At 38.7% G+C, this 211,205-nt stretch overlaps 1 protein-coding gene across 3 annotated transcripts; it reads right to left on the bottom strand.

Annotated features, from left to right (window-relative positions):
* Positions 1-8,127: 8,127 nt before the first annotated feature.
* On the bottom strand, positions 8,128-154,363 carry RBMS1 (RNA binding motif single stranded interacting protein 1). 3 transcript variants are annotated; one of them, XM_032189688.1, is made up of 14 exons: positions 154,156-154,363; positions 72,314-72,489; positions 46,437-46,495; positions 43,450-43,541; positions 31,409-31,566; positions 28,172-28,251; positions 19,296-19,411; positions 18,382-18,431; positions 18,196-18,289; positions 15,581-15,631; positions 13,336-13,446; positions 12,578-12,658; positions 11,292-11,376; positions 8,128-8,467 (listed from the first exon to the last, which is right to left on the bottom strand). In XM_032189688.1, the coding sequence occupies exons 1-13, from the start codon at positions 154,228-154,230 to the stop codon at positions 11,299-11,301; spliced, it is 1,221 nt and encodes a 406-aa protein (XP_032045579.1). In that variant the 5' UTR covers positions 154,231-154,363; the 3' UTR covers positions 8,128-8,467; positions 11,292-11,298. The 3 variants fall into 3 exon arrangements, with proteins under 3 accessions (XP_032045579.1, XP_032045581.1, XP_032045582.1); XM_032189690.1 differs by having other exon boundaries at positions 19,305-19,411; XM_032189691.1 differs by lacking the exon at positions 154,156-154,363 and adding an exon at positions 99,790-99,936.
* Positions 154,364-211,205: the final 56,842 nt, after the last annotated feature.

Raw genomic sequence — 211,205 nt, 5'->3', positions numbered from 1 at the left:
TTTTATTTTTGATATAGAAGTTTCATTTAGCCCTCAAGGTGCCAATTTATTTTCAGAGCTTTATTTCATTCCTGCAAAAGGTGTTTGTCTCTTTTATGCTTTGTTGTGAATGAATATAATTTTAATTGTCTCAGCTCTTATGAAAATAAAACTATAATATAGGGATGCTCCCAAGAGTATATGCAAATAGACTGGCTTTGAATTAATGGGAAAAAGGGTTTCTAGGTCTCTTCTGAATTGAGTCTTTGCAGTGTGCTTGGCTTCTCCAAATTTCCTTTGCTGTTTTGTTCCTGTTGTATTCCTCTGTCACATACACGCTACTTGTCAATTTTCCCTGACCCTGCCTGGAACACTTGTGTTTTTGATGATACTTGGTTTTGTTTAGATTCCTTATTTATATATTTATTTATAAATATTTATATATTAAATATAAATATTTAAATGTCCCCACTGGACAGTGAAAAGCACCCTTATGCATTTCTTTGCCGAAAATAAAATTAGGTTTTGTTTTATTTTGTTTTGTTTTTCTCTCCCTGATCGTAGGATAAAACCCTTCTGGTGGCTTCCTGATGAATAATAATACATTATTGGAAATGTGAGCACTTGCATTTTATCTTGCAAAAGTGAGAGGACGCAGTGTTTTTAATAATATGTAACTATAAATGCACCCTAATTACAGCCTACAAATGGGAGTTCACCTTTTTGATTATGTCAGCTTATAACGAAGATGCCCTCTGGTGGCTGCGAGATAAGGTGTTTAATCTCGGGTAGGAACAGCACTGGGATAGATGGGGGGGTCTCCCCAGTCTGTTCCCTGACTGCACCAGCAGTCAGAGGAGGAGGCTATGGGGACAATGAGATTAAGACCAGTAGAGAGTGCTCCCCCTAAGCCCAGGGCTCTGCCATCTCCCATGCATTTGTGCAAGTCCCACTGAAAAAGGATGGCTCCCCAAGGTTGGGCTTGTTGATGAGCACAACGTTGCTGAGCAAATTAACTGCAGCCTTGAAGCGGGGCAGGACTGCGCATTGCAGGGTTGATCACATGTCCCCATCTGGAACAGATGAGCTGTGCATACGCTTACTGTAATACACGCAATGGTATGTTGTGTCCTGAATTGTTTTCCCAGAGATGACTGGCTAGTTTCATCTGCAAAATATTTTCAGGAGAGGAATTCCTGGAACTGCTTTTTTTTTTTTTTTTTTTTTCTTTTTTTTTTTTTCATATATATAAATACATATATATATGAACTCTGGATATTCAACACTCCAGTACCAAAAATTTGCCCTCAAATGGTGAGTAAATCTTTGCAATTTTTAGAGATGTTACAATGAAGATGAAGCTAGACCACACTCTTAAATACATTTTACTAAGAATCAACTACATTAAAAAAGCTGAAACTTGGACTTGGCTTTTAAGATTTATCTTCCCATTTTTGTATGAAAGCTTACTTCCCTACTACTCTTTTTGCTCAATAATTGCTGTGGTTCAGGAGCTCACTAAACAGCGACTGCATGAGCAGCAATGTGCTTTTTCTGGTGTGAAGCCCGTAACTTGGTGTGGAGCTGCCTCCATTCCACTCACATAGGCAGCATCTTCCTACTGACAGCTGGAACTATGGAAAGTGAGCAGAGCACGGCTGGAGGAGGTCATGAACCTAAGATACACGCAGCTTGTAACTTCTGGAGCATTTCTTATTTCTTGCAAACTACACCAGCCCCTCTTAAAGCTGTTTAAAATCCACTTTTTTGTTCTGTACTGGCAAGAAGCAGTTGACACCTGGAGCTCTTTGAATACCCACTCCCCTGGTTACACTTGAACAAGATTTTCTTCACACCAGGGAGGCCTGGAGCATGTCACCCCACAGCCCCTGCCGCCAGCCCCCCTCTCCCCGGGGTTAGCTGCCTGTGCACCCCGCATCCCAGCCTGACACAGCCCAGCTGCTGGGCCTTGGCAGGCTGCTAGGGCAGCGCCGTGAGAAAGCCCGGGGAGAGTTGAGAAAGGTAAAACTGCAGACAGGGGTAGAATTGTTGAGATGGGTTGCCGGTAGCTCAGGGATTCAAGAGGGAAAGAAGCACCGCAGAAGTGTGTAAATACCACCTTGAGAGAACTGAGGCAGCTCAGGCAGTATCAGAGGGGTTTGCTGGGGTGAGGCACCAGTGTCAGCAGCACTGTCACAGCTCAGCAGGAGGTGAAAATATGGTGAAGGTCTGCTGCGGGACTGACCCTTCCCCACCACACGGTGCCTGCCTGGCCCACAGATCCATGCGGGGGCCTTGCTGGGTGAGCAGGGCTGGAGGCTAGCAAAGGCCTCCCTTTCCTTTCCGCGTGTCACTCAGTGACTGCTTTATGCTCCTAGGTACCTCTGTGCTGCTTATAGATACTCTCTGAGCCTGAACAGCTCGATACAAATGAGAGGTTGTAACAAATAGCTGTAAATACATTTTCAGATTTTCCACATTCACTAGAAAGAAAAAGAAAAGCAGAGCATTTTCTTGTCAATGTAAAAATATTTCCCACTGGGGAAGGTCTGAAGTACACAAAAGAAAAGTTACTTTCCACTGTTGCTTATTTACCAAAACATCTGACTTAGTTGTAAATTTTCTTTTGGCTTTAAACCCTTGCTTTTACCCTTAAGTATGTGCTTTACAGATACTGCTAGAAAGCATCAACTCTACGTATTTCAGGCGTTGAATTTCACCTTTCAATTACAGGTGGTGAGAATATGGGGGGAAATTCTTACTGTGAATTACTTCTTTAGGGTCAGTAGAGTGTACATGCAGAAATCATTTTCCAATTTTTGTTTCCTCTTGGTAACATTAGCACAATGGTCTCTAAATCAATAAAGGTACTTATAAAGCTGCCTGAGCAAGTTGATCTGAACACCTATAGTGAGTGTGCATGCAGGAAGCCTTTAGGGTGCCACATGCCTTCATTCATGAAGTTGGCAAACTCTCTATCCCGGCGAAGCTGCTGAAAGAGAACATATTATTCAGCTGAAGGGAGACTGACGAAATACAGCAGAATTCAGAACAACACTGATGTAAGCATTGAGTGAAGGGATACTGTTGAAAAAGGCAAGATGGATAACTTAAGCAGCTAAAGCTTGCCTGTTGACAAGCTGTCCTTTCTTCTGTGGCAGGGGAAAAATGCAGTAGTGTTTTCCTGTGATATGATTTCTCAGATGGTAGATGCAGCTAGAGCTGTCCTGAAAAGGAAAGACTTACTCACTCCACAGGCAGGCTTTTACACACTCCCTCTGGTCACTGCATTGTAAATCTTCACTGTTCTGACATCAGTATGGCTTTTCTTAGGAGCCGGAGAAGAAGTTGCCAAACAGAATAGGTTTTGTATATTCTAACCCCTATTCTGGAGAGAATTAATGGTCCAAGTGCGAAAGCCAAAAGCCTCAGATTTGTTTGGGTTAATCAATGCCAGAATTTGTTGGCTAGGAAATGATACAGATGATCTTTCACAGTTGAAAGAGTATGTCAGTGTTGCAAGTGTCTGGAAGGTAATAGCATATACGTCTTAAACGCCATCAAATAACACATTGGCTTTCAGAACAAGACGTTGCTGGACAGGGTAGGATTGAGTATCTTATTCCAACGCATGTGCAAGTTTGCAAATAATTTTGGAGTGGTTGATCAAAGCAACAGGAGCAAGTGCAGTGCAGTGTGCATGGCAGGAATAGGAGTACTGAACTCACACAAATATTCTGGCACTTAAATGGATTTCTCATATGGTGTTAGCTGTTGCTGAGGAAAGTGAGGTGGCACAGTTCTGGCTAATCATCCAGATTGTCTTGTGTGGTGAAGGTACCATAACATAAATTAAACCTAGAAGGGGAGAGCCATAAAAGTGAACAACAAAAACTAATCAACAACAACAAAACACTGACAGAGTACCAGGGAAGTGCTTTACTCTGACCCTCATCACAATTATTGTAGCCTAATACATTCAAACAGTCATTAGCAGGACTCTGCTGATCAACAGCACTTTGTTAACTTGCAGTTAATGCATTGCTTGCAATAACCTTGTACCTGCACAGTTTGGCAAATTTAGAAAACAGAGAAAGATAAAAGATTTTGCTCATCCCATACAGAAAGACTAGTTTCCTAGTTTGTAGGAGCTTGTACCACCAACAAACAATATGGCCTGTCCATAATCTTGCAGAAAATACTTGTATCAGGATAAGAATCACTCTCCATGATTATGATACTTATCAGTATTTGCTAACAGGGAAAAGACTTTATTAGCAGCATGATTGCAAGGAGGGTTCAAAAACAAATTATTTGCATCAGAGTGGAATCAATGTTTGAACAAGCCAGTTGATAATAATTTTATTATCTATAATAAAGTATATTGCATAAAAATATTGCATTATTGCAGATTGCCTGATAGAAATGATACACACAACCTTATAATACCAGCCAAAAGGTACTAATCTGAAAGTGCTCATTCTTATCAAATATAGTTGGAGTTAGAGAACCAAGTTTATCATAGTGCTAATTAGAAAAGCAAATAGTCAAAGCCCTTCCAACATGCATTATTCTGAGTTTGTTCCAAAGAGCTTTTGTGAGGTAGTATCCATTCAGAAAGTCTACTTGTAATTTGAAATAAACTCAGTATGATGGTGAAAGAAAGAATGTAATAAAACCCTTTGGAAGTTTGCTGTATTCATCTTCTTATCCATGGCATTTTACACAGACAACACACTGGGCCAGTCAGTATTATTACAAAATGGTAAACTGGCATTTTATTTTTTCAGTTACAGGAGTGTGTTTAAGTAGCACACAGTGTGAGATTTTTTCTCCTCATTAATAGAAGCCATTGTCGAGAACATCTTTATTGCCTTAAGCTACCGTAAATCACAAGTTTCCTAACCACTAGGTGAGTCTCTTTCACTTGTTCCACTGAAAACACAGTTAGTCTCAGTATCTCACATCAGCATGGTGTAGCTGGGAGCCTGGGCTGCACATTGCCTGTACGGTGACCCCAGCCAACGCATCCAACAGGCTGCCTACCCTATTGCAGGGCTGGTGAAACACTTGGAGTATGTCCAAAATATGGCTGTAATGTAAAATGTGTTCTCTGGGGCAGCACAGCCTGGCGTCAGCAAGCCTCCCTGCTGCCTGCTCAGTGCTGATGGCACTGGGCCTTCACGCCCCTGTTCTCTGCTGTCCAGAGCACCCATGGGTGCCCAAGAGAGAGTCAGACATGAAATGTCGTTGTGGACCGTGTGAGTGGTAGATCATTTATTTAGCTGAAGAGACACGCTCATTGATATTTTAGTCTATTTCATTTCCAAGCCTTACTTTGAGCAGGGCAATCCTCTGTCTGATACACAGCATCAGCAGTGGTGATCTTGCCAAAAAGATGATAAAATCAGAGATTACCTTTCAAGAAAAAAGGTCTTAACGATTGCAGCTGGAAGACAGACACTCAGGATGATTTCGAATTCCACCGAAGTATTACTTCTCTCCAGAACGGGGTATTCCAGCCAACTCTGCTACAGTCGGGACAACTGGAGCACTTGTAGGCTGCAATTCAATGCCAGGAGCTACCAGAGATCCCCATCTCCACCCTTACTCCCCCCCCCAGCACTGGCTTGCATTCACAACTGCAGCGTCCAGCCCTCCCAGTGCAGGCTGAGGAAGAGAACAGCACGATTCTTGCATTCAAATCAGATATATTTGATGATTTATTTTTTGTCTTTCCTGTTTTGTCTGAAAGAGTGAGTGACTTGTAATGTGGTTTGAAAGAGTTAAAATCTGATTGTAAAGAATGACAGAGGAGGGAAAAACCCAGACCTTCAAGCACAAAGCAAGGGTGAGCACTTCAAAGTGAAGGTGAAGTCTTTATCATAACCTGTTTGGGTTTTCCCCCAGTAAAGGAACAGCTGAAGGAAAGACAATGCATTTTCTTTTTTTTGGATCTTTTTTATTCAAAAGTTTTCAAAGAAATAAAACAGAAAAAAGCTAACAATCTAATCAAATTTACAGTTCAAAAATGTCTTTTGGCGTTTAACAACAAGTCCTAGGAAACAAAACTACAGAGTTATCTTGAACCGGACAAATAAGTTACCACTGGCAAGTTTGTGGCACTAGTAAAACAAAAATAAAAAATTAACTCTCTTGATCATATAGATATCTCTATGAAAATCTTTTTTTTTTTTTTCAATCTGTACAAAAGGTCTTTCTTCATAAATTAATTTTTTATAATTTAATGGCTGTCTACTATGTGATGTTTAAGTAACTGATTATTTCTTTATGTACAGAGGTTAAATTTCCCAAATCTTACCCAGACAATGAGTATGGCACTTAGTTCAGACATTTCTGGCAGCAGCTCTTCCCTCCCTCTAACACAGCTATCATACTGCAGTTTTAATTAACGCAAAAGTATCAAGTAGTGAGAGATCTAGGCTTGGAAATTCACCAGATACAGGAAAGGTGCTGCAGAAAGTCTGGACTTTGACAAAGCAGTAATATTCCAGGGAGCATAGAACCAATAATACCACAACTTTTTAAAAAAAGAAAAAACAAAAACACATCTCTTATGACTATGTATTTCACTAGAATCTACACTTCTCAGAGCAGCAATTTACTTTTGAAACTATGAAATGTCACCGACATCTATACTCCAATACTCACACAAAATTTAAAAACTAAAAAATACTTGAAAGAAACAACTGCTTAGCCCTAGCTCCCGAGCTAGGATGATTTGGTCTGTGGAAACAGGGAGGGCCAGCAACCTGTCCCAATACAAAAGGAAATAAACTTTGAGGTAGATAACTGATCATATACAGCTGACCAGAGAAGTACACAGTTTTGGAAGACAACTTAATTTATCATTTGATTTAAAACATATGCAATCGTAATAAAGAGCTTTAGTAGCAGTGAATTATCTAATATGTGAAGTACAAATAACTGTGTATTTATGAATCAGGAATTTCATAGTTTCAAAATTGGTTTTCTTTACACTTAACACTTGTAGTGATGATGTAAAGTGTGGCACTGCTTGGATCCAAGTCTTCCTTCATGCTTTTGTGTCCATACATCAATTAAAATTATAAAACCTAAATGCAAATGTACAAAAAAGGCACATTCTCCTAACCGCAAACTGGTCCGGCAAAAATAAAGAGTACAGAAGACGTAATGCTGAGACAAATCAGAATTATTGGTTACTGGCTCTTTGTTCTTTGGTAAAGTTACCTTTTAAAAGTGCCAAGTCTTTTTATTTTTATTTACCTACTATAGAGAGCTAGTACCCAATCAATTATCCTTTACTCACATCTCAGCTTATGTTTGAAAACGAGTCCTTTAGCTTTTGCCATTTTGCTTTAACAGCAACTTTTCTGTTTGCTAAGTCTCAGCATGATCCTCATCCTAAAGCACTATCATTAGTATAAAGGAAGGACAAAAACATTCGGTGAGATCCCCACCCCAAACTCCCTACTCTACCTACGCTAAAACTAGAACATCAAGTTAGTTTTTGAAAAAAGGCAAAAAAAGATTTTACATTGCATCATACAGCAGAGTTCCTAAGTCATTCAAACTACCAGAGGGAACTATTGGCATATGGCCTTACAAACAATTTATCCTATTAAAATTTCCCCAGTCAGAAAATGTGTTTCACACAAAACATTTTTCCCCCTCTTGCATTTCACTACCTTACATATTATGTGAAAAATCATTAAAAACACTTACTACACATTAAAAAAGCCAAATTTTCAGCAATTTTTATTGACTACCTTTAAAAGCCCTATGCTGCTGTTTTACAAGGCATAATAGACCAGCTCATTTGGTCAAAGCATTCTACACCATTAGTTTGGACTACTTACTGAAACAGCTACAGCATCGAAAGATTTAAGGCAAATTGGAATTTATAGAAAAGGATAAGACACTTCACACTACATTAAAAGAAAAACAGAAAGCTAAAAGACCAGACACTATAACTGCAACACAGCACTAAAGCAACACTCACACACTGCAAGCACAGAACATCATCTTAGATGTTTTACTATTTGAAACTTCAGAAAACCCATTTCATACAATTAAAAAAAAAAAAAAAAAGAAAAAGAAAAAAAGAAAAGGAAAAAAAGGAAACAAAATAAAAATAAACCAAAACACAAATTCTGTCATGCACGTGAATAAGTCTTTGTGGTCATCTGTGCATACCCAGAAATTTGATTTTTTTTTTCTTTTTTGCGTCATAACACTTGATAAAAATTTTTTTTTTTTACTAAAATAAACCTGTTCATGGGAACAGCTACTAGATGAATTTAAGGTTTTTCTTATGCACCTTATAGAACTTATAGCAAAAATAGTTTTAGTTGATTTCATTATAAATAACATTTTCAAGAACCTGTGCAAAACTGTCAATAATTCCTAAAGCACAATTGATCAGTAAAATCCATGATTGTTTCAGCCTTTGCACCCTTCTCCAGGCCAGGTCAACACTGGACATCTGCAACACAGAAAGGTCAGAGCTAGAGCAGAGTTGCGAATTGCATTCATTTTTTCTACTGTAGCTGTCTACAAGCTAAATTATTTCCTATTTCAGACAGCTGTGAGCAGACTACGTGAATCTGAGCACAGATCTGAGAAGCAAACACAGGCGGCTCTACAGGTGCTTGTCACTTGCCAGGATACAGCCTTCCAGCGTATTTTCCCCCTTTATCTCTAATACAGATAAGCATGCAGAATGCCCACCGAGGAACTGGAAGGCTGCATTCAAAGCTATCTCCTTTCTTGCTTTGTTAGGGTTGTTTCCTTTTTAACTGACCAAAAGTAGCTGAGTGTGTGAGCATACTGCTGCTGCATCCCGAAGGCTTTTGATCTCTGCCAAAGGAACACAATTTCCTTCTGGTGCAGCCGTAGGGAAGCTAAGCACAAGGTACCTCAGCTAATGCAAAGACAGCTACCGTGCCTGGTAGATAGTTAATTTTTAACAGTAATTCAGGGTTCATTAAACTTTAAGGGAGACTTCTCCATTTACCATATTGGCTTATATTGCCAGGTGGGTTTTAAAAAATGCTCAGCTAATGAAAAGTTAAGACAACTTTTGAATTTTTCAAGGCAAGACAAAGTCTAATTTAAGACAAAGTCAAATTTAAGGTTTGTGTATTTGTAGGTGCATATACAATTATAACACAATCTTCTCAAGATCCTTTGACTATTTTGATATAGTAGCAGCTTTTTTGAAAAAAAGCCATACAACTATTGAATGTATCTGGTAAGGGAAAGACGCTGGGTATTTCTGATAGACCGCATCAGCTTGTGTGAATGTGCTAGTTGTCATTTACCACTTATTTATGGCAATATGTATGCTGACTTTCAACAGGGCATTTCCAAAAGTGCTGTGCACGCATTTAGAATGACGTTTCAATTTGTCAACAGTGACAAAACCACAACAATTAAGAGACCGCAGTGTTCCCTGTATTTAGGGCAAGAAATAACCGTCAATTCCCTCCCCTTCACCTGTCTGAAAAGTGACAAGTACCAGCATGCTCTAGGGACATAAATACCAAATGCCATACTCTGAGGCTGAAATCAGTTGAACCATATTAACCTTCCCCATGTGCCCGGTCCCACTGCCACGGTCACTGCGCACACAGATTTCCCTGTGCAGATCAACACAGGTAGCAGGACTTCTGAAGAATAAAATACATGGAGGACTGGCTTACAGGGAAAGCCCAGAGCTGCTCACAGAGCTCAGTATGCTACAGAGTTGTCGTTACAGAACGCGTCTCAGATGGCAGCACATCTCATCCTTTCAGGAGACTACGTGCTGCTCCACCTATGGACCCAGTCTATGGGAAACAGACTGACACGCTGATGGAGAGGCAGGGTGCGGAGATGCTGTGCAGGATTCTGCTTCCCCGTCTACCACAGATTTCTGTTTGTAAGAAGGTTTTACATGCCCACAGGGAAGACTTAAGGCAAAACAAATAATTCCTTGAAAAGTGGTTAACACCAGCCAATAGCCTTGGCATGGGAAACATGCAGGAGCCATGGTTTTAACGCTAGGAGATGGAGAACGAGAAGAGTCTGTGTCTTTGCTTTCTCCCTGCCCTGGAAGAAAATCAAGGATGTGGGCTTTCTCTAGATGCAGGCATTTGGCCAGACTAAAATAATAAACACAGGTCATATGTTGTGCTATGCAGACTGTGCCATCTGTTGAATGTGCGAAGTTTCCCAATTGGTTCGTTTCTATCTTTACATACTTGAACATATAAGAAGCTCTTATGCCATTAATGGGGATGAGAACAGTGTTGTCAAATAACACAGCTGACCTGCAAAATCAAAGGTGATGGCAAAATGTGTGTACTGTTAGATCAATACATTTTAAAGAGAGTATCACACAATTAGAAAACCCTCGCACATAACTACGTATAGTTTTTGAGTACCTTAGAAATGCCATGAGGGCTTTAAACAAACACTTCTAAGACCACCTCTAGTACATTATCGTAGCTGAATGGAATTTTTCAGTATGAAGTCTTATAAGATTTGATAAAATATTACGTAGTCCAGTTGTGTGATTTACAAAGCACCCAGAAAAAGATGAGTTAGGAAAGAACTAAATTTCAGAATTCTAAAACATGGAGGATGGAGATGGGGATGGTTACTGCAAACAGGATTTTCAGAATGGCAATCTACAGAAAGCACAATGCTATATGGAAGGAGTTAGCATAAAACTAGTGAATGGTTAGTAGGGAAAGGCTATGCAAGCAGAAACACGGGAAACCTGCAGCAGGAAGGTAAATAAATAACTCTGGAATTAGAGCCAAACTAGGACTGGATTAAAAATTAATTGACAAAATTCTGGACCGAACTGCTGCTTTATAGAATAAAGGATGAGCAGGGAAGTCTTCAAGAGAACAGGTGAAAGCAAGGATTTCTATCAGATCACTCCCCTGCTTACTCAGTAAGTCAGTTGCAAAGCTGCTTGCAAACCTGATATGTTTTGCATAGTTGTTTTTTCACTAATTCATTGTTATTCTTGTACACAGCATGCTGTATACAAGATGATCAAATTAAAATAGAACACAATCCAGATATGCTATAGAGAAATTATTAAAGTGCTATAACTCATAATTCATCAAGTCACTTCTGGAACTCCTCTTCTTTGCTTCTAATCTGGCCAAATTTGAATTAAGTGTCTTGCCCCAAATATTATCAGTTATTTATAAAATTTATTTCATAAAAAAGAATTTTCATACAGAGTACTGTATGTTATGGAAAAAATATCCTTGAATTCACATCTTTCATGTGACAGGATGAGCCCCTACCTCACAGTTACTTATTTTGTTGATATGTATATGGAGAATGGTCACTGGACGTCTCTACTGTAACCTGCTGTTGACCACTGGCTTCCTGCAAAGAAGAGGGAGAAAAGACATGAGAAACAAAATCATGTAGCATTACCTGCAATCTGTATCTCCATGCAATTTGTGTAATTAACAGTCTTAAAGTCTAAAACCCCACATTTCCCAAGTGGGGTATTCCAATTCCAAATTTAAATTGTTAACTTCACATTGATTTACACTTAAGCAAATAAGAAAAGCAAAATGATCATGCAAACCTTCTATTTCTTCAGCTGTTTTGACATTAATTTAAAAACCTTCACCTTATAGAAATAAATACATAAGGGGTGCAAATAACTACCGGTATATCTTCTACCTGCCAACATTAAAGAGCATTCTGCCCTCTGTTTTGAGGGGCAGTGAGAAGAATGAGATCTACTTACTACATGTATAAACACTATCTCTTTGAGTATCATGGTGTCATTGGCACTAGGTAAGACAAAAAATTCTAGCTGGAACTTTGCACATGAACCCCCAGAGACCAGGGAATTAATTCAGCTGACGTGCTCTGATAGTGTGCAAGCAGCTAATTATTGAAAGTCTTTCTCTGACCCACTCTAGCAGATGAGTAAACCGAACCAAATAAGTTTTAGTGTTTCTCAAAAATACACTGTGAAATTAAACAGTTTTCTTATAAACTCTGGAAGAGACTGTCTAGTGCTCACTCTGTATAAAAGAGCTGCAGTATGCCTTCTCTAGCTCCTCTGTTAAGAAAATACTGATCCATAAAAAAGAGGAAGGTAAGTCAAAATAGCAGGCAGACTACTGCCTAGCATTTAGTTGTGCTTTTTAGCTGGAGCTGCAGAGGGTTTTCGTTGGTAAATATGAACAGTACCCTGAATCCCAGGGCAAAATTAGGTTTCTTTCCAAAAAATCACAATCAGGGTTTGTTGTTTACTGGAAAACTAAATGGAGATCAAAACTGCCCCCGGCCTTGTTCCTATTGGCAGTTACATTTCACAAGACGCAAAGCTTGGCTGAGCTACAGTCATACAGGAGACCTATCTGCTACAAGTACAAACCATTCTTTGTTATAATACTAATCATTTGAGTTGAGAATAATGACACTTCATAGTTTTAATATACATTGTATTCATAGTATGTTCACAGTTAAAATGCTTTGATTGGTAATTCTCATCGGGAAAAATAATAATAATAAAAAAAGAGTATATTCATGTCTCTTATTTCTGTTTTTTATAACATATACTGACCTCAACAGGAACCGCTGCTGTCTGGACATGTGTATATTGGGGTATGTAGGCTCCTTGCATAGCTGTTGTTGCTGGCATGTACTAAAAAGAGACAGTCTATTAAGTTGAGTTGAAATCCAACGTCAATTTAAGAGCATTCAAAATACCTGTCATGACATTATTTAATAGATATTGAAAGTCTCCCTCAAAAATAATGCACGTGAGGAAAACTTTTCTGTTTGAAATCAGCACCTTTTTCAGAAAAGTGAGATATGCTCTTAAAAAATCTCAAATTTAGCCTTCAAAGACTAAGCAAAGGATTTTTCTCTCTCAGTTAATCCTTATCATCATCTTTTTTATTTTTTTTTTCCTTGTTTTAAATACTCTCTACTCAGAAAAGAAAGGTCCTAAAGGTCCTACAGTTCAGAGGCTAGACCGCATCTCTTCTTTTGGTCTAGTTTCTGTTGCACCCTTTACATAAATTTCACCAACTCTGATCTTCTGAACAGTAAAAACAACTGTTGGTTCTTTTACATTCCAACTCTGGAGTCACCTCCTGGGTTCTTTTAATTTGCTTTATCTACTTTGTTTACATTATTTCTGACCAGTGAATAGACTGAATAAAAAATGCTGAATCTGATTTGTACATGGAGACAGTTCTTAATGTTTTATTGAATGGTAGAGGATTTTTAAACATGTGAAATGCACACGCATATTTTGATCTACACGCAATATTTTCCACTTGCAAAAGTTCTATTTTGTATTAAATTGCTACATACTGTTCCAGTACTGCCTAATGAAAGATGACTCATCTGCTGTGTCAGAGGGCTTATCATTGATGCAGGCTGTAGTGACATGGTATGGTCCATGGAGGGAGTCAGTACAGCACCCTATTAAAACAGAGAAAGAAATGATTAAGGCAACACTCAGATTTTAATTACATTTTTGATTTGAGTCTAAGTATAAGATACCTTTTCAAGGGGGTATACCACAAATTCTTCTTAGTCCAAGGCACTGACTGACTCAGTACACAGGTCTTGGGCATTTTGATGCACATACGTTTTGTACAGTTTGATAATTGTACTGCATTGACTTCCTATTGTATGTGCAACTTACACACAGTGCATTTGAGACACCTGCTGAAAACACTCCAAAATTAGTTTAACAACTAAGTTGAACCAGATGTTGACCTTACACTAAAAACTGGCACCATTACCAGGTACAGATTTGATTAACTAAAGCTTAAAGCTTAAGCTTTAAGAAGAAACTTTTGTCTCATCTTTAGAAATGGGGGCTTTGGAAGAACATCTCTGTTAGGGGAATTCTACCTGCACACATAGGATGTTCTCACACAAGACAGAGCTGCCATACTGAAAGGCAGCTTTCATTAGCACACAGATTTTTAAAGAGGGGTTCAGCAAAGCTGATTGGTTCTTTTGTGAAAATACCAGCTACCAGAATGGCTCTATCACTCTTGTACTATTTTGTTAACTCTATAAAGAGTGAAGTATAATTTTTAAACACTCAAGATTGCTAAATTTTCAGGGCACGCTTGTAGGGGTTTTAGAGTTATCTGAAACGGAAGATTATCAACAGATCTCATTTTACCAATCATGTTCTGCAAAAACACATTTCCAAACACTTTGTATGAGTTGTGCTTGCAGAAGTGTTCATTAAAATTGATGGAAGTTCAAAACTAACAGAAATAATTGTGGTGTACAGAAAGCCAGTATTTAGAATCTGTAACTATTCCTTAAAAAGAAAAAAATAATAAAAAAAACAACCCTACAGAGTATAGCTGGAAAAACAACCATGTGACCAGTGTAGCTGAAATGAGTCACAGGCACATCAAACACTGAAAGAATTTCCTGTCTGTAGACTGCAGGCTTCTCTGCAAAGCAAATGAGTAAGACAGCACCAGTCTTTGCACAGGCCAAAACTAAAACTTAAGGCAGGAATCTAGATCTTTATTTTCAGCTACAAAATCTCATACTGTGTACCTCTGAAACTGATATATCTTACGGTGTTATAACATATTAACTTGTGTCTTTTACAGCGTAATTTGTAATATTTTTTTAAATGAAAATCTGTGTTGACAGACAAAAGTTAAAACCAGTTGTGCATGTGTTTAACATTCAAAAAAACACAAATGCAACAACAATGAAGTGCGTGAGAAGGTGCTCTGGTTCAGTACCACCTTCTCTGCACGCACAAAAATAAAATATTCTGCCACAAAGATTTACGTTCCATAATCTGCATGGAGAGGTTAACTAAAGTCACGACAACAGTCTTTCTATACCTGGAAACAGACTTGTTTGTTAACTGCAGGAGATATATGAAAGTGCCTGCTCTTATTTGTAATGCTCATATCAACAAGTCTTATAGTTCGCAGATAGAATAGTACTCAATTGGCAGATGACATAGATAAGAAGCAAAACATCATGTGAGAGTACAGATTAGAATACCTGACAGTCTGGTATAGATGCCACAACCAAAAGTGTAAGGGGAATAGCATTACTCATGAGTGGTGTAGCCAGAACAGGCTATGCAGGTTTTTTCAACTGAGTGCCTGTGGTGCCATTCATATCGCCACATCCATCTATCTGTCACAAATTATCCAGTCTGAACTACTCTAGAGCTATTCTAATACCTTGAGTCTTCAATTGCAGCTTTTGATTAGTACACACTATGTAAAGCACTGATATCTGCAAAATGTTCTTCATTTTAAAGAAAAAAAAATTTAAAAAGTTTCCTCGAGATGTTAACTTGGTAAATCTAATTGTCCTCTTCATCTTGATACCCTGAAGGCAGCTATCTTTTTTTTTTTCCTAATACGATGAGGCCCCAGTTCAGGTTAGGATCATCCCTTCTCTCTTCTGTTTTCATCCATGATTTAATCATCATGATGCAACTGTTAGGACTCTGGAAGTTACTGGGTGGGAAGTGGCCTATTTCTTGTTGTTTAAACTACATGAAATATTTACACAATCAGTAACACAACAATGGAGACGCATAAAAACTTACTGGGTGCTGCATTATATATGGTTGAGGCTGCATCCAAGAAGGACTCTGAACCTAGAACAAAATCGGTATTTATTACTCTTTTTAATGAAGACATTGCAGTATTTTATTCATCCCTCTTGCAGCTAGCATGTTTTGCCTCAAAAAAAAAAAAAAATGATTACCCAAATGCTTAAATTGAGGTAGGATGCCCAACTTTGCATAATAAGGTAAATTAAAAGGAGTAAAAGGTACTCTAATAGGTTATATGATTGTCTTAGTTTAAAAGAGCTGGTTGGAACAGCTCTTTGAAAAAATGTGCTGCAAGAAATATTAAAGGCTAGATAAAAATGCTTCCTTTTCTTGTCCTATAGGTGCCATCTGTGTAGGATAAAGCAGGATTCTGACCCGCACCATGTAGAACTGACTCACCACTGCTGCTAGACATTTAAAACCCCTTAAACTCCTCCGTCATCTTCCCCAGTGTCCTGTGAACAGGACAGATAGACAGACCACTTGAAATAATCAAGGGGAGTTGTTTTCTGCAAGACTGAAACATTTCTTCCCTGCTTTTGGCACTGACTTTCAAATCAAAGTAATTTATTTTTTTTTAAATTATTATTATTTTTCAAGCAGAAAAAGTACAAACAGGAGTTCAAAAATGTAATGTTAAAAAAGAGAAAATGCTCAAACCCTCCCTTTCCCCAGGCAAAAGCTTAATGGCAAAAAATACTGGTACAGCCTGACTAAAGCTTTGGCTAATCTACTCCCTCTATGATAGTAACTGGCTTAGTACTGTCATTTGGGTACACAGGAGTTGTAGAAACAAACACTAGCCAAAGTTTTATTAAATTTGTTTACCTTTAATAAGAATAAGTCTAGGAACAGGTTATACCATGCCTCAAAGAAAAAATAAATAAATCATGCTTTCATGATATGTTCTGTTGGGTAGATGACGGAATGCTGCCAGTTTCAGTGGAACAGATCAGTAATGGCGATGTGACTAATGCTTACATTGTGAAATTCTTCTGGCCAGGAACCTCCTTCCTCCCCGCTACAGAATGCCTCAATTTAATTTTCAATTCCTATTACTGTGGCACTTTAAATATCATGACATTAGTAACTCCATCCACAACCATTTAAGCTCTATGTCATGTATACCGAAACACTGGCAACAACATTTTGGGAAACAATCAGTATTGTGGCCTACCTGTCTCAATAAGCCCAGGAAAGTGACACTGTACTCCCCAAGAAGCACGTTTCCATGCCAACTTTCAACTTTCACTTAGATTCTGAATATCTGAGAGTCTTATACTGATTCATAATTTATATTTTAATAAAGAACAGCTGCTAATTCCACTGGAATACTTTTCTGGGTAAGAAATTGCTGTAATTTTTAAGATACTTCTGTACAAAGCAGAACGATTCCATATACTGAAAAATACAGTACTGAGAGCAAACATTTTGTTGCTTAAGTCACCAAAAAATTCACACAAAATGAATGCAGCTGCCCTTTATCCCAGAGCACACACCTCCTACATAACTCTGCTCATGCAAGAAGGCATTAGACCTCCAGACTAATATTAGACAATATTCCTCATTGCTCTCACCTAAAATGGGAGAGTACATGGGTATTTCTGCCCAAGAATACTGACAAGATGGCACACAGGTAGAAAACTTAGGTGTTAAACAGTGAAATGCCAAAACAGGTAATCATTTGGCTAGCATTGTGATAATTGGCATGTATCATGTAGTAATTGCCAATCAGACAGCTGAGACTACCATGCTAGTTGATTAAATGCAAGTTGTTTGTAAACTGAAGTGTATGATGGCATAAAATTGAGAATTCCTAACTGATTTGCATCAAAGTACAAAAAGTGTTTCATGCCATTTCTCAGCATGTTGAATTGTCAATACCCTGTAGTGGGGACCTGAGACAACACCTATAAAAACGAGAAGAGAGACCCCTTTTTAGGAAAACTTTGGACTGGGACCGAAGAACAGCAAATGTACATGATTAATATCTATTGTCCAAAATAAAGTAACTTTTGGTTTAAAAAAAACCCACAACTCTAGACTATTAAATGCTTTACTCCTAATGTAAAAGCACTGAATTTGAATGCTCAAACAATCAATTCAGAACTCTTTTTTAAGTTTCCTTCTCTGATGTTAAGCCTGTTTCTGTAGCTTTCTTAGCCCACCTATGAAATACGATTGCTGGACTTTTTTTTTTTTTTTTTTGTGCTGAAACAACCTGAAGAAAAGTTCAAAGTCATGGAGAAGTATCTTTGAAGTGAGATTTAACTAAACCAAGAAAGGTTTAAATAAGGAATGATTATTTTAAAGCTACATTATTGACATTAAAAGAACATGACCATGATATGCAGAAGTGGCTGCAAACACCTTAGCCATCACCACACAATTCAGAGCCTTTGTTTGGCAGGACAACACATCTGTCCTTAAATGGCTGTGCTTCCTGAAACAAACACACCTTTAGTTTTTAAGGCCTTCAGTTTCATGCTGTACAGCATGGAGACCGTTAAAATGCAGCATTATTAGAGAATGCAGAAAACCAGATGTATGTAGCAACTGATAAATAAACTCCAGTGAATCATTTCAGCTAAGTTCTAAATACAAACCTGGTATGTGGAAACCGGCGAAGCAATATATGGCGTAATAGATGTTTGAGTGATCATTCTGTTTGCTGTAATACTGTAGGGTGATGGATAAAATCTAGAAAAATATAGAAATATTTATGAAATGCCAGTTTTATGCATTTTTCATAATGCAAACATTTTTTCTTAGTGTGCCAGTATTTAACATACCCATTTTGTAAAGCAGCTGTGGTTGGATCATAAGTGAGTGTCATTCCAGCCTTTAAAAAAAAAGTGGAAAGAAAAAGTTGACATGATCTATTTTTATTGTAAATTATTTCTCTTAGTCTTTCATTAGCTGTATTATTTTTAACTGAAAATTTGTACTGAGACAGTTTATTATTGTACAGTTAGGGAAAGGTTAATTGACAGAAGTAATTATAAAGACAGTCAGTGATATTGACTAAAAGTACAAGTTTCCAAGGTCCCAGCGAGAACAAAATGCAATCTATGAAATACCTGGCTTACAGAACATGCATGTGTTTGAGAGGTGGGGCATGAAGATGATTACGTTAGGGTGTTGCCTACAATATATTAACTATAAAAATGAATGGAAAGTGCTGTTTTTCAGAAGACATTTGAATTTGTTGTCTCATACAATCTCAGTTGTCTAGGTTTGGTAACCACAGAAAGTTTATGAAAGTATTATCTTGAACATTAAAGATTTTATAAGTTTTGACAAAACCAAAAATTTAATGCACTAGTACACTGTTTTAATTTTAGAAAATGGATATGCATTCAGTTCTTCATTAAAAAAGGGATTATTTACTATATGTAAATGAAGTTGTATTCCAGATAGCTTTACAGGATCTGAAAGATAGTTCAAGTATATTCCTGACCAAGGTGAAGGAAATGTTACTGTTCACTTTAATGAGGTAGGATTTAGTGTTTCACATTTTGCTTTTTTTTTTCCCCCTCTTAAGGAAGGTACATTTAAGTATTTTATAGAGTTGCAAATTGTCAGGCAAGAGTTGCTTGCACATTTTTAATATGCCAAAGTGCCGAGCCAAGAAGTCTCAATGCCTATCATTTCCATAAGTATTCATTATTGTACACCCACACTAGAGCTTGAAGGGAGGACTTACAAGTCTCACCTCGCCTTCTCTGTGCCACGCTCTTCCATTCTGTATATATTTATTCTGATTCTGTCTCTTTTTCTGTCCTCCATCAGCAAACTTGCACAATAAGGGTTCTGCAGGTACTGAAAAGAAAGAAAGAACATTACTTGCAGTGGTATTCACATACAGGTATTCAGTGTTCCAAGTGAGGTATGTCTTGCAGTTTAAATTTTGAGTATTACAATTAAATAGCACAAATTCTCACTACAGCATCAATGACTGTTTTGCACGGTGCAAGGATAGCTGCCACACACACACACAGAGCACCTGGAACACCTTATATCTTTGATTTTAAAGTACTGCTCCAAAGCCTATTGGAAAGAAACATGGTCTGTATGTCCTGGCTATATCTGTTCTGAGTATTAAGGAGAACTGTCATTTTAATGCTGAGCTTTACCTATAAGGAGGTACATCTAAGGAGGGTGGAGAATAAATCTGGAAAAGGGGCTTTAAAATATTTCCCCCTGACCTTGGAGGTTTCAGTAATGTCCCAAAACTTCAAGTGGCTCTACTCATCCAGAATGGCTTGGGAGCTGGCACTGTACCTCTATTTAGTCTGATCTGCTGGACAGAGTGGTACCTTTATCTCCTGCCACCTTGCACTGAAAATATGCCACAACTTCCTATTCTCCTTTTATCTCCACTCTATAAAGAGCACACAACACAACCAGATATTCTTCAAGATTTTTCTTCTATCTTGTTCTTTGCAAAATGCCATGAAATGGGAGTGCTATATTTTTTCTAAAGTTTTGTCATAACATAATCCTTGCCATGACTTCAACATCAGTGCTGAAATTCAAGCAATCAAAAAGAAAAGTTTGCACAGTGTTCTTCCCCTAGGACTGGCTTAAAGTGCAGAAGTTCCTGCGTATCCGTGGCTGAGGCACAGCTCTGCTACAGCCACATCACACCACACCCTCCCTAATCACAGGGTGGAAGCTCTGTTATGACTTGGATATGAACACTTCTCTGCCAATAATTCCTGAGACATGAGCTGTCTAAGCTTTAATTTGACACTCCTCTTAAGTCGTTCTCTGTTTGGAAACACCTGAATGAGATGAGGTTGGATCTGACAACATGCAAGTGTCCCAGTGCAGAGTAAACACATGGGGGCTGGGGGATAGCATGTGCAAAAAGGCAACCCAGAGGAAAATGTTAGTGTATCTATATATCATGCAATAAAATGTATTAGTACAACCTTGACCAGTGCTGACATACCCTTCATTCTGCCCGCATTTAAAATTTATATTGGTTCTTATCTAAGTCAGAATGAGTATTAAAAACCCCAGGGGACTGATAGCTTGGCAAAGAGCACGACTTTAAAACGATTGGCACAAAACTAACACAGCCTGCTGGTTGCCAACTCATCTCTGGTTTCAAATGGCATACACGAAATATTAGCTCTGGTTCTACTGGGAAAATTGCACTTCCTACACAATACATTTTTGACAGTCTTCTCTATAAAAGGTGGATGGACTGGGAGGCAGAACTGGTATGGGTTTGCTTGTCTCATCTCTGGGCTTCACCACACATCCTTCAGAGACATGTACCACTGCAACCGGTAGGCTGTTAGTCAACAGTCAAATAAATTTTATCTCTGAGAGGCAGACTTTAGAACATGGCAACCGAATTAACTTAAAATGGATTATTTTACAGAGAATGGTAATTAAAATCCTACAACCATAAAATATACTAGGGAAAGGTTAGGCTAATGACACTGGAAAAAATGCTGGAGACCTATGAAGGGTAAATGCACATGGAAGTAACAGAAACCCTAAAGCAGGAGACAGAAACCAGACAGCACTGTCTTCAAAATTTTGCATTTCTAAGGGGAGTTTTTGCATTACCAGAGCCTAATTTTGTTTTGGGGTTTTCTAGAAAGAGAAGCCTTAGCATATTTGGGGCAGAAAGTTGCTATATCAATATGCTGAAGGACTCACTGATGTTGGTCAGATCACACAGCATTTTAATCCACATGTAGTTCTACTGAAAAATGGAGTTAATCTCAGAACATATTACTCAGTACGGCTAAGGATGTCAGTTTCTGGTCTGAAATTATTTTGACTCTCTGATTTTACACGGTGAGGAAAAAAATACACCAGAAAGGGAACACTGAGATATACATAGTTAACTACCTTAGATGAAAAAAGCTGTTCCCCAAGCTCAGTATTTGTCTCTGGCTATTTATGAATTATTTCAAACCATCTAGTACTGTGAGAAGCACATGCAACTTCCAAAATACACACTATAAATTTTTGGATAAAGTCAAAAGCAAGTGGCTTGAGAACAGCATATAAAGGCATCTGAAAATAGTGGAGGTTTCTAGCCTATGATTCTGTATTATAGCACTCACAGGTAGTAAATACTTTATTTAAAGCCACATTATGCCTTCATTAAAAGTCCCCATGGTGAGCTGTCCAAAACTCTTCTGAAATGGTTATTTGGGCTTATATTTCCAATCATTGTCTAAAGATAAAGATCATTTATTTTGAAAGTCTGAGCAACTCTATTCAAGTGTTTGAATAAAAAGTTCACAAAACCTTATTTTAATAATAAATATTACTTTTTCATCATTAGATGACTGAAAACAACTTAATTTTAAATGATGAAACATTGGCGTCTTGGAAGCACTCCTTGACAAGTTTAAAAAGGGAGAAAAAAATGAAGAGAAATGATCCACATCTGTTGGACTGTGCATACGTAATATCCAGCCATGGAAAGAAAAAAAAAAAGGAAATAATAATAATAATAATAAACAATTAAAAAATAAATCAATTTATGATTTGCCAGAAGTTTGCTATCCATCTTATTGAATGTAGATCTGGCTATGTGAATCCTTGTGTTTTTGACCTTCCAGCTTCTTTGCTCCTAACTGTGTCCATAAATGAAGCCAAATGCTATGAAAGTTCCAGTTTGCACTTAAAAAAAACAAACAAACAAACAAACAAAAAACAGTCAACTGTCTATTTAATACTACCAACTGCTGTGAGAGTGCTGTATAGCCTTAACCTTCCCTGACTCCAGTTCAAGATCTGAATGCTGATGGGAAGGACTGTTGCAATAGAAAGCCAAACTACAGCTTTTGGCTGCTCTTCCATACTTGTGACCTAAGCACCACCTACGTTCACTTCTTCAGGAACACAATGACTGATGGTCATCAGAGGGAGATTCATGCAAAAGAAAAAAACCTTCACAGGAGCTGAGTATGATCTGTTGATCCCCCTCCCACAGAACAATGATCACAGCCCTTAGTCTCTTCAGAAATTTTTCTTCAGCTTAGCTTCCCTCCTGTTTGTTGTAAGATACGTAAGTTACTCTCTCTCAAACACATACAAACATGAATATATTAGATATATACAAACTAAAAGCTCCAGCAAGTCCTACAGACCAGTCAAACAATCTTTTTTTTTGTGGTTCAGGAAGGAAGGGAGAGTCATTTTTATTGTTTAATTGTTGGGAAGCGTGCAGGCCCAGCAATGAAGGCAGCCATTAATCACACAGTGATTTGTCTGTATGTGCACGACAGAGGCACAGTATAAATATTCGGAGTTGCATGTATGGCTAAGAGATGGCTGATTTAAAAGGCTACAACTTACAATGGATTTATGCTTCCACAGCTGAGATGCTATGTGTAAAATGCCCACTCTGCTGACACTTAACGAAAACCAGCAGACACCCTCTGTAGTATGGAGATGTCTGATGAGCTACTGCCACAGAGACTGTCTGTAACTGCACTTCTCAGTGCTTTAACAGCAGCCCAGGGCTTCAAAATCTGGCCGTGGAAAGTGCTGGGCAGCTCTCGCTGCCCTGAATCACCCTCTTCTAGGACTAATGTCTTAACAGAAGAAAGATGTGAGTGTAATATTAGAGAGTAAATACTTCCCTGTCACACACATGTTGTGTACATATGTACATTAGAATTCAGTCTTCATCTGCTCAGCGTCTACCCAAATACACACTGGGTGATATGATGAAACACAAGAACAAGATTGATGTTCTTGTATTGGACTTCATGTTTGCACTCTTGACTTTACATGGCTAATTTTAATGACACTTCACTAAGTTCTCCTTTTAGATACAAAAACAAACAAACAAAAGCAACAAAAGCTTTAAAATACTATTCCTTTATTCAGTTTTCTGCTAACCTGCATCTTTTAGAAACTTTCATTGCATATTTTCTAGTGACAAAGCATATGAAACTAATGAATTCTAACAGCACTTTAATGATGCAGCAAGCCTGTACAGCTAGAAACATTTGCCAAAAGCTGTAGGAATTAAAAAAAAAGAAGTTGTGCAAACCAAGATCTCAAATATCAGTAGCTTTGTATGTTTAAAGTGAAAAGTATAAAGTATATGCACCTCACACCATCCTAATCTTTACTGAAATGCCATCCTAATCTTTACTGAAATGCAGTGTTCCGGGTTACATTTCTTTGATAATTTACACAGTATTTAGTAATTTGTCAAAGGGCTACATTTTGAGTGTTTTTATGCAGCATTTTTCTTTTCCTTTCCCAATGTTGCTCCTTAAAACTAATTATGAACTATGAGAACTAGAGCAGTAAAAGCTTCTAATCCTTGATCTAATGGGTAATTTTTTGGCGGCTGCCTTCAGTGTATCAATCAGGACTAACGCCAGCACTGTGACCTCTCGATACCCTTTAGCAGTGGTTTTCAGACTGTTGTTCATGGACTATTTCTAAAGGGTCTGTGGAAGACAACTAAGAAATGGCAGTTTATGGTAAAGTGGCTGGAAGTCACTATACAGATCTGCAGTGTTGGATACTTTTTAAAGGTAAGCAAGTAAGATAACTGCTTCAAGGCTCCATTTTCATTCTTCTCCTGCACTAGGCAGACATTGAAGATCAGAACCATTTCAAGCAGTGATGCCTACCACACGTGCTGCAACTCTCCCTAACCTATGTCAAGAGCACTGGCGGGTGCAGGGCTCTTGCACTTGTCTCCAGTTTCCTCCTTGAAACAAAACTGAAGTGATCAATATCTTCACTCTAAGTGGGAAGAGGAGAGTGGGTCACTGATAATCTGTGACTTTTGGGTCATCACCATAACCCACCATTCCTGAAGCCAAAGAAAAAATACTATGGGCTGCTCAGCAAAAATGCTCTCTGCCTTTCTTCCATTAAAACAAAAATATCATGTATGTTATTCTTCAGTAAAAGAGGTATGAAAGATTCTAACAAACATAAAAGTTTTGTAGCTTTTTCCTTTATAATGGAAAAAAATGCTAAGGGAGACAAATACACTCGGCCTTAAATACCTTGGTGTATTCTTATGCATTCTACAACACAACTGCTTTCTGTAATTATTTATACAATTATTCTCATGTATCATCATGCAGCTACATGCTGCTGTGATAGGGAGGGGAGGCCTTTCATGATTTTGCCCAGCAGATCATTTCTGCAATCGCTTTGGGTCCAGCACAAAACAAGAAGATAGTAAATCTTAAATACATATTTTTAGTGAGGGAGGCTAAGCATGTTGTCTCTGTTGTCACTACTCTTCTTCTATGTCCTGGCTCCTTACACTAGTTTAGTCTCTCTTTCCCCCGATTCACCTCATGAAATTCATGATTCACTGGGAAAAAAAAAATTTAAATACCACAAAGAAAACAGTAATTCTTTATGGACAAAAGCAGAACTAAACGCAGAAGTTATTTCAAGATTATAGAAATAATGTAATAAATGTTCAGTTGAAAAGGGTGTGCAATGCAAAAGCAAAGTCCTGAGAGAAATGGACAAAATGTAATAGCCCATAAAACAGAAAAAGATATTAAAATAACTTGCATAACAAAAGTACAAACCCCAGACTAGGACGAGCAGTGAAACTAATACACCACTCCTAAGAGTTGCAGGATCATACCAACTTGCAGTGCATTTGAAATTGTTCTCTGAGCTAACCTTCCTTCTTCTGGATTGAAGACAGAAGAGGACACACTAAATATCAAATATATTTCATTAAGCTAGTATGAAGCAGGGAAATAAAATCTTAGTAGCTTGTTGCATCTGGGTCCAGCTTGATTAACACTATCAATGCTCAGTGTGAGGCACATGTCACTAAAAAGTCTACAACCGATGCATTTGCGGACCCCTTGTACTACCCTCGGCCCTCTCAGACTCACAGAAGAGTTTCTGTTCTGTATTCCTGTGTTTCCTACAACTGTGTTTAACCCACTCTACTATTTAAACCCAAACTTAGTTAAAATAACAAAGCTGCATTATGAAAGCATGTTTTTGTTAAACAGATGTTCTTCCTCCCACACCTATTTCATTACAGGCCCTTCTCTCCTACCCTCCTCATCCTGATAGCAGTGTTTTTATAGCCAGCTCCCTTTGCTGATTTTAGCCAAGTTTCTAGGACACAATGTTTTAATTTAAACATAGTTCCAGTTCTACGATTTTATTTTGGATGTATTTGATCTTGATGCTCTATAACCCCCAAAGATGCTAATCTATTTCAAAACATTTTCTTAGCGTTTGTTTGTGCAAGAGCTTTCCCACTGCGTCCCCCTTCTCTGTGCAGGTAGTCTAAGACCACAGCAGCCCCATGACTCTGCCCCACTTTTGGCAGACTGCAGCCTATTATCATCGTGTGCAAGCTGCACCCTCCTATAAGCCTGCATTATTGGACACACGCCTGCTATGTGGTGAGGAACTCTGGGACGAAACTGAACACCATAAAAATCAAAGGAGCAACACAAATTCACAGCACCAGCATGGAAAAGTACAGCTGGGGCTATAACCTGTGCAACAAAACTGAGGATCTTTAACAAACTCAGTTTGCATGACTCCTTTATACACCTACTCATCTGTAGCATTTTTCAGCATTGTGGATTGTACGACTCATCTCACTTAACTGACTTTCAAACATTTGGAGTTATTTCATTCTGAGCCACTCATCTAGGTACTCTTTGTGGCCATGAAGACAGCTGACAGCACATACATCAGTCTCTGGAGGTGTGTGCTTCTTTACATGTTTTAGACAGAGAGCCCTAGTGACTACGCTGCTGTGGGCAAGTCAGCACCACAGGTTAAAGTCCAGGAGGTGGATTACATCCTGAGACCCCTCTTCAGTCTTACTTTTCTGACAACTGCCAATTCTGTACAAATTTTTAATCTCTTTCTTTTTCTCTCCATCCGTGCAAATTAATTACACTTTCCTGGTAAACATTTTCATCCACACTCTGCAGAAACCATTCTTATAACTCTGTGCAGCAGCTTGAACCTGATAATAAAAGGGTGCAAGTCCAGCTTCAGCAGCGGCCCACCAGGGACAATGATTAACAATGATACGCCTGATGGCTCATTCCCTGAGAACAGCGTAATGCAAGTGAGAATAAGAATGAGAAAACTAAAAAGCACTAATAGAAGGTTCTGTTACAGCTTTTTACTGTCTCTAATTGAATAGAAAGCCCTATATGTTAATTTGAACTCTCGGTTTCTCCATACTTTTTACTCTTAATTATGTCCAAGCCATAGCAGCACTGTAAAACTAATCATGGAGGGTGGATCAGAGCACAGTCAGCGTTCAGTGAAAATCATTCCATGATCTCCTTGCCCCTAAAGGGATTTTCCGTCTCATAAAACACAGATTGCTAAATATCTGAAATAGAAAAATAAATGTTACAAGCCCTACGTATAACAAAATTTCAACAAAATAATTGTAGCCTCAGCAATCAATCCCAGTGCAAAGGGTCCACAAAAGCCAGTGAAGTCAAAGCCCTGCATTAGATTAGTGCTGGTGAAGGGAGTGGTTTCCTGCGCTCTGAAGCAGCCTGCCATCCCTACCGCAGCACAGACTGCCTCAAACTGGAGTAATCTTTCAGGGATGAAGCATGTATGCATTTTTACTAAAAAAGCTATATTCTTTTCTGCCTGCTGATGGCTGCTTTCCTCTTTTTCCGTGTCAAGGTCTGGCTCTGGAGAACGTTTCACCAGCGGGATAAAGGTGGCTTCAAGCAACCACATCAGCAACGTAATTTGTAAAATTCCCACTTGGGATCTGCAATAAAATGGCTACCAAAAGCAGTCTGGAATGTCAAGCACATATTCTTTCCTCTTTTATTGTCCTGTTCTCTTTCTATTTTACTCTGCTGCTCTGAATTTCCTTTCCTCATTTCAAGTGTTTATGGAATGTACATTTACTCTCTTAGAAAGAGTGCTGACAAAACAGGCACACTGATGGGGAACGTGGCATGACCAAAAAAATATCACATCACATAGTTTCTCTGCATTTTGCCTTGCACGATATTTCTAGAACCATTCTTCTTGCTGATCACCTTTCATCTTCCTGAAGAACCTCAAAGCCTGCATTGACTTGAGAGTAAAATCTCCCCATGAATGAAAATGCCTAGCATAAATGCACTGCTGCAGAATCTAATTTTTTTGATCAAATCTTTTTACAAAATTACTTCAGAAAAATCATCAACAGATGGCAAAAGTAGTCCATTCTTTTGCCTCTTTGAAAAGATAAATTGTAGACGATCAGCCAAACTCAGTTCTGATACACATACAACACATACTTGTCTCCTGACTTCAACTGGGATTATGTGGTGTGTAAATTTGTGTACAGCTGGCTCAGGGCATCTTAGGTGGTTGTCTTATCTACTAGGAGAGAATGGTACTAGATGCCTAGAATATTTTTGGAGTAGGAAAGTGATATACCATGTTCCGAGTGAGCAAGCATTACAGACACCTAACATGAAAATTTAATTTTAATAAGCCTGCCTCTGAATGAGAAACCAGATACAACAATTGGCCTAACTGGCTCCCACTATGTAAGCAGTAACCCATTCATTCATCTTGTTAGAAATATATGCAACATACCAGAAACTCCTGCTGGTGTCTTTATGAATTTTCCATTAAAATGAGCAATCACTGCTTCACATTTTTCTGTTGATTCCATCCTAAGAAAAAAAAAAAAGAAGAAGAATTTACATAAATTAAATACTCATCCAGATTCCCACATTTCTGCCTTTGTAAGTATACTTCTTTCTTTTTCTTGCTTCACTTTTGTGGCTTGTTTTCCTGCATGAGAGCAATGATGTTCTCTGAGAATACACAGATTCAGAAAGGTAAAACTGAACTCAGTTAACTTTTTATGCGGTATAATGCCAAAGTTAATGCCAAACTTCAAATATAATACTCTTATTTATTTAGAGATTACATAAAACATGGATAACTGTAGTACTTTTGCTGTCTTGAGGAAAGGAGATCAATACACATTCATAACTGAATTCTAAGTGTCCATGATGAATACAACAAATGTTAATGCCATTATTGATAGAGGATACTGAAGTGTCTGTACAGTTTAAGAGAACAAAACTGAAATAAAAACATGCCTGACTGCATGTACCAAACTGCCTTTGCAGCTTTTAGTTTATATGCATCATTACAACTAAATGACGTACCTGTCCCTAAATTAATCATCGTTACCTTCCAAACAGGACCAATAACATAACAGCTGTGGCTGCTACTAAGAATTTATCCAGCATCCTGAACAGGTTAGTGCACTTCTGTTGTCAAAACTAGCCTTAATGGCCTGGGTGGACTACTGGTGAGGTACTGCTAGACCGGGAGTGGCTCCACAGGCTGCAGCTACATCCTTGCATTGCAATGTAGATGTGTCGGTCCTAACTACCAGCTTGGACTAAATTGGAACAGATGACTGAGACGTGCAAGGAAAACAAAACATATTTTAATAGAAGAATATATTTTGCAGCTGTCTGCAAGATGACGTTTGGGTGTTTAACAGGGATTTTCTTTTCATTTGCTCACTGAGTTCTGTAATGCAGATCCACAAATTATGCCCAATGACCTCAGCAGCAAAGAAGCAGTGCTAGAAGTTAGTAAGTCCTAGCACTTTTGAATTCTGATTGCCTTTCTGCATGTACCCATGAAATGTAGTCACAGACAACAACTAAAATCATCAAAATGCCAGACTAAACAAAAAGTTTTCTTTATGGTTTCAAAACCACCTTCTAGACAATTTACAGAAGTTCTGAATTGTTGGATCTGAATCAAAGAAATCTATTTTTTTTTCTCATATGAAACGAACAATATAACTTAGTTTCAAAGTCAAGCCTGGACTTGATAAAATATATTATCCTTTATTAACTTATTAAAATGCTCCCAAAGGCAAGAAATGAAAATCTTTATTTAATGTCTACATGTTTCTCTATGCAATTTTAATATTTATGTAATAATGTTCCAATATCTACCTTGCAGAAAGGACGAAATTTTGAGTAGGTATCACACTAACAACTTATTCTGTAAATTATGTATAATGTATGTAGGTGTGTATCTATAAATAAATAAATATATATAAAACATTAATGCATTTGTATATATAAAACATACAATGCATAATAAAGAACCTACTGATAAAAAACTAATATTTCCTAACATTTTCAGTACAGGTAACATTTTGGATACAAACAAGTCTTTTGGACTTCTACATAAAATTTTAAAAATCTTCTGACCATATTAGAATAAAAGCATTCCTGAAATACCACTGTGGATTCAAGGTAGAGTTAATAGGAAAGTTTAGAGAGAAAAGACTGTATAAATTCATATAACCTGCTGGAATGTTACTGGATTCTGCCCTTGGATTCATAATACCAAGAAGTGAATGCTGTATTTAGCAAGTACCACTATTTTCAAAATTAGTAAATACAACTTTTGGATACATACTTTGTACATCATCCAAAATCATGTATGCATGTTTTACATATGGTTGTACTGAGTTCATATTCAAACACATGCATATGCTTATATGAAAAATTGCCAAATTAAATGTACACAAGAAGTATTAGAAACACTTACTGATTTATTTCAAGGGGACAGGAAAAAAATAGGTAGGAACCACTATTAAATAAAGGAGTATCATCCCACTCCTTGTAATTTTATTCTTTTGTTGTTTCTTCTTTAAAATGGACACTTTTCCAAGCAAATACATCATTTTGAGGGGGGGGGGGAGGGGAATCACAGTCTCGTGAATTACCTATAGCCAACTCACAGGGATACCATTCCCTAAAAATTTTGGTTTCGTCAGGAGATATAATTTCTCCAGTCCCTTTCTGTGCACTAATTATAGACTTTGCTATTTGTTCAAATAAAGAGCTATTGTAATATTCGCTAAACTTCTGAATTATTGGAATTTGACCATTGACTGAAATTTCACAACATATTTTTGAGAATCCCAGTTCTTTGCTCAAAGCATGCTCCTATTTTTGATAATGTAAAAATCCAATCTAAACACTCTAAATATAATTGCCATACTGGGTTTAAGTATGACTTAATCAGAGATGTAAAAATACCAGAAAGATACAGAGAAGGCTTCAATGAAAAGACCCTGGAAGAAATTACCTTTTAACCACATAAAAGGTAGACACACATGAACAGAACATTTGGGAGGTATCTACTCATTTATTGAAAATCTATTCTTGTTGATTTAGGAGGCATAATTGACTGAGCTGCCAAACATTTTAAGGTGAGATTTACAGTAAATGAATATTTTGTTTCCCAAATGACAACTTTAATGGGCCAGAAAATTCAAAGGACAGAAAGGACAGAAAATTCAAAATTCAAAGAGTGATGACAAGTGGATTTTCTCAGAGGAAGTAATGAAGAAGAAATTGGGGGGGGAGAGGGAGGGAGAGAGGGCTGTCCTTCCTTATGGTCTCTGTCTGGAATTCAGGCCTCAAAAGCCAGAAAAGTCACAGCAGAAGTTTCTGTGAAGCCCTGCATAACCCCTGCGTCAGGGACAGAGGAGAAAGGAGAAGTACAAGGAAGATAAGGAAGTGGTAGAGTGAACTCTTATTCTAGATAGTTGTCCAGTAAGAACAACAGATGCAGATTTAACCATATAAGCAAGATGAGACACAGCCATATTTGCTTAAGCATAGGATAAATTAACAAAGCCCGGCTCATTTATCTCTCTAGATATCCTTTTTCTTTAAAAGTATGATCATTTTTTACAACCTCTGCCATTTTCCTCCTATTCTGGTCTCTTCAATTAACAAAGGAAAAATGCATCCAGCATGGCTAAGGACACTGAAGTACCTGGCAAAGCCAACACCACGGCTTGTCCCACTCGAGTCACGCAATATCCTTGTAGAAATAACCTGCCCAAACGGTTTAAGCATGTTCTCAAGCTCCTGCTCATCCATTGAAAGCGGCAAATTGGAAATGTATAAGTTAGTTGGATCCTGTTCTTGTTGCTGAAACAGAATTAAAAACAAGTGTTATTGTCCTAGCAATGGGCAAGACATTTTGAACACAAAATATAAGAACCATTACATGTAAATACTGCTACAGTTTTACTTCTCAGGTGACTTTTCCCTTGCATTAGCAATCTCCATCTTTGGTCACTGTACATAGCACTCCTAAGGGAAGTTCCCCTTCTCCTGATATTATATACTGCTGGCAAGGACAGTTTTTAAAGTGGAGATAAAGGTGAATTATTGACCAGTTTATCATATGTATTACAACTTAATATTTCAGATTATTTTTTTGAAAGAAGCAGCAGCAAAAGCAACAAAAAGGAAGAAATGAAATGAAATACAACACTGGTGGAAAGAATTAAAAACAAAACAAAAAGCTAGATGTAAACTAAATCCAGAAAAGATTAGAATAAGAAAATGAGAATAATATGGGGAAACAAGAAGATAATGAATTTTAAACTATGTACATTGACAAAGTATTATCATAAGAATTGGATGAGGTACACAAAAGTGAGTGGGACACTTGTTCTCTCCCACTGACAAACATTTCTGAGTTTTCATCATACTTTTGCATTATGCATTGAAACAATACAAAAGCATTCCTTTTTTTTTTTTTTTTTTTCCTAGAGACAGATAAAATAACAGAAGAGGACAACCAGTAGATGAGTGATCAGGGCTTGTATTAGATATAGAAGACAAATGTAGTCACATCTTTGCAATCCTGCTGACCTTACGGCTATCTACTTTTTGTGATCTATGTACATAGCAAGAAATTCCATCTTAATCAAAGAAACATTTCTGCTGAAATTGATCGTTTCCAGTTTGTCTATAGATTCTCCAGCTGTGGTTAAGGAGGCATCTCTTGCATCTCTCTCATGCTGCCGATTGCTGGCCATGCTCTGTGATGAAATAAATTCTTAATCTACACAGATCTATATGATTTGGCCCTTACAGTTGTGTAAAACCTTGATGATGTCATTGTGGCTTCCTGTATAGATGTGTGTGTCTGCAGCATGTAGAATACTCAGAACTTCTCTGGCATTAGGAATGGTGTGACATGAAAGAAATAAAATTTTATTGGCATAGGCCTCAGCATATTTTCATTCGGTGCAAGAGGGCTAACTTAACAGTACTGTTGGTAACTTATTGTATAATTAATTTATTTTCTATCCTGGATATCACCTCTCAGTTGGTACTGCTATTTCCAAGGATAAAAAAGGGAAAGAGGGCTAAGTCTTGGGCACTTAAAGTACAGAAACGAGTTCTCACACTCCAAAAAATAATGAAAGTTAAAAATGGGGAAGCAAATTGTCCGCTTAAAGACCTACTCTATTTTGTTTCACTGCGTCTTGCACTCAGTTTTCTGTAAGTTTCTTGTTTTTAAGAAAATTTAGCATCAAAGGAGATACAAAAGGGAAATGTTCCCATTACACCCTTCTGATCTGCACACAATGCCACCGATACAACTCTTAATTTCTAGCCACACCAAAATCTCATGCAACTTACAAAACACAAACTTTTTCAAGTGCCTGAGCGTTATCCTATGCAGTCCCTTTACAGTCCATTACATATGGCATTAAATTAGCATACGTTTTTCCTTTTGTTATGTAATGGGAACAACACCCACCGCCAGTAATAGTGAATTGGTACAGTATAAGTTTGTCATTTAAATTATCTTTGAACACGTGACTTGTCTTCTGGATTAGAAAAATCAGCAGAAAGAGAAGATGAGAAAATAGATTCCCAGGGAACCCATAGTTCACATTAATATTCACTGCTGGGAGTATTCAACTGTGAGGGAAAAATCTGTGTTACAACAGCTACATTTTTGACATACATTTTAAATTTCCTCAGCTAGGAATGTGAGCTGAAGATAACTTTCAAGTTTTTAGAATTTGTTTGTTACTTAGATTGTGTTAGACAATTTGGGGTTATACCTTAAGATATGAAGGCTTACTTTCTTCTTTAATGAACACTATTAACAAAACTTTTCTACAGAAAGTTTTAGCCACAGGCATCACAAAATTGCACTTCTAGCTATAGCATAATTTCCTGAAACTCAGAATAGTATTTGAAAGGAAAAAATTGGATTTTTAAAATTTTTTATTATAAACTGTAAAATATATTGCTCGCAAGTATCCTAAAACTTCTCTAAATAACCTGAAACAGTATACAGGCTGGAAATCAGATCCTTTTAATATTTTCACCTAATTTGCTAATTCTTTTATTCTATATTATCAGAAAGTCTGAATTATATTATAAAATGTTCTCATTAAAAAGCCTAACAATCTTTGGAAGGATGAGAAAATAAATAGCAGATTTTGTTCACACTAATAAAAATGCAATATACGTGCTAAAAAAGAAATCTCACATTCAGAAACAAATAACAGAGAAAGAAAATCACTTAACCGCAGAATGTCAGAGCAATGTTTTATTTGGGTAACTGGGGAGATCACATTCCCCTTGTCCCAGGCTCCTTTTCCAGGCTGTGGGGTTACCACACTTTTGCATTATATGTGGTGTATTAAGGATAAGAGGTCATAAGCTTTCCTTGCCACAAAGGACATAAAGCCTACTGCAATTCACTGTACCACATGAAGATCTTCCTCCATACATGCTGGAAAGCTCAGTTCTTGTACTTGTCCACCTAACCAGAGAGCTTCATGCCATAAATAATGTCACAATGTTGTTAGAAGAAATGAAGGGAATGCTTAACTCTTTGAGAGTATTAGCAATGTCACCACTACCCCAAACTGTAAATCCCTTTGCAACTAAGGATGAGGGGAAAAAAAGGGGATGGGAGAGGTGTCAGGAAGTCTTTCTAAGGGCAGAAATCAGTAGTGATGGAGAAATTTGGCTTGAGTCCCACGAAACAATCCTTACCTTGTATTAGTAACCAATAGGGTCTCTATCAGGTAAGTGCTGAAGGGGTGACTGGTAAGGACTTATTTCTACTTGCCTGACACTTTCTCTGTGTCAGTCTATTACAGCCTGAATACTCCAAGGGATTTAGTTATTTCTGCTTTTGGTCCTCCAGTGGGACATACTGACCACAGTGGAAAAATAGGGAGTTTGAAGATACTTCTAGGTAAGCCCATAGCTGGTTTAAAAGAAAAAGGGAAAAAAAAAAAAAAAAAAAAAAAAAAAAGCTAACATGGAAGACGAAAGGTGAAAAGGCAAAAAGAAGTTCAGTGGATAGGGCTGTCAGAATGAAATTCTGGGATACTAACTGGAATTTCATTCCTCTGTAATTCTCCCAGAACAAAATAGTTAAAATGCCAACAAACACATGCCAAAGTGCACTGAGGTTATAACTACATTGCAGATGCTTCGGCAGTACCCCAAACCCACAGCTGCCCAAGAGTGGAAGCCATTCAACCGTAGGATCAATCTAACAGGATAAAGTCATTTAACCCACTTCGTTTTGCAGGAAAAAAAAGACTGCCATCAGTAGTCAGAATAGCTGATTTACAAAACGAGGATAATACTGTTGGGGTAGATATAAAGGAAGACCAAACTCCTTTCTAGAGTATATCTGGAATTTTATGCAGTTTGGCAGTAGAATAATTACACCTATTAGCATGCAAAATACCCCCTCCCCCCATCTCGATTATTCATGTCATCATGCAGCTTCTGTCTTCTCCACAACATTAAGTCTTAAAACAGCTATCTGGGTAAGTGTGAGGAGATTGTAAGAAGCAAGTCATTTCCTTTCCCTTAGAACACGCTGCATTTCCAAGCTGACTTCCAAATGGCATCCACAACCAGAACTCCACATCCATCTTTATCCTGTCTTACACAAAAGGCACTGTACAAACAGATGTTTGCATTTATATAAGGATTTGGCATGGAAAATGGTTAAACAGTTAAAAATTCAGGAAGTTTTGAGAGAGACAAACTTTTTAACTTGTCCCTCTGTCTCTCTCTGGCAAACAGCAGTTTAATACATTAAGTTCTGTGATTTCCTTCCTTACTGAAACCCGTCCCACCATAACACGGTTCACACAGTTATTACAGTTCTGTTTAAGATGGGAAAATTAACTCCTTTTATATAGAAGTTTCTAACCTTTGTTCTGCAATTCAGCAAAGAAGTGCAAGGGGCAAATATATCTGCAAACATAACCATCCTGCTCGAACCTTGCCTATAGACCGTAATCATTCTAAGTGCTTTCAAAAGTAGATTTTTCTGTGGTTGAAATCCATGAAACCACATCATCTGCTTTCACCTTCGGAATTTCAAATCTCATGAAATTATTTGTACAATATTATGAGAATGATCAAAAAGAATTATTGAAGTCAGTGGAGAGGTTCCTACTTAGGGCAGCAAGCCACCATTAAAATATAAACCACTGAACCATTGGGATTTTTTTATTATTATTATTATTATTTTGATCTAAATGATTTAGGAAAATTGCTTGAGAGTCTTCATGTCTCATGTAGGGTCTCCTCAGTTAACACAACCTTCAGCAGGTTGTTGGGAGTTGGACTCGATGATCCTTGTGGGTCCCTTCCAACTCGGGCTATTCTATGATTCTAGGTCCTGAAAGACACTGAAAGCACACAGCACTTTGCAGATTATGAGCAACGTCAGGGAATTTGTGGGCTACCATAAGAATGCACATTACTGAGGAAACTAGGAAGTCTTATTTTAGCAATTCACGTCAGCAAGTTTCTGTTGGTCTTTTCTCAAACACCTTTAGTTGTGTGTCCAGAACTTCTCTAGCGGGGCACAATAAAACAAACTTGCAGAACAGTGCACCTTCAGTTCAATGCACTTCTTATTCCCAAACAGAGCTTACAACACTAACTTAATAAGCTGACTACAAGATAAAGTATTTCTCTGGAATAAGAGAACAGAAATGGTCAACCGCTAACATTCATTTCTGTAGAAAAGCGGTGATCAGGAGTCCTACATAACGTGAAAGGCTCTACCATCATCTGAAAGAAATTAACAAAAACCTCCCTGTGCGTGTGGAACTGTTCCTAAATTGCAAGCAAGAAACTTGGCAAAATGATAAGACATCTGTTTTCTCTTGCTCTATGTAAGGTCACAGTTAACAGATAGCCATTCAGAAACATGTGACTAGTCACTGCTCACAGCATGGAAGATCCTCTGGCTGATAGGGAAGGGATTAAATGCTTGTCTGCCTACATATAGAAACTACTTTAAATTTTACAGTTGGCCTGTGTCTCACCAAAATATGTCTGTTTTAGCCACAGTTTTAATACTGTCTGACCACAGACTGTTAACAACACAATTCAGTGGAAAAATCACTACCATAATCTTCACTTGTTATCCAGAATTCCACAAACACTGTATATGATTAATAAGCTAAGTATTTTAATTTGTTTTCACAAGCACATCTGTATTATAAATCAAAACTGTCTGAAAAGTAATGTTTAACTATAAGCACTGTGTTCGAGTTTGCAATCAATCACTGCAGCCATATATTCCTTTTTATTCCTTGCGCCCTTTTCTCCAAGGGCACTGACTTGCACCCTGACAGTGCTGGATATCGCTCATGGATGCCATCGTTTTCAGCAGAAAGCTGAATAAGCCCACCAAAGCTTCTAACAGGGCACTCGATCCTGGGCTGAACAATGCACAGCACTACTTCAAAACTGAGCTAAGACTTTTGTGGGCTGAAGCTGTGTACTCAAGGGAAGCAGCTGTTAACTGGCTTATTTAATGCAAATGCAATTCCTGAAGTGATGGTCATTTAGGCCTCAGGTAAGCAAAATTTGGCTTACTTTCAATTTATTGTAAAATGACTTGTAAGAACATGGTTCTGCAGTACTGCCCACTATATTTAAAACAACTACCCTTTATTTTTTAATTATAGCTAATTGAAATTTAAGTACCCAAATGGAAGGAAGCTGATTACACTTACTTAAGACAGCCTATTACCATAGGACTTAATACTATTGCCTACAAAAGGCACTACAAACTAAGTAAAAAGAAAACTCCTCTTATATGAGAGTTTCTAAAAACTGCTGTAGAAATCTGCTCCTGTTTGACTATCATCTGTTCTTTGGCATTCAGAAACCCAGATGCAGAATAAAAACTACTGCAATATGCCTACCTTCTCTAGTTAGATTAAGTGCACATGCTACCATGGTAACCTAAACTTATTTTCTTACTTTACTCTGTAGGAATGAAAACTGATTTAATTCTCCAGAAGGTTGCCACAGTGAAGACAAGTACAAAAAGCAATACATTATTAAAAGTCATAAAAGTTAGCTGTTTCTCATTCTTGTAACTCAAAACCGTGTTCTTCATCAGCGACGTGAAAGAAGACTACCCTTAATGCATTGTTTTTAACAGTACTGGAACAGCCTTGACTTCTGTCGTAAAGACAAAGACAAGTGGCTAAGCAGACCTTTTCCTCCCCAAAAACATACCTGCTGTGCAATTCACACTCTAAAGTTCATCTTTTCCAAACATGTTTTGAAAAAAAAAGTCATCTACAGTAAGTTTAGAATATAAAAATTGCACTTAACTGGAAAGATACAGCTACCAACCCGTGGAGGGTGCTCCACTGTTCTGCCTTTCTAACCATTTGCAAAGAATATAAAGATGACAAGTTTATTCCTCCCTGGGTTCTGGTGCATCAACACGATCTCAAAGGGCTAACATTTATAAGAAATTAAAAAACACCCTCACATTTAAGACACAGTTTGGTGTTGCTTTGAGGGTCAAGAGACTGCTCCAGAAAATGGAAACAGTTACCTCGTGACTGCTGAACAGTCAGAGTATGCTTTAAAACTTATTTTGCATTGTTATCATGGGCATCCTTCTGACACAAGTCTGAAGGCGGTCCTAATGTTTTGCACATGCCTGAAATACAGGAAAACATTCAGTGGTTTGTTAATGCAAGATCAAATGCAATACGCATGAGTATACTTTCTTGCTTCAGTGCTTCTCTAAGTATGTGAAGATTTTAAGGAAGTGAAGACTTTAGGGAAGAAAATATAAAATTATGAATCTGAAGCGCTAAATCCTAAAAATATGTGACTGTGGGGAAATCTTTCAATGGATAAACAATGAGTCTTCCCCCAAAAATGCACATTAGTAGATGGAACAACATTCCTTGGCTCAAATTAACAAATTTCATTGGCCGCAGAAATCCTCCAAGCCCATGGACTACTTTCATGGGTTCTGTTGTAAGTTCACATTTACCAAAAATAAGTTTGTGTTTCTGTAGGGAAAAAAAAAATAATAGGAAAACACAAACTAGAAAAGACTGAATATCACTCAAGAGCTTGGCTTTATCCAGGCAGCAAGCACAATCATACTTCTCATGGCTTAAGTTTGCTAGACAGAAAGATGACAAGAATTATGTTTTGTTTGGTGTGTGTGGTTTTCTTTATAAACCTTTCTTATGCAGTAGTTCATTTTTACCTTGTATATTTACATACTGGTTTACATCAGGAAGAATAAGAATTGATTCCAATTTTCCTGTTGAAAGGGTCACTTGTGCAACCCTCTGAAACAGTTACTTCTGGAGCGAGCATCAAGCTAAACACAGTTCAATACCATTCAGTGAGAGAAAATCTGGTAACACTGACTTCAAATGCCTGATGTTAAGTTCAAGGTCAAAAACTTACGAGGATTTGGGATACTCCTATCTCCATAACTTTCAGACCTTGCTGTCTGATTCTCATTTTTTTTTAAAGTCTTCATTCAAAATGCCAATGTACAGTAGATTTTCTGCATGCACCTACCTTCCTATACAAAGCCATTTGCTATCTGCTCTGAACAGCACTGACTTCTACGCTTATCTCACTACTTTTACTTTTGGGTTGGCGTGGGAAGAGGAGAGAGAAATTTCTCAGATAATAAAAATTCACCCTGATAGCAATCATAACTTTTTTAACACAGATCGGTAGTGCTTATGATATTGTCTGTATTGTTCATACAGAAACATCTATTTGGGGGTGGTTTGTTTAATTTAGGAAAAAATGTAAGGTACAATTAAATCTTAATTGACTAAACCTTACAAAAGTAACATTTCAGGTATATCCTAGGTTATGTGTTGTCATAGTCTCCCCTCCCAAAATTAAAAAGACCTGGAATTCAGTCAAATGTTTCTAAGCATCCCCACTAGTTTTCAAAACAGGATTTCTTATTTTAATGGTCTTATTTTAAAATACCATTTCTACAAAATTCTTTTAAGCAGTATTATATTCCTTTTGAGTCCACATGCGCCCAAACTCCACATCCCCTGAAAGCTATAGTATTCAAACAACTATAAAGACATTTAAAAAGAAATCTTTTTCCTTTGTCATTCCTTAGTAACAGGGGACTGCTGAACAAATCTTAGATCCCATTTTTCATAAGTTCATGAAAGTAGAGAGGTACTCAGCAGCCCAGCTTTAATAAAAGATCAAAACTAACTATGAAAATGGTAAGAGCTGTTCAATACTACTCCTAATCTTCTCTCAGAATGCATAGATATGCAAAGTCTGAATTTTTGAACTTATTGGTTTATTATTGAAGTGTTCCTCGAGGAGCAAGGACAATAAACTAATAAAAGAAATTTCAAGAAGAAATAAAAATGAACCAAAATAAAAACTAGACTCTCAGCCAGTTACTAACTAGCTTAGAATTAACTATACTCTTGCAAGACATGCATCTGCTCTTTCTGTACATCACCTCTAGCGTAAAGAGGTGAGCTGTTGGTTTTGAACTGTGTCCTGAAACAAACTGACTGCCATCGCAGCTCACGTCATCTCCTCATCCCCTTCCACAGCCACTGGCACACACTGGAAAAGAAAACTGAATGCTGGAAATACACCAATGGAAATGAGGAAAGGGGATATTACCCATCACCCCCACTTTAATTTTCAGTCAAAAAGCTACTCCCATCCCCCTGGCAGTGCAGTAACCATCTCAAAAGAATTATCTGACCAACAGGAATTGTTAGAGGCGTTTCCATTTCAGCTGTCACCAGAAGATGCTATTAACACAGAAAAAAAAAAAAAAATTCTCAAGCTGCTTTGAGTCTAACTGTCTTAGTAAAGTTTTCCAAATCCAGATTTCTGAAAGAGCAGAATAATTGAAGACATAACGTTTCTTAAGCAATGGTCTAACACTTGGTTCCTTAATTGACACTATCATTGTGACATCTCCCAGGACGTGGCCACTTCTCCAAAAAAAAATGACCCCCACTGGGACAGATCTCACAGGATGTGACTCGAAGCTATGTCTCAGGCCCCAAATTCTCCAAGTCTGCTCAGCAATAGCTGAAACATAGCAAATGAGACTATGCTTTTCTGGAGTCAGATCAGCTTCGAAGCAGACACATGAGTACCGCATGCGCTTACCCAGTGCACAGAAAAAGCTCAGTCATTATTTGAAATTATCTCTACAAAACAAACCACTGAAGTTTTAGTAAGTATAATCTGGATTGTTTCTACCAAACTACAATTTGTAGCTGACCTTCAACAGTTGGGTAATTTTTAATTCATCTATATATAGCTACAGTACAATGCTGCAAAAAGGGATTTATGGCAGTCAGACTCAGAACAAGGCAGTAGAATTTTTCAACAGTAGAATTTTTCCTTCTGCTTCATCTGTAATCCAGGAGGAGGCTGTGAAGGCTTAGGAGCGGTGCTACTGACAGCCATGAGCGGAGTGTGGGGATGCTTTCCCAAACGCAGCCAACAGGCACTTCTCTTTGTTACTCAGGCAGTTACACTGGTCACTGAGGAAATCTATTGGGCAGACAGCTGACAAACTGTTGTCCTTTCTGTGTGACATTCAGGCACGTGCCAGATTAAACAGTTTCACCGCCGTTCAATCACCTTAAAGCACTAATGGTAACACGTTAAAGGAAGATATAAAATACACAAATCCAAGTAAACTTTATACAGTTTCATGCACACGAAGAGTCTGATTTGCTAATAGTGTCAAAAGAACTGGAAGTGACTCGCAATCCTCAGTTTGGAGCATCCCAGTGGAGATAGGATTTTTCAGACAAAAGGCACTGCTACCCTCCCTGTCCCAATTCAATGGCACAAAATAAAAAGACGAAAATCAAAGCACTCAAACTCTGTCACTTGTGACTGTTTGTTGTCACTACTGATTGTTGTTGTTGTTTTGTGGGTTTTGTTGAGTTTTCTTTTGAAAATAATTCAAACACTTACCGTGTTAAGAAGCAGAATAACAAGTTTTACTCTAATGCAAACTTTATAGTTATAGATTTCCCACAGGTCAGCAGGCTTGACAGACGCAAAGTGTCAGAAAATCAATCAAAACTGTCAAGTAGTATGGTGCACATTTTTTCATTAACACTAACAGAACGAAATATTACCAATATTGCAACTAACTGGGAGATGAAATGATTCAAAAAATATATACTAAGGGAAAAACCAAGAAACTATTCATTAGATTACTATAATGAATTATTAGAGATTCTCCATCTAGTCAATTCAAGAAGACAATTAAATCACCTAAAATTCTTTATTAGCAAAATGAATTTACTTGACTTGTATTCTGCTTTCTCCCCTCCTACCTAGATAAATCTGTAAGATGGCAGACAGAAGCTTTGAAAAATCTGGTGTATATTTCAAAGTGATTACCTAAAAACTAAAAATTAATTAAAAGGTCTTTATTAAACATTCATAAAATATTATAAAAATAAAAAGAAGTCCAGTGTTTTCCAGTAAGCATGTATGTTTGTATCATGGCTGTAATGAAACATGCATTAAGTATGAAACATATGGTTTCCATTTTGTTGCCCTGGAACCTATCCAAAGACTTTTTATGTTGTTAGCTTAACTGTTCTCCTCAACTGAGAAGCTGTGGAAAATATCTCATCTGAAAACAATCTGTACCTAATGGATAACTATAAAAGATTTGCTAGATCTGCTGCAGACTATTTTATAAGAAAGAATCCAAGTTTACTGTTTAATTACTGGAATATTTTTATTTAATTAGAATATAATTTTCAAACTAACAAGAATTTACTTTAAGAGGTAACACAAATTATATGAAAAGATTATGTCGGAAATATTTTCTTAAATAAATTTGTAGCGGTGTCTATGCCATTCTATTGGAAACTGGCCATCTGACGTAACAACAGCACATGACAGAACCATTATTAGTATGTCATTTTCCTGATTTTCATAGATTTACAAAACTTATATTGTGGTGAAAGAGCTCTGCTCTGAAGATCATGGTAACTAATAACCCAATTCAGAGGTAAGGATCAGTAAAAATGGTAGAAAAAGAAGAAAGATCATATTTTTTTGTTTTTAAATTCTTGGGTTTGCCCTGATGCAGAAATTGGTTGTCAAAGATTTGGATGAATTTCAAGAAACAGATGATGAATGCTCAGATTTAAATTTTAATTCTGTTAACACAAAATATATTAGAAATGCTGAAGACAAAGCCACAAGATTAAATTTTGCTGTTATGCCTAAAAATTAATTCCCATATTGCAAGGCTGTTAACCTCAGGAACTACAACTGGGCAATGTATATAAACTCTTACACCTGTATGCTGTAAACTGTTTAAGCTACTGACTTGTTCCAGAAATTAACATGATGAATTTAACCCATTAAGCCTTCCATAGTTCTTTAAAATTATTGCTAATCTTTCTTTTGATGAAAAGCCAATGGAAAAATAGTATCATGAATAACGTGAGATATCCAACCAGATCTGTTTGGAGACTTGGCCACACTATTCTTTATTTCATGAGTTGAGCAGATTTGGGATATGCCGTTTTGTTAGCTTAATATGCCACGTGGTTTGAGGTCTGCGCTCTCTGTGATGGTCCTGCAACTTGAGAATGCACACGGCCAATGCTCTGCTACCATACAAACTTGTTCATCTTCACAACCCACTACAAGAATTGGCCAGTTATTTTAACTCACCTTTGCCATCTGTGCTTGGACTCCATTAGCCTTGAGAGCAGACACTGCCTTCTGAGCAGCTGCTGGGCTGTCAAAGTCAACAAAGCCATAACCTGTAGTACAAAACAAATTTCATCAACAAGAGAGCAACCAGCTTATAATCAAATAGTTCATATGCTACAAGCATGGTTTCTTAATACAATCTTCTTGTTCGTAAAAAGGGCCAACATTAACTCCAAATTTCTTCATGGAGTCCCCAGAAAAACTACCTACCAAAGTCCTTTGACCTTGTGATGATGGGGACCTACCCTAGTGGAAGGAATCAATTTCCATGCCCATTCATTATCAGGATCTTGTCAAAATTTCTATACAAACAGTATAGTGCTTTGCTTTGTGTTATCTGGTACATATCCAGGAAGAACAAATGTCACATCATAAATTTATTTCATAGAGCCAGAGCCAACTGAGTAAAGCATAATCTGCTAATTTCTCTGAAGTAAATTCTTAGTGTGTTTTAAGTAGGTGACCAATAAGGCTGTAAATTCCAGGTCATTTACTTAGAGCGGTTTAGTTTAAAAGATGCATATCTACTGCACCATAACCCAATTTCTGGTGAACTGATAAACTAGTTACTTCACTGTATACACATAAAAGACAATTAAACTAGAAAGTGAGTGAAAACCCAGCTTCAGCAAATCAAATAAGTTTTTCTTATTGTTGTTACTGAAATCAGAATGTAAAAAAAGTCTATTTTTTCTATGTCATATAATGCAATCTTTAAATGTTAATGTAAAACCAAAGTTAATTATAACAATTTCCATGCATATATATATATATTTTTCTTATTCTGAAGAGAAATATACAGCTAATAGCTTCCAGCACATTTGAACAGCAACATGCCCCAGCCTGTGCAGACACTGACCTCCTAGGCTGGGATTTTTTAAGGGAACCTGGGAGTTAAAGGCTCAAGTTTCACTAAAAGCTGATCAGAGTTTGGAAGCTACTTCCCATAGCTACTTCTCTTACTGCAAGCCTCATTCTGTATTTTTCAACCCCTTTCCTTCCCACCAGTGAACAGCCTCAAAAATTAAAGAAATCCCTCTCCAATGCCTAAATTGGGATAAAAACAAAAACCTAATGAAAACAATTCTATAAGAGTAGAAAACTGAACTATTTCTTCAGAAGGTAACTATTATCTTATAATATGTCTATATGGAAGACAAAAAGGTTGTGCAAAGCTATAACTGAACCAGCTCTAAAGTCCTTAACTCAGGGAAAACAACCAGAGCAGCCTTGTACATCAGTGCAAGCTTATTTAACCTGCCAAGAAGCTGAAGAAAGCAGCATACTGTTCTGTGTAACATGTGGTGTTGTGGACTGTTAAATCTTGACGTGAAACAGAGTGAATTAGTTCCTATCAAGTTTTGTGCTGCCAAGACAAAACGAGCCTCCGGTACCCACACTAGCATAGGTTATCACCACCACCACACTATAGGGTGCAAAATAGATGAAGTTACATTCTGATACCAAGCATGCCATCAAAGCTGGCTTTGCCATCTTTTTGATGATATGTAAACTCAATTGCTCATTGCTCCAGTTAGTTTAAATCCCATGGTATGCTTTTTTGGCAAGAGCCAGAGATGCTGTCAATGTTTTGGTTAAATTCCAGTTAGATATCTGCATTCTGCCTACTTATGTTCCCACTGTAACACCAAAAACATGCAGTGAGCTTCCCTGGAGCCTCAAGTTGCTGAATATTGTCACAATAGACTGTTAGTTACTGCTTCACACTGCTGAGATTTAAAATCTGTATTGGAAAAGTCAGCTCAAACATCTTAAAACATTAATGTTAGAACTTCTGTGCTTAAATCTTTGAACAGTCAGGATCATAAGCAGTACTGCTGACAGAGCTCCTGAAGTCTTCAGGAACTGTGGGAATGGACAGAGTAAATCAGTGAAGTGCTGTCTTAAGTACTAATGAATTGAAATAATCAAAAAGGGCATCCGCTATTTCCTAGTCACAATGTATGCAGATGACATCTGCATATAAGCTGGGGAAAAAATTCTAGAAATTGCAATTTCTGCACTGTCAGCACCTTCTTAATTGCTTAAGATGGGGAGCTAGGGAGCTTTGCTGCTGTGCTGCTTCCAAGTTCTCCACAAAAAATGAGACTTGATTAATGATAAACTCTCCTCTCTTGCCTCTGCCCATCAGCTTTATTAAGTTCATTAACACTGCTAGATTAGCTGACTCAATTCTTCGCTTTCCTTAGAAATTACTTTTTTTTTCTTTTACAATTAAGAAACCAGAAAAGTCTGAAATCTGATACTTCAGTGTCTGTTGTCGCACCTTCTCCCACCATGCACGTTGCTGGGATATGAGATTACATTTCACTGTAATTGCATGGAGTTCTGTACATCAGTGAACTGACATATCCAGTTTATCTAAAGAAGTTTTTATATTTTTCTTCTGGTTGCAATTACTATAGTGAAAATTAACTCCCTCTTTGCTCCCAATACATTGAATAGCACATAACTGAACACAACTGGTATTGGAACATGTAGTTAAGTGTTCCTTTAAACTGTTCTAATTAGCAGAGCTGATTTCCACAATATATAATTTTTTCAGAGCTTACTACAATCAAATGGTCTGCTGCAAGATTCCCTAGTTCCTCCAGGCAAAAGGAGAAAAGCTGCTTTTAACTTCATTTTTGTGTCTCAAATAGAGACTAACTGCCAGACAACAGTGTGCATGTTGGCTTCACTCGGGTTTGGCTGCACCACTGACACAGGCTGTCTGCCAGCTCCACTGGAAACAAATGTATTGAACACACTGACCATGGGCAAGAATGAGACTAGCTTACATGTCAAAATGGGGAGAAAAAAATTAAAAGCACTTAAAATACAACATTGGCTTATTTTATAAACTCAATTAACTAGTTAATTAATAAATAGTCAACTTTATAAAATCAATCAATCAGATGAATGCAATATAAAAGCAAACATACCTTTGCACTTGTTTGTTGTCTTATCCAAAATTGCCTTCGTGGATACGATTTTCCCATACCTAGAATGTATAATACGTATGTAATGAATCATGAAGCAAAAAACATCCTATTACAACAGATACCCAACAGATGTTGGTTTATATTCTATTATCCTTTACTTTCAACAAGTTGCAATAATATATAGACTGTATAACGGAAGATATAATGTAGATAGATGTAACAAAAATTATCAAGAATTTCAAGCGTGATCATGCTCTACTCTCTCCCTGTGTTCCCAGTAGCACATTAGAACCATAAAACAAGAAAAAGTGTTTTACTCAAAAAACAAAAACAATATAGGTAAACAATATAGGTAAAATCATGATAAGCTTGGACTCTTCCTGTCAGCATATGCACCAGATAAAGCAGACAAGAAACTGTCTCATCAGTGCTAGGCTTGATAACACAGTACAAAAGAAAAATAAAATAGTAATATTATATTTTAATTATTGACCCAAACTGAAATCGATGAAAACCTCTATCATGGGTAGGTGACAAACCTAAGTCAGGTTTATGAAAGCTGATCAACAAAGCTGATGAAGAATTTTCTATATCATTAAAATGGAAAACTGAAATGTAAACAATTTCAACTAAGCAAAACATCCCTCAGGAAAGTTTCTATTTTGTTTTTTAAAAGAAAAACGCTTTTTGAGTAGACTTTAAGTAGAATTTGATACTGTTAGTGAAAAATAGCACCTTCCTTTGGAAATCGAATCCTAAATTACTTTGATACAAAGGATGTAACTCCCTCAGCACAGAGACGGCCAGTACAGAGCAAAGCAGCAGCAGAATCAGAAACGAGCACAGATTCACAAGTTTCTTACCCCAACCTTCTTTGTTCACTTTTGAACTACATTTGGCACAACGTCATTGCTATACAAGAGCGGAACTATGCAACATGAGTTTGTTTTTACATGAGAAAATGAGGTAACATTAATAAGTATACATAAGCACTGTGCCCCAAGAGGTTCTCCATCATTGTACGAGGACTGAAAATGAAGTGAAAAGTATTAGAAATGTTATCAGCATAAGTGCAATTTAGGGAAGAATGAAGTTTTGCCAGATCACTTGCTAAATATAACATCAGAGTGGCAGTTATGGAGTAGCATTGCAAAAAGTTATTTCAAAAGATGACTAACCCAATTTCAGCAGAAGCTGTATTAGTCTTAAAAGTTCTTAAAAAGATCTTAAGAAGCCTAATACATAAAGTTAGGCTTTCAAGTTAGGTTAGTTAGTCAGGCCTACTTTAGAGTCCTCAAATTGCTGTGTAAAATTGTGTAAAGTGATAGTTATTTAAGGGTGAAACCTATCTATAAAGTGCTTTCTTCCTAAGGAACATTTAAATACATTTTTCGGTGTTTTTATCAATTTTCGCAACCACTTTCAGTTTTGCTCCCTTATTGCATTTAGAACTGTGAACATCTGCATTGACATAAAATTGAACTATCCATCTATAACCTAAAAATGTACACAAGTCTATGAAAATATGTGTATACTTGTATATACCATGCTAGACGTGACAGACATTTTGCCTAATAGTTGTAGCATACACTTCCTTATTAGCAGCAGTTATTTTCCAATTGAGTCATTCCATAGAGAAAGCTTTATACCCTCTTAGTTCAAATTTCTGAACTTTCTCTGGAATTTTCCTGCAGGCACAGAGTAAATGTACACGTTGTAAATACACGAGTGGCAAACTGCTCAGGAGCACGGTTCTTCATGATCCACTAAACTTGTGTCCCATCACTTGCAGCCAGCACTTGATGGCCAGCATTCTCCATACCCCACTAGCTTTCCTATCCTTGAAGTGAAAAGCTACATAACCTTTTTTTTTTTTTAAGGGAAAAAAAAAAAAAAAAAAAAGATGATCTTGTCCCTGCTACTACTTCACCTCTTGCAAGTACTTTACCAGGTGTCTACGTAGACAAACAACCAAAACAGGTATAAGCCTCAGTCAGTATGGTCACTGAGGGGAATTGGGGGCTGACAATGGACTGTGCTGGCCCAGATACTGATGTACACCAACGAACAGCACCTAAACATGTGCCTGTGTGTACGGTCCTTACAACGACCCCACTGACCACCTTCCAGGGTGCAAGGCTGCTGGTGATTTAAACCACCGTCCTAGATAGCACGGCTCCTGCAAAGAACCAGCTGCTGTGGAAGACGGCCAAGAAACGTCAGCAGAGAGTCTAGGAACAAATCAGAGAACCAGCATAACAATAGCAGCTATCGCCAGGGTTTCTCCTACAGTTTTCCCTGTAAATACTGCTCCCAAGTGATTGCTCTGCAGTCGCCATGAAGCACAGAAATGCAGTTTGCCCCACTTCAGCCTGACCGGCAGGGGTACAAACCCCTCTTTGCTCCCACCATGTGGTCTGGTACTAGCGGAAATTACTTCTTACAGTTCCTCATTAAGTACTTCCTTCAAAGGATGACTATCATGAAAATCTACTTCCTTCTTCCTGAATTCTGCAGCCCTAATGCTACTGCTACCACAGGCTCCTGCACTCAACTGCTCATTTGAATTGAGATCTATGAGAAATCAGTGATCTAAACTAATACATATTGGCGGGCAAGTGGTCCAAACTTACAAAAAGGAACATAGCAAGCAAGAGAAATGTTATATTCCAAAGGTGTCTGTGATGTTAGATCTTGCCTGCAGATCACTGTTCCTCACAAAGCTCAAGCACATCTACCTGACTTAGGCACTGCTGACACTACTGCCCTGCTGCTCCAAAGCATTACAGCATGCTTGATAAGACTTGTACCAAAGGCAGGGCACATCTCTCAGCATTGGCAGAATCACTTTCATGATGATAGGTGATTGCTCATTCCCTTTCTTCTAAAGCAATTAAAAGCAAACAAACTTTTTTCTTAATTTAGTGCCAATCTTGAGAAATAACTGCTAATCTTGCTAATAACAAGCAACTAGCTATTACTTAGTAAGTAATTTTTTTTTTCTCCCAAAATAACATCGATTAAATTCAGTGAAAGGGTAAAGCCACATATTCAACAGCAACATTTTTTTTTTTTTTTGTAGTGCTACTAACACATTCTCTCTTTAGTCTGAATTATCTTTGGAGATAGAAAGGTGTTTTCAGCTTTGCATCTCATTTTTTTCATTGGTACAGCACTTCTACTAGCATCAAATAATGTATTAAGAAAGATGGGGCTTGGGTAAGTGCCAGGTAAATAATTGCCAGGGTGGATTGATTACACCATTGAAGGTGGTATGTTCAGTAACAGGCTATGTACCTGTGGACTAGCTATCTTCATAGTACAGAACATCAAGACAACACATATTTGTTTAGAACATTAAGAAGAGACTTGCTCAAAGGCCAAGTTAGGGAGATTTCTCCCTAACTATCAGTATTGCTACTGATAGTGGAAGGGTAACTCTGCCAACCCATAATTCCTGACAGGCACTGTGAACATCAAAATACAGCAATATAGCTTTGTTCATACTTTTAAAGTGTAAAGCTTGAAGCAAAAAAATCAACACAAACTTTTTAAAAATCACATTGTTCAGTAATGTGATGAAATCCAGTACAAGTAACTGCACACAGATCTATTACAAATAGCTACAAATACATTATAGATATTTAAAACATCTCTGAACCATAATTTTGGCAACCTCCATGATAGAGGTGATGAAAAAAAGGGTCTTTAAACTCTGTATACTGATCAAATTGAACCAGTGTTTATTTTTCTCCCTTTGTACATCTGCTACTATAATGAACATACTTGCAAATGTGCAGGTGATAAGGTGCCATCATGAGCATGGCAAAGAATGGGGAATGAAGTAGCTTGAAGGCTCAGCCACAAGTGCTATTTTGAGTGTTGAAAGAACTTATCTGTGTGTGTATTAGGGGAGGTACAATAGGAACAGGCAGTGAGAGGCTTGATAGGAGTTGTCTGGAATGTACTGTTTAAGTCTTTGTCTACAGCTTAACCTCATTCCACCAAGCTCAGTACTGCCCTTTGCAGTATTTTCCAACTGTCTTTCAGCTTGTGCAGTTAAGGGCTTTCTACCACCTGGCTTTGACTTGGACCCTAACCTCTGCAAAAGGACCTCTGCTATTGTGGAAAGTCTTTTAGAGTTGCCTAGCTCCTCTTGAAGTGCGCAGAACTTTGTGTTGAAGACCGAAGATGCTCCCTCTGTGCTGAAGCCAAGTCCGGCTGTAAAAAAGAGCATTCCTAGAGATCCTGCTGTTATCCCTTGCATTACTATAGTGCTACAAGAACACCTATGCTATGCAGAAACGATGCAGCATATCTTCTGTGTTTATTCTAAATTATATTTTAAATCTTAGCATCTTATCACTTCATGGAATGCTCTTTATTTTTAAGAGCCAGAATCATGAGGTAAAGCCAGGCATGGATTTCACAACACTTAAGTGGCTCTGAGTGCACGAACTCACTATAAGGTAGAACTGTGAAAGGAAAGAGAACCTGGCTGAGCACAAGAATTCCAGTAAGGAGCCAATGTCCTCAGTGGTTGACCCAAAGACAAGAGAGAACATAAACAGTCTGATCCAGCCAGGAGGGCCATAGAGGAGAGCAGATCAGTTAATCCTACAATGCACTGCAGTTGCTGTATGCATCTGCATCAAAATAAACCTTACTTTAGACTAGGGTAAACAAATAAAACGAACTGGATAAAAAGAATGGGAGAAATACTTACAAAGTAATTGCTGTATATTAATTGTAATACTGAAAAAGAAGATGCTGGTGGGGATGCTTAGCCCATAAAAGAGCTTAAAAAGCAAACAAAAAACCAAAAAACTTTCTTCAAACAGGTCCTGAATTAGAGCACAACATGGTCAGTGTGCAGCTTGCATACACTCAAGAAGTGTAAAGTTTTTGCTTGACAGGGAATATTGTTCTTTTATATGACCCCAAATAAATGCACGTAACAATTACTGATTTCTCTGAATCACTGAACTTTTAAGCTAGCATCATCAGCTCTCCAAACCCAAAGCATTCTAATTCTGAAACAGCACAATTAAAAAAATAATTATGCATAACTAAAGATTGTAATAGCCAAGTCTACATCACAGTTTGTACCGTACTTGTAGTCTACATGTACATGTATGTGGAAGCCCAACCAGTTCATCTTGATTGAGACCCAAAGAGAGAAACTTGAGCAGTCTGTGAGAAGGCCTCACCTATGCTGCAGTTCTCAGTCTCTGCTCCTTTTGCACCAGGTGGTATCAAGAAAACAAATTTCCTTTAACTGAGAAAAGAGTCTAAAGAGTTGCCAGCAAGGGCTGACTTGGTGCAGCTGGCTCCCATACCTCACTGCTCTTCCAGTGTTCGGGGCATTTCCAAGACAAGAGCACAGCCAAGGGAATATAATCAGCCCCAGCAATCTTTCCTGCTGGATCCAAAAAACAAACTCAGAGCAGTGACTGAGCAGTACAAAAGGTTGTAATTGGCTCCCATACTCTCTCATATCTTGGAAAAGTGTTGTACTGAACCTCAAGCTCTTGCTTCCTTTTAAGCATAGATAAACACTTTGTTGTTGTTGTTTTGCCATGAATAAAATCTTGTCTTTGCCAATAAGAGGAACTACAGAAAATAAATGTCTGTATAATAGTGATAGTCCTCGTGATAGCCTACTCCAATCCTGCTCCAACTTAATTACGGGTAAACGTGCTGTTACAAAAAGTTGATAAAGAAATTTATTCCATCCAGACGAATACTGGGTTTGAAGAACAGAACCACTGGTTGCACAATCTATAGCCATATGGTTTCCATTTTTAAATTCTTCTTAATTATGTTTTGCCCTAGTGTAGAAGGAGGTATCATGGGAACATTTTGTCTGTTTTGTTTTCTGCTGTTGGAAGGCACGCTGCTCTTCAACAAACGCTTTAGAAGTCACTTGCTTTATGGTCATCAGACATAAACATTTGCTCACCAGAGTGCAATGAGTACCTACCACTGAAAGTTGGATCAACCATTTTAGTGTGTAATTTAACATTACAAAAAAGCTGCATTTATACTTAATTTTACTTGCATAGTTAACAGGTATGCATAACGCAGCTTAGCATGAGTTGTGCCTCAAGATTGTTCTAGATTTGGTTAATTTGTTTGGTTTAGCAAAAATTCCTACCTTAGCTTCATATATCCAAGCGCTAGGTTAATCAATTCAGCCAGATGTGCCCTGCTTCGGGCATCTGTTCATAAATTTCATTATGCAGAAAACAGGACTTCCTCATGAACCTAAACTAAAGCTGAAGCTCTGCTTTGGTGACATTTCTGTTGTACGGTCATGTGGTTTTCACAAAGATAGTTCCATTATTTCTTATTAATTATCCCTTTGACTCTCCAGGACTTCAGAGAGAAAGCTGGCATTCTCAAAACAGTCAAGTAACTCTCATTGTAGTTTTTGACTGTTTTACTCTACAAGCAAGTAACAGCTAACCAAAGAGATTATAATTTATTATGATGGAAACTAACTACTGTTTTACTTCACTTTGCAAAATTGCTAAAATTACATTTTGTCATTTCTTAATGAAAAGATTATTTTTTGATGAGTTAGAATCTACATACAAAAAAAAATCCAACACAAACCTTTCGCTTTACTGACAATTCAGTAGTCTTTCATGCTGCTGTAGATTCTTTGCAAGATCAAAAAAACTTTTTTATTCCCTAATTCTTTATTTAAATTTTGCATATTTTCATTTTCAGTAAGAATCAATGGGTAAAAGCATTACTGACACAGTTACCAACATTAGCATGCTGCAAACTAGCTTTATTTTGGTACAAATGATCTTTTTTCAGGCTCAGCAGGTTACAATTCCAGATTTCACTGGGAAGTAAAGGAAAGTGGCAAAAACAGACGCAAAATCAGCAATATGCTATCAGATCTTATAGATATCAATCTTTAGAAGAACAGATGCTTAACATAAAGGATATATACAATTCTTATCAGTGAGGTATGAACACATGCTTTTTTAGTTTCTTGGACAATATGGATTGTAACAGAAAAACAGTATTTTATGAATAGGTTTTACAGTGTTCTAGCTCTGCATAAAGTTTCTACTCCTTATAGCTAAAAGGAACTATGAATTCAAAATGGTCATGAATAGTAAAGTGACACACGGGAAGAAGAGTTTGGAGATTATTTTTCAGCTACCTTTTTTTTTTTTTTTTTTTTTTTTTTAAAGAGTAGTTATTTCCTGGTTTAGCAGAGGATGATCTGTGGGGATAGGAAAGAAATGCTTTTAGAATCAGGAAATGTTTGCTTCCTCTTGCTTTGTAGAGATGTGAATAATCTCTATCCATTGCATAGAAGCTCACTAGAAGTCAAAGAAAAAAAAAAGTTAGCATCCTACAGCTATTTTTACTACATTTTGCAAAGGTTTTCAATTAGTATGCTCGTTTTTGCACAACAGATTGATTATCTTAAAAGCATGACCCACTTTACAATGCCCTTTCATTTAGCACAACTGATGAAAATTGCTTTTTTAGTATCTCTACGTATTTTAAACATTTAAGACTTATTATAGCTGACACTAAATCAGCATTCTTAATGTGTGTAGCAAAACAACAGATTTCCAACAATTCCCTGTAGAGGTTTATTCTCCATCAGTCATAAATCCCTGGAAAAAATATGGCAATATGTTTATTTAGTTTTTCTTTAACAGGTTAAGAATTTTGCAATATATAGGGGGAAAAAAAAGCAGTTACTCTTCACTACTATGATAACATGATCATGAAAAAAAAAAACAATGAAGCCTCCCCCTCAAATAGCTTTTGGGGTTGGAAAGGAAGGAAGGCTCTCTCTGGCAGGTATCAAAAAGAATTCAGAATGGTACTAAGTGAAAAAGACACAACAGCAGTAGAATGGAAATAATGAGATCAAAAATTCTAAGTGTAAATCTTTACATTAGTGTGGTGACTTTTTTTTGTTAATTTCAAAATTAAATGTAAATGTAATTTCAAATGAAATGTGAATTAATGAAATGCAAATGTCAAAAACTTAAACATGGCAAATTCAGAAGGATTTGCAAGCATCTGTTGCCTTTGTTGCTTCACTGAAGATGTGAATACAGATATTTAGCAAAACTATGATTAATAGTCACCCACACTTTGGGGTGAGATTTTTAAGCCCTGAGTCTTGGCCTATCGTCACTCAGCTGCAACATGATTTTTTGTACTAAGCACATGGTATTTTCACTGAAGCTAGTTAATGATGCCCTGGCTTCTCTTCCTTTGCAGCAGAATGCCATCCTCAGCCAGCACTTAGAGGGAGCCACTCACGCTAATCACTTTTGAAAATTACACTCTTCATTCTTCACATAATTGAAAAGCAAACCAAAAATTATACACCTGTGATGTTCAATACGAGGACAGCAGCAAGCTGTTCAACTTGATTTAGTCTACTCATATTTAATTCCCATTTAATATTTCATAGGCCATAGAGATGACAATGTTCAACTCAGTGGTAGGGAGGGACTGAAGCAACAGCTCCAGATGTGGAAAAACGAAGGGGCAACAACAGTGAAAGTGCCTGAGCAAACTCCTTGCCCCCGTGGAGATCTTCCATGTCTTGCAGACACCTAAAGATTCTCATCACCCTAATGATTCTTATGAAAGCCAGGATACTAGCAGGCTGGTCCCAAACTTGCTGATCACACATCTGCTTTAACTCGAAGAGGTTGTAATAACAAGATGGAAAGAAGGAAGAGGTCACATGCTGTGAAGAAAAATGAAATTTCAGGCAAGAAACTAAGACAAACGATCCCATTCAGCGTCTCTTACAGACGCTGCCCCTGCAGTAACCCAGCCCGACTTCTGACAGGCTGAGGTGATTTAGCATAATCTCTGAGCCATCTGCTAGGCTGCCTATCAGCTCAGTAGCCTTGTTACTCCACAGTTTATAGGTTAAGCAGGATAAATAACCTATCAGAAACACAAATGGATTTGCCTCTTTGACACACTTTGAAGTGCAAATATTGTGTAAGTAACCATAGCCTTCTTTCTCCTAAACTGGGGGAAAACCATCACAGTAATGCATTAATCTAAGTATCTGTTCTGTAAGAAAAGGAAATTATGGTTATCATCATCTTTAACTGTTTAGCAGTAAATACTTCATACCTTCATTTTGCCTACATTTTTAGGAGTTTTTCTAATTATCTGTGTTAAGACTTACACACTAAATATTTTAAAAGTGGTGAACTACAGTTTTCAAACTTATTTTTGAATAGATGCAAATTCTGGTTGACGCTAAAAACATTATTTACTGCTGACATCCGACTGAGTTTAATGACCATATTAGTAAAATACAACTATACCTTTTTTCTTGTTTGTTTTGTTTTAAATATTTAAATATTTTTGAATTACAATGCCTTATAATTTATTTAAGGACAGAATACGAAATGATGCACATAAATTATTGTTACATTGAATGGTTTAGAAACTTATCTACTACTATGATACTTTTACCACAGTACAATGTAATTGATGTGAAGTACTCTTACGTTGAAAGTATTTTAAAAAGTTTTACCATAAGATACCAAACATGAAGATCAATAATATGAAAATGATTTGTACAATTACTCAACAGTAACTTCGCAGCACTTGTAACTTTGCCAGCACTTCGCAGTCTACACCATTCACTGTCCAGTTTGGCAAAGAAAACTTTGGAGAAACCTATCTTACAAAAAGAGATAAATAATTCAAACATTTTGGAGTTCTCAGTTAACCCACTTTTTAGGACAACACAATCATTCTTATTTAAATAAAACATAGGACAATCTCCACGTTCTACAGCAGTTTGCTGCACCTTGCCTGTGCATCTGCTGACAATGTTCGGGTACATGGGACAGGGTTACACTTTCCTACAGCTACAAGGTAGAACAACATGTTATTTTAAGAAAGCAAATGTTAGTCTCTTACCTTAACACTACAGAATGGACACCAAGTATGTCTGGGTTAAGACTGAAATACTGAAAAAAATTGCATTTTAAACCAACCTCCATCAAAAGCCAAAGCAATATTATTTGAAGATAAATTACCATAGTTCATGCTGCTCACAGTAAGAATATAAAAAATATGAGAAAGCATAGAGTTTCACACAGTCATGAAAGATGCAGGGTTTTTTTTGAAAATCATAATTCATTGGCAAGCAAAATAATAAAGTTCTGAACAGGTTTAAATTACATTTCTGGAATATTATTTCTACTGTCTGGCAATTTCTTTTATCCCCTTTTTTCCATACTGAGAAATGATCACCAATCAAGACAATGGTTTGGGAAGATGAGAAATTAAACCACAGATAAACGCTAATACGTATTTATAAGCCAAGCTTGTGGCAGCTCTGCAGACTTGCATGTATTGATTTACCACTGCTAGCCGCTTTAATCTGAAAGTAAGGCAGTATTTCTACACCCAGGCATAAATCTTGGCAAATTCCAGCCTCACCAATTTTGCAGAGCCTACACTAACAGCTTGAAAGAATAAAACTACCAAGACATAAGAGAGCAGTTCTTGTTATTCATAATTTATAACTCCTTTCTCCTGCCTGTGCTAAGAAGTACAAGATCAGCTTGGGAGCATAAATTAGTCTCCAGATTGTATACCTAAAGGCTTTTTTTTTTTTTTAAATTCCTCCTCATCCTCCATGCAAGCAAGCCCAACTCTCATTCTCAGCATGTGATGCACTGTCCTTTTTTTTTGGCTTTTCCTAAGTTTATTTCTTTTTCTTGTGGGAGGGAATGAGGTACAAGGCAAGGGGAAAATTAATTTTTATCATCACTGCCCAATACATTTTTTCCCTTGTTTTAATCAGAACAGCCTCAATCAAAAGGTGTTTTTCTGGCTACAATCCAGAGTAGTGTTAGGCTAACTCCTATCTGGATAGACAGGCACGCACCTATTAACCTTACAATCCTATATTATCTATGAAAGATAACTCTAATTTATTCTTGCCTATTAATATCACTTCTAGAGGAGGTCACTAATCTCCACTTATACCCTCAGTTTAAATACGCAATGCCCCAAGGAATATGTTGAAAAAAGCTTAGAAGCCATGGGACTGGGGATTGGCAAAATACAAGGGCATTTCTGGCCACATCCCCTTTCCTAAACAATGACCCACTTGTTAGCTCTGAACTACAAAAACTGTCTCACACATTATGTACATTATATATATATACCTATGTTAGTACATACTATATATATGAACACATACAAACACAACTCTCAATGATTGTTGCTGCATTTATTTTGCATGGATGATGCTTGGTCATTGGAATAATGCCTCTCATTGGAAACTGTTTTTAATTACCTTCTGTTTTTGTAATACTAAGACAACATAAAACCAACAAGACAAACCAAGCTGCTAGGTTAAAATACATCCTTTGTAAAGATACCTATTTGCTTTTGCCTGCATCTTGTGCTAATTTAACACCCAATCTTGTAAAGTGCTGACTGCCCCTCTCCTTTTAGAGGCCAGAAGAGGAAAAAACCCAAATACTTCAATACGTTCAGGTAACTTCTAGTCTCTCTGAACTGTGTTTCAAAAATGCTTCTTTTATGAAATACTCATAATAACATCCTGCTTTCAATAGCTATTCTGTACTGGAATTAACACCTAATTATGAAGCGACTGTAAAATTAATATTAGAGTCTGATCTCCTTTTATTTCTGGTAACTTAATGTCAATCATACTAAGATGGTACTAAATGGACAAATTATCCAAAATCACTGCTAGACCTTCCAGAGGCCTTGCCCCCTTAATAGCATGGCTTGTAGGTTTGATCCCTATTTGAATTTGCTTCTCTACTCTCAAGTCCCAGCTGTGCTGAATAGCAAACATCTCCATTTCAATAGGGAAAATGGTTGGACTAAAGTAGTTCTCCCCAGGGGTCAAAATACTTCAGAAGGGCATTTAAGTGGCTGTATGTTATTGAGCGGAAACATCAGCTCACATATTATTGATTATAGCCGCATGGCTCTGTTGAAAAGATGTCTGCAGTAGTATTAAGTGCTGAGATAGGGACAGAGGAGTGTTATGCATTAAAAAATACTATCCATCTGTTGCCAAATTTCAGATACATGAGCAATCACAAGCTGTAACACAAAATCTAATGTGCAACCTTTGCGGCTGATGTGTCAGGTCACATTCAGCGACACTTCTTCAGTTTCACACTGCTTCAGATAGACAGCCTTTTGAATATTGATTGAAGCAAGCAGGAGGCAGAGCTTGATTTCTGCAGTTTTGCAAAGAGAATGTAATAGATACTTATCTGGAAATTTGCTTTCGGTAGCTAAAACATACCATTTTCTTTAAAAACACCATTAACCTGTTCTGATCCCATCACTGTAGCTGCTAGGCAAGTATAACTGAAGTTTTCTGAAACCACCGCACATTCAGCCTATTCTTACTCGTGAGGTGCAGACAGACATACAGACACAGCACACTCTGCACTACCAGACTGTCATGTAGAATATACCTGAGCTAGCTGAAACTAGTGTGATCCCCCAGATTCTCCTCTCCAGTTATTATTTTATTTTTTTTAATATAATGACTATGTCAAATACCCCCATGGAAGGGTAAGTCAAGTGTCCCAGACTGCCCTTTGGCTGGTATGCACTGGGAAGCATCACAGAAGGGACCATACAAAAAACACGTTCTGGTATAGCACCAAGAAAAAAATCAACCAGCCAATGCACTACAGACAAGTCTAAAGTCAGCGAAGTTCTGTATCACACACATCAAAACTTTCTCGAACAGATTCAACAACATATGACAAGATGGTAGTTCATACAATACGGTCACAGTATTTCTGGGCTTTATGGAGCTATACAGACCATTTTTCTTTTGAAAGAAAATTTGAAAGAAAATTTGTCTTCTGAGAGCTTGAGTTGACTATTCCTTTCTTGTAGGACAGCAAAATGTTTGTTTTTTTTTTTCCTGAAAGTAATTAAGTGCTATGTGAAAGAACCCAGAGCTTCTATACTTGAAGATGAATCTCAATGCCTATGCTTCAGGTTCCGGAATAGTTCATTTACTACTTTTCCAAGCAACTTAAGATGTTTAAATCAACTGAAATTGAAATCTTGGGAGTATTTTTGGCGAAAACCACTCAAAAGCAGGCCAGTGTCGTGGATGCAGCTATTTCCCAGAAAAGGGCTGAGAATCCAAAGAGGAAAAGGCTGTACCCAAAGTCAGAAATCCACTCATTAGTAAGGAGTTAAACAGTATCTAGGTCAGTCGACAGTCTTTCCTGCACAGCCTCAGCTCGTTGCACATCGGAAACGCTGTGTGGGAAGGCCAGGGAACTGAACTCACAGACCAAGTATGACTCAGACTGCAGTAATTTAATGACACTTTGTTTCTCTTAAATTATCCTCGGGATTAATAGAATCCACACCCTCAACATGAAACCAAATCAGGGTGAAAGGAAGAAACCACAAATTCATGGATCTTTGAGACAACAAAAGGTATCTAAAAGCAAATTTAGTAGTAAGAGGAGAGGACAGAGCCCTTTCCTATAACATACTACACGGTCTGGGCAGCAGAAGATGAAGAATTTGAGCCTCGGTCAGATGTTCTTCTGAAAGCCCTAGTGGGGATGATCTCAACAAGAATGTCAAGGAACTGTCTGCCAAAAAAGCAGAGGAGAGCTGTCATGGCCAAACACCAACCTCCACGACAGGAAAGCAATTTGAGAGAAATAGCCTCAACATTTCCCCTGTCGTTGCAGAAGCTGAACATTTGAGCCGTCAAATCTCTTTGGCACCAGGATGAGAAGACAACTACAAAATCCTGAAGAAGGCAGAACACCAGTGACCCAGGCCCAAATACAAATCCATTGAAACCCCTGAGGAGCAGTTAAAATTCCTGCAAATTCTGTCCCATTGCACAAAATGGAAGTTTGGACAGGACACTAACAAACAGAAGAAAACAGTGCCCCCAGAAGTACTCCTTCCTGACTGCAGTGTAAAATTACAACGATTTGCTCTTTCTTCTGTACTCAGAGATGCCTCCTACCCTTCATGTAAGGGAAAGACAAAAAAGGCACACTAACTAATACAAAAAGAAGAGAGAAATATACCCTAAGGGCATTAAAATGTCTTCTGTCACAGGAACTCATTATTTTTCTCCTAGAGAAAAAGAAATTAATCTCTCCTTTTTTGTGGAAAAAGAAAAATTAACAAGATCACTGTGGGGAGATCTGACGTAAACAGCAGTGGATACTTTTTTCAGAAGTGTTTTTATGAGTATATTTTGATGACATTGCAGACCAGTTATAAGGAATTAAGCATCTCAGTTCAGTAAAGTGTATTTGGACATACTCTATTTCTAACATAAATATCTCATGGAATTAAAAAAAAAAAAAGAGAGAAACTCGCATAGTTTTCAAAACATACATCCCCCATACAAAAATCACTAGGATGCTTGGTCAGCAAACAGTTCTCTTTGAAAGTAACATCTTGCTTATGTTTCAGCTACAAACACAACCATGGAGGAGTCCCAGTCCCTAATCCCCTCTAGTAGGTGAGGGGGGTTTGGATCCAAGCAAGGTGAGGTGGAGGGCTCTGCCCCGAGAATACAGACGTTGTCTTTCCCTTATCTCAAAAAGAAATAAGACTCTTAAGCTTTTTTTTCCTCTGGCTATCTACCCAAGAACATCTTAAAAATGTGGGCCTGTAATCTACTGACACCTACCTAATTTTTTCACCTTATCAACTCTACATAACTCAGTTTTACAAAATGGTGAGTTTGTGCTCTTTAGACTACTACCACAATCTCAATTCAAGTGTTAGACAGGAAACATTTCATCACTGATAGAAAGAGCTACCCATTCATCCTGGGACAAAAACTCTTTTCAAAATATTTAATATTTGCAAGACTGTATAATTCAGAGCAAGTCTCCTAGACTTCAAAGAGAATTAAGAAATATGTAACTGAATAAGCAATTAATGGAACGGGTGGAAAAACCTTTATAATTTCTCATGGAACAAAGTAACATGCAATTCACTTGGGAAGAAACAGAAGACTGGGACAGATGACTGTGTATTTTTATAATGTCATAGCTGAATATTTGGAAGATGTTCAAAAAGAATTGATCTTAATTTACATAGTAAAGAGTACATTCCTGCTGCGGCCACGGTATGATGATGGATTGTTTTCAGTGGCAGGCCTGGCTAATGGCCTTTCACTAGTACTATGTACCTCCCTGTTGCAACATGAAAGCCCTGTAAGCTGCCACTGTCACTGAGGAAAAAGGAACACAGAGCAACACTTTCCCTCATAGTATTTGACATCTGCAAAATATAGCAAATAAACTTTCAGTAACAAAAAAACAGCCTTAACAATAAATGTTCAGACAAAGCCTGCCACCACTCTGCAAGACAGTAAAAGCATACAACAAATGTGGGGTGTTGAATACAGGTTATCTGAGAAACAGAAATGAAGGCGATTTACGAACGCTCCTTTTCAGGTCACAGAACTGCATACAACCATGTGGGGAAGGAAACCCTGGATGCTACATCAGCTCCACCGCATACCCTGCCAGGCTGATACCTGCAGGCCCTGCAGGGAAAGACTCTCTCTCTCTCCTCTCTGCCAAGCAGCTTCTCCAGAGCTCCGCCAAGTTATTCCCACTTAATACAGGGGAGGTTTCTGCCCTGGGGTTCTGTACAGCTATGGGTCAAAAAGAAGAGGGGGGGGGAAAAAAAAAAGAAAAAAAAAAAGAAAGAAAGAAAGAAAAAAAAAGTACCAGAGACTGCAGAGTTTATCTGGCACACAGCAATTGCATAGCTGAAAATCTCAGCCTTTGCTATCAAACAAATTCTAAGTCCAGGTTATGGAGTGCTAAGTGGTTTTAAATCCTAATACTGGCATTAGGAGCTGTGGGCTCCTGCAGGTGCTTGGTGCTTTCTAGGATTACTCTTTGTGAGCACACTGCAAACAAACAGAAATTAAGCTTGCCATTGTCTTGTGGGCATAAGTAAGCTTTTCTGTTTTACATGGGGTTTGTTAACACAAAATCAAAGAAGCAAGAAACACCAGTTCCTTGGTGATTTCACATATGAGCTATATAAACAAATAATAAATACATAAAACTAAGTACTAAACTGCAAGATTCTGCTGGTTTCCAGACTCCAAAAGGTCTTCAGCTCTTCAGTCTATCAGGAGTGTCCTCAAAATCAGAAGCAAGTAGCTTGGCTCTTTTTCTGGGGTTTAGATAATTTTTATTTCTGACATTTAGGGTTTGCAAATAAAAGATTTCAGACTGCTCCAGTATTTGTATTATTGAATTATTTATTGAGTTATTTTTATCACGATTTTGTATCTTCTGATACCATAACATTTATTTCACTACTGCAATCACTCATACATGAAAGAAAAAATCCTTATTAACGCTCCAGAATAATTGGTGCTATTTTGAGAGACTTCTGAAAGCTTGGTAGTGACTGTATGTAAAACAAAAAGCTACTCTGGGACTTGAAATACTGACAATGTGTAAGGTCTGAGTGAACAATGTTCTCCTAGGCAAAACCCTGATCCACGGCTCTGTCTTTCAAAGATAGTATGCACAATTATACAGCTGTACAGAACACAGAGAAAACAACAAAAAAAAATACATATTTGGGGCTAATTAGATCAATTATGATGGTAGAAATTACCAATTATCAATTAATGCGATGTACTTTTTAAGTTAATACCCAAATCATTAAGTGAAATAATGCACAATTTTTTATCGTAGGGGATTTTTCTTGCGGCAACAAAGCAACAGACTCCAAGATTTTCCTCTTTTGGGAAAATAAAATACTAAAGTGAGTAAGAGAAGAAATTGAAATGGAAGGTGTAGGATAGAAGTACAAATTTAAACATACTTCTTCTACCGAAATTGATTCCGTTAATGATTAACTCAACCCACACAGGTTATTTCAAGTGGAATATTTGTACTAGTAACAGTGTCAAAACAGACCCCAAATCAAAGTCTTCTTTTTTTGTGTTTTCATTGGTGCTTTTTCTTACTTTTCCATGTATCATAATATTATCTACATCCAAATTAAAATTTGACTTTTTTTTCCCAGATACTGCACATCTCTCTGCAAAGATTAGGTATTTAAATGTTAATTCTTCTCCCAACAGCCCTTTAGAAATCTAATTTTCTACAGGGTTGGTTTGAGTCTATAGTAAGGCACTGTTCAAAGTCAACTAAGGCAGCTGACATTTTTTGAATGTGAAAACATGATAGAATTTTAGAACTTGTGGGAAAACAATTGAGGACCTAGGTCTAACATTTTTGGATGGTTTTTTTCCTCTTCATTTGTTTAAGGATAAACACTATTTTTTCTCCCAATTTCCTCAGTTGCAAGTTTCAATGGAAGTAACAGATCTGAATTTACTTGTTAATCTACAATTGCTACTGCTTTCACTCTGCAGGTAGAGCACAGATGTTTATTATCTGGGTTTCATACAATCTGGGGGTGTTACTTTTTCAACCCTATATGCAGCTTGGCAGCAACGTGGGAAAAAAAGGTTGAAAGGTTACTGAATGAAATGGCTGGTCTTATAATGTGTCAACATCAGATGGCTCATTTTTTCCTTTCAAGGAGTTAACATTACATAATTCAGAGCTAAGCAGAACTAACCTTTAGCAAACAGCCAGACTTCACAAGATTTCTAAGAGTTATGTGAAACTGCATTAGATATGAGACATCAGATACAAGAATCTGTTTGCAAATACAGACCCTGCTTTCGACTCCAAATGGTATTCGGGGGAAAAAGAAAGTTTAATGTCAGTATGCTGGGGTAAAAATCAACCTAGGCTCTAAGCCGACTCAGTTCTTAAGTGGTTTCTGAGCGAGAATCCTGCCTAAACTGTCTTTAAGAGGGACAGCATTTGGCATCCGCATTGTGGCTCTCACTATAGAACATATTAGGGCTTGTTAACACTTCCAGTAGTCCCCTGAAATTAAACAACAACCCCCTTCAAAATGTTCTTGAATTACTGGTTATTCTGATGAACAACTGTGGTGCTATCACCTCCCATCTGAGATGGGCCCCTGCCACCGGGGGGGGAAACTGGGACTGGGACCCTGATCAAAGGCATTCCAGCAGCTGCCACAGAGCTTTTTTTTTTTCCTGCGGCTCTGCGATAGGGAACAAGGGTTGCATCTCTGTAGAACAAATACCTGCAGACTTGCAAATGCTTACACATTTTACAGGCCCTATGCTACCAAATCAGCTTTTTGTTTCCCAGCTAGAGATCTTCCACGGTGGTAACTTTTGCAGATCTGTTTTCCTAGTGCTCCTTTTACAAGCAGCTGCGGCTGAAGCATTCCTTCCCCTCTCCTCGCCCCCACTTCCTAAAGGAAATTCCATGGGATCACCTCTTCTCCGGCCCCACGCTGCAACAAAACTCTCATCCCCTGGGGGAGATGGAGCTTGGGCAATCGCTGGGTCCCAGCATCTGCAGCTGAAGCCCAAAAGGCTCGGTGCACTTGGAGGCAGTTCTCGGTTTTAAGAGGCTGTGCAGAGGAGAGTGGCTGATTGCTGCTAGGCTATTGCCACTAAATGAAATGCTCTGTTAGAAAAACTTTACTTCTTGCTTAAATTTGAAGTCTGATTGCAAAATGGAAAGAGGAAATTAAAACCATCATATTTGTTTTAAATTCAAGGTATCTCAAGAGATTTTCTGCATCCAGAGGGCAGGACTCTAAGACAACATTTCCCCCCCCCCCCCAATTACAATTTCCCCACCCCAAAAATAACATAAATATATAATTATATTCTACAAAAAGGCATTATTGTTCAAAGAAGAATAAAACAAAACATCCTGAACTCCTCAGAGAGAATTTCGGTGTGGGTTTCATTTGATCATGACTATAAAGCTGTCTGAATTTTATTTCTAATTAAAGTGGAAATATTAATGGGAAGATGGAGATCCTTTGCATCATGCCATGTCAGTCACTTTGTAATATGACTGCTGAAAGCAGTTGCTGAAAAATAAAGGAAATTACTGTTCAAACCAAACATTACCTCTGCAGGCCATTCCCAATTCCCATGGCACAGCATGCAGATGCCTCACCATGGACTGCGGAAGCCAAGCCCTAACAATACCAGGTCCTGCAGTCTCCATATCAGGAGCAACTGGCTAAAGGACACACAAAACCAAATGCTATTTCATCTCTGATGTAGGAACAGGATACTTTCTTTTGACACCAACCTATTAAAAGCTCATCGATGAGGCATCCGTACCTACGTGGCAGGCTGCAGCATCACAAGGGTCAGCAGAGCCAGTTCAACACGCTGTGCTGGCACCCAGCTGCTCTTCTGCCAGCCTGCCCTACTGAGGAGCTGGGCGCACCCAAAGGGCCCGGCTCTGAAGCAGGGGCTACAGGAGGGATTTTGGTGCTGTTCTGCATCCCGCAAACATTTAAAAATAAATAAATAAAAAGCCTGCCTGCGTGGGCAGCGCAGCACTAGTGTAATCAACACACCTTCACCATCTTTCCTGATATGCTTGCTGCTTGAGCAAAACTGGATGAAAAAAAGTACAATTAAAGGAATTCTGCTGCAGGTTGCACATACTGAGCAAAACCCAAACCATGCCACAGTCCTTGAAGAAGGAACAAAGAAAATGATGCTTTTACCGCACAGCATGGAGCTGAACATTAAAATCACATGCCGTTGAGTAGCTAAAGGATTCACCCTCCTAGAACTAAATGCTATTCTGTAAAATGGGCATTATTTATTCAGTGATATTTGCAGTAATACCATTTAAAAAATCAACACACACATAAGCCTCTAAAGGGTTAAACTCATCCATAAAGAACTTCTTTCCACTGAAAAAAAAGTAAGAATAATAGATAGGCTTCTCTTCCAATATAATCAGTACTAACATTGATCCCAAAGGGAATAGTTTCAGGGACAGATGTATCACACAATTACATGACATGAAATGATATTCCACATAATTATGAACACAATATTTCACTGCACCTGACAGACAAATCATGAAAGAAAAATGCAAGAAAAGAGGAGAGAAAGGAACTAAGATAAAATACTTTAAAGAAAAAAAATGGAGAACTTGGGTTTGAAATGTTCAATTCAGCTTCCCCTGACCTGCACCATGTATCTGAAGGGGTCATGCTTGTGCTACAGACATCTCAGACTGTGAACTGTGCAGCAGCGACCTGTCCAGACCACTCTCCCAAAGGAGTTAAATGCAAAAGATAGTTGAACTATTTCCTAAAGCACAGCCATATCTGATTTCTAATGAGATATGCTAAGTAAAATTAGCAGATTTCTTGCTCCGAACTGACTGCAGCGATGACAGCTCCCTGCTACAGTAGATGCTTGAGCTCCAGTTCACAACTTCTCAGCACCGAGCATATTTGAATGAGATGGGAAATGGCAGCACAGGAGAGGTCACAGTTACATGAGAAGCAAAGAATGTGGAAATGTTAACATGCTAATGGCTGTCGCACAACTTAATAAAAAAAAAATAGCATTTTATTAAGAACAGGGAACTGAAACAACATTTGGGTGCTCCTGTCCCGAAACAGGGAAACATTACAGTATGCAACTATTAAAAAAAATAAGTTCCCATGCTGTGAAAACATAGCACACCTGACTAGAATGTTTCAAATGGCCGTTAGCTTGCCATTTGTTTTACTTATGCCTGGGTTCATTATGCTGAATATTTAGGAAAGAGTCCTTAAAATAGTCTCTCAGCAAAGTATATGATTTCCCAGTGCACACAAAGCAAAGGCAACCACTACAAGGTTCTTATTTTATGTTCTGACTGTCCTGGCACAGAACAATGGTCTGTCGTGGTAATTATATCACTAACTTTGTTACCTTAAAACAGCTGCTTTCCTAACTGTAATCCCATTAAATATCCACTTCATAACCACCCAGGAATAATTTAAGGGGGAAGGACTAAGTGAAACTGTCCAGAGCAAAAAACAGATTTCAAAAATAGTATATAGACAAAAAACAGCTCAATAAAAGCAACATAGCACAAGCAAACAGCCTGGAAGGGAGCAGCCCAAAGGGTGGGCTGGCTCAATGATTTACACTGAACTGAACAGGCAAGACCTGGGCTCAGCCTCAGAGATTGAAATCTCACCCTGGGACTGGGGATTGTCAGACAGAGGAAGGCTCTGCTGCATTATTCTGATTTAATCATGTAAATGGTACAAAGGGAGCTCTCTGAAGAAACGCAACACTATAGAGATGCCATGCTGCAAGCCAGTAGTAAATCATAAGCAAGAAAGTGGTAAGCTCAGGGCTTTGGAACCATGCGGCTTGGGCAAAAAGGTCATACGTAGTGAAGCACAGCACTTAGTGGAAGCCTGGAAAGCACCTAGAAAACGTGTCAAAGCATGTTAGACTCCTGTCTGAATGTCCCAAGACCCAAACTCTTAAGTCTCTATTCATATAAGCAGTCTCAATGATTTGACTGAAATAAATTAGATGAATTTTATCTTACATTTTTTGAGATGCAAATATGAAATGAACTACAAGAAATGACCGTCTCACAGCCAGTGAATAGGAATGTACAAGCAAAGCCTAAACAATGTGTTCATAATCAAAAAACTAAGACAAAAACAGCTGAAGGAAGCGCATCAAGCAAGTACTGAGAGCTGGCCCAGGGCAAGGGAGTACTATCAGGCATGGCAGAGGCCACCACTGCTCCAGCAACCCTGTAAAACCAGCACAGCATGACAGGGGCTCACTCAGTACAACAGACCTCATGGTTTGGGAAAAGAAACTGCGCCGCAAAGTCAGCCGGAGGGAGGGAAGCAGAGCGAGCGGCTGCTGAAACCACTCCACATCCCATGGCCACTGCTGAGGTCAGGCAGCTTCCTGCAGGCTTCCCCTGCAGGCTGTTTACTCCGATTCCTCCTTTCCTCTGCTTTTGTCCTTCTATTTAGCTGATTTCTCCTGCCTAGCCTCCCACAGAAAAGATATATCTATTGCACCTCTTGCTTTGCCTGCCCTCACATACCTAATGGTGAGCTCCTGTCATAGACAGGAGTGACTCAGGCAGCATCCCCTCACAACCAGGCCTATTGTGACATTCTGTGACATTCCTGCAGTGAACACAACACCTATCTTATTGCCCCTGGCATGACTGATATGAAGAAATTTGTTTTCCCAATGTCTAACAGGAGTATCAGGCTTGAGTTTGAATGTGCTATTCAGAGACGTGGTGGCTCCATTTCCCGCACAAAAGCCGGTAATGCTGCCTGGAAACGGCTCTGCTCCCAGGTAAGTCTTCACAACAACATTATAATGTGGTCTTTTAATCTTGGAAAAAAGGAGAAAGCTTCACCTGACAAAGCGTTAAAAAAGAACCGCACAGATGAAGGTGGAGAGTAGACTTGCAGAGCCATATACTGACAAAATCGCGCTCTCGCCACAAGAGACCTTTTCCACCAAAGAAAAGGTGGTGAAGAGTTGTTAGGTGTGCTGGCAAATACTGCACAGCTGTGATACAACAGGAAAGCGAGCCCCACACTTCTATGATTTGATAAGAAGTTTCTCTACTGATTCACCAAAAATAATTACTCAAAATATAAACATGGCCAAAATTAGCACTGCTAGCTGTAGTGAGCAGTAACTAAAGCGAACGTACTGACTAAAAGAAAGCAAAGGACTGTGTGGCCAGACCCACGTACACGAGAACTCTGCAGAATTTTCTACTTCGCATTCTGAGTTGATTATATTGAAAATAGGATTTCTCTACAATAACCATCACTGAAAATAACTTCTCAGTACAGCGTATGATACAGATCCATGACGATCAGAGGGAAAATCTGTGCAGATGGGATCTTTCTGGCATTTGTGGTGACAATGACGTTTTTCAACCATTATTTCCTCAGCCCACAGGTGTTTTTCCATCTTGTTTGACAACAACCAAAGACAGAAAGCAAAGCCAGTGATCCTTTTCCATACATCCACTGACAACGGCTGACTGCTAGGCAGCCAGCCCACCTCTGCTGCGCACAGAGCAGCCTTCCTAGCCCTTCTGTAACTAGTTCAGCACCAAGGGGGGCACTCTCATAGGACAAGATCCAGCCTATGGGGAAAAGGAGCTAAAATTACTCCCAGTAAAATCTAAGGCATTTTGAAAAAGCTCAAGAAAATACTTCAGAGATCTGGAGTAAACAGCAATTTCTTCATTGACCTCTGTGTCCAAGATTCTATTCTTCTTTTATTTTGTATTACATTAGCTTAAAAATCAACTGTGAACAACTAGTTTTGCTTTCTTACTGTTATCTGATAGTTCAATATTCTACACTTTTTCTGAAAATATTGCAAAGAAATGTTCAAATCTAAACCAAAAATGTTATTTTAAGCTAAAACAAACAAAAAATTAAATTAATGAACTCCACAAATACATTTATTAATTTTTAAACCCTCAACCTTTTATTTTTTTCCCTATGAATAAATTGGTGGTATTAATTCAATAATAATAATAATTTGAAAAGGCATGTATATAATTTGTCAATAATATAATCTATTCCAAACACCACAGAATATATGTGCATCTCTTTTCAATGATATGCATGTAAAAGATCATTTACTTCAAGAAGTTTTTAAAACATTTTAAGCATCTCAAGCAGAAATGTTGTTCAGTGAGGTATCAGACTGTTACCAGGTTTGCTTTCAACAATATCTTGTCCTCTATGTCCTAGAAGTTTAGGCAGATTTTTAGGAATGGGAAAAAAAATGCATATGAAACTTTCCATAGTCTAAAAAAGTGAATTACTGAGCTTCTATGAACAATGAGAGAGTGCAGTCATCTCTGTCTTACTGAAACATCAACAGAGTTGCTAAGGGGCTATGTTGGCAGTGAAGTCTAAGGCTCTTAATAGATTACCCAGATTTTTGAAAGATGTTCCAAGCCTAAAAATTCTGGATATCTCACTTGGTTCCTCAGCAGAAACGGAGAATTTGAGACAGGACTTCCTTTCCACCCAAGCAAGACGTTAAAGAGAAAAATACTTCACAGGAGGAAAAGCAACCACCTTCCAGGTGCTTAAATTCACTTCAGAATTCATTTAATAACTGCATGGCTGTAGTTTTTGCCAGCTGCTAACTTGCAAAATGAATGCCAATCCAAGTAGAATTACATATTGAACAGAAAAAAATTAAATTAAATTAAAAATAAATGAGCATCTTCGGCTATCCAAGAGGAAAAGGACTAATTACAGAAAAGTACCGAACGTGTCTCTTCTAGGATGCTGATGCATATTGATGACATCTAAGACTGCACACAATGTCTTCAGAAAGAGGATCAGGAGCTATGGTAACCACTACCCAAATACCGGGTGGCTCCAGTGCAAAATAACCTCACAACTCCACCCTAATGTCAGTGTGTGGGCCAAGGTTGCTTCATCATCTCAAGAGATAAAAATGGCGAAGTAAAATCTAATTCTGTAAAATAAGGATTTGTAACATGAACTAAAATTCAAGTATTAAGAGGTCATCGCCACGGTCAACGTGGGAAGCTGTAAAAACATTCAATTTATCAATGGATCCTTAAGAAAGACTGATAATATGTTCCCTTTTCCATAAAATATATTGACTTCATTTACTGTTGGCAAAATGACCAAATATAAATATTATTTTTTTAATTTCAAGATAATGTAGCAAGTTGCTTTTATTATAATAGTAAGATGACTGATACGACTATTATCCTGAAAGTCCAAGTTTTGTTTGGAAAAGAAACAAGATTTAATTTTTCTCTATAAATTATGCATCTGATTCTTTTTTTCAGCATTCAAAAACAAACGTAAGCTGGGATACAAGACTTTTTTTTTTTTTTTTTTGACAGTTTCCCTGGCCGTTTTGCTAACTTACATTGTGATCTTGGACACATTTTTTACATATCCCTATTCCCATATCTGCTAAACAGAAGATAACACTATTTTGAGAATCTTGGACAGTGGTGTTATATGTAAAACCTAATGATGCTCCATTTGTTCAGAAGAGATCAGGATGTTTTTTTAAAGGTGGTATTGCACAAACAATGTCTTCAAAATGATCCACCATGTGCACTATACATTTCAGAATTACTAAGTACTTTAGCGAGTGAGTAAAACATTTAAGAAAGATGATTTTAAACTGTATATACACAACCTAATTGCACGATCTCTAGACATCTGACACATATTTGAAAGTAACTAAAAGGCACGTGCTGCTGTAAAAATGAAAAAACAAACCCAAGAACTCACACAAGCAGAAATCTCGTGTTAACAACATTGCCTGAAAACCTTCTGCTAAGCCAAGTCTACCTGGAACTCCCGGCAGCACTGAGTATCCTCATGCAGATCCACTTCTTTAAATCATAATATAATTGTACAGTAATGTACAGCCAACATAAATTAGTCTGAAACTAGGATAAGATTTCAAATGCACATTATAATTTACAGCAATACAAAACAATTGCTCGAGGAGTTCATATCAGCAGATTATGTTAGCACTAAACAGAGGAGAACCTCTATTGCAGGTTCTTAATAGCAAGTTTCACATTCAGGTGTTAATTTTCATTTACCTGTCATATCAACAGCATCAGGCAGCAGAACAGGTGACCATTGCTTTTGCGTGAGCAATACATTGGTCTGTCCACCACTATATTTAAATTTTCTGTGTTTCTCCAAAGTGCCAAACATATTCTGTTCCTACTGATTTCCATGCAAGCTGAAACTTGCCATCATACTACAGAATGACAATTTTATTTACAAATCTGTTTTTTCTTCCCTCATAGCCCAAACATTCATTTTGCATATCTACTACTAGCTTTTAAGGTATGATTTTTTAATTTGTATTTAAGTATAGTACTTACGGTTGGCATAATTTTACCAGGTCCTGATCAGTGGTGTTTGGAGGCAGTGCTCTGATGTAAAGGTTTGTTTTACTTAATTGATCCCATCCTGAGTTGCTGCTGCTACTACTGTTGTTATTACTGCTGGTGGTGCTGGGACTAGGAGGAGCCATTGGGTGGGCTGGTACAATGGACTGCTGCAAAGGAAAAAGTGTGTTAGAGTGAACTTCAGACAGCAATCACAGCATGCACATTATCTCAGTCTACAGCAGCCTATTGAGCATTTGGAGCACTGTGTTAAATCTGTACATAGTTATGTATTTTAAACACTCCCACTTCCACATTGTGTTTGGGACAGGACTCACAGGTGCATCTGAATGCCCAACTATCACCTGAAGCACGCTCAGTGCATGTCACAGATTCAAGTAACATATAACCTCTGCTGAGTACTACTCATATTTTATCACTCTTCATTGTGGCATCTGATACGAAGATGAAGTAAACGATATTGTTCTAACAGGTACAAACTAAGTTTATTTCATTATGACTGTTCCATATCATAAAGGAATATTGTAGCAGACATGAAGATAACATTTCTTTAATCTATCAAGAAATATAAAAATAATTAGTAACTTCTTTTGTCTCTCTGCTGGCTTTTACTACTTCACACAATGCATATATATAGAGAGAGAGATATAGGTATATAGATATATATATATATAGGGGGAGAGAGAGAGAGAGAGAGAGAGAGAGAGAGGGAGCACAGACTGCTTAAGGACTAGACTTTCAATTACTGCCACTTATCTCAGTATTTGTGAATATTATTTCAAGAATCTCAAGAAAAAGATTCTATATCATTCCAAATAATCAAAGTTCCAAAAGGAGGTAAGCACTCAAACACTTTATATAGTCCTCAGGATATCTGATGCAGTTGTTCTTAAAATCAGGCCATAACGAAACTTTAAAATGACACAGAGAAAACCTGCAGAAGAGCAACTCAACCACTTACTTTAACAACAATATAGCATGGCATGGTACAGAAAGTAAAAAAAACAGGTCTGTGGTATGGTACGAGAAAAATACTTGATTATAGTAGCTAAAGTTTGCCAGGAAAGGTCTCGTGGACAATAAGGTTTTTCACTGACAAAAAAAAATCATTGCATTCATTCACTTTCCTGCAAAAGTCTGACACCCCCTACACCTCAAGAAGCTCATAGCAAAGAACCACCTTACAAGCTGCAGAGGAAATGCACTGAAGGAGGAAGGAAAAGAAAAAAAGGTAAGAAAAAAAGATTGGAATATAAATTGAAACATGAGTGTAGACTCACTTGTTCCCGCCCCTGTGCCACCCTCTTCTTTGGACTAGTACAAACACTTGTGTAGCCACAGCTGGAACCAAAAAATTATCTTCCCTGATCTGGTTCACCACATGTGGTTTTATGCTACGCAAAAGCTTTGGCTGTCACAAGGCAGGGAACAGGAACGTGTAGGCAGAGAGGAGGGGATTACAGTTTGCGTCTGCTCGAAACGTTCATGAAACTACAACCTTCATGCACAAGAAAAGTGAAACCATTTTGGAGAAAACCTTGGGAAATTAGAATGAAATTGGGAGTGGAAAAAAAGTACAAAGGCACTCATTCTATCAGATACTTCATGATAATTACGTGTTCCTTTTCCATGTTTCCCTGGGAAGGTTTTGAAATCTTCCAATTCAGTATATTGCAAAGTTTATTATGCAGCAATACCAGCCTGAAACAGGCTCACTGGAGAATCAACACTGATATGAAGAAACAAAGTTGTTGCCTAATTGAATTGAACTGAAAATTACCAAAAAGAATGAAATATCTTCATGATAATTTTAAATCTCAGAACTGAATATCAGTATTTCATTGCCATAGGGCTTTTGGGTTGTTTGTTTGGTTGTTTTTTTTTTTTAAGTAAAGATTTTTGGGAACAATAAAAAATAAAAAATGAAAAAATTTATACTCCAAGTTGAAAAGCTGATCCAGAGTTTCTTCCAGGCATGATTTAAAATGGGAAAAAGATTAAACCCTCCCTCCAAATTTGTAATGGAAACATTGACGGATTTTAACTATAGCAGCACAAGTTGGGCTGTCAGACTGCTCTGCTTCCAGTAATGCCAGGCAATTATTTTTAGGGTTACGAGCAATGTGGAATGAGAGAGCGACTAGTTTCAAAACATTTTCATAACAAACTGAGCAAATGCAGCCTGACACAGTGCTACTCTTCCCTTCAAGAAGTCTTCAGCAGAGTTCTCACAAGACATGAAGTGACCCAGTGTGCAAAGTTTCAAAGAGAACAATTCCCTCGTATGTACACATATACAGCTTTGATAAAAGCGAACGTGTATGTATCAGTCATAACCTTAACCAGAAATTACTACTAGAAACAAGGAGCCTCTACTCTGTTTTGCAGCATCTTTAGTTTGTCATTGCTGTAACATACTGCAATGGTTTGCCCTTAAAGTCTTTGGTTTTCTATGGTACGAAGAAGCAGTTTTGTAAAGTCCTGCCTTGATTTGCAAAAGCAAGAGAGGAAAGTGAATGGGTGAATGAGCACAGAGAGCAGGAATACCAAATCTCTCTTCCCGTAAAACATAAACACTACTTTCTGAGAAATTTAAACTTTTAGTTAAACATGAAGATGTTCTAGTGCTAGCGGTTACATCCAAATATGATGGGAATGCAAATGTGATTATGGTTGTCTTCCTAAGTTTACAGACAGAAGGTTTTTGACTGCTTCCACAGAAACCCATACCTTTACCAGCCTGAAAAGGCTTTGCAAAACACAGATGTCTGGCATGCTGCAGCTTGCAAAACCCTGCAGCCCAGTGACACACAGACAGCTGCTAAAGGGCCAGTGACATCTTAAAGCCATGCACCTTATACATACATATTTTATTTTTCAGATTAAAGCCTCATTTGAACCACTCTTTCTGCTCGGATCCTGATCAGCTACTGATAAACCTGAAAGATGGAGGTGCCCCTTTGGTCCAGGGCAGCTTTTCTTTCCTTGTCCAGCCGCAGCTGCTGCACAAGGCTCGGCCCTGGTGGAGGCCGGCTGCTGGAGCCGCGCTGGCAGAGCCTCCCACGCCCGTAGCGTGCGCCAAGAGAGGAGTTTTTCTGCTGGCCTGGTTGCATCACCTCCCCAAACGACATAAGCTAAGCTGATAAAAGTTCTCCTCCGCCGGCACAGCTGCATCCACACCTGGGTTTTTGCCAACGTATCGATGTCAGCGAGGATGCATGACTATTTTCCACACCCCTGGCTAATACAGCGCTTGCTGGCAAGATGTTTTGCTGCAGAGACCTGGCCAAAGCTTGGGGTTGTTTGTTTGGAAACAGCTTTCATGAACATTAACTGAAAGCTTTTCCAAACTGATTTCAGGCTTTGTAAAAAGTTTGTTGTACAAACTGTAGTCTCTGTTGCAAATTTGTATCAAAAGCTGTTCTTAAGATTTTATCATACCGACTTCACAACGGTTTGCAATAACGTAATAGAAGCAAAGCCACATTCATTAATTTTTCTTTTTAATCACTACATCGTAAATCAAGACACTAAACATGAACAGAGGAGGAACAAGCTTAATGGAGCAGACCATTTTCTTGTGACAACATTCCTGCTCAAAAGGATCAGCTGCCATGCTGGTTTACCATTTCTTCCTCAGAGTTCATTCCCAAAGACAATTGTTGATCATTCTTTCTCCACAGCAGTTTCCTTCTACCACTTTCAACAAACATTTGAGCAAAAAAGGCCAGAGAATTGTACCACATGCCGTGTGAGCTCCCCACCTGATACCAGAGCCAGCTGCACAGAGCTGCCACCAGCCAACCCTCGGCTCCAGGACACCATCCCCCTCCCCCCAGCCCACCTCAGGGGCAGAAAACCACAGGTACAGGTTAGGAACTGGAAACACTCAGTGGCAGAAGAGTCCCTGAGGAGTGCCTCACGCTAAGGAAAGCCGCCTGCCTATGTCTTCGCCTGCATATAGAGGCAAAATGGGAACGATCACAAGTATGGAAAAACAGCTGGAGAATATACTCTTCTTTATATGAACCATTCTCGTCTGTCTTATAAACTGGGCTGTGCTTGAGGATTGGAAACGAGTCAGAGCAGGATTTTGTCTGCCAAGGAGAAGAATCTTTTCATTGTCAACAGGAAAATCTCTCACAAAAAACCACCCAACCCAAACAAAAAGGAACAACCCGGAGAAATTCCTTTGACCTAGGAGCTGAGCGATACTGAATCCTTGTGACTTTCAGACTACAAAAGCCCAAGGAAACTCCAGCAAGCTGAAGACACAGACCCAGATAACCATTGTCCCAAACCAGAGCACGATTATTATGGTAGCAATCCATTCACGTCTCTAACTTAGTGTTATAAAAGCATCTCCGTGAAGTTATACAACATGCTAGCATTTAATTATGAGCTCCTCTGCGCAGCTAAAATTCCTGATGGGAAAAATACCATGACTTCTACCAGTAGAGTAAGTTCTCACACATCTACTCTAACTCAAACCATAAATTACAGCACACATTAACCATCCTATTTAGCCTGAACTGCTGCTTGGATCATCCCATAGTTTCAAAACCTACGATGTAAGCTAGGGCTCAGGAAAATAGAAGATGCCACATCTGGTGAAGCAAAACAGTGTCACACTTCAGTAGCTTAGGAAACATGTTGTCTGGAATAAAATCATATCCTGAACTGAAGGAAGACATCCAAACGTTCAACAAAAATGACTGTTCCGTGATGAAGATGGTTGCTTTATTAACTTCCTTTAGGCCGTTTAGTGTACGCTGCAAACTGACAGCTCTATGGGGATGCCATTTTGAGTGTCCTGCATTGTTTTGTTTCATGTTTTCCATGTCTAAAATGTTATGGCAAGCAAAACTGATTTTCTGGAGGCCTCTCCAAGTCCAGTTCTCAATGGACGTGATTCAACCAGCAGGAATAGGAAGATCTGCTGCTGCACTCCCATCTCCTCCCTTAGGGTAGGTTCTCTGACTGTTGTTCTTTGCTCTGTCAGCACTTGTCACAAAGATGCAGCAAGTCAGCTGCTTTCTAAGCATTTTCAAGATTGTACTAATATAAAACGTAGAGAGACTCACCGAAGCCTTGTCCTCCAGACTCTCATTGAGAACTTTCTTGGGAGAAAAAGCCCTGGGACCTCCCCCCTCCTCCTTTAAACCACTGACCTTAAGTTCGCTATGAATGGGGGAAGAACACGGTCTTGGTGACGCTGTGGGAATCAACAGGGTGATTCCAGCAAGGGCTGGTTTACTGCACAAAGCTGAGACCATGGATATCGTGTCTCATGATCACAGAGCTGTTTGCACAGCCAGGATCCAAGCCTACTCCATCTTCCTTTATACAGTGGAGATGGCTGCTGGTGCTCCAGCTACACAGTGAAGAAACAAGTAGGTGTTGGAAGAGGCAGGACCCTGTGGGCGGAGGCTGGCAGCAAGCAGAGACTCTCCCTGTTATGACACATCATAGACAACCCAGGAACACCTGGAGACCCAGCCCTGGTTATCTTAAAAAAAAAAAAAAAAAAAAAAAAAAAAAAAACTTCCCTATTTTGGCATGGAAGAATTATGACAAAAGTACTACAGCTGGCACTACGATAAAGATGAATTGCAACAAAAAGGCTGAGATTCAAGTACTCAAAAGTCACACAGAACTGGAAACCCCCTCCCTCACATGTAACTCCTTAGCACATAAGTTTTAAGAAGAGCTTTACCAGATAAAGAGAGGGTTATGCCCTGTTCCTCGCCTGCCTTTATGTTAAAGCCAAGTCCTCTGAAAATTATTTTTCTGAAATACAGACAAAAAATTTTCCACACTGAAAGAAAACATAAGGAAACAAAAAAACATATGTGGATAACATGTCCATGAAAGTAAAATCAGTTATTTTCACTTTGACTTTTTTTAATTAATATTGTCAGTCTTCTCTAGTCCATTACGTTCTAAGTCATTTAAATTATCTTGCCATTAAGAACCAGAAAAGCTTCTGGTAAAATTCAGGAAAGCAGCCAATACACTTTTTTTTCTGAGAAATTTAAGAGGCCTTTCCTTAAAATACAGAAATGCAAGAGTGAATAGATGCTTTTCTTAGCCTCCCTGTAAAAAGATGTTTATAGAGCGTGGTTCTATTAGCACTGAAATGAGACAGTTTAACATAAACTCTCAGTCACAGCTCAGAGGCTCCTAACAATTTCAATCCTAGAACGTCCTGCTTATAACTCAAGTCCTCTCTCCTATGACAGCTCTTTTGCTTAGGATGGTTAAAAGGACAAAGCATCTTTCACAGTAACTTAGCAGGACTACATTTGTTCTCAGCAGAAAGCAATGATTACTAACTAACAGCAGAAGGTACCATTCCAGCCTGTTACAAAATGTTTCCCTGAACTTTTAGAGGAGCTGAAACTAAGGGTATTTAAACTACCCATACTAAGGTTTAGTAGAACAGCAATCTCCTGCCAGTAAGGAAACAAACACAGCTCCAAATCTAAGCATGTTCATTTTATGAAGACACTTGAAAAAGGGGAGCATAATCACAGCAACATAGAAGCGTATGACAAAACCCATACTGATGATACCCAATTTTTTTTTCTCCCTCCAAGAATGATTTTTTTCATTATTATTTTTTAATAAAAAAGGAGCTCCAATTGGGGATGGCAGGAGAGGATGACAACAGAGCAAGCAAGGGATGCAGAAGCTCCTCCTGGTTCAGGTAGCTCTTCTCATTGATAATGGAAAAGCTTCAAAGCTCCAAGGAGCTCATCTCATCTATCAAGTTCATCAAACGGGATTTTCAAGTGTTCCACTGACTGACTCCTCTCATCCAGAGACAAACAGAAGATGATGGATACAAGAAACTAGCTGCACCACAGCACAAAACCAACCACAAACGAGAAAGAAGGGAGTGCTGAACTGGCTAAGCCCCTGCTCTTTTGCAGAAGCTATTAGTACTTCTCCCTTCTGCTTGCTCATCATGAATCACAGCATCCTTGTCCCTCAGTTTTATACTGGATTCCCTGGACAATATTGGTACCATGCCCTTGCCATGACAACGTTATAGATACAACTAAAGCAAAATATTTGAGTTTTAGCTTCTGAAACTTGAACAGGCTGCAGCAAGCCAACAGTCAGCCTAGGTTAAAACAGCAGAAAGTCAAGATGCTGAAGTACCTAGAGAAAGAGAGCTTGGTACTGAGATCTACTGGACAGAAAAACATGTGCATGTTTTTGTGGTTAGCCCTTCATTGAGCAATAGACACAAAAGAACTCACTGCCAGCTTCCTTCTTGACTCTAGTAAAAACACAGACCTGCTTCCTCCAGTGCAACCAGCCAAGGCTTTTGCTCAGGATCCAGACAGAAAAGAGTACTGAATCCTGAGCCCACGTTTAAGTTTTTGTTCCAGGATAAGGATTCAAGCTGCAATTAGAAAAAAACACATCCCTTTGTAGAGAGACTTAACTCACTCACCAACGGGTTTACGCAAAGCTCTGAACTGCAGCAAGTCCAGCACACAGCACTGAATGCAACTAACAAAAATCTTGCATTGCACATCTATTGCTAGACGTTGCAAGCATGCTATAAAACCCTACAACACCACACCAAAAAACAGCCAGTCAAGATACTTCTGAGGTAGGAGAAACTCCTTGGTTGAAACTGCACTTCACTTCGGGACTCCCGTGTCGTGCAGGAGGTACGGCTGGACCAGGGATGGTCGAGAACTGGCAAGTCACATCCAGCTCACAAGCACCTCAAGGGCAGCTCAGGAGACTCAGTAAGTTTGCTATGGCTCTGGTTATGCCATAGGAGAGGCGCCGCACTGGGTCACGCACTAGCGTGAAAATCCTACGTAGCAGCAAGGGCTGGATTTCCAGTGGAACCCATAAAATGCCACCAAGGCAAGCATGTAGAGGGGTTCTCACCCCTCCCATTGAAGGGAGCATCTAAGAGGTTTAAGAGAAAAAGTGCAGAAGTGTAGCATCTGCCTCTGACAATTGATTATTTCAGCTCTCACAGTGATAAGAGGTTTAGAAATCCCTAAACTACATGGTCACAGCAGTCCCTTCTCACTGGATATATGATTTTGCTTAAACATTCACGTAACAGGAAACTCCTACTCACTACCACCATTTAAAAACTCTTCAGGTGTCAGCCCAAAACAGATTAGTATCAAATAAAAAGAACAAGTTTTCAGGCAATTGTTCTACTTCATGAAAGCAGTCAAATTCCCAGGACATTAAAAAAAAAAAAAAAAAGTCAAACTGCAGCTGGCACATATAGTACTCCCATAAATAGTTTTGTTTCTCTGTCAGCCATCAAATGTCTTGCAATTTTTTTTTATTTTGTTTTTTAAAGGGGAAGAGGAGGACCCAGGGAATTTCACAGCAGTCAGCCAAACTTCAATTCCCGGAAATATTCTGGAACAAATTATTAAACAATCGGTTTACAAGAATCTGGATGATAATAGAATGGCAAAAAAGCAGACAGAAAAGATCTGTCAAAAACAAATCACATCATCAAAACAATCTAATTTTCTTCACTGTCAGGATAACCAGCTTAGTGGATAAGGTAGCAGTAGTAAATATCTACAGATCTTGATGACTGAGACCTGTGACACTGTCAGGTGATATTTTTCATCAGGAACAAACAAAAAAAAAAGTCTTGATCAGCAGTTTCCTTTCTAATGGACCCTGTAGCAGAAAGCGAGATATGGACTGGAGTGGAGACCACAAGCAAATACACTCATGATCTTAGCTTGCACTGTCACGGGAAGGGAAGAAGCAGAGCAAAAAAGCACACTGAGCTGCATCACTGATACCATCACTTCCTCTTCCTCCCAACCCTTAAATTCATGGCGCATCCTAACCTTGCTGTTTTTAATCTCTTCTTAATAAGTAAAATTACTCTATACAGGACTGAACATCAGAAGGCATAGTAATCCCTCAAAATAGAAAATACCTCTGACTATGATAATACGATGCCCCTGTCATTTTTTCAATAAAGAAAAACTAAAAACAACCTGACATCTACTATGATCAAAAATCCAAAGGAAAGATGGCAATTAGTTATTCATCAAATCTGGGAATAAGTGCACTGAAACCTGAAAATAAAAAACTTGCATTATCCTTTGACTGTACTTAGAGTGTATGTAATGGGGAGAAGTAGGATACCAGAAGCGGCACCAACAGGTAGGACTTAAATGTATGGAAACTACAGGATGTGGATATATCCTGGGTATTTTCTTGCTCCCTTGCAGGAAAACAAGGCAGCAATGTATAGCAGGTAACCGTTTCTCTAAGTGAATCCTGCAAAACTAAGCCACAGATGTAAGGTGGCAACACACAAGGCAGTTGCTCCTGCTCAGAGGACAGACCCCTGCATTAGAAGGCGGCAGATCACCTGCACAGCTGTGATATCGGTCACCCTTTGTGTCATTAGCTATTCTGAACTTTTGCCTCCACTGCTAACAAATGGGGCCATGGACAATATTCAGTGTAATCCAAAACTTAGAGTTTTCAAGTATTTATATTTATGATATGTTAAGATGTATGTTTTTATGGGCGTAAGTAATTATTTGTTTCATAAACGGTAGTACTAAACATGCAACATTCTTGAAGCCATCCTTATTTTCAACAATTAAGGATCAATTAAGGATGCCATCCATCATCTCATTTTGGTGATTAGTCCAGCTACGTTCATATAACTCATGAAGTTGCTGATGGGATTCCTAGGATCACATTAAAAAAGGAGTACAATGCAGACATGGAGATACTCACCCAGAGAACTGCTTGAATACTGGTACTACTGGCAGTACAGCAGAAAGTATGTCTGACCATCCTCTACTTCTTTTAAAGACTATAGGAAAAAAAGCTTTCTTTTGAAAATTAAAAACTCTGCAGAAAAAAGTCTGTGCATTCCTGAAATACTGTTTTTACTGCTCTTCCATTATTGTATTTGTATATTATCCATTATTGTATAACCTTGTATTAAATTAATACAAGGTTACTAATAAGCTTTTAAATATTGTTTCTTATTTATAAAGCATCACAGGCTTCATGAGATATGTAGATAAACTCTGCAGTTTTTTATTTCAGACTTTTTTATTGTTTATAGTGTCTTCTTATTATTTGTTTCTGTTTTCCAAATTCTCATTTTTCCCCCCCAAACTGCAATCTCAGCATTCTGCTCATCTGGCTAGCCTAGCCACCCTCCCTCCATCAACAGCAATTACAGGACAGAAACGGCACAGCATTGAAGATGCATGTCAAAAGAAGCATCTGCTTTTTTGGCAAACTCCACACTGTTGGTGGCATTGGAATTATTGCTATACTGTTTGTCACAGGGTTAGACCACAGATGGCTCTTTTGGCTGACATGGGATCCGCTATGTCATTTTCTGTTTATTGAAGTTAAAAAATAAATTGAAGAACTTGTGCCTGACCATGTATGAGGGAGTCAGTTCTTATTCAAATCCCTTTGTCTACGATTCCTGGTTCCATATGGGCAGTATACCATACCAGCACTGTGGCATCATTGTTACTGTGCACCCCTCCATGCTATTTTAAAGAACAAAACAGATCTTTTTGGCAAGGCCACCATACTGTTATGCCAGTATTCAATAAGTAGCACTATGCAGCACAGCCCCCAGCCCATTCCTGCTTCTCCTGCTGTGTTCTCTGAAGATGTAGATGGTGCCATAGAGGCAGCTGGCTCTGGCCCTTTTTTCTACATTCCTAAATCTTAATCTTTCTCTGGCAGACAACGCCCATCTCACTGCAGCCAGCAGCTCCAGCAGAAGGAAAGGTGGCACGTCAGAAAAAGCCCTCTAGAAAAGAAGCCAGTTTTGTAACACTTCGTCATCAAGATGGAATCCAGACAACCCCAGCAACACGTTCTCTTGAGATACACAGCTTATGCTTTAAAGTATAGATCAGTTTATATATTTTATCCTTCGTATTCAGTTTGTCAATGTTTTTCCTTTTTTAATTGCCTAATGCATTGTGTCTTCAGACTTAACTACTTTAGAGATTATCAGCAAAGAATGTGCTAGTATAGAAGCAACACACAAGTGCATCACGAAGGTTAGCATAACACCAATGCCAAGAAGATCCAATTCTGTTGCTCAGCAGCTTATGTCTCTGTGCTATGTTACAGTTAAGCCTGCGTAAGTCATAATGCATCATACACCCCGTCCATGGCAACGAATGACTCCTCATCAGAAGAACACGACTGACTGCACTCCCTAGCTACTTCACTGCAAGTATTTGCACTGTCCTTTATAATGTTTGCCATAGAACTCATCTGTGCCATGCTGGAAGTTCTCTTCATCTTTATGTTACTCACTTTTGAAATTTCAGAAAGTGCCCTTGTGGTTCTTATATTCTGCAATACGATAAAAACTCAGCAGATACAACTCATTATAACCAACAGACTGGAAGAGGACATACACAATATTACTGGTAATGTAGTAGAGCAAGTCTCAGGGATAACTCCTAGGAAAACACAGGCAGAAATGGTATAATTAATTTATGTTAATATTATATGTAATTAAGAAAAGTCCTGGTGATATTAATGTATACCTAGTCAACATTTAAAAAAAAAAAAAAAGAGAATACAACAGAGAAAAAAGGACTATGAAAGATTCTCTACATTTCAAAGTTGACTGCTAGTTTTCCCCAGTACTTTTATATGGATTTAGAAGTACTCAATAAAACAATTGTTTCCTCTTTTGCTATCATGACCACCTCCACTCCACCCCCCCAAAAAAAAAAAAAACAAAAAAACAAAAAAACAAAAAAACAAAACAAAAAAAAAAAAAAAAAAAAAAACACTTTTGACTGGACTTTTATTTCAGGGGAAACTTTTGATTTCCTTTCTTTTTCCTGAAAAACTGAACGTAGCTTTTGGCTGCTATGGTGCACTCTGAGGATGCAAGCAGCCACTGACATAAACATTGGAGAAGATCAAGTGTTCCACTTTAACACTGACTTCAGACCCCTTTGTATTACCCCTAGCCATAGCATGTTATCTATTCCCCGAACGTTTGAAAGCTTCCCATCCATCCAACAAAACGGGTACAGAGATCAATAGTATCTTTCTTCCAGCCAGCTCCCAGACAGATAAAGCTATAAGCTAGCCTACATCTGCAATACCATCAGGGACGACCAGGGGCACATAGGGTAACCTTCTGCATTTTATCCTTCTACTCATCTCCTTTTCAAATCATGACAAAGTTCTTATACTGGGATGCTTCCATAGGTAACCTACAGTTTTAAAAACCTGAATTCTAACTCAAATTCTGAATGTAAAGTCTCTAATGAATGTCTTGTAGCTGCGATGGCAGCTATAAAATACCACTGGAGTAAAAATCTAAAAAGAAATCTAACTTCAGGCATGCACAGGACTGTGCGTACTTGAAATCTCCTTGTTGTGGTTTTTTCCCCCCCAAAACTGACTTTGTTTAACATTTGAGTTCTAAAGCAAACTGACTTTGATTTGAAAACCAAAGTAACCATATTTTAATGACATTCCAACTAATTCAAGAAGCACCAACAGTGCACAGTAAATGCAACACAGGATTTTGTACTCCACTGCCTTCTCTGCTCTGAAGCCATGTCTAAGGGAAGCGTAACATATTTTTACAATTACTTCAGCACAGGTTGAGGTGACTATCAGCAGATAGCTGATAGCCACTTTGAGTAAAAACAGTAAGGAATGCTAAGAATTCGTGCCAACTTTGCCATGGTATTTTGACATTCAAGAAGACCATAGTTGAGACCATGCTAATGCAACTGGTCTACATATAATGTCTGACACTCAGTGTGCAATTCTTTGTCAGGGTGAACACATCTCCAAAATGTGATTCTCCCTCACAGGAAGAACACCCTAGCTGAATGGAAGCAGCCAAGTATTGCTAAATTAGCAACGTAGCTGATTTTAGAACAAGAGCAAGATAAGTAGCAACTTTTAAAATAATCAGACTCTTATGTAAGGAGTTGTCAGTATTCTGCATTTACATACATCAGCCTTGTTCTGCTTTCACCCAGTGGTTCTACCTTCATTTGCAAAAATTTGCCCAATACCTTTATAAATGTCAATGTTGTATAAAGCTGACAGACCAAAAAGCACAAATATATGATGTTGGCAAACCTTTCAACGTAAGACTTCTCTACAGAATAGTAGAGAGCAAACTCTACTTGGTTTGCACGCTACAATACGTGTGCCAGTTTTCTTTGGATTTTAATGAGGTTGTGTGTAGCACGTACATGGCTGCAAATGAAATTCCTGAAGTCTTCTAAATGATTCCTGAGACTCTACATGGCTTCCTAAAATAAACCTTGAAAGTTCAGATCTCATTAGAAAAGAACTGGAGTCAGACTTCATTGCTCTTAAAATGTTTGCCCCTCTTGCATTGTTTCCCATTGCAAGGCTGGTGTTGCAGACCCCATGAAAGCAGCCGTGCAGGTGCCTGGCTGTGCTGCCCGCAGTGTGGTGGGATGTGGTACCCACCCACAATTCTCCTCAATGCAACTATATCTGCTGTGATGCACGTGCTAACAATGGCAGGATGGACAAGCTGCTAGTTGTAGCCTCATGGAAGGTGACAAAGCAATGCTTTGTTTTATTGTACTTCAACTCAGCCAAAGCAAAACCAACTTAACCCAAGAACTGAGGAAGAGCTGTATGTGGGAAGACTTGACTTTAGCATCAACGCCAACTATTTCTAAATTTGGGGGGGGGGGGGGAGCAGTGGCTATCTGTCACCTTTTGATATTTTTCAGAGATGATCTTGCATTGTTACGAAGCTTTAGGAAAGCCCACCACATCCAACATGTTTGGCCTAGGGTTCACTGCAACATATCCTAGTGGCATAAATGGTCCATTTCTACAGGCATATGACAAAATATGCTCGTTCATGCACAGAACACTCCTCTGCTCCTCAGCAATAGAAGGCTGGTCTGTTGTGGCCAGGAAGACTCCCACAGCTCTGCCCTACATAGCACACAGTGATTTACCTATGCACAGGCGCCACTGAACAAATCTAAAATCAATTGAGCATGATCAACTATGTTTAACTCCTGGGAAATTCAGAAACAAGGAACAGCTCATCTGGTCGATGAGTGGTCCAGACAGATACCAACCAACACTTTTCCTGAGGCTGCTGTTACTACAGAAAATGCTGTTGGAGTACAACGTTGTAGATGTTAACAGACAACTTAAGACTGCCTCAGCTGATCAGCAAACACTAGTTGCAGAAGATGCAACTTGACAAGCAACAAGAAACTATGGACATGTTTCTATGCCTTGTTATCAGCACACTGCCCCATGGCAGAGCCATCCCTGCAGCATTCTAGCAGGTCCTACTTAAAACCAGGTTTGGAAGGTCTGAACCCACGGCACACCAAAACCACAGTTAGGACAAACCACTCACTAATAACTGAGAGCTGATTTTTTAATATGTTCCTTCAAAAAAAAAAAAAAAAAAAAAAAGTGCACATTTTTGTATTAGCAGTATTGCTCCAAGGATCAATGGCATTTCCATTCTTCTCACGTACTGCTTGTACTTCTCATGTACTCCCACAACCTGACATTAAGGGTCTGGACCCACAGTGAAGGTAACTCAGAGTAATGAATATGATGCTCAGACATGTCCCTTCCCTAACAGCACGCTTCCTCTGCCTCTGCAACAACTGCAATAACGTGGCTGGGAGCCAGCCCACTCTGGGGTCAAAGGAATGCAGAGACAGAGCGAGGTTGGAGGTACAAATACCTCTGCCTGTGGCTCTTACTGAGAGAACCACTGAGCATCACCCAGCTGCACCCTCGTTTATGGCCACTGCCTTTACAATCTTGCAGAGGACAAACGTCTACTAGACTTTACAGGGCATAATCTAATTCTTGGGGTCTCCTTATACCATAGAAAAAGTTAACTTGTCCCAGTTTGTATCAAAACCAACAGCTTTCAGATTAAAGATAGTTTGATGAAAGCTACTTCGGGAAGCATGTATAGCTCCATGGCCCACAGAAGTTGAGTTTAGAAGTCCCCTTAAAACACAAAGTTACCAAACACTGATTTAAACCAGTCTGTGGGTGAACTCTTTTGAATTTTAAGCCATAAAAAAAGAGAAGCGTGACATCTAGTTATAAAGTATTAGGGAATCTAACCAATTAGTGAATCTAATCCTCTTTATGCAAAGTTATTATAAAAAAAATGTTTCCCTGAATGCAAGTGATTAAAGTTGCACAGACGAGGAGTCCTTCCATACATTAAGGCAATTCACAATACTGAGAACAAAACAGATATGGGGACTTGATGAAACACAGCAAGAAATTTGCAAAAATCAGCATAAACAGAATTCAGCACATGAGCCAAATTTTATAAATAGTAGTTTCCTTCTCTTTGTAAATAGGGAAATCAGGATTTCTTCAGTAGGATGACGTTCTCAAACTTGTGAAAGTAAGCAAGATTAACACCAAAGGCTCATCCATAAAAACGAGGGCAAGATTTCCAGAGGTCAATAAGCTGTGGTGGAGCTCCCCAGGAGATTTCCAGCTGCATCTTCAGGATCATTTGTCCATACCAACCTCTGACCATGCCATCAGGCAGATTAAGAGCAGCACAAAAAGCTAAAAGCTTTCAGACATTACTGATGAGGTGTCTTAAACATGAAAAGTCAACTCTTTAATAGAGTTGTGAAGTAGCAGCTAAACTTTCTGGAAGACATCAGATTTGCAGTTAGAGAAAAGGAAAAAGGTGGTATAAAGAAGTCAGACAGCTTCATCACCGCTGGCAAGATCTGCTGCTCTGATAAGCTGGTTTTGGTGCAGAACCGAATAACACACATGGATGACTTTGCTGGCCCTGTCAGCAGCTCAGCTTCAGAGCCCACCTTTCCTTCGGTTTGGCTCGGGGACCCCAATTAAGTGCACCAGCAGCAATTGCTGGTCGGCTGCATTTCAGCCAGCTGGGTCCCAGTCCCTGTGGGACCACAAACTGAGACTAGTTCAAGGAATAGCTTAAGCTGGCCCAAAGCAGCAGTCTTGACCACACCGAGGAGATTAGAAGAAAAAAAAAAAAAAAAAAAAAAAAGGGAAGTTCAGACTGTCGCTTTCACCATCAGTGCTGACTCGTGGAAGTGGTAACAGTACAGCGTTAGGCAGTAAAACAATCAGAAGTTAAACCAGCTTCAGCTTTACATACACAAACTACGTAACTGCAGAAAATACAATTGGTACCTACCTCTGCAACTAAGCCTTTAAAGTATGACAAAAAGCAGTGTGTACAAGTCCAGCTGCAAAAACTTTGGTGAAATCCTGTGTACGTACCATAGGCAGCAATGCTGCTCTGGCTTCAGGGACAGATTTTACTTATCACTGTATCTGAAACAAATCTGAGTTAGTCTTTTTTTTGTTCTTTAAAGAAAGATGTTTTGGTAGATGCTTATCACTTCTTAGATCCAATACTTTATGACTGACTTTATGACTGCTGAAAACATTTCCTCCCCCCCCCCCCTTCTTAATGACAATCTTTTCCCAAATCCTTGAGCATACACTTCCAAAAAAAGTTCTGTACTTAAGCCTGTTTTATTTATCATTTCCTGTTCTTCTCAAAATCTGGAATTTATATTTGAATAATGCAAACAGACAACCTCTTCTAACTCTTTTCCATGGTACTCGAACTTCCCTCTCATTTTGCCTTCTAATTTGAAGCTTCTTTCTTGGTTCGAACCAAGAGATAAACATACATATTATACACACACACACACATATACACATGCTTGTAAACTTTAATGATAATTCATGCAGCTAGTTTTTAATTGCAAGAGAAAAGCGGCCTTCAGCAGTTAAGAATATCATTCAGATATCTGAAACTCAAGCAGTATAGTATGACTTCAGAATTAAAATGTTGGTGACTTCACAGTGCATGACAATTAATATCACAAAACTTAATTTTTAAGTTAAATTACAAATGTTTAGCAGCAGTAAGCTGAAGTGTTCTTTGGTGCATCTTAAAAGTTAAAGGAAGCAACACTCCAGACAGCTGCTGGAGCGAATGTCTGCCTGCATAATGAATCACCCATAGACACTACAGAGCATTGTTAATTCTGAAATGAAAATTACAAGAATTAGATAACACCTAGGAAGGCTTCCAGATGTACTGCTAATACACCACTCCAAATATATGAGGAATTCCACAGCCAAGATGGAGCAGTCCTGGCAGCACAGACAATAGTCTATCTAGCTCAGGCATACAAACGGCTAGAGCTAGAATTGCAGAAGTGAAGCAAGCAGTGCCTACAGCAGTCACCAGCATAGTCAGATGCACGTGCAGCCGTGTATGAGCACAGCTGGCAAATACAACTGCAGCACCTGTGCAAGAGCCTCTGTTTCTGGGAGGTGAGGGGATGTTTCACTTGAACCACGTCTGGTGCTATGGCAAGGGATGATAAATACTTTCATGCCAAACACGAGTCAGAAATAAACTACTCCATTTGGGCACAGAGCCTGACCCATCCACGCTTTTATTAATTGTGTTCTTGTCCTTGGCACAAGGATTCAGATGAGGAATCTTACCTCTGAGAGCATCAAAAATGACAGATAAAAGACAATTCTTTTGGTAAGTACACTCTGAATTGTTAACTTTAAAACACTGTAATGAACAGGTATCTGTCCCGCTAACAGTGAACATTTGAAGACAAATTAATCACTTGCCTCTACTTACTGCACAAATATCATCCTGAACAACTGCTTTCAGATTTGTCCTAGAGTGTGGGCAATTTCAATAAATTGTATTTTTAACCAGAATATTCAGGTCCTACCTTTGCAGCTTGTCAATCTGTGTAACCGTTGGATGTTTAACACTAATAGTCTTGTAAGTCATTATTAGTTTGCTACAACAGCCATGGTAAATTGAAGTCAGACTGCACATTGCATTTGCTAAAAGAATAAACCAAACCTCTGAGTATACATGATTTAACTGGATTTCAAAATTAAAATGGGACAACAGAATATTGGAAAGGGAAACTTCCCAAAGGAGAAAAAATATGGGGTTAATTTAGCAGGAGAGATAAAGCCATAAAGCACTACAACTACCTAGACAAAAAAAAATCTACAAAATCTAGGCCATGAAACTTCATGGAGTTATTCCTGTTCTATGTAATTGTCTGCATACTAAAATTCTGCTTGGAAAGGAAGACTATTGCTGATAAAAACCCAACATCTTCCTAAAACTAAAATTGTGGACAGTTCTACCAGTCCAGTTTCTTGCCAAAATGAACTCCGTCATTGTTACAATCTAGAAACATCCAGAAGAGTATTCATTTGAATGTTCCCCCAGACTGTAAAGGAACTACACACAGAGTCAATGACGAGCAAAATTTGAACATGAAGTTTTACCACTCTGAATAATCCACTCCATCCTGAGCTTCAAAGAACAGGCTTAAACGTAGACATGTATATATGTGGTGTGTATGCATATATATATATATATATATTAAGCATTTTAGCCTTAGTTATTGTAATATCTGACCCACTTCAGTATCTCAGTAGATTTCTGAGCAAAATCTGTGAGGAAAACCACTGTTACCAGATACCTTTTGAAGAGCCAAACCTAAACAACTTACCTAAGATTATCCAAAAAGTCTTTGACAAGACAATGAAATTTGAACTTTATGTCACTACCTTAATCCCTGTACTGTCCTTGGGTAAACATTATAGGTGTGGCTGATGTAGCACTTTTAGCATCACTCTAGACAATGGCTCAACACAGAACTTACTTTACGGGAGGAAGAAGGTGGAGAGAAAGGAAACCAGCTCTGAGGATTCAGTAATTTTGGAAGGGGTTCACCTGAGAAGCGTAACACCAAGAAAAATACATCTTCTGATTGAAGAATGAAAATCACAGATAGGTTAATTCCATCATTTTGTATACAGGAATATAAACCATAAGTTAATTCTGAAACAATGATAAAGTTGCAAGTGAAACATTAAAACTGAAAGCACAAAAAGGTCAAGAGCTTCAGAGCAGGGAATTCCTATCAACTGATCAGAAGGTGTAAAGAAGAAGGGTTACATGAAAAGCCAAAATGCCTCCTATAATGACTAAACCAGTCCTCAGCTCTTCGTGACTTCCCTGAGACCACAACACCACACATGCGACAGATCTAAGAACAGTATGTTTGTTGGCAACATGACAAAATCTGGTCCAAGAGTTAACTTGATTTTGTCACTATAGCAATTAAAATATCACCATAAAGCTGAAACAATGAATGACTGCCTTAACCATTCCCATCACACATTAGCCTTCGTAGGATTGTGGAATATCGTAACTGGGAATGGACGCAGCCCCCAGGGCACCAAAAATCCCACTCTTCTGTCTCAGTGCCGCAGTGTGCCCTAAAGCTCACCAGCACTTTTAGCCAACAAAAGTTCTACACAGTGAATTATGTCCCAGTACTCTTCAGCATTAAAATTAATCAAGATTTTCAACATCGTCCACAGCTCCTCCATACCCCAGGGTAACACTGTTTCTCTCCTTTCAAAAACTGTCCCTGGTTCTGGAATATGTACACACACACACACACACTGGAAGCCCTGTTTCCCCAAGACACTAAAGGATCAGTTATCACTTATTTTTTTTTATTTAAGCTAAACACCGTAGAAATACTTTTGAGAAAATCTGGTTTTGCTAAGCATTTCTCACAAGCAGCACCCAGAACTACTTCTCTTGGAATGCTGAAGAAAGGCCAAAAACCATCACTGTTTCAAAGGTTAGTAGCTAAGTAGCTGTATTAAATACCTAACTCCAATGTTTTCTCCCAAATTACGCAGAAGGATTTTTAAATAAGCACAAGTACTACTGTAATGGGGATCATGTAAGCCAAGTAGATTGGATGGAATAATATTGAAGCAATTTAAATACCATTTGATTCTGCTGAATGTCAGTCTAATACCAACCCTAGGATACACCAACCATTCATCTCAGGTTTCTCATGAGGCAAATTCAAAGGTCTTCTGATTCTCTGTCTCAATAAGCACTTATTCACATCAGTAGTCTCACCACACTCAGTGGCACCACTGGGTATGCAAATATGCAGTGGCATAAGCAAGAGTCTTAAAGCTCAGACCCACATTTTCAGACCTCTTCTTGAACTCATCTGGAACACAGACCACTAAATACTTCAAAGGACCTCATCGTGCTGGCAGTAGCTTCTGCACCGGTCAGAAATCTGTACAACTGTTTGCCCAGCTCTGCCAGAGCCCAGGTTTATTTGGTGTGGGTGCTGCTCTCCTGGGCTCGCACAAGGCATATTCCAAGCCACCAACAGTAGCCAAGAGAAAATTCCTGTTGCACAACTGTATAAGGCATTATTAGCAAATTATGCGTATAGGTAGGAGAAAGAAAAACACCACTCCAAGACTTGAAATTCATCCTTCATAGCATGAAAGCATAATCTCCTTTGCAACACACCAACCATCTTCTTAATGCTGGGCTGAAGAGCACTGCAAAGCCTGAGTTGGCAGCATTGCACCTGGCCGTGCCCAGGAGACGGTAGTACCTCCTCCTCAGAAGAAACAACATACAGAGCCTTCAATCAGAGACTTCTCTCTGAACGCAACCTGAGGGACCAGGGTTGTGCAATGACCAGATTCTCCCTGGGAAGACTGGAAGTCATCTGCCACGGCACTACATACAAGGGAAAGGAAACTTTCCAGTGCTCTACTGCTGTGTGCTGCCTTGTTTTTGTTTGCCAGTTTTAAGAATCTTGTATTTTTTGTTTGAAGGTTTGTAAACATGGATTCATATTTGATTTTACGTTCATCATCTGCCTTTGTGTTTTGAGTGATTTCAGATTACTGCACTGACAAGCATGAACTGATACGGTTCCTTGTGGGTTAGACAGATGTTACGACAGGGTTCTGATTCACCTAGGAGGAGTCATGCATACAGGAACATTGCTTCAGATTTCTGGAGATAGCTGGATACTTCTCCAGCCAGCTGCAGCAGCCTTCCTGGGAGCTGGCAGCTCCTCGAGCTGAAAGCCAGCGCCCCACAGCAACTAACCAGCCTCAGGAACGCGCCCTGCAACTGCCACCCAAACCCATACCCCAGTTCTGGGTTTCACTCCTCAGGCACACTAAAAATCGAAGTGCCACACGTGTCTCAGATGTCTGAAAGGACTGAAGCCTAACACTGCTACGCTGCAGTACCCAGATGACAGAATGAATGAGATATAGTTAACCTGTGGAGTCACAGCCACACTTTCTTGAAGCAATGCACCATCTGGTAGAGGAGATTTAGATATAAAAGAACAGAAAACAATAGAAGGTAAGAAAAGAAGCAAATCTCCTTCTCACTTAAGTGGAGAAACAGAAAATCTGCCCAAAATAGCATGTGAGAGTGCCGCTAAGAGACTGTCAAGGAACGGCATCAGTGATAAGCCAAAGTCACCGTACATTCAGTTGCCAAAACGAAATGCTCCATTTCACAAACAGAGAAATGTCAGGCAAGACTAAGCTTGATGCTCACCTTGCTCTGCTGCTTCTGCTGTTCTTCAACCAAGAAACCAAGGAAAATTAGGCCCAAATCAGGCTGCACAGAACAAAGGCTGATTTGTTCCCACCACAACTTCAGTGAAGTTCTGCAGGACCAACCAAGCAAGTGAAAATCAAAACACCCACTCCATTTTACACATCATTTTCCGAAAGCAGATTACTTTAAACAAATAAGACACAGAGCAATGATTTCCTAAACTGGTACAATTAAGTGAACAACAGGGCTTTCACGAGGATGCATGAACAAAAGGCTATTTTTGTTAACGTTATATATTTATTTGTCTGCATTCGTAGTTATTATCTCTGATTTTGCAACAGACCCGAAAGCTGATGTATCATCATACTATACCATAAATTCAGAAAAATGGACACCTTTGAAACACAGTAACTATACTTGTGTTTTAAAGAGCTTATCACATTTCAATCCATTTGCTAGATATTTTAATCCAGTGAATCTCAGTGCATGAGTTAGGCCTTAGAATTGGTATAAAGTTTTATTGTTAAAATCAATCTACTTAAACCAAAATAAACATTACTAATTTAAACCGTGATACACAAACTAATTCAAACTGACAGAAACCTAGCACAACCTGAATCTGCTTAAAGCACACCCCGACCAGCACTCGGTTACTTCAGCTGCAGTTTGAGAGCACTGTGTGTCAGCACACAGCTGCAGCTACTCTGCTGTAACTACAGTCCCTTGAGGAAAGCAGAGCCAAACCTGTGCTAATCACAGTAACCAGCCCCTGTAGCACATGATTTCTTGTTGTGTGTGTGTTTTGCTAAGTTGCTGGGTTGAAGGCTTGTGCTTATCTAACACATGCTTCTCCCCCATGTTTCTCCTCTATTAGTAACTCATCCCTTCCCTTTCCTGTTGCATCAGGAAGCTGCAAATACAGTGGCTTCTGCAGTGCTGTTATAATTACCACAGCACACTGTAATTCTGAAACGTATGCAAAATAAGTAACAATTACTTCAACGAGGTTTTTGAAGGCATTTAAATGTGGTTCTGTTGGCTTTCTAGAAATCTTCTGACCAACATGCTCCAGCCAACATCAAAACACTTCCAAACACCTTTTCATTAGGACTACAGCTTTATACGCCTTCACGCTGTTCCCTAAATAAGCTCTTTTAAAAACAATCTGAGGCAGAAACAGAAAAAAAACATCCCTAAGAACCCGGAAATGGAGCTGTGAGGGGAGAAGCAAACGAGTTCCTATTCTCCATTGACTTCTTTTGTTATATCCCATCTCACAAAACAAGCAGACATCAATTTTAATGAAAACTTTGGAGATGGAAAAAAACGCTGGCTGAAACAGCTATCGTTTCTTGTTAGTTACCAGAAAAAAATGCATAGCAAACTCCCATTACTTTTATTAACTTGATTGCAGTACTGTGCTGCTGTTTTAGGAGCCATCACAAGCTCTTGGGAAAGGATTTTCCCCTCCCTTCCTTCCCCTCTCCACCCCGCCAGTAATCCTAGTTTAAAGGATCTAACCCTTCTGAAATGTGTTAACTCAAGCACTTTTTTTTTCTTCTTTAAACAGTTGGAAGTTTCAGGAAAAAAAAATGAACCCAAAAGAAAACAGCAGATGTTCAAGACCCAGGCTTCCATTTTCCCTTCCACATGAAGCTTACTGACAAAGATACAAACTTTAAACAATAAAACTTCCAAAGAGATAAAAATATACTATTTACCCTTTTAGAAATACTAAACAAAAACTTTAAATTGCCAAATACAGATAAGAATCGTATCACTTTGCATAATCTGTACCATCATGACTGACAAGATAAGATGCTTCCTTTTATTTCTTTCATTCACGTTTGTCTTACAAGTATGGAAACCCACTGACTGAGCAGTTTTGCTCTCCTGAGAACAAAGCAGTACTTTACAACCTTGGAGATGCACTTAAAAATTTAAAATAGATGCTGCTTAATATTAAGAGCCAAGTCTCCTTAAAGGGAGGTAGACTGTACAGATTGTGTACGATGTAAAGGGAAATTGACCTGGTCAGGGCAAGCTGACAAAAGAAAGTGACCAAGTCTTAAAACTCAGAAACAAAAATAAGCTAAGCCCATGCGTTCAGGTAAGCGCTCAGTAAGGGTGCCACAGCCACCTGGTCTCGCTGCTGCTGGGGGCTGTGTGCCGTGAGGGGTCACACCAAGCTCTGCCTGGGTCTCTCTCACACAGACACAGGAAACAGAAACGATGAAACCGGGTTACAGGTGGAGCTTCTCGATACCTTAAACCTACAGATAGAGTGAGAAGCTCAGCTGTATTTTTAGTCTCAGACTGGCCAAAGCTTTCTTCGCTTAACCCCCTTCTTGAGCCTCGAACAAAACCCAACCTGTGGCACAGCGCCTGATGTTAACAGAGCTGCACAGAAAGATTAATCAACAGCTTTGCATGTCTGTCCTTAAACAGGCCAAACACCAAATCAGTGTTAAATTCCTCACGTGCAGCTACGCCCAGCTAATCTGCTTGAAAGCAGCAAACTATGTAAATCTACTTACATGGGCGAGATAAATATGACACTCATCAAAACGTAACAAGAAGCACTGTTGCCGGGCCAAGCTGCCGGGAGGCCTGACCACAGTGGGCTGTGGCGGGTGGGCCACCGCGGTCACCTCCGTCACCTCCGTCCCAGCCCTGGGCAGCTGCCGGCTCTGCCTCTGCCAGAAGCCCGAGGGGAGCAGCCTCGCTGCACGGAGCGCTTCCGTCAGATATCTGCGCTAGCTCTCTGGATTCAAGGAGCAGATGGCAGGAGAAAGCCTAATTTTCCCATTTACGATAATTTTACAGTGTGTAGAAATATTTACTTCGGAGGAGCGCCTCCCGATTTACATGAGAATACCGAAGGCGGGAGCAGGGACGGAGCCATCAGCTCTCAGCACAACACGCCGGGGCTGAGCAGGATATTGTGTGTCGCGTCGCTTCCTCAGCCTCACGGATGCACACATGTGTGCTCTTTGCATAACTCGTGTAACCTTGTTAGCAAAAATATTAGATTACGCCTACCTTCTTCAGAGAGGATGCGTGGTCACGAGCACTGTGATAGGTTATTATTGCAGATACTGCATGGGTTTTAGCCTTCAACTAGACTTGAATCTGCATTTCCATAAAATCATCAGAGTTGCTACTCATTTTGACCATGCCTAACTTTTAACACAACCTGGCAAGAGGTGTTTTTTTTTTGTTTTGTTTTATTTATTTTTTAAATATGTCCATTGACCCATAATGCAGGAAATGCTATTGGAAATACAACTTCAGAAACCCTATTTTAGTATTCTTACAAGCACCCTAAAACACAGAAAGGATTAGACACCACCTAATCGCATCTGACCTGAAACTGAGGATACTGACTGGCTTCTACATGCCTGAGTTACACACTGAAATAGATACAACAGATAACAAGCATAATAGTGTAAGCACAGATTCGTTTATAAAACAAAATAGAGTTCTTTGGGAAAACAAAGAGAGAGTATGGGCAAAACTCCGGACCTACTGTAGCTAACTAGAGGCTTGCCAGCATTTTAAATGAAGACAGAATTTCACATTACATTACAATGCCTTAAAATAAATCAAGAGTATCACAATGACTTTTACCAGCAAACACAGTATCTAGTATTAAACTACCTGAATCTGCTACAGAGTCTTAAAAATGTAACAGAAAAATACCGAAAATGAAGTGCTGTTATAACATCATTCTGATATCATGTATGCCACAATGCAAATAGAGACACACACACACCCTGCTGAAAACATTTTAGTTTCATTTTGAAGTTACTTATTTTTTCCCCAGGCTCATATACTAGGAGCTGTTAGCAGAGGACATCTAGCTGCTCCTTTTACAGACGATGGCAGGCTACTTTTCCTACAATATTTGGTCTCTTGGACTAAAATACAATTGTAACTCTATTGTCTGAATATGGATTGCATAGAGCACAAAAGGAATTAATCTGGACTGTTTCTAGTTATCATGAAAAAAAACGAAGAATTAGGCTCATAACACTCCTCTGTATTGTCTGGCATCAGCTCACCCCTGCAGGTGAAGCCCGAGTGAAAGGGAGATCGGAAAGTCAGTCTTTAAACGGCCTCAGCCCACATGAATGAAGTTAATGGGAGTTTTCCAGGGACTTCAAGGGAGAAAGGCGCAGGCCCCAGCTCCTTGTGTAGGAAGCGTTTGAGCGGAGAATGGCTACACGCTAACAAAAGAAACCTCTGGTACCCAGGGTCTTAAGACCACATAATACCCCCGCATTCACCTCTTTCCCTGCCTATTGACAGGAAAAAAGGGTCTGTTTGTTTTTCCGATTCAGTGTGCCCTTTCAGCCCTCTGAGCCCAAGGAGCACACGGCAGCGCGAGGAGCCCCTGGCTTATCGGCGCGCCGCAGGCCGGCCGCTCGCTCACATCCGCGGGCAGTGGGAGCCTCGCCCCGCGCCCGGGCCCGCCAAGGCCCCACCGAGCCGGCATTAATGGCCCTTTCAGGGAGAGGATCGAATAAATTGGCTTCATTTACAAAGTATGCAGAAGCGCCAGACAAGATCGTCAGCGTGGGTGTATCCAGGGCATTTATTAAAACCAAACCAAAACCAGCACACACAATAAGCATGTTTTATTGCGTATGGACTTGAACGCTTCAAGTACAAGATACAAAGATAACTCCGTACACTGTTAGGCAGCATCTGCAGAGCGCCACTGAGATAGCACACAAGCGATTCTTATCAAAAAGATATTTCTCTAAAACGAGGGCGGAGAAGAAAGGAAACAGCGATTTTTGTGAGCTATGACTTAAACTCTAAGAAAACGCAGGAACCGAACTTGCGCTGTCACGGGGGTTCCCTGCGCAGAGCCGCGCACGGAGGGCCCGCGGTCCTGCCGCCTGTTCCAGCGGCCCCATGCGCAGCCGCCTGCGCCCACCTGCGGAGGGGTTTGTCCACCTGGAAGAAGGCTGCCACGGCGGCATCGGCGCCTGCTGTCACCCTCGGATCTCGCCGGGGACCTCTCCTCCGCTTGCCCTTTGGGGCACAGCTACAGAACGCGTTTTCTGACCAGCTTAAAGACGTACTTTTTGAAAAATATCGTAGGTTCAGCGAGAAGTAAGCGTTTCTTACTAAGTACAGTCACGTTAACGCCAGCATTTCTGGTGGGGGGTGCATTTTAAAAGCACAGCCGAAGACCCAACGGCCCAGCAAGGTTGCAGTCCCTCTATTTTATTTTCGGCGGCTGAACAAGCAAGCGAGCAAGCAAATACCTCTCTCTCAGTACAGCTCCATAGATGCGAGCGCTCCGAGCTTATCGCAATGATCTGTCTGCCCAGAAAATGTCACAGGATTTCCCTTGTGTACTTCAAGGGGGAGAGAAGGGGAAAGTCTGAGGCTGGGCTGCGCCAGCGGGTTCCCGGAGGCACGTCCCAGCGAAACGAGCGAGCCCCGAGCCTTTTGGCCATTTCACGCGAGGCGAAGAAAAAAAAAAAAAACACACACACACACACCCGGCCCCAAGTTTCGCTTTGCAGCCCGGGTTGCGACACCGGGCAGGGCTTTTTTAACTTGTTGCCGAGCTCGGCGGGGCCGGCAGCCGCCCGGCCCTGGGCGCCCCGCCGCTAAGGTCACCCGGCGGAGGCCGCCCGGGCGCTCGGCAAGGTCACGGCGCCGTTTTTAAGAGGAGACCTGGGGAGGGGAAGGCGGGTGGAGGGGAGGGGGGAGGTGGTGTCTTTTTTGCGAATCCCAGCTCTGCAGAAGCGAGCGGCGGGGCTGCAAGTTGCAGCCGAAGGGGAATCGCCACCCCCTCCCCGCTCCCCCGGACGGAGGAAGAAAAAAAAAAAAAAAAAAAAAGAGAGAGAGAGAAAAGAGAAAAAGCGGGGGTGGGGGGCCCACGGAACCCCGCCGCCCTTACCTGCTTCCTATACGGCGTCCGGCTGCCGCCCGCCGCGCTGCTGTTGCCGCTGGGGAAGATCATCGCCCCGCCTGATCCCCAGCTCCCCCCCGGGATGGGGAGCAACTTTGGCGGCCGCCGGGCTGCGGCGCGGCGGGGCTGCAGGGCGCCCCCCGCCTCCGTGCCTCCCCGCCGGCTGCGGCTGCGGCGCGACCCTCCCGGCCCCCCGCGCGGCTCCGCTCCGCTCCGCGCCGACCCTAGCCCTCCGCGGCCGCCCAGCCTGCCATCAACGGGCGCCCATTGACCGCCGGCGGCTTCCCCGGCCCGGCCGATCCCACCTCCCGCCGGCCCCAACCACCGCCCAGGAGGAGGGAGCGAGCGAGCGAGCGAGGGCCGAGCCGCGGAGCGGGGAAGCGCGGAGCGGGCACGGCGCCCGGCGACCGCCCCCGGGGCCTTGCGCGGGCGGCGGCGGCGCGCTCGCGGGGCCGGGGCGCGGCCGCGGGGCGGCGCGGAGCGGGCCGAGGGGCGCGCCCCCGCGGCGCGGAATGGTCGCGCCTGGGGGGGGCCGGGGGGGCGCGGCGGGCCCGCGGCGGAATGCGCGGCACGCGGGGACGGGCGCAACTTGCGGGCATTCCGCCGCGGGCCCGCCGCTGACTTTCACCCCCCGAACGGTGCCCGGGGGTGTGTGGGGGGGTTAAAAACGGGAGTTTGGAAGCGCGAAGTTTTGCTGCGGTAGGGAACGGGAGGCTGTCTGGGGGAACGCTGCTCCAAGCCGTCGTGGAGGCTGCTTTGGAGGCGCAGGAGTGGTGTGGTCTGCAGAGAACTGGGGCCTAGGACACGTTGCATAATAACAGCTGTTGGGCAACAGGGCTGGGAGACAGAAAGAGACTGAGAGGAAACATTTCCAGGTCCACTCGCGCTTACTCTGCCCTGTTTACATCCCACTCCTCGGCCGTGGCGGTGCACTAGCTTTGAAGAAGCCCACGCTTACAGTGCTGTCATGCCACTGAGCTGATTGGTGACATGGCCAAAGACCTTCTGGTGCAGACATGCATCACCAAACACCTTTTGGTTCTTCTTCCTCTTTCTGGCAGTAAGGTGGCCCTAATCTCACACACAAGTACAATGAAAATAGCTGGGCAGAAACAACAACTTGCCAGGTAGCTCATTCCTCACAGGTCAAGCAGCATCGTGCAACCATTCTGACAGTACTCGTATTTACAAACGCCATCATCTTCTTTTATTCTTCACAAGAAATAATCACCAAATATTTTGGCATCCTGATATACTGCCACCACCCATTTGAGCTCATTTCAGCACTGCAGCACAAGCAGTGCCACTTGGCAGAGCTACGTTCTGCATGACTTCCCTTTTCCTCCTCTCCAAGCCCTGCAGCGGGTCTCCTTGGGCCCAGCCCCGATTCCATAACATGCCTGAGGGCTGCCAGTACCAAAACCACCGCAGGCACTGACACAAGTGGCAATCCCTGCTCTTGAAAAATGTTTGATGGAGTGGGTATGTACCAGCAGACTGCGTGCCAGGTCAGGTACTGTCTGTCTGTGCCACTCTTCCTGCAGGATCACACACCATTTGCATTGCCCCTGCTGCCACGGAACTAGCACAGCAGCTGAAGCTAGGATAAAGTCATATCCCCCAGTCTGGCTGAGGTGTAACTTCATGCACACTGTACATCAATAGTGGTGGCTATGCTGCTGGAAAGGTACTGGTTGGGCAATTGATTCTGGGTGGAACCTTTTTTTTTTTCCTCCTCTGATGAGATTAGTTTTCCTCAGATCGTTTCCTTTGTCTGGTTCAGTATGTGGCTGTGCTACAGCTTGTGCGTAATGGAGGAGGTAGCACGGGAGCAAAGATAGGCAGCCACAAGAGGGTGGATATGACTGCTTGTTTTGGCAGCAGCATCAGATTATATTGGCTTAATCTGTTCATGTACCTGTGGCTTAATTTGATAGAAATGTAGCTGTGTGCTCATGCCTGCCCTGGGTGTAGTGCAGTAGGTGAGCTGCACTCCAGTCTTACTTGTTACAGACCCATGGTCACAGATGGCACCATGGGTCTGTAATCAGCTTCAGTGGCAAAACACTGTCTCAAAAGCTGTACAAACTGAACTGTGAAAGGCTATTTCTGCTCCAAAATGTGCTCAACAAATGAAGAATAAAAGTGGTATTATTCTGCATGGTATTCTGGTTAACAAAGGGGTGACAAAGCTTCACTCTGCTACACCTCCACCAGGTCTTTGTTAGCTGGGGATGCTCAGAACGGCCACACCTTCCCATCTCAGGGAAAAACCTTTTCAAAAACCATCAGTCATCCCCTGCTTCCTCCCCTCTCCTCTTCCTGTCCCATCCCCAGGCCAGCAGAAGGGACGCACACGATGTGTACTATATGAGGCCTATTTGGGGGCATTGGGAATGTTGGGAATGAGCTGAAGAACAACCCAACTCAGTGGCTGAAATTCCTGCCCTGCTCCGCTGCCACACCAACCCACGACATTTGTGAGTCCAACAGGGATTTCCCTCGGCTGGGTTCAGTATGTGACATGTCTCCCTCGCTTACCCTTACTCTTTTCTAGCACACCATAAAAACATACAACAGCAAATAATTCTCTAAACATCTACTAGATCACCATCAACTGATACCTGCTTGTTCAGTTGTGTTACAGGAAAACATATTATAGAATTTTCTGGGAAGAAAACCTTGGTGTCCTATCCTATGTGCTAATCTACCTATCAAGTTTTCTGCTGTTCTGATGTAGGGCCTGAGCAATCTGTCCCCACTCTTGTCTTAAATGGAGAACCAGCTGCCTCCCACTACCTCCTCGAAGGTTATCAAGAAGACAGAGCCAGGCCCTTTACAGCAGAGCATGGCTGGAAGGAAAGACCTAAATTGAAATGACTAGACACAAGGAGGGTCACGGCCCAGAGAGCTTGTGCAGTCTGCAACCTTGAACATCTTCAAGACCAGACTGCATCCAGCCCTAAGCTACCTGATTTGATCTCTTTGCTGATGCCGCTTTGACAAGAGCACTCCCAAGGTCCCTTCCAACCTGGACCTCGGCTCACCTGAAAAAGCTGCTTTGGTCTTTCCCAGAACACAGGCAAAATGATTTCTGTGTAAATCCCTGCATTTCAGATTAAGCTGACAAGGTTCTAGACAATTCCCTGGACTTTTCAGTAGATATGATACATCAATTCAAGATACTGATAACTAGTTCCCCTATGCGTTTTCTGGGATTCAAGCATGCTTTGTAGGCCAAGAAGACTTTTAGTTTTACAGGCTTAGCAATTCCAAAATTGAAACAGACTTGCAGGTAGGCAGGCATCTTGCTGGTTTCAGTTATAAAGGAGCAACTCTTTTTGTTTCTGCGGGAAAAGGTGACCATGGGGGCTAAGAATACCCATGTTAATTATCTGTAAAAATTATGTCCAGAGCTTCTTTAATTAACCCAGAGTTACTTATTTAGAAATAAGGAAAACTTGCCAAGCAGATCTGGCCTGTTTTTGATCTAAAACATTGTGATTACATGTTTTTACGTACAGTCAGAAATGTAGGTTTGCAAAGAGACTGGGTAAATACAGGAAGATTTCTCTGAAAACCTGAAGACAACTGGAAGTCCTCAAGGATCTATCAAATAACATTCGTCAATCTTAACAGGAGGCTGGTAAAACTAACCCATTGCTTTAAAAACAGTTCTACACATTTAAACTGCTACTTTTTCATTCCTGTTCTAAATCAAATCCATGGCTTCCCTTATTTATCTCAACCTTCAGCTGAAGCAGTTAGCTCCCCATAGGGCATTCAGTGCCTCTGCAGGACAGATGGTTCCTCAGCCTTGGATCTGCTTTAAAAAAGGAAACTTTATTCTGTTGCGAAACCCTCGGAGTCCAGATTGGATGTCCTGAGCTTCCTCATAACCCCACTCTCGTGCCAGGACAAGTGAAGCTGGCCATGCGAGGACCTCCTCAAGCCCCATCGGTGGTGGGGCGGTTGTGGGCACCTTACTTCTCCACGTGGATAGCACATGAAAGGCCTATGAGCTTTCCACCACAATGCTCATTTGGTTGAGGATCCACCCTCTCATCGCACCCTGTCATATGTAAAAAGATACAAAACAGAGTAGGCTGGAGGCTGAGCCACAGAAATGTAAAAATACATTCGAATACCCTATGCAAGCTAAGGAAACAGTATGCGGGGCTGAACTTTGAGAGATATTAAGCACTTCCTGAAATGTGTTAATAGTGGGGTATGGGAAGCTGAGTATCATATAGAAGCAGATTTTTAATTTTAGCATCGAATTATTCAGAACTGAGATGAAGAAAAGCATTTATAACAGCTGACGGAACAAGGTAAACTTCATCACATGGGAAGCTCCTTTAGAGATAATCTCCTCATCGTTTTTGTTGTTATTTAAATATCCCAAGTATGCAGGAACAACAAAATCAGTATCTTCCTAAGTGAAGAAGAGAAGAAAGGGTCAGTAGAAATGGGACACATTATAGCCATGAACATGCAAAGGTTTTTTTTTTTTTTTCTTTTCTGTAGAAAATGAAAATTATTAAGAAACAATGGCTTCTGCAGATGCATATGATCTACTAAGAAGCAGGTATTGCACACACAATGAGAAACTATTGTCTAAGAACACCATCTTGAAAACAATCACAGGAGTATATTCAACAATAAGAAAAGAATCTCCATGACAATCAGAACTGAAATCTGTTTCAAATATTGGTAACAAGATACCAAATTATTTATGTTCTGGATTAGAACATATAAAAGTAAATGCTATTTTAGCGCTGTACAATATACCAGCTCAGAGTCACTATCACAGATTTCTGTTGAAAACTCGTGATTAGCACCGATCAGCTCATTCTCTCTGGGAATCCTCCCACCTAAGTCTTTAATTTTCCCATCACCTCTGTGGTTTTTGTATAGGTTTTTCTCCTTAAATCCAACACTTGCCTGTGAAACAAAGACCAGTTCTCTACTCCATTTAGTGCACACCGAATGCCTCTGCCTTGGCCACTGGGTTGTGCCTCCCTTGGCATGCTCAGACTCCTCCTATTCATTTCAGCTTGCACTTCATTCCTTCCATGCTTCCTTAAATGTTCCTGGACGGACACTTCATAAATTGCACAATTACAAGTAATTGTTGTCATTTCTTCAATGATTACTAGTGTTAAGAACACGAACATAGAGAGCAACACAATCTATTGTTTAATGCCATGCCAGCATTTTACATTATGGCATGCATTATTTATTCTTTGAAAGCTATGACAAGATGCTACTTTACAGAAGTATTTCCACTGTCAAACACCCCCTTCCTAAATATATCCTGTATATTCTGGGAAGCACAAGTACAAAAGAGAATTACTGTAAAGAATTATTATACAATGGGAATTTAAGGAAGCTGTTCGTAATTGGTAATTGAAACACAGGACAAAATCCAATCTTGATTCGTGGAATTAACTAAAATGATCCAAAAGATCTGAATTCTGTCTTTAGCTTGACAGCATTGCCAAACACTTGTTTTAAACTATAAAGCAAACAAAGTCTGTAAACAGTTGCCAGATTTATTATAGAAAAAAAAAAAAAAGTCTGAAATGACAAAGTATATAGTGGTTTTTCTTTTTTCTACTTTGTTATTAACACTGTAGGAAGTTGTTCATCATTACATTACAACATTTATGCTTTATGTGAAACTAATAAGAGCTCACTGTTTTGACATACTTTTTCAACTTTTTTTTTTTTTTTTTTTTTTACATTTTGAGTGGAGTAAATTTAGAGACCAGCAGGAAAAGAAAGTGAAAATATCTACTAGATATTTTCTACAAACAATCAATGAATTTATGTGGCTGTTTATTATATATTATTTTTACATATTTACATTTTTAATACAAATATTAATAAAGGATGACGAAAAATCTAGAAATGCACAAATATTTTTTTCTAAAACTTCGGAATTAGTTTTGCTCTAAAGCAGAGTTATATTTTATATTTGCTGGTTTTCCAATAGAAAAGCGGCTCTTTCTATCCACAATTAATTTGGTTTTAGTGTATGAGGTTTTTCTGGATAAAAATTGATGTGGGCCAGATTTACATGGTTATCTTTTACACTTTTTATTAGAATCTTAGAAGTAATGAAAGAAACTAAAAGTCTCCTGCAATTAAAATATGTTTAAGACTGAGAACAGTTAATGACAGTGAAAAGATAAATCACTAGACAGTAGCTAGAGTGGAAGGTCTGACCGAAAATCAGCCAGACATCAATTTTATTCCTTTGTGTGTCATTGTCTTGGTATCTAAGTGCATGAAACAGCTTCAGATTTGTCAGTGCTCTGCACTTATGGGGGAGAAAAAAAAATAAAATAAGTAGGACCCTTACGTGTTCTTTCCATATCTATAAAATGGGACATATACTTTAAACCCTTGAATGAAACATGCACTCTAGGCATTATGAACAGATTTGGTAATAAAAAATGAGAAGCAGTCTGTAATCACAGTACACTTTATACCTGAAATGGGTCGTCATGGGAAAAGGCAGAAAAAGTCACTTACAATGTGATATGCCAAAAAGGATGGAGTTAATGTCACTAGTGCAAAGCCAGGCTTGTGCATTTAAGCCACACACTTGAAGAAAATGTGAGGAAAAACCTAACCAAACCCTGTTCTGCAAACCTCTGCTGCAGACAGCAGTCGTCTTCTCCGCAACAGCAAGAGAGACGAGCCAGACTGGAGATTTTGTATAGTAGGTGTATACATGTTGATATCTTGGAACAGAAACGTAAAACACCTCTCTTTCCAAACAATGATGCTGTCCTAAGATGACTCTTCTTGCTATTTTTTTTCTTTCCCTAGAACGAAGCACTGCTGTATTTGTTTGACAAATACTGGTGGTCAAGTGAAGAACTGGCAGCCGCACCTACTGACAAGCACTGTGCAAATTTTTTCTGTCCTCACACACTTCCTTGTCAATTAACCTCATTTCTGACCTGCAAATGTCTTTACAGCGCTCAGGCTCCCCTGAGCACACTGACAGCACGGCACTGGTTCTGTGGGGTTGGTTTATTTCGTCTCACTGGGAGGGTGAGAAACTAATTTCCATATAGGTTTCAAGGCAGTGTATCAATTTTATCTGTCTCAAAATTATAGCCTTTACCCTAAGAGTTTGTTTTATAATCGCATATAAACAGAAAGACATTAGTTTATAATACACAATCTGATTACGATGACCTAATTTAGAATAAGAAGGAAAGAAACAAGATCATGTGGCAGGAGTTGAGCAAATATTCAGCTGAGTCTGAATCTTATCTCTTTTTCAGTATCTTTAAAATAAAAGTATCTACATAAACCTTGATAGAACTGTTCCTGAAGTACCTGCTGTAGCTTACATCTCTGACAGGCATTACAGTTTTCAGTCGTCCAAAGAAGCTGTAAACTGACTGAGGGGGCTGGACCAGATGCCCTCCAGAGGTCCCTTCCAACCTCAATCTTCCTGTGATTCTGGGGGTCTGAAACTTTTTTTTTTTCCTCCCCTAAAAACACTCCCTCTCCGAGGTTCGAAATTGCATACTCATTATGTTCGCATCAGCTACACAACACCATGTAACACCGAACAAAATGATCAGCAGGTATGTTCAGAGTAAGAAAATTCTCCCTCCCATGTATATTCAGCGCTCATAAATGTCATCCACCTGGTGGTCATGACAGTAAAAATCTCCACTAGCAAGATGTTTGGCATCTGCTGTGGAAAGTTCCTCACACCCTGTGCTTCATTGCAATTTGCAGAGACCACTCTCCAGGATGAAAGAGCAAAAGCTTGCTCTCTGCTAATGCAGCCCTTCCTCCTGTGCTGCTGCTGTGAAGGTGCGAGATGTGGCTGGTGCATCACAAACACCTGAAAAGCAGCAGTAGGACACTAAAGCCATTATCTGACACCCTGTACAGCCATCAGCTGCGATCGGGTTTTGTTTTTTGCCACCACCACTCTGAACTAAACTAGCAACAGACTTCAGAGCTGTCCCAAGTCTCTCTTTACCTTCCAGGCCATGAAATAAATGCTTATTTGCATGCATTTTTAAAGCACGAGTCACTGCCCTCAAGGATTTGACTTTATTCCGAGATGCATTTCACACAGCAGTCCCCCAGGTAAGATTCCTGTTTCCCATTTGTGTTCAGTACTTGTAGCATTCACCATTAGCACCATCATTTCAGTTCCTGTAATTTTAAATTCAGAGACAATCTGAATATTTATGCACAGTAATCAGTAAATTAATCAAGATGGCTGGGACAATTTATTGCAGGGAGTAATTCACAGAGTTACTGAACTAATTGTTCTATACTAAGTGTCAGGAGCTGGCAGCAGCACAAATCATGGTGGGAAAATATTTCATTGCATCATAATTAAATTGTATATTTATTTAGGTAAATAGATTCTTAAAGCTGTTTCCAACACATTCTTGCAAGTTGGATTCAAACTATCCATCAGATACCTCACAACCATATTTCACATGCCTGTTTGCCAGTACCCGTGGACATAAATCAAAGATAAAACAGAACGAAGGCCTGGCCTGGTCAGCAGGAGCTTCACCAGCAGGTCCCAGGTTTCACCCAGAATGAAAGCATTTACACTGTGCTTTTGTGAACTACTCACAGCACATAATCCCTCAAGGACAATGAAAAGGAGGAAATCTTCTGCTCCTTTTCCCCTTCCTGCTCCGAGCATCATGGTTTCAAACTCTTTGTCTGATCCTTTCGTTCCTTTACTTGCTGGTTGACTCAGCAACCCGACAGAAATCTTTCCTCTTTTTGTTCTGCCATGACAGGTGAGCTGGGGCACCGAGGTGTCCGGCAGGACCATCACAAGTGAAGTGGCAGGAGGGCACAGCCAGGAGAAGGCACAGTGGGGAAGGTGTGTGTCCCTCTGGGAGGAGGCGCTGCTGGATGGGTGGCTTCTCTCCAGCCATGGCTACCTCATGGAGTTTTACTTGGAACATTTTTCACGAGCAACCAGATTTTTAACCACACATTTCCAGTCAGATTCCTGAAAAATGAGGTTACTGCAGCAACCAGCCCCAGGCCAGGTTGCATGGATGGGCTGCAACAGAGGTGGGGGAGTGAGTCTGGATAGCACAGGAATTAGGCTGAACTTTCGCCCCCCGTTTGATCAGTCTTTGAAGTTCTTCACTGCCTTGGCAGCTCCTTCCTCTATCTTCCCCATTACAGCTTCTGTCGGAGGCTCTGCATAGCCAGGATTTTCTCAGTTCTGGGATCTTCAAAAAAGAATTTTGCACTAAGCTCCCCAGGGACAGGATCTTCACGAGGTTTCAGCGCTTGCAGTACAACTTCATGTGTCTGTGGAATTCAGGGGTGGAAAACTCCCAGCTGAATTTGCTCAGCAGGGCTCTAAGATAAAAAGGATTTCAGCAAATGGCTACAGCAACCTTCTAGGACTAGTTACTAGGAGGAAATGGATGGTCTTCTGGCAAGAAGCAGATCTGGGTAAGTTTCTCCATGGTATTTTACCATGAATCAACGTGAACATGTGCCCTTGCATGTACATTGGAGGGTTTTGCTACCTACCCATCAAAACCACCAAATAAACAGCTTCCTACTTCAGGACCTGATCCAGGTGCTCCCTGATGTAATCAGTAGTACATGAATAAAGACAACTGGGTAATATCACAACATTGCTTCCAGCCCTAAGAGACACAATTTACTCCTCACTATTCTAAACAATACTGAAAAGTTTCCACGCGCGTATTTGTTTGCATAATTACACATTGAGCTTTGCTGCATTTTTCACAGTTATCTGCCAGATACATTTTTTAACTTGATTGGCCAAAACCTAGTCCAAAATACCATCCAAATGTATTTGGTAAAGCACAGACAAAACGATGTTTGGACAAACAGATGGATTTTGGATACGTGCAGATAACATTACTGCAGAACACAGGCGTATGTACTCTAGAGAAGAGGAGAGGTTAATGACTTTGAAGGGCAAACATGCTTACTTCTTATACCTTCATTGTAATCAGTTACTTTACAGCAGACAGTCTCATTACTATAAATTGCAACTAGAGGCATTTTTGCCTTGCAAAGGAATTCATAAAAACATGTCAGATCATGTCAGCCGAGATGTTATATAAATCACATTCTGCACAAACTGAAAAAATACATTTTGCATCCAAGAAATTTCAGATTGTTTTATGAGTACAGCCCACTGTTTCACAACTCAAGAAGAATTTTCATCAGAATTACAGACACACCATTTAAAAAGATATGAAAAGAAAGTTGAAAATCTAAATATGCCTAAAAGCTTGTATTTTAAGCCCCTGGTTCATTATATTTCCACTAAAGTTGTTACTTCATTCCACAGAAGGGTTGTTCCTAACACTGCCTCAGACCATTTTAGCATATGCATAACTGATACACTTACATCTATGCAATGTAGTGACATTACCTGGAAAAAAAAGAAGCACTCTTAAATCAGCTACAAAGGTACTGACAAGGGCTATGAGTAAAGAAAAGTCCTTATGTTATATTCCTAATTTCAAGCAAATGGCAAGCTCCTGGCACCGTTTTATAAAACCTGTGAAAACTACTAACTTTTAGACATGGCTACAATTTTAGCTTCTTTTATCTAGTTCAATATTCAGTAACCTGAGAAAGAATAGACCCTTTTTTCTAGTGAAGACATACAGTATAATGGTTCATGTCAGTTAATCATGTAGGCACATGATTTTTCAGGAACTAGGCCAGAGCGGAAAAAAAGCCAGAGAGCTGAATTAATCCCTCGGTGACTATATTCAATGGGCTGCGTGTTGGCTAAACCAGAAGATTGGACCAACCTTCTCTCACTCACAATGGAACAGAGAAGTAGGAGAAGCTAAAACTTTGAGATATAAATGACTTAAATTGCAGAACAAAGTCCAATATGATTCTTCATAAAGAATTTTGAAGAAAAAAGGACATATTTTCTATCAAAACATGTACGATTTGATCATACATACATTTGAGCACAATCACACAAAGCAAGTAATTCATATTAAGCTCCCTTACTGTAATTTTTACCATGTCATTGTAGAATATGGCAAAAATCTGTTTATTTTCCTAAGAAATTCAGGTTAAGTCTCTGAAATGTCACCAGTTTAGACAACCTTTAATTTTTTTTTTTAACAAAACAAAAGGCAGTCTTAAATTAACTTGAAAGGTTAATTTTAGAATGCATTACCATAACATTTCCATTTAAAATAATACATGATATTATAATCTGTATTCTATAACATGTATTTCAGATTCCTTGGTTACAGTTGGTTTAATTGCTTTAAATTGTCTAATCACTGATTTCCTATTATGTCTGGCTGATAAAATTCAAGAATTGATGTCAAAACCGTGCTAGAAGTCCTTTGTGGAAACGTGAAGGCTGCCAGGCAATGCGCCACGCAGCAACCACCAGCTGCTTGCTGACTGCTGGTGCCGGCTGCCTGGTAGGCAGCTCACAATGGAAATGATTTTACGATACCTACCTACAGATCTTACCTTGTGCTGGCCTACTAGACTGTTTCTCGCTCCTTTCAAGAACTTTAAACTATAAAATAAACACACTGAAAAGGAGAAAGAAAAAAAAAAAGTCATGCCTTTTCATGCTGAGAAACTCCAGGCTACGGATGACGCATAGCACTTAATGCTATTTACTGTACTACTATAATTATTCGGTAGCTGATCAAACCAATAAACATACAATTTGGCAGTGGGTACATGTTACAGTGAGTAGATGTGAGCTGCTGTTTTTTCCAGAGGCAGCAGTTCCACTCTGCTGCTACTCTTGTACCAGATCTGCCTGCCGAGATGCCTCTCCCCGCCGCGGCCTTCCCTCTCCCCAGCCATGCCAGCCACTTATTCCACCCTTTGCAGCAGACGTCGCCACGCTGCCTCGCTGCATTGAATCAACTGCTCGTCTGGGTGTGCTACGAACTGGAAAATTAAACCAATGCAGCTTAAATTTAAATATACATATTTATTTTTTTCCTAACTGGTTGGTTTCCTGGTTGTGATGTGGAACACAAGTCCATCCTGGCTGGACTTGGGCGCAGAGACAGGAACTTTGAGATCCCGCCCAGCTGCCGAGATGCAGCCTGACTGCAAAGCCCTGACCAGAGTCAAAACTGAAAGCAAGCAGCTACTCAGAGCTCAAGCAGCAGAACATAAAATATTTTAATTTCAGCAGACGTTTCCAAACACTGAATGTCCTTAGCTCTGTCCTGAGATCTCAGTCAAACTTGCAAATGAAATCATCTTTGTTTAAAGCCATGCTTTAGTGAAAGACACTGCAATATATTATATGGTTGAAAACAAATTTAAAAAGCTCCCCAAAGAGCAGAAAAATGCGATTTATCCATCAGAGTTTATCTGAATATCAGTGGTTTAAAAAGCACGGTGGAGATGTTGCACATTTACCAAAAAGCTTAAGTCCACAAATTTCCTCACGTGTACGGCAAATCTTTCTTTAAAAGCTGAAATCATGGTTACAGTAACTTCCTATTCAGTCATTTCCTTAATTAAACCATTGAACTTTAATGTGAAATACAGCCATTACAAAACCAGAAAGGAATCTGAACAATAACAATCCAGTCAAATGGGCAGTGCAATAACCAAAACTGATGTAAAGAATACTGCCTGATACTTTTTGGTCTGAATCAATTACATTGAGATACTAAATCAATTCCCTGAGATACTAAATCAAGTTTTAGGAAACTCAGTATTAGATTAAACACGCAGTAGCCACTCGATGTGATGCAGTGAAAAATCAGCACAAAGATGCTCTCTTTGGTAAAGTTGTTGAAAAAAATGTCATTTTTTTTCCCCAAATTTTTTTGAAGGCAACACTTTTAGTCCAGTGATACATGTGCTACACCATAATCTCCAACATCTGCACTGCTCCATAACTGATGATCACCCAGGGTGAGGCATTTCTTGGTCAATTTTGGTCTCCCTTCTACTCCAATATCACAGTCCCCAGTGGTGCCCAAAATGTCACTGCTCTCATTTTAAACATGCTCTTTCCCTTGGACAACCCCTGCATTCACACCTGTCTTTTCCCAAAAATGATGTAAACACCCAAAAAGCTACTACCACCATGGGGAACACCGGTCAGCACTGCTCACAAGAGCCTGTGCCCTTAGTAGTGCCAGAAACCCAGCCAAGCTCAGGAGCTGGTGATAGATAACTGCCAGCCTTTACCAGAGAAGGAAAGGACCAGCACATGCAGGATGCCAGGAGCTCGGGGAAGGGCTGCCAGTACACTCACACCAATCCTTACCTCATCAGGCACATTAGCGACTTGGAACTAACTGATCGAGTGGGTCCTTAAATAAGCACCACTTTTCCACTGCTTAGGTTGCACTTAAATTTTAAATCGACCTGAAGAGACAATGGCTAATTGTTAAGCTTAAATCTTGCTGCACAGGCTGATACTCACTGAAACGGGCATACTACAACCTGCAGCTCTTCCAGGTATCCCCATACCTCCAATTGAAACAAAACAAAAAATTCCAAATTAAGAGATTACTACCAAAAAAAACAAAGATTTATTCAAGCAGTGGAATAAGACACAGTGGATGGTCTCTCCGCTACTTCCATCAGGGCTCTTCCAAATGTTTCTCCTTTTACTCTTAATTTTATATATATATATATATATATATATACATATCCAGAAAGATAAAAAGTCCTTAATAGCAGGATTTTAAAGTGCATATTGTCTGCAGTTTGATCCAGCTCCCAGACAGTGGGATTTTTTTCTTCCATGTATTCAATAGGAATGGTATCACATTGCTAACTTCAACGCTGCAATCTGATTTACACAGGCCAACCCAAGTGGATAGCTCCTGAAATCAGCTGGATCCTTTTACGGGTATGAAATAAAACTGTACAGATAACAGTGAAGATTGGGTGTTAGGGCTAGAGCCTGCTGATTTTTCTAATTGGCTGCAGTAACACATCAGTACAGCCTCCCGGACTTTGCCAGCCGATTGCTGCATGGGACCTGCATGGGACCGTGCCTTTGCATTGGGAATGCCCTGCAGCAGCGATCTTCAGATAAACAGAAACCTTATTTTCACAGGTGTAAATCCAAACTGATGACTTTTTGGTCCGGTTTACAAATCTGGTTTGGAATGAATTCTGTATTTCTGTGTTGCTAGGTAAGGCACCACAAGTATCAATGGGATAATAATTAAGCAATAATAGCCATAATAATATTGTGAAATCCGTATGTACAAGATAAGGCCCTAATCTTGCTGGATAATACCATGCCAACTAACTACTTTTCCCTTAAAACTAAAGAGAAAAGCCCATGATATTCAGTACCATGATATTAGTAATACTGCTTTTACTTTACAAACTACTTAGATAAATACTTTTCAGTAAATATTTATTAAGAAAAGAAAACAACATCAACAACAACTACTTATATAACAGCCCAGTTAAACAGACAGACACGCAGAGATACTGAGGCTTTGTTTATAATGAAGATGCTTTATTAAAGAGAAAATAAATCTGCTTCTGGGCTGGATCTCCAAACTGAAAGGGTTTTTCAGGTGATGGAAGTGAGCATTGTGCTAGGTCTCAGGCCTGATTACTTCCTGCAGGGATGGTTTTGTCATTGTGCCACCACCCCTCCCCAGTGACTCCTAAACAACCCAGGGTCACTGTGTCCTCTCTTTAATTAGTATCTCACTGCTGGAGGGAGGGGAGAATGTCAAGGAAAAAAAGAATGAGAAGACACTGTAAACAAAGGTCCTCAGGGGCATCTTAACAATTTGGACAAGGAATGGAAAAAATGCTCAGTTCTTTTGCTGGCAGTAAGAAGGAAAAAAATGGTCAGGGTGGGCAGAATTTTGATTTTAGTTGTATGAATTTGGAGGAAATAAATAGAAATCATGCTAAGAAGGAAACACATTTTGTTCCCAAGAGGGCTTTATCATCCAACAGATGACTATATAACCTACATTTTACAAGACAGTCAACTAAAATATGGTGTTCCAACCATAAAGCAGCTGAAGCCCTAAGGTCTGTTTCTCTAAGAGCCATAACTGTGCTGAAGCAACTGTCTGGTGAAATCAAATATTTTTATTTGTATTAAAACTTCCATTTACTTTTTTTTTTTTTTTTTTTTTTACAAGAAAGTGTTCCTGCTGAAATGAGTAGACCATTGCATTACTCTAAGTTACACCTAGATTTTCCAGAGAAAACTACAGAGGATCTGAAAATGAAGTAAAATAGCATATAAAACAATGACAAGAGAACCCCCCCACTTCACACTAGATAATTAACCTGCCCTGAAAGCTCGGTAGACTGACAAATCAGAAAAATAGCAAACATTGCTAAAGTTAAACTGTCCTTATCAAACAGGGAATTTTGTGCATATGAATATGTGGGTTAAGAGTTAAAATATTTACCTTTTTTACTTTTCCTAAATTCCACATGACACACAGGAAACATTTTACCTATGCTTTGTTCGCTAAGTATAGTCAAAAGTTCAGTGCTTGCACAAAATTTAACTTATCTTAGAATTTACAGTATTTTGCAATATTTCATTTTTTTCTGTTCATCCCTGGTAAATCAGGAAGTTGATTTTAAAAGCAAAACATTGTGGGAAGCAGGGTTTATCCTTAAAGCTGATGGCATGAGAAGTTAAATGGCAGTTTGTCAGTCACTTGGCTAGCCATTGTAGCACATGGTAGGTGGCCTTCCCCCCCCTGGAATTTCCTGCTCCAAGGTAGGCCCTTAGGTTACTCATGCCATGCGTGAAGGGAAAGGAAGGGAAACCACACATGCTTTAGAAGGAAACCATACATGCTAGAAGTTTCAGAACATCCCAGGGGAAATGAGAATCCCAAATTCTCCTGTACCCCATCCTAGTGCCTGCTGCCACTGCTGCCTTGGAAATTCCTACGTTTTGATTTCTGCTGTCAGTCACAGTCCTATAAAAATAATGAAATACTAGTAAGAAAGAAGGGGAATAAAGTCTACAACCCCTTGGCTATGGCATTCAACCCAAATATAAGTAAATCACATTTGAATCTCTGCCCTTATATTCTGCTTCCAGGCTACTGACTACAGAACCAACCTAAGAGTTGCGGCAAAATCTATTTAGATGCTTAGGTACATACAGACCTAAGTACCAGCTGAGATGGGACTGTAAGAACCACTGGAGTGCGCCGATGAGTGACTCAGCTGCTCAGCACCTAGAAGGATTTAAACATTCTGCTCCTCTATTTGAAATTTAAATGCAACTACATAACGTGGGTTTAGTGGGTTGTTCTTCTTGATTTTGCACTTAATTCCTAGATCAGGAAGTTAAAGGAATGACAAAGTTATGTCAACAGTTCTGATATGCAGCTTCACTCTGAGGAAGTTTTTTGTTTTGTTGTGTGTTTTAAAGCGAGCTTGCAGACCCTGAGCAGCTGAGCCACCTCAAGGTGGGTTTCAGATTCACTGGTGTAAGTCTGGCTGCGAGCTGAGAATTATTCAGTGGTTTATAGTCTGCACCACAAGAGTGACACTTAGCAGTACTCAGGTTAGCTCAGTTTCTACCTTTGGATTGCAATATAAATATACTCAGAATCTCACATTTCATTTTAAATATATAAAAATGCAGAATACGTCTGACACCTTCCATGTAAGACTGTAGTGTTGCCCTGAAGAACACACTGATTTATTATTTTTTTTTTTAAGTAAATCAAGTGAGTTTTAAATACCTGTTTGTTTTTGTTTGTTTGTTTGTTTGTTAATATATTAGTCTTATGATTTTCGTGACCAGACTCAAGATGCCAAACACTGAGGGCAGGTAATTGCCATTCTTCACGCCTTAGCTCCTTTCCTCATGCACCTCATGCAGCCACAGATGAAAAAATTCTTTTTTTTTTTTTTTTTAAAGAAAAAAAAAAGGGCAATCTAATGCACTCTTTAGTTGAGGGGAAATAAAAAGCACATTTGAAACGTATGAATTTTAGCTTTAAAAACATTGACATTGATTAAAGATTTCCATAGTGAACAATTTACAAGAAATTACCTCAGCAGGGTGAATGGATTCGGTTTCATAATCACAAAGTTCCCTAACTCCACGGTATTATATTCCAAGCAAGCTTGTATATTAAGTTTAATTTCACTTTTTTCAGGAAGTGATTTTACTCAAGATTGAATACAGCTGTTAGCGGAGTTCACTGTTCCAAAAATGCTTCTATGCAAACGGAAAAAAGAAACATTTCTTGAGGTGCAGATTCGCATTCTAACTCTCAAAGTAGAGATTACTTTGTAGAAGCCAGGCTCCATGCTCAGAAAAGTACTCCTGAAGAAATACATTCTTCAAATACTTGAAGAATGGGAGAAAAGTCTGGATAGTATGTTTGATGACTTACAGGAGTTGCTCAATCTTTTCTGACAGCACAGAGCTAGCATACTTGCTGCTTTTATGAAAAGAAACATGATGGTAAATACACTGCTTCTTGTTTAGTTCCAAGCATTAGTATTAAAAAGCCACTTACAGGGGGTTGTTTCATGTCCTATTTCATCTTGATTCCGTTGTTTTAATATGCACAGAAATGTATGCTGGCATACAGAGCAGGGCCTCTGCAGAGGAAACGCTGCCAGCTAAAAACACAGGATGTAATCGAGACCACAAGAGACACATACTCAGTTATAAATGTAACTATGCTGGAGGTATGGGAAAGAAAAAAAAAGTCTTATTTTTCACTGCCAGTTTTAATTGTTTCAGTGACATTCTCCCACTCTTATTTTGTGCCAGTATAATGAGAAGAAAAATAATCAAACTTAATTACATTTGCAGCTAAGATAACTTTAGTATGCAACATTCATTCACAAGGCCAGGCAGTTCACTTCTCCTCAAAGTAGCTCACTGTTTGTTTTACACACATCTTGAACGACAAACTCATACTCCTCATGAAATGTCGTCTTCAGCAGGACATTATCTGCCCAAATTAGGCCCAAATGCATAATTTGATACCCTATTAAAATCCACTCGGGGGAAAAAAAAAGTCTTTAAAAAGGTAATAAGTAAATTAAAATTTAAGACAAGTAAAAATAAACGCTAATAATCAAACTCCCTATCGGTGTTTGTATCCCAAACTACAGCTTTGTGTGAAGAGAACCAGGAAGTCAAACAGACTTGAGACCTGCAGAGAAGCTAAACCAATTAAGTTTCTTTTCTGCAGCAAGTTTTCTTTAACGTCATCAAGAGTAAATGAGGTTTCTAAAACGCTTCCAGTTTCAACAGCGGACGGTATTCGCCACAATCCACCTAGAGCGTCTGAAATTTGCTTTTAACCCTGCAGGGCCCGAGCAGCGTGGCACGGCCCCAGCCCCGGCCCGGCCCGGGCGCTCCCTCGCGTGGCCCCGCTGCGGGGCGAGGCTTAGGGGCAGGCCGGCAGCGCTGCGGGCCGGGCGGGCAGAGCCCAGCCCGGTGCCCCGGGGAGGGAGGCGGGGAGCGGGGCCCCGCCGCAGCACGGCCCCGAAGGGAGCCGGCCGCCGCCGGGGTTTGTGCCCTGACACCCTTAAAAAATGCACGCTGGGGGCCAGGCGAGAGCAGCTCGCGGTGCAGGACTCGCTCCACAGCCTCTGCTTTCATGCAGACTGGGTTATAGCGGCCGCGCTGTAACTTTTCCCTGAACTTTTCTGCGAGGAGGGAGAACAGCGGGCTCACAGCACCGCCGGGGGAGCTCCGAGCCCTGAGCAGCCCGTCAGCCATCTTGTTCGTCAGCTGTGCACGCTCCTAGAGGAAAAGCACCTCAGCCAAAAGCTCCGCTCTTACTGTCACCCGCTAGAGGGAGCTCACAATTCCCTATGATAGAGAGAATAAAAGTATATTCAATTAAGGAAATTGAATTTTTACTTATCCCGAAAGTTCGCCTTTGATGTATTTAGAGCACCTCACCACCCGCCCACAGCCTCCCGCTCGGCAGAGCTGCCTCTGGGTACTGCCAGCAGTCTCACTGACTCATCGCAATATATAAAGCAACCCTGAAGTTTTGAGGCTATCACCGTTACCCAGTATTTATATAAACTCACCAGTTCCTAACGCACTTAAATATAGCATGGAAGTCAAAACTCTCCCTGAAATACTTTCTATATGCATATTCTTAGTCTGAGAGACAGATCCATGTGCATGTACACACACATGCACAGATGCAGGCCATAAACACCCATCTTTCCAATCCTCATAGGGCTCCCCTGGCAGATGTCCTGGAATGGGGATTAAATTCTGGTTTTGCTAAAGTCAGTCAGGTATTTTACCTCTGAAGCCAGTGGCAACAGAACTGATCTCTAGATGCACTGAATTGGTAGGGTCCCTAGGCACTTCTCCAAATCATGGGCTCCAGGGCTTCGCAGTTGGCACATCAGCTAAAGAAGCAAATACAGGTGGATACAGGCCTGGAATGTATTTGTCAATTAATTTTCATCTATCCAAAATGCTCTTAAGCACCTTCACAGCATGGGTTTTGTGCTGAAGAGCTGTGTTTCACTTTTATCAAATGAACTAACAGCATAACTACAGTTACAGGTTTCTGCTTTCCTCATTAAACATTTCTCCTTAGAAAACAGGTGCTATAAGGAGGGAAAGGAACAGAAGGCCACTTCACACAAAAGCTTGGGATACACATTTGAGCAGTCAAATGGTACTATTTGTGGCAATAGATTGGGGTCTATTCATATGCAGTTTGGTCCTTTGATACGTTTTTATTTCAGCATCCACTGAAATCCATGTATTGCCCATTTGCTTTAAAATTTAGTAACAGGTTGCTGATATACTTGAAACATCATTTATCATTTTAATCAAGTATCTGTTACCCACCATTACCGAATCACAGAATCTTCTAGGTTGGAAGAGACCTCCATGATTACCTAGTCCAACCTCTGATCTAACACTAACAAGTCCTCCACTAAACCATATGACTAAGCTCTTTATCTAAACATCTTTTAAAGACCTCCAGGGATGGCGACTCCACCACTTCCCTGTGCAGCTCATTCCAATACCTAACAACCCTTTCGGTAAAGAAGTTCTTCCTAATATCCAACCTAAACTTCCCCTGGTGCAACTTCAGCCTATTCCCCCTCATCCTATCACCAGGCATGTGGGAGAATAGACCAATCCCCACTTGCTACAGCCTCCTTTAATGTACCTGTAGAGAGCGAACAGTTCCAGTTTACTACTGCTCAGATTCTAAACCATACAGTAATTTCAAACTTATTTTCTTTCAACAAAAGGACTACAGTACAAATATCTAGATATCCAAAGCTAATATAAAAGGGAGATGAAAACATACATAAGTATTCCTGTAGTAAATAAGGATGTTCATGGTAAGGTAGTCTAGTGATTAATAGACCACATTACGATGCAAGAGAGCTATATACAGTTTCTACTTTACTCCTGCCACTGTGTGATTCCTCCACAGTGCATTCATTCTCTTGATAATCCTGGGATCTTACTTAAAGTGATTCTGGATCTATCAATAAAAAAGTAGGTATTTTTACGACAATATTTGAGCTATGCTTGTTCTTTATCTACTGTTACTTTTCCATTCATACTTCAACATTGAAAAAAAACACTCTGGCATACAACTCCAGCAACGTTTTTCTACCCTTGGAATTTAAATAAGATTTGATGTACTTTGACTTTTTATTTGATCCAATATTAATTACTAATGTTGACTTTAAAGCAGTTCTGCTCATACACTTCTAGCATTACCCAAGCAGTACAATAGCTAGTAGTTTTGTCCACGTATCATGTTACCTGTTTGTTTGGAATCTTGATGTTCATGCCAATATCTTTTAAGTAGTTGACTAACTCAATCTTTCTCAACCTACTACTGCTTCTGAACCCTTCATAACATAGAAAAGAGAGTATAATACTTCAAGTAATTAAAAAAAATATATTACTATTGAACAAAATGAAATCTACACAAAATAAAATGAAAAGTGCCATGAAGAATCAGTTGACAAGCACTGATTCAGGTAAGGTCAAGAAAGCCACTAGGTGGAATGATGTTTTGATTCTTGATTTGAACTCAGGTCTTGATAGCTTTATCATTTATGAACGTCAAAACAGAGTAAGAAGCAGTAAGTAAGTGAATACTTTTCTTTCAGCAATCATGACAGAATGAACATCAGCCCTGCTGATCACCAACCATCACCTAATCATTATGATGGAGCCCCAAGACCTCCACAGTTGCAGAATTATAGAATGGTTAAAGTTGGAAGAGACCTCTGGAGGTCATCCTGTCCAACCCCCATACTCAATCAGGGCCACCTACAGCAGGTTGCCCAAGGCCAAGTCCAGATGGCTTTTCAAAATGGTCAAATGGACATTAGATACATTCAAGTGGGACAATGAGAAGTTCCTTGCACTGCAGAGATGAGCTGAGAACTGCAGACGGTACCATTCCATTCACAAATTGCCATTCGAACTTACACATACCAATGAATTGGGGGTAATTTAGCCTACAATACAAAAGAAAACAGAAGAGTGTGATCGAATATAGAGATGATACATGAACAAACGGAAATGGTGATTATCTGTTAACTTACTCATATTTAATTGCTGCTGGTTTTAACTGGGAAAGATAAAGGGACATGACAGAAACAATGGAAGTCACATAGGGAAAGCGATGTTTTTCCCTCTACCTTTCTGAAGTGAACTGGCAGACTACTGGAAATATCATAAAATAGATAATGCTTACATGAAATATGGAAAATGGAAATATGGAGGCAGTCACCAGACAGGAAGCTTTGCATTTGCAGCCTGCAAATGTTCATAATGGGGAATAGATCTGATTTTAGCATCTGATTGTCAAATATATATATATATTACTGGACAAATCCAGGTTTTTAGTTTAGACAAGAGAGCCAGACAATGTATTGACAGGCCAATCTTGCAACAGGAAAGCTGACCTCAGTCTGAAAGTAAATTAGGGCAAACAGGGAATTACAGTGTTGCAGTGTATCTCTTCCAAATGCAGAAATCAGGATTTGTTTCTCTGAAAGTACTAAAGGGTTTCAACTAAAAGGAAGGTTTAAGAATTGCCATGTTCTAAGAGCTGCCCCTGCTGCTCGAATTTCTAATGTCTTGGGCACTCTTAGGCCAATCTTTTGTTTAATTTGCAGGTTACCTACTATATCCATTACTGGAAAACTGAAGGCTAACAGGTAATGTGGGATGAAGTAGATCTGGGACCTGACTCATCACTCCCCATGCCCCAGACAGTCATTTATTCTAATGTTGGAAGACTATTGAAGATTCAACTTATATTTATATGAAGACTCTGGATAATGGATAATTTATGCCCACTTTGTTTTGCTATAAATAATTTCATGTGGATCAGGGCAATAAAGAATCACAGCCCCTGCTATCTTATTTAGGAACACACAGGAAAACCATGATTATCAGCATACAATATAAAGATATTCCTTGTTTCTTGTATACTTGGCTCAATCCCATATATAGGTACGCTGAGTCTCATGTTTGCTGTCTTTGGGTGTCAGCTTCTTTTGCCCATGAGGACATGGTCATGCTCCTCCAGAGCAGATGTTTTCACAAGAGACTTACAAAAAGGATGCTAAATATTAATTTCAGCCAATATTCTATATTTAAAACTACTCATTCAAAAACTTATTAAACAATGCTTAATAAAAATCTGCTTATATTAAAAATTACTATGTGCCTTAATCTGGATTAAATTAGTTACAGATTTTTTTTTTTTATAAATACTGAATTAAGTTGGAAATGTCATAGGATTTAAAAAATTGGACTAAAATAAATATATTTGGTTTCACATGCCATTTCCAAATCCAGCAGAGTGAAAAGGAAAGGAACAAACTGTTATTTACCAATTTAAACTTAGTATTTCCATTTATTTAAAAATAATAGGAAAGAGAACAATAATAAGCTGCCAACTCTCAGGGAGTATTTATGCAGCGCTGAGCAAATTTAGGCATTGATGAGGTTTGCTTTCATATGGCATAAAAGCAGTCCTAAGCATTGTGACATTATTGAGGTTTAAAAATCCTTTGATAGTTTCTCTGTAGAAGAAGGCATGTATGTCACACGTCATCTGTATTTCTGCTCTTGAAGTTCCTATCAATGTATCTGAGCACAATGCTTCTTTCAAATGGAGCTTCCAAAAAGAAAGAATTGCCTTCTCCCCACTGCCTTCCCCAACTAAACATAGCCGTATTATCTTCTCCAGGGTACAAGGAGGTCTGGCTTGAAAGGTGGTATAGCCAAGCACACTAGTATTTTTAATCAAGACTCTCAGGGAAAGTGGCTGTTCACCAACACAAAACACTGCTTTTTTAACCCATGTTACTACCATTTGTTGTTGTTGTTCTTTTCAGAGGTGTATCAATAGATAAAACCAATTCTAGAGATAAAATGAACAACTCTACAGTATCATTTTCTTGAAAATTCAGAGAGAAGTTCACAGCATAAAATCATGCTGACTCTCTTGATCTACGTAAAGATTACCTGCTCACTTAGTCATAAAGAGCAGAAGTCAGGTCAGAGAGGAGGAGAATTATGGAAATAATTCAATACTGACTTGGAAATGGTGGCTGAAGAGCAGGAACAGATTAGATTTAAAATGTTATCCTAGAGTGGCTGCTATTCTAGACAGCTTTAAGATGCATTTGCCTGCTCTTTGAGAATAAAATGGTGTCGTCAGCTGCAGAATGCAGAGCTCTCCTGAGAGAAGTAAAGAACTTAGCCCCATGTAAGCAAAAACTGTGACACAGACCCGTACGGAAAGACAACATTTGGATGAGCTATTGACGCTTTTTCCATTTTGTCCCTTTAGCCTGTGTGTTTGCCATCACTGGGGAACACAGAGCAGGGATCACTTAGGAAGGAAAAGATTGTTGCTGGAGTCAGGCACTAGGTATTTCCTGAATTCATTATTTTCAAGTACAAAGTTCTGAAAGCCTGTTGTCTGCTATTTCAGACAGCAATTTGTTTCGTCTATATTTGAAATGTCAGATCTCACCATGCAACTAAAAGTTGTGCTTCACAGAAGTTGTGATTATATGTAGCACTCAAGTACATAAGTGCATAACTGTTTTTGAAAAATTAAAATACCTTATACTCACATATGGGAATATCGTAGTTCCAAAACACATGCTAATGAACAAGATATGTTGTCACTTTACTATAAAACACCCATTAATTCTTACTCGGTTTTCATAGTGTTTAAAATAACAGTTCTAGGGTTCTTTCCACAAAAGATGGGCCAAAAAGGGAATGATACTTTTGGCTAATTATTTTCCAATCTAAATCATTGAGCATATTTTCTCTTATACATACAAAGTTAAATTACTAATAGGATTTATTTAACACTTTTTATTCTTGAAGCACTGCACAAATAATGAATCTCATCAACTCTATTAATACTATTAATATTTATTATTACTGTTCACTACTATTACTAAACTCTTCATTTACAGATGGTAGAACATCTGTAACCATTTTAAGTGGATATCCTCTAGAGTAAACAGAGGACAGTAACCTTTTAAAACTTTTCCCCATTTGTGCACTAGTTTTTAGAAGTCTGTTCATTAACTAAGCAGTACGTTGAATACTTGCTGTTTTAACACCTTCACAATTAAATCTTTTACTCATTTATGCTGCCGTTCAACCTGAGAGCAGCCAGCAGATATACGTCATCTAGTCTTAAACTTTCCAGAGTGAACAAAGAATAAGTAACAGCTCCCAAAGTTAGCTCTAGCAGTTCATTCTAGGGCACTCGTGTTATTGAATCACAGAATCATTAACTTTGGAAAAGACCTCCAAGCTCATCTGGTCCAACCGTCCCCCAGCCTCCAATATCACCCACAAAACCATGACCAAAAGTACCGCATCCAACCTTTCCTTGAACACCCCCAGGGACAGTGACTCAACCACCTCGAAGAATGAATGTGTCATTCTCTGTCTCTTTATGGCTTTAAGGCCTACCTGGTGATTTGAGGATTTGTCTTGCCACCAGGTACAAGAGGAACATGGAGCTACTGGAGTGAGGCCAGCGGAGGGCTACTAAGATGATTAGCAGACTGGAGCATCTGTTAGACGACAGGAGGCTGAGAGCTGGGCCTGTTTAGCTTGGAGAAGACTGAGAGGCTATCTTATCAATGTATATAAAGAACTGAAGGGAGGGTGTCAAGAGGATGGGGCCAGACTTTTCAGTGGTGCCCAGTGACAGGACAAGAGGCAATGGGCACAAACTGAAACACAGGACGTTCCATGTGAACATGAGGAAACACTTCATTCCTGTGAGGCTGACAGAGCACTGGCACAGGTTGCCCAGAGAGGCCAGATGCCATCTTGTGCAATGTGCTCTAGGTGACTCCACTTGGCAGGGGACTTGGGCTAGATGATCTGTAGAGGACCCTTCCAACCTCAACCACTCTGTGATTCTGTGATCCCCAAAAGCTAGTTTAGCAGCTCTGGAAATTTTTGTAGGCTTGCCTTTCCCTCCTCAAAAAGGGATGAGTACCCAATTTTTATTTTTATTTTTATTTTATTTTTATTTTTATCTCCCTGCTGAAAGTACAAAGGGTGACAGCTGAGACAGTAGCCTGTGTAACAACAACAAATGCGAAGGAAACCAGCTTCTTATTTCACATTGCCAACAAAAAGCCATTGAATGCTGACAACTTTGTTCACTTCCAACAAGCAATAACATCAGGTTGGAAATCACATATATTTTGGAGAAATAAAGATTAAAGAAAAAATAAATCAGTTGCAAAACGAACCAAGATATGGTAGCCTCATTTATACCTTTATAAACCACACCCTCATCCTAAAATCTTAAACATTATAAATGAGATGATATATTAGATGTAAAATAAGTAAAAACTGAACTTTCAGGACCATGTCACTTTTGCTGAAGTTTTTTTTTTTTTTTTTTTTTTTTTTTTTTTTTTTTTTTTTTTGCAAAATTTACAAAAAACAAAGACACAGAGGAGCAGGCCACAGAGGCAGAAGTTGATTTAAAATTATCTCTCCTTCAGCAATATAGTTCAATCAAACCTTTTATCAGCCAGGAACAAGAGGAAGAACATATCCCCATCTTCCAGAAATCAGGGCATAGAAATAAGGACAAAGCTTTAAACATATACAGAGGCATTTCATCTAGAAGATGGAAGCCCAGGGATTGCCTGTACACCCCACACCCACAAATCTGAGTTAAGTCCTACCATTAACTTGGTATTCGGGATGACAACTGCACAATAACCCGCACAAAGGTTACTGATAATACACCCAGTTATAACATTCTAACATTTTTCTTATTAAATGATTAAATGTAACATTTCAAAATGATCTTTAATTTTAGTTTTTAACATCTTGGAAATGATTTGGGTCAAAGAAACGCTTAATGATCTTGAAGCAGCATGTTCTAAACTTCTTATTTCGTTGAAATTTCTAAAAATCATAGAATCACAGAATCATCTAGGTTGGAAGAGACTTTGAAGATCACCTAGTCCAACCTCTCACCTAACACTAACGTTCCAGTTCTGGTCAATTCAGTGTATTGCCTTCCACTCCCAGTTTTCAAATGTCAACAACTCAAAAAATATATCTATTCAGATAGCTCTTTTATAAGAGAAATGTTTGAAGCCACTGTTAGTCCCCTAAACTATCCCCCTTTGATCCACTTTATAAGGCATAAAAACCACAGAGATTAGATATGACTCTGTTTGAAACTGTTCAATAGAATCTCTCATGTGAGGCAAAATATACTTCTTCAAGGTGTCAGGATGGTAGAGGTGGCTGGTAAAGTTTCTTGGCTGCAGGATGACCTCTGTCTGTGGTACGTTGCTTCTCTGAGTACTCAGGGCAGGCTGGTATCTCAGCATCCACACACCCAGCCATTTGCCACTACATTTTGTTTGTTATTAACTAACCACAGCTATGAAATGCAGAGTGTCATGCCCTATTTAAATGAATCAGAAGACAAATACAGCAGATAGGATATCCCAGCCCTTGTAGTTTTGAGTCTTCCCCAAATATAGCATGCTTTCCTCATTTCATTTTCCTTTTATGAGCTTATTTCATGTCCCATGGCATGAAGATGATTTCACCAGTAAGAACAGACTGACTGGATTATTTTTAAAGACCTACAACAGCAATCATTAATCTTTACTCAGAAAAATTAGCTCATTTTTCTCCTATTTCCATACTTTCAGATTAAATTCATTTCCTCATTCCATTTGTAATAATGAAAATAAGTATCTATTCTCTATATATTTCATTAAGCCTTTTATCATGATTGTTGGGCTACTTTATACCAAAGACTAAAAAAATCTGGTATTGGAATACTCTAATACTATAGCACAGGCTTTTCTCCAGAAACTCCCTAATTCCAGTCCTGGTTTCCTAATTACTTTTCCTTTCACTGCAGCACAAAAGCAATTTTTAATATTTAATTTCTCTATCCCCTTTGTACTTAGAGATTACAGTGGGGCCTGATTAGGCCATATTCTCCATGGTAATAGCTCATATGTAATAAATAAATACTATCCCACATTAACATAACCCTTTTCAGAAGAAAAAGCTCTAGATAAGCTCTAGATACACAATAATCACGATTGCATTCAGACTGTCAAGACATAGATCTAACGGTCTGCTTTGCTGATCCCTGGGTGTCATTTCGCTACCAGTAAATGAGAATTCACTAGCGCAAAGTTTCTTACACATTTCTTTCCACAACAGTGCTAGCATAAACATTTCCCCCCTTATCCTGCTTGTTCCTGGTATTCTTTTTTGCTGTTTATTTTTAACCTGGACCAATTCCCAGATCTATTTCATTGTATGGCCCCACTAACAGCTATGCTGGCATTGCTGATGGAGTAATGTTGGGAGAAAGAATGGCTGGAGACAAAGAGGGATGCTTAAAGTCGGTACTGCTACAAAAGGATACCATCTGAAAACACAGCTTTAGTACTACAATGCGTCTTCTCTATAATGGGATAGTAATCTGAATTGAGCTGTAGACCTCAGAGCACAAATTATGAGCACTTAACGTTTGTCTCCTTAGACCCGCTACTTGCGCCAGCTGCTTCTATTGATAACATCCAGCCCAAACTCTGTTTGTTAACTACTAGAGAGCAGTGAATGAATGTTCTTACTGCAAGTTAGTCTTTGACAGATGAGCATTTGCAAATCTTCCTCTAGTAGTTTGAGGTATTGCTGCCTCCAGGTGTCCTTTTTGCTCTTCTGCCAAAAAAGAGCAGCAAAGAGCAGAAGGGAATGCTTGAGCCCCAGCTGCTCCAAGTGCAAAGTGCAGTGTCTTAGCTCAGCAACCTCTAAGCTTTCTCCAACATCTCCCTCACACAAGACTACAGTTACTTTCCAGCCACTCCACCTCCTTACTGTGAGTGTCCTTTTATTCACACAGGACAGACTGAGGAAGCAGCCGGAAGGTGAGCTTTCAGGTGCTTACAAAGTATCCCTGCTGTTCTCTATTCCCTTGGCTGCACTGTCCCCAGTCCCTTTCCCAACTATTTTTTATTTTTTCAGTGAAGCTCTATTTCAGTCTCAGGCACACTCCTTTTTCACCTACTGCCTACAGCAAACTTTCTTCTCTGCTGCCAGCTAGTTACTGGTGGAGCAGTGTCTTATGACCCAGGAAAGTGAACCTGAGCAGTAGTGCCAAGCTCTGCAAGGAAACAGCTGAGGCATGAGCAGATGTCCTCTTGGTGCTGTCTCCCCTAAGAAAGTATACGAGCTGGGAGAGGCTAGACAGTGGAGGGTATGTGGTTAGTTGGGGAAAATGATGTCTGAAATCTGTGTAGCAAGATTCACCAGAGTTAACCCCCCCCCCAAAAAAAAAAAAAAGAAAAAAAAACGTAGATTATTGCTTGCGTAGGAAGTTTTAAAATGCATTTTTCTCATGTTTCTCCATTCTGTTACTGAACCATAGCAAGAGTTCTGTGGTCAGGATTAGAAATAAGGAGGTGCAGCCCATTGCTGTTTCAATGTTAACGCCATTTGTGACACATTCTGAGTTATGACTCTAACAGAAGAAAATGTCTCATGACCAGAGTTACTTGGGTGGAGCCTTTAGCTAAACAAAAGCTGAAAAACAGCCAATCAATGCTTTCTCCTGATGATTTGAACTTGTAATCTTATTATGAAAATGAACCTTAGGAAGGCATCAAGTAATCGCCAGAGGACTGTTGCTAAGGCCTTACAGGGTTTGGCAGTTTTGTGCAGCATTTTGTAATAACTCATCTGCTATTGATGATTATGTCATATTTAATACAAAGCTGAACTCCTATGTTATTAATAACACTTTTGAAAAAATATATATAGAATTACCAAAAATAGATGCAAATAAAGAAAACATCTTTTACGGAGAGCTCTTCAGCCCATACTGATCTTAGATATGTTTCTACCATAGGTTTAAATACATCTTACAGAATTAGAAATCAAAAAACAACCAACCAACCAAACAAACAAACAAAAAATCCACCACCAACAACAACAATGGTTAAGCAAAAATAAGTGAATAAGTCTTTTGTACTGCTATTGCCAAGCAGAGACCTTACAAACATGCTGTCTTCTGATGCCCCTGTGCAGTAGATACTCAGTGAGCAGAAAGATCAAGCTCCTGCTTGTTACCTTGTTTTTTCTACTATCCAGAAACTGCATAATGCAAAATGGTCCCTACACATAAAGCCTTCAGTAGCCTGTGCTATTTCAATTGACCTCTTCAATGAAGGACTGAAATACTCCTCTTGCACTAGAAACCCCCCCCAAAAAGCCTTAATTCTGCATTTGGTTTCATAGATTTTATGATAATTCCCCTCCATTCCTCCAGAGGTAACCACCATGGCACTGCCAGCAAACAGTTCCTGCCTCTGAGATTTACTGTCACGTTCTCTCTATCCTCATTATACCTTCAGACAACACAGGGTATGTATCTATTCTGCCTTCTTCGACAGCCCTCAGGTTGCACCATCTGTACCCCTGGACCTGCAGTCACTGAGCTGATGTTTCAGCAGGATTTTCTAGCTCAGACTAAGGAATGCCCCAACATGGTTTCCCTTCAGCTCAGACCTAAGACAAAGTGAGCTTATGGCAGCATGAAAAAAAATACACATAAAAATACCTGCAGGTTCTCCTCAGGGGGTTTTATAGCAGCTGCACTGCTAATGGAGGATCTCAGGATATTAATAAGTTTTGCTCTGTGATACCACAGCAATCCCTGTCCGTGTTGCTGTTACTGTAAATGAGGAACTCATCAATTAAGTTGCTGGAAAGGGAAATGGGAGAATACCCCCACTAAATTAGAGGATTGCTATAGAAGGGAAAATTGCATTTTCTCTGAGAGGAAAATACCCTAAGGAAATTAAAAAAAAAAAAAAGTACAATACGAGAACCCTTTCTCTTTCCACTGAGAGCTGTAGAATTAACTTTTCTCACTGTCTGGGTAGCGCTACTGTTACAGTCTAGTTTATAATAAAGAAGTTTAAGCCTCCACTGCCTCCCTTCATTTGCCATTAAAACTCCACTAAAAGGCAACAGGCATTTCATTTTGCTCTAAATCCATCTGTGACAAGTATCGGCGCCGTGCTCCATGCAGCAGGAGCTGGGGATGCCGGGAAGGCTCAGCCATGCCCAGGATCCAGCCCTTGTGTTTAAGCCGCAGCTCCCTGCCAGCTGGAGACACATTTAACATTCCCTGCATGACTCGAGCAGCTCAGCCACTTTCCCACATTCCACAGCTGGCCTCCCACCACCCCGCAGCCTGCGAGCGCACGACACAAGGGTCACATCCTTGCCATCAATTCGCAAGCAGAACTTGCTATTGGGAGCGCAGAAGAATTTCTGCCTAAACTGTGATGGTACCATAAGGCCCAGAGGTCCTGATCTCTCAAAAGTGGTGCAGCTATGTATAAAGAAGTATTTTCCATTTGTTCTTCAGCTCCTCTATGTTTTATACAAGGTCTGCATATCTTGGGAGCCACAAAATGGTTGGGTGGCAACCCTGCAATGTTACAGAACAAATCCTTACTACTATGAGTAATCCCAGGGCTTTACAACAGGGCACATTTGGAAAGAAAGTCTTTCAGGACTGTATCCTTGGGGGTTTATTGTTAATAGTCTTTCCTTCTGACTGCAAAATCATGTTGCTTCACATGGATGCTACATCCATTTTTGTCCATGTGCAGAAGTTAAAAAGAAAAAATGGAAGCATGCAGTCTGGAGAGGTTAATTTTTATTACCATAATTATCTTAATGGGTTATGGTGGTATTTTTGTTGTTGTTTTGGTTTTTTTAAGATCTACCCACTGAACAAAACGCTCATGTTTTTTGTATTAGGAAAAAATAAACAGCAATGAATTTCAGGGAGAATTCATGAAAAATTTTAATTCATTAAACAGTGAGATTTTATGACAGCAGCTTTCTGACAATTCATACTTAGAATTTCTCAAAACAACAACAAAAAAAAAAAACAACAACTATTCCAACAATTTAAAAGTTAAACATCAAGATTTTATGGTGACTACTAGTGGGAGGGTAACCTATTGTATGACCTGTATCTGGATTCCCCGTTTATCTAATTCCAATCACATCAGTGGTTAGGGACTTGGCAAATAAAGAATGCTTGCACAAAGTTAGACCTGTGCATCTCGGCGTATTAGACAGAAAGGTCTAAAAATGTATTCTAGTTTTCCCTGGAAACAGTGAAGAGACCGAGCAAACACATCATTGACTTTCTAAGGTACAACATGGGAATATTATTAATGCCACTGAAGCGATGATCTGAGTAGCTGAAGGGAGCATTACATGGATGTGTACTAACTGAATATATTAAGTCTACAGAGATAATCACATAAACACAAACTGGTTCATGGATCTAGACTGGGAGCCAATGCAATATGTGGGCATTACTTAGGTATCATCTTAGGGCAATATTTTGGAACATAAAATAAGACCTACTCTTTGTACAGCACCTCTCTGTGGATCCAAGCACATACCAGAAAATATAGAAACAAAGAACCTTTAGGTTAGAAAAGACCTCTAAGACATCCAACTGTTAACCTAGCACTGCCAAGTCTACCACCAGACCTCATCCCTAGGCACCACGTCTCCACATCTTTTGAATACCTCCAGGGATGATCACTCAAATAATTCCCTGAGCAGCCTGTTCCAATGCCACACAACTCTTTCAGTGAAGAAATTTTTCCTAATATACAACCTAAACCTCTCTGGTGCAACTTGAGGCCATTTTCTCGTCCTATTGCTTGTTGCCTGGGAGAAGAGACTGACCTCCACCCCACTACAACCTCCTTTGAGGCAGGTGTAAAGAACAATAAGGTCTCCCCTGAGCTTTCTTTTCTCCAGGCTAAATATGTCCAGCTCCCTCAGCTGCTCCTCATAAGACACGTTCTCTAGACCCTTCACCAGCTTTGTTGCCCATCTCTACACATGTTCTAGCACCTTGGTGTCCTTCTTGTAGTGAGGGGCCCAAAACTGAACACAGTATTCAGCGTACAGCCTCACCATGCAGTTTATTTACATTACCTTTTGATAATTGTTGTAATACTGATTTTATTAATACTTGAGTGAATGCCTTTAAAAAAAAATCAAACCATCATATGCCATCATTCTAACATTAAGACATTTGGCTCACATTTTGAAATATCAGGTAACATCCTTCCCCTTACTGTAAAAAGCTAATTTAAGCCAAAGGTAAAAGAAAAATATCACTAAAATAAAATGCTACCTTCCTTTTACAATTGAAAAAAAAATAGAGAAACGTATCTTGTATGTAATATTTTCTATAAATGCATTTTGAGCTAAGTTGCAGTTCATGAGTTACCATAACAAATAAAATACAGCCAGGCTCTGAACCCAGCTAATACAGATTTATCATGGAAGCAGTGACAAGCCCTTATCTACGCTGGGCTGGCTGGCACCAGCACACGGAGGAACTAGCTACAAATGCATGCCATTAGGTATTATTAAAAGAAAAATGTGCTGCCTGTGAGAAGGTAGATTTATATTAGCAGGCCCAAAAAGTTTATTAAGACAATTATTTACAGCCACAAGACATTCAGCATAGTACAATATTTTACTGCCTTAAAGGAAACATGACAACGACTTTTCAAAGTGAACTGACTGTAATGGCTTTCAGAGTTTACCTGTTTATTCACTAGGCACAAGCCCATTCAAATTGGTGGAAATACTCTGTGTTGAAGCTGGTAAAGTTAGACGTAGACATCACCAGCTTACCCACAGGGCCAGTATTTGGAGATGCACATAAATCCCTGCCTGGTCTTTCTGCCTTTTCTGTGTTTCAAAATGCTTTGAAGTGAGATGTTGAAATGTCCGACCTCTGCACCAAGATGAGGAAAGCCTTCGGTTTAAATTAAGTTTTTAAACTGATTTCTTGTTGTTTATTCAAACACTTGCACAGAACATACTTTGATATAAAAATGGTTAAATATAGGCTTATATTGGTCAATTAAAACCAAATCATTGTATGCCAGCTTTAAAAATATAGAATTGTGACACTATGGGAATTGCCATGGCTCTTGCACCAGTTGTTTGGATCCATTTTCAAATATATTCTTATTTCACAGTGACCAACATGACTTGGACTTGCTGCTTGGCATCTCCTCTCCCAGAAGATGAAAAGCTCAATGGGGAAGATCTCATGACGAACCGTAGCTTCACCTCGGGTTGAAACCCAAGTATTAGGTACCAGGAAGATACAGAAGAGTACAGACGGGGAGATTCTCTACCTCTAACTCCCAGAGTTTGCTGCAGTAATTTTTCTATCAGCCATGGCACACCCTCCCACCCTATTTTCTATGCTGCTTGGTGATGCTTTGGAACTGCCAAGGACAGGAGCTACTAGGAAGTTTCTGAGTAAGCAAAAGGAATAAGATTTGTTGTGACGTTTGCTACTACACAGGATGCTTACCACTTAGGAGTCACGATGGATGCATAAATACCATGAACACACACACAAACCCCTATCTAAGCTAGCAGGCAAGTCTCTGTAGCTCACAGTGGACACAGCTGTGATTTGCAGCAGCCACATGCCTTTTAGGCTTAGCATTTCCTTTCAGTCACAGCAGCCTACAGTTCTTGCACATCTAAATACCAGTCACTGCCTAAATCCCAAGAGTGCCCCTTGTTTGTTTTCACCCTACAAGCACCAAGCACATTAGTGCATACGGTGAATTCCTCTCAGTCTGCACACTTACTGTCCATTAATTTATGTTTGTGCTCTGAGTACATATTAATTCCACTTTGCAAGCCAGGGACTTTCTGTGGATTCCCAGACCATACAAAGATCCATCTAATTTAAAAAGCAAGAACTCATTAGATACCAAAAGAACTATTTTGTATTAAAACTATGACAGAAAAGTACTGGCAATAGTTGGCAACGTAGTATCAGGCCCATCTGGAGGAAAGGCCTGATTCAAAGGAATGTAATCTGAGAAAATACATTTTAAAGGTAGTAAAGTTGCTGGATATTCAGAAATTAAAAAAAAAAAAAATCATGATGGTGTTTGAAGAGCATCATTAACAGTGTTAGCAAACATGTGGCAGGACTGCTAACAAATGCGTTTATCACTACTTACACAAGGACTCGTGTGCTATCTCTAATTTCTCTGTGTGAAGCCGTAATGCTTGCCTGCCACCATTCCCCAGCTGCATATCCATCCAGACTAACGAGACGTCATTTTTCCCAAAATGAAAAAAATTATTCCAGAGCATACACCACTGAGGGTCTGTGAACATAAAGTGATGATTATTCCACTTTCCATCAGCATTAGTTTAGACAAGAATATAATTATTCTATCACAACTGTAATAAACTGCAATTTCAGACAATAGTGTGAATAACTTTTGGTCAATGAGCAGTAAAAAACAGCTCAGTGAAAGTGAAGAGAACGTATAGTTTAAACATTTTAATTACTAGTATACAAATATTACAAAAAATGTTTTAATATCCAAGTGTTGCGATAATGTGAAATTGCACGGATTAATGTTACTATTACAAAAAGCAAGGGTCAAGAGGTCTCAATTAAAAAAAAAAAAAAAAAGAATATTTGAAAGAAAACATTGTACATTAGAAGCATTCATGTTTATAATTTGTTCCTAAACTTTGAACTGGTCTCTTCTGAACGTTGATGAAAGTTCAGAGCATTTTTCATACATAATACAATTAGCATTCATCTTTCTTCAGTATCACCAACTGCATGCAACCTAGTAAATTGTCCTAGATTTAAACAAGTCATGTACTGCACGTTTAAATCCACATCCTACGTCAACTTCCATTTTTACCTACAGCCATTAATATTAACAGTTCTTCATTAAAAACATTCACTGTGTGGTCTCTACATAAAAATAAACAGCTCAATAGAAATTGAGTGGGGCAAGTTAATGAAATAACATTAGTTATGATCACATAAGAATTACGACATACACATGTGCAAAACTCATATCCAAAATAACAAATAAAAATAGAAAAATAGAGTATGACCGTGAAATTATCCAGGTGATCCTAGAAATTCCTACTGTTATAATATGCAAGTATTTATGCAACTAATGACATGCCAAACTGAAGTCCCAATTCAGATTATCCACTTCTAAAGTCTACCAACTGGCTTGTTGTTCTAGTCTATCTTTCTCCCTTAAGTAACTTGCATTTGCTTTCCTTGGGTTACTCTACCAAAGAACAGATGAGTCTCTGGCTGCTTAGCCACAAACAAACACTATCAAAATATGTCAAATAGCTATCAGTCTATGCTTGAAACTCGCATATTCAGGTTGTCAGATGTGTCATTCACATGCTAGACGTCAGTTCATGTTTTGCTATGCCCTTAGCATCATTTTTTATATCTAATTTATGTCTTAAGCTCTGCAGGTGAAAATGTGCAGTTATGCCCCTTGAAGCACTCAGCTCTCATGGGATAGAATTACAAGTGAATGTTCCCTATTCCTGTTTATGTTGTAAGTTCCAGGAATGACGATCATATGAGTACAATGGAGGTCCTTTTAGCAGTATGCTGACATGAAAGAAAAGTTCAGCTATGTTGTTTAATTGTGTACACTCCAGTGCTAGGCAACTCTCCAAACCTTACTGTAAACATTCTTTAAGGTTCATCCAGATCAGCATGATAATGAAGCTTATGCTTTTTATGCTAAACTTTAAATGACAATTGCTTTTTTTTATTTATTTACCTGTACTGAAACACAGTTAGAGACATCATGCCAGGCTGACCTTTTTGTTTTACAGAATGATGAGTTTCCCCTCTAAAATCCTGACCTAATGTTATTTTTATTGGGTGTCATTTTCCTGGACAGAAAACGAATCTGTCACCTTTTGCTGCCTTGTCTGGAGAACATACTCATCACAGCCTAATAAATGGCAACAACAGATTAATAAAAATGAAAGTGCACATTCAACAAACATGTTGCTGAATATTTTAATGGAGCCAAAAACACTTAATAGTTTCACAAGCTATATAGTTATTCTGAAAATAACATTCATGTTCCAACAAGTATGTATGCACATTATAATATAAAACTGGCACAATTAACTCTGATGTATAATCATTATGAAGTTATTTTTGTTAATGTAAAGACATCTTCCAACTACAAAAATATACAGTCGAGGCCAAAAATATAGGACATATGCGCTCCTTCAAGGGAGAGTTGTTATTAGAACTGAAGACTGGGTGTGTGTAGGCAGACAATTATGAGACAAAGAACACTACATTCCTAAACTTCAGTTCAATCTAAGAGGAGAGTTCATTTACTGTTCAAAGGGCATCATTTATAATGTTCCAAGTTTCTATTATATAAGTGCTTCTGTATTTTATGCTCAGCAAGGCAGTGAAATTTCACTGATGAAATGATCACTAGATTTGATACAAGCATACAGTCTTCATGTGAAATCCCTTTTCAGGGAGTACTGCCAGATGTGATTTCTGTAATTAGCTTTCACATTGCAACATAGCAGAATAACCACTATAGTATTTCTCCACCCCAACTACAAATCTCTAAAAGGTTATGCAAAATTTAACATACCTTTATTATTGCTATGTTTGTCAGAATCTAGACAATGCAGGGCTATGGGAAAGATAGTAAAAATAGTTTGGACTTGACCTGCAGAGGTCAAATAAAACTTCAAATTTCTAATCTCGTGAATATTCTTAACTACATGATACTACTCCCATGATCAAGCATTTTAACAATACTGAGCTGAAGGCTGTTAAAGTTGATATAAATGAAGCATTAGCAAATAATAACATCTCATTTTGTTGAAAATAAGGTGTGCGTATATATACACAATCATTTTGACACTGAGATGATGTTGCTTTGTTCTCCATCAGTAGTCTGACATTACCTTCCTATTGAATTTTCCTTAATAGTACCCAAGTGACAACATAGTTACTAACCCAATAGTCACAGGACACTGAACGCACATTATGTGATGAAGTTTTTGAAAAGGTAGTAGCCTACCTTAAAGCCAAGCAGTATTACACAAGACACTATCACTATGCCATTTGTTTATCCCTTCCATGCCCAGCTCACTTCCTGCATTTCCTGCAGATGTTTAAGCCCTCTATGGCATTCACACACCTCACGCAAAGGATTCCTGACCTGTGTGGAGAGCTTTAATCAAACGGCAATAAGTGATAAGCTAAATCAATTATCAAGTACCTTGCAGTCCATCTCACGTGAAGGCTAACCCAGCTTCCAGAGAAAATTCTCCTGACCACCTGGGTTCATGTGAGCAGAACCTCAGGTTAAAAAATAATAGTAATAAAATAAATTCACAACTATAAAAAAAAATCCACGTTTCCATTACTATTCCTTTTATTTCAAACACATATCTTTTTTTTTTTCTTTTTCTTTTTTCTTTTTTTAATTTCCCAAAATAATTTGCTCTCTATAGGTTTGGCTAGATCCTCAACAATTCCTTACATTGATCAAAGGCAAGAGAGAAGAATGTCCCCAACAAAGAAAGCTGCTTACCCAAATTCATGACCATCACCTTCCCAACCTGGCAGAACAATGTTCTAGGCAGGTGGGAGTATCATGGCAAGAAGATAAGATGGATGGAGCCCAATACCCTCTGTTAAGCCCAGCCAGAACAAGGCTGCAGGTTGTACTGGGAACAGATTCAGCAAAAATGAGTGGAGCTGACACTACAGAAGGTCTGTCACCCCGAGGATAAATAGCTGCTCTGTACCTGCAAGGATCTGGGCCACTGAAACACTGAATAGTCATGTAATTCTTGTTGATCTTAGATGCACTGGATAATAGATATGGATAATAAAGTTCACCAACTTATATTTTGTTATCAGCTTTTTTTTTTTTTTTTGCCTTTTTTTTTTTATTGTTTTAAAGAAAAGATCACTGAGAGTGCCTTAGTGGATGCTTCTGTGCAGACGTCAGTGAAAATTTAGGAGTGTTTGCTCCCTCCCTGCCAAAAAATGTGTATGTCTGGAAATAAGCTGCTAAAGATCAGGAATTCCGAACATTATCAGAATGAAGAAAATAAGAATGCAAGAAAAAAAAATTAAAAAAAAGATACTCGAAGAAGTTAAACATAAAGCCCTAACAAATGAACTCAAGAAAAAAAAAAAAAAAAAAAAAAACTACTCATTTTTCAAACAAATATTACTAAAATTCAGAAAAGTAGTAAATACAAACATACAAATTTAAATGCTTCACATATTTATGTCCCAATGCATCCCAATAAAAAGAAAACATATATTGGTTACCCAGTATAATTACTCTATTTTACTAGAAATATATTTAATTTCAACTATTTCTAATATGTAATTTGATTCTCAGTTCTTAGCTACATATCAGTCATGGGATGCATTCCACACTTATGAAGTACTACCTTGAGAGATTTCATGGTTCCCAGCACATGGCCAATTTCTGCCCTGGGATGCAAACGTACAATTCTCTTTGAAGTCGATAGGAGTCACACAAGTAGACTGTAACTGATTCTTCTTTTCTGCATTTAGACTCAAATTGTACTCTGCATTACTTATTTAGCTTCATTCCCCTGCAATTATACAGCTATAACTGAGCAGAGTTGGTCTCTCATGTCAACGCTTAGTGTAATTACACTAAATACATGTACATTTATACATCATTGTAAATGTTTTTAATGAAGTTAAGCAATTTCATATCTGTCCTTCTGTGTAATGTAAGTTTTTATTTATAAATTGTAATTTAAGATAAACACGTTGATATAATTACAATACACAAAATCAGGAAAGTACCTGTGTGTTGTACTACTGCATGTTCTAGGAACCTTTCAAAATAAAATCAAATTCAAAACACCCATGTAACTTCAGTACTTATAATTTTCAAGAAAGAAGGCATCAAAAAGCATGCAGAGAAATCTCATCCGTGTTCTGTAAAGGATACTAAAAAAATAAAATTCTCACTTGGTGAAGTAAATTAATATTCATTATGCATCTATTTACTTCTGGTATTACTGGATTTAGCCATATAATTAAAACTATTAAAATTATTAATTAGAGGACAATACAGTTAATAGAGTTTTAGTTGACATGAGCTTAGCACACCAAGTCTGTTTAATTAAGTCTTGTCTACACTTGCAAATTCACCAGAACTACTCCAAAATAACCCCTGATATGGCCGTGCTGATAGGCGTACATCCATACGGGAGTTCATAACACTCAGTAATTGCAGCAAACTATTTCCTTATAACTTTCATTACATTTTTGAGCGCAGGAAAGCTCTAAATCTTGTTAGCATCAATATGCTGCACATTTGATAACTTCTATTCTCTAACACTCTGGTGTGTTCACTGTTAAACCTGTAAGGCTCTGTCCTGAAAAAGAAATAGGAACTGAACCATTGTGTATCCATAAAATTGTATCAGATTAAAGGGGGAACAGTTAAAAACATAACATTTGTAAGTAACTCCATGAGAAGGCAATCACATTTCCGAATAAGAATGCCTTTTCTTATTTAGCTGGCTTTGAAAGTAGATTAAGCTGTTTTGGACAATGGTGCTCTTATTCAAGAAGAAAGCCCCACTCACTTGAAATTATTTGGGGGTAATTATTCCAGAATACCTAATAAATCCTTATACCTGGCCTTCCACCAGGACTTGCTGTGCTAGTATTGTGCAGTGCTTGCAAAGCGGTTGCCTCTCAAAGATCCCTACTGTCTGAATAAAGCAACTAGATGCCAAATACCATTCTCAGAGGATCACTGCACATGAGAGAGATGCAGGATGAAAACATATGCTACTAAACTCTGGATTTTTAGATTTTTTTGACGGCTAACACCACCAATACAACTAACGATTAAAAAAAAGAAAAAGCCACAAGCAAGAAATATTAAACCTGAACAAAAGAAAAATGATCTTCTTTTGGTCCAATGTAGCTTCAGGATAGCATACTCGAACTGTGAGATCATTATTTATTGTTTGTGACTCCTCCATAAAACTAAAGCCCTTTCTTGGGCTGTGTTTCTCTATAGTGGTAGACTGACAGAAAACACAAGCTGTATGTTACATCTTTGTAATACCATGATTTTCACCACTTCCAGAGGCTACAGCAAAGTTGAGAGTCATTCTGGCCACTTCACGAGAAATATGAATTAAAATACGCATCTCATCTCAGTATTAGGAACTGAAAATGCTATTCTGTGGTGGAGACTTTAGTACTTCAAACCTGCTCTTGGTCCTGCTTTTCCCTCCAAGTGATCTAAATCTGAACAGAAAGCCCATCTCTGCTCACCAAAGCGGGCTGCAATGTTATTTCTAGCCCAAAGAGTGGATTCGCTTAGGCTGCCAGCAAGGACATTAGCCTCAGATTTTCCATCTGACTGACATATGACCAGAACAGCATGCTTGGACACATAAGGGTTCTGGCATAGTACCAACAGTACAAATGAATGATGAAAACTTTAATATGAGAAAGCATGACTCTGTGTGCAAAGTTTAAAGACATGAAAATATGTTGTTATAAATCCAAACTTTCACTCGGGCTGCTATCCTGTATAATTCAACTGAACGCTATTTTACATGCATACTCTTCTAGTTTTTATTTGTTTATTGATTTTTACATATACGTATATGTAAAGATGGATGTTATCTGATTTTTCTTTTGTTTAGCATAGTGTGATACAGTTTAATGATATTCTGGCTGGTTAGTAGATGCCAACTGCATCTGCATTTCGTCTATACTATATTGCATACTTTCTTGGAATCAGATTCATACCAGACCTATCAGGATAAGGCAGTTTCTGATCACATAAATTATCAAAAAGAATAGCAACACCTCCATGTCACTTACCAGTGTTCAGGAAGTCCTTACACTTACTCTAGTTTCAGTGTAATAAGAAAACGGATTTATAAACTACAAGAAATAAGAAGAAATGGCAAAGTCTTCAGTTCTGACAAGCTTACCTCTGTAATGTATTTCCACAGCATCATAGTATGGCCACATCAGTCTTGAGGCAAAGATAACTGCCAAATTTACCCCACGAGTATCTTTTGTCCTCTCACAATCTATATGAAACAAGACCTTTCCCAGAGCTCTTGCCTGTCTATTCCCCAAATCTCTCCATTGTTTTTGCAAAATAACCTTTAATTCTTGCTGAACTTTAGCTGTCCCAAAACGAGTTCTTGCAGAACACTGCCTTAAATCTGCTTTTGTGGGAAATGCAGCTCCCGCGGGAAGGCCTGGCAGCCAGAGACGCCTTCTCGTGCCATGCTCTGGCACACAAGCCACAGCCTCTCCACTCAGCTCTGTGCCTTTTCTCTTTCCTGCCCTTTTCTGTCTTACTCTTTCCCCTTATCTTTTTTCTACAGCAATTCACCTCTTTCAAAAATTAGTTCTCCTATTTTCTCTTCATACAGCTTTGTTTTTCTCACATTTTCCTCTTTTCCTATCTCAAATGACAACACAAGGCTCAAGAGACAGGTCTATAGCCAGATTTAGGAGGCTGTTTAACCCACGTTCAGAGCTGAGCTCAGAGCTACAGGTGCAAAGAAAGCCAAGCTGATGGTCTCTGTGGAACAACCCCAGTTTTGTGCAAACCCACTGCTCCCACTGCCAGCTGCATGGGCTCTCAATGCAGAAACGAGGACTAACAGCGGGTAGTTCTCCCAGAGATCTCTGTTGCTTCAGTGAAGCCACAATTATATACAATTGCAGTAACCAGACTACTTGCTATTGTTATCTTGTTGGTATCTTGATCCATTCCTTCCTCTTTTCCAAATGCTATTCCTAAAATATCGATTATCAAAAGATCCTCACTAAAACTGTGAAACACTTGTCATTTCCCGAAATGGCTCTCAGCTTTCCACTCCCAGAAAGCCCAGCTCAGTCTCTTGACATCCTCCAGTAATTAGGCAAGCCAGAGGTGCTCATAGCTGTATACAGCAATGCTTGATACCAGCCAGCCTTCCTTCCCTTGTCTCCAAGGAATCCACAGTAAATTGCTCCTGAATTCAGCTTTGGCTGGCACAAACAATAGTCTGGTATGGTCTGGAGATTCTTCAGCTACCTCATTTAAATTGAGAAATGGGTGGTTGTAATGAAATAAATATGAAAATTAATATTAAAATGTTTTTCTATTTATTGAGATTAGTTTGCCAAAAAATAAAATGAAAATTCTGCTGCGTGATTTTTCTGCAAAGACAAGATCCCATGGCCATGAAATTAGAGAACACATGGAGCTCAGTATCAGTGTCAACAGAAGGACTAAGGTCTTAATTTATGAGAAAATCACAACAAAGTGCCCATTTTACACATGAATGCCTTCATTAAACACAGACAGCAGCCCAGGATTTTATAAATAATACATGCACATACGCACTTCACTAGGTTGCCCAATATCTTGAAACATAGATCATCCTGCAGAGTAGACAATGCACTGTCAAGAATCCAAGAGTAATAATATCTAGTCCATCAAGGAAAATGAATCAACAGTGAGTATTTTCTAACAATTGGCATGTAAATGTAAAGTTAATTATATATTCAACACATTAAAAATGTGTGTATGCAAGTATTAGCAACCACTACCAGAGCACAGGGATCTGCAGCATCCTCTCGGGATGACAACAGTTGGGTGAGATGCAGCACGCTTTCCATCAATGACAAAGATGGAATAAGTGTTTAAAGAAGACACTCATATAAAACCCTTCTTTTAAAAAGGTCCACTGTAGAAATGCAAGGAGCTGCATTGTTCAACGTATATGCATTTCTAGACTTTTAAACATAAATGTCAATAAAAGAAGAGCCATTTATACTAGCCTTGACGGAGATGAGTAAAGTAAACATGGAAAATGGGCTATTATATTTCATGAGTAAAAAATAAATATTTATTATTCATCTCTTCATTACTCAATTATTCATTTAACATGGAATTCCACTTTCAGTTTTCAGAGAAGGATATTGGTAGAGATATAAAATATGCATAGCTGCTTTTCTGCCTCTTTTGGGGGCAACATGACAAAGTAAGCTTTTGCCATTCTTCTTCCATTTTTACCTTTAAGTTTGTTTTTCTTTTCCCTATGTCTCCCAGAGGGATGCATAGCTACTTAGCATGTAAAGTGTTAGATATCAGACAACACCTCCCTGGTTCCAGGTACCCAACTAAAAAGAAGTCCAAGACTAGCATTTACAACTTCTAAGAGCACAGATGTGCCACATGCATGAATCTCTCTGAATTTCTCTTCAATCCTGTATTTTTGTAAAAATCTTCACTTTTATTTATGTTCAGATAGCCCAGTCACCATCAAGGCTCTAAGATAAAGAAGGAAATAAAGAAAGAAATGTTCAATTATGTAATTTCATTTCCATGAAAACAAGTTGGAGTGATAATGTCACTGTCCCAGCAACCTTCTGGCCATGAAGACATCATCTTAAGGCCAACATTATCCTATCTTAGGTCCCTAAATATGTGTTCTGACACCTAACAGGAAACGTGATTTTCAGAATTATGAACAACTATTTAGTTAGCAGTGTTAAAAAAAAAAAAAAAAAAAAAGAAAAGAAAAAAAAAAAAAACACAACCTGGTGCAGTATACATTTTTTTTCTAATCATCAACCTGGCTACTACCTAAAGCTCTTTGTTTCTTTGTCTTGGTGGGGTTGTTTGTTTGGTTTTTACTAGAGGCAGCATCTTTATGATTAACTTCAGGGTTTGGGATCGTGAAAGCTACCTATTATTATAATTGCAAGTGAAAATCCTTAGAAAATATGGGGGAGTGAGTATATGAAGTGCTAATAAAAGCAGACTAGGATAAAGGAGCTGGATAGGTGGGTTTGGAAGCCTTTCACACCTCCATAGCTTCAACAGCTGATGAACTTAATGCAGTTTCCAAGAAAAATCATCTGAGATATAGCTGAACTGTCAGTAAAGGGCAACATGCTAATTCTTCTTATTTTCTCTACTAAAAAGTCAGAACAGTGCCCTTTATTGCTGTTGTTGTTTTATTTATTTTTTTAATCCATGCCCAAGACAAAAAACTTATCAGTAAATTCATATTTCATGGAAACATCAGCCTAAAGAAATAATTGGGTATGAGAATGTGTACATGTCTGTCACAAGCTACAGCATAGTTTTCGTAGCATTATAATGCTCTGCCAGGAGAAAAAGAAAAAGACAAACCTGAAATCTTAAATTTTAAGCAGCTTAAACAAGATATTTGCTGAAATGGGATAAAGGTATTTGCATGCTGAAGAGATTATGGAAATAGCATTTGCATACTTGTAGAATGCATGTTCTATTAACAGAAATAGGGAATTCCTTCTATACCTTTCCTTTCCAAATGCCACACACCAAAGCTTACAATGAGGAAACAGAACGATAACAGTTACTTTAGAACCTCTTACACTGATGATTCAGTTATCAGGGCCTACCTTACAGAATCACACACTAATTTAGTTTGGAAGGGATGTCTGGAGGTTATCTAGCCCAACTTCCCTATGAGAGCAGCCTCAACTAGATCAGGTTGAGCAAAGACAAAAACACCACAACTTCTCTCAGCACTTGTTCGGTTGCTTTACCACCCTTGTGGTGAAATAAAAATTCTTCATATTTAATTAATTTTCTTAAGCTACAACTTGCATGCAGAGTCTTGCGACCTACTGACTATTCCCTTCTTTGAGATAATTCTTGAATCTGTAGACAAGGGGAGAGCAGCAAATGTCATTCGCATCGATTTCAGTACGGGTTTGACGTTGTCTCAAACTACACCCTTGTGCCCAAGGTTGGACGTTATAGTCTGGATGGACAGCCAACTAGGTGGGAATGAAACTAATGGGACAGTCAGGCTCTGAGTACGGCAGTTAATGGGTCATACTCTACCTGGAGGCCAGTAACAAGTGGAGCACCTCAGGAGTCTATCCTGCAACTGGCCTGCTTCATGCATTTATATCAGAGAAATGGAAAGTCCTGCACCTGGGAAAGATGAGCCCCTTGCAATGAGACAAGCCGGGAACAGCTCTGCTGGAACAGACCTCAGGGTTGAGCACGAGCCAGCAGTGTGATCTGGCAGCACAGCCTGTAGGGTGAGGGAAGCCATCATCCCCCCACCTCAGTATTTGATAGATCAAAATAACTCAGCTAGGTCAAAGAAACAACTATCATCAATTTCTCCTTCTACCTGGAACAATCAAAGAATCTGAACCTTTGGATGGCTGACTAGCTGAAAAGAGATAAGAGGCATTCCGGAGTCTTTGACCCCATTAACAGAGATGTTCCCTGCTCCAAAACATCCCTGCATACTCCCCTCATTATAAAAAGCAATTGTCAAAAGCAAATGGTTACTGATCAGAAAAGCTACCTGGAGGAAACGAGAAGGTCACAGGCACTATTCATGAAATTCAAAGTTTATATCATAAACCCTTTCTAAATGTTTTTTCTAGGAGACAGAATGTTTTAGCTAGTACTTTTCCAAATGAGTCACTAACACCCTTGTCTTAATTCTGCAGCTGCTGCTAATTTGGAGTGCCAGCCTTCTCCCCTCTTTCCCCAGAATGAAATAAAATATCAATGTTGCACTGTACTGAAAATGGAAAGTTAGATGTAACATTATGCTACAAGGCCTCTGGAAGTCCCATTTACATTTGACTCCTTCTTTTTGCACAGGCCTGTACCTAACTTAAGCCCACTCAGCAACTTAGTTCACGCTTTCTTCCACATTCATTGGTTGTAAGAATGAAACACATACTCAAATGATTTTTTAACCTTTAGTGCACCAATACCTAACACAATTTAAAACAGTAAAATAAAAAGTAAAATCATATTAAAATGATGCTAGCAGCTATCTGCATATATAGGCAATCCACGGAGCTATGCTGCATCTTCCTTTGGCTTGGATCTTTCACCCTTTCTGTTAAGGGCATGGAAAACCTTTTAGTTATGAGAAGCAAGCATAACCATTTTGTTGTACAAAAGTGAGACCCAAAAGGGGATACTATCAGGGGGGACAACTTCACCCACAGTAAATCACAAATCTCAAACTCCTTGTGTATCTCATTGGTGGCTCCACTGCAAAAATGCCTTATATTTGGGGCACTTGGGGTTAGTTTTCTGCCAGACTTGTTTCTTGATTCAGCTCACCAACTGACCACACGAGTGCTGGTGCCAGCACATGGGAAAGGACAGGAATGAGTTGCTCAGGGCAATGGGGAAAGACAAGACTGCTCTTTTTGGCTGCTGTGCATAGCTATGTGAAATTAAAGTGATTATGTAGCTATGGCCTGAGGGATGGAAGAGGTCACAGATACTACCACAGCCTATATACTGCCATAGAAATTGTGTCAGCATGTGTTGCCAGGAGACAAGCAAGGGAATTCAGATCTTAACCTGTAGTAAAATCCACAAAGTAAAGCCCATTCACTCCACCTCGGGATGGCAGATCAATACCTTGCTCTCAATGCAGGAGTTATCCTGCACACTTTGGGTTGCATTTTGCATCAGTGTGCTCTGTGCATCTACTCGGAATGGTTTCAAAGCACTTCTCACAGGCCTCATCCATACACTGACATTTCAGAAATACAACTAAAATATATTTTGAAATGTTTTCATCAAGTCTGAGCAATTGAGACTAAATATGGTCTCAGACCATGAACAGAGCACAATAGCTTCCAAAAGCTACCACAAAAAAACGTGAGCCATGCTACCTGATTATATCCGTGTCCAAGCTCCTAGCCTCCCTCAATTATGAGATAACATAATTCAGCTTAGATCTTAACCAAATTAAATTTAAAGGCAAGTCTCAGTATTTTCAGCAAGGGGGGCTAACCAAGTACATGAAGGCAGATAATAATTATCACGTATTAGGCACAGTATATATGACCTGAATCTGTTATGTGCCTGCATTTTGGCTGAAAAGAAAATCAGTTTTATCATCTAAAGTTTGATTATCAACATGTTTGTCTGACATTGTGCATTTATTTGACTGAGCAGTTGCTTTTCCAGTAGATATAGTTGTGATCACTGCATTGCACTGGCCATTGGAAACACACACAATACAATAAGAAAATAAGAATATATCATTTGTAGCATGTTTTTGGCTAAGTCTGAGCATTTATTTTGAAACTTTCTCAAAAAAAGTATCATTTCATGAAAAGCAATTTTTAAATTGTTATCAGTTCTTGATTATAACTATTTGGAAGACTGCAACTGAAATATGCAACTATACCAAGCTTTATTTTCCAGTTTATTACTATGCCTTTGTTCAGACCTCCTTATTGATATCACAATCAAGCATCCTTCATTAGGAGCACTGAATCAGTAGCATCAATTATGTTTCTGAGTAAGAGTGACGGATCTAGTATCAACATTGATAGCACAAATTGTTGCTTAGACTTCTAAGCAGCTTAAAAATTCTGACAGGTTTGTTGTTGTTTGGAGGGTGAATATATATATAGGCATTTATTTCTGAAATGATTTTTTAATAGAAAAAATAGTTTTAATAAACTATTACAAATTAGTGGTGTGTTACTACATGTATTATTCTTCACTGGACATTTTCAATAATTTTGCAAATCTTTTCTTTGTTCCTTCAATACAAAGCAGAAACTTAGAAATTTACTCTCACAAAATTTCATCATTGATTCTGAGACCTGCAATTTTATCCTTGAAGTAGAAGCAAAGTATTTTGAAGTGTGGGGTTCCCCTTTACAAATCAGGGCAAGAATCTAAATAGCATGCTCAACTCTGGTCTACAAGTAATCAGAAAAAACTACAGTCATTACCATGAGTAACAGTAAAGTTGTGAAAGAAAACATACTTTAAAGAACTCTTTTATTGAAAGAAATTTAACATCTCTCCCCACAAACTTATTGCACGCTTTCATGACTGCCTTGGGATACTGCATTGAAGACAAAGCTAGAAAATGCACTACTACACATCAGACATATTGTACAATTACAAATCTCCTACAGTTGTTGCCTACTTATTTCACAGACCCTGATCACTGAAAAAAATTATTTGAACAGTTTTGGAATATACCTGGTGCCTAGGGGATTAACAACCAAACACAAAACGAAAACTACACCGAATAAGTTTTTCAAGCCTTTTTCAACTCTTATATTGGTTTATCACGTATGTGTAAAAGTCAATCCCATAATATTTCCAGACTCAAGATCTGACTCATACATCAGCAGTAAATTTACTACTGAATCAAGAAGAGGGACCGAGATTTTGTTGACATTTGTTAAATGAGGCCAATCATGCAGTATCAAATTAAGCCCCAAGCACAACGTACTCCAGGGATGAGTTTAGTCTCAAACTTCTTGAAATTACAAAGCTAATAAGAATCTGTCATTTCTACCATTAATGATGTGAGGAAAATATTTTTTCTTTTGTAATTTGCAAATTCAGCCTCTAAGTGCATGTATATTTATACAATTCCTCCCCCTAAGGAGGCTGCATTAAACGAGGAAAGTCATGGCTCTCTAAAAACTCTCTTTAAAAGATTTCTTAGAAAAAAATACAAAAATCAGCATAACTTAAGCAGCTGCCATTGCAACCACTTCTTGATTACAACCCCATCACACCATCCACATGCCAGACTGCCTAATTTTCACTCCTTCAAAATGAAGATTATGAATATCATGTTATTGCAAATCACCTCCAAATCAAGCATGGTCAGCGTATCCCATGCATGAATCAATTTTCTAGAGAACAAAACATCACTCATCTAAAATCAAAGGCAAAACTCATGCTAACTTCAATGAAGTCAATCTTCAAGACAAAGACTGTGAAGCGTTTCTACACTGAGTACATCTTTATCATCATCAGCGTGATTTATAAAGTTACAGCAATGAGGTACAATAACACACGATACATACGCATACGTCCCTCCTGAACCCACCAAACAATGCCATGTGGATCATCTGGGTTCACCCTTTAAGCTATTGCTATTAACAATATATCTGGTTACATCCTGCTTCTAATGTGTATTTGCCCATCAGGCTAATCTGCCATTACGTCTCAAGAGAGGCCCTGTGACAGAATAATTCAAGGGAAAACTGGAGTATTTCAAAGCAAGGAGGACAAACACGTTTGGAGCAATGAGCAAACTTTGCATGCTCCATTTCTAGAAAGTAAAAGAAGCTCCATTTCTGAAAATCCAAGAATTATCTTAGTAATAGTTTCTAGAAACACTTGCTGAAGAACACATTTCTAGTTCACAGCAAACTACAGAAACTAAACTTCAAAAGTTAAAAGGAGCTTTAACTGGGACAAGAACAGAGATTTCCACTCAAACTAAGCTAGCTTGAACAAATACATAAAAGAGCCATTGTGATCAGTGACAAAAAGTCAGCGGCCTTTCAGATGGATACAAACAAGCTCTGCTACTTCTGGACTGGGATGTCTGGGAGAAGAGAAAACCTGCCCTTGGGAAGCACTCTTCATTTTTCCATTTTCTACATCCCTGAGATTATTTTACGGAGCTGAAGGGATCACCTATCGCTCTCAAGTATTTCTTAAAATTGCTATAGTTTACATTTCTTTCTCTTCCATGATGTGGTACACTTTTTGAAGGAATTCTTTGGGTAGTTACACCTATAGGACACAGTAAAACCCTAGCCTAGCAGGAATAGGAGATAACACATTCAAGAGACTAATGAGGCTAACAGGATCAGATATCTGTCTGGAGACAAAAAACAAAAAATGTTTGCCTGCAGCTAACCCGTGTTTTTTTTTTGTTCCCCCCCACCTGCCTCAATGGATTTCCAAGCCCAGTCCAGAACCAGAGATTCAGAATTATGAACAATTAAAAAAAAAAAATAACTTCCCACACTATGAAGTGTGCAAAATATTTCTATGAGACTTTATAAACACATTCACCCATTCTCTGTGTTACTATAAACCTGACTCGTCTTTCACTGCATACAAGTTTTGCAGTCATAGTGCATATGGAATAAATCTAAATCAAACTGATTAGAATTAGTAATCATTTACACTGATTAAAATCAGCTCAAAAGCTAGTAAAATTCTTCAAAGGACGACAGACCTGTGCTGGGCACAGAAAGCTGTGAGCCTAGGTGTTCATGAGCAGCAAACCATCAAAGGGTCCTACAGCTTCTGCTTTAGAACCAGCAGCTCCTACATCAGTCTCTTAGCTTCATACCTGAGATGCTAAACTGTGGATTACCCAGTGCTTCCTAATATGAAAGTTTCATATCTGCTTTGTAGTGTTACAACAGCAAGTTCCCTTTTACCTGATGTCCCACTTACTCCGCCATCAACAGGTTTGCATAAAAACTCAGTGTTCTCCTCTCAAAATTTGATGTTGGCAGCCTGAAAATAAGTTTTTGACATGGCAGAACCTGCCTGCTCACTACAGGTTTACATCAGTCTGCAGAACTGACTACAAACCTAGACAAAGGTCTGGAAATATTAGTTCTTTTCTGAGCTGCCAGGGTACTGACTATGCAGCCACCAAATTCCAGAGTTAGAAGCATACTGTAAGGTAGCTTAGCAAAATTTACAAGATTTCATTTCTTCTGCTTTGTTCTAATTCAATGCCATACAAAAAAATAATAATAATTAAAAAATAATAATTCAACTATCATATATTATCTACCACTATAAAATGCCTGAACTTTAAATAAATCATGCTATCTGTAGGAAACCTTGCCTTTTTCTACTACCACTTTCTTATCCAAAGAAATTTGCTTTATGATACTGAAGTCTATCACTAGAGTTAGACAGTTATATTGTCACATTACTGTTCAAGGAAAAACCAGTGATACAGGCATTTAGCACGATTTATTAGTAAATCATTGTGTGCGCTGTCTCTGAATTCCTTTTGATATCCAGGTAAAGGAGAACAAGGCAGAAATTCATTAATATTTCTTACTTGACTAAAACAAGCAGATTGTGGCCTAGCAATGTACACTAATATTTGCTTATCTGCACTCTAAGTGCTTTGCTAAATGTTACATCACTTTGTTGAGCACACCTGGGTCTTTTTTACTCCTAGTCAGAGAGGCCTTTAAGCACTAGAAAGATGTATACATTTTAATTAGCATCATTTTCTAAATGTTGACATACAGGATCTCTTAGTCAGAAACAAAGAAACATCCATCGAACTTGGAAAATATTTTTGATGCTCTCTGATACACGAAACAATGTTGCAATACAGGAGCTGTCCTGAAACATACATTTACTAGAATACATACACACAAAATAGGTATGTCAAACATTGAGTAAAACAGAGCAAAAATTGTGGCAGCCCAGAAAACACGGGTCTTAAAAGCTCTAGCTTGTAACCATTTAAAACTTTCTCCTTCCATTGCTTTAATTTTTTTTTTTTTCATATTAAAGACCTTACACCTACTACCAGAGATTATTTTGTTCATTTTATTTAAGTCCATGGTTTTCCTGATGTCTTTTGATGCTGAACTCCCAACAATTAGTGGGAGGGAGATGCTGAATCATTACAAAAGTTTGTATGTCCTCCCAGAAAATATGACTGAAACAGCTCGAATACTTCATGAATAAGATTGTGAAGATCATAACAGATAAACACAAAATCTGTTTTTAAAATCTCTAACGTATTTTGTAGTAATTAAAAGTAGGCCATATCAACATTTCACCCCAAAGAACCATTAGCAATGCATGCAATTTCTAATGGGTATTTTTTAAGCTCTCTACAGAAAAAAATCCATCTTCAAGCACCTCCTGTCATCTCCTAATTATTGATTCGTGGCTTATTAGTCAGCAGATTTTCCATCATCACTTAAATAAGGACAAGATGGGAAGCAAAACTTCTAGTCTCAAAATCTCTTCCTTCCCCCAGTATGATCATGTACCATCACGCATCATACATTCAGCAAAGGCTACTCGGTTCTATCATAAATTGTGTTTGATAAAAAACAACCTCCAGAATTAGTGAAATATTTCATGTAATGGACAATGGGTCATTTTAGGACCCAAAGAATAAAACAAGTGAAAATGATGAATTAAATGATTTTTTTTATATGTTCAGACAGGATCCATAATGAGGAGATTTCTTGTATTACTGAATTCTGCATACTGCAGTATCAAAACTCTCAGTTACTAGACCTATCTACAATAAGGGGCCATCTTTTTTCTTTTATTTCTTCTTTAAAATCAAGATCTCTTAAAATAGGAAGCTTTAGATCCCAAATATTTGATTTCATGTGTGTAGGTTAAATGTCTGTGTGTTTTCCCTGCTGAAACAAAGTAATGTGATTTCAGGCTATATAATTTTATAGCAAAGACTGCAAGACGTTTTGAAGATGTCATTGACTGTAATACGGATCAATATTAAATTATCTGCACAGGAAACATTTTCAAAAGATGGTCCATCAAGCTTTCTCATAGGATCATGGATTTCTAGGATCATATTCTAGTAACTACAGTAAGCTATTACAGCTTGTCTCCCTCTTCAATTATTTACAGGTCAAAAAAGCCAAGTGACATTGCTTTATGTATATTCAATGTTATGTACTTGGTTCATAACTTACTAATGCCACAGAAAATCACAAAAGTAAATGCTTCTGAACAAAGACGTTTTTTCATTTGAGAATATTTGTATAGTCATACAGCTGAGTGATGTAAAAGGCTCTCTGTCAGGCACTGTACCTTTCCTAAAAATAATGCATTGAAATATACGTATCCAAACTGACTACTCTGCAGCAGCATCGTTAAATGGCTACATACTCTGCTATCTAGCCTGACGTCAGTTACACATTTAAGAGCTAATTAGTCGCATCAGATCACCTAAAGACCTTCATCTTATTCCTGTCAATTTCTTTATATATGAAAGCGCATTTCAAAGCCTCTTCATTGCTGACTTGTAAGATGTCTCATGACTGTCAAACTGAATTTATTTTTCAGCCAAGCAGTATAAATTACATTTCACGATACAGTAACACAGGGCAAAATAAACAGGAGTCTATCATAGTTGCAGATAAAGAGGGGAAGAGAATTCTTGTCCTCTTACTGCCACACAGGCTGGACACTTCACTAGCAAAAAGAAGAAGTAAAATGAAGAAAAAAAGAAAAGAGGAAAACCACACCACAGTTATAACCTCTAAAAAAAAGTTCACACGTTGAAGCCTCATATGGGTCTGTTTTGATTTGTGAGGAGTGACACTGGTGGTTGGAGAGGCTTATGTTAAATGTTCCAGACAGCTGATGCAACCACCTCTGCATCTGCCAGTTTGCAGTATGATGCTTCTAGAGCAGTGGGGCTGGCTGCCCTTACAGACTCAAAGGAGAAAGAAAAAAAAAAAAAGACAGAGCTGGAGAAGCACCACCACAAGAACTCCCCAGATCAATTTTCCTGCAACCAGCAGCCAAGCGCCTACAGCACCAGCCATCGCCAGCCGGCTCCCTGACCCCTTTTGAAGCCACTTTCCTAAACTGTGCCTGCCACAAGGCTCCGAGTCCCCCGACGACGAGCACCCAGCCGGTGACCGCCGCGGGGCTCGCTGCCACCCGCGGCCCGTCGGGGCGGCCCGGCCCCGGCTCCCAGAGCTTTGGGGCAGCGCTTTAGGGCCCGCCGGGTGAAGTTTGGGGCCCGGCTTGGCAGCGGGCCGGCCGGGGAGGGGGGAGAAGCCGCCGGGAGCGGCGAGGAAGAGGAAGGCGGGAGGAAGGCGAGGGGGCAGCTCGGGGACGCGCAGACAGGAGCGGGGCCGGTTGCAGGGGGGAGCTGCGGGCAGGAAGGGGCTGCGGGCTCTTTCCTGTCCCCGTCCCCCGCCGTAAGGTGACCGCCACCCCCCAGCCCCCGGCCGGCCGCCCGGGAGCGGGGCCAGCCGCCGCGCCGTGCCCTACCTTCGCCTGCAGATACTGGGGGTAGTAGTAGGTGGTGTACTGGGGGTACATCTGCTGTTTCCACACTTTGCCCATGAAGCTGGAAATGTAGCCTGCAGCGCAGGGACGGGGGGGCACTTTGGGGGGCTCCAGCCGCCTCTCCGTCTCTCTCCTCCCTGGCGGCGGCGGCGGCTGCTGCTGCTGCTCCTCGGCCGAGCCCAGACCTTCCTCCTCCTCCTCCTCCGCCCAAAAGCCGCAGCGGAGCGGGCAGCGGGGGGCAGGCGCTCTCCCTGCTCTCCCTCCGGCCCCGGGAGTCGCTGCCAAGTCCCCGCCCGGCCGGGGCCGAGCAGCGGCGGGCCGGCTGGCGGAGCGGCGGCGGTGCCAGGCGGCGGGGCAGGGCTGGCGGCGGCGGGGAGGGAGGGGACGGGGAAAGGAGGGGAAGGAGGGGGCGAGGGGCGGCGCTTGGCCCCGCTCGGCGCCCGCCGGGAGAGCCCCGGGCCCGGCCGGGGCAGGGGGGGGCCGCCCGGGAGCCGGGCCGGGCCGTGGCAGGGAGCTGAGGGGGGCTCCGGCTGCTGGGGAGGGGGCGGTGGTCGCAGCCGGCGCGGCTCTGACCTAATTAGCCGGGGGCTTTGTTAGCGCCGCGGCTCTTTGTGCGGCTCGGCGGAGAGTGGGAGGCGATTTGGGAAAAGTACGGCTGGCCTCGGGTCTGCCTGGCAGCGGAGGGTCCGTTTATCTGCCGGCAGCAGGAGGGACTGCAGTGCTAAAATCAGTTTAGGGAACAGCAGCCGCAAGAGCAGACCGAGTGCTCCGTCTGGTCCACGGCGCGTCCCCGCGTTTGTACTTTTGCCAGCTATGCTGAGTACGCCTCCTTCTCCAACGGGAAAAAAAATCCTCCTGTAGTCAATAAGAGTTACAATTCTTTCACTTGGATTTTCTCTCTGCAAGATAATTTCCCAAACATCAGAGGCAGGGACCAGCAGCACACCGCAATCTGCCGTTACTTGTAATACAGACATTTGGCCCAGTGCGCTTACCTCTGACAAGCGTGGCTCTTTGCTACCCGAAGATAAACCGAGCCTCAGAATATCAAGCAGATGCCATTTCTTTGTCACATTAATCACAGTCATTTTTGTCTCGCTGCACTGTTTTATTAATAAAACATCCATGCCAGTTCACCAAAACTGCAGAGTGTATTAGCATTAACCAAGCTAAATGCGGCAATAGCGGAAAGGAGGATTTAGAAACTTAGGGATTTGTGCATCCCAGTGCAATAGCAAAGGCAGCGTTTCTGCAGCCATGAATCCCTGGTGCAGGCTGAGCAATGACAGGGAGCTGCAGATCCTCATCCAGGTGACATCGCAGCTCACCTGGCTAGCCATTAAGATCTCATTACAGTTTTTTTCCAGGGAGGAAATGTGTATATCCTTTATAGGCCACACAGATTAAAAGACTACCTGCGTCTTTAGGGGAGGGCTTTTTCTCCAAGAAAGCTGCATGGGAGGTTTGGGGTTTGTTTCTTGTTTGCCTGGTCGTTTTAGGTCAACAAATGACTGGAATAACTATGAAAAGAAGGGCGAGCACCAAAAAGGCTAAGAGATGGTAATCTTTTTGTGTCCACTGCAGTAACTTCCTGTGGGAGGGACAGAGATTAAAGCTGGGGAAAAGTTGAGCAAAAGAGAAATACCACATAGGTGGGAGGGTTGAGAATGTGTATCTGCAAAAGCTGAAATGGCCATGGCCAAAATCAGCTGCCTTCAGTTGGCTGTACTGGCGTTTACACAGTGGAAAAAGCTTACAAGCTGCAATTATATCTGAAGAATGCAAAGTAATATGGCTCCGGGGCAGTGCATGGTCAGAGGACAGTAGAAATGAAGTTTCACAGCTTCATGGGGAAATATGTTGCCACAGCCCAGATACGTGATGAGATTGTTATAGATTGCTTTAGGAACTGCCAAGTTGTGGTCTGGAGTTCTTGGTTGAACTACAAAGAATGTGATGCTGGCCTCTCTTGAGCTGACAGGTTACGGGTGCTAGTACACTTAGTTTCTTTCTGAGAAAAACAGAACAAGCAAGAAGAAGAAATAAAGACCAGTAGTTGATGGATTGACTTTGTGGGTATTTTCCTTGAGGAGAAGGAAAGAGTATGAAAGAGATTTGAAAGAAAACATGCATTGTACTAAAAATGGCTAGGAATAGAAGAGTGTTTTCCTAGAATCCAACTTCATATAAACAACTGCAGTTGTTATAAGGATGTTGTGCAATCATGAATGGGGAGAGAAGCATCCAGAAAAAAAAAAAAAAAAAACCTCTAGGAAATGAAGAGAGGGGGAAAATGCAGCCTATATCGTTCCAGCATTTACAACTGCAGCAGTCTCCAGCTTAATTGTGTCAAGTTACTGAGAAGGGCTGATGGCTGCCAGTGAGAAGAGCAGCAATGCACTCTGCCACAACGGCTCCCGAAAGTGATGAAAGAAGAAATCTGGCTAAGAGAGTATTTGATTACAACTGCAACAGCTAAAGCTGAGCTCCAAGTTCCTTCCCAGTCACTCCGTGTAGGGACTTAGTACATTCCCAAACTGAGTCTTTTGCTCTAAAGTTTAATCTCATTCCCAAACATGATCTGTTAATGTAAGAGTGAAGCCAGTTTGGTTACATCTTTTTTCAACCAGAGTATTTTCTTTTCCAAGTTCCACTTCCATTGAAGTATCTGCTTTGATTCATTTTGCTAAGCTGATATTAAAGCTGGTCAAAATTGATAGTTTAATATTTATCACTGTAAATTTAAAAATTAAGCCCACAACTTAATTATTACAAACTTTTATGGCACAGTGATCCCACTGACAGTTAATGAGACTATGCAAATGATGCTCAGTTTTTATTAAAATGAGGATAGAAAATATAATTATTGGAATCATTTACATGAGCCTCAGTTACAGTTATTTTATGCCATTTTTTAAATGGTATTGAAAATGTTTACTGTATTATGAAGGGAACAGTGAAGAATTCTCAGGCAAAACAATCTTAATTTGGTATTGCTCAGAGCAGTCTCTGCTTGTACCTTATTAATACATTGATTATTCAGTCAACCCAGTGATAGGAATGCAAGCTGTGTGACACAGACAGGATGCAATTGCAGTAGAAACTTAAAACCAAGTGGCTAATTTCTTAACTTTTTATACTGGTGGTAATGTTTGCCTTTAATTGCTTATTCTGTGTTCATAGCAAGGGCAAACAAACACTTTTAAATTAAAACTGCTTACACTGTCTGGCAGTACTAACTCTTGCCTTCGTAATCAAATGCTCACAGGGTAAAAAATGCTTCCCTCATTTACACACTACACAAAGTGTAGAATTAAGAAGGAAAGTAAACACTGAAGAAGGCTAGCAGATAACCAGTAGGACAACAAAAAGAGTTCTTTTGGGTTAAAAACTGCCTTCCTACAGACCACACCAACACAAATGTACTGTGGCTTTGTCAATGTTAGGGAAAACAGTAATCCATGATTTTGACCATGCCAGATTTCACTATCGATGGGACAATATTGGTGGTTGGTTGGTTGTTTGTTTGTTTTTTTTTTTCATATTTTTTCCTTATCATAGCAATGGCCTAATTCGTCTGGTCTGGATGGATTAAAATATGATGAAAACACAGTTGGGCTGTTGCTGCTCAAGTCTGAGAAGTGCTCTACGTGCTGCTGTGTCAGAGGAGTTTTAGAGCAGCTTGGTTAAAGCCAATCAATTGTTATCCACTGACTCTAAGGGTATTGGATGAGAAATCCCATTTAAGCTTTGCAGATTACTTTAGACATTAGGAATTCTACCCTAAGGCAGAAAAAGTCAAATGCAATGCAGAATAGAAGTGAAATATATTTAATCCACCTCACTCCAGGAACTACGTGAACTGATGTACTCTGCACCAATTTAGGTCTTCACACTAGTTTAGGCTGAAAGAGACAGGCATGTTTATGCTGAAATCGTTATTACTTTGACACAGTCAGGAATATTTGAACAAGGATTTATTTTCTGGTCAAGATACCAGCTCGAGTCTTGGGAGATCTTTGTCTGTTACCAGATCTACCACAGAATGTGTGTGAGAGGGTGAGCAAGTCACTCAATTACCCTGTGCCTTACTTCCCCAGTTTGCAAACTGTGTCAAACATTCACCCTCTTCTATTCTATGTCTGCTTTGTACAGTCCAGCTGCAGGCAATGGGAGGCTCAGGAATAATTTGCTTGGAATCTGCCTAGTGCCCTCCCATAAAGGTAGCACAGAAAATAGAAGCAATGGCAGCGCAGCATCAGTGGATTCAGAGAAGGCAGGTGCCAAGTCCTAATTCACAAACACACACACACACATATAACAAACCAAAGATCTGTTTAATGCTAACGAGTGGTGAATGAGGGCTCCAGAAATGCAGCTAAATTTGAGCTCTCAACCAATAACCTCTTTGCTTTTCCCCTCACCCCCAACACACGCTGTTCCAATTACTTGCAAAATCTCCTTGTTGTAATGCCACCCTTAGCCCCATCATATGGCCTTGACTGCTTTGCAACACAAATGAAAGCCTCTTCAATTCAGGTCGCAGTAGGCCACACTCTTAAGCACAAAGGCTAAATAAACGACCATTGTTAATGGGCCACCAAGATGAAAAGCACTTGATTGTTTCCATCAATTAAATCAACTCTCTAGACTTAGTGCCTATTAACTCTTTCAGCAAATTCTTAAATATTTATTTCAATAGAGTGGCTATGATTCTGTATTTTTACAGTAGCTCCCATGGTTTAACGACGTTTCACTGAAACACCGCTGAATGTGGTGTGCCCTTGTTTATCCTTACAGCTGAGCCCTGTACTGCACAAGGTCAGCTGCTCCTGACAGCTGCAGCCGGTGCAGTTTGGTTTTATAAAACATACAAGGCCAGGCACTATTCTAAGGTTGCTAAAATGAAGTATTTAGCAGGCACTAACATATCGGTATTTAACATACTTTCAGGTTTTTCATGAAGTTTCATGTACATCAGGCAGTGCTCCCATTATCAGCAATGGATGACAACAAAGGATGCATCTGGACTGCTCATGAAATCGTGGCTGTGTTTGCAGCTAAACGTATCACCATGAGTTCAGTTACACTGATTGCCAGCAGTAACCTTTTCTTCATGTTTACATAGGTCTGAGAGAATCCTTTCTCATATAAGCAATACATATTCTGATTTTTTTTTTCCTGTATTCTGGTTTACTTCAACCTAAATGCCTAGCTAATAAAGATGATTGCATAATACCAGCAATTGTTTGTTGTTGTGTTTTTTTTTGGTTGTTGTTGTTTTGTTTTTCCAGTATTCTTCGTAAAACCTATAAAGTACTTCTTGTTGGTCCACCTCTATATAGCTATTCACTACATGTACTTTTTATTTAAATTACCTTCTCACTGACAGCAAAAATTAGCTGTACCGTAGGAGTATGTACATCATAGGTGGAGGTAGTTAAAAATCCAACTTATTTCATACATTATTTATGAGAAAATTCCATTCCCTGCCGTTCCTAACCAGCCTGGAGTCTCTCTAGCAATACTGTCTTCACTGTGCAAGCAGATGAACAAGGAAGAGAATAATCGTGCCTCTACAAAAAGCTGACCAGCAATGATTCCTTCATAATGACGTTCCCTTTCAGTTTCCTCAGTTTCATGGCAGTGTTTGCAATTCTTTTGCATTCTCTAAGAGCAGACGGGAAAGACACCAAGGCCAGCCTGCTTTGGGTGCAACAGAATAGGAATTCCTATGGGTATCTCTCTACCAGCTTGACCAACCAGTGGCAGTTGGTCCTGATTGAATTCAAACTATTGATTTTAAATATTTTTGGATAATTCAGAACTTTTTTTTTTTCTCTCTCACAAACAGAAATGGAAGTTCAATAAGCATAGATAACTGACATCTTATTTCTTGAGACTTTAGGAACATTTTGCACTGTCTTGAGGTATATCTTAGCAAGTTGTGAATAAAAGGTCGAGGATACGTCCTTCAGGCTTCTATTCTAAAATCTCGTTACACTTTCTTATTTCTGGAATAAAACTATTCCCAAGTATGAAATGCAAGCCTTCCAATCCAAATGCAATTGTATTTTAGACAAATTCTGCAGCTATGTGATATCCAACAACTCTTTCTGATGTCTCAGACACCACCTATTCCTTCCATCACCCTTCCAATACCTTCACCTGTCCCTCACCCTCTGCTCAGAGAGGGCTGTACATACAGACCAGATGATTTTGCTCAAGCACTTGCTGGCCAGCTAGCCCAGGCTGACCTCCACTTGGTGGGCTCCCAGGCAGAACAGCAGCTTCCTCACCTTTTCTCACCTACTGATTTTCATGAAGCTTTTCAGACCATCCTATCTATGACTGTCTCCACTCCACTATCACCTTTGACTGAAATTGCCCAGAGGCTTCAAAAGTTCCAACAGGGTAAGGGATGAAGAAGGAGATGTTGAGCAGACAAAACAATTACATGAGCCTTCTTTCCTTAATAAAGCAGGTTAAGTCAAAGAGAGGAAGTTCTGTAACCTGTTCAGATATCGAATTCAACACTTTTCATGTCTTAAATTTGTAATTTAATAACACCAGAGAATAAGGCATTTTAATACATTTTAATAATCCTTTGCCATACAACCCATCCCCCTAAACTCTATGTACCTCAACAGATCCGTCCATGCTATTTTTACTCGTTTTTTTTTTCACACTAAGAAAATGCCTTTCTCACAAAAGGACCACAGCACATTGCCATTTTGAATTAGCTCATGTATCTGAGCTTCATTCATATTTTATCATGTTTAGCTTTATCACAAGCTATTTCTAGACGCTGAACTCTCAGACCAAGGTACATGCAAATTAATGCTTACAGTGAAATATTTCTTCAGAGCTAATAGGTGTTGTGTCTCTACCACATAATTAATAAAAAAGACATTGAAGTGTCATCACCCTTGATCTGCTGTAAAATGGAAGCTTCCTCCTTGACTTTGAATCCCCTTCTGTCTTCTCACAGTCTTCTAGATGAAATGCCAGATGCTCAGCAGAGTCACGGTGGGTGATTCATTCTTGCTGATGACCCTGCTGTGGAAGCCCCAGAATTCCCTGCTAAAATAGTTCTCAAGTGATGCAGCACTGACAAAGCTGAGTTGTGCAACTTCATTTATTTTTCTGTGTTCGGCGCAGACAGTAAAGCTCACGCTTTTGTGCTAGAGATCAGATTCTTGTTTTACTTCGGTTCTTCTCTTCCTTAGGATTTCACGTGTCAGAAACATTCTGCTATCAAACAATTATTTCAGATATATGCTAGAGTATAATGGATATGCTAAAAGATCTTAGCATTAAAAATTCTTTCCAGATCTTGTGTTTCACAACAAGGCTTTATAAACCAATGTGTATTTATTTTGCTGGAAAGTTACCCAAATAAAGATATTGCATTTCCATTTCTGGTCTCTGGGGCTTTAATCCACTGAGAAACCTAAGAATGTACTCACTGATCGTGGGATAATATTCCTGTCAGATGCTAGCAATATTTATTGCGTCATTTTATGAGTTTTGATTCATTTTTGTATAAATTGATGCACTTTTGCTTCCATTTTCACTAGGGGAGGCACAAAGGCATCAAACCACCAAAAATATGCTCCTAGGGGACCTAAAAACACTGTAAATAAACAAGCCAAAGCCTGAGCTGTAATCAACACATCTCTAGCAATGAAGAATGTTCATCAGTTTTTCCTCAGAGGACTTAGACACTAGCAAGTGTTTTCAAACCCTAGCAATCATCTTTAGGATTTATGGCTTGGGATTTTCATATTTTTATAACGTCTGGTTTAAAATGCTGGGAATTCATGCTAGGAATGCACAAAGTTTTCTAGGTTTTAGTTTATTATAATTTGGAGTCTATTTACAGCCCAGAACTCCTCTGCATAACCCAAAGAGCCTGTGACAACCAGGGGTGAGCTGCACAGCTCGGGCCAGAAGCGTGTCGACCTGCTGTAAGCAACATGGGAAGCTCTGGCTGAGGGCAAAAGGCATAGGGCACACCAGGCTGCTGTGGGGTGCTGCAGGCTCCCAGGGGACCCATCCCACCTGGGGACCCATCCCACCCCTCTCAGCAGAGCTCCTGGACCTGGGTGCTTCTCCTGGCTCATTTGCAACCACGTTGTTTAGTGCTGTCTGAAAGCCCGTCCAGATTTTGGCCTTTCCACTGATCACCATGACTGTGGTTGGATTAATAATGAGTTAGAACCCATTACAACCGCAACTCTGCATGCTGATTGAAGTTCAATGTGTTCCTTTTTTTTTTCCTTGGCTGTATTTAAAAAGAAAAATAAGGCATGCCATGTTGAAAAGTAACTGACATATTTGATCCTATTCAGCCCTTTCACCTTTCCATATTTTTCTTTCATATTTTTCTGTTTTAATCACTGTCACCGAATGGCACAAATGTTAGATGGTTTTTGATTCCCGATTTTCTGACAAGCTCTGGATGTATTCACTATCAGTCAGGCATTCAGAATGCCCACAAAAAAAAAAAAAAAAAAAAGGTAAGATTAAACTGTGACAACAAATAAGCAAACAAAAAAGGAGTAATAAAAATAAATGAATCATCTTTAATAATATATTTGCATAAATATTGAACAGAACTAATGTAAATTCACCAGATTTCTTACAATACATACATGCAAGCTTTTGAACAGGGATGTAACTCTTTAGTATTGTGTACAAATTCTTCTTACTGGTCAAAAAAAAAGCTTTTGTAAATATACATGTAGATTTGAAAATCAGTAGATAGGCTTCTTCATTCTTTCTATTTCTTCTTTTGGGATTCCTAAAAGGCGTTTTTTGTTTATTTCCACTTATAGTACATCCTTAGCAAGATATAGTAAGATATATATTAATTTCTGAATGATATACCAGAGGGCAAAGATACTCCTAAAAGAGCACATCTCAATACAGAGTCTTTTTGCAAGATGCACTTATGTACTGATTTGGCTGGGAGCATGTGATTGCATCTATGTGTGCATAGGTATTCTTGGAGGAGTAGACATGGATTTCTTCAGCTCAGACTGGGGTCTGCTCCAAGACCACAGGTCTGAAAGGCCTCCAGACAAGGAGGAGCCTTTCTCTAAGAGGGAGTGGAGTTAAAATTACAAGGGATTATGAATTCACATGAAGAATATTGTTATTTGATTTCATGTTGGAGCTCAGTTTCCTCAGTTTATCAAAGGGAAAGATAAGACATGGTTTCCCTCACAGTTCCCTGCCCAGCTGTTCACAGACAAGATCTTGATGATGCCCATTCTTCCGTCTACCATGCAACTGTGGCGCGATTCAAATCCAGAAGTCAATTTTTATGGCTCATTTTTTCCTCCATTTTGTATACTCAGGAAACTGAGAACATTGCTTGGGAAGGATCACATCTTCTCATGAAAAACATGTATTTTATTGCTAAGAAGTAAACATTACACATCTTTTGACACTGGTAGGTTGTCTGGGTTTGGCTGTGTTGTAATGATCCAGTTCTTATGAATAGCCCTTTTCATGGTGAGATAGTCATCCAATTATTTTTACTTTTACAACTGTGTACGTGCTTCTGTCCCTGCTGCTTTTTGTCTCTGCACCCCTGACCCTTTTTCTCAACTCCAATCCTATTAGGCTAGTTTTAATCCTTGAAGAATCAGAGGGATGGGTTCACCTATACTAGTTGTTGTCTTAAAGGCACAGCTAAGGCACCACTTTAATTTCATATAGAAAAAATTCTTAATCAGACTTATGAAGAGTTTCCTCTTTACCAGTAAAGAAGAAAATGATGTAGTAGACTTGAGATTCCATCCCTCTGGGAACAGACTGGCTACCAAGAAGAAAGAGCACAGAATCTGAGCAAACTGCAGGCTTCTAATTTATGCACCTAGCCCACACAGGATGGAAGAAGTTACTTTCTTTCCTCCCTGTCACTTTGCTATTATATTCTCATGTGTTGTTGTAATGACTCCCTCTTCCAGGATGAAAACCTTCAGACTCTTGTGCTCTTGGCTCTGGAGTTTGGTTTCTGATTGTTACAGATGAATATTTTTTTTCACTTGTAGGTTTGACAGCTATTAATCCTTGCTCTCTCTCTCTCTTTTTTTTTTTTTTTTTTTTTTTTCCCCTTGAACATGCTCACAAATGCACCTAAATAAGACCCCCAAAAAGAACTTATTTTTTATAAAAATAAGTTGCAATATCTGTTCTTAGGTTGTGTAATGAGCTCACTATCCTATCTTGCCTCTGATTAACATGCACAGGTAAAAAATACCTCTGCTCTAAAATACTGGATATTCCCACATTTTTTATATCATATAACTCCATCAGACCTATATCAGAATGAGAGTCTTGTAAGTCTTGCTGAAAGATGCTGGTATTCAGCACTTGTATTCACAGTAATCATTTGCTGTGGACTTCCAAATTCTCCCAACCCATTTCTTCCCTGAAAGAAATAACCTGGGATGTCTGTTGCTTTCTTACACCACACACTCACACTCACAGCAACTGAAGACATTGTGTTGCACGTTGCTTATATATAAACTATAGAAATGAGGGAAGCACACAGTTGCTTTTCCTTCCAACCCATCATGTTAGACAATTCTCTTCTTCTACACTTGCGAAAGATTCACAACAGTGCCTGGTCCTATCTGGCTTGCCATCAATCACACCATAAAGAATTAGTGAGCTAAGCTGAAAACTGTGTGACTTCCTGAGATGGTTTTTCCATGACATGAATTGGGATACATTGAACAAACAGTGCAAAGAATCGTTTGGTTGTCTCTTTGAAAGAATAAGTAAGCACAGAACTTAAATCTTCAAGGATAGCCAACAATTCAAAAGGACAAAGTGGCGTTGTCTTAGGCACTGTGCTAATGGCAGGCAAACATCAAAAAAATGGCCAGTTCACATTAGCATCCAGAAAGTTCAAGAGTGCTGTTGAACAGTTTTGGACTATGAAGCTTGTGAAATTTATGTATTCTTTTGAGCATTTCCTGGATTTGGTAAGGCAGGAAGTATTGCATAAACAACCTTTATCATGGCATCTTGGTGCTTCCAGTTCCAGTGCCAGCAAAAACCAAGAAGTCCCAGGAAATCATAAGTGCAAACAAACACAGGAGAGAAAATGTTGGTAGTATCTGAATACAAAGCAGATGTTAATTTCTGGTGTTTTTTAAAAAATTTAAACAAAACAAGTCTATGCTCAACTAGTGGCATTTCCCCTTAATTTCAACAGTAGTGTGTATTAAACTGTTAAAGTGGAGAGATTTACTTTGCATGGAAATATTTTAGCAGAAATCATGCAACAGATGTACAACCTTAGTGAAAAAAAAAAATATATATATATATAAAAAAAAAAATATATATATATATATTTTTTTTTTTAAGACATACATTAAGAAAAATAGGTAGGGTATGATAATAATGAGGAACCAATTGATCTCCCAGCTAAGTCATCATTATTTGTTATATGCAGTTGATGCTTTGTATAAGATGTTTAATTTCTATCTCCTGAAGGCTTAAACTTCAGACTATCACAGGCATCGATCAGATGGGATAAAGAGGGAAACTAAAATAAAGGAACAATAGAGAAAACCAAGCTACATATATTCCATGTAATATCCTTTTAAAATGAATGTGAATGCCTTGATTATGGTGGGGATTTTTTTGAGCAAAATGAATACCTCCATCTGATCATGAGGGAAGTCCATGGACAGAGGGGTAAAATGCTGACTCTGTGGTGTGCTTTCTGTCAACAAAGAAAGATTCCCAGGGATCTTCCGAGGAGCAAGTAAAGAGGGGATAGAATGAAAGGGCTTTCATTCTCCATATCATTATCCTGGCCATCCTACCTAGAATTTCTAGCATAATTTAATGATAACCTATAAGAAGTAATTATAATGATTCATCTACCACAATAGGAATCTTTCTGAACAAGGGCAATGCCTCTACACTCTCAAGGATAAAGAGAATTTCTGTTAAACCTAAGATACATTACTTTCTTTTTAGCTTGTAACAGCTCTTCAATGATGAAGAACCTTACAGCTGCCTGGTGCAGACCTCTCTTCAGAGCTATAGAGGGCCCTTTTAGCAGCATGTGAGCATGCAGTGCTGAAAAGTACCTGGCTTTGACTTTGATTGAAAGCAAAATCCCAAGTAACTCAAAGCTAGTGTGTCTGTGTCAGAACATGTAAGATAAATGACAATAAATGACACAGAGGGTGTAAATCTATTACAGCTCCTCTGCCTCTTTGTTCAAGCTGTAAAATACTTGTTCTGTCTGTTTTAGCTGTCCTCAACTCACTTCCTTCTACTAACAGCTTCCAGAGCATCTCTCAGAAAATGTTCAGAGACAATTTCATTTGCAGAGCACTTCCTGAAGGCCCTGGAGCAGAGTAATCATACACCACACTATGGAAATAAATACACATAATGCTTCCATACATGAGAGAGATCCAAACATTAATTAATTAATTTGTAGGAAGAATTCAAGTGATGAGGTCCAAAGGAATTTTTACATAGTCACCTCTAGATATAAAAAAATGGCAAATCTGTCTTCCTGCAAATAGGAGGCATCTGAAAGTGGTGAGAAAAAAAAAAAAAAAGAAAAAAAAAAAGAAAAAAAAAAAGACAAAATAGAGAAAATCTTCAAAGCAAAGTTATGGCATATACATGTATTGGAACAAAATCCAAATCAAATTCAAAGTGTCTCACAAACAACCCAACTAATGAAGCCTGACTTCCTCTGCATTTGTGCCCTGGTAGCCTCCTCCCCAGGTACCCAGCTCCATATCCCTCGTGACTGCACAAGCAGCATAATGAAGTCCATCCCCACTGTGTTCCCAGCCATTCTTCTTTCCCGACATTATCTCCACAGTGCTCCTCTGATTCTGACTACTGTCTCAGCAAGTGGTATTCACTGTTTTTTCATCAAGAAAGTGCTTACTGACCAGCCCATGTCTGCCTGCCAACTGCCTAGTGGCAGGCTGAACAGGACTGCTCACTGCTGAGCTCATCCTGCCGCCTCTCCTTCCCTGGGGGCACAGATCCCTGTCTCTTTCCTGCTTCCCTTTCTATTCATCTGAGTCTCACAAAACCTGTTTGGGAATTTGACCAATGGGATTTCTGCCTTTCTCCCTAACTTCAAGCCATCTTCGGCACCAACTTCAAGAATTATTAGGGGATGCACACGTGGTGCAACTGCAGAAACTATTTCCCGACAACATCCAAACTATTAAAAAGGTAGAAAGTTCTGTAAAGGTTCTTCAGAGATAATGTTGCTCACCAGCACAAGCACCAAGAATGATGGGATCAGTGCTGATATACTTAATCTGTCTTTGAGTTTGTAATGGGTTCATTCAGACATATGTTAAAACAATAGTAATATAACTTTACTGAATCTACCTATTATATAGACCATGATGAAGCCTCATACCTGAACGGTGGTAGTATGAATTTTTGTTTTTATTTTTTTAATATATGCAGACAATTCGTCTATAGAGCAGTCTCTCAACAATGAACCTGTGTTCCTAGGTACTACCCATACTTTAATTCAGTGCAATAGCTCAGCTTCAGCATAGCACAGTAATGAGCTAAACTGATGAAGTCAAACCAAAGAAAATGTACACTTTCTGAGCATGTTAGTTTTAGTATCTCCTTGGATATGATCTGTGAATCTTTGCTAAATCTTATTCTCATGATTGCTGTGGGTTCTCCAAGCACTCACACCTCTTGAGGAAAGCCTCTCCATGTCCCCACTGGTTGTTCTACAGTAACTCTGACAGAGCAACCTAATGAACCCAAATTGGAAAAAGATCTTTTTAGAAGAGACGCAGATCTGTCTTTCTGCCCATTCACTCCTCAATCTTTTGCTAAGATTGCTAGCTACAGCACTTTGGTTTTGGTGTTTATTAAGGACAAGTAACCTCTTAGAATCCTACTGAGATCTGCAGTGACCAAAGAAGAATAAACTATAATCAAAGACTCCATCAAAGGAAGGAGTTGTGATTGCTTTCTAAAGCATTTTCAAAAGAGAAAGGTCATTCTAACTTGCATGTAGGGTGGATTTTTTAGAGACAATTAAAGAACTGAAAAAATAGATGACAAGATGGGAATAATTAAGCAGTTCTTAAGAAACCTTTTGAGATAATGAGTAGGATACTAGCCTATGAATTCTGCAAGCTTGGAACAGGCAGAAGAGCAAGTATTACAGCTTTTCTGAGAATATACAATAAAAGCCTGCAGGGTGTCAATTTGTAAGAAAAGATAGTAAGCAACTTTTTATAGCAAGAACAGAGATGTTGCTGGACAAAAAATGTTCCCACACATCTACACTTGAAGTAAGCTTTTGAGTATTGAAGAATAATAGGTAGGATTTTATTTCACTGGAAACTGAAGATTTTCTTCCCTTTTTTTCAGAGAAGCAGACTGAGAAAGAGAGCATGACAAAAATTTTACTTTGATTTCTCAGCAAACATTGAGATTTGTTTTGGATGCATTTTGTACAATTTATGTTACATAGGCTACAGGGAAATGACTGAAAACCTTTTTGTCTTGAAGTAACAATTCAGGAAAATGGGGTTTTTCTTCTAAAGGATACCGTGTCAGAAGTGTCAGTGCAAGCAGGGCAGATTCACTGAATATGTGTTCCCATATACTTTTTGGAAGTTGTGCTTAGGCTTCTAAAGATGAAGACCACATCATTAACCTCATAAACCAGAGAAACTACCAAGCAAAACAGCACTGCACAGCACAGACAGTGCAAATACTGTATAGAAAACAACAACAACAACAAAAATCCAGGCATTTCCAGTTCTTAATTTTAGTATTTACAGAAGCCAGTCAAGAAAATAGTGCTTATTCAAACTCAATAGGAAGGGAGAAAATAGATTCTTTAATGGAAAAAAAAAAATAAAGAAGGAAGGAAGGAAGGAAGGAAGGAAGGAAGGAAGGAAGGAAGGAAGGAAGGAAGGAAGGAAGGAAGGAAGGAAGGAAGGAAGGAAGGAGAGAGAAAGAGAGAAAGAGAGAGAGAGAGAGAGAGAGAGAGAGAGAGAGAGAAAGAAAGAAAGAAAGAAAGAAAGAAAGAAAGAAAGAAAGAAAGAAAGAAAGAAAGAAAGAAAGAAAGAAAGAAAGAAACTTTGACTAACACTTGTTGCTGTTGTTTGTCCTGTTTCATCGTTTTATCTGCCAATAGTAAGTACTCAAATTTGAAAGGAAATTTCAGCCTGTGTTATATATATACATATAAAACATGAAAAATAAAATATGTTGTAAATAGGTATTTGCTGGATAATACCAAAGTAGAGGAACTGAAGTTTATGCTGTCAGATCAATCTCCAAGTATAATAAACTAAATAATTCTAAGAAATTAAATAGAACCATCAAATGCATTCAAAAGGGCCTAAAAAGGAAAGCTGATGGAACTGTCCAAAAACTGTAGAAGTCTAGTAAAAACTATAAATTTCAGAATCCTTTTAAACCTCATATCACAGAAATGGACAGGACATAGAAGAGCAATCATAAAAAAAAAAAATCCAAAAATTCTATCCTAGGAATCTATTAAGGCATCGATTTTTGGACACTGACATCAATTCAGAGATTTGTTAGAAATGGCTGGAAACAATTATCTCTGATTATTTACAGAATACATTAGTATGCAAAAGGGACTGTTGGTTTCCTATGGAAGGCAGTGTAAGACTTTGATGACAGGCTTAAAAATCAAGATGTTTATTTTGATTTTAATGAGTAAGAACTCAAAGCAATATTTTGTTCAGAGTTTGATCAGCTATGTAAATTCATGATAAAAACATAGTGAAAGTTCAGAGCATGTACTTTACAAATGATATTGCCATAGGAAATGTCACAAAATGAAATTTCCAATTTCTTACTTCTCTTTTTCTTTCATTCTCTATTTCTTTCTTTCTCTCCTTCTTTCCATCCACAATGTTAGATATAAATTTGAAGATCAAAATAGAGACAAATAATCAAAATTGTTATTAAATATTTACAGTGTTGATACTGAGGTTATGAAATAACAGCAAAATCTATTTACTACATAATTGATTTTACATTGTGCCAACAGCTGCTTTGTGTTGTCAGTGATGAAATCATATAGAACAGAAAAGAGAGATCATCTAGTGTGTGTGTGCTTCCCTTCTCTAAAGCTACATAGCTCCTCCCTGCTTGGAATTTTCCAAATGACTCCTATGTTTATGTTTATTAACATGAATTTTCCATTTTGTGAGACTATCTGTAAACTTTTCTGTAGCCTTTTATAATTTATATAACAAAAGCAGCAGAACCTTGGGAAGGTATTAACAAATGCAGTCACTAAAACCTTTTCCTCCCTGATTTTCAGTATTTTCCCAGTATTATAACAAGCAATAGAATAAAGAGATAACTGTTGAGTGACAATGGAATACATTCACCTAAATCACAGTATGCTAATGTTATGCACTACTAGATAGCACATGTTTTTATTCATAGGAGAGACCTTTCTTTATTTTCCTCAGACCACTTCCACCCATTTATTGCTGGATGTTGTCATTTCTGTAAGGCATTGTCTATACGGATATTGCATGACTTTGTGTGTCTCTAAACACTGATTTTCTTTTCCCTCTACCTATTATGCTTGTCACAAGAGTCTCTAGCCTGAAATCAACATAAATGAGTGTGCCTGGCAATGTGTGCATGCACAGTCACACAGCCTCATCTGTGAATCCGCAGCAATTAATTATATTTATAGTGAAATATCTGCAGAACATTTGCATGTATGAATTATGTATTGGGCGAAAAGCAGTACACTATGGTTTATGCATTTTTGTTCTCATGAGAATGCCATTTTAACTGTTATATATGCTATAAAGTAAAATAGATTTTTATTAATCTGCTTATCATCTTAAAGATTACATATCTTTTTTTTTTTTTTTTAATAAAAGACATTCTCTTTAGAAGTGTTTTCCAAATACCTGCTTATTTTGTCTTTACCCTTGAATTTTCCAATATTTTTTCTGTTACTGTTTAATATATTATTTTTGTTTTAATATTCAATGCTTGTAGCAAAAAAAAAAAAAAAAAGGAAAAAAATGAAACCATCAATGAGTACAGACCAGAGTTTAAGGTGATGAAGTATGCATAAAATATAAGCATGATATGATTATCCCTCTTATTATGGTTATTACAATACATTATGAGCAGTGTCAGTCTGTTATCTTATCATTTTATTATTTTGTGGATTCAACCAAGAATAAAATGTAAATGTAGTAGCTGAGAAGTAATGAGTCAATGGGCTGGGAAGCATGATAAAGAAATAATAAGAAGGTAGTATGCTGCAAGGACTATTCTTAGCTAGACTAATTGTATGCTCTGAAATTAATTATCTGCTACAAATATGACAGGTGGTTAGGTTAAGTTAGCTGTGAAAGAAAACAGAACAGAATATTCAGAAAACCTTTTTTCTTTCCTAAACAACTTTTTGTGACAATACTGAATTAAGGCTTCATTTACTAAAATTATCTGCTCAAGGCTCTTGTTCAGAACTTATTTTTAGTTTTTCACATACTGTCCTGAACAGGGATACACCAAAATACAGATTTACTTTTTTCTTGAATTAATGCCTGCATATGGAATAACCAACCTTCACTTTATACACCTATATTTTTCCAAAAAGCAACACCTAAGACATAAGAAATCCAATTATTTGAGAGACAGAGAGAGAAAGAGAGAGAGAGAAGGAGCTGTCTCACCAAAAACATGAACATAACTTATCAAAAAAATGCAAATTGTTTAATGATCGGCCCAGAATTACTTCCCTCTCTCTCAGTGTGTAACTAGTACATGTACTCTGGTGCCTGTTTGCTTGTGTAGAGCTTTGCAGCCTGGAGGAAGATTCTAAGCATTAAAATTGAAATGCTATAAATTAAATCTTGTATGATTATTACTCTCTAAATATTGCAGTTGTTTACAGTGATCACAGAATTTTGACAGATTAATACAAACCATTAACCAATAATAATTACTATAGAACTAGAGGAGATCTCTAAGATGAGGTTGGTTTGTTACGAAAACATGGTCGGCATAACCACACACACCAGTATCCCTTAATTTATTTTGCTGTAGGACAGTACTCAGCCTGGAATTATCTTGGAGAGGAGGAGGGGGTTGTATTATTCTTCAAGGTTCTGTTGCAGGAAACATATTAACATTCATTGACCTTGCAGTGGTAATTTGTACTGATGAGCATCATTATATGACTGGTATATTAAAGGAGCTTATTAGAGATAGGAAGCATCCTATGCTATTCAGAGACACTATTACCATTTGAGATGTGGCTGTCATGGAGTGTTCACATACAGGAGACATTTGGAGCAGTGGAAAAATACTAGAACAGCTTGGCTAAGCCATCAGGTTATTGTGGCTCACAGCTCAACCTTTTAAAATCAAATCATAGGAAAATTCACATCAATACCTTCCTGGTAAATAAATATCACGTCTTTCCAATTTTAACCACAGAACTACTTTCTTTTAGCGGGTGAGTAAAAATTAAAGAGTACAGTGAATGAGAAATGCACATTTGGGAGTACAGAGTCACTTTCCATTCTGACCATAGAGATGCTGGCCGAAAATAGAACTGTGATTGCAGTATTCTAAATAGAGAGTCACCCTGCAAGCTCTTCTTAGGAGGTGCAACACATCTCATTACCACATTTTGGAAGAAATATGTTGTTAACAGAGGATTTTCTTCTTGTATTGAGGCCATGAATATAATTATCACTTGATAATTTACAGTGTGCCAACTGTTTTACTGCATCTAGTAAGCAATAAAGCACTATAGGGAACATGAAGTTTGTGGCACCTGCAACTCATTAAAGGGGCACTATCAGAAACAAAATGTTTAGTTATCATGTAGTGCTTGGCTTCACACAAGCAGCATTTAGGATTAATCTAGGGATGCTTGCATAAAAGACCAGTGGCAACATAAGATGCTAAGGAGAGTATACTCTCAGAACACACACTATAGGAAGCCTTGACAATTTATGAAGGGAAAAGAATTTTCTTCAGATGTAGAATATATCTTCTCTGACATGTCATAGGAAGTTATTTTTCCTAATGGTCTTCCCTGTGTTTGCTCTTGCTTCTCATGTCCTGTAGACACCTCTACTAATAAAAGTGTTTACTATGTAACCACAGTTGAGGACGTTAAAAATGAGTCATTTCACTAGTTTAAATAAACAGTTAGGTACATAAAAGGAAACCTCAGCTTTTATTTCCTAATGAAATTGAAGGTTCCCTAAGATTATGAAGTTACTCTGCCAAAACAATACAGAGAATTTCAGAAGCACTATGGCAACCTTTTTGCTTTCACTACCTGGGAGCTGCACAGCACGGCCACCCCTGCATGGGCAATTGAGTGTGTCGGGCACACTTAATGCAGGCAGTATATTCAGGGTACAAACACCAGCTTTGCTGCATACATGTATGTTGTACAAGCACATATACCTGTTATATCCTATGTGTTCCAGGATTGTTCAAAAAGAGCCTGGAATGAGACAGGCAGTACCACAAGGGCCAATAAACGATAGGATGAATACAAGATAGCAACAACAGTGTGGAAAAATAGGCCTGGATGTACAAAAAGATGAAGGCTAGGATGAGAAATGAAGGGAAGCTTTGGTGTCAAGCTACTTCAGGCTGGGACAAAGAGAGACTGAAATAACAATAAAGATCAAGTGTATGTATATATACTGTTCTGCTTGTTGCCTGCTGCTGGATGTTTCATGTCAGAGTTAGCATGAGCCTTCAGGTATTTAGGTCTCACCATTACGCAGTTACCAACAACATCTGTAAATCGCAGTGAGCGACCTCCCACCTCTGCCCCTGTTCCTTTGCTACCTAACTCTGCTAGTGGCTACTCCAGCAGAAGGAGCTGACCAGGGCATCACAAAGTTTGAACTTGGAATGACCCCTGTGGTCCAGAAATAAAAACACGTTGCCCAGGGATGGCCTTCCACATTTTTCTTTTCCATTTTAAAGATTTTTAAAGTCACATGCATGAGACTCTGAAAAGACTGGTTAACCCCCATACAATAGAAACTGGTAGAGAATTTGTGCCACAAGTATTTCTATGCAACTTTTAAAAAGGTAGTTCCCTGCTATCCTGTTGTGAGCTTTTCTACTTTTAAGAAGAAAGCAACACTAAAACTAAGTATTAGAAACATCTAGTAGCATGGAAGTTATTAAAGGTCTTATGTGTGGTGCCTGCAGATAGTTTGTTCATGATTCACAATTGCTCATGTTGCATGAGTCATCTTAAGGCAGATAATCAGCAATCTTCCAGCTATTTTCCCTTCCCACCACCAAGAACTTTGTAGGTTTGAATTAACAAGAGGCCTTGAAAAGTAGCTGGGAAATAGAGGAGGCTTCTGTTTTATAAGGATCAGTGTAAGTAGAAACTAATCTTTCTTTGGACTAAAGCAGCCCACTGTTGAATGCTTTTCTATGCTTTCTACTGAGAAACCAGTGTAGGCCTCCCTTTTCAAAGCGAGGTGCTCAGTTTACAGCCACATCTTTGTGCTTCAGCATTCAAGTTGATGCAAGCATGTAGTATACAGCAAGTAGCAATTAGAGTTAAGTGAAAAAAGAAGAGACCCATATTTGTAACTTGTGTTTGAAAACTGATCCAATTAAAGTCTGTTAAATTGACCCATTTTACACTACGCTAACCATGAATAGGGCTCTGGACAGAGTTTTTGGGAGCGTGCCAGGGGAGGGACTATTGAACACACACTTTTACATATGAAGTGGCAAATATCCCATAATGGGAATGAAAGATACTAGGAACAATTTTACAAGAAAGAGTTTGAAGTCTTGCCCCCTTCCTTTATGTTAGTCAGAGAATAACTCTGTTCCTCCTTCCACATTCACTGCATAGTGCCAAACGGTTTGGGACTGGTAAAAAATGTATGCAAATTTGTAAATTCATACTCGAAACTGTTTTCTGCTAATAAATGTTTTCTGGTTTTGCTTCTTGCTTCTTTCCGCACTTTTGTTCCATTGTCATTCATATCACAAAGAAAAGAAAAAAAAAAAAAAAAGAACAGATAGCTACTCACGATGGACTGATTACTACAGAAATGTGTTAGCACCAACACAAAGCTGATCAAGGTCAGAAAGCTCTTTCTGTGGAGGTTTTTGTAATATTTTTCTTTTTGTAGAAGTAATGACAAAATCAAAATGAAAAGAGTATATATATATATATTTAAAATTATCCTCAACATACTGGATAAATAATGTGCATCATGGATCAATATTCTGTACAACTTCCCTCAAAAGAGAACAGTCATTTCATACCGTTCTCTTTTTTTCTCACTGCAATGGAAAAAAATAGACATATAAAAACAAGCTTTTTTTTTTTTTTTTCCCTTCTATATACAGTCCTGCCTCAATCTTTTTTAACTGTTGAAAGAAGAGTCATTATCATAGTAAGAGTAGGCATCCTGTGAGTTCTTTAATTGCACCTGGTGCAACAGGTAGAGTTCTGTCTCCCATAGTAGTGATGCAGCACTTAACTCAGTAAGCCAAATTTATTCTGAGTGACTCATGTGTCTTCAACAGTTATAAAGGGAATTAGTTTGTTCCAATAGACTTAGCTGTTTCACAGGAATGCCACATACTTTTATCATTTTAATTAATATTCCAAGACTAAAATCCAACTCTCAGCCCTCAAGCACTTTCCATTTAATTCACCGTTTATTGCTTTTACAATATCTCTTTTGACGCAGTCCGTCATTCAGATTGCTGTTCTCAACAGCACTTTCTAAATTGCTCAATTTCCTAAACAACAACAATTATTTTTCTTAGTTACACCTTAAAGGAGGAGACACCTTATACATGCATTTTTCATCTTTTTCTTAACACAGAGGTGTGAGAATTTCTCTCCTTTCTGGGCAAGAATCAGTTTGGAGATTCTTTCTAACACTGCATCAGAGTCGCACTGCAGCAGCTTACGGAGGGATAGGATTTTTCTGTTATCGCAGCCATGAATCAGGAGTGCTTGTAATGTTTGCTTCATGGCAGCAGAGAACTCTTGGGTTGGATTATATGAAACTTATCACTGAAGAAAGCAAAGCAGCAGCAAAACTGAGAACAGCAGAAGGAGATTACTATGTCAGGGACAGCATTTTGAATAATCATTTCCTAATTCCCCTGCAAATTTCTTCAACTTTAACACTTTGGGGGAAAAGAATCAGTTTCCATTTCCACAGAAAGAATGTCAGTCCCAAAGGTGTTGACTTAGTATGTTTTAAAAAGAAGCCTGAACTTTTTTTTTCTTTTTTTCCTTTTTTTTTTCCTGAGATCCAATTTTAAAAAGTAAATAAAAGCTAATTTCTAGGTACAGAAGCCATAGCAAAAGTGCAGTAGAAGTGGATTAGGTTATGTTAATCTCTAGATACAAAAGTACCATGCAACAAAACATAAAATCAGTATCTGCAGGACCCAATCTATTATGGTTCTTGTGTGTCTCCTTATCATAATAAATGAGTCTCCTTCAAATATTTAACAGTAAGACACCACCACTTTTTCTTCTGTCCCGCCTCCTTCTGCCTTCAGAAGAGAGAATTGTGGTAGATTCCTTTTTTATTCATTTTGTTGCCTACAAGTAGGAGTGCTCAGAGCCTGAGGTTAACCAAGATCAAGAATTCTGGACATTAACCCAGAAGAACAGTCAGAAGTAACTATAAGAGGAGAGATTTACCCTCCCTTTTTCAGAGACACCCCACCACCAAACCTCTGAACAGTCCAGCAAAAAGAAGAGAAAGCAGCAGTGAGGTAAATGCTCTGCAGCACACTCTTGCCTTGGTTGCCTGCACTGTGTCCCCCAGCCTGCAAGCTGGGTGGGCTTCTAGTCAGAGGAGTGCAGATAGCGAGGCACTGCAAAGGCTTCTCTATCTACTTGCTCTCATTGCATTTTATCCACTAATGTAAATCTTTCCAAACCAATATCTGAATTATGTGCACAAGATATGCAGTCATAAATGCCGAGGCTGGCAAATCTTCTCAGCTGCATTAATCAATTCAACTGCATGTCTGGAAATTGTTTTTGGATGGAAACATTTACATGTCTAAGTCTTAAACTGTGTGCCTCACAATGCAGCCATTGAAAATTCCAGCCCCCAATGCTCTTATCGGATACACCCTCCCGCATACTTTATCCTATCTGCATACCAATAAAATCCCCACATGGAAAACTGCAAGAATGAAAACAGCCCACTGCGTTTTTCAAAAGCAGAGGATTCAGAGGCAGCCAGTACACTTCTCCACATCTCAGACTGTAAAGGCACATCCCTTCACTGTATCTGCTAATAGCTATTAGGATGGATTATTGTTACAGCTGCTAATTGGCAGCTGGGTTTGAATGCTTGAAGAGCTCTGTGATAGGCTGCCATCTAGTTATTAGACAAATTGATAAAATACACCCATGTGGTATAGCTGCAGTAACATGAAACTCATTTTTTAGAGATACAGCAGACTCCCACATCCATCTTGCTGCTTTGCAGTTTTTGAAGGAGCAAAACAAGACAGAGAACAGGGGGGAAATGCCCAGAGTGTCTGGAAAGCCTCTCGTTTCAACCTTTGCATGTACCCAAGAGGTGAACATTACTGGGGGTTGGGGAATGTGTTCTCCTTGGAGTGAATGCTAATTTAAACTTTCACTGTGATCTGATATGCTTTAAAATACAGCAAATCCCTTATTTATGAGAATAAAGGCCATGAAAGGGCTTTAGAATCTAACCCTAGGGGGCTCTTCAAGTGCACGAACCCAGCCACGTTTAACACTTGCGCTTACTCTTGGACGGTTGCTTGAAAAGGGTAAAGAAAAATACCTGGTAGGCACCCTCTTTTCTAAACAGCTGAGAAAGATTCTTGCATGAAATAAACAAAACAGTTTCATAAGAAAATGCTTTCTGGTACTGCAGCTATTACACTTTGCTATTTAGTATTCACATTTCTGGAACAGAGCTGTTGCATACATTTTTTATGACATAATCGCTCACATAAATGCAGCTTTTGGAATGCTGACAGGCCAATAAAGAAACCTTGCTGCATTTGGGAAACAAATAACATTTCTCATCAGGTCTCACATCAAAAAAAAATTATTAAATGTCTCCCTTGATTTTCGTGATTTGCTTTATCCCACTAAAGCCCATAATGCTGGCAATGAGGCATTATATAAATATAAGATGCATTTTAAAAGCTACAAACAATTAAAAGGCAGTGAATTCTACAAACAAGATTGGAAATATGTTCCATGAAGAACAAGCGTGGTAAATGAATTCTGTTAAGCTGATGCAGTCACATAAGGTGCCCTGGAATTAATAGTTACACTTATGTAAATCTTAATTAGAAATTGCTCCATTGCCTTATATCTTACTTCCAAAAGTGGGGGTGTTGCTGCTAAGAGAAATACAAAAGAGTCCTTTCAGAGAACTCTGCTGCTCCTTTGGGATGATGTAAAGCCACCAGCATGGGGTGTTCCCTGCCGTCTGCCTTCCTGCCTCCCCTTCTCCACTGCCTGGGTCAGCGTCCGGACTCTCATCAGTAACAAATCTATGCTGAATCTTCTCACAAGATTCTCAGCCATAAATATGTGCATCATTTGTCATTGGTTTGGGGTCAAAGTAACATGTCAGGTAACAAATACAGAGAAGACTTGTGTGGTGAACATTCACCATGTATTTGTTTTACTCTTGTTACAATGGACAGTATTCCCTTCAGCAGAGGCACAAGGGACAGGAAAACTCTCCAAACATCCCTCCCTGTAGGAACCCCCTGCCAGGCTCATCTGCAGACATCCTAAGGCTCATGATTCTTCAACATTAATTAGTGCAGTATTGTTCTGATACTTCCTGAAATTAAGAGGTATAGAAACATTACCATAGCTGCTTATTTGCATTAGTGCTTCCTTCTTGAAAAATAAAAGAAAGCATTCCAATAATACACAACTGTGCAGCACATTCAGAGAGATTTAATTGGAAGCTGCCTCATACTTATTCCTAAAAAATAACACTTTATAAAAAAAATCAACTGAATTTCTGACATGAACCCAGGTGACATGTCACAGGCTGTTTGAGGAGGTAGTACCTTCTCCCTTTATGCAAGCTGTCCATCTGCTACTGTCTGCACCAGAAATTCCTAGCAGGAACAGGAGCTTTTAGTACCTGTTCTTTTGCTGTTTCTACATCTGCTGTCAAGTCAGTTCTCAGTCTCATTTAAACCCAGTCTCTTTCTGGTCCCAGCCTCTCTTGAGCAAACTTACCAAACCGATAAGCTATACCTTTCTTGGGGTACTTTCACCTGATGTCCTTGTTCTCCTTTTCCCTGACATGCTACAAGTGAGGTCACTGATAAGTCACTGAGGACAGCAAGTGATTCTGAGTCTGTTTGGAAGCATGATAACTCTGCTCTGCTCAACAGAACTAGAAGTACTCATGCCGGTGCAATCCATTAACTGGAGCTAATATCCCAAATATGATATGGCAGTTTCTTGAGCTGAACTAAACAGCCAAAACACCTTTTGTATTGTACCCACTAGTTACTGGTAATCAGCTTTTTACCCAATAACTAGATGCATAATTTTATGGAAGGAACATGGTACCAAACAATGAAAATATACAGATGTGAAACATGAAGATTGTCATACTATATAAGCTTGGTGGTTCAGTGTTCCAGCTGTCCTTTTTTCGACAGTGGTTAGCACTTCATCATCCTGAGGAATGAGGAAGAGCCCTTGAAATGAACAACTGTGGTTTTGACCATGGGCAAAAAGTCACAGTAACTCTCCCTTAGTCAGTAGAATTGCTCCTTCTAAGGGACCAGGAGAAAGTTAAGAAGTTCAGGGCTTGAAACGTCTCATAAATCTGTACAGACATTGAAGTTATAAAGGATGAAGAGATTAGAAAAAAGCCTGGTGTTTATACTGCATAGAGGCACGTCTAAGATTCATCTCTGTCACACAATGAAGTGACAAGCAATGAGACTGGTGCTCATTCTGAGTGTAAGCTGGTTTATCTGCATAGGACAATGAAATAACCACAAAGTGCTATTAGCTAGGATCCCATAATTGGTACAGTTATAAAGAATGGGAGTTGACCAGTGGGGCCACAGCACCACCTGTCTCCTGCTTCCTGGATCTGAGTTGGCTCAGGTCTTGTGTAAGGAAGACATTTACAGTGGAAGAGGTGGAAAACATCCAGGTTACCTTATCTCAGTCACAGAATATCCATACCAAGTTTAAAATGCAAGGCCAGGATGAGACATAAATCCTAAGGGCACTTGAAACTGTTGTGTAATATAATGTGAAGAACTAGTTCTGGCTTTATGATGACTAATAAGAGAAAATAGAGTAATATTAAAGTCTTACAACATATTACACTTATAATTGGCTGTACAAACATATTTTTTGCCTTTTGTTGTAACATCCTCTTTAGAAATCCCTTAAAATCCAACATAAATGTTACTGTACAAAATTACCATCCATTGTAAATGGTTATAGCTTCACTAAGAATTGATTTTTACCATGCTAGAGTTTGGGCAAGGACTTAAGTATTCTGTACTTTTTGAGGTAACTTACTCTGTAAGAGGGCTGGGTGTGTGAATAAACAAGCTATTTAAGAGAAAGGACATGAGCAAAACAGGAGTGAATGGTTCATAAATAATATTAGTCTTGACACTAGAATAATGTCTTCATCCTTCGGCAGAGTCACATTCTGGAGCAGCCTTCCACGAGGAGTTCTGTCTGTGATTCTGCAGGCAGAAGTAGATGGAGTTTTGAAGAGCAGTATGTGATGTGACTGATGACAATAACATGGCTGAGCTCAATAACCTAGGAGTGCCTTTTCCATCTCATGTTCCTAGATTTCTTCATTGCAGATTGAAAAGGAACAGTGTATTTATCTACCCCTTCAAGTTTCTTTAGTTCTCTGACATCTGCATTCTCTAGATAAAGATTCAGTAGATAGTCCCCATCCAAAGCCACTTCAGCATCAGTGGAAAGACTTCTGTGATATTCAGTAGATTGTACATTAACATTAAGCCCCTGGCATACAGAAGGGGGAATGCAAACCACGCTATGCAGATTATTTTCAGGTGGTCTATGAATTAAGGTACCATAATTTATCCTGACATATGACTTTGCAGAAGGGGGCATCTTCTTCTTAAGTATCATAGGAGAATCCAGACTTATGGTGGCTGGCAAGTCTTGCTGCAGGTGCTTGAGCTTAAGGGAAGATTTCAGAGGAGCTGTGAGTTCTTCATAAAAATTTCACTCTACATGAGGAATTTTTCCCAAATGGAGGAAGTAACTGGGCCTGATATCCTCATAATTATCTGTGTACCAGAGCAAACTTTTCTTTCTTCCTTCTATTTTAGTAGACACAGATTGTGACTCTCAAGGCACGACAGAGCCGTTGCTGCAGCCAGCGTAACAAAGGCAGAGAGAAGCTGTACACACCTTGCAGCAGGAATTTCAGACCAACTTAGTTTTTGATGAACTGAATGCTGTCAAAGCTAGAAGTTGCAAAGTTTTTCCAGAGATACCCAAATGGTAAATGCTGTGGAAAATACAGCTCCCCACAGCTGATTAACAAAGAAAATGAAAAAAAAAAAAAAAAAAAAAAAAAGAGGAAAAAAAAAAGTCCATGTCATAATTGCTTACACAGAGTGATAAATTTAGCATTATCAGCATTAAAATAACATTTCCCAACTTGGGGTAGGCACCGGTCTTGTAATGGGGGTGAGTCAGGTAGGGTACCGTCACACACATCTGACTACTTGATACATACATACAGAGATTTCCTCATTTTTGTCATTGTCAGAAAATAATTTAAAATGTGTTGATCAAAATTCTGACACTCTAGTACTTAAGTATCTGTGCCTGCTTTATTTATTACTTTTGAATGATAATTTTTTCTTTCTCTCAAAGGTTTATAATGATTAACTGATATTTATATAACTTCTTGGAAACAAAGGGTACTGTGTACAAGTGATGAATTGTATTCTGCTGAAATGTCATTCTTTTAAAAAAGTTAAACAGCTCATTACTTTATGGGGTGCAGCATCTGAATTCATAAATTAGGAAACCCATTCACAACAATCTTTTGCTTTTTTTTTTTTTTTGCTTTTGCTTTTTTATGTTGAATGAAAGATTGACTTGTAATTACATAAAAGGCATCATATTTACAATCACAGGACAATCCCTGTTGCTATGTGGGTATAATAAGATTTGACCTAATATACAACAGAGAAAACAAGCTTCACTTCCTAGTTCTGTAATTATATACCAGGCTTTGCTTAGTATTGTCCTTGTTTACCCCATACCTGTTCTCATGCAATAAAAAGAAAACATTCTCACTTAAGTGTATTTTACTGAAGAAAAATCCAAAAGTATCTTTTCCTCCCTCCTTTTCAAAACTACCAGATTTTAGCAGAACAAGCTTTGGAAAAAAAAAAAAAAAAAAAAAAAAAAGTTATGTTCTGATTTTAACTGAAACCCTTTAACAACACAGACCTAAACAACAGGCTGAATACAACCAGGGCTCAAGGGCTGATACAATTTATCAAACAGATTTTCCTGAGTGGAAATTAAAGCTGAATACTTTATACTGGCTTCATATTCAAGTGCCAGTTGATAGGTGGTCTTACATTGCATACTACAGAGGCAGAAATCTCATTCTCACTGAAAGAAAGATATGCAGATTGCTCACAGTCACTGCCATTTGACTATCAAAACTTGAGATATTCTCATAAAACCAAAGTATTGTATATGCCCACTACACAGTTGTAGATACTGAAATAAATTCTTATGGCTTAGCATAGAAAGGATTGTTAATTTAACACATCCATGATTTCCTCCAGGTTATCATTCATTCTCACAAAAGAGAATTCATTCAACATAAAAACGTATTTTGCAAACGTGTACTAGCCTGTACGATAATTTAGAATAATTGCTTAAGTATATGCAAAAGTGGTGTGGATACACAGGAAGCATTATATTTTCTTCATAGAGGACTGATTACTTGGAACATGCTGTGATTCTTCATAGCATTTTTTGACAACACACCTCTTCCAGTTCCCTTCTGGAAGCTGCATTTACCTACTTTTACACCTGTTCTGGAAATACTTTATCTGGGAACTAGAAAACGTGTTGATACTGCTAGGAAGTGAAACTCTCCAAAGGGGTTTTTTGAATTTCAGAAGACAACTCTGCTTCAGGTTTTGAATTTTCCTGTTATTTGCTAGCTGGATAACTCTGTCAGCAAAAACTCCTATTTTAGGTGATTCAAACAATAATTTTTGTTTGGAGATCTTACTCATGATTTTAGTAAGGATGAGCAGCAGAAGGCAAGGCATCAGACTGTATGTTGGCATCATCTGATGTAGCTGTTCTACTAGCAAGAATAAAGGTTATTTCTTAGTATAGACTACACATAAGGTAATGTACAGTGTAAATTCAAGTTTCTCGTAGGGATAGAAGAAACTGGCAAAATGTTTCTCTGAAATCTGGCAAGGTTTTATCCATTTATTCTGAAGGGCTACTCAGAACTTCACTCTACAGAATATTTAGAGGCTGGAAATATTTTTCAGGAACCAACTTGCTTGGAATTTTACAGGCTGATACTAGGAGAACTATAATAACATTTCTGAAGAAGTAGCATCCCATGAAAATATAATGGAAGCAGAATTTAAGGGTGCCCCAATTGTATTCCCCAAAGCCGAAGCTGATGAACCTAAACATTCTGAAGTCGCCTATCTGGTATGCTCTGGGTCTGCTTGCTCTAAGCCCAAACCTGTAGGGACAGTGATGAAGCCTCTGCCATCCTGCCTACATTTATTTCCTGCTCTGTCTTTCTGTATCTGTTTGTCATCCTGTCTTTCACTTGCATCAAGAGATTTCTAGAGCAGGTAGTGTTGTACTGTGAATATACAATAGGATTTTAAGAAAATGCAATGAAATACCAAGGGGAGAACTATTCTGTGACTAGTCAAGGTATTATGATAACAGTAATGAAATAACTGTGTAAATAGATGTGTGTATGCACGTAAATGCTTGTACAGTCTTTCATAGAATTTTAATGTAGTTTGCTCTGATAAAATTTACTGAGTTTACACAGTATTTTGTAAAGGGACCAGCACTGGGCTAAGGTTTTGTTGATTTGTCAATCTGTTTTTTTAACGGTCTGAAAACCAACAATTATTATTTTGAACGAGCTCCCTATTTTAGCACCACAGTTATTAAAATAAAAGCAAAAAGTAGAAAATAAAAAGAAAAATTTTGAAAAAGAATCCTTATGTCTATCATCCTCAAAATGAGTACCTGTTGAAAGATAAAACATGCACAGACACAGGCAAAATTTTTTTGCAGACTTCACTTGTCAGTGCTCATGAGTCATCACTTACATAATTGTGTAAGTGACACTAAATGTAGTGGGTGGGACAGCTGTGACCTGAGGTTAAATGTCCTTACTGGACATTTCAAGGGTGAGTCTGTATGATTTCTTTTTTGGAGGCTTCAGTTAGTGTTGGACAGTATTTGATCCTAAACACAAGTGTCTGTAATGGTACCTGTTCTGCTTCATTTTTAAGTGTTCCCAAAATCTGACAAACCATCTGGCAAAATACCCACGCACTGAATCCATACCAAATTCAAGATTCCAGTCTTGATCTCCAAAGATATTTGGAGCTGTTATCTTGAAATGGTCAAAAGAAGCATTCAAACGTTATAGGAATGGATTCCATATTTCCATGGACTTCCAAAGAAACAGTGTTTCTCTGAAACTATAAAAGATTCATTACAAATGTGAAACTTCTGTGGCTTGAAGACAGAGAAGAAAAAACATGCAGGGCATATATAATTGTCAGAATAACAACACTCATACGGACAACGTTTGCTATGCACTTTCCATCACTTCTCCACCTGAACAGAATGGAAGAACCAAAGAGCAAAAAGCCTAGTAAAAAAAATTTAGCAGAGCCATCTTGTTTTTTAGGTATTCAAACACCCCACAATCTATGCAGCTGTCAAATTTTCCTGATATATAGTATGGATAGATAGTGTAGGGCAGATTCATTGAAGGGAAAACATAACTAAATTAATAGTTACATGTTTAACAAAGACTGCAAGTTATTGTTGCTTTTGAACAAACACAAACACATTCTTTTCATGATAAGACTGTTAGAGAAAGCCAATCTCCAGCACTTGTACTCAAGGCACTTCTACTTTGTGTCTTTACCTATTTTTATATGCTAAGCATTTATTTATTTATTTATTTATTTATTTATTTTGAGAGGAAACAGCATTAATCTTTTGTGCAAGGGAGACAATGAGTTTGATATATTCCAAATATTTTAAGATGCTTTTTCTGCTCTTTCCCTCTAGCCCATTTCTAATCCCTAATTACTCCCTATTACACATGTCAAAATAAACAGGAGTCTTAGCACAGCAATGATCAATTCAATTCAGTTACACTTATACATGCCTGAGTATCATCCACAGTGCTTTTGAGGATTTACAGCATTTTGAACATGCCCAGAAGGTCCTAACTATCTACCTGTGTCCAAACCATTATTGCAAGGTCCTGATTCAGGCCAGGACCATTTTCTTCTGAGTCAGTCATGGCAGATGACCTTTAAAATTTAGCCTTCTTCTCCGTTTCTCCTTTGCTCCACAATGAAATCATCTAAAAATATTTGCTAATGTGTTTAGTCAGGTTGTCAAAAGCATGTCTCAATACTTTATTGATAAGCATAGTTTTTGAGATCCTCAAGTGAGTCTGAATATGCACACAAATTCTGCTTTTGGGATAGGACAGACTAAGCATCTCTTCAGTGTTTTCCAGTGTTTACATCCAAACATGAAGCATTGATTTTTGAGTAATTTTTACTTAGGGGAATAGGAATTTGCTTTGTTGGTACTCATGATGCTTAATTATCTGCTACACGTATACATGTATACAGACATGAAATTTAAAAAAAATACTCAGATGCTTAAATAATTATATATATACACAGGTGTGCAGTGTTTATGCATATAGATTTATGCCATCAAAAAAGGTTGTAATATATACTTTAATTCTCAACTGAATGTATTTGGCCCTCGTTCTCTGCTACTTCTATTTAAGGCTGTAGCAATGAAGGGAGATATATGGAGTTTCTGCCCAAATTACATAGAGGATAAAGTAGTCTATGTTGTACCAGCCAGCTATGTTCCTTCAGAGACTCCACTGTAGCTGAGAGTTGCTCAACAGTCTGTGTTACTTATTTTGCTTGGCACAACCTCCATAGCTTGGAGCTGTAAGAAGAGAAAATAGAAAGTGGTTTAGGAATGAGCTGTGCTGATCTTAAGTCTCGTGAGGATGCCTGACCAAGAAGGGGTGGCACTCTGCAGGAATGCTAGATGCTGCCTTAGCACTAGGAAAATGGACAAAAATCTCAGTGGTTCTGAGCTGCTGATCCAAAGAAAGGAAATATTACCTCACTGTTTGTATGGATCTGTTCCAACATCTTTAACATTAATATAGTCCATTCATTGGTGGCAGCTAGGACGTATGTCTTTAACTTAACCATGAGGATCCCAGTTGCAAGAAGAGAACCTCCAAATTAGTTTCACAGAGAGTACAAGTCACACTTGTATGTATGCACACAGGTATGCACGTAAGAAATGTGAAGATGAATCTTTTCAGAACTTATAAAGGGTTTACAGAACTGTACTACAAAGGTATCGTACCTTCCTTCACACACCATGTGATAATGTCATATTTACTGTCAATTTTATTTGATTCCATGTAACTACTATGCTACCCTTCTGCTCTGCTTTAATTAACAAAGTACCTTAGCTCAAAGACTACAATTCAAGGGTTCTTTCAAACTATATTAGGCAGCTAAAAAATGAAATTAAAAGAAAACAGAGTTCCGGCCAACAGAAACAAGTGACTCATTTCCTTGTGAAAACACACAAGGTTTATGTTACTCTGGCAACGATGTTCACCATTCCAGAATAAAGTCTCTTTGCTCCCTTCAGAGCTTTTATGTATTCCTGTTATAGTCTATGTTCCACTGTGACCTAACATTGAACCAAGTTATTCAGTTATTCACAAGAGACTGTAAGTTATGCTTTAATTTAGATAAATTCTAAGTCTGCTACTTTGACAATGAATTAATACATACATACATTCTTTTTCACATTGAGGACTTAAGATGGAAAAAGTTGTTTCGGAAACAGATTGCTAATGTGTGCCACACCAGAACTGTGTGCTGTCATGATAAAGTTGAACTGCTGGGACTACATTCACGTAACCCTGCAAACAACAAACACATCAGAATTCCAGGGGCTTGTTTTCACAGGGAAGTCGATTAAATTGTATAACACATGCCAAAATACAGGTTAGGAAAAAGCCCAAATTTATACTCTCATTGTGAACATAACCACTTTTCAGGAGAATACCAACATAATGGGGATACAGAAATTCTGCCCTTTGGAAATCTTGCCAAAAAAAAAAAAAAAAGGTTTTCTAATGCAACATCTCTCTCAGATATCAGATATAAAGATAAAAAAACATCATGTAGTAAGAAAGAAGTAAAAAGTTCCTGTTTCAAAACAGAACTATAATTTGGAATCTATTACTGATTTTCTTCAAGATGAAAGATAGCAAAGCTACTAAACTGACAAGACACATTTTCTGCTTACATTTTGAAGCTGCTGCCCATGTACTTGGAGATTCCTCTGGAGTTAAAAAGGAATTTAGGGGATTTCGTCTGCTTGAGATCTTGCTTTTCTTGATAGGGAGGTAAACTTCAGCCTTAAAAGTAGTGTTTTCACAGAAGACTGTGCACATTAGAAGTTCCTAAATACTGCGTAGGAAAACTCCCACAGAACACATGACAAGCAGAAATACATTGCCACAAACTTCTGTAGAGTAGCTGAATTTGAAATCCATATGTCAAAAATGGAATTTTATGGCGTTTATGTGCACACATAGGTGTTCAGCTAAAGGGTGTCATTTACCTGTCTCTAACATTTTTTTGTCACTCATGTACAGCTCTGTCATGCAAATTAAATCTTGGAGAATTCCCATTAAAGTTCCTGAAAGCTTTGCCAAGGTTTTGCCCTTGTCCCTGAAAACATCAGGAAAGAATAGGCAAAATGCCATTTTGTGCCCAGATAATGGTAAAAACATCTTCATTTGTTTTCAGAATTAAAGCTTCACTATTTCAAAAGCAGTATATTAATACTAAGCTGGAGTGTCACAAGAAGAAAGCAGAATGTTAAACTGAATTTGGATAAAGATAAATGAAAGCTCTGAAAAACTTTTATTGAAAAAATAGTGTTTCTTAAATAAAACCTTCCCAAAAATCACTGACACTTTTTAAATGCTTCCTGGACTTGGCTAGAATCTCATTAAATTACTGATCTTCATGATGACTTTGACAATGAATTCTATGATTTAGTTGTGGAACCCACAACCATGACTTACTACCAAAGCCAAAAGTGTAGTAGAATTCAAAACACGATTACACATCCTCATCCAAGTTCTTGGCTCCAGTTCTTTCTGCTGAACATTGCTGAGACAGCAGGAAGTAGATGGAAAGAAGTCTTAAAGGGGCAGCTGTGGATTCCCTGACACAGAAAAATCCTTGACTGAGGCAAAGTTGAAGAAATTCTGTCCTGCTCAACTCTTTTTCTTCACTGAAAGACATGGGTCAGGGCTGAAAGTTGGCAAGGAGGCTGCTGCCATGGGATCCTCATTTTTCTAAGATGCTCTGTATCACATGGCACACTTTGTAGATATATTTCTCTTGTTGCAGTATACTGGTGGCATTCTGAGCATTGTTGAAGAAAAAGCTGTTTATGTACATGTCCAAAGTGGGGATTAGATGGGATAAATTAGATAGGACCATACTGCTTTGAGACATACAAGCATTCATGTTCCAAAGCAAAAGCTGCTGGTCAGCTCATTGTTAAAGGTCTAGATGAAAACTTCCTTTCTATGGTTTCTTGTATAGTTCACTCAAATATCTGGACTTAGTTATTAGCAGATGCAGACTACATGTTTGGACACTGAAGGGCTTGCAGGCCTTTTTCCACATGGCTGTTCTTCTACTGCAGCACTTCTGTTTTCACACAGAGATGCAGTGCCAACATACAGATAAGAAATGCAGGCAAAAATATTCTGCCTTTCTTTTCATCTTTAATAATTGAAACAAACAATATATAGCAGAATCACCAAGCAAAAAATGCTGGTTTATGTGAGTGATTAAAGTGAAAAGTCTTCCTTCTTACTGTAAGACCTCACAACACTGTGTACTGCCATAAGCATTCTTGGATATTACAAGGTATTGAGTAAGTACTACATAATCAGCATGTGCTCCAAATGCTTGTTATAAAATATGCATAAGCTGTAATTGCCTGTGAAAGTTGAATGTTGATAAGAAATAATAATTGTAGTTTTGGCCTTGATCCTTAAAAGACATGTCTCACACTCTAATAAAATACAGTAGCTAATATAAAACTCATTATTAGCTTATGAGAAAGGAAATAATTTCACCTAGACTAAATTGTACCTGTAACATATAAATATATTAAAATTGATAAAATGGCACTAGGTTACACGAGCCTGATGCTTAATGTTGACTGCTATAAACTCATGAAACTACAAGAATAAATTTCACCTTAAACTGTTGCATGCTGAATATCAGCTCCATTTCTCCAATGTGCCTGGAAACCTTCCCATAAGACGCAAGCACACAGAAAGAAAACTGCCTGTCTGCAGTCAGCAGCAAATGACAATTATGACATCTCTGATTACAGCATGAGGTCCACTATTGTCAGCAGTAGCTTGCTCATTGCTCATTGTTGTCATTTTACTTTTTTTTTTTTTTTCCCAGTGTGTACATTGCCAAGGTAGTTTTAAAATAAATAAATAAATAAATAAATAAACAAATAAACAAATAAACAAATAAACAAATAAATAAGTACAAGCTGAACCATTTTTGAGGACTCAGAATAATATGCTAAAAAATAGGAAAGACCATGTTGTACAGCAGCAGCCTTTCACATCCACAAACCTTCTCCCATTACTGGTTCACAATGAAACTACTGCAAGTAAAAGAGACGCTGTGAGAGTCAGTGGTTACAACTGGAAAGGAGGTTTCTCAGATGTGTCTTTCAATGTGAGGGCAGAGACATACAAGTTGTATTTAGCCACAAGAAGCTTGCACAGGTGGAATTAAGATGACTCGCTCATTCTGACCTGTTTTGCAGAGGAAACAAGCTGGTACATTTTTACTATCTGGAGGGGTTTTTCCCCAAGCACCTGGCAACATTGTTAGGTGAAATAAATTACAATAATCAGCCCTGGAAGTCACAAATGCATGGATCAGGAATGTATTACACATGGGTCTTGCAAGCTCTCCAACTCTTTTTTTTATTATTATTATTAAAACACTTCAAAGGACTGCTTTCACCTGCAAAAAAATTGTTCTTTCAACAATAGTTTTGCTGCGTGTACAAAAAAACAAGGGCATTGGGAAATATGTTTTCCTTTCTCTGGTTTAAATAACCTGCAAAGATTGGTTGTCAAGAAAAATTAAAACTAACATGACTTGTGCCCTACAGTAAACAGTGCCTTGAGTGACTGCTTGTATTAGAAGCAATATGCACTTGCAGTTTGGTTTAGAGGTGCCATGCAAGTCACAGTTATGACTTTTCAGGCTTTGCATGGATTTGTTGTTAAAAGAAACTTACTGCCAAAGCAAGTAACAACAAAAAATCCCTAACAGTTTTTATTTAAGTGGGTCAAAAATCTTGCTTCTTTAAAACAGATGATGGCTCTCCATGCATTTAAAGGCAGGTAAAGTACTTTGCAGATCAGTGTGTGAGTATCAAAAGGAGGCTGTTTACTCTGAGGACCAGTCTTGGAACTGTAGCCACCCCTCAGTAATCAGAGACCATGAACATAAAGACTTGTGACTGCCCTCTGGCTAGGACACCTGCATTTCCATCTCACGCAGTGGGTATTGGCAGAGAAGGCCAAAGCACACCCTGGTTCCCTGGCTTGTACTGAGCTCTGTGTTGTTGAGCAGAAATACCTAAGCTGCTTCTAAGCTAGCTAACCAGTAACTAGCTAGTTAGCTAACTGGAAGCAGGGAAACACAGAGCTCTCTGCAGGCTTGTTGCCCTTCTGAGAAGCACTGTCTTATGGTTGGACCTCCTACACAGTCAGAACCCATCTGCAAAGCAACTGTTGAGGGTTATCAGGGGAGCTATGCATGGAAGAAAGGAGACAGCTGGTGAAATCTCAACAGAACAAACTTGAAGCCAGATCAAGCTGGTATTAGCCTGGGATTCATTACTGAAAGTGAAGTTACGCCAGTTAACAGCAGCCCCGGAGTAGAACCCAAGAACACCACTCATTACCTTGGGACTGGGTTGTGTTTTGTTTTGGGGGTGTTTTTGTTTGGTTGGTTGGTTGTTTTTTTTTTTTTTTTGTTTTGTTTTTTGTTTTTTTTTTTTTTTGGGGGGGGGGGGTTGCTGTTTTGGGGAATGTGCTTTCATATGGGTTACTCTTAACTGTATGTATATATTCAGCAGGCTGCCAAGAACTGACAACAGCTTTCTGTCTACACCCTGACAGCCATTCTCCACTTTCTCCTCTCCTGTGATTTACTGAGTAACTACCACCCGCTCACACTAAATAAAGGGCAAAGTGGGCTAGGATAGGAAGAAAAGGAGGCTCACTGGTTGTACTAATCCCAAAATCACTTTAATATATTCTGAATTGCAGAAGAGGTTAATTACAGATAGACACACAGGAAGGGTGGACAAATAGACTGTGAAAAAAGAACAATTAAATGAATAAGTGGGAGAAGAAAGAAAGGTGAAATCCAAGACCAGGTAAACAGAGAAGGAAATATAGGGTGGGGAAGAGGAAAAGAGGTTTGCATAAGTAGCAGGTAAGAGAAAATACAGGATTTTATTTTATTTTTTATTGGTGGAGGTAATGCAGAGAAAGAAGAACTGAAGGAAAGCAAGGCTCTGAGAATACATTTAATAGTACATTAGGTAAATGATACAAGGAAACACATGTAGCTTATTAAAAGCAACAGGGAATATTGCCTGACCCAGGCTGACTTGAGTTGAAAAATATACAGTTTAATTTACATGGACTATCTTTTCAGCTAGTAAAGGTTCACCCAGGCTAAGGCAATTAATATTCTCCCACAGTGAAAACAGTATCTGAAAAGAGTCTTGACTTAGTCATATCCCAGCTTGCATTCAGATCACCACAGTAAGACCAAATCTGTTTCTCACTCATGTTTTTAAAAATACTGAATATAGTCAAGCAATTCCATCCTTGTTATTTACGGTTTCATGCTCTTCTAGTTCTCTTCCGATCTTTGAGGACCTAGAGTCTTCTCATAAATGCATCTGGATTTCACCAACATCCAATGCCATCTTAGATACTATATGTGATTCCACACATATTTTTTTTATGTCATAGAGGTTTTAAATCTCTTAGACCTATGAAAGTCTGAGTGGGGAGTGCGCTAGAAGAGACAGGTTAGATATGTGATCTTTGCCTACAGGAAAAACATGCTGGTGATGAGTTTTCTCTGCCTTCAACTATTCAACTTCATTACTACTAGACCCTTTCTGGTAATCTTTTTATCGCATTAGGAAGGAGATCTGTGCTTTGCAGTAAATGACATATAGGTTCTTCCCAAGAGTGCAGGTAAGGGATATTGTGTTTTGAGTTTATCAGTGATTGCTACACAGGTTACACAGACAGCTGGCTGTGGCAAGTCAACATCAATGTGAAGATCCACCCACATAACTAAATATGAACATGTATAAAGCTCTCGGTCTGAGTCATTCATTTTTACTTACCACAATACTGAGCTGAGGAAAACAGGCAGCAAGACTTGATGAATGCTTGCCCTTATGCTCCACAGAAATTCTCCTGCATAAATATTTTATTTAGTTTAAATTTAAAAAAATAATAATCTTAAAATATTTTTCTACTGTTCTGTTCAAATGGTATTTGGTCCATAAAAATCTGACTGCAAATTCGCATCTGGCTAAGCTCAACATTTGTCTTTGTGTGCTTCATTTTATTTTTATTTTAAAGGATTTTGGGTTTGAGGGTAAGGATGATAAAGTGCTGACATTTATAGGAACATTTCATTATTATAGTTTGTATTTGATAAAAATATATGATTGAACTTTACAAATAAAATCCCCTCTTGCTTGAGCAACTCTGGTTTATAACGGGAAGTCTAACATACTATTTTCTGTAGTGTTCTTATTATTTTGAGGGGAAAAAAAAAATCAGATAAAATTCCAGCTCAAGATGTTCTTCATTTCAGTAACAAGCAGAGGAAATAGATCAACTACAGATAAGATACAATCCTGGTATAAGAATACAGAAATGAACTCTTTTAAAATACATGTTGATGCCACACTAACAATTGTTCATCGATTGGCAATGAATGATGAGTACCAGCTCTGGGTAAATAAAAGACACTTACTCCTCTTTTTTTTTCTTTTTTTCTTCCCACTTATTGTAAGTGTCATAAAGACATCAAGAGTACATAATGTATGTCTTTGAATCTGGAAATGTACTTTTTAGAGAACAGTACAAAAAAAAAAAAAAAAATTGATGCCAGTGTTAAACTTGTAGAAGCAGCACTATGCTTGTTTTCTCCCACTGCTTGGGGAAATTCCAAGAATTAATTCAACAAGATGGCAGAACAAGGTTAACATTATGGTTGTCATTGATATGTCCATTGATATGACTGAAGAACATGTAGTTCTTTAACCGAAAGATAATAGTGGGTTACCCATTAGCTGGGGTAGTTCTGTTATCCATTGGCACTCTCATATTTTAAAAATGGCACTCTTAATACAAGGTGTCTATTGCTTACTAACATATGTTTTCCTTGCTTCTTGAGTGTGGTTCCAAATAATCCTTATATATAGAATTCACTTTTTAAAAGAGTTCAAAGTTTAGTGATATAAGAATAGACAACTCTTTTCAGCTAAACCTCTCTTTCCTCACCAAAGGATAGACACAAAAATAAATGTTACCTAGTGTCTTACCTAGTTAAAAATTGGGCTTTGACCTGGCCTTAATGTCTGTCTGTCCCTTGAGGAAGACATAAGAACATAACCTGCTGAGCTTCTGAGCAAAAACGATTGACTTGGAGATAGAAGATACATTTAGAATTGGAATCTGATTTATGTTGAAGATATTATGTGTGGCATTGCCTTGGCAAATTTTGTTTAATTATGGGAAGTCATAAATCTTTGGAGTCATTCCCCTTTTTGATCCACCTCAAATGGACTTTCTGAGTTTAAAACAAATTCCTACTATTGCAGAGGTTTTTCTTTTTTTTTTTTTTTAAAGTATCCTCTAATCCCACTCCCATAAATGGTAGCTCAGTATTTGCATTAAGTCTTATCATATATGATCCACTCCATATTTCCTGGAGTTAGGCAGAAGCAGGTATCGATCATTTGCAAACAGTCACATATGGCTCGCAATCGTATTTTTAGATAACTTTTTTGTAACAAACAAAAGAAATGTAATAAGCCTGCAGTTGTGATTCTTAGTCTTCTAGACTGCCATTTTGTTGACTTGTGGTTGAAGTGATTTTCTGTACTTATTACTCTCTCCTTCAGTGGAAGATGCTTTGAGTGGGGAAAGCAGCTTTTAAACAAATGCTTTCTTTAGAGTAGAGAAAGAATGGTCACTTGTGAAATAGTGCATTTTAGATGGATGTTCTCCATTGTATGTTATAACAGGGGAAAATAAATGTGCCAAACTGGTTAAGAGTGAATCCAGTCTGCCAACTTTCTCGCTCCAAGGTGAGAACTGTGAGGGTATGGATTGGAATTTGCCTAACACCAGCCTGTGACTTGGGAACTTCCTTCCACAAAGATGAGATAGACAGCAAGGCTTTGTGTCAAAATATAAAACGTATGACTTCAACTCAGCTTTACCACAGAATTAGATAAAATAAAATAGGATGTAGAAAAAACAAACAAATGAACAAAAACCCACAAAGATTCCGCTAATGTAAATGTCAGTAATAGAATTATAATCTTACTGATATGTTTATGTAGACAACAGAAGTACTCCTATACACAAATATTTCCTTCTGGAATATCTGCCTAGATAAATGCAGCCAACATGCTGACAAGATCTTTTTAGAACATTGCCATGTACCCACTGCATGAGTCAGCTTTTTTCTCCACATTCAGAAGTCTCCATTGCACATCTTGATTTGTGGAGTGGAACAAGCCTATTAGACCAATGCAGCTGCAACTGGAGGAGAGATGGCCCTCTTTGGGTTACAAGAGAGAGATATTAAAAAACATATCAATCTGTTTTCCAGAGGATAAGGTAGACAGCAGAGATTGCTCTATCTGAGCTGCTAAGGTTTCTTATAAGCCCTGTAGAGAGAATGCAGTCTGAAGGCCTTGCACCCCAACTTACACCTCAGTGTAACTACACTGACATAAATAAAATTGCAAATCAGAATTTGGCCTAAAAACTCATAAAAAAAATATGCACCATGGGACCCCCATCAGTGTGCCTGTTTTAGAGGTAAGGTATTTTATATTTTAGACTTGAAGGATTACATTGAATGTCTTCTACTGTTTGCATTTTACAACAGCTCAAGAAATTAAATAAGCAATAACCTTAGGTTATGATTCTTCTTGCTCAATTTCAAGTAAAACATGATGACCTTTTTATACCCATACAAATATTTGTGCATGTTAGTTACATGATGTGGAAACACACAAGTAAGTATGTTAGGCATCTTTTACAGAAAAGTATACTTCTCTGCAAAAAAACTTTCTCCAGTGATCATTTTTATACTACAAATAGACTTCCACTGCTTAATCATTAATTTGAATCTTGAATTTGCATTAGCACAGAATTCAGTATTTTCCCTCAGTCAAGATCAAGACTGAATACAGAATCCCAATGGAATAAAAATATTATTTAAAAAAAAAAAAAAAACTTTAAAAATTGGGGGAAGCCCTTTTCCTTTTACATCAAATGATGGCAACTGAACCACTAGATAAAAGCAAGAAGATGAAAAAATAAAGTGATGGATAAATATTAACTGTGTCTTTGTAGCTGTGAGATGGTATGTAAATGAGAGTGGTGAGAGAAATAACAGAACCCAATTTTCTTATCAGCCATTTTAAAGTTCTTAATTTTCAGAAAGTCTTGTAACATAACAATCTTCTAACATTCAGAATTCATTCAATGGTGGCTTCTGCAGAAAGCTCATTTGAACACGTATATCTAGTTCTCATCCTTATCATAATATTTCAACATTTTGTGTCATTCATTACTATTTAACCAAAAGATGAAAAAAGAGATGATCTTTCACTGTACTGTTTAGACATTGAAATGAAGTAGCTCCAGTGTAAAAGAGGAATCAATATCTCGAGTTGAAATAGGTTTTTGTACACTAGATTTTTGTGACCCTCAATCAAGAACAAAAGGACATTCTAGATTGAACAGAATAATCAGGAAGAGACAGTAAATGTGAATGATTTGTTTTCAAGGTGTTCAAATTAAGATGCTTGACAAGACAGCTACAAACTGAGTAGCCCATGCTCTTGGGCTCCTTAGATCTCCCAAGAATTTATGCTTTTATTTCATTTAATTGACTTTTTTGGTCAAAAGTTGTGGTTTGCACTTTCCCAATACAAATATATAAATGTATTGAACTATGTATGTGTGTGTGAGATTATATATATATATTATATATATATATATGTGTGTGTGTATATATATATATATACACTTTATATATAAGTGTGTATATATATATATATATATATACACTTTTCAATGTGCTGTTGTTTATTATTCTTGTGCATCCTACCATGGTTAAAATTTTATTTACCAGTAATAAAGCAGATATAATTGCTCTTTTGGCTAGAGTATACAATTTATTTAAGAAATCCTATTGATCTTTGGAAATTAGCTTTTTTTCTATATGTCATACATTCAAGATATGTTCAACATCTGTAGTGTAAATTGTCCTATGGGGACAAGTCCTGTATCTTCCTTTAAATTAGTACAGCTTCAAGCAGTCAGTAAGTTACAAAAACATGTCTCCAGACTGTTTTTTCAACTTGTTTTATGTGTCACAGAGATTTTGTTTCTATACTATAGAGGAAGAAATAGCAGAGAATAAAGAATTAAAGTTATAGTCCAATTAATAAAATTGCACTATGTAACATTTTGGCTAGGGCTGAAGGAAGGTCAAATTTACTGTTTATTTAGCCAGTTCATTTCATTTCTCAGGCCACAGTAAAATGATACCAGAATCTTTACAACTGCTATCCAGAGCATTTCCTGCTATCCAGCAAAAGGAGAGTCGTTGGACCAATCTTTCATCCAAACAGACCTACAGCACTTTGTTTACATTACCAACCACAGGGACTATAACAACAGCCTATGACAAAGACAAAGATCTACCAACATGTTACTATGCAGGTTCATTGCATTCAACTTCCTTATCAAAAAGAACTCTTTTTATAGATGCAAGAACTTTATGTGCAGATTCAGTGCTGTGGAATAGCTTGGCCCAGGTTTTAACTTTCCTTAATTCTCTTCTAATCTGGTGGGAACTTCCTCTGACTTGTAAATAGCCTTTGAAAATAGTTAGCATTCTTTGGCAAAGAGACAAAACAAATTAGCTTGGGCCAGGTTTCCAAAGCACATGTACACTTCTGTATGGCCTCACTGTCATAGGACCTCATGTATGTGATTTTGACAGCTCATCACAAAGCCAAAGAGGAATGGATGCCTGCTTTGTATTTTTAAAAAATTCAAGCTAGGGAAGATACTGATCCTAATACTCTTTACAGAACTATGACACTTGACATCTGAGGTTTTTACTTGCAGTTTGCAGGAACATAACAGGGTAACATAATGCCTCCACTGACAACTGTCTAAGATGTATTGCCTAAACATATTCAAGACAGAAAATTCCCTGCTTTTTACTAAAATTTCAACTACTTTCATCCCATAAACTCAGTACATTGCACATATGATTATGTAAACTATAGTGATGGTGATATTATTAGATATTTTCAGGACCTTTAGGTCTAATATACAAGGAATCTGGAATGTTTCTTTGATTATACTTAACTGATCAAATAAAGTACTCACAATTTCATTCAGGACCATAAGCATCTAATTTTACTTAATCTAAAACAAATTAAATTTAAGAAAGCCTCTCAGATTAAAAAAAAAAAGTAATAAATAAAATAAATTGAATGTAGTAAAACGTTTGTGTTTATGCTAAAAGTATTGCATAACAGTGGAAATCACTACTGACTTGCATTATGCACTAGAGTTTGTAGGAGACACCCTTCAGTCTGAAGAGTTACAGAGCTCTGGGAAAAATACATATTCATAGCCCTACTTTGATGTTAGACTCTTTGCTAATCTGACTGAAATGACAAGAAAACTTTCTACCATTTATGAATTAATTTCTACTAATGAGTCTCCCAGGTCTGCATCAAAGCTGTAAGACATGAAATAAATGTAATCTTCTTCCTTTCTCAGTGAAGGATATTCATGATCTTTCATGATCTGCGAAGTAAAGTTGGTATCTAGATAAAGGTGAGCGTATTGTAGGCTAGGCATATTTTTAATCTAATAATTAGGGATGTGACTTGAAGCTTTTATCCAACTACATTGGTATTTTTATGAATTTCAGCAATAACCAAAGAATGAAGCACCAAGAGTGAACCATGTCCATCAGCTTACAATAAAACTCCTGAAGGGCCTGAACAAGTTATGCTGGCTAAATATATAAACTCTTTGTCTGACTTTAAGTTGAATGGGAATAAGCCAGTGCAACTCTGCTGAAACCAATAGAGCAGTGCTGATTTACATTAGTGGAACTTAAACTCCACTGGCTGGGGAGTAGCAGTGTTTGAACTTGGAGAGAATGAATTTTATATAACATAGTCAAATTACTCTTGCAAACTTCACTGTTTTTATAGCAGTGTTTCTATCACTTCCAATTTCTTTTGAGATGTGTGATTCAACTACGAAAATTAATTTTAGAGTCAATGTTGTTATAAACAGCTGACAAGTCTATTTTTAAAGTTTCATTTGATAAAATGGCTTTAGTAAACTTTGTATTAAAGGAGAACAGAAAAAGTTGTGGTTTGACAGGCTTTGTGTTCCCTTCCCTGATAAAATTGGCTTAATTTGATAAAAAAAATAAGAGTTTACAGAGTGCTAATAGGAGCTAAGCATGTTTGGGAAACAACTGTGATCAGTTATTCACAAAGGCTTTCACTGCTCTGTGCAATTTCCAAGGTGTATCAGCTAGCACTGAGTTATGAAGTTATAGACATTCTGTGCACTTTTTATCTACAGTCTGTGTTGCCTCTGCTGGATAAATTGTTTTGGGCAGTGGCCCAAAGCCTGTAGTTTCCTCTCTATGTGCATGTGTTCCTGCCACCAGGATGGAAAAAGATTCATGTAAATGCTGTGCATCTTGCTGATAGAATCTGAATTGAAATAAACTGAGATCACAGGGTAGAAGGATGTGAGCTTACACACATAATTACCAAAGAGGAAAAAATGGCAAATATCAGTGGAAAAATAACTTATTGCAGAACAGAAATATATTAAAAAAAAAAAAAATCCATGTGCTTTTTGATTTGTGGTAAAGAGTCTGAGCAGGAGACATTTCTGTTCTGTCAGAAGGAGATAGTGCTTGACAAAATCATAAGAGAGCAAAGAAGAATCTTCTTGATCTCCTGCTCGCTGGAGGCCACAAATCCACAGAAATCCATAGCTGGTATCACAACGGACTATTGCACAAAGTGCTCTATGGTGCAAACAATTCTCCTTGTAGAAGGAAGAAAACATTTTGTTATGGCCTACCTGCAACATTTGGTTAACATTTCTGCTCTGAAGAATTAAAAGTAGTATCTTTATACCCTCAATTTCAAAAGGGATTTTGAAAGATTACTTTAGAGAGAAGATGGATTTTATTTCTGGTTTTATGTGCTCGCACTTCCATTCTGAGAATCCCTTGGTCATTTCTGATGAAAATCCAGTTAATAAATAAGAAGTATAGTAAAAATAGCAAGGAATTTGACTTATGAGTTACAAATCATAGTACTTCTGGCTTTAACCTTCAAGAAAAATGATATCAGCCACGAGAAGACATTTACTTAGTTATTGACTCTTCTGTGTTTTCAATTCATGGTTCAAACCTTCTGTAAGCCCTTGGAAAGGTAAATCCAGGAATAAATCAAGTTTAAAGGAAAAAAAAAAGAATGAGGAGAACTATGAATCTAACTGAAGCTACTTTGTTTGCTTTCAGATTGTTTTTCTGTGTCTATATTCTGCCTGCTAAGTACTGAGGAATGGTTGTGACTCTGACAAGCTCTTTCTTCTTCTTTTTTTTTTTTTTTTTTAAATTAAATTCAATCATTATTTCTATAGAAAAGCATTTACATGGTTTGTTTCAGTTTCTCTAAATCAGTGGGTAATCTATTAGGCTGTGTTGTTTAATTCCTTTTACTCTCTTCAGACAAGAGGACTTTTAGGATTCGTAACATTCTGCCCTCAGATTTGTACAATAAATGTTGCACTGATATGTTGATTATAGTTTGTACACAACAGACAACAAAAGTTGTGTCACCTTAGCAGATGGAGAAGGTTAAAACAGCTGTAAGCAGTTGTTATCACATATTTACATATCTTTGTTCTTTTCTACACATATCTGAAGTATCTTTAAACACAATTGAAACTATATGCAAACTGCATAGAAGTATATAACTATATAAAAGTCTTTTTTTCTTTCTCTCTCTCTCTCTTTTTTTTAAATTAATTAATTTATTTTTTTTAACACCAAGGTACAGTGAGGGTGAGATTTTAGACATAATGTCCCATCATTTCAAACTTCAGACCCTGGGGTCTTGCTGTTCATCAGTTCACAAGATGAAAGCTTTCATTAATTTACAGAGCCTTTGTGCTCAGCACATTTAAACATCTGTCCTCTCAGATGCTCTTAGGAACCAAGGCATTCCAAATGAAGTACATTATAGTTGGCACTCATTTGTCAAACATGAGCTGTAGCTCTCCGCACATTAAGTTATAGGCAACGTAAGTTATTGTCAACTACATGACCTTCCTGTACCAACAACATCAGTCTCAATCAGTGTCCCGCATCCTCTCCCTCTGCTTCTCACATCTGACCTGTTCCTTCCCAAATCCTCCTGTTGACCTTCTGTCTCTCCAAATTTCTTCGTAAACATGACGTAAAAACTGTGTTCAGTTTACACTAAGATAATTCTCCTAATGGTAGTACAAATCCAAAAAGATTCCTCATGTCCTCACCCCTTACAGAAGCAGGTATCTTGAAGGCAGAGGGCCAGGATGTGAGCACAGGTCTGCCTCCCATGCTTCCATCTCACAATGACAAGCATGCAGCTCTTGCCTTCTTGTCTGCATCAGTTGCTGGCTGCCAGATCAGCTCCTGGAGGCCAGGGGCATCTGAGCACATTGAACTGGAACCAGATTGACTGCCAGCCAACTTGGAGAGGGGGGAACCACAAACGCTTTAAAGCCTTCACTTCCTCTTCCATTTTCCAGTCCTTTGCCAAGGGCAGCTCATTTAGTCTGTCGAATCTAGCCACAGGAATCTGAAATCTATTTAAAGATGTACATTCGTGAAAGGATAGTGATCCTGATTTGATCTTAACTCAAGCACATTTTTAGGTTTGACTTCACCAGGGTCCAAAACCACAGAGTTTTAGGCTCCGTAAACAAACCAAGGATTACTACCTGCTATGGTAGGGTGAACAAAGTACTTTCTTTGAGAGCATAACTGCACTAATCCTGCAGTTTGCATTCATAAAGAGATTGCAGTTGTTTGCTGTTACTCTGGAGCTAGGCTGGCTTTAGGTTTGTTTAGAAGCCAGACTGGAACTTTAAGAAATCCCAAAGCTACTGCCTTCCTCTCCAGCCTCTGTGGTGTTTCTTTTTCACATTTTCTGAGGTGGGAAAAGGTCAGGAAAGTTAGCTTTTTATTGGTGGTACAACTCCACTCATAAGCGTGGGCTGATAAACATAAAACACAGTGAACTTGCACTTAAAGTGCTTGAGCGGACCTTGGATTTAATTCTAGCAGAAGAGCTGTAAAGTATTGTGAACTCCCTTGATAACTAACTTTCATAATTTAACTGTATAAAAGAGTACTTTAAAAACACAAAAATGACTTTTTAAAATTTCCTGAAGTTAAATCATTTGAATAATAATAATACAGGAAAAATCTTTTAACCAGTAGAATTATAATTGTAATGAGTCTTCATTTGGTTAATCCTCAATTAATTTGTTTGCCTTTGATTAATTAGTCTTTGCCAATTTGAAACATGTAAAAAACCTATTGTTCTTCACATATATATTCTAAAATTTAAAGAAGGTAATTATTGTGTTAATGTAGCTTAGAGTTTTGTGTTTGATCATTCCAAAAAGACCTTGGCTTTCCTCCAATCATTTTCATTTTGATGAAATAAAATATTAAATGAGAAAATTTACTTTAGTTTATTAATAAATGTAATGTCACTCTTGTGTCAAAACCAATGCCACAATAACTTTCAGTGTGAACAGCTTCATTTTAGTGCTTTACCTTAAAAAAAAATCTGATCTCTATTCTCAAAAGACTAAGTAACATGGTCTTTCCAGACAGTATTTCATCAGTTCTCAGATCATTACAGAGACAGGCTCTTTGATTAAATGCCTAGTCTGGTGGTGTTCAAACACCAGATAATGTAACAAAACAAATAGCAGTAAAACCATCATGACTGGAATTAGCATTAGCACAGATTTTTAAACACAGAAGGAAAGCAAGGTTGATCCTTTGTGACTGACAAACAAACATCAATTGTTTCTGAAGTGTGAGATGATTACGGACATTTAAAAAAAAAAAAATCCAAATATATTTCCACCTCAGGATATCTGGAAAAAGCTTGAACTTTACATCATCAGGATTTTTTGATGAGCCAGCTGGCTACTGATTTCTTTGTGTCATAAAGGGAATCTCATAAAACAACCGTCCTCAGATGAAAAAGTTCCTATAATGGTATTTAAGAGTTTCCAAAACTGCAAATTGCTATGGTTTACTTTTATTTCCATCTTCTTAGTTTCTGTAATCAGTTTCCTTTGATAACTTAAATGACTTCACCAGGTCAGAGTGCTTGGCTCCACTGGCCACCATCTCCACAGTCCAAACCCCTAGCTCTCTCAGAACATAATACAAACATAAATAATTATAAAAGGAAAAGAGTGCTGCAGAGCCTGAGCCTCTCCTACATCATTCTACACCCTCTTTTTACCCTGTCAGAAAGCCTCAGAGGAAAAAAGAAATTCTAGGCTCGAATGGTCTAGAGTAACTTAATATGCAAAGTTATTCCTTTAATGGTTACAGTAGATCAAGCAGAAGAGAGATGTTGCTTTGACGTATAACAATTTTCTAGAACAAAATAAAATGCATGGATTAATCTAAAGACTTTCCAAGATTTAAAGGTAATTTGAAACTGCTGTGTATAATGGCAAGCTTTTGTTATTTTATTCAAATTCATAAAAACTGTCTGAATCGCCATGTAAGCAGAGCATCTCCTGTAAATAATAGAGAGGACCAGCCCATTTCCGGATTGCAGTGGCTGTTCCAAGTTCATTAAGACAGTAATACCAGCTGAGAATCAGTAGGAATGGGAAGTGTAGAGTTTCTCTTACACTTTTCCCAAAGTAAAATGAAGAACATAAAACTAAACAGGATTAGCACCAGCCATTCTCTACCACAGACAATCAATCAAAAACTTGTGCCATTTTCAATGGATTTTTCATAGGAAAAAATTAGATTTTAAAGAGAAACATGATTTGCAACATTACAAAGTTAATGCACTGTTCCAGGACATTGCCATGCATTGTGGGGTCTCACGTAAAGCAGAAAATATTTGGCTATGGTTTCAGCTTTAGGCCTTGATCCAGAAATCTGATCCATGTGTGTAGGCTGCTCAGCCTGGAACTTCTGCACCAGTTAGATTCAATTGCGTCAGACTTTTGCACCCTTTAAGAGATGATATAGAAGCAGGTGGTGGAATCCGGGTGGGGGAATAAGAGAAGAAAGATACTGTTGGGGAGTGATAAGATTTGAGGATACTGCACAGCAGATGGGCTGAAAGGTATCAATTAATGTTAAGGCCTCTGCAAGGGCTTCTTTTCCTTTCCCACTCTACCCTGAACTGGGATCTCATCCAGTGTCCCCAGTTCACATCCTCTGGCATATGAAATCCCACCTCAGACTACTTAAGCCATACAGTCCTCATTCTCCACCACCTAAGAAACCTCTGCTTGATTTCTTTTTCTTTCTTTTTTATATTTTTTTCCTGTGCTGCTGGGAAGGGGCTGTACTAGACCTGGGCCCATTGCTGTCCTTTCTGAAAAGAAAGGAAAAAAAAAACTGCTGTGCACAGATTGACTTTCTGGACCTGCAGTTACCAGGTTGGCAGCAATAATTGCAAAAGGGAGGTCCATCTCCTTTTAAAGCTTTCTTACATGAGGAGCAGTGGAAGAATGGCCATTCAAATAGAAAATGGAGACAATTTCTCCAGGTGCTAGAAAAGCTAGCAGTCTCAAGTGGCACGATATACTTACCTCAGCAAAAGTATCAGCTACTTTCTAGCCCATGTACTTATGATCAAAGGAAGGCAAAAAAAAAAAAAAAAAAAAAAAAAAAAAAAAAAAAAAAAAAAAGTTATGCATAGTTTCTTATTGTAAAAAATCAGTTCTAACTGTCACCAAGAGAAGAAAGGCAAAACTTATAAATTTCCCCTTAATGCCTGAATGAATCTCCAGCTGTCTTGCTTGCTCTGGGTATTGCATGTTGTTTCCAGAAGTTCAACACTTTGAACCTCATCTCAGATGTACTCCACAGAATACAAGTATATGAACTTGTACAAGACAACTGACATACAGCTGAGAAGATTCTTTACCTCTACCTTATCAGCATCTTTGATAACATAGCAATAGTACAATAGGATTAAATTAGCCCCAAAAAAGGGCCAATGGTTACCCCAAATGCTTTTCCTTTCCAATAAATTACAAGTGACCAGTCCATAAAAAGAAAACAAACAAACAAAAAGCTTAACTGTAAAAATATGATAGAGCAAAAGAGCACTGTGTTTTCCACCAGCTTTAAAAGTTCTGCTATTATATATTAGCGATTCTTGGCCATAAGTTGGCTAAGCTGTGTGTTTTGGTATCTGTCTTGTCTGATTTATGTGGGACTCATAAAGCATGTCTGCATCTAAGCTGTCTATCCAAATTCCTTAATGACCCAATCGAACAGTATTTCATACGCATGGAACACAGGATATACCTCACTATACAAAACCACCCACTTACTCAAAAAGCAGAAGGGGAAAGGAGACATTTTTACAGAGTAGGGTAGAGAACAGCTAGAGATTTGCCAGAAAGTAGAGATCTCAATACTTCTCTAGCCTGAAGAGGCTGAAATTATAGCTTATATATCTTTGAGAAGAGTCCTGATCTTCTTAGGCTACATTTGTTAAGCTGATACAGAGCACTTTGTGTCCCTCCTTTTGAACCTAAGACATTATATAAAAAAGAACACAACATTTGGGGGCCAAAGACAGAAAAAGAGAGGGAGCCAAACTAGCCAAGAGGGTTGCTTGCTCCCACACATTTAATCTACAGGGTACTGAGAAAGCAAGTCCAGATAACCCAAGTTAGGCTGGAAAGTACAAATAGGAAAGCCGTGAATAAGGGGTTATCTCTGAGAAGGATGTCTGTAGGCTCTTGTTTTGGCACAGTCCAGGGAGCTTAACTGACCTACAGCAGTTTTCTTTTTGTCTGCTAAATGTAGTCAAATTAAGTTAACCCTCTGTTTGCTACTGAGCAAATTATATTGTTCCTGAACTCTGTCCCTAAGTAACATTTTGGAAGTGTATGTACACTTGTGATTTGTTTGGTTAATGCATTTTCAGTGCTCTGGATATTCACTTTCTCATGGTGCCATACAAGTGCCATTGTGAGGAACTGCCAAGAAAACAGTAATAGAATAATCTGTCTAATAAAGCCAGACATTTCTTAGTTCAGCTTCAGTGAAGAAACAACTTGCCACACCAGCAGCTGAAGCACGCTGTGTCAACAAGATGGAATGCAACTTATTTCATGCTGCAGTATGCATTAGAACAGAAATCAGGGCACGGTTACTGCTTGACGTGTGGGGTTCGTTCAGGCGTAATAGCAGCACTTTGAGAGTGTGCTATGATGGAAAACATCTGGCCCATTTGGGCCTTCATTCTATAGCCAACCTGGATATGTCCACTGACAATAAGCCAGCTGGTCATTCCTTTCAAAAACACCAGTTAAATATCTGCTGATATTCATTTAGGAAATGTGCTAAATATGAGAGATCTAAGCTCTGTGTAAAGAGAAGCTGTCTTCAAGAAATTTCACTAGCCTCTTCTGAATCTACGAAATCACAAAACTAACACTTTTTGCTGTCATAAATAAGAAGTGGTATGGCGGTGCCTTGGGACACCATGCCAGAGGGGACAGGATATTCTGCAACAAAAGAAAGAGCAATGTTTGCACAGTTTTGGTTCATTTTCCCTCCTATATTGCCACATGATTTATAGGATAACACTGGCATGAAATTTGGGTATTTTTTTTTTCTGACTGAAGCGAGAAGGGGATAGTTCAAAACAGAAAAAAAAAAAAAAATTAAAAAAAGATTTAAAATCTGTAGCAAAGAAGTAATTCTGTAACAAAAAAAAAGTCTTTAGTTCCTAGACTTGAGCAGAAAGGAGAAAAAAGAATCTAATACGTAGAGCACAGTTTTCTTTTTCTGTTCTGATAAAAAAAAATATTTGTCAAAACAATGTAGATAACAAGAGAACAGATATTCTGCAATGTTTAACAATTTCATGAGAGTGAGACTCGATCGCTGACACTTTATAGCTGTATTTCTCATTGTAGTGCAGTTTTCAACAGCGTTTACTACTTATAATTGTAAATTATTGCTTGAAAAAGAGATCTACTAAAGCTTTGGTCATTTGTCCATGATGGTAATTACTCTGTACTTACTCCCTATTATTTATATGTTAGTACATGAGTGCACACGTGTTTTGAATACCACATGTGATCTGGCTTATGATTTTCAGAACAGAAATACACGGAAACATAAATCGCAATACTGCCAGATCTGGAGAGTCATGTACTGAAGTACTTCCATCAGATGGAGCTAGAGAGGAGAAAGAAGTGTTTAGGAAAGTGCACTACACAGTTGAAACAAAGCAGATGTGTTTTCAGTCAGCAGTGTTGTAACTTAATGTAACTTTTGGCATGACATCTGAAGTGCCAGTGTGCTGTGTTCTGCTTCACAGCCACCCTCGCACCACTAGAGATACCAAAAGGGGTCTGAGAGAATTTTCATCCTCTATTTTGATGTCTCCTTTCCTTCCCTCCTCATCATACCTTTCCTCTCTCTTCTTCAAAAGGAAGTCTTCTAACCACAGCATCAAAAGGCAAACAAATTCTTCCTTACTCTAGTCATCACACTATCAAAATAAAGAAGCACTAGGTAGGATTTTACAGCAAGAAATAATATAGATATGAAAAGGAAGGAAGATCACTACATCATTTACTTCATGGAAAAAATAGGAATAATAGTAAGAAGAAGACATTTTCAGGATGTGTACTCCATAAAAATCCTTTCTAGGATTTCTACTATCTGCTAACGACAACAGTTACCTTCCCAGTGATGCTGGCAATAACACATGGTTTCTAAAGAGAAAGGCTCATAAAATAGCTATAGCTAATAGTGCTGTTAAATAAACACAATAGTTCTGAAATACTTGTCAAAATCCTCTGATAAAGCTGCAGTCCTGGTTAAAAAGCACCTGTTTCCTAGGGGACAGACTAGGGGACAAACTAATTCTAATTAGAGGCCAATGTAGAAAGCAGTTTATGTAGGTGTTTTACAAATGGATCTATGAACAGTGTTTTCCTCAAATGAATCATCTGAAGGAGGATAAGAACTATATGAGATCAATACAAATGGGTTAAAAGGAAAAGTGTGTTGATTTGGAAGCTGTAGCAGGAGGTATCTCTTCTAAGTATGTCACTTGGATGATGAAGTCAAAATCCTAATGATCCCGTTTCCCCAAAGAACTTTTACTTTTGTATCAGAACTCAGAAATATGTACTCAGTCACTAGAATGTGCTTTGGGCTGTTTCATGAACAAAATCCCTTACTAGTGTTTGCATTATCTCACTGATGCTCAAAACCTGCATTTACAGGAAAAAATAAATATGTAATAAATAGGCAGATCAATAAGAATTGATATTTTTATGTAAGGGGACAATGATTTATTTTTTTTTTCAAAAATTTCATCTAGATTTATGCTTTATGACTTGAGCTAGTCATCTTCATGTCACTGTGTTCATTTCTCATGAACATTTGAATGAAATCAAAATGATAAATTTTGAGTTCTTAACACAGGTTTATATAATGAAAAACATTCATTTTTTTGTCAAGAAAAAGTCATTTAGGACCACAGCAAAAATGGCTTATAGATACTACCCTATTCATCAGGAACAGGAAAATGTATTTGACTTCAGTGTTCAGACAACTACAGATATTATTTGCTAAAGAAGACATGGTGAACCTCAGAAAGCAATGGCTGATCAATTGAGTAAAATTTGTTATGGTCAACATGTAAACAATTTACAGAAAACATTTTTTTTTTTTAGAGCAGTTATTCATTTACAGGTAATTTGGGAAGAATGATAGATTCTAGCATAGAGGATTTGTATTTAAATTGTTTGACCAGCCCTAAGGAAAAACTTGGAAAAACACTTTAAGTGGTTATAGACTGTAGTTGCATTTCCAGACACCTGAGCCCTTAGGAAGCAGAAGAGTGTTTTGAACCAAATTTGACGCAGCGGGTGTAGCTAGCTTGGCTTCTTTATAGTCAGTGAAGAGAAACAGGTTCTTCTACTGGGCAATTCAAGCACTTCAATTAGGCTTATGCCATGGATCAGCACTGGAAGAAAGCTTTTTCTCTCCCTTAATAACACAGGGAGCTTGAGGAGATTGGCCAGCTAATTAAGCTGGGTGAAGTCAGGAGCCTTAATTCAGCAGCCTGTGTTCTGCCATGATTTTTGCAAGCTGCTGGTGCTCGTGCTTTCACTATATGTCTTAGCCACTTTTTTGGAAAGAGATTTAAATTTTTAGGTCATCCAGAGGTTACTGAAATCTTATCATTAATATCTTCTATACATGAAACATGTTCATATGGTAAAGTTTTTACTGGAAATATTTTTGAAACAATTAACCCTTATCATATCATTAACATAAACCCCTTATCAATGTTTTATGGGGAAAGTGAGAGCTCTCCTTCACAGATATTTAAATATAACTTGAATAGACCATTAAGACATTGGAATACCTTACCATTCCTCCAGAGCAAAATATTTTCCACCTTCGTATCCTCATATTCTGCTCTATGTTTTAGCATTTTGTGAATATTTTCTTAGAAATAGTAAAAGAATCTTGCTAAAGAAGTGTAATGGATTATTTGGATTAAAAAAAAAAAAGTTTTTGGCTTCCACTTTTTTACTTTCAATGTGTGCCAGCAGCAACAGAAGAGCAATATGTTGCCCTACTGGAAAGAACAGAAGCACAGACAAAATTCAGAAGAAACCACAATTTCATGCCCTTATGCCATATAAGTCCTGAACCTTATCTCACTGAAAGCAGTTAAAATTCCACCAATTTAAATGAAACCAGATTCAGTCCTAAATGACAAAGCTTCATGAACTGAATTATTTCATACCTCATGATAATACAAATAACTAAAAAATACACTGGAAAATTGAGGTTAAATATTCAACTTTCAATACTTGGTCTTTTCCCAAATAGCATATTACAGTTATTGACACAATTCATGGGACTAGGAATTTTGGAATCCAGGAAAGTGGGGGGAAAAGGGGAAAAGAAGAGGCAGGAGCAGTTTTCAATTCACTGTATACAATGCTCTGTTGCATGGTGCGGCCGCCAGCTAGCAGAGAGAGAAAGAATTCAGTTTAAAAGATTGGGCTTGTGTAATTTGAAAATACAGAAGGAACACTATAGAAATAGCTGGGATACTTGAGAGCTTGGCACTGCACCAGAAAGGCTTTACTTATACTAAAAGACCAACTGAACATTACCTCATTAGCACTGAGAGCCATCCTGTGCTCAGGCAGTTCATATAGGAACTTCAGCAGCAGCCACCTGCCCTCCAGTGCCAGTGACACCACAGAAGCCAGCCTGAGTATTATGTGATCAGAGCACTTAAACAAATATAAATGCTTGACACTTCCATCTTGATCAAAATAGGGAACTCGAGGGTTCAGAGAAACATCTTTTGGTAAATAATTCAAATAAAAGGAATACTTATACTCAATAAGTAAATAGTACATTATTTAACATAACAAGCTAGACCTTTATGGTATGCCTGTTTTCTGATATTGCCTGGTTCTTACAATGAAATTCCTGGGACTTTTAGCTCAGAGATGGTAAAACAGAGACAAAGGGTAACACCAGTTTTTGTCCCTGAGAAGGAATACTCAGATGGACCTATGGTTTGATTGAGGCACGTGAGGCCTTTAGATCCCACCTGCTAAATTAACCAACTATTAGGAGGTTTTTATTCTTTTATTCATTTAATTGTAAGTGCCTGGCCAAAGTTCATAATGAAAATATTCAAAGCATAAGTTAAGGTTAAGCAACAAGGACTTGGCATGTTTTGGCTTGAGGATGCCACTCTCTGAAGATGGAAGAGGGACTCTCTGGTGAGACTCTGGCAGCAGAGAGAGGCAGAGTTCTTTATTTAAGTCTGC

The sequence above is a fragment of the Aythya fuligula genome, chromosome 6 (assembly GCF_009819795.1).
Source record: "Aythya fuligula isolate bAytFul2 chromosome 6, bAytFul2.pri, whole genome shotgun sequence".
NCBI classification, from domain to species: Eukaryota; Metazoa; Chordata; class Aves; order Anseriformes; family Anatidae; genus Aythya; species Aythya fuligula.
This window is presented reverse-complemented; position numbering and strand designations above follow the sequence as displayed.

Excerpts from the sequence above, each read along its gene's own strand:
- RBMS1 (XM_032189688.1), bottom strand. The coding sequence starts at position 154,230 with ATGGGCAAAGTGTGGAAACAGCAGATGTACCCCCAGTACACCACCTAC. Across the intron at positions 46,496-72,313 it reads CTGGTAAAATTATGCCAACC|GTATGGGAAAATCGTATCCA; the intron begins GTAAGTACTATA and ends TATACATTCTAG. Across the intron at positions 19,412-28,171 it reads GACACCAGCAGGAGTTTCTG|TACCTGCAGAACCCTTATTG; the intron begins GTATGTTGCATA and ends CTTTCTTTTCAG.